Source organism: Rhinatrema bivittatum, chromosome 2 (genome assembly GCF_901001135.1).
Source record: "Rhinatrema bivittatum chromosome 2, aRhiBiv1.1, whole genome shotgun sequence".
NCBI lineage: Eukaryota > Metazoa > Chordata > Amphibia > Gymnophiona > Rhinatrematidae > Rhinatrema > Rhinatrema bivittatum.
The window spans coordinates 42,898,341-43,135,925 of record NC_042616.1 but is presented as its reverse complement, the minus strand read 5'-3'; the positions used below and the strand labels follow the sequence as shown (position 1 = coordinate 43,135,925).

Below are 237,585 nucleotides of genomic sequence, written 5' to 3'. Positions count from 1 at the left end.
GGACTGCTTCGGGCGAAAGATGATGGCTCTTAAGTTCCGCCACCGTTCGCTGAATCTGTTCACCAAACAGATTGTCTCCCACACAGGGCAGGTCGGATAGCCTGTCTTGTACTTCAGGGCGAAGGTCGGAAGACTTGAGCCAGGCCCATCTTCTTGCTGAAATAGTGGCTGCAGATACCCTAGTGGCAGTGTCAAAGATATCATAAGATGATCTGATCTCATGCTTGCCTGCCTCAAAACCCTTGTTTACTAGGGTTTGAAGCTGATCTTGGAATTGTTGAGGCAGGATATCTGTCAAATCTTGTATTTGCTTAAAAATGACCCTATTATATTGGGTCATATAGAGCTGATAGGCAGCAATCCGGGAGATGAGCATTGAGCCTTGGAATACCCGGCGGCCAATGGCATCTAAAAACTTCTGATCCTTGCCCGGGGGAAAAGAGGTATGAGGCTTTGATCTCTTTGCTCTATTTTGTGCAGATTCAACAACTACAGATTGGTGATCCAATTGAGTTTTTTGAAAGCCTGGAGCTGACTGCACCAAATAGGTAGTGTCAGCCTTTCTGTGTACTGGAGCAATGAAGCCAGGATGTTCCCAGTTCTTCTTGAGGAGATCCAGAAGAACCTGGTGGATAGGGATGGAGGTTATTTCCTTGGGAGCATCCAGGAATTGAAGCAACTCCATCATCTGATGTCTGTCATCCTGTTCAGTCTGTAATTGGAAGGGAACCAATTCAGACATTTCCTTCACAAAATTTATAAAGGAGAGGTCCTCTGGAAGAGAACGCTTCCTACTTTCCGTGGGTAAAGGTAAATCATCGGTGTCTGGCGAGGATTCATCAGTCCAGGTATCATAAGGGTCAGCACCTGTTCCTCTAGGAACTAGAGGAGGATGAGGTGGTGGGATACCTGAAGGTCCTGGTCTAGGCTCCGAAGAAATCGGAGGCACCGGCACAGGCATCGAATGCATCAATGGATGGTTTGGTGGCGCCAACGGACGTATCGGCACCGATGGTTGGATCGGTGGCAAGGGACGTATCGGTATCAATGGCTGAGGCATGACTCCGGATTGAGGGATGCGGAACGGTGTTTCTCCTCCCGATGAAAGAGTAAGTGGAGAAGGCACCGGAGCCTTCGGTGACCCGGGGCCTATCGGTGGAAAAGCGGCAATGAGCGCTTCGATCCTGGATAGCAGCGGTGCCAATGCTGCTGGAATCAGGTCGGTGCTCGGTTCCACAATCGGTACCGGTGTCGGTGCCAGAGGAACCTGGAGTCGTTGCATCGTCTTGTCGATGGCCTCCTGAACCATCTGGTCCAGTTCTTCTCGGAGACCTGGAGCAAGCAGCCCCGGCTCCGGAACAGAAGAAGGAGGCAGAGGCATAGCTGGAGGGATCACTGTTAAGGGCGGAGTCACGGCTCCCGATCCCTTGTCGGGTGAGCGTTGCCTCGGTGACCAGGTCACCAAAAAGGTCAGTGCCTTTTCTTGACGGGGTTTCTTCGACAGTGGCTCGGATGATGACGAGGTCGATGACTTCGGTCCCTCGATGGTCTGAGACTTATGATGTCGATGTTTCTCTCTTCGATCCCCTTGATCCTGAGGGGGGAGTAGAAGGTGTCAAAGGCCGAGATGTCGTCGATGCCGGACGATCACCGGCTGGTGGTCGATGCTGGCGCGAAGCTGACGGTGCTGGTTCCGACGACGTCGATGCAATGGACGGAGTCGGGGTTTGAGCACGGAAGAGAAGTTCCATCTTCTCCATTCTGGCCTTGCAACCTCTTGGTGTCATTAAGGCACATTTGATGCAGGTTAGGACGTCGTGCTCTCGTCCAAGACACAGTACACAGACTTTATGAGGGTCTGTGATAGACATGGTGCGACTACAGTCCAGGAACCGACAGAACCCCGATGCCATGGAAAAAATTGAGCCGCGGTACGGTCGACGGCCAGTAGGCAGCGAGGGCCAAACTCGACAGTAATCGACGGAAAACGGGTAAAAACATACCGGAGTACCGCGGCTTGAAAAAACTTAATGGAGGGACCCTTGTGGGGCAAATAAACTTTTAGTAATTCCGTGAGGAAAATTCCTGTCAGGAATCTCTGCAGAGCTTCTTTACCACGAGGCTACTGCTGCGCGGAAACAAGAAGACTGAAGGGGGACCCCTGCTGGCTGCAGGGTTAGTGCCATGCTGGGCATGCCCAGTAGGGGCCAGTCAAAGTTCTGGAAACTTTGACAGAAGTTTTCCGTGATTGGGCTCCATCCTGTGATGTCACCCATATGTGAGGACTACCATCCTGCTTGTCCTGAGAGAATATAAAATTCAGCAGAGAAACCATGCAGTCCTGGGTTCTGTAATAACTTAGCTTCCTGAATCCATGCTGAATGTCTTGTAACTGAATGGGCTTATTTAATTTTGCTAGCTGTTCCATGGTTAACTTGTAACAATTCCTAATATATAGATATATATATATATACAATATAAATATATTCAGTAAGGAATTATGTGTTAAATAGAAATGATTCAATTTATTAACATATACATTTTATTACAGGCAAATATACAACTGGTGTACAGCATATAAGTACTTCAAGAATCCATACTAAACTGCATTACAAAAATAATCATGTGGCTAAAAACAATAATTATTATTATTCGTAAATTACAAGTGATTGAGAAAACTGCGGCAAGAATTATCTAGGGTAAGTTGCATAGAACTGCTGATAAACCATTATTATATGAACTACACTGGTTACCGATTGTGGACAGATCTATCTTTAAGCATTTGGTGCTGGCTGTTAAAGTGTTAAATGGTATGGGTTCCCCTTCCTTACATGGTTCACTTGAGTGGAATATCTCATAAAGAAACCTACGTTCAACTGGTGGACGGTATTTAAAACTGCCCCCAGTGAAAAAATGTAAACATCTACGTTTGGGTTGTAGGTTGTTTGTTATTTCCATTCCTAGTATACGGAATTCCTTACCTAGGGAGGTGAGAGAAGAGAACAATTTGTTGAGATTTCGAAAAAAAACTAAAAACCTGGTTTATGTCACCAAATATGAGGATGTATTAGTTTATGGGCAGGAGGGCAGTTGGTTTAAATTGCCAGTTAAGAAATAGAGTCCTGATTAGAAATGAATGCACAAACTTTCTCCTCTCTCTCATAGATATATATCTATACATACACACTTGCTCCTTCTTCATCACACACATACATATCACCTGGACCGGATGGTATACACCCCAGAGTTCTGAAGGAACTAAAAAATGAAATTTCAGACCTATTAGTAAAAATTTGTAACTTATCATTAAAATCATCCATTGTACCTGAAGACTGGAGGATAGCAAATGTAACCCCAATATTTAAAAAGGGCTCCACTCAGCTTTCATAGTCGTGACAGTGGGGAAAGGATGTGGAGGTTTCCTGGGTTCCTCCGTTCTGACTTGCCCTTTAAGACTTTCTTGCAAAAAAAATGGGAAGATTATGCCAGTCTTAATAGTCAACACGTCTCGAACCCGCAATTATTTTGGGAGACGGCAAAAGCCGTTCTAAGAGGCGAAATAATTTCCTATGTTGCTGCTCGAACCCGAAATCTTAATAAAACTATTCTGACCTTAGAAGCCAAATTGAGTACTCTTAAACAGGCATTTGTAGTTCACCCATCCCCAGACTCTCAAAGGGAGTATTTTGCGGTACTGAGGGAGCTCAATGGCATCTTGCATCAAAGGGCACAGAGAGCGTTTCAAGCCGGGGAAAGGAATTATTTCCGTTATGGTAATAAGGCAGGGAAACACTTAGCAAACTTAGTCAGGGCCCATAGGGGAAAGACATTTATCCCAGCTATGTGAACTACGACAGGCAATACTGTCACCGCACGAAAGGATATATGTGAAGTCTTTCGTCAGTTCTATGCACAACTGTACACTGATGATGTGAGGGGGGGAGAGCACGCTGAGGAGGCATTTTTTGAAGGGCTTCGGTTACCAACCCTTACTAAATCTCAATTATCGTTCCTTAATAGACCCATTTTACCTGTGGAGGTTCTCGCCGCTGTTTCTACTAGCAAGATGGGGAAGGCGCCAGGGCCGGACGGCTTTTCTTTTGATTTTTATAAAATTTTGCAACACCATATTGTCAATCACTTGACTGATTTCTTCAATGATGCAGTAACTAAGGGGACATTCCCCACACTTTTCACTACTGCTTACATTACTGTTCTCCCCAAGCCAGGGAAGGACCCGTTATATCCGGCGTCCTACCGCCCCATCTCGCTATTAAACTGCGATTTAAAGCTCCTTGCCAAGCTGTTAGCCAACCGACTAAATGTGTTGTTACCCCAGCTTATATCGGCTCACCAGGTGGGATTTGTTAAAAACAGACCAGCCTGCACCCACATTACCAAACTATTAACCGCCATGTGCTCTTCCCTTTCCCACCGCTCCCCAGCCCTAGTGATTGGCCTAGACTCGGAAAAGGCTTTTGATCGAGTGTCCTGGCCTTATCTCTTTTCGGTTTTACAGCGTTATGGATTTGAGGGCAATTTTTTGGCCTATCTTCATATGCTGTATGCGCAACCTAAATCACACATCACTGCGAACGGTTGTAAGTCGGGAGAGGTACTTATACAGAGGGGGGTGAGACAGGGCTGCCCTCTTTCCCCACTCTTATACATCTTAGCTATTGATCCGTTACTTAGAAAGCTTGCGAGTTCACCACTTATTCAAGGTTATGGTAGTGATCCTCAGACTTTTTCGATTGCTGCCTTTGCAGATGATATCTTAATCTATCTCACGGATCCTCAGCAGTCTTTGACTCCTCTGTTGAATATCTTGGAAGAGTATGGAAAATTTGCAGGCCTACGTATTAATAAGGATAAATCGGAGGCATTAGATGTTGGGGGCAGAGTGAAACCACAGTGGTCTGGGCATTTCCCTCTCAAGTGGGTGACCTCTCATATGAGATATCTCGGGATCCAGATCCCCTCGGACATTCAGGACTTTCATAAACTCAATGTGGAACCGCTACTAGGGGCTACATCTCTCTTATTGAAGAAATGGCAAGGGTTACCCCTTTCGGTCACTGGTAGAATACAACTCATTAAAATGATGATCCTTCCCAGATGGCTCTATATCTTGCAAATGACCCCGATTTGGCTAACTGGGAGGGAGGTTAAAGGGGCGCATGCTTTATTTCGGAAATTCATCTGGAATGGGCGCAAAGCGCGCTTATCTTTCCTGATTCTAACACAGCCTCATAAAAAAGGGGGGTTGGGATGCCCTAATCTCCGTAGATACAACTTGGCATGCCTTCTACGTCATGTGAAGGATATCCTGGGGGGGACTTCTCATTATACTCCCATAACACTCCTTTGTTCTTGGTGGACTCTGAACTCTTTGAACCCTTTACTTCAACTACCTAGAGCCCAGGTACCGGTGGGACTCCTTGCGCAGCCACTGATTAGGGCTAGTAGGAAGGCATGGGCGTATTTGTGTTCTCTAGCAAAGTGCCCTTCAACGCTCACCCCACTGCTCTCCATATGCGGTAATCCCTTGTTTCTCCCAGCGATGACAATGTCTACTTTTCATAAATGGAAAGAGAAAGGGTTAATCTGGCTATATCAGTGCTTTTTACCAGAGGGGACCCGGTTTTATGATTTCTCGGACTTGCAGCAACTATTTGATCTGCCCCCTTCTGATCACTTTGCATACAGACAGTTGCGTGATTTTTGCCTTACACATGGGTTGTTTCCATTGAGATCCCCTCAATTCTGGGTAGTTAATAAGGTGATCTCGGTTCACAAAACTCAAAAGCCCACTATTGCGGCGTTTAACCGGGTTCTGGGGCTGCATCTTCAGTTGGATGTTGTGTCTGGAACCTGGCAGCAGTGGGCGCAGTGGACTGAGTTTACTATCACCTGTCAAGAGTTTTTAACCTGCTTTGAGAGAATCTTTGAGTGGTCTGAGAGTGTTTTATATCGGGAGATCCAATTTAAATTCTTGAGACGATATTACATGGCGACCGACAGAGCTTTTTTGGCTCATTTAACGGACTCTGCAGACTGTCCCAAGTGTCAGACGAGTAGGGGCACTTATATTCATCAGTTTGGGCCTGTGACATGATTTCCCGGTTCTGGAGGGAGCTGATTGCCACATGTGGCTCTCTGCTTTCCCTAGATCTTCCGGCAGACCCCATTCTTTGGTTATTTGGGGTTGTAAGGAACCCTGTCAGGGGGCTGGGTAAGTGCGAGTTGCAATTCATTCGCAGGGCGAGTCTGACTGGTAAAAAGGCCATCTTAGCCTGCTGGGTATCTACGACCCCTCCACAGCACGACATTTGGTTTCGGCTACTGATTAAGCTGTTTACTCTGGAGTATACCTGTGCTCAAGGGGCCACTGATCATAAGCGAACACTTGTGGACACTATCTGGAACCCTTTAGAGCTCTATTTAAAGCCAAGTACATGACTCTGAAAGAGGCTCCGGTTTATGTACGGTTCCTTGGGCACTCTCGACCAACCGTTAGGTATATCCCCACTCATGATACTTGTCTTGACATCTCTCTCTTTCCTTAGTTCTAATGCTCACACAGGTCCCAAGGTTACGGGGGGGGGGGGGGGGGGACGGAATGGGAGGGGGGGTATGGGGAATAACCGCTCATCTGTTCTGTTAGGCTGTTTTAGATGGTTGTTATACCCCGGAGAGTTGGGAATGTTGGTTTCCATGTTTATCCTGCTTATCTTGTTTGCTATGGGGGGTATAGATATGTTCTTTCTACTTTGCTATTCGTTATGCCATATCTCAGTGTTTTAGTCTTGGTTGTTTCGTGCTGGCTGTACTATTGTGTGTAATTTGTACATTTTGGTTTTTCCTCCTTAAAACTCAATAAAACATAAGTTACAAAAAAGGGCTCCAGGGGCGATCCGGGAAACTACAGACCGGTTAGCCTGACTTCAGTGCCAGGAAAAATAGTGGAAAGTGTTCTAAACATCAAAATCACAGAACATATAGAAAGACATGGTTTAATGGAACAAAGTCAGCATGGCTTTACCCAGGGCAAGTCTTGCCTCACAAATCTGCTTCACTTTTTTGAAGGAGTTAATAAACATATGGATAAAGGTGAACCGGTAGATATAGTATACTTGGATTTTCAGAAGGCGTTTGACAAAGTTCCTAATGAGAGGCTTCTAGGAAAAGTAAAAGTCATGGGATAGGTGGCGATGTCCTTTCGTGGATTGCAAACTGGCTAAAAGACAGGAAACAGAGAGTAGGATTAAATGGGCAATTTTCTCAGTGGAAGGGAGTGGACAGTGGAGTGCCTCAGGGATCTGTATTGGGACCCTTACTGTTCAATATATTTATAAATGATCTGGAAAGAAATACGACGAGTGAGATAATCAAATTTGCAGATGACACAAAATTGTGCAGAGTAGTTAAATCACAAGCAGATTGTGATAAATTGCAGGAAGACCTTGTGAGACTGGAAAATTGGGCATCCAAATGGCAGATGGAATTTAATGTGGATAAGTGCAAGGTGATGCATATAGGGAAAAATAACCCATGCTATAATTACACAATGTTGGGTTCCATATTAGGTGCTACAACCCAAGAAAGAGATCTAGGTGTCATAGTGGATAACACATTGAAATCGTCGGTTCAGTGTGCTGCGGCAGTCAAAAAAGCAAACAGAATGTTGGGAATTATTAGAAAAGGAATGATGAATAAAACGGAAAATGTCATAATGCCTCTGTATCGCTCCATGGTGAGACCGCACCTTGAATACTGTGTACAATTCTGGTCGCCGCATCTCAAAAAAGATATAATTGCGATGGAGAAGGTACAGAGAAGGGCTACCAAAATGATAAGGGGAATGGAACAACTCCCCTATGAGGAAAGACTAAAGAGGTTAGGACTTTTCAGCTTGGAGAAGAGACGACTGAGGGGGGATATGATAGAGGTGTTTAAAATCATGAGAGGTCTAGAACGGGTAGATGTGAATCGGTTATTTACTCTTTCGGATAGTAGAAGGACTAGGGGACACTCCATGAAGTTAGCATGGGGCACATTTAAAACTAATCGGAGAAAGTTCTTTTTTACTCAACGCACAATTAAACTCTGGAATTTGTTGCCAGAGAATGTGGTTCGTGCAGTTAGTATAGCTGTGTTTAAAAAAGGATTGGATAAGTTCTTGGAGGAGAAGTCCATTACCTGCTATTAAGTTCACTTAGAGAATAGCCACTGCCATTAGCAATGGTTACATGGAATAGACTTAGTTTTTGGGTACTTGCCAGGTTCTTATGGCCTGGATTGGCCACTGTTGGAAACAGGATGCTGGGCTTGATGGACCCTTGGTCTGACCCAGTATGGCATTTTCTTATGTTCTTATATACTCTCTCTCAAACTCACGCTCCCTCTCACACACACACACATGCTCCCTCCTCCTACACACATTCATCCACTCACACACATTCTCTCTTACATACATATACTCACTCACACACGATCTGTTTTATACATACATGCTCCTTCTCTCACATACACATGGTTTTTGCCGTTTAACAATTCAGATGAGTATCTTTCCATATCATTTTCATTCTTCGATGGGATTATGAGTCTCTAAGAACAGAGTTGATGAGTCTCTAAGAATAGAGTGTTGTACCATCATTGTTCCGGTTCGCTTCAGTTCATTGATGCATTGTTTTTGCATTTTATCAATAATGATCCTCTTTTGGGGTTTGAAAAACGATGAAAAAAATTGATATTTGATTAAAGTAAATGGACCATTTCACCCAAGCATGAGTTTGAATGTCCAGCAAACTCATCGAGTTAGAGGTCCTACAAGAAAAGTTTTGGATATTGCTTATAGGGTTCACAATTTATATCGAATATAAAGTTCAACCAGTTACCATTGATTTTGATATTTGTTTACAGTTTTGAGGTTTCTGGAATATTATTTGGGCTTATTTGGTGTGACTGTCTACCTCGTGCCATTGCCACGAGGCCCGAGCAGTGTGCTGCTATTGTAACCCGTTTACTTGAACCTCAGGAAAACCCCGGGTGACTGGCACAACGATTCCACTGTCTCACACCAATCTCGCTTGGTTTTTTTTTTTAATTTTTTAAACCAGCTTTAAAACTGCATCCACTGTAAATAGTCCTGGAACAAAGAGAAATAAAATTCAAGACTTCCCTGCTTAGACGGGACCCAAAATGCAGAGCTGCCAGGGGAACCAACAAAGCCTTGTGGCGGATGAGGGATCTGGACCAGCAGATATATACCCCATGTAATCTGAGTGACCTGCCTTCAAGAGTCACCTACCCCCTGCTCATCTGCCTCAAACTAGGGGGGATGGCCCCACCAGGCCCTGGTTTCTCACCAGTGTGGACTCTCTGGTGACTGATCAGATTTCTCTTCTGATTGAAGCTTTTACCACACTCAGAACATGTAAATGGTTTCTCACCAGTGTGGACTTTCTGGTGGGCAGTCAGGCTTTTCTTCTCAAGGAAGCTTTTACCACACTCAGTACATGTAAATGGTTTCTCACCAGTGTGGACTCTGGTGGCTGAACAGATTTCTCTTCTGATTGAAGTTTTTACCACACTCAGTACATGTAAATGGTTTCTCACCAGTGTGGACTCTTTGGTGGCTGGTCAGGCTCATCTTATGACAGAACCTTTTACCACACTCAGAACATGTAAATGGTTTCTCACCAGTGTGGACTCTCTGGTGCCTGATCAGATTTTCCTTCTGATTGAAGCTTTTACCACACTCAGAACATGTAAATGGTTTACCACCAGAGTGAACTCTCTGGTGCCTGGTCAGGCTTTCATTGTGACGGAAGCTTTTACCACAGTCAGTACATGTAAATGGTTTCTCACAAGTGTGGACTCTCTGGTGGCTGATCAGATTTCTCTTCCGATTGAAGCTTTTACCACACTCAGTACATGTAAATGGTTTCTGACCAGTGTGGACTCTCTGGTGCCTGGTCAGATTTTCCTTCTGATTGAAGCTTTTACCACACTCAGAACATGTAAATGGTTTATCACCAGAGTGAACTCTCTGGTGATAAACTGTGGACTTTCTGGTGGCTGATTAGATTTCTCTTCCAAGTAAAGCTTTTAGCACACTCAGAACATGTAAATGGTTTCTGACCAGTGTGGACTCTCTGGTGCCTGATCAGATTTTCCTTCTGATTGAAGCTTTTACCACACTCAGAACATGTAAATGGTTTCTGACCAGTGTGGACTCTCTGGTGGCTGATCAGATTTCTCTTCTGATTGAATCTTCTCCCACACTCACTACATGTAAATGGTTTCTCACAAGTGTGGACTTTCTGGTGGCTGATTAGATTTCTCTTCCAAGTAAAGCTTTTACCACACTCAGAACATGTAAATGGTTTCTGACCAGTGTGGCTTCTCTGGTGCCTGGTCAGATTTTCCTTCTGATTGAAGCCTTTACCACACTCAGAACATGTAAATGGTTTATCACCAGAGTGAACTCTCTGGTGCCTGGTCAGGCTTTCATTGTGACGGAAGCTTTTACCACAGTCAGTACATGTAAATGGTTTCTCACCAGTGTGGACTCTCTGGTGCCTGGTCAGATTTCTCTTCTGATTGAAGCTTTTACCACACTCAGAACATGTAAATGGTTTATCACCAGTGTGGACTCTCTGGTGCCTGGTCAGATTTTCCTTCTGAGTGAAGCTTTTACCACACTCAGCACACATAAATGGTTTCTCACAAGTGTGGACTTTCTGGTGGCTGATTAGATTTTTCTTCCAAGTAAAGCTTTTACCACACTGAGAACATGTAAATGGTTTCTGACCAGTGTGGCTTCTCTGATGGCTGATCAGATTTCCCCTCTGATAGAAGCTTTTACCACACTCAGAACATATAAATGGTTTATCACCAGAGTGAACTCGCTGGTGCCTGGTCAGGCTTTCATTGTGACGGAAGCTTTTACCACAGTCAGTACATGTAAATGGTTTATCCCCAGTGTGGACTCTCTGGTGCCTGGTCAGATGTTCCTTCAGATTGAAGCTTTTACCACACTCAGTACATGTAAATGGTTTCTGACCAGTGTGGCCTCTCTGGTGGCTGATCAGATTTCTCTTCTGATTGAAGCTTTTACCACACTCAGTACATGTAAATTGTTTCTCACAACTGTGGACTTTCTGGTGGCTGATTAGATTTCTCTTCCAAGTAAAGCTTTTACCACACTCAGAACATGTAAATGGTTTCTGACCAGTGTGGCCTCTCTGGTGGCTGATCAGATTTCTCTTCTGATTGAAGCTTTTACCACACTCAGAACATGTAAATAGTTTATCACCAGTGTGGAGTCTCTGGTGCCTGGTCAGATTTTCCTTCTGCTTGAAGCTTTTACCACACTCAGAACATATAAATGGTTTATCACCAGAGTGAACTCTCTGGTGCCTGGTCAGGCTTTCATTCTGACGGAAGCTTTTACCACAGTCAGTACATGTAAATGGTTTATCACCAGTGTGGACTCTCTGGTGCCTGGTCAGATATCTCTTCTGATTGAAGCTTTTACCACACTCAGAACATGTAAATGGTTTATCACCAGTGTGGACACTCTGGTGCCTGGTCAGATTTTCCTTCTGAGTGAAGCTTTTACCACACTCAGCACACATAAACGGTTTCTCACAAGTGTGGACTTTCTGGTGGCTGATTAGATTTCTCTTCCAAGTAAAGCTTTTACCACACTCAGAACATGTAAATGGTTTATCACCAGAGTGAACTCTCTGGTGCCTGGTCAAGCTTTCATTGTGACGGAAGCTTTTACCACAGTCAGTACATGGAAATGGTTTCTCACCAGTGTGGACTCTCTGGTGCCTGGTCAGATTTCTCTTCTGATTGAAGCTTTTACCACACTCAGAACATGTAAATGGTTTATCACCAGTGTGGACTCTCTGGTGCTTGGTCAGATATTCCTTCTGAGTGAAGCTTTTACCACACTCAGCACACATAAATGGTTCCTCACAAGTGTGGACTTTCTGGTGGCTGATTAGATTTTTCTTCCAAGTAAAGCTTTTACCACACTGAGAACATGTAAATGGTTTCTGACCAGTGTGGCCTCTCTGGTGGCTGATCAGATTTCTCTTCTGATTGAAGCTTTTACCACACTCAGAACATGTAAATGGTTTATCACCAGTGTGGAGTCTCTGGTGCCTGGTCAGATTTCTCTTCTGATTGAAGCTTTTACCACACTCAGAACATGTAAATAGTTTATCACCAGTGTGGACACTCTGGTGCCTGGTCAGATTTTCCTTCTGAGTGAAGCTTTTACCACACTCAGCACACATAAATGGTTTCTCACAAGTGTGGACTTTCTGGTGGCTGATTAGATTTCTCTTCCAAGTAAAGCTTTTACCACACTCAGAACATGTAAATGGTTTATCACCAGAGTGAACTCTCTGGTGCCTGGTCAAGCTTTCATTGTGACGGAAGCTTTTACCACAGTCAGTACATGTAAATGGTTTATCACCAGTGTGGACTCTCTGGTGCCTGGTCAGATTTCTCTTCTGATTGAAGCTTTTCCCACACTCAGAACATGTAAATGGTTTATCACCAGTGTGGACTCTCTGGTGCCTGGTCAGATTTTCCTTCTGAGTGAAGCTTTTACCACACTCAGCACACATAAATGGTTCCTCACAAGTGTGGACTTTCTGGTGGCTGATTAGATTTCTCTTCCAAGTAAAGCTTTTACCACACTCAGAACATATAAATGGTTTATCACCAGTGTGGACTCTCTGGTGCCTGGTCAGATTTTCCTTCTGATTGAAGCTTTTACCACACTCAGAACATGTAAATGGTTTCTGACCAGTGTGGCCTCTCTGGTGGGTGATCAGATTTCTCTTCTGATTGAAGCTTTTACCACACTCAGTACATGTAAATGGTTTCTCAAAACTGTGTACTTTCTGGTGGCTGATTAGATTTCTCTTCCAAGTAAAGCTTTTACCACACTCAGAACATGTAAATGGTTTCTGACCAGTGTGGACTCTCTGGTGACTGATCAGATTTCTCTTCTGATTGAAGCTTTTACCACACTCAGAACATGTAAATGGTTTATCACCAGAGTGAACTCTCTGGTGCCTGGTCAAGCTTTCATTGTGACGGAAGCTTTTACCACAGTCAGTACATGTAAATGGTTTATCACCAGTGTGGACTCTCTGGTGCCTGGTCAGATTTCTCTTCTGATTGAAGCTTTTCCCACACTCAGAACATGTAAATGGTTTATCACCAGTGTGGACTCTCTGGTGCCTGGTCAGATTTTCCTTCTGAGTGAAGCTTTTACCACACTCAGCACACATAAATGGTTCCTCACAAGTGTGGACTTTCTGGTGGCTGATTAGATTTCTCTTCCAAGTAAAGCTTTTACCACACTCAGAACATATAAATGGTTTATCACCAGTGTGGACTCTCTGGTGCCTGGTCAGATTTTCCTTCTGATTGAAGCTTTTACCACACTCAGAACATGTAAATGGTTTCTGACCAGTGTGGCCTCTCTGGTGGGTGATCAGATTTCTCTTCTGATTGAAGCTTTTACCACACTCAGTACATGTAAATGGTTTCTCAAAACTGTGTACTTTCTGGTGGCTGATTAGATTTCTCTTCCAAGTAAAGCTTTTACCACACTCAGAACATGTAAATGGTTTCTGACCAGTGTGGACTCTCTGGTGACTGATCAGATTTCTCTTCTGATTGAAGCTTTTACCACACTCAGAACATGTAAATGGTTTATCACCAGTGTGGAGTCTCTGGTGCCTGGTCAGATTTCTCTTCTGATTGAAGCTTTTACCACACTCAGAACATGTAAATGGTTTATCACCAGTGTGGACACTCTGGTGCCTGGTCAGATTTTCCTTCTGATTAAAGCTTTTACCACACTCAGAACATATAAATGGTTTATCACCAGAGTGAACTCTCTGGTGCCTGGTCAGGCTTTCATTGTGACGGAAGCTTTTACCACAGTCAGTACATGTAAATGGTTTCTCACCAGTGTGGACTCTCAGGTGGCTGATCAGATTTCTCTTCTGATTGAAGCTTTTACCACACTCAGAACATGTAAATGGTTTCTCACCAGTGTGGACTCTCTGGTGGCTGATCAGATTTCTCTTCTGATTGAAGCTTTTACCACACTCAGTACATGTAAATGGTTTCTCACAAGTGTGGACTTTCTGGTGGCTGATTAGATTTCTCTTCCAAGTAAAGCTTTTACCACACTCAGTACATGTAAATCGTTTCTCACCTGTGTGGCCTCTCTGGTGGCTGCTCAGATTACCCTTCTGATTGAAGCTTTTACCACACTCAGAACATGTAAATGGTTTATCACCAGTGTGGACTCTCTGGTGCCTGGTCAGGCCTACCTTATGACGGAACCTTTTACCACACTCAGTACACATAAATGGTTTCTCAACAGTATGTTCTGTCTGGTGGCTTATCAGGCTTTGCTGAAGATGGAATCTTTTACCACACTCAATGCATGTAAATGATTTCGCAGCAGTGTAGTGTCTCTCATAGCGTGTTAGATTTTTCTTCTGGCAGAAGATTTTACCAACCTCAATATATGAAAATGGTTTCTCACCCCTGTGGACGCTCTCATGTCTTGTAAGGGTAATCTGGCTATGGAAGCTTTTACCACACTCAGCACAGATAAATGATTCTTCAGTGTGAGATCTCTGAGATTTCAGAAAAGCATTATACAAGCCTTTTTGTTCTAGTATCTCATTTCTCTGCTCTGCGCCTTTGTGTGTGAAATTACGGGCACTTTGCTCACACAGAGAATTGTCAGCTGATTGTCTTGGTGGATTTCTTTGCTTCTTCTCTGAGATGCACTGATTCCTGCAATTTCTTTCCGAAGCAGACCATGAGGAAGTAACTTCTCTAATTATTCCTGATAATATCAACACCTTTCCTTCTGGATTCTGAATGGCTTTCGACTCTTGTCCATTTTTATTTTTAATTCCAGGATCATCATTTTCTAGATTAAAAGTAAACAGAGAGTATTAGTCTGTTTGTTAGAGACACAGACTAAGAGACTCCAGAGAAGTCAGTGTCTCTTTGTGCCTGGAAGTTAATTCAGTACGGAGCAAAGCGGGGGTGGGCATACCTTTTGGGCGCAAGGGTCAAATAAGGACAGGTTTGTGTGTGGAGATAAATAATGATCTGGGCAGAGGGGGCCCTTTGCTGTCTGAGAGGGGTGGGGGAGAACTGATGTCCACTGGAAGCCCAATGGTGACATCATCACTTCTGGGCTGCTGATGTAATGCTCCCACTGCTGTAGGCCAAGATGCATCTCATCACCTCAGGTCCGATATGGGCAATAGCTCACTTTCCTCTAGAATAAAGGATTTTCAGTTAATGATGAAGAGACTGCCCCATGGGGGACCCCAGACTTCAGCATTGACTCTCTGATCATGCAAAAGTAATCAGGAAAGGCTGATAAAGCACTTCTTATTCCTAACTGAGGGAAAAGTAACATGTAGAGCTCTATTATAATACGACAAAGCTCCGTAAATTATGGACTGGTCAGCAGGGATGGTCCCCATCTTTCTTTTCTAACAGACCACACTCTGATTAGCAGATGATATTTGGTCTTTGGGTAATTGGGTTTCAAAAAGGCTATTCTATGTGACTGATGCCTGAAACAAAAACCCTGCAAGTGATTAAAGCAATCTCAGAGTTGCTGGTGAAGGGGTCTCTGCAGATCCCAGCAGTTTTACCCCAGTCCCTCTTATTACTGCACTCACCGGAGCAGCTGCTTTTCCCAGTTTCCCTTTCCTCTGATCCTGGCTCATCCCTGATGTACGGCTCTTCCCTTTGTTCAATGTGGGAAATGATATCAGGTGTGGCAGTCTGAGATCCTGATCCTGGGGTAAGAACACAGCATTAGGTTTTACATAATCCCTCTGGCTTTTATTTTTCCAAAGTAAGCAATTTAAAACACTTCCAGCATGCAGATATTGATCATCTTCAATGAAAATAAATATTCAGATCCTCACTTAGCAGCAAGTTCAGAGTCCCGATACATCTCCAAAACGACGTGTTAACCTTGCTTCCTAATCTTTGTTTTCTCACCCCCACTATGAAGACTGTAATATATTATCCATCTCAGCTCAATACCTGCGAGTTTCATTATGTGGAAGTCACCATGCCCCATGCATAGAGATTAGGACAATTTAGTAAGCGTATAATTGAACATAAAAGTAACATTAAAAGGAAAATTGAATCCTAACCGCTTGTTCAACATGCTATCCAAATTAACCACAACTTTAGTGATTTCAAATTTTGTGTGATTCAAAAAGTGGTTCCGAATTGGCGTGGCGGAGATTTGGATAAAATGCTATTACAACTAGAGCAAAAGTATATTTTTGAATTTAAAACCATGGAACCTAATGGACTCAATTTAGAAATTGATTATTCTGGGTTTTTTTTTATAATTTTCATTATTTTAACTCTTATCTGTATAAATAATTCCTTGTTTATGTGCTCTGTCTTTTATCAATGTTTTTACCTTTCTATTTGTGATTACTTCCATTTATATTCTACACAAATCTACAAATTACTATTTTCTACAACATTTAATTTTTTCATCTTTTAAAAAAAAAAAAAATTACCATTTTTAATGTTTCACTATTTTTTAAATTTTGTCTTATCTGTTACATAATGAGATATTTGGTTAAATTACTATTGTATTTTAATTACCACATGCGGCAGCTTTGATACAATTTTTGATTCAAGATCACAATGCAACTTTGAAATGGATTAATAGTATGCATATAGTATTTTATCTTGTTCTATATATCTAGATGGTGAGTGGTAGGTGGTACAGTTTTTTTTACATGTAAGCATAAGAGTGTTATTAGTCTCAGTTTACAATAGTATGGTTAAATAAGTGTTTTTAATTTATCCGATATTAATTTTGTCTCAGTTCAAATAAGACAAGTGTTTTTCAATATTTTTTTCAACATCTTTTTCTCAACTCATGTTTTTTATGTGATATTATTTTGTCACTCTGCCTTGATATAATCGACTAGTACCTTTGGCGCGTTTTTCACATAAATTAGTATTTATCGAATGACCCGTATGTACCTGACCAGAGACCCCTATTACTTATATAATACTTTTAATTTATTTATTATTTGATCGTAATGATACAAAAAAATTTTTTTGTCACGTTTGTTTTTGTTCCGAAGGCATTTTTAAGTAAAAATTTTATTTTTATAGCAAAATACGTATGGAAATCCACTATATTGTTCACCCCCTAATTTTAAGGAGTGCACAATATATGTACAAAGTATGAAATATAATCATAGTAAGATTATGATCGTTTTTAAAAATTATTTTTTGTGAATAATTTTTTTTTTTTTATACTCGCAATGCTAGTCTGTCTTAACCAATATTTTTTAGTTCACTGACACATTAACAATAGTTTTTCATTTATAAATATCAATTTAGCTTCCTCAGATACATTTATTATATCCTTCGGTCCCAGCACATACGGGCATTTTGAAGCCACTCCCATCTTATAAGATTGACAACTTCTTTTGGCGCGGTTTTTGTTCTATTTAAATGTGGTATCGGCGCAATAGCGTTTTAAATGTGCCTGGTGTACTCGGAGACCATACGTACCCTTATTCATTTAGTAAGTATTCTGAATGGTTATACTGTTTTTCTGTAAGTTTCCATACTAAATATTTTTTTTTATTGCACATGTTATTTGGCTCAATTTGATAGCGGTTTCTTTACATGTTTGCATTTGGTATTTGCCTACACATACCTGAGTTTAAATTACAGTAGCTTATTCCGAATTTAGCATATTATATATTTTATTGCCAGCCTAATAAGAACGGCTGTTGTCAGCTTTCTAAAGTAGTAGTGCTACATGTCGGCATTTTTTGCATATTGAAATTGCTTAGTCAGTGTGTCAATTTCAAGGTATTTTTCACTAGGTTCTTCAGTAAGTGTTTACATATATTACCTGGCTACTCTGAATACAAATGCTATGTGAATACTACTGAGTCTTTAAAAGTGCGTTGGTTCATTTTTATTTTGTAATTCCCTACATTACAGCACCAATATAATCACTATGACTGAAACACCTGTTCTATTTAAAAGTGGCAAGACAAGTCAGCATTTTTTAGCCTATTGAAACTGTAGAGTCAGTGTTACACTTTATAGGCAATTTTTACTTGTTTCTCAGTAATTGTTTACACTCATATTACCCAGCCACTCGGATTATATATGCTATGTGTATACTACTGAGTCTTTAGAAGAGAGTCAGTTCATTAATGTCTTCCACATCACAGCACCAGCATTGGTACTATCATAATGACTAAAGGATTTTATTCTTTATTTTTCATTCTTTATTAATCTGGTTAACTTTAGTTTTTCAATCCGTCTCCATAAATCTGGTTTGCCGTATGTTTGCAGTTTCCGAGTTGGTTTGTTTTTAAATTCCTGTTTAATTATTTGTTTATTGGTTTACAGAACTCCAGAATAACAGATATTTGGTGCGATTATCCAAGAATATTTTTTTGAAATATAAATAGAGCACACTAATATATACAGGTAAAAATGTTGATATGACACTGCATTTTTCAATATTTTAATATTTTAATTTTTTAAGCTGCTCTTTTATGTGTGATTTATGTTTTTACTTTTTCTTGTGGTACCTTTTATATCGGAAATTTTATTTAATTTATATAATTTTTTATATTTTATTTCATGTCAAATATTTATTATTTTTAGCCCCTGAGGCAGCCCTAAGCAGGGCGAAACTCGGCCTGAGTCGGGCGGTTGAATGAAGTGATGTCTCCATCCAAATAAAGTTACACTTGGACTACTTTGGCATCTAACCCACTTTCCTCCACTGGTCTAATACCACCATGGAGGACAAACAGGCGATCCGACCTACGCAAAGGCCCAGTGACCTCCAGATACCTGCCAGTATGCCTCTTGACAGCCAAGTGCTGCAACAGATAAGACTCTTCTACATCTCTCTCCCTGTCCAGAAATGGCAGGGAGATGGACTGGTTCAAGAATGCAGAGACCACTTTTGATAAAAAATATAAACGGCTCCTGGCAAGACAAGGCCTGCACCTCTATACGCAGAACAATTTGCCTGCACCCTATACGCAGAACAATTTGCCACAAGGAACACTATTTTCAAGGACAGAGTATGTAGCGGTAGAAACGTACGGCCTACCAAAAAAATCCAAAACGAAATTGAGACTCCATAGGGGTACCGGAAACACAAAGGAGGAAAAAGATGTTCCACTCCTTTCAGAAAAAGGGCCACATTAGGAAAGCAGACAAGGATCCACCTTTGACCGGCCCCTGAAATAAGCGAGAGCAGTTACTTGTACCCTTTAAGGGATGAAGGGCCAATTCAAGCCATCCTGCAAAAATTCCTAAATGAGTGGTATCTTGACCGAACAAGGAAGAGTACCTCGATCCTCACACTAGGCCTCCAACACCCTCCAAATCTGCACATAGGCCAAGGAAGTGAAGAAATTTATGGCTCTTAGCAAGGGGGAAATCACTGCCGCAGAGTATCCAAGTTTCAGCAAGCAAAACCTTTCAAGGGCTATACAGAAAGACAAAATTGTGTCAGACCTTTGTGAAGGACAGGCCCCTGCTGCAACAGGTTCATGTGCGCTGGAAGTCTAAGAGGCAAATCCACCAGGAGCCTCCACAGATCTGCATACCATGATCTCCTGGGCCAATCTGGAGCAACCAAGAGCACCATCCCTCTGTGGCATTTGATCCTTCGAATCAATCTGCCCAACATGGGCCATGGAGGAAAGGCATACAGCAACTTGTCTTCCAGCCATTCCTGCACTAGGGCATTGATCTCCAAGGACCTCAGATCTCTTCTGTAGCTGAAGAATCGCAAAACTTTCACAGTGCTCAAGTAGCCAATAGCTCTAGGAACGGGAGACCCTAGCGATCGCGATTCAGCTGAAACGCCTCATTTGACAACACCCACTCTCCTGGGTCCAGACTCACCCTGCTGAGAAAGTCTGCTCTTACGTTGCCTGTGCCTGCGATGTGTGAGGCTGAGATTATCTGGAGATGCACCTCTGCCCAATCCATATGTTGATCTATTTTACGCGACACTTGTAGGCTCTTGCTACCTCCCTGCCGATTGATGTAAACCACAGTCATTGCATTGTCCGATAGTATGCGGACCAAGCAACCCTGCAGCCTATCACCGAACTGCAAACATGCCAACTGGACCGCCCTGGCCTTCAGACGACAGTTGTTCCAGAGAGACTTTCTGTACTCCAGCGCCCTTGCGCAATCAGCTCAGTGAGCTCCCCAACCAAGGAGACTCACATCCGTTGTCAGTACCAGCCACTTCAGAGGGGATAGCGAAATTCCTTTCCATGGATGATCCACCAGCAGCCACCATGGCAGTTGGGAGGAGACCTCCATTGCCAGGTGGAGCCAAATCGAATAGCCTGAGATTGTGGATTCCACTGAGACAGCAGGGGGCGCTGAAGAGGATGCATATGAGCCCTCACCCACACTATCACTTCCAAGGTCGCCGCCATTAAGCTAAGGACCTGCAGGTAAAAACATACAGTTGGGCGCAGTAGTTCAACAACAGACGGAGTTGAGCTGGCAACTTCTGAATTTGAGCTTCCGGCAGGCACACCTTTCCCTGGTTCATGTTGAATGGAATCCCCAGGTATCCCAGCAACTGAGTAGGCTGAAGACCGCTCTTGGCTAGATTCACAACCCAGCCAAGCTCCAACAACAGGGAAATCACCTTGCGAATCACCAGGTAGCTTTCTCCAGTGACTTGACGTGAAACAGCCAGTTATCCAAATATGGGTGCACTAGGATTCCATCCTTTCTCAACTCTGCTGCAACCACCACCATTACCTTGGAACAGGTTATGGAAGCGGTGGCCAAACCAAAGGGCAGCACCCAAAACTGAAAGTTGTGTCCCAGAACTGTGAACCACAGGAAGCATTGATGTTCTAGTCAGATAAGAATGTGGAGATATGCCTCAGACAGATCCAGAGAGGTAACAAATTCCCTCGACTGCACAGCCATTATCACCGAGCGCAATGTCTTCATGCGAAAACGCTTCACTTGCAGATGACGACTGATGCCTTTGAGGTCCAGGCACAACAAAATAATGGAAAATCGCCCTGTATTTTCTTGAGACGTAGGCATTGGCACCACAGCCCTCCTACTGAGGAGCCTTGCCAATGTAGTTTCCACTGCCTGCTTTATCTGTGGTGAGTGGTAGGGAGACACCATGAATACATTCCAGGAACATTGCGAAACCCCAGCACAGACTTTTCTCGTATCACCTCCAAGACCCACTGATCCAATGTGATTTCGACCTACCTCTGATAAAAGAGAGAAAGCAGCATCTCCCTATCTCCTGTTCCCAGTAGTGGGTTGGCAAACCTTCATTGGGAGACTCGGGAGGATCCACTACCTGAGCCTGCACCTCTTCTGGGTTGTCGGGGATGAATGGATGAAGAGTTGAGTCCTCTGAAAGGTCGCCCCTCTACAGGATTGAAAACGCTTGGATCCTCTAGCACGACCTCTCATGTTAAAGGAGCGTGGCATCTGCTTTTTATCCTCTGGTAAACTCCATAGAGTCACCCCACTTACTGGCAAGTTTCTCCAACTTGCTACCAAACAAAAGTGAGCCGCTAAGGGGCAATATGGTGAGGTTAGCCTTGGAGATCACATCAGCCGAGCAATTTCTCAACTATGACTGATGCCTGGACACTACTAATCGAAGCTACCCCTCTGGCTGAAGTGCGGACCAAATCACAGTCTGCATCGGCCAAGAAGGCAGCAGCCGGCTCCATAACTGTCCTGGAGTTTACTCCAAGTCATCAACCTTCTGGGAGAGAAGCAAACTACAGCGAGCCACCAAGGAACAACAAGAAGCGATCTACAAGGTAATTGCCACTGCTTCAAATGCTTGCTTAAGGAGAGTCTCAATCTTTCTATCATGAGCATCCATCATGGCCGCTCCTCCTTCCAAGGGAATAGTGGTCCGTTAGGAGACTGCACACACAAGTGCATCTACCTTTGGAAAACGTAAATACTTTCTCATCACCGGATCTAGAGGGTACAGGCCTTCTAAAACCTGACTCCCTTTGAAATTAGCCTCTGGGGTGCCCCACTCAAGATCAATTAATTCTTGAATTGTCTCCATCATGGGGAAATCAAAATGGGATTTCTCTTTGGCTCAAACACTGAATCTGCTCCAGGAATTCCAAGCATTTTCAAGTTCTGGGAAATCAGAGCTGGTATTTCATCTCTATGAAAGAACCGCAACATAGTTCTATACGTTTCTAATCCAAAGGGAATTTTACCATCCTCGAGAGAGGCAGGATCGGCGTCATCATCCGTACCATCCGGATCTCCATCCAGAGGACCTTCTGCTGCTCCAGGAGTACTCCGGTGTCCAACAAAAAATCCAGGTAAGCTTTCTCCCTGTGCCTGTGGTTTAGGAGCATGGGACAGGGCTGAGGACTGCGCCTGAAGAAAGGATTGCAACCCCTGGAAAAATTCTACCCATGAAAAAGTAGAAGCATCCAGATCAGGAGGTACCTGAGGAGTACTCACTGAGCTACATTCCCCTGCTGAGGAACCAGTTAGGGGAGTTCAAAATCAGGCCCTCCACCTGAATCGTCTTTACCTAGACCCCCATCCTGGGAAGAACTAGGCTTAGTGAAATCAGAGGAAGACAATTCACCCTAAGCCTCCAAATAGCATTGGCACAAATCAGCAGGCACTCCTGTCTGAGATGCCCATATATAACAAGCAGTGCAAAGAGAAAAATGCTTAGGCTTCTTAGGCACAGGCACCATGATGGCCGACAATGCGCTGAGCAGCGGCTGGATGCGCTCAACTAGGTGCCTACAAATTATGCGTCCAACACTTAGGGAAACACACCTAGGTGCTTACCTAGGCATCCAAAAATTAAGCACAGAAAAAACTTAAGCACACAGTACCACTTTTGCTCATAGGTAAGCATGCGGCCACTACACATCGCTTAATGTGGGCGCATAGACTACAAGGTTCCACTGTGTCGAAATCGCCATTGAATGCTTCCTAAACTGGTGAAACGGGACAAGGAAAAACCCAGGGGGCCTGATCTCAAAATGGCGCTGGGAGCACCTGATGCTGCGAGCGGGGAACACTCACAGGTTTACTCCCCGATATCCCCCACTACTAATGACATTAAGGACGCGGTAATAGCAGCTTTAAACTGCAAACTAACAGGGATTTCGGACCAAATTTCTGCTTTGCGAGAAGCATACACGGAAGATGCCCCGCGCCTAACACAAGTTGAGGAACGGACGTCCTCTCTTGAGGACTCTATGTCGAAGTTAACTGGGAAGGTGACAGACTTAGAAAAGCTGCTCCAAGAACAGGCAGATAAAGCAGACTATCTTGAAACAGGGCGCAGAGATCGAATATCTGTTTCATAGGGCTCCCAGAGACACTAGATCACCTGCTCCGGCATACTTTACTAAAATGGCTGCCCAACGCTTTAGACCTCCAGGAGTTAAATGGGACTTTAGAAATTGAACGAGTGCACCACATGGGGGCTCGGGGATTGGACCCGGCGAGACCCCGCGTAGTAATTGCAAAATTCCTAAACTTTCACCATAAACAGCTCCTTATGCAGGCTGCCCGTCAGTGTGAGAACATACAATTTCAAGGCACAACTATACGCCTGGCGCCAGATTACTCAGCGAAAGTAGCTGCACTGCGTCGGGCATACGCCTCCATATGCGGTACCCTAATTGAAAACATAAGAAAATTATTCCTTACCTGCTAATTTTCATTCCACGGATCAGTCCAGACCATGGGTTATGTCCCCCGTCCAGCAGATGGAGTCAGAGCAAAAACTGAAAGGGAACCCTCTCTTAAGCTGGTGCTCCCTCTGTATCCCTTCAGTATAAAGTATAACAAAGCAGAGAAAAGAAATTCCCACGTGGATAGATCAGAGGAGAATTAACCACTTGTCAACTTTTATGAAAAACATATCCAAGGAAAAACCTTCCTTTCCAGATCATTTATATATATATTGAAAAGCACCGGTCCAAGTAGAGATCCCTGAGGCACTCCACTGTTTACCCTTTTCCTTTGAGCTCAATCTGGTGCTACTAAAAGAACGGTGTTGGCCTGACTCGCAATATTCTAGGCCATCCTGCCCATCAGAGGCCAAAGCAGAAATTCATAGAGCAGGGAGCCGCATGGCCACTCCTTAACGAGAGCATCCATGCCCATCACTTTTGGGTCCCGCCTGCGACTGAAGTAGCATGAAACCTTTGGGTTGTTGAAGGTCGGCAACAGGTCTAGATCCGGTAGGCCCCGGTGGTTCCGGAAGAGCTGAAAGGCCTCGTCTGCCAGCTCCCATCCTACTGGGTCCAAGTTTCTTCTGCTGAGGAAATCGGCTCTGATATTGCCCTCTCTCGCAATGTGAGAGGCAGCTTTGCTTAGAAAATATTGCTCCTCACACACCAGAAGTGCATTTATCTCCTGCGATACCTGCTAACTCTTGGTTCCACCATGATGATTGATGTAAGCCACCATCGTTGCATTGTTCAACATTAACCAGACCGCCCGAGCCTCTATACACTCAGCGAACCTGAGGTATGTTAACAGAACCACTAATGTCTCCAGTCCGTTGATGTTCCACAGCGGCTCTGCTGCATTCCAGTGCTCTTGTACCATCATCTCCAGACAGTAAGCCCACTCAGCCCCAAAGGCTTGCATCTGTCATGAGTACGATCCAATCTGGCATCTTCAGGGAAAATTCCCTTCCTGAGATGATCCGCCTGTAACCACCAGTTCAACTGAAATCTCACCTCTAACAGGAGGATCAGCCTCACCGCATAGTTCTGTGACTGCGGACTCCAAGAAATATGTGCATATCTGCCCTTGCCCAGGGAAGCACTTATAATGCGGCAGCCATCAACCCCAGGACCTGCAGATAAGACCACATGGTCAGACGAACAGAATTCCGCTGGGATCGAACTCTCACAATCAAAGTGTGGATCCAAGCTTCCAGCAAAAATACTCTGCCTTGTCTTGTATTGAATCGAACTCCAGGATCTAAGATAATGCAAATGGCACTTGGCCAGATTCACCACCCAGCCTAGTTCCTGTAGCAAGGAAACCACCCTGCGGGAAGCGTGAAGACACTTTTCTACGGTCTTGGCTCTAATCAACCAGACATCCAGATAAGGGTGAACTAGAATGCTCTCCTTGTAGAGAGCCACCGCTACCCACCACATGACCTTGGAAAAGATCCTGGGTGCTATGGTTAGCCTGAAAGGCAAGGTTTGAAATTGAAAATGACGATCCATAATAGCAAACCAGAGGAACCACTGATATTCCCGACAGATGGAAATATGGAGATATGCCTCCATCAGATCCAGAGACGTGAGATACTCCCCTGTTTGTTCTGCCATTATGACAGAGCACACCATTTCCATTTGGAAATGCATGACTCGTAAATGTTGGTTGACTCCCTTGAGATCCAGTATGGGCCTTTCCTCCTTGGGCACGACAAAATAAATGAAATAACGGCCTGTATTTTGCTGCGATTTGGGAATGGGAATCACCGCTTTCAGGTTCAACAGCCTTTGTATCATTACTTCCACGTCTACCCTCATCTGAGGAAAGTTGCATGGAGAGACCATAGACATATGGAGGAATGCGAAGAAATTCTAGAGCATAGCCATCCCGAACTACTTCGAGAACCCATTGATCTGAAGTAATCTGGAACCATCTGTGATAAAAACGGGAATGGCTGCCCCCTATCTCCTGCACCAACAGGTGAACCCACAAACATTTATATTTATTTTATTTATTTTAACAGTTTTATATACCGTTGCACAGAATAATCCATCTCAATGGTTCACAATAAAAAACAATATAGAAAATAGATAGAAAAATGGGAAAATATATTTTTTTTATTATAAAAAAGTGTATCTAACTATCTAAAATTTTAAAACTATAAATACCAAGGTATTGGGAACACTGAGGGGCTCCAATTACAGAGCCTGCAAGCTTTCATGGCCCTCAGGGGCGAAAGCACTGAGACCTGCGGAAGGGAAGGACCTCTGGGAAGGACCTCCCTCTATAAGGCCGAAAACACCAGTAGTCTCAAGAGAGGCCATTGGCCCGAAAAGATCAGCAATGGGTTTCTTGTCCTCTGGCAATCGAGGGACCTGGGTTTCCCCCCCATTTCCTTGCCATTTTTTCCAATTCACAGCTAAACAAAAGCAAGCCCTTGAATGGAAAAATTACCTGATAATTTCGTTTTCTTTAGTGTAGACAGATGGACTCAGGACCAATGGGTATAGTGTACTCCTGATAGCAGATGGAGACGGTTCAGATTTCAATCTGACGTCAGCCCTTAGTACATATACTCCTGCAGGAAGTGCAGCTCTTCAGTATTCTCCTCGAAAAGCATTGTGGATATATGTGTGACTGACTAATTGATTAACTTGAATAACTTCATAACTTGGTTAAACGCTATAACTTGATTAACTTGAACTGGTTGATTGACTATAGCTGGAGACTGCCAGTGTACTCAACCGGAAAGCGTAGACACCCGGCATGGTGGATGTCCTAGGTAAGTGAAAACGTGGCTTACCCTTGAATCATTTGAAAACCCATGCAGCCAAGGGTGGGATGCTGAGTCCATCTGTCTACACTAAGGAAAACGAAATTATTAGGTAAGTAATTTCTCCATTTCCTAGCGTGTAGCAGATGGACTCAGGACCAATGGGATGTATAAAAGCTACTCCAGAACCAGGTGGGAGGCTGCCCGTGACCCACTTAGTACTGCCCTTGCAAATGCAGTGTTCTCTCGAGCCTGAACATCCAGACGGTAGAATCTGGAGAAGGTATGGATATAGGACCATGTCGCTGCCCTGCAGATCTCGGCGGGTGACAGCATTCTAGTTTCTGCCCAGGAAACTGCCTGGGCTCTGGTAGAATGGGCCTTGACCTGTAGAGGCGGTGGTTTGCCTGCTTCTACGTAGGCCGACTTGATGACTTATTTATTTTATTTATTTATTTAAGATTTTTATATACCGGCATTCATGATACAATCACATCATGCCGGTTTACATATAACAGGGGTGTACAATGAACAACAGTGTAACCTGTGGAAGTGAGCAGTTACAAATAACAAGGGAATTTTTTTTTTTTTTTTTTTTTGTGTGAATATGTTTATTAGACAATAGGCATATACAACAAATCGCACAGAAGAAACTCACATCCACTCTACAGATACTAAGAAACGGTAACAGCTTGATAACATGTAGTAGATGGAGCATTATTTAGCCAGTTGTCTGAATTTTTAACATAACTCAGTGTTAACTGAAATGAACTGCCCTCCTCCCCCCCCCCCACCCACCCTCCCTTGCAAAGCACGATGCTACACCATGAAAAAAAATCGTACAAATTGAACAAGCACAAAAGTTCCAAGGCAAGGAAAATTACAGGTCCAGACATAAGGTGGTCCATCAGAGTTCTACACTTGGGGTAATTACTATCCAAGTCTCATGAAACGCAGAAGGTCAGAGCCGGCAAGGGACCCAGGCTCTCTGGACTCTATCTTGTCTCCAAACAAGGTGATATAAGCAAGGAGAAGTACCCTCCCCACGGCTAGTATAGCTAGGACCATGTGACATCAACTTATGTTGGCAGTGTGGAAACATCCTCCGGCTGCAAGGTATGTATATAGTCTTGCCAAACTTGCAGGGTTTTCTTGTATTGAGACACAGATGTACTTTTGGCAATCACAAGTTCCATATGCATTAGCTTATGGAATCTGGTCCTCCAAACGGAAAGAAGCTGTGGGGCGGGGTTCAACCATTGCAGCAGAACAGAGTCTCTGGCTATAAGGATAATCTTCTCAAATAGATAAACTTGATGATCCGCTAACGCACAGGGTGATACTGTGAACAAGCCTAACAGCCATAAAGAGGGCTCTAGCGGGAAAACAGTCCCCCACAAAAGTTGCACTAGGTCTCTTAATGACATCCAAAACCGTTGCAAAACAGCACAAGACCAGAAACAGTGGTAAAAGTCCGGGCAAGGCAACTTACAGCGAGTACAAGTCCTGTCTGAGGTAAGCCCCATGTGAAAAGCCTGTTGTTGTGAATAAAAGGCTTGATGAATAAATTTAAATGTCTGATCCCGTAGATTGGCATTGGTGACTATTCTAGGTATTCTTTTAAAACAAGTTTTAATGTCTTCAAGAGCGACCACCTGAGGTAAGACCTTATTCCATTTGCTCACCACCCCTTCCAGCAAAGTCCGCGGTACCCAAGCTCCCAGCGCAGAATAATATTGTGAGCAGGTTGAACGCTTCCCGTCAGTTCCCAACAAGAGGTCCAGGACAGCTTGACCCTGAGAGAGGTGTAAAGTGTCCCGAAGATCAGTAACCAAAAAATGGCGCAGTTGTAAATATCCATAAAAGTCACTGGGCGGCAAATCAAAACAAGTAGCCAACTCCTGAAAGCTACGGATCTGGTAGGCATCGTCTTTCACTATAAAGAGTTGCTGCAGAAACAAGAGGCCCTTCGCAGACCATTGTTGAAAAATAAGTTGAGTCATGCCAGGTGGGAACAATTGACAGCCTCTAATGGGTAAGTTCGTCGTTACCCCTCCAGTAATGTGTAGGGTTTTACTAATGAGTCTCCACATTCGTCGAAAGGGACGGACCACCACGCTCCTTGTTATGTAGGTAGGAAGAAGAGAGTCCGGAAGTTGAAGAACAGCTCCTGGCGCATGAGGTGCAAGCCACGCCCTGTAATGATCCATTGGAGAGTGGGAAGAAGAGTTGCAGACCCAATCTTTAATATGTCGTAGCAAACAGGCTTGATTATATCTGCCCAGGTTTGGACAATTAAGACCGCCTTGCAGTTTTGGTAACATAAGAACGTCCAAAGGGATTCTTGCTCGTTTCCCATTCCACAGATAAGCCCGTAAACCCCTATTTATATCATAAAGATCTCGCTTCTCAAGCCAGACTGGCAGCATATGAAACAAATACAGCCATTTAGAAATTTCCATCATTTTCAATAACAGGATTTTCCCTGAGAGGGAGAGCGGTAAACCTTGCCACATGTCCAGTTTTTTAAGCATTTTCTGCTTTAAGGGCAGAACGTTCAGAGCATACAATTTACTAGGAGAGGAAGGAATATACACCCCCAGATATTTTAGAGAGGCTTGAACCCATTTCAACGGGAAGTTACCCGGCCAGTGACCTTGTAGGGTCCCCAATATGTCCAAGGCTTCTGACTTGTCAATATTTACTTTAAGCCCGGCAAAACAACCGAAGGCAGCTTGGGTATGCAAGACATGTGCTAAAGAGACAGTGGGATTACAAAGAAAAACTAGCATGTCATCAGCGAAGGCAGCCACTTTAAAGTTACCCGTTTTGTAATGAAGACCTTGAATTTCCGGGGACTCCGCCAATTTCCTCAGAAGGGGATCAAGGGACAGGATATATAACAGCGGGGACAAGGGACAACCTTGGCGCACCCCTCGATGAACACAAAAAGCTTCAGAGATATGATCATTCGCCACGATATGCGATTTGGGCTGCAGGTATAAAACAGAGATGGCCTGTATGATCCGGGTAGGAAAACCAAATCTCTGAAGTACAGAGAACATATAGTCCCAAGACACTCTGTCGAATGCCTTCTCAGAATCGAATCCCACTGCCATAGATTCAATACGTAGATGATGGGACGACTCTATGGCAGATAGGAGTCTAATAACATGCGCCCCAGCATCTCGTCCGCTGACAAAGCCCGCCTGATATGGTGAGATTATTATAGGAATTACAGAGTTTAACCGCTGGGCTACTATTCGTGCATATAATTTCAGGTCACAATTCAAAAGTGATATGGGCCTGTAGGAAGCGGCTTGGTAGGGGTCCTTCCCAGGTTTGGGAAGAACAGTGATAAACGCTGTATTAAACTGGGACGGGAAATGGTTAATATCCCAGGCATTATTAAAAAAGGACGCTAATGATTTGGAGATAGAAGGACACAAAATTTTGTAATATTCAGCCGTTAAACCATCGGGGCCCGGTGATTTATGATTTTTGCTCGGGTGAATCACCCCCTGCACCTCCCCTTCGGTTATTGGCCTACTGAGAAATTCCCTCTTCTCCGCGGGAACTTGGGGAAGTTGTAAATTACGAAAAAAGGCCTCCTCCTCCGCCTTACCCCCCTTCCTATCTTCGCTATAAAGCCCTTCGTAGAAATCTCGTAACACCTGACATATCTCCGGGCTTGCGGAAACATGAGAGCCCCCCGCATTTTTGAGGCTACCAATAAAGGTTTTCCTCCGCTTGATGGCAACCAATCTCGCCAGTAATTTACTGGATTTATTTCCATAACGGAAAAAGAATTGGTCTGAGGCCGTCAGAGATTTCTGCGCCCTCAAATGTAGATGCGCATTCAAGGCATTAAGACATGCCTTATAAGCTACTTTATGGGCTGGCATGGGAGAACTCGCTAGCGTATGCTGAGCCGCCTGTAGCTGAGCATCCAGACGTAAGATAGTGGCGTTTAATTTTTTCCGTTGGGCAATAGAGTACGCTATCACTTCCCCACGCATTACCGCTTTACTCGTTTCCCAGTACAAGGAGGGATTATCGGAATGTTGGGCATTGTTAGCAGCATATTCTTCCCATTTTCCCCTCAAGAAGGCATGGAAACCCTTATCAGTACCTAAAGACCCGGGGAAACGCCAGGATTTCTTGCCCACCAGAGAAGTCGACAGCCAGAGATCTACCCACACTGGGGCATGATCCGCAATCACAATGGATTCTATGCCCGCCTTATCCACTCTACTAAAAAGCGGTTTAGAAATCAGGATATAGTCAATCCGAGATAGAGTATAATGTGCACGAGAAACATGTGTATACTCCCTCTCACTTGGGTGTAATAAACGCCATATATCAAGGAGATCTAATTGTTTACAGAAAGCTCCCACCCCACAATCCATGGACACTTTATAACTTTTAGGGGTATGTGATTTATCCAGACTAGCTTGTAAAACACTGTTAAAGTCCCCAGCCAAAAGGAGCTCACCCTGCATATGAGATAGCAAGGTACTGAGCAGGGAAGAAGTGAACCCTCTGTCAGGGGTATTTGGTGCGTACACGTTACAAACAGTCACCGGTTTTCCCGCCAGAAGACCAATAACTATTACATAACGTCCCTCGGGGTCCTTAACCTCTTGTATTAAGGTAAAGGGAACATTTTTATTAATGAGCACTGCAACTCCACCCTTCTTCCTTTTGGCAGCAGAGAAAAAACAAGCAGTTGCCCAACTTTGACATAGTTTCTTACTTTCTATGTCCGTGAGGTGTGTTTCTTGCAAACATGCTATTCCCACCTGTAGCCTTTGCAAATGTTGGAGAATTTTCTTCCTCTTAATCGGAGTACCCAGCCCATCCACGTTCCACGAAATCAACCTGCATTTACTCCCCATGAGATCTAGGGTTGGTAAAGAATTTCAATAGCAAAGAACGAGGAGGGAAAAGCCCCCAGCCTGGCTTCTCCCCACAACTACCAAACCCTACCCCAGTAGCATAATAACGATATGAAACAAGATCAGTACCACTCAGTAAACAGGTACACACAAACAGTCCCACAAATATCAGTGCTTTGCCACATTCCCTTCCCACCCCCCACCCCCACCCCACAAGAATAAGCCCTACCAGACTAAAAAGATCTGGTAAACAGGTCATACATGAGTGATCAGCGGCTCAGAGCCCCCTCCCGCCTCCCTAGAAATCTTAGCCTCACCCAGAGTCCAGAAAATCATACTATCATGTGTTTAAAGCGTCCAAAAACTTAGTTGCTTCCAGCACGGTAGCATAAGTAATCCACTTCCCATTATGATTAATCCGGAGCTTAGCTGGAAATTGCATGGAAAAACGAATGTTCTTTTCAATTAGTTTGCTACACACAGGGCCGTAGGAGCGACGTAGAGCAGCCACTTTAGCTGAGTAATCCGGTGCCAACCTTACACTTGTTCCTTGAAGCTGTAAAGGGCCGCTTTTCCTAGCGGCTTGCATGATGAGGTTTTTATGATGGTAGTTCAGGATTTTCATAATCACAACTCTCGGTCTCGCCTGGTCTGGACCCTTGATACCAATGCGGTGTGCCCGTTCAATTTCTAGCACACCTGCTAACTCTGTGAGGCCCAGAACCTCGGGCAGCCATTTTAGGAGCACGGTGCGCAGCTGATTATCTTCAATGGCTTCAGGAAAACCTAAGCAGCGAATATTGGAGCGGCGTGCTCTATTTTCAAGGTCCTCCGTTTTTTCAGTTTGATCCTGTAATAAGCGCTCGAGGTTAGTTACCCTCCCCTGCAGCGCCACTACATCATCCTCGAGGGTTGAAGTTCTATTTTCCACTTGGGACAGACGCGGGGCATAATCAGTAATCACCTCCCTCAGCGCTCCAAGCTGATCAGCTATTCCGGACAATTTACTGTCCAAGGCTGCCAGTACCACGTCTTTAATTTCCGCCACAGTCGGAGAGGTCGGGAGGATTAACTGGGGCTCACCGCTTTTCTCCGTCTCAGCGTGTCCGGCCGCCATTTTAGGTTCAGGCCCCTTGAGTTTCTCCTTGTCCCGCTTCGCCAGCTTCGGAGGCATGGGAGCCGGCGATCTGGACATAAACGATGTAATCGACATAAACCAACAGCCCTGGGAAGACAGTGAGGCTTTTCAAGGTACAGCTGCGGGTGGATGGAGGCGGGAGGGAGATAAGCCGACCGGAGCAGAATCAGACGCGTCCGATCCCGTTCACCACATCACGTGACCCCTTTTTTTTTTTTTTTTTATTTATCATTTTGCATAATTCACAAAGAATAACTTTGTTTGAAACATTCTCGTAAGATACAAGTAATTAAATAAAAAGAAATAAAATTACAAACAAAATTCACATGAGTCCAATTACATCATAGATATAATCCTTCTCATATTTGTATCCTATCAATTCTATATATAAGTAAACATGAGAAAATGGGGGTGTATTTTCTAGGATTTGAGAAGATTGAGACTAGCACATAAACAAAAGAAAGTAAGACGGCGCCAATTCTTGCACAAACATTAATTTTACCCAATAGTGGGAGGCGGTTGGCTTTTACTAACAAGGAATTCTCTCAAATGGTCCGGGTTAAAAAAAACATAAACATTGCTAGAGGTTTTAACTACACATCTACACGGATATCGAAGATGAAAACTCGCTCCCAGTGCCAACACTTCCGCTCTCATTGATAGGAAAACTTTTCGTCGCAATTGAGTAGGTCGAGATAAATCAGGAAACATACGGATCAGTTGACCTAAATATAATTTTCATATTTTTGAAATAAGCTTTCATTATAAAGCTGAAATCTTGTTCCGAATATAATGAGATAAACAATACAGCTCTCTCTGTTATCTCTATTTCGGAATTTTCTAAGTACTGGGTGAGATTGGATAGATCAGGCCTATTCCCCTCCCTTAAGGAAACATTTCCAGTTCTTTGGGATAAAAAACTGATTTTTTTAACAGGAGGTATCTGATCAAAGGGGATTTTTAAGGCCTCTTGGAGATATTTCTTAAAGGTCATAATAGGTATTTCACCCAAAACTTTTGGAAAATTCAGGAGCCTAATATTTAAATGTCTAAGAAAATTCTCGACTGCTTCTAAACGTCTTGAAGAAGCCAAAGAGTCCCGCACTAGGCCTGTTGATGTGTCTTGTAAGTTTTTCACTTCTATCTTTAGCGTCTCAGTCGCATGGATTTGATCTTGTTGCGCATGCAGGCTGTCCTTAGACACCAAATCTAGTTTCTTCCCCAGACTTGCAATTTGGGAGGTTTGTTCCTTAATCAGTTTCGCCATACCTGCCATCATTCCCCACAGGGAATCCATCGAGACAACCTCTGGTTTGACAAACTCCTCTGATCCAAACACCCCAGCTGAGTCCCGTTCCTCTCCAAACTGAGGGATTTCACCTCCAACCGCTCCTCCCTCTGTTGGATCCGGGGCATTCAACAATGCGGTAGTTGGTATCTGCTCCGCTTCACTGCCGCTCCTCCCTGCCAGCACGAACGCCTCGACGCGGCCTCCCTCCGTCGGAGTTAGTGCAGAGGCGGCAGGATTCGGTGAGGATGCAATTAGGAGTTGTTTTGGGTCCGGCGGGCTTAAGGTGATTTCCCCAGGCGATATCGTGGCTTCTCTCCTCAAACCGCCAATGGGGCTCTCCGTCGGTTTCGGTTGTGCAGTGACGGCGTACTGGGTGATCAATCGCTGCTCCACCACGAGATCAGGGTCCGCTGGGAAGACCCTAATCTTAGCTTTGCGTTTATGCGGCATGATAGTAGTCAAAGCCACTTAATCAATAGGAAATATTTATTTTAGTAGAAACAGCAAAACGGGAGCGCAACAGAGACGCCGTCTAAGTCGCCATCTTGGAAACGCCCCCATAACAAGGGAATTAAAACTTGGGAGAAGAGAAGAAAAAAGGAGAGGATAACTTTAGATAAAGATATTTACATTAGATAAAGATATTTACAATATCTATAATATAAGCTATAGTTATTACATGGAGAAGGGGTAGGACTGGTTGGACTTCTTTGATCCAGCGGGCTATGGTTGCCCGCGAGGCCGCTTCCCCTTGTGTCTTCCCGCTGTGAAGGACGAAAAGGTGGTCCTTTTTCGTACTGCTTCCGACATTTCCAGATATCTGGCTAGGAGTCTGCCGATGTTGAGGTGTCATTTCCAGATATCTGGCTAGGAGTCTGCCGATGTTGAGGTGTCATAGACTACGAGCTTCTTCCGAATTCCTCAAGTCATCCGTCTATGGTAGCGAGATGGTCTGGTTAAGATGGAAGTGTGAAACCACTTTAGGGAGGAACGAAGGAACCGTGCCTAGTTGGATGGAACCCGGGGTGAGCCTGAGGAACGGCTCGCAGCAGGACAGAGCTTGTAGTTCCGAAATGCGGCGGGCTGAACAAACTGCCAGCAGAAACACAGTCTTTAAGGTTAACAGGTGGAGGGACAAACCTTGGAGGGGTCTGAAGGCGGTCCCTGCTAGGAAATCCAGGACAAGATTGAGATTCCACAGAGGTGACAGCCACTTTAGTGATGGGCGGATGTGTTTGACTCCCTTCAGGAAGCGTGACACATCCGGGTGAGAAGCTATGCTGTCGCCCTCTCTTTTGGAGCCATAGCATGACAATGCGGCCACCTGTACCTTGATGGAATTGAGGGACAGTCCCTTCTGTAGCCCGTTCTGTAAGAATTCCAGGATCACGGGAACCTTAAGTGAGCGTGGCTTGATGTCGTGGTCTTCGCACCAGGCTTCAAATACTGTCCAAATCCTTTTGTAAGTTAACGATGTGGAGAACTTGCGTGCTCGGAGTAGGGTGTCTATTACAGCCCCCGAGTAACCGTAAGAGAGAATTGAGCTGGGACCTCATGGAGTATCGGACCCTGTTGTAGCAGGTCTCTGTGTGGAGGCAGTGGTAGGGGGTTCCCTGCCAGTAGTCTTCTCACATCTGCGTACCACGGTCTTCTTGGCCAGTCCGGGGCCACCAGAAGAACTAGTCCCCTGTGTAGCTGTATTTTGTGAATGATTGCGCCCAGCAGGGACCACGGCGGGAAGGCATATGAAGGGGCCCCCAGTGGCCAGGTCTGTACCACGGCATCGATCCCCTGGGACTGATGTTCCCGCCTGCGGCTGACATACCTGGGTACTTAGGCGTTGGACCGGTTTGCTAGAAGGTCCATGTCTGGTGCCCCCCACCGGTTCACTATCATTTGGAACGCTGCGGACGACAGCTTCCATTCTCCCGGGTCTAGGCTTTCTCTGCTGAGGTAATCCGCCGTGATGTTGTCTTTCCCGGCGATGTGGACGGCGGAGATCTCCTGGAGATTTGCTTCCGCCCACGCCATTAGGGGGTCTATTTCCAGGGACACCTATTGGCTTCTCGGTCCCCCCTGTCGGTTAATGTAGGCCACTGTTGTGGCGTTGTCTGACATCACGCTGACCGCTTTGTCTCGAAGTCTGTGAGCGAACCACAGACAGGCTAGTCTGACTGCCCGTGCTTCTAGGCAATTGATGTTCCACCCCGCCTCTTCTGTGTTCCACTGCCCTTGGGCGGTTAACTCCTCACAGTGTGCTCCCCATCCTCGTAGACTGGCATCTGTGGTGAGCAGGGTCCAAGTTGGGGAGGATAGCCTTGTTCCCGGCTCAGGTGGGTGACCTGTAGCCAACACCGTAGCTGGGTCCGAAGCCTGCCCAGGAGTGATAGACATACGGTATAGTTCTGGGACAGTGGGCTCCACCGTGACAGAAGTGAGCGCTGTAGGGGTTTCATTAGGGCTCACGCCCATGGCACTACTTCCAGTGTGGATGCCATCAGCCCGAGGACTTGCAGGTAATTCCATGCTGTGGGACGAGGTTCGCTCAGCAGGATTTGTAATCAGTTCCACAGTTTTGATCTCCTTGTGGGGGTCAGGCTGACCTTGTCTTCTCTGGTGTCGAATCGGACTCCTAGGTATTCCAGCAACTGTGAGGGCTGTAGCGAACTTTTGTTTGTGTTGACCACCCATCCTAGGCTCTCCAGTAGAGTTCTGACTGTTGGTTGCTTGGTGGCTTTCCTCTGGTGATTTTGCCCTGATCAGCCAATCGTCTAGGTAAGGATGTATGAGGACCTCTTCTTTCCTCAGTGTTGCCGCCACCACCACTATCACCTTGGTGAACGTCCGGGTTGCTGGGGCTAACCCGAAGGGTAGGGTCCAGAACTGGTAGTGACGGTCCAGGACTTTGAAGCGTAGATAGCGCTGGTGTTCCTGATGAATTGGGATGTGTAGGTAGGCCTCCGAAAGATCCAGGGATGTGAGAAACTCTCCCGGTTGTATCGCCCTTATTACGGATCGTAGGGTTTCCATGCGGAAGCGGGGAATCCTCAGTTTGCGGTTGACTGACTTGAGGTCCAGGATGGGCCTGAACGTTCCCTCTTTCTTGGGGACGATAAAATAAATGGAATAATGTCCAGTATTTATTTCTTGTGGAGGCACTGGGGTTATGGCCTTGAGGGCCAGCAGTCTGGACAGTGTAGCCTGTGTCGGGCATACGCCCCCATATGCGGTACCCTAATTGAAAACATAAGAAAATTATTCCTTACCTGCTAATTTTCATTCCACGGATCAGTCCAGACCATGGGTTATGTCCCCCGTCCAGCAGATGGAGTCAGAGCAAAAACTGAAAGGGCACCCTCTCTTAAGCTGGTGCTCCCTCTGAATCCCTTCAGTATAAAGTATAACAAAGCAGAGAAAAGAAATTCCCACTTGGATAGATCAGAGGAGAATTACCGTATTTCCACGACAATAACCCGCCCACGTATATAACCCGCCCACACACATAACCCGCAGGTTTTCAAGATTTATGAAAAAAAGTTTTAATATACCCCGCCTCCTCATATAACCCGCAATTCAAAAAAAAAATAAATTTTTAAATACCTGTCGGAGGGCCGCGTGGGTCCAGGCGGGCGGCGGGAGCCGGGTGGTCGCGTGTTAAATCTAGGCCGCGGGCGGGTGGGCGCTTGTTCCAGGCGGGGGCGGGTGGACGCGCGTTAGTTCGAGACGGCCGGCGGGTGGTCGCGTGTTAAATCTAGGCCGGGTCGCACAGGCGCGCATTCATTCACTGCCGGTGGGGGCTGCGGCAGCCCCCACCGGCAGTGAATGAATGCGCGCCGAAAGCAGCTTGTTCCAGGCGGCGGTGGCGGGTGGACGCGCGTTAGTTCGAGGCGGGTGGTCGCGTGTTAAATCTAGGCCGGGTCGCTCAAGGCAATCTAGGCCGGGTCGCTCAAGGCAGTCACATGCCGTGACGTCACGGCATGTGACTGCCTTGAGCATCGAATCGCAGGGGTCGCATTCATTCATCCAGGCGGAGGAGCCGGCTGCTTTCGCCGCTACTGCCTTGAGCGCCGAAAGCAGCCGGCAGCGGCAGCTGAAAGCAGCCGGCTCCTCCGCCTGGATGAATGAATTCATTCACTGCCGGTGGGGGCTGCCCCAGCCCCCACCGGCAGTGAATGAATGCGACCCCTGCGATTCGATGCTCAAGGCAGTCACATGCCGTGACGTCACGGCATGTGACTGCCTTGAGCGACCCGGCCTAGATTGCCTTGAGCGACCCGGCCTAGATTTAACACGCGACCACCCGCCTCGAACTAACGCGCGTCCACCCGCCACCGCCGCCTGGAACAAGCTGCTTTCGGCGCGCATTCATTCACTGCCGGTGGGGGCTGCCCCCATCGGCAGTGAATGAATGCGCGCCTGTGCGACCCGGCCTAGATTTAACACGCGACCACCCGCCGGCCGTCTCGAACTAACGCGCGTCCACCCGCCCCCGCCGCCGCCTGGAACAAGCGCCCACCCGCCTGCGGCCTAGATTTAACACGCGACCAATCAGGAAGCGGCCGGGCGCAGGGATAGGACGGACTCCTCTCAGCTGCAGCCTATTCAGAGTCGGGAAACTTTATTGGTTGTAAAATTTTTTCTGGATAACCCGCCCACGTTTATACCCCGCGGGGGGCATGCGGGGTAGGTAAAAACGCACATTACCCGCGGGTTATATGCGTGGAAATACGGTAACCACTTGTCAACTTGCATGAAAAACATATCCAAGGAAAAAACTTCGAAAAACCAAGAAACAATAACAACTTTAAGAAAGAACCATTAATCCTTTACAAAAGACACACTGAATAAGCGTAACTGAACATTCGAGCAGTAGTACCCTCAAATTCGAGAACAAGTAGGAAGGGCGTCTGGATTGATCCGTGGTACTACAGGAACGAAAATTAGTAGGCAAGGAATAATTTTCTTTTCCATGTATGTACCCGGATCAGTCCAGACTGTGGGATGTCCCAAAGCTTCCCTAAGTAGGGCGGGCCCCAGAGAAACTTGCTCGAATGACCTGCGCCCCAAAGGAGCCAAAGACTGGTGCCTGGAGGTTCAACCGGTAGTGACGTGCAAAAGTATGTAGAGACTTGCAAGTTGCAGAGTGACAAATCTCTTGTGGAGACACCGCTTGACTCTCCGCCCAAGAGGTCGCTTGGGCCCGAAGAGAATGAGCTCGAATACCTTCCAGAGGAGGTCGACCTGCCCCAATGTACGCCGATAAGATGGATTCCTTCAGCCAACGTGCAATAGTGGTCTTAGAAGCTCTACGGCCCCTGATGGGTCCACTCCATAGAACAAACAGATGGTCTGAAAGACAGAAATCGTTCGTGATCTCCAGGTAGCGCAGAAGGACACGCTTGACATCCAACCGACATAGTTCTCTGGGCTTGTCGTCCATGAATGAGGGCAGCTCCACCGACTGATTCAAATGGAAGTCCGTGAACAGAGAAACTCCTGAGTCGGTGAAAAGAAGATATGGCTCCCGGCACAACAGAGCTTGGATCTCCGAGATCCTCCGAGCAGAATAAATAGATACCAAGAAAACGATCTTGCGGGTGAGATCCTTGATAGAAGCCTTCTTCAGAGGTTCAAAAAGTGGACCCCCGAGGAATCAGAGGACCAGATTTAAAGTATTTAAAAATACTTTAAATACAGATTTAAAGTATTTAAAAAATACCCTCAGGCAGCGAGAGAGAAGCTAGCGTAAAGCCCCCTCACCTCAACTCGCCTCAAGTTTCAAAACCACCCTTCACCAATATAGAATAACCACCCTCAAAACAAAAAGAGACTACTTTTCAGCTAAGATCCACCAATACATGTACAACCCGAAAGCCCTTTTCAACTATGTTGCCAACCTCACCAAATCCTCTCAGCCCACTATCCCTGAGAATGATGCCTCCACTAAGAGCGAAGAAATCGCCCAGTATTTCCTCACAAAAATCACCAACATCCTCCGTAGATTTCAACACCCTTCTCCATCTACCTCCCCTTCCCCCTCCCTCCAACCTTCCCCCACTTCACCCACCCTCCAAACCCTTGACCTGACTTCCGCGAAAGAAGTGGAATCTATTCTCAGAAAACTCAAACCAGCTTCCCACCCTTCAGACACCATTCCCACAAAATCCCTCCTCTCTATCCCGAATACTATATCCAAACCCATCGCAGACATCATAAACTCCTCCCTCTCTTCAGGCTCTGTCCCAGATGCTCTCAAACAAGCTATTGTCAAGCCCCTCCTAAAAAAACCAACACTAGACCCTAAAGACCCCGCTAACTTCCGCCCTATCTCTAACCTGCCCTTCCTATCCAAAATTATGGAAAAGATTGTAAACATCCAACTTACAGAATATCTAGAAAGCAACAACATTCTGCATCCAGCCCAATACGGCTTCCGTAAATACCTCAATACAGAAACCCTCCTGCTCTCCCTCACGGACCACTTACTCATAGGCATGGACCGAGGCAACTGTTACCTTCTCGCCCTACTCGACATCTCAGCTGCCTTTGATACCATCAACCACAACCTCCTCATCAACCGGCTATCCGAAATAGGCATCTCAGGCCTAGCCCTACTATGGTTTAAATCCTATTTATCTAACAGAAAGTTCTCCGTCAAGATAGGAAACGCCAACTCCACACTCTACCCCTTGTCTCAAGGTGTCCCACAAGGCTCCTCCCTCTCCTCCACCCTTTTCAACATTTATCTCACACCTCTATGTCAGCTCCTCACAGACCTCGGCCTCAAATTCTACCTCTATGCAGATGACGTTCAAATCGTCATTCCCATTCACAACTCTCTCTCAGATGCCCTTGCCTTCTGGAACACATGTCTTGCCAACATAAATGACTTCCTCACCAACATCCACCTCGCTCTGAACTCCTCCAAAACAGAGCTGCTCCTTATCTCTCCTCACCTCCCTCCCAAACCACCGATCTCCAACGATCCAGCTTTCAACGTCATAACACCCCAACCCACAGTAAGAGACCTTGGGGTTATCATAGATCAACAACTTAATCTCAAAAAACAGATCAACTCCATCCTCAAAGAAGGTTTCTTCAAGCTTCACATCCTGAAGAAACTCAGACCCCTCCTCCACTATCATGATTTCCGCACCGTCGTCCAAGCCACCCTTTCCTCAAAGCTGGACTACTGTAATGCCCTCTTCCTCGGCCTACCCTCCTCCACCACCAAGCCCTTACAAATGCTCCAGAATGCCATCGCCAGGGTCATCACCAACTCAAGGAAAGCTGATCACATTACCCCTATACTCAAAGAACTCCACTGGCTCCCCATCGCATCCCGAATTCTCTTCAAAATTCTAACCATAGTGCACAAGTCCATCCACTCGCACAATTCCAATTGGTTGGATGAACCCTTTCGCCCTATTCGCACTGAACGACCCACTCGCACTGTCAACAAAGGCACTCTCTCCATTCCCCCTTTGAAAAAAGCCCACCTCTCCTCTACTAGGGACCGTGCACTATCCATTGCAGGCCCTAAACAATGGAACACCCTCCCTACCACTCTCAGGCTAGAGCCATGTTATGCCAAGTTCAGAAAAAAACTTAAAACATGGCTCTTCCGACAAGCCTACCCTGATTAAGTACACTGACTTCCGCAAGTATCTTGCCTACGCCTTGTATATTCCTGTAAATAGTCCGTTGCAGTTTGATTTATTGCTTTAATTCCTCCACCTCCTGCTCTTTGTATACTCTTCCTTGTTCGCCCTCCCTGTTCATTGTAATTTCTGCCTTTTAAGTTACATTGTAAACCGGTATGATGTATGCATACTAATACCGGTATATAAAAGTTTATATATAAATAAATAAATAAACAAACATATTTAAATTCCAAGAAGGAGACTGGTGGCAGGACATGCTTGACACCCTTTAGGAAACGCACTATGTCAGGATGGGAAGAGAGAGGTGTTCCCTCCAGGCAAGGGACCATGGCCCCGAATGCGGACCCCTGAAACCGCAGAGAATTGTAGGCTAGTCCCTTCTCCAAGCCGCACTGCAAAAAGGTAAGGACCTGCTGTACCGTGGCCTGACACGGAAGAATATGAATTGAGGTACACCAAGCCTCGAATACTTTCCAGACCCGGACATAAGAGATGGAGGTGGAGATCTTTCGAGCCTGAACCAAGGTGGAAATAACATCTTCAGGATAGCCTTTCTTCCTCAGCCTGCGCCGTTCAAAAGCCAGACCGCAAGACAGAAGCGATCTGCCCGGTCAAAAAATACGGGACCCTGATGAAGGAGATTCGGAAGGTGTCCGAGTCGAAGAGGACCGTCCACCGCAAGACTGACCAGGTCTGCGAACCAAGGCCATCGAGGCCACTCTGAAGCTATAAAAATCACCGGCCCTTGATGACACTCGATCCTCCGAAGAACTCCTCCCACGAGGGGCCACGGTGGAAACACGTAGAGTAGAAGATCCCTTGGCCATGGAAGGACCAGAGCATCCACGCCATCCGTCCCGTGCTCTCTCCTGCGACTGAAGAAGCGAGGGGCCTTCGCGTTCTGCCACAAGGCCATTAGGTCCAGGTATGGGTGACCCCACGTGGCAACGATGAGATTCACTGCCTCCGGGAAGAGTTCCCACTCTCCTGGATTGATGGGTTGACGGCTCAGGAAATCCGCTTGGACATTGTCCACCCCGGCTATGTGAGAGGCCACCAAAGGGGTAAGGTGGAGCTCTGCCCACTCCATCAGCTTGTCCGCCTCCAGCGAGACCTGCCTGCTTCTTGTTCCTCCCTGGCAATTTATGTACGCCACCGTGGTTGCGTTGTCAGAAAGCACCTGCAAGGCCTTGCTCTGGATTAAGGGGAGGAAGTGCCTCAGGGCAAGGCGGACCGCCCTGGTTTCCAGGCGATTGATTGGCCACGTCTGCGACTTTGTCCACTGGCCCTGCGTCGATTGCCTGCCACACACAGCTCCCTACCCGTAGAGACTGGCATCCGAGGTAACGACCGTCCACTGCGGGATCTCCAGATCCATCCCTCACAACAGGTGGTCCAAAAGGAGCCACCAGGAGAGGCTGTTCAAGGCAACATCCGTGAGCGGCAGAGGTGCCTGAAATTCCTGGGAAACCGGCTTCCAGCGGGAGAGCAACACCCTCTGCAAAAACCGCATATATGCAAAAGCCCACAGTACCACATCGATAGTGGAAGCCATAGAGCCGAGAACTTGAAGATAGTCCCAAGCTTTTGGGGTGCTTGCCAGGTTCTTATGGCCTGGATTGGCCACTGTTGGAAACAGGATGCTGGGCTTGATGAACCCTTGGTCTGACCCAGTATGGCATATTCTTTTGTTCTTAAGCTGTTGGGAGCGGTAGGTCCAGAAAACGTTGTACCTGTAGACGAAGTGACGCTCGATCCTGGCGAAGAAACACCTTGCCCACCTCGGTGTTGAAACGTGCCCCCAAGAAGTCGAGCGCCTGAGAGGGAGTAAGATTGCTCTTGGCAAAGTTGATTACCCAATCGAGGGAGTGGAGAAGGTGCAGAACCCTGTCCACCGACTGGCAACACTGTACTTCGGACTTCGTACGAATGAGCCAATCGTCCAAATATGGGTGAACAAGGATACCCTCTGTCCGCAGAGCCGCAGTTCCCGCATTGCTCGGGAATGGGGCCGGCCAACCTGAAGCCAGGCACGTCTGGCAGCGTGAAGAAAAACGTGCACCCGAGGTCGAGGGCCCTTCCCTGCCGGGAAAGCACCTCGTACAGAGTCCAGAGTCCGGGCTCCCCACATGCTCCACATCGCGGCGGTCGTGGCATGGGGGGAAGGCAGGACAGGCAGCAAAGTGCACCAATTACCTACAAATTTGTCACAGTTAGGCTCTGTTCTAGGCGCTCGGCACTGGCCCTTAAAAATGCTCTTGCTTCTGTCTGTCTTTTTTTTTTTAAGACTGAGGAATGCTGCGTCTCAGTCAGTGCTGCCCCGAGATTGATTTCTTGGAATATTGACAGGCTGGGCACCCCTGTTAAGAGGAAGAAAGTATTTCAACATCTGCAGCGTTTAAAGGTCAGCATAGCCTGCCTCCAGGAAACCCATTTAACAGACTCAGAAAGCTTGAAATTATGTCAAGAGGGGGCGGCTGCTTGCTATTTCTCTGCAGCTAAAGGGAAGAAGGGAGGAGTAGAGATTCTTTTTTTTTTTTTTTTTAATAATTTAATTTTTATTGAATTTTCACAATTATATACATCATGAAAATTAGAAAATGTGTACTTCAACATAAAACATTACAAACCTATATTAAATTAATATTTGCATTGAGTAGATATCCCATAATTGGGGGAGATCTATACCATTTCAAATATTTAAGCAATCTTACATATAATAGCAAAAGGTATTTACCTATTTGTTCAAATATGTATATAACAAAATAATTGAAGAGAAGGGAGATATGATTATTTTCTGGACATTATTCCCTCTATACCTCAGGTTGATTTTTATCTAGTAAAAATGTTTCTAGATGTGTAGGGTCCACAAAACCATATTTATTACCTTGATAGTTAACTAAGCATAAGCACGGAAATTTCAAAAAGAATGTGGCACCTATTGCAAGTACCCACATTTTTAGTGAAAGTATTTTCTTCTTGCTTGTGTGGCCCTAGCCACATCTGGAAATATCTGTAACTTGTGCTCACAAAATAACATGTTCCTTGATCTAAAAAACTTCTTAAATATATTTTCTTTATCTTGCTCGGCTATAAATGATATAAAGAGCGTAGCTCTTTTATTAATGATGTCGATTGACTCCTCTAAGAAGGTCGACACCCCCACCGAAGATGGGATTTCCCCAATACCAATCTGCTCTCCAGTAACTCTGGGAGCCTTTTTCTCTAGGTAATAAATTTTCGAAACTTTGGGTATTTCCTCATCTTTATATAACAATATCTACTTGAGAAATTTTTTAAACATTTCCCAAGGGGACATCAGCCGAGTAATTGGAAAATTTATAATTCTCATATTCCTGGAGCGTAACAAATTTTCTATATACTCTACTTCCTTATGCATTGTGATACTATCTCGAATAAATACATTTTCAGAATTCTGAGTTAACTGGATCTTATTAGTTAAACTCTGAATATCTTTCTCATGTTTTTCTACAATTTTCACTTGATCATCAATTAACTTCCTATTAGTATTAATAGCAGTCATCAATGATTCATTCATTTTTATAACATTATTATCTAATCTCATTATCATTCTACCAAGGTCAGCCATAGTAACATTGTCAGGTACAACCATCGGACAAATATTACTTTCTAAATGAACTGGAGGTAATAACTGCACACCAATATAAAGAATACTTCCATTCTCGGCCCTAGGAGGTGCCATTTGAATTTCAATTTCTGCACCTCCCTGGGCTGCCCCTACCAGTTCATTCGATGTTACAGGAGATGTAAAAACCTTCGGCTGTGGTGGGGTTAAATGTCCTACGCCAGGACTAAGGGAGATTAGCGACATACCTCCCAAGCTGTCCTCTTTTGGCGTTTCCAACACGTCACTACCCCTCACGACGTGTTGATCCATGGGGCCTATACGTTGTTGCTGCAATGGGGAGGAGGTAATGATGATCTTTGCCTTCCGTTTCTTACCCATTGAAGAGGAGTAGCGATTCTAATCCACAAGAACACTCCCTTCACAGTTACTCAAGAAATTAAAGACACCGTAGGTAGATTTATCATAGTGAATGGAACATTAGCGGGAAAAAGTATGACTATTTGTAACATTTATGCCCCAAACTTGCCAGACCCAGCTTTTGTCACACGTTTGTCTAATATACTCTTGACTCACTCTCAGGGTGAACTCCTTTTAGTTGGAGATTTTAATAGTGTTCTCAATATCAGTTTAGATAAATCACAACTGCCCAAACGTTTTAGAACACCCTTGCAGTCTGGTGTTATACAATTCTGTAAACGCTTAGGGCTCTTGGATGTCTGGCGTCTTTTACATCCAGAAGTAAGGGAATATACCCATGTCACCAGGGCACATTGTACAATGTCTAGGATTGATTATAATTTGTTACCAGACTCTTTATTTGCCAGTGTAGCCGAGGCAGAAATAGGATCCACTGTAATTGCTGACCATGCCCTGGTCTAGGTAGACTTGTGGATGTCCACGCCTCAGACAGGTCAGAAGGTCTGGAGATTTCCTGGTCATTTAAATGATGATAAGGACTTCCTCAGTATATCAGGCAGAAGTGGGATGAATATGCTACAAACAATGAGCAACATCGTGATGACCCGTCTTTGTTCTGGGAGGCGAGCAGGTGGTGCTACGGGGAGCCATAATAGCTTACGCTATTGCAAAAAAATTAAATGCAACTATTTTACAATTGGATACTCAGCTTCAAGCTGCTAAAGTATTATTAGCAACATCTCCCATGTCATCTAATAAAGACGCTTTTTTTTTATATACTGACATTTGATCTGAGATATCACATAGGTTTACATTCAGGTACTGTAGGTATTTCCCTATCCCCAGAAGGCTTACAATCTAAGTCTGTACCTGAGGCAATGGAGGGTAAAGTGACTTGCCCAAGGTCACAAGGAGTGAGAGCAGGACTTGAACCCTGGTCTCCTGGTATGTAGCCCATTGCTGTAACCACTAAGCTATTGCCTTCCCTCATAGGGCTGGTCTTCATGCTTTAAATGCACATCTTCACATACGTGTGCATTGATCTCTTAAAGCATCGGAGCATTTCTTTTTTCGCCACGGGAATAAATCCAGTAAATTATTAGCAAGGCTAGTGACTATTAGGCGGAAGGAAGCATTTATTGGCAGCCTGAAAACCCATACTGGGATACATGTAACAACGAGTAAGGAAATTTGTGAAGTGTTCAGAATATTTTATGAAGGGCTATACTGCAAGGATAGATTGGGGGGACAAGCCGAAGAAGAGTCTTTTTTTTCAAGATTTAACATTGCCTTAGATCCCTGATGCACAGAGGGAGTTTCTGAGTAGACCCATTTCGGAAGGGGAGGTACGAGGAGTAATCCGCTCTAGTAAAAATCGTAAGTCGCCGGACCCTTGTGTACTTCCCCTGCAGGCCCCCTTGGTGTCCTTTTTTAACCATGCTTGCGAAGTTAACCACTTCCCCCACACTTCAATAAGGCTCACATTACTGTCCTACCTAAACCAGGGAAAGATCCCCTTCAGGCCTCCTCATACCGCCCTATATCCCTATCAAACTGCAACCTACAGCTTTATGCACGAACATTGGCTATGTGACTGAATTCAGTCCTCCTACCCATAATAATATCTCCATATCAGGCTGGTTTTGTCAGTGGCTGTAATGCTAGGGCTCATGTCATAAGACTCCTCTCCGCCATAGAAATTTCCCATTATTTACATATTGAGTCTATGGCAGTAGGGTTTGATTCTGAGAAAGCCTTCGACCATGTGTCGTGGGAGTACATGTTCTCAGTTCTTAAGCTCTTTGGGTTTCCTAACCAGGTCATTAACGCCATCCCTATTTTATATAATAATCTGGTTTTTCATATTGTGGCGAATGACACTCTTTCGGAGGCAGTCCATATCAGGCAAGGTGTCCGCCAGGGGTGCCACTTGTCACCGATCTTATATATTTTGTCCTTGGACCCCCTACTTCGCAAGTTGGCTGAATCTCCCACCACTCAGGGGATGCTTTATAAACATGGCAATTTTAAAGTGGCTGCGTCTGCAGATATGTTCGTATTCTTATGTAACCCAGCTGTTTCCTTGCCTCATGTGCTCCATATTCAATCAACCTTCGGGACATTCGCAGGGTTAAAGGTTCATGTGGACAAGTCAGAGGCCTTAGATATTCTGGGTACCCTAAAACTTACCTGGCAAGGTGTCTTTCCTCTGAAGTGGGTCCAGTCTTAGGGGTTTACATACCAGCTTCCCAGTCAATTATATGCTTTGAACATTAACCCTTTGAAACAGAAGCTGCTTAAAAACCTCTCTGCCTGGAAAGGTTTGCCTTTGTCTCTATCAGGTAAAATATTGTTGTTAAAAATGATGGAAATTTCCAAATGGCTGTATTTATTTCAAATGTTCCCAGTATGGCTAAAAAAGAAGGATATTTCTGACATTCATAAGGGACTTACTGCCTATTTGTGGAATGGTAAACGTGCCCGCATACCTCTCAAGATGCTCATGAAACCCAAACCGGAAGGGGGTCTTAAAAGGTTACAATCATGCCAGCCTCCTCAGGCATATTAGAGATTGGGTTTGCAACACTGCCTCTTATTCTCCTATGGACCTGTATAAACCTTGGCTATCTCCACATTCGTCTGGGGCTGCACTACCACTAAGGAATGAGCTACTTCCTAAGTACATAACTGGGAGTGTGGTGGTTCGTCTTCTTCGTTTAACTTGGAAGCTATTATGCCAGCAACTTAAAGCTCAGCCTGGATCGTCGGCATGTTTGCCCATAAGAGGCTGTCGGCTGTTTCAACCGGGCATGACTCAAGTCCTTTTTCAAAAATGGTCTCTGCTAGGCCTGAAGTTTATGTTTCAACTACTGGACGAAGGAACTGACCTCCCCAGGTTATGCAGTTTCCAAGAACTTCGAACTCGTTATCGCCTTCCTACTACTGACTTTTATGGATATCTGCAATTGAGGCATTTTATGCTTGAGGAACGAAGAGTCAACCCTACTTTCTTTCTTTATCAGGGTTTGCGGACCTTCCTGCTGGGGGCGGATGGCAAGCGGCAGCCTTGCTCTCAATACTATAAGGCATTGATGGGCCTTGCCTCTTTTTCAGCTTTAGACCAAGTGGTTAACAAATGGAACAAGTTGCTCCAACAAGCTATCTCGCAGAATGAACACAAATCTTGTTTTCAGAGAATACCTGATACTGTGGAAAATGTCAACCTGCGGGATAAGATGTACACATTTCTTCACCAAGCATTCTATCCCAGTGACATGCCTATTACATGGGGGTAACCCCGGACAGCAGCTGCACTAGGTGTGCTCATGCGAATCCTGATTTCTATCATTGTTTTTGGTCGTGCTCATCATTGCAATACTTCTGGACATATCTGCAACAACTGTTCCGGAAACTTTAGGGCTATGTTCTTCCATTAGACCCTCTCATCTGGCTCCTTGGTATGATTTGCGACGAAGTTCTCATTTTAGAAGACTCACAGTTATGTCTTTTGGACAAAATTATTCTTATTGCAAGGGACTCTATATTGGTCCAATGGACGAATCCTTCCCCACTGTACAAACAGGTTTGGCAGACCAAATTCAACAGACTGATGCATCTGGAGCTACTGACTGCCAGGCACAAATCCATGGCACAATATACTAAGGCACGACACATTTGGGACGCTTACGTGACACTTCTCCCCTATGACGAGATAAATCTTCTACCATAACATATGTTTGCTCTACTGGGAGGTAGCTCCTCGTGGAGTGCAGCAAATTCCATCCTGCACTCCCTTTCATAACCTCCTTTGGTATTTCATTCCTTTTCGGTGTCATCCTTACATGTCTATTACTTTCCAGTTTTCTTTATAATTCTCTGCATTCCAGAGTTAAGCCATTGTTTTGTTGATAACACCTCCATTATTGAAGCTCATACCATAGTAATGTACATCTATAACTTACCAGTGTCTCGGTAGGGTGGGTGGAAAGGGGGTTTCAGGGGTGGGTGGTAGGATTAAAAAAGGGAGGGGCTTAAAGAATGATTGTGTGCGATTTGGTACGGGCACAATTATAACCACAAAACGTTAGCAGTCACGTTCTTTTCATGGGGACATCGGGGTCTGCCAAGGCCCCTCTACTACTTTATTCCAATCCTTGTTAGGCTTTTCCGCACAAGGGAGTACAAAGGGGCAAGACTCTAGCATGAGATGTCTTTGTATTTTGCAATCTTTTATGTTCATTTGTATATTGTACTGGTGTAAGTGTGACTTATTTCAATAAAAATAATTACACAAAAAAACCCCTCCTTCTAAGATCGAATCTATCTATAAATTTAAAAAATCTATCTCTCTATCTATCTATAAATTTAAAAAATATATAGATAGAGATCTATCTATATATTTTTTTTTCAACTTACCAGAGCTCAGCCTTACCTGGCTGAGCACAGAGATGGTCTACGGCTGCAGGGGGAGAGGACATGTGCCATCACTGCTACACTCGGCTTCCTGTACCCGCTCCCTTTCAGCTACTCAAGCAGCTAAGTCCACACCAGCAAAACCAGATACCAGACCAAGGCACACATCTGAGGGACCAAGAAAATCACCTCAGGATTTCTCAGCTGGGGGTGGGACCATTTGATATCACCGCAGGAGAGCAAGACATTTTTTCCTTAATTCTCCTTTACTTTAAAATGAAGTAGTCCCTAGTGGGGAGATGCACTTCCACAATCTGCTGGAGACGGAGAATACAGGCAAGCTGATGTAACTGCAGGGATGTATATATTGTGACATCAGTTTTCTCCATCTCCATCTACTGGTAGAGGTGCATGACCCATTTGATCTGGATTCATCTGACTGGACGCTAAGAAAAGCAGTGTTGCCAACCTTGCTTATTTACCGTGTGTTTGAGCATGTTTGTTTTTTTTTTCCAGGAAATGCTTTTTCTTTTCTTTTCTTTTTTTTAATTTGCAGGTAACTTATTTTGGGGCTTTTTTTTATTCCCTACATGCTTTCTTTTAGGTTTGATGGGTGGGACTCGTGCCCTGCTGTTCCTGTCACCTTTGATTGGCTGCTACTAACGATAAGGCCATCTCTCTCTGCGACTAAAATAGTCCAATCTGGTAATAAAAAGGGTTATTCAGAGGATATACTGGGAGAAGATTTAAAATTAAAAAAAAAGCACCCAGCACAGCTCAAAGAAAGATATTTGGGCTACGCAGGGGGCAGGATCCCCACAGATACTCCATCAATATTCTCCGTTTGTGAACTGGCCCAACAAGGATTATTCACCCACATATTTTTACTATTTTAAATTTACCACCCAGGGACCTTTGACACAGGCAATTTTGTCACTTATTTTCTATTCCTTTCTTGGCCAGATTATCAAATCTAACTAAAACCAGCCATGCCGTTGTACTCTATAAGAGGCAAAGAGAAGAAAAGGTGTCAAAGTATTTTTGCATCTCAAAGCTGCTTCTGTAGAGATATGATCTGATGTGAATAAAGCAGTCCTATCACTGAACCAGACCCTACATCCAAATCAACCAGCCAAATATTCTCACTTACCCTACATTCCTATCACTGCCTCAGCTTCACATTTTCTGTTTCATGCATACACTAGCAGTGCACACACTGTATACATGCACATCTACTCCCACTCAACATTTATACTCACAGAGTTCTGGTTACAGGAAATGGCCACACAGTAAGAACATAAGTCATGCCATACTGGGTCAGACCAAGGGTCCATCAAGCCCAGTATCCTGTTTCCAACAGTGGCCAATCCAAGTCACAAGTACTTGGCAAGTACCCAAACATTAAAAAGATCCCAAGCTACTATTCCTTATTGATTAATAGCAGTTTATGGATTTCTCCTCTAGGAACTTATTCAAACCTTTTTTCAAACCCAGTTACACTAACTTCTGTAACCACATCCTCTGGCAATGAAATTCTTTTTCACTCAACACATAATTAAGCTCTGGAATTCATTGCCAGAGGATGTGGTTATGTAGTCGGTGTAACTGGGTTTAAAAAAGGTTTGGATAAGTTCCTAGAGGAGAAATCCATACAAGGAAAATTGGTTCTTACCTGCTAATTTTTGTTCCTGTGGTACCACAGATCAGTCCAGACTCCTGGGTTTTGCCTCACTTCCAGCAGATGAAGACACATAAAGTTTTGCAGCCCCTGCCACATAACCTGGTGTTCCACCTGCAGTCCCTCAATAAGTACCCAAGCTAAAACAGCAAAAAACTTATAACGCAATAATATCCCCCAATGAGCAGAGGAAAGAGGAAAATGTATAACTAATAACTTTATCTAATTTTGGAACACTAATTGTAAGGACTAACCAGAAACCTGTGCCATTCTTCAGAATCATTATAGTTAACAGGTCGAGCGGACTCTCCAAATCTACTCTCCACCGCCTGGTCTGATCTGTGGTACTACAGGAATGAAAAGTAACAAGTAAGAGAACTAATTTTCCTTTCCCTGTATGTAGCCACATCAGTCCAGACTCCTGGGATGTACCAAAGCTTTCCTAACCAAGGTGGGACTGTGAGAGACGCTTGAAGTACACTTGTATCAAAACTGCCGACTTCCGGAGTCTGGACGTCCAATCGATTAGTGTCTGTCAAATGTATGCAAAGACTTCCAAGTAGCCACTCTACAAATCTCTTGAGGTGAAACTAGCTGACATTCTGCCCATGAGGCCACCTGGGACTGAGTAGAATGAGCCTTAACCCCTCAGGGATAGGAAGATCGCGACAGATGAATGCAGAGCCAATAGCCTCCTTCAACTAACATGCAATGGTGGCCTTTGATGCCTTCTGACCCTGTTAATGATCTCTAGATACTGCAACAATGCTTTTCTGATATCAAAATGTCTTAACTCTTTTGCATGAGGTGCACCAACCTCCAGATTTGGAAAAGCCAGAAGCTCCACTGACTAATTTAAGAGGAACGCCAAAACTATCTTTGGTAGAAAAGACAGAACAATCCGCAAAGAGACCCCGGAATCCGAAATCTGCAAAAAAGGCTCCCTACATGACAGGGCTTGAAGTTCTGACACCCTTCTAGCTGAACAAATTGCCACCAAGAAAACCACCTTCAAAGTGAGATCTTTTATGGTGAGCCTTTTAAGAGATTCAAACGGTGCCACACACATTCCCCTGAGGATCAAGTTAAGGCTCCAAAATAGGCACACCTTACCAACAGGGAGAGTGCACATGCTTCACCCTTCGGAGGAAATGTACCACATCCGAATGTGCAGCTAGAGTTGTTCCATGAACCCTGCCTTGCAAACAGCCCAAGGCTGACACCTGCACTCTCAGGGAAATAAAGGACAAACCTTTCGTTAGGCCTCTCTGCAAAAAAGCCAGAATCTGCGCCACTGACGCTTGCCAAGGATCAACCCCCTGCTCCGTACATCAAGACTCAAAGATCCTCCAAACCCGGACATACGCCAAGGAAGTAGAAGTCTTTCAAGCCTGCCACAGGGTAGAAATACCATCCTCAGTGTTATGGTTATGAGGTGTTCGAGTGGATTCTTGAGTACTGCGGTGATGGCCACTCCATGGGGAGGAGCCCCATGAGGAACCACAGTACTAGGCTAGACTCTATACACGCAGACACAGAGAAGTTGTATTTATTGTACAGCTTGGTGGTACTGTCCAGGGGCGGACAGCAGTGAAGGTAACCCAACAGAAGTAGTCCAGGGGTCCTCAGAGGAGACCAGTCTCACACTCGAGTAGGATAGGTAGCACGGCGCAGCAGGAACAGGTTCCGGATGTAGACACAGAGCGCTGAAGCTGAGACAGACTGAAAAGGTTAATACTCACTGAAGCAGAAGCTATATTGTAAGAAGTCCTGACAGGCAGAAGTTGATCAGTGGTAGGCACCAGATTAGGGAGAGCAGGCCCTCGAGGAGTGAGTCCCCGGTTTCCCAAGACAGGTACCTGAAAATAGAGCAGAAGGGCCCCTGAGGAGCGGGTACCCAGGTTAGTGAAGAATACCCCAAAGGGCAGAGAGATCTTCCTGCGGCAGAGCAGCTTAGACTGGAAGCAATCCAAATATATCCAGTCCGATCCTTGCTAATTCAGTTTGTTAGCAAACGAAGGGCAGGCTAAATACCAGGATGTGATGATGTCACTCGGAGGGGATGTCCCCAAGGTTCCCGCCATGACGAGGATATAGACGTGCACGTGAGTACCCTAGGAGGCCCTCAGGAAAATCATGGCAAACACCGTCTCCATTGCCGATCCGGGGATGCCGGAGAAAGTGGCATGAAGACGCAGCAGCAGCCAACTTCCCAAGACTTGAGGAGAGAGAAGGAAAAAAGGTGAGGCACATAGGTCGAAGCCGTCCGAGACCGACGGACACAACACTCAGGATATCCTCTCTTCCTTAATCACCATTCAGAAGCCAAGCCGCTAGAAAAAAGCAATCCGCTTGACCAAATCTGCAAACCAAGGTCTCCGTGGCCATGAGAATCACCTTTCCTGAGTAGATCTCTATTATCTTCACCACCTTGCCCACCAGAGCCCAGGCGGTAACACGTAGATCAGAATGTAGTGCGGCCAAGGAAGAAACAGGGCATCGACCCCTCCCGCTCCACGCTGTCTTCGGCGACTGAAGAAGCGTGGTGTCTTTGCTTTCTCCTGAGTTGCCATCAGATCCATATGAGGAATGCCCCAACTGCAAGTAATGAGACTAATTGCTTCCTCCGATCGCTCCCATTCTCCGGGATGCAATTGTTGTCCGCTGAGATAATTTGCTAACATATTGTCGCACTATGGGCGAAGCTGCTATCAAAGGCAGATGCTGCTCTGCCCAGCACATCAGCATATTTAAAGGGCTGTCAAGGACTATCTGACAGAGAACTGACGTATTTGCGTAAACATAAATATTAAATATTTCCTTCAAGAAGTAGTAGAATCCACGTTGTAGGTGACGTCATTACGTCACAAGTTTAAAAAAACTGGCCTTCTAAATCCTGTGAAGACGCCAAGCTTGTGACAGGTAACAATGCGTTTTTGAAGAAATCAACAGTGACGTTCACTCAAGTAAGTTACTTTCCCATTATTTGCTTTTGCTTTAATTTTTGAGACATTGAAACCTGCATTTATTGTGTTACAGAAATAAGTACGGGACAAACAGAAAAAGAGAATATTTGTGGACTTTGAAACATCTTGATTCCAGCCCCTGAAGCAGCTTTGCGAAACATGGTACCGTGTTGGTTTATATGATGGTCCCATAAAACTAAATAATATATAGCTTTAATTTTTTATGAATACGTGTTTTTTCAGCAGTTTAATTGTTCGTATCATCTCTTAAGGCTTTTTTCTATATTAATACATATGTCTAGCTTGTAGTGGCATTTGAGATTTTTCTTGTTGTGGCGACTGTGGTATTGTCAGTCGAGAGCGAGGTTGCGGTGTTACGTGTCGTGCTCTCTTTTTTGAGCTAGAAATACTAAGGTCATCATGTTTTGAGCGAGAAGTAGACCATTCCGTCCACTCCGATAAGTTGAGAGAGTGGGATGAGGCTGAAGAAGATGGTATGGGAATAATTTCTTGTTCGGACGGACCCAGCGATCTTGATGTCGATGGTCGTCGGGAAGATCTGGATGTGGAAAGCCTGACATCCAATAGTTTAGTCATTGAATGTTCACGATGATGTCTGTGATCATGCCAGTGACAGCCATGGCTGTGATGGTGACTCCTGTGTTGTCTCGAGCGTTTAGTATCCCTTGGAGGAGATAGGGACTTGTGGCTGAGACTAGATGTTGATGACTGCCGTCTTTTTAATGAACTTGGTGCCAACTGCGTTTCTTCTGGCTTCAATTGTCCAGAGAGTGTTCTTCTCTTCGAGTGCGTGGTCTTCGATGCTTTGCTTGCACCTTCCGGTGTCGTATATGTTGTCTCCAGGTCCGATTGCGCCTGCTGCGCCATGTTCTGTGCCGGCTGTGCCATCTTTGGCTTCGGTTGTACCGTCTTCGGCGCCAGCTATGTCGTCGGCGCCATTTTTGGCGCCGGTTGTACATACTTTGGCGCCAGTTGCGGCGTTTTCGGCACCAGGTCTCACGTCTTCAGCGCTGGGTGTTCAGATTCCTGCATCGGGTGCTCCGTTCTCGGCGCCCGGTGCATTGGTGTCGACGCTCCGTGTCTCTGTGGCGTCGGTTGGGCCAACTTCGGCGCTAATTGTTCCCCAGGTCCCTGGGTTTGAGCAAAGCCCTTACCTCCCATTTTAGAGGCCTGAGGGTCCCATGATGATGCTCTTCGTCTGGAATGGCCCGGTTTTTTTTAGCCCATTTGGCCCAGGGGACAAATGGGCTTCCGAAGGCGGATGGAGCTCTAGCATTTTGTAGGCCTGATCAGCTGGGCCCTATGTGACATTCTTAAACAGAATTCACAGTCTTTTTGACTGTGCGAATGTCCCAGGCAGCGTTAACAACTGTCATGTCCGTCGGTTACGGACATGACCTTACTGCAAGGACAAGGTTTGAAGCCGGATGGCTTTTTCGGTGATTTAGACATGTTGAGGAGAGAAACAAGCTCCGCGTGTGCTCCCACGCATGGAAAGAACGGACTGAGGAGAATCTGTTACTTTCCAGTGCGGGAACATACGCGCAGCCGCAGAAACTCAAAACTCTAATCTCTGCTTGTTAAAGCTCCGCCTCCTGGGCCCTGATGGACAGTTCCCATGACAGCATGGCTAATTCAGCCCTGCTATCAACGGGAAAAGAATAAAATCAAAGAACATTTAGATAGACATGGTTTAATAGGACACAGCCAGCATGGATTTACCCATCTTGCCTCACAAATCTACATTTTTTTGAAGGGGTGAATAAACATGTGAACAAAGGTTAGCCAGTACAAGTGGTGCATTTGGATTTTCAGAAGGCTTTTGACAAAGTCCCTCATGAGAGACTTCTAAGAAAACTAAAACGTCTTCGGATAGGAGGCGATGTCCTTTTGTGGATTGCAAGCTGGTTAAAAGACAGGAAACAGAGAGTAGGATTAAATGGTCAGTTTTCACAATAGAACAAGGTAAACAGTGCCTCAGGAATCTGTACTTGGACTGCTGCTTTTTAATATATTTATAAATGATCTGGAAAGGGGTACAACGAGCGAGGTGATCAAATTTGCAGATGACACAAAATTATGCAGAGTAGTTAAATCACAAGGGGATTGTGATAAATTGCAGGAGAAACTTGTGAGACTGGAAGACTGGGCATCCAAATAGCAGATGAAATTTAATGTGGTCAAGTGCAAGGTGATTGCATGTAGGGAAAAATACCCTTGATGTAGTTACATGATGTTAGGGTCCATATTAGGAGTTACCACCCTGGAAAAAGATCTAGGCGTCAAGGTGGATAATACATTGAAATCATCGGCTCAGTATGCTAAGGTGGTCAAAAAAGCAAACAATGTTAGGAATTATTAGGAAGGGAATGGTGAATGAAATGGTGGATGTCACAATGCCTTTGTATCGCTCCATGGTGAGACTGCACCTTGAATACTGAGTGCAGTACTGGTTGCCGCATCTCAAAAAAAGATATAGTTCCGCTGAAGAAAGTATAGAGGAGGGTAACCAAAATGATAAAGTGCATGGAACGGCTGCCTATGAGGAAAGCTAAAGAGATTAGGGCTGTTCAGCTTGGAGAAGAGATGGCTGAGGGGGATATGATGGAAGTCTACAAAATCATGAAGGACTTGAATGGGTAAAGGTGAATCGATTATTTACGCTTTCAGATAATAGGAGGACTAGGGGGCACTCCATGAAGTCAGCAAGTAGCACATTTAAAACAAATCGGAGAAAATTATTTTTCACTCAACTCACAATTAAGCTCTGGAACTCATTGCCAGAGGATGTGTTTGGCAGTTAGTGTGACTGGGTTTAAAAAAAGGTTTGGATATGTTCCTGGAGGAGAAGTCCATAAACTGCTATTAATCCATAAGGAACAGTAGCTTGGGATCTATTTAATGTTTGGGTACTTGCCAGATACTTGTGACTTGTTTGGCCACTGCTGGCCACAGGATACTGGGCTTGATGGACCCTTGGTCTGATCCATTATGGCATATCTTATGTTCTTAAGTAACTCCCATGACACAGCTACGTGTGACATTCTATCTACTCTCACTAAATCCCACTAACACAGTTCAGTATGACATCCATTTTACCCTCACTATATCCCACTGACACAGCCACATGACATCCATTCTACCCTCACTGTAAATTACTGACAGCTACATGTTTCTTTCTACTCTCTGATCATGCAACATCTGCTGCATTTTTACACCTGACAAGAAGCTAAGTGATAACTGCAGCACACGCTCATTTTCAGACTTTTTTTTTACCAAATCACACCAGGAAATCCTTACAATCAGAATTTCCTTTTCCCTGATGGCTGAGATCCCCTAATAAAAATGTAAAGTTCTTCCTTACCCAGAGAGATGAGGGTCTGATAATTTTCCATCATCACATCCTTGTAAAGCTCCTTCTGCTGTTCTTCTAAATCCTCCCACTCCTCCTGGGAGAAATAGATTGCGATGTCCTCGAAGGTTACTGGGACCTGAAACACAAATCCTTCCACACTCAACACCTTCTACATCTCTTCTACCAGGAGAACTCCCAGCACTGGGGCTCAGCAGGGCAGGTAGAGAGTTTTCCATATGTTAGTAAGTCACAGGGTGAAAAGGTTTCTCATTGTTCTAAGCTGCAGCAACTGAAGAATGATCCCCCATAAACACTGTTAAGGAAAGGATTTATTTATTTGTTTTATTTAAGAAGTTTTAATATACCGACATTCGTAGAACACATCACGCCGGTTTACAATTAACTCAAAGAAGGGAAAGTTACATTTAACGGGGATAGGGGGAGGGGAGCAGGCGAGAAAAAGGGAGAAGAAGGGCTGGGAACGAGAGGCTCAGTAAGATACTGAAACGAAGATAAGAGGAGAAAGTGGAGAGGAACCAACATAACTAGAGAAACTTACTATATTTACATCATGGGAGGAGTACATAAAGAACTGGACTATATACATAAAAGTAATGTAGGGCGAGTTCTGCGAAGTAGGGAGGGCATTGTCTAGGTTTGGTTACAATCCGGTAGGCCTGTTTGAAAAGCCATGTCTTGATGCCTTTCTTAAAGTTGCGTAGGGACGGTTCAAGACAGAGATCGGTGGGGAGGGAGTTCCAGAGGGTGGGGCCAGCAATGGAGAAGGCTCTTTCTCTGGTAAGGTGTGCAGTTTTGAGGGATGGGGTGTGAAGGGTGCCTGCAAGGGAGGTTCTGGTGGGGCGGTTGGAGGTGCGGAAACGAGGCAGTTTTTCGAGCTAGGAAGGGTTGTCTTTGTAAAGCGTATTGTGAAGGATGGTGAGAGTTTTGTATTGAATGCGGTAAGGGATGGGAAGCCAGTGCAGATCCTTTAGTATGGGGGTGATATGGTCCCTTTTACGGGTCTTAGTTTGTTGGGTCGGTGGGGGTCGAGGGTGGGATTTTTGAGGAGGGGCTTGACGACAGCAAGTTTAAGGGAGTCTGGGACGTTACCAAAAGTAAGGGAGCAATTAACTATGTCAGCTATGGGTTTGCAATGGCAGTGGGGATAGCGAGGAGGGTTTTCGAGGGGATAGTGTTGAAATGTGTGTAGCTGGTTTCATCTTTTTCTGGATGGATTCAATCTCCAAGGTTGATGTAAGGTCGAGAGACCCAAAATTGATGCCATTGTAATTAGGGCACAGAGAGGTGAGGGAGGGATTGATGGGGAAGCGAAGGAGAATATTGGTGATCTTGTTCAGGAAGTACTTAGCTAGTTCTTCACATTTATTTTTGGTGTTTTCTTCTTGGGAGGTGGGAGGGGTGGTCTTTGTAAGATCTGCAACATATGAGAAAAGAGCATTTGTGTTGAATAAATAGTCATAAATTTTAGCTGAGCAGAAATCCCGTTTGGCTTGACGGTAGGTGTGCAGCATCTTATTGTAAGCTGTTTTGGGTACGGGGGAGGGTTGTCTATGCCAGGTGCGTTCTTTAGATCTGAGGTCCTGTTTTATCTTTTTTATTTCAATAGTGTACCAGGGTTTTCTATCTGTTCGCGACAGGGGTATTTCTTTATGGATTATGGGGCAGATTTCATCAGCTACAGTGGTGGTGATGGTATTCCAGGAGTGTAGGGCAACATCTGGATTGGTAATGCAAAGGTTCTTGGCTACTTTGTTAAAAGCTAGTGTGAGGTCCTCAGAGGAGCAAGGTTTGCGGAAGGAGATTGTCTTGGTATGTGTTAGTGAAGCTGGCAGGATGGTATTGGTGGAGAGTTGGGCGTTAATGAGGAAGTGGTCGGACCAGGGGATGTTGGAAGCTGTAATGTAGGAGTTAACAAAGAGGAGGTCGAGGGTGTGACCTGCTTTCTGGGTAGGCACAGATATAAGCTGTCTGAAGCCCAAGGCCTTGAGGGTGTCAAGGAGGATTTCACGTGCAGGTGAGACAGGGCGGACATCCACATGGAGATTGAAGTCTCCGACTATAATTGCAGGGGTGTCGGGTTTAAGATTGTCTGCAAGATATTCGATGATAGGGGAAGGGTCATGTTCGAGAAGGCCTGGGAGGGGGGGGGCATACATGAGGCAGACCTGCAGAGAGTTAGATTTAAATAGCCCAATTTCTAATCTAGGGGGGGGGGGGGGGGGGTAGGAGGTTTGGGGTTTGAGGTTGAGGTGTTTTCTGGCAGCCAAGAGTAAACCTCCGCCTCTTTTTTTAGGTCTCTGGATGGAGAAGATGTTGTAAGTTTGTAGGGGGAGCTGGTTAAGGAAGACCCGATCTGAATCCTTTAGCCAAGATTCAGTAATAGCGTAGAAATCAGGATTGGAGTCTGTGAGCAGATCATGGAGGATGATATACATGATATATACAAGAATGATATACATTCAAGAAATACATACTTCTTATTCTATAAAATGGGATTTTCTAATGAAATAAGAAAAGGAGACCTTGGAATAAGACTATCAGACTGATCTTTTAAAGATTTTAGTTAAATTTCACTGTTAAAAACATAATTCATTTCAAGGGGACAGGTTTATCCCAAAATTACAACTAAATCATTCAAACAGGATCATTTTCATAGATTTAAGCCTATAAAAGCAAGAAAAGAAAGGAGAAATTACTACCTTTCTGATAATTTCATTTCCTTTCCTTTAGTGAGGGCAGGTCAATCCCCACAAGTGGGTTATGCTCCTCCGCCAGCAGATGGAGACAGAACAAAAGCTGTATAGTCCTGCCCCATCAGCCGCCCAGTATTCTCTGGAAAAGTCACTGTGGACAAAACTGATTATACTTGAACATTACTCTTAACAATCAACCTTTCATGTTTCCCAACATACAGGAACACCGAGCTCAGCCAAAAGAAGGAACATAGCAGCAAATTAAGGGCTAGAGAACGCTCTTACCAGTTGTCAATGAAGAGCAGGAAGCTTACTCTGCACAGCTCACCCGAAGGAGCCTAACCACAAATTTAAACATGGCAGCCTAGGGTGGGTCGGAGATTGATCTGCCCTCACTAAAAGAAAAGAAATTATCAGGTAAGTAGTAATTTCTCCTTCCTTAGCATTCAGGCAGGTCAATCCCCACAAGTGGGATGTACAAAAGCCAATCATGAAAAGGGCGGGAGACTGCCAGCAGTAAAGTCAATACCACCCTAACATCCAAGTGGTAATGCTTGGAGAAGGTGTATAGAGATGATAACGTCACCGCTCGGCAAATTTCAGCAGGCGACAACAAAGTTCAGCCCATGATACCGCCTAAGCCCTCGTGGAATGCAATCTAATCTGTTTCGGCAAGAACACTTCAGCAGCCACATAGGCTGCTGTAATGACTTCCTTAACTCAGCGGCTATCATTGACCACACTGCTGGTGCTCCCTATTTATCTCTATCATGGAGCACAAGTAGGCGATCAGACTTCTGAACAGATTTCGTCACCTCCAATTACTGCAGCAAATGAAGCTTGACCTCTAAAGAATGCAAAATACGGTACTCAACTTCATCATCCTTCGTGTAATCCTTTGTGCTAAGTTTATTTTAATTCCCTTAAGTTTTCCTTTGTTAATTAACCTTTTTCATAGTGTTTAGTAATCCTTTGTTTATTAAATATGTTCAATGTATTTGACTTAGGAAACCTATTTTCCTGCATACTCTGTTTTTAATGTAAACCGGTATGATTTGTATCGGATACAAGAATGTCGGTATATAAAAATGCTAAATAAATAAATAAATAAATCTCTATCCCTGTCGAAGGCAGACAGGGAAATGGACTGATTCAAATGAAATTCCAAAACCACTTTTGGCAAAAAAAAGAGGGCACAGTCCAAAGTTGAACCACACTTGTAGTCATATGGAGAAAAGGCTCATGGCAGGAAACAGCATGCTGAACAGATTGCCACCAGAAAAAAGGTCTTCAAGGAAGATCACCATAAGGAAAGAGGACGCAGCGGTCAAAAAGTCAGACTTGCCAAGAACTCAAGGTCCAAGTTAAGGTCCCACAGAGGCAATGGAAGCAACAAGGGGCAAAGATGCTTAACTCCCTGTAAGAAATGAGACATATCTGGATGGGAAGACAAAGGCCCTCCATTGACTCTCCCCCTGTAACAAGCTAGGGCTGCAGTTTGAACCTTCAATGTGTTAAGGGCCAAACCCTTAAGCAAGTCATTCTGCATAAATTCCAAAATCGAAGGAATATCCACCTTAAGCGGTTGAGTACCTCACTCAGAGCACCAGGCCTCAAAGCCCCTCCAAACTCTAACATATGCTAGAGAAGTAGAACATTTCTGGGCCCAAAGTAGAGTGGAAATTAAAGAAGGCAAAACTCCACACTTCAACAACCAAGCCCTTTCAATAGCCACACTGACCCGGATCCACGTGCACAATCGGCCCCTGACATAACAGATCCTTCCGCAACGGTAGCCTAAGGAACTGCCCGCCAGAAGTTTCTGGAGATCAGTGTATCATGGCCTTTAAGAACATAAGAAATTGCCATGCTGGGTCAGAGCAAGAGTCCATCAAGCCCAGCATCCTGTTTCCAACAGAGGCAAAACCAGGCCACAAGAACCTGGCAATTACCCAAACACTAAGAAGATCCCATGCTACTGATGCAATTAATAGCAGTGGCTATTCCCTAAGTAAACTTGATTAATAGCCATTAATGGACTTCTCCTCCAAGAACTTATCCAAACCTTTTTGGAACCCAACTGCACTAACCATAACCTCTGGCAACAAATTCCAGAGCTTTATTGTGTGTTGAGTGAAAAAGAATTTTCTCCGATTAGTCTTAAATGTGCTACTTGCTAACTTCATGGAATGCCCCCTAGTCCTTCTATTATTCGAAAGTGTAAATAACCGATTCACATCAACCAGTTCCAGACCTCTCATGATTTTAAACACCTCTATCATATCCCCCCTCAGCCGTCTCTTCTCCAAGCTGAACAACCTTAACCTCTTCAACCTTTCCTCATAGGGGAGCTGTTCCATCCCCTTTATCATTTTGGTTGTCCTTCTCTGTACCTTCTCCATTACAAATATATCTTTTTTTAGATGTGGCGACCAGAATTGTACACAGTATTCAAGGTGCGGACTCACCATGGAGCGATATAGAGGCATTATGACATTTTCCTTTCTATTAACCATTCCCTTCCTAATAATTCCTAACATTCTGTTTGCTTTTTTGACTGCTGCAGCACACTGAGCCGACGATTTTAAAGTATTATCCACTTTGATGCCTAGATCTTTTTCCTGGGTGGTAGCTCCTAATATGGAACCTAACATCGTGTAACTACAGCAAGGGTTATGTTTCCCTATATTTGTCCACATTAAATTTCATCTGCCATTTGGATGCCCAATCTTCCAGTCTTGCAAGGTCCTCCTGTAATGTATCACAATCTGCTTGTGATTTAACTACTCTGAATAATTTTGGATCATCTGCAAATTTGATAACCTCACTCGTCATATTCCTTTCCAGATCATTTATATATATATTGAAAAGCACCGGTCCAAGTACAGATCCCTGAGGCACTCCACTGTTTACCCTTTTCCTCTGAGCTCAATCTGGTGCTACTAAAAGAACGGTGTTGGCCTGACTCGCAATCTTCTAGACCATCCTGCCCATCAGAGGCCAAGGCAGAAATTCATAGAGCAGGGAGCCGCATGGCCACTCCTTAACGAGAGCATCCATGCCCATCACTTTTGGGTCCCGCCTGCGACTGAAGCAGCATGAAACCTTTGAGTTGTTGAAGGTCGCCAACAGGTCTAGATCCGGTAGGCCCCGGTGGTTCCGGAAGAGCTGAAAGGCCTCGTCTGCCAGCTCCCATTCTACTGGGTCCAAGTCTCTCCTGCTGAGGAAATCAGCTCTGATATTGCCCTCTCTCGCAATGTGAGAGGCAGATATGCTTAGAAAATACTGCTCCTCACACACCAGAACTGCATTTATCTCCTGCGATACCTGCTAACTCTTGGTTCCACCATGATGATTGATGTAAGCCACCGTCGTTGCATTGTTGAACATTAACCAGACCGCCCAAGCCTCTATACACTCAGCGAACCTGAGGTATGTTAACAGAACCACTAATGTCTCCAGTCCGTTGATGTTCCACTGCTGCTCTGCTGCATTCCAGTGCTCTTGTACCATCAACTCCAGACAGTGAGCCCACTCAGCCCCAAAGGCATGCATCTGTCATGAGTACGATCCAATCTGGCATCTTCAGGGAAAATTCCCTTCCTGAGATGATCCGCCTGTAACCACCAGTTCAACTGAAATCTCACCTCTAACAGGAGGATCAGCCTCACCGCATAGTTCTGTGACTGCGGACTCCAAGAAATATGTGCATATCTGCCCTTGCCCAGGGAAGCACTTATAATGTGGCAGCCATCAACCCCAGGACCTGCAGATAAGACCACATGGTCAGACGAACAGAATTCCGCTGGGATCGAACTCTCACAATCAAAGTGTGGAACTGAGCCTCCAGCAAAAATACTGTGCCCTGTCTTGTATTGAATCGAACTCCAGGATCTAAGACAATGCAAATGGCACTTGGACAGATTCACCACCCAGCCTAGTTCCTGTAGCAAGGAAACCACCCTGCGGGAAGCGAGAAGACACTTTTCTACGGTCTTGGCTCTAATCAATCAGACATCCAGATAAGGGTGAACTAGAATGCTCGCCTTGTGGAGAGCCACCGCTACCACATGACCTTGGAAAAGATCTTGGGTGCTGTGGTTAGCCTGAAAGGCAAGGTTTGAAATTGAAAATGACGATCCATAATAGCAAACCAGAGGAACCACTGATATTCCCGACAGATGGAAATATGGAGACATGCCTCCATCAGATCCAGAGACGTGAGATACTCCCCTGTTTGTTCTGCCATTATGACAGAGCACACCATTTCCATTTGGAAACGCATGACTCGTAAATGTTGGTTGACTCCCGTGTGATCCAGTATGGGCCTTTCCTCCTTGGGCACGACAAAATTATTGAAATAACGGCCTGTATTTTGCTGCGATTTGGGAATGGGAATCACCGCTTTCAGGTTCCACAGCCTTTGTATCATTGCTTCCACGTCTACCCTCATCAGAGGAAGTTGCATGGAGGGACCATAGACATATGGAGGAATGCGAAGAAATTCTAGAGCATAGCCATCCCTAACTACTTCGAGAACCCATTGATCTGAAGTAATCTGGAACCATCTGTGATAAAAACGGGACTGGCTGCCCCCTATCTCCTGCACCAACAGGTGAACCCACAAACATTTATATTTATTTTATTTAAACAGTTTTATATACCGTTGCATGGAATAATCCATCTCAATGGTTCACAATAAAAAACAATAGATAAAATAGATAAAAAAATATATTTTCCCATTTTTCTATTATAAAAAAGTGTATCTATCTAAAATTTTAAAACTATAAAATACCAAGGTATTGGGAATACTGAGGGGCTCCAGTTACAGAGCCTGCAAGCTTTCATGGCCCTCAGGGGCGAAAGGACCGAGACGTGCGGAAGGGAAGGACCTCTGGGAAGGACCTCCCTATAAGGCCGAAAACACCAGTAGTCTCAAGAGAGGCCATTGGCCCGAAAAGATCAGCAATGGGTTTTTTGTCCTCTGGCAATCGAGGGACCTGGGTTTCCCCCCCATTTCCTTGCCATTTTTTCCAATTTACAGCTAAACAAAAGCGAGCCCTTGAATGGAGAAATTACCTGATAATTTCGTTTTCCTTAGTGTAGACAGATGGACTCAGAACCAATGGGTATAGTGTACTCCTGATAGCAGTTGGAGACGGATCAGATTTCAATCTGACGTCAGCCCTTAGTACATATACTCCTGCAGGAAGTGCAGCTCTTCAGTATTCTCCTCGAAAAGCATTGTGGATATATGTGTGACTGACTAATTGATTAACTTGAATAACTTCATAACTTGGTTAAACACTATAACTTGATTAACTTGAACTGGTTGATTGACTCTAGTTGGAGACTGCCAGTGTACTCAACCGGAAAGCGTCGACACCCGGCATGGTGGATGTCCTAGGTAAGTGAAAACGTGGCTTACCCTTGAATCATTTGAAAACCCATGCAGCCAAGGGTGGGATGCTGAGTCCATCTGTCTACACTAAGGAAAACGAAATTATCAGGTAAGTAATTTCTCCATTTCCTAGCGTGTAGCAGATGGACTCAGGACCAATGGGATGTATAAAAGCTACTCCCGAACCAGGTGGGAGGCTGCCCGTGACCCACTTAGTACTGCCCTTGCAAATGCCGTGTCCTCTCGAGCCTGAACATCCAGACGGTAGAATCTGGAGAAGGTATGGATAGAGGACCATGTCGCCGCCCTGCAAATCTCGGCAGGTGACAGCATTCTAGTTTCTGCCCAGGAAACTGCCTGGGCTCTGGTAGAATGGGCCTTGACCTGTAGAGGCGGTGGTTTGCCTGCTTCTACGCAGGCCGACTTGATGACTTCTTTGATCCAGCGGGCTATGGTTGCCCGCGAGGCCGCTTCCCCTTGTCTCTTCCCGCTGTGAAGGACGAAAAGGTGGTCCTTTTTCGTACTGCTTCCGACATTTCCAGATATCTGGCTAGGAGTCTGCCGATGTTGAGGTGTCAAAGTACGAGCTTCTTCCGAATTCCTCAAGTCATCCGTCTATGGTAGCGAGATGGTCTGGTTAAGGTGGAAGTGTGAAACCACTTTAGGGAGGAACGAAGGAACCGTGCCTAGTTGGATGGATCCCGGGGTGAGCCTGAGGAATGGCTCGCGGCAAGACAGAGCTTGTAGTTCCGAAATGCGGCGGGCTGAACAAACTGCCAGCAGAAACACAGTCTTTAAGGTTAATAGGCGGAGGGACAGACCTCGGAGGGGTCTGAAGGCGGTCCCTTCTAGGAAATCCAGGACAAGATTGAGATTCCACAGAGGTGACGGCCACTTTAGTGGTGGGCGGATGTGTTTGACTCCCTTCAGGAAGCGTGACACATCCGGGTGAGAAGCTATGCTGTCGCCCTCTCTTTTGGAGCCATAGCATGACAATGCGGCCACCTGTATCTTGATGGAATTGAGGGACAGTCCCTTCTGTAGCCCGTTCTGTAAGCATTCCAGGATCACAGGAACCTTAAATGAGCGTGGCTTGATGTGTGGTCTTCGCACCAGGCTTCAAATACTCTCCAAATCCTTATGTAAGTTAACGATGTGGAGAACTTGTGTGCTCAGAGTAGGGTGTCGATTACAGCCCCCGAGTATCCACTCTTTCTCAGACGAGCCCTCTCAATGGCCAAACCGTAAGAGAGAATTGAGCTGGGACCTCGTGGAGTATCGGACCTTCTTGTAGCAGGTCTCTGTGTGGAGGCAGTGGTAGGGGGTTCCCTGCCAGTAGTCTTCTCATATCTGCGTACCACGGTCTTCTTGGCCAGTCTGGGGCCACGCATATCCAGCATAGCTCTCTGCTTCAACGGCAGGGAAGAAGAAAAACTGATACTTCACGCATATCCAGCATAGCTCTCTGCTTCAACGGCAGGGGAGAAGAAAAACAACCAATAAGGGCTGAATAACATAGTCTGGGTAAAACAAATAAGCATGGGTGTAGCTTGCTTATTGCGGCGGTTACTACCCCTACTACCCCTAACTAATCAAGCTTGATATTTCACTTGGATGCAGCTCCATCACTGCTCTCTACATTAATAGTGGGGGTGGAAGGGAAATAGAACCAAAGAGCTAAGAGAAACAGATAAGTATGAGAAAAAAAATGTATGAAGCTTGCTGGGCAGACTGGATGGGCCGTTTCGTCTTCTTCTGCAGTCATTTCTATGTTTCTAAGAACTAGTCCCCTGTGTAGCTGTATTTTGTGAATGATTGCGCCCAGCAGGGACCACGGCGGGAAGGCGTATGAAGGAGCCCCCAGTGGCCAGGTCTGAACCATTGCATCGATCCCCTGGGACTGAGGTTCCCGCCTGCGGCTGACTTACCTGGGTACTTGGGCGTCGGACCGGTTTGCTAGAAGGTCCATGTCTGGTGCCCCCCACCGGTTCACTATCATTTGGAACGCTGCGGACGACAGCTTCCATTCTCCCGGGTCTAGGCTTTCTCTGCTGAGGTAATCCGCCGTGATGTTGTCTTTCCCGGCGATGTGGACGGTGGAGATGTCCTGGAGATTTGCTTCCGCCCACGCCATTACGGGGTCTATTTCCAGGGACACCTATTGGCTTCTGGGTCCCCCCTGTCGGTTGATGTAGGCCACTGTTGTGGCGTTGTCAGATATCACTGCAAGAGCATTCCATTCCATTCCAGGTCAATTAGTTGTTGGACGGCATGTAACAGAGGGAAATGATGGGAGATCTGGCGGAGGCCCTCCAGTAGGGGATTCGGCTTAGGCTCCCCCGAAGTACCTGGGCCCGGGATAGCGAGCTCCCTCAGACGGTGGGTGACCAGGTCAGGTGGCTCGTCCTTAGTGAAGAAGCATCTCATGGTTCGGTGAGGCTCTGTCACCAGGCGTAGTTCCCCCTCTTCTAGGGGCTCGGCTTCCTCTTCAAAGTTGTCCGTGTCCCCAAAGGTGGAGCTTCTGGGCGGTGGAAACCTTTGCCTAGGTCTCGAGGGCCTGGGACATAAAGGTCTTCTGGCAGAGAATGTGGCTGATCAGCCAGAGGTTCAGTTTGCATTATCCCTTTGAAGAACTCGACCCATGAGATAAGAAGCTGGATCCAAGCTGAGGGGCGCTGGTTCCCTGGGTGTCCCCGTCTGAGGGGGTGTCCCACTGTGATTTGTTAGGTCCGGGGTACCCACTGAGGAGCTATTACTCAGTCCTGGGTGGGACTGGCCGTGGGCTGGATCTCCCAGGGCCTCCTCGCACTGAGTGCACAGGGTGTTGGCCTCCTCGCTTTGTGCGGCTCTGATATGGCATGCTGGCCAGAGGCCTTGAGCCTTTACCCCTGTTTCTGGTGGTGCCATGGCTATCGGCGCGTAAACCCTTATGCGCTCCGGTGCGCCTAAGACATACGTGTGGGTTGTGCGCGGAGATGTGCACCCAAGTCGTAGTTATGCGTCCAACTCGATAGGCGTGCGGAGCGCGTATATCTTGTGCACCCGGCCCTTGTGCGTATAACTTATGCGCACAAGGATTATGTGCGTGTAACTCTATGGGCACATGTAAATTGTGCGCCTAGCTAGACTTGTGCGCTCGGGCCGAACGACGAACAGGGCCAAGATGGCGACGGCGACCACGCGGGCAATATGGCGACCACCCCGGAGGGTCTTCACGTGGGTAGACCCTTGGAAATAACCGGGGCCTGGCCCTGCTAGGGTGGATCAACCCGGTGGCACTGGTCTCGGACGGTGACCTGTGCTCCTCCTCGATCCTCGGAGACCGGATTCAAGTAGAAGATTTCTACCTTACCTTGTCTTCGGCGCTTCCCAGTTTCGTTCCGGGCAGTCTCCGGCTGCGGGGGGAGAGGGCAAATACCTTCACCGCCGCGCTCGAGGGTGCACCCGCTGCCTCTCAGCCGCGCCCGAGGATCGGGGGCTAGGTCCACGCTCCGAAACAGCCGCCAGACCGAGGCTCACCTCCAAGGGACCACAAACATCACCTCTGGAAGCTCAACTGGGGGAGGGACCCGATGGTATCACCGCAGGAGAGCAGAGCTCGTCTTCAGAGGTAGGTTCTTTTCCCTTAATTTTGGTTTTCTTCTTTGAGTTGGATCTAACACTGCGAGAGCGTGCAGATAGTCCCTAACTGCTATGGAGACAGAAAATACTGAAGAGCTGCACCTCCTGCAGGGGTAAATGTACTAGGTGCTGAAGTCAGATTGAAATCTGATCCGTCTCCAACTGCTATCAGGAGTACACTATACCCATTGGTCCTGAGTCCATCTGCTACACGCTAGGAAAGGGCAGTTTGCTAAGACTGAACTTTGAAATAGTATCCACTGACCAGTTGCACAGCCACAGCTGACGCCCTGGCTGCAATAATCGAAGCAGTTCCTCTGGTGGTTGTGCGAACTAAGTCATAGCCCCATCAGCTAAGAAGGTTGCCCCCAGTTCCACCATAGATCCAAGATCAGACACAGTGCTACCAGATTCTTGGCAAAGACACAAGGTAGCCTAAGCTACCAAGGAACAACAAGAAGCAATTTGTAAATTCATCATCACCAGATCAAAGACTTCTTTTAGAAAAATCTCAATCCTTCTATCCTGAGCATCTTTCAGTGCCACACCTCTCTCTACCGGGATGGTGGTACATTACATGATGAGCACTCTTAGCACATGGATCTACTGTAGTAGGTACTGCTGATTCAGAAGACTAGCCCTTTAAAAGTCTGCAATCCCTGGAAGAATTCTACCCAGGAAAAGGACCATCCATTCCAGGCCCCAAAGACTCGAACCTGACATTGTGAGAGTTAGTGTCCGCTGATGACTCTGTCCATGGACCGATCACGGGTGGGGACACCCCCATCATGTCTTCCTCGGACCTACTCCCCTTAGACTGAGGAGATGGACCACTATCAGCAAAATCAGGAGGAGGTAAATCTCCCCAAGCATCCAAGCAGCACTCATCCAAGCTTATAGAAAGCTCTGACTGAATAGCCTTGATGTGGCATACAACACAAATGGATAATCGCTTTGGCCTCTTCGCCACAAAAGCCATGGTTGTAAACGTGCAGACTGGCAAAGGCTCACACCTAGATTACCCGTACGTATAAGCCACACCCAAAATGCCTAACCATACCAAGGAGAACGTGCAGAGAAGAGCAAACAAAATGATAAGGGGCGTGGAATGGCTGCCCTATGAAGAAAGGCTAAATAAGTTAGGACTGTTCAGTTTGGAGAAGAGATGACTGAGATAGAAAATGACAGAAGTCTACAAAATCATAAAAGGACTTGAACAAGTTAATGTAAATTGGTTATTTACTCTCTCAGATAATAGAAGAAGTCCATGAAGTTAGCAAGTAGCTCATTTAAAACAAATCAAAGAAAATTATTTTTCACTCAATGCATAATTAAGCTCTGGAATTCATTGCCAAGGGATGTGGTTACAGCAGTTAGTGTAACTGGGTTTAAAAAAGGTTTGGATAAGTTCCTACAAGAAAAATCCAGAAACTGCTATTACAGTAATTAATAAACAATAGTAGCTTATGATTTATCCAATGTTTGGATACTTACCAGATATTTGTGACTTGGATTGGCCACTGTAGGAAACAGGATACTGGGCTTGATGGACCCTTGGTCTGACCCAGTGTGGGATATCTTATGTTCTTATGGACACACAAAAATGTGCATACAAGTGGACACACCTAGGCCGCTCATCCAACCAGACACCCAAACCAGGCACAAGGGAACAATGCCTAAACTGGAAGCACAAGGTGTGCATCCAGAAGGATGAACGCCCAAACTGGACACACAAGCATGCAGCAAAACTGTGCAAAATCACCACGCAACCTTCATGCCAAAAAGCCTGGGAGTGGGGCCTAGCCAAACAAGGGTTCAACCCGCTGTGCCTGCACTACCTCCTCTCACAGAACTCCACAGAGAAGTGAGTGGGACGCTGAATGCCGAGGTAATAGACCCTTTCTCCTTTTCAGTTTATTGATTTATTTTTTTTTAAAGTAAAAAACTTTTACCTGAGCTCAGCCCCGGTATCGCCTCAGGAGGCAAGAAGTGCTACACAGACATGTCTGTCGGATATTTCAACTTCTTTCTTCTTTTTACTCAAAGGCAATCCTTCAAAGGGAAATGCATGGCCACCATCTGCTGGAGACGGGGAATACTGACGGGCTAATATCGGGGCGGGACTATATGACCATGACATCAGTTTTTCCTCTATCTGCTGGCAGAGGTACATAACCCACTCGTGGGAATTGTCCTGCCCTCACTAAAGAAAAGGAAATTATCAAGTAGGTAGTAATGTTTTATTTCAGGCATCCCAGGACTGACTCTAAAATATCCCAGGTTAGAAAGCTGCAGCAGTGTTTGTACAGAGAGGGCAGGAAGTTGGGGACAATCTCCTACCTGAGCAGAAGCTCCCGCAGGCATTTTCCTCTCTGCTTTTGCTTCTTTTAGGAGTGAAACTGAATTGGGGGCTCTATCGCTGGCTGGGGAATAGCTGAGTGTTTGCTTAACTGCTGGGGGAAAGAAGGAACTGAAACTCGAAGACTGCAGGACAGAAGTCTCTCTTTCACCTTCCTTGCTGGCTCTCCCCTTAGAAACAGAAAAGGCTCCTCCTCCTCCTCTTCCTGCCCGGCGCACATTGATGATGTCACGGAGGACGAAATCTATTATAATAAAATGTACAAATTGTCCTGCCAATAAAGTTTCCTCGTTTTCAATCCTGACAATGCTGGTAGGTCAGAAGTGAGTTTTGATCTCCTGCTGGGCTATCTCACTGCACAGAGGGTCCAGATTCCAAGTAAAGGCTCCTTTGTGCCAGAAAAGTAATTTCTAGGGCAGAAACCTTGAATACAAGTAAACTGTTCAGTGGCCCATCCCTGAAACTTCCTTAATATAGCAGTGCAAATAGTAATCATGAATATGTTTGCAAGCGTGAAAAATGTATCTGCAAATACTGAACAATGATTCATAAGTTTAAGCAATGGTGACAGAATCATGGATGCATGTTTCATTATGTGTTAGTCAACTGGACCAGAATGTTTTATTTCTTGTATTTTATTTTATTGTAATATGTTTTTATTGATTCAATGTATATAACATGTTTGTATGTACTATATGATTTTTTTATTGATCTAGTTTAATTTCTAAACTATTTTGATTTTAACTATAAAGGTAGTATAACAAGAAATAAAATAATAAAGTAACCCAGTTGGGAATATGACTTAAGCGTGAATTGTTTTCTTGGAATAGTGTAATATGATTTGGATATAATTTTTCTCTAAGGAAGGTACGTTGTGTGTTCCAAGCTGCTTGAGGTTAAATACACCATCTCTTTCTTTGCCATTAGAAAAACTTGTAGAGCTGTATTCTGTGTTAGCAAGAGATGACTACACTTATACAAGCTTGGAACCATCAAGTGTGCAAACCGTGCAATTACACAGGGCGGCACACCTGGTGGGGCAGTATCAGGAACAGGAAGATGCCCATTCTGCTGGTGGACTGGATCCCACCGGCGGCAGAAGAAGTGAACGCCCATAGTGCTGCCAGTGGTATTGGGTCCACCAGTGGCAGAAGAAGCAGCAGGCAGTGGTGTACCGGGGGCTGGACAGGGGGGCCAATGCCCCTGGGTGCAGGGCTAAAGAGAGACACTGATGGCTGACAGGGAGGTCCATGTGGCCACCGGTGGACCTCATCCCAGTGGCAGCTGCACAGGGAAGCCTGTTACATTAAGTTCAACTTATCCCCAAATAAGGATGTATTAAATGCCAAGTGAAGGGATGAGATCTAAGAGGGGCAAGGTCTATGGAGATTTGGACAGGGGGATGATCAGATAAAGTACAGGTCAGGATTTTACTGTCCTTGACTCTCGGGTAAAAGTTGAGTGTGCACATAAAATAATCTATTCTGCTATGCATATTGTGTCGAGGTGAATAAAAAGTGAAATATTTCTCATCTGGGTGATGCTTACATGTCCAACAGACCAAGCACCTCAGTGATGTCCGGAAACTCACCCAAACCACCACCCCCTGTACTGAGGTGTGAAGTTTTCTCTAAACCAGGATCTAAACCAGGATCTCTGCTTCAACGGCAGGGGAGAAGAAAAAAGGGTTCGCACTCACAAAGTGGGGAGTAGCTGGCTTGTTACGGCGGTTACTACCCCAAACCAATTGTGTCCGATACTTCACTTTCGATGCATATCCAGCATGGCTCTCTGCTTCAACAGCATGGGAGAAGACTGATACATCACGCATTTCCAGCATAGCTCCCTGCTTCAACAGCAGGGGAGAAGAAAAACAACCAATAAGGACTGTATAACATAGTCTGGGTAAAACAAATAAGCATGGGTGTAGCTTGCTTATTGCGGCGGTTACTACCCCTACTACCCCTAACTAATCAAGCTAGATATTTCAATGGTGGGGGTGGAAGGGAAATAGAACCAAGAGCTAAGAGAAACAGATAAGTATGAGAGAAAAAAACGTGTGAAGCTTGCTGGGCAGACTGGATGGGCCGTTTGGTCTTCTTCTGCCGTCATTTCTATGTTTCTATGTTTCTAAGGCATATGTTCCAGTCCCAATACAAAGATTTACAAACCCAAACTGGACCAATTGATCAGTTAACTTTTTGAAGAACCCCCTGTGATCATAATTAGGGCCATAAATATTAAGCAGGGTAATGACAGTGTCATAGATAGAGCAGTCGAGTAAGAGAAATCTACCACCTGCATCAGAATAAGATCTCGGCATCCGGAGAAGCAGAGATTTAGCTATTAGAGTACAGACCCCTCTGCCTCATGAATTATAAGAAGCATGATAAACTTCACCTACTCAACCCAACTTCAAGTTCTCATGTTCAGGCTTAGTAAGGTAAGTTTCCTGTAACATCAAAATCTGAGCATTGGCAAGCTTAGTGAACTGCAGAATACGTTACGTTTAATGGGAGAGGAAATACTACAGATATTTAAAGAAATACAGTTAAATCCCTTACTCATTATCCCACTAAATAAAAAGAATATTGAGCAGAGTTACCCACGACATGAACCCCCATATGTTGGAGATATATAACATAAATTATCCCAGGACTGGCACAATTAGAGAATATAAAAAAAAGAGGGAAATCAGTTGGCGCAGCACAAAACAGCCATGGAAAACAGGGAGACAAATCCCCACATACTAAGTACCAAAAAAAACAAACACCAAAGACCCAATAAGTCCCCCCAAAACCTCCAAACCACTAAACTCCAGGACAGTGCCAAAATACTCTTAAAAACAAAACCCGCAGCCGCTTCAAAGAAAAATCTGGTCCATAACCCCCTAGATGGGAATTACTTCGGGATTGAGGAGGAGAACCCAGCAGCTCCAAATCCAATCACACCCGAAAACTATTACAATTAAAAAAAAGGTAATGCAACAAAACCAATCCAAATTCAAAACCCACCCAAACCCCCAGAGTAACCAAAACCCACTCAGGAGGAGAAAACCTTGCCAGAATATCACCCAACTAAAACTCAGAAACCACCAGCACCCTGGCAAGATCTCCACAGAACTGCCAGTTGCATGAAACTGTAGCATAAACTGACACTGGCAATACGCAGAGATAAGAAAAAAGGGAAAAGAGAAAATACACAAAGAAAAAGGTAGAGCAGGAAAAATACATAGAAATACATAGAAACATACATAGAAGTGATGGCAGAAGAAGACCAAACGGCCCATCCAGTCTGCCCAGCAAGCTTTCACACCTAATTGTTTTCATACTTAACTGTTACTCAGACCGCTGAAGTCAGAGCCCTTATTGGTATCTTTTTGGTTCCAATTTGGTTCCAATGAAAAACAAACAGAAAAAAAAAATAAGAACAGAACATCCACAAATGCAAATGCAGATGGACGCCAATCAGAAATCAAAGCAAGTAATATAGTCCAGAAAAGTCCAGTGTTCACAGCATCGAACTTCGAGGTCCACCACACCAGAGTAGCTTTGGAAAAGGACATGGCAAACAGCAGAGGACAGCGTACTCCTGGCACACAATCAAAGAAATCCTAAAGAGAGAACAAAGGAAATCGACACAGGAGTGAAAAAAATGGCGCAGTCGCTCCTGGGGAGTGTCACAGTCAGAAATAAATCAAGAGAGAGAGGCCATGTGATTTCAAGCCCGCTTCACAAAAGAGGCGCTGGGAAGAAAAGTTATCATCCAGGAAAGAGAGGCAAATGAAAAGAAAAAAACAAATAAGACAGTGCCAGATCCAGCCTCCAAAGGAAGACCAAAGTATGCACAAAACCCAAAAAAATGCGTCCTGAAGAGCAGTGAGATGAAAAAGTAGAGAATGCTGAACAAAAACCAAAATGAAGACTGCCAGCATTAATGAAAGAGTCAGGTGCACAAATTGCAGAAAGTCAACTTCCATAGTTTAGGAAGAAAAATTAAGAAGATCAAAACACTACTTGTGTTTTCCCGCCATACATAACCAGGTGATTTGCCTGTACAGAGTCAAATTGCTGAGGCCCCATTCTCTTGCTGCTGTGATTGCCATTATTGCAGCCATGTATCAGCTTCCTTAGAAGTACATTTCCCCCGATCGCTCACCGCTATTGCGCATTGCTGGCTGTGGCGTTCCACGGCCGGTCACACTCACCCGGCACAGCCCCGGTTCAGTCCCGACTCCTCTTGCAGCAGTGGAGAGCCGCTGCCAGTGACAAAATTCTCCATGGCTTGGAGTCGCTGCTCAGGCTGCCAACACCTGAGCCCACCAGCGACTTCCTAGCCGTGCACGCGCACCTCTCCACTGTTCTTAAAGGGACCGTGGCAGAAAGATCCTGCGGCGCCTTCTGATGACGTCAGTTCTTCTGCCTTCTAAAGCCTGCTCCTGCCTGCAATGCCTTGCCTCGGCAACAGGTCATGCTCCTTGTGAGTAGCTGGTTGTCTGTTGCCGTCTCCTTCTGGATTGCTTCTCTTTTCTTGGCTTGGATTGTTCTGGACTTCGCTGGATTGCCACGCGCCCTTACTTCTGGTATACCTCTGGTCTTTGTTGGATCTCTGCCTGCCGACTTCTGGTTCGTCTCTGGACTCCGTTGGATTGCTGCCTGCCCTGACTCTGTGATGAGATTCATATGTTTTCTTGGCCTTTTGCCCTGTTTTGAGCAGCAGATCTTTAGTTTGCCTCCAATGTTGTTGCAGTTCCACTGCGGTGGTTTGGGCTGCTGGAGAAGCTACAGACAGAGGCAATAGAGGTAACGGCTGGCGACCATAAACAATTTGAAATGGGGTAGATCCATTGGCCAAAGCAGGATGAGAATTCAGGGTGAACTCAGCCCAGGGAAGTAAATCTGCCCAGTCGCATTGCCTGGAGTTCACATACGAATGTATGGAGTGTTTGAGTGTTTGATTCATTCTCTCCATCTGTCCATTGGATTGCGGTGATAGGCTGAAGTTAGGTCCAAAGAAATGTCGAATTTTCAGCAAAGTGCTCTCTAGAATTTAGCAGTAAACTGGACGCCTCTATCCAACAGGATATACTTAGGCATGCCATATAGTCGGAAGATATGTTTTACAAATAGTTTAGCCAGTTCCGCAGTGGAAGTTAGCCCAGGCAGTGCCACAAAGTGTGCCAGTTTTGAGAAGCGATCGACAGTCACCCATATCGTGTTGTTCCCACTAGAGGGTGGTAAATCCACCACAAAGTCGGTCGCGATGTGTGTCCAAGGTTCTTCAGGCACTGGCAAAGGTTGAAGGAGACCCCAGGGACATCCGGCAGGAGGTTTCTGTCTCATGCAGGTAGTGCAGGATGCTACATATGCTTGTACATCTGCCTTCATCGTGGGCCACCAATAAAAGCGTTGAAGTATGGCTAACGTGCGGGCTTGTCCAGAGTGACCGGCCAAACGAGAGTCATGCGCACATCTCAATAGCTTTTTCCTCATTCAGCAAGCCACCACAGATTTCCCAGTGCGGACCGCATGAGTGGCTGCCAAGACCACCTTCTCTGGGTTGATGATGTGGTGAGGTTCATTGGGCAATCCTTGGGTTGAAAGGAGCGCGAGCAAGCATCTGCCCAGACATTCTTCTTCGCAGGATGGTATTTGAGCAGGAAGTCGAATCAGTTGAAGAATAATGACCACCTGGCCTGCCGATGGTTAAGCTGCTGCGTATGACGCAAATATTCCAGGTTCTTGTGGTCTGTATACACTATTATTTGGTTTTGAGCTCCCTACAACCATTATTGGTGGCCACTCCTCGAAAGCTAGCTTAATAGCTAACAGCTCTTTATCTCCAATTACATAATTCATCTCAGCTGGAGTGAAGCGCCAAGAGAAAAATGAGCAAGGATGAAGTATGTTGGTATCGCTGTTTTGGCTCAGCAAGGCTCCCACGCCGACATCGGAAGCGTCTACCTCAACTATGAATGGGCGACGAGGATTGGGGTGGCAAAGGCAAGGGTTCTTTTTTTAGGAAGGCATCTTTTAGTGTTTGAAAGGCTGTTACAGCTTCTGGAGACCAATGAGAAGGGATGGCCCCTTTTCTAGTCATGGCAGTGAGTGGTGCAGTTAAGGTGGAGTAGTGTTTGATAAAGGTACGATAGTAATTCATGAAGCCAAGAAAACGGCATAGTGCCTTTAATCCAGTTGGTTGCGGCCAGTCTTGGATGCTTTTGGTCTTTTAAGGATCCATCTGGAAACCTTCTTTGGAAACAATATAACCTAGGAAAGGCACGGATTCCTGATGAAAGGCACATTTCTCGAGTTTTGCATAGAGGTGGTTGTCTCTTAATCTTCATAGTACCTTTACCACAACCGCCTGATGCGTCTGAAGGTCTTGAGAGATTAAGATGTCATCTAAATATACCACCACGCACTGGTACAGCAGGTTTCGCAGAATTTCATTCATCATATTTTGAAATACCTATGGTGCGTTGCACAAGCCAAAAGGCATGACTAAGTACTCAAAGTGTCCTTCACGGGTGTTAAAGGCTGTTTTCCACTCATCCCCATGACGGATTCAAACCAGGTTGTAGGCCCCTTTTAGATCCATCTTGGTAAAGATCTTGGCCCCCTGGAGTCTGTCAAACAGCTCCGATATCAGCGGTAGAGGATAGCGATCCTTAATGGTAATTTTGTTGAGACCTCTGTAATCAATACAAGGGCGAGGGATCCATCCTTCTTGCCAACAAAAAAAACCCCCGCGCCAGCCGGAGATTGAGAAGGGCTGTTGAATCCTTTCTGCAAGTTTTCTTGGATGTAGGCCGACATGGCCTTAGCCTCTGATAATGAGAGGGGGTATATCCTTCCCCTGGGAGGCTCAAGGTTAGGCTTCAGGTTAATTGCACAGTCAAAGGTTCTATGTGGTGGTAAGATGTCTGCTGCTTGCTTGGAAAAGACATCCTGGAAAGATGTGTATTATGGCGGTAGGTCGAGTAGAGATGGAATGGTAGGCATACATGGTAAGGGTGAAACTCTCTTTAGACATCGGTCATGACAGCCAGATCCCCACATTGCACAAAATACATCATTGAATGTGACAAATTTCAAGAAAACTGTGTCATGAGTAAGGATTCTTAAGTATCCTAAACAGCTGAGCACAGAAGATTGGAGAGAAATACACTCACTGTTATCTGCACTCTGCAGCAGTGGCACATCATCAAGCTCATATGCCAGTTTCTTTAGCGTAAAGCTGGCTCATGCTGTTTTAGTAGTCCAGAAGAAATCCCTCTTCAGTTTCAGTGCAGGACTACATTTTTGGTTTTTACCTGCCGGTGCCAGTGCAAAACTGTGCAATTTGGAACACAGTTAAATTTACTAGAGATGTGAATCGTGTCCTCGATCGTCTTAACGATCGATTTCGGCTGGGAGGGGGAGGGAATCGTATCGTTGCCGTTTGGGTGTTTAAAGTATCGTGAAAATCATTAAAATCGTGAACCGGCACACTAAAACACCCTAAAACCCACCCGACCCTTTAAATTAAATCCCCCACCCTCCCGAACCCCCCCCCCCAAATGCCTTAAATTACCTGGGAGTGCAGCGGGGGTCCGGAACGGCCTCCTGCAATTGAATCGTGTTGTCTTCAGCCGGCGCCATTTTGCGCTGCCATTTTGCAAAATGGTGGCGGAAAATGGCGCCGGCCATAGACCAACACGATTCGACTGCAGGTCGTTCCAGACCCCCGCTGGACTTTTGGCAAGTCTTGTGGGGGTCAGGAGGCCCCCCCCAAGCTGGCCAAAAGTCCCTGGGGGTCCAGCGGGGGTCCGGGAGCGATCTCCTGCCGCGAATTGTTTTTCCTTACGGAAAATGGCGCCGGCAGGAGATCGACTGCAGGAGGTCGTTCCGGACCCCCACTGGACATTTGGCAAGTCTTGTGGGGGTCAGGAGCCCCCCCCCCCCCAAGCTGGCCAAAAGTCCCTGGGGGTCCGGGAGCGATCTGCTGCCGCGAATCGATTTTTGCGTCTATAGCCGGCGCCATTTTGCGCCGCCATTTTGCAAAATGGCGGCGCAAAATGGCGCCGGCTGAAGACAACACGATTCGATTGCAGGAGGCCGTTCCGGACCCCCGCTGCACCCCCAGGTAATTTAAGGCATTTTGGGGGGGTTCGGGAGGGTGGGGGATTTAATTTAAAGGGTCGGGGTGGGTTTTAGGGTGTTTTAGTGTGCCGGTTTTCCCGCCCTCCCCCTACCCCGATTTACGATTTTTTGACGATAAATCGGGGGAATTGTTATTGTATCGTGGCCCTAATGATTTTTGACGATTTAAAATATATCGGACGATATTTTAAATCGTCAAAAAACGATTCACATCCCTAAAATTTACTTCATCTGCTCTGCCTTTCCCTGTCCTTCACATCATTGTATATATGTCATCGGGGATGTTAAGATTACAACAACAATTTAACATTTTTCTGTGGTATTATAATGCCCACTGCCTAGTGCCCACTGCACACACTTTGCCTTCTGCCAGGCAAACAGTGAGTGTCACCCTGTCTGCTCTGCCTGTATGCACTATTTTTCTGTCACAGACAGACTTCACAATACAGCCTGTTATGCTGCACTTTCTGGCCTGCTTTCACTGCTCGCTTATGCCCAGTACTACCTAGCCCCCACTGCCCACACTGTGCCCACTGGCAGTCATACAGAGAATAAATAACTAATCTGAAGTGTAGCTAAGGCTTCAATCAGGAAAAAGGATAAACAGAACAGCAAGCGAAGCAACACAAATCTACAATGATGCAGAGATATTGTGATGCCATGCTGCCTCCATGGTTTGTTTTACTGTCTTGTGTTAATGGGCTGCCACAGCCAAAATCCTTACCAAGAACTCGGAGAGAGCTCAGAGCTATGCTTTCACACAGACAATGTCTAGAGAAACAATGCAGAGCAAGGCTGTGACATGCTCATTCTTCGAGATCAGCATCACTGTAACCCGCTCTGCAGCATTGTATGAGACTAGGAAAATGCTCCGCTGTGATCCATCATAACTCTCATTGCTTGACGGAATGCCAATCCATCCCTTCTCTGCAGCCTGCCCGCTCCACAGTGCATGAACCTTTCTCCATACATTTGCAACTGTTGCTATGCCTTTGATTTTCATGAGTCTTTTGACTTTAATTGCTTATAGAAATCATTCTGTTTGACAGAAATGAAACAAGTAGGATTCCTTTAGTTCACGGGTCCCCTTCAGCTCATTTTGGACCCTAAAAAAGAAATGAGTTGGCTCCACTGATTTCATTTTTATATTTTGTTTTATATTTATTTTATTTATTTAACATTTTTCTATACCGACCTTCAAGGTTAAATACCATATCAGGTCGGTTTACATCGAACAGGGGTAGATCAGTGTAACATAACATAACAAAGGAACAACTTTTTATAATTAGTGGAGGTAAAGCAGAAAAGTAAGAAAGTTACATAATAACAAGGACCATGAACTAGGAAGCTGAATTCAGCTGGAAAAAGAGAAACCTTAAGAATGTATTAAATTAAAATACTAGGAGACTAGTAACTGATGAATGAATGCACTTCTCCAGCTGAGATGCTTGTTCAATTAGTCTTCCTTTAGTTGGGCATCAAGGGTATGATGGTCAGTTGGGTCCATAGTGTAGTGGGTATCACATCTGCTTTACACGCAGAAGGGCCTGGGTTAAATCCCCAGTGGAGCCATTTTTAACTTGCTGTAGAAACAGGCATGGGTCTGAGTGCAAGGATAACTTAGATATCGAAAAAGCAATGGGTTCCATATTTGTGCAGAAGAAACCCCACCTGTCAGGTTTTCAGGATACCCACAATCTATGTGCATGGAATAGATTTACATGCCCTTCCTTCTATGCATGCTACTTGATCTCATGTAAATTCATAGCAGACATCCTCTTCCCCAGAAGAGGTTTGGGAATGGTTATGGGAGAAGAAATAAGAAAGCTTTAGGTAAACTCCCAAGCCAACATCTTGTGTGGTAAAAAAAAATCAGCAGTGACTCTAGTAAAACTCATTTTTCATGATAGGAGGGATGGCTCCTGGAAGATCTATTTTTTGCCAAGAGTAAAAAACTTTAGAATGTGAATGTTGGCTGAGGAGATTATCCTATGAATTATTCAAACATTATACTAAAATAACTGGATAGGTGTTTGAAAGTGTAATAAAGAAGTCAGTCAAGGAAATGGTTCCATGTTGTAGCGGTTATCAGATCTGTTTCACACACAGAAAGTCTTGGGTTCAAGTCCCAATGGAGCCAGTTTATGTTTCTAGTAGTGATGGCCAGTGGATGAGCATTTTATAGATGTTCAGCCATCAGCTGTATTGGTGTCAGTGAATGCTTGCATTGTTATGGGACCTTGTTAGGAACACCTTGGGAGCAATCCTACAAAGATCTTGCAAGCACAGCTATCCAGGAGGGTTGAGTGCAATAGAAGACAGTGACAATAACTGTCTTGCACTAGTCCTGTTGTCCCTGAGGTGGTCCTCCCCTGTGATGGACTGCAACAGTATATCCTTGGCAATATGAACTGGAATGACAGGGCAGAATGAATGCAAAAGTTTGTCATTTCCCTGCAGTTACTCTCTGAGAGTAAATTAGCATTTGTAGAAAGACCTCAGGTCCTAGTGGAGGATCCTCAAAACATCTTGCTTCACTTTTATCCTTGTAGTTCTATTTTCAAGCCCTCATTCTCTACCAGCTGCAGGGGCTGACTATCAAGGGCATTTATTTCAGAACTGCCCCTTTTTCTAACTTTGACTGCTGCTTCTCTCCTGTCCTGGGGCATTCCTGTTGAAACCTGTTCCATTTCTTCCATCGTAGCTTTTCACTTCTCATGTTTGGCAGGGGGCTGCTTGCCTCTTACCTGAATGATGGAAGGGGTTGAGGGCATGGGATCAGATTGGGAAACACTTTTCCTCTTTTCTGCCACTTCCAAACTCCCCAGATGCTAGTCCTAAGGGCTGCTGCTTCTGTGGCTTATAAAGCATGCCAGTGTTAGTTAAGTGCCCCATTTGTTTCCCAGGACCTGTGCCTTTGCACTGTGCTTGCATTTTGCAAAAGCATTGGCCTTCCCTTATTTGGAAAAGTCTCCAGATCTTCCAAGTCCACTCTGATCCCTTCTCTACTAGCAGAGGATGCTGCCACTGGAGCTGATCTAGTGGGTGGACTCTGAGGAACAATGCCAAGGGCATCCAGATGTGCTCTCTAAGTGTGCTGCCTGCGCTTCAGCCACATCCTAATTTTGTCCTGCACGCAGACATGGCCTCTCTTGATGGCTGGGCAAGGAGGCTGTTCAATCCAGAGTTATAAACATCAGCTTTTAATGACACAAACAACAGAAAGCAGAATTTCAGTAAAGTACTAAAGTCTGCCTGGAAATGAGACAATACCATCTCATTCCTTAAAATGTGTAATAAGCAGAAGTTAGTGTGTTTGTATATTATTAAAAAAAATACAAAAAAAGGTAGCCAAAAGCTTGAAGTAAGCTAGGAGCAGTGTATACCTAAGTAAAAAGGTAGAAAAGTTCAGTGGCTCACTGTGGAAAGCTGTTAAGGTAGTGTGATTTGGTTTGATTAGGTACCAACATTTGTTAATCAAGAGAGCAGTGAGTCACTCAGTCTGTCTAACTGAAGTGTTAAGGTGGTGTGATTGATTTGATTAGGTACCATTATTTGTTAATCAGAGCAGCAGTGAATCACTCAGGACAAATAACTTACCAGGTACTTGTGTCTTGGATTGGCCACTTTGGAAACTGGATACTGGGATTGATGGACCCTTGGTCTGAGCCTGTTTCATTTCATCTAATTTTATTTATAAATGCCAATAAGACAGAACTCGCCATACATGGCTCAAGGCGTCTTCAATTCACCTTTGTTAAGTTTTGACAAGTTCTCTTCCTCTAACCATAGCCTCTAGCTACATCAGCTCCCAAGTTCCCATGACCCTGTTTTTTTGTAACTTTGGTTTATTCTTCTATTGATTACGTTAATGTTCCTACCCCTTGTTCCTTGTAAACCGATATGATATGATCGAGATCATGAATGTTGGTAGAGAAAAGAGTTAATCTTGTGGAAGGAAAAGAGGATGGAAAAGAGGAGCACAGAATAAAGAAAGGAAGAGAAAAGCCAAATTTCATTCATAAAACACTCTCTCCCTCACTCTTAGAATCTTCACAAACTCTTTGTAATTAACATGGGTAAAGATTTGATATTTCTCAAAGGCAAAGGATGACTTCTATTAAAACTGTGTTTTCAGGTCTAAATGGATGCAATGTATGGGAATTTAATTCAGGTCAACTGCTTGGAAGGCAGCTATTCTCACCATTATACCACCAATGCTGGTAAAAGTTTGTTGCTATCCCATCTCTGTATAGTTGAAAGATGGGTGGCCATCGTAAGAAGTTATTGAGCTAGAACATTAGTTTAGCACAGTGATGGCCAACCTTTTGAGCTCAGTGTGTCAAAATTCATAAAAAAAACCGAGCATAACTCGGGTGGTGTGTCACTTCTAGAAAAATCCATAATTGTGATATTTGTAGCTCTAATAACAAGAAGTTATAATTTTAATATATGTACTGTATTTATTAATAAAGCAAAAACAAATAATTCTTTACCTTGCCTGCTTAGTGACTTTTTTGTTGCTGAATTTCGTCTGCTAAATCTTCAATTAAAACACTCTCTCCCCCTCCATCCCCCCCTCCCACACAAACTCTTACTCCCCTGGATTTTCTCATACACACTCATGCTCTCACACTCACTGGCTCCCTCACATACATACAAACACACACACCCAGGCAGGCTCCCATTCATTTTCACACCACTCCCGCTCCATCCTCCAGGCAGGCACCTATGCATTCACACACACACACACCCCCAGGCAGAGTCCCATTCATACACATGTACACACTAAAGGCAGACCCCCTCTCTTTTGCCAGCAACCTCGGAACCTCTCTCATTCCTCTGCTGCCACTGTCACTGCTGCCACATGACTATTGGGGATGTTGCTATTCTTGCACATTCCCAAAGATTACATGTGCCAATCACTAAAAATATATATTTTTTTAACCTTTGCTGTCTGATCTTAGTTTTCTAATTGGTTGGTCACAGGCTTTTTTTTCCACCTTCCCTTTATTTTTTTTGCCAATTCCTTTTATATTGTCTTTTTTTCTGTTTCTTTTCTCTCCATCTTCTTCCCTCAAACACACAGTCAGGTGTGTTTGAGGGATGCATTTCTCTCTCTCACACACACACACAGGCTCTCACTGTCACATGCTCTCTCTCATACAACCATTCATACACACAGTCTCTCACTGGCACATGCTGTCTGACTCTCACACACAGGCTCTCTCTCTCTCTCACACACACACACACAGGCTCTCACTGTCACATGCTCTCTCTCATACAACCATTCATACACACAGTCTCTCACTGGCACATGCTGTCTGACTCTCACACACAGGCTCTCTCTCTCACACACACACACACACAGGCTCTCACTGTCACATGCTCTCTCTCATACAACCATTCATACACAGTCTCTCACTGGCACATGCTGTCTGACTCTCACACACAGGCTCTCTCTCACTCCCACATGCTGTCTTGCTCAAGCACATGCAGTCTCTGCAAACATTCAGGTCCTCACACACAATCTCTCAACTCATCTCATACACGCACACACACACACACACACACACAGACCCTCAGCCTCTCTCTCACCTCTGGGCCTCCTCTTCGCGGGTCGCCGCAGGATGGGCTCTGCAGCGGCCCTGCTACCGGGCTTCTTCCTCTTCTCGGGCCGCTGCGATTTGAGATTCGCGGCGGCCCGTAAGCGCAAGCGATGCTCCTCTTCTGCACGCGCTGATGCTTCACCTCCTTCCTGCCCACGCGGCTCCGGCAACGTTTACTTCCGGGGCCGCACAGGCAGGAAGGAGGAAGAGCATCAGCGCATTCAACACGATCTTTTTCTTTGGGCTGTGGTGAAGTGATCCTCACCACGGCCCTGCCTATCTGCCTGTCGCTGCGCCGCATGCGCCTCCCTGCGCCCGAGGGCATTGTGGGGGGGGGGGGTGGAGGGTGGGGGGATACCAAAAAACTAATTTTAAAGGGTTGGCACAGCCGATAAAAAATAAGGCTCGGCACAGCCGATAAAAAAAAAAAAATCGATAGTCCCGAAACGCTACGCGTGTCAGCAAAAACGGCTCGGCGTGTCACCTCTGACACGCGTGTCATAGGTTAGCCATCACTGGTTTAGCAAGACCCTAACAATTAGATTGGATGGAAAGGATAAACAGATTGACATTAACGTATGCCACTCTTAAAAATGATTATATTGTGCTCTCAAGTGTGCGTTCATCACATACAGCAAACATGAAGGAACGGAAGATAAACTATGTATGGAAGGGCTGATGTAAATACTTACAATCTCAAGATCTAATCATCCAAGAACAAAGAGACCCGACGGTTCCAGATATATTTTTTTCCCTCCTTATAAAGCCTTTCAAAAAGAAAGGGGCCTGATGAGATACTTCAAAATAAATTCAAAATGATAAAGACATTTGCTCAAGATCATATTAAACCTTCTATTACCAGGCAGAAGATATTAAAATCCATTATGTTTTCACAGTTTACAGAAATATGCAATATAATATTATCCTCTTTGCAAAGAGCACTCATTACAAGGCAAGGCAAGAAGCAGCAGTGCCCAGAAAGGGAACACTGAAGGGGTGAGTGATAAATTTAAATAATAATAATAATAATAATCAAAGTTTTCTTAAAAGAGGGACAATGGCAGCAGTGGGATTTGAACCCACACCCCCACTGGAACCTTAATCCAGCACCTTAGCCTGCATGACCATACTACCCCACAGTCCATGGACAGAGACCATTTGAATGCCCGAACTTATACTTTGGAGGAGACAGCCAAGTCAATGTCATTTGAAAAACCATAGGGAAAGTACAATGAATCCCTGGAGATGAAAGTGTGGGAATTCACCAATCCTCAATAGCACTGCATTGAATCAACCGCAGTGCCATGTCTGCTTTCAGATTTCCATGAAGCCACTAACAGAACTTGCACAGAGCTGCAGTTCACAACCTAAGAGGCATTGGTTAAAATCCACACTTCAATGTGAATGGGGATGCCTAATCATTTCCCACCACAGCATCGCTTACCTGGGTAGGTAATAAGAAAGGCCTTGCATTTCGACAATGTTTTGCTTTTCAAAGCAGTAAACTTGAAACGCGAGGCCAGAAATGGCGTATCAGCAGAGGTGGTGGAGGTCAACAAGGTGCAAATATTTGGGCATGATTGGGACCGACCTGGGTGTTAATGCAAGAGTGTTTACATTCTACTCCCTTAAAAAGAATCTGTCAGGCAGGTGGGATTGGAGCTCGTAGACATGGCCTCTCTTGATGGCTGGGCTATGGTGGCTGTTCAATCCAGAGATATAAACATCAGCTTCTAATGACACAAACAACAGAAAGCAGAATTTCAGTAAAAGTAAAAATGGGACATTACCATCTCATTCCTTAAAATGTGTAATAAGCAGAAGTTAGTGTGCAGCAAGTTTTGAGATTTTTAGTTCATACTCTCCCTCCCCCACACTGCCCTAAAAGAAAAATCCCTTATTTACCCTGCTGAGTGCAGGGCTGGAGGAGAAGGGCAGATATCAGCTTCCCCCCAGCCTTGACCCAGCCCAGCTTGCACAGAAATCCTCCTCAAACTTTAAAGAAACAGGTTTTCAGCTTTTCTGGCTGTGCTTACATTTCTCTCTGCTCTGTTTGCACTGGGTCATCTTTTCATTTTCTCTATCCCTCCTCCTTCTTTCTCTGTTAAAACTGACATACCCTCTTCTTCCACATCCGAAATGGCAGAAAGACGTGTCACCAATTACAGAGTTTGAAATTAGAAAAGCCATAACTTGCTTACCGGCCTGCAAGAGCCATGGTCCAGACCGGTATCATACTGATTTCTATAAGAGATGGATAGATTTACTTATCCTTTCCTTATTGCAATTATTAAATGTTTTACAACTCAATCCTTCTTCTGTAATTTGTTTCATATTAGACACAAAATGAAAGGGGACAAGCAAGATGGGGGATCTGTTTCTTTTTTTTTTTTATTTATGAATTATCAAAACAAAATTGAAGACAAATCTTCACATGGCAAATAGGAATTGAAGACAAAAATATAGAGGCCTATTTCTTTAATTAACACTGATAATAAAATTCTGGCTACGGTCTTACAGCTTCATCTCAAAGACATCAAGATCAAACTGGATTTATGAAGGGAAGGTGGTCTGTATATAATATTAGGAGGTTATTTAACAGTCTCCATATCACCAAATTACGCAGGGTTATTACCTTGGATGCCAATAAAGTGCTTGAAAGGGTGCTAAGGCCTTACTTATTAAGAGTTCTTATAGAGTTTGGGTTTCCAGAAGAGTTTAACTGTTGGATTTCTGCGATCTCTCACTCTCTTAGAGCTCATATGATGGTGAATGGACGTTTATCAGAAAGCTTTTTGATATCTAGTGGTATCTGCCAGGGTTTCCCTCTCTCTCCGCTGTTTTTTTGGTTCTACCTACAGAACCCCTAGCTCAGGGAGTAAGGGCAAGTATTGAGATCAGAGGGGGGTAAGGGTGAATGGGGTTGAACATAAGATTTCTATATTACACTGATGAGGTCTTGATCTATTTAACATATCTTAATAGGTTGTCCTCCTAGCTTGATGCACTTACTAACCGAATTTGAAAGGTTGTCTGGATAACAATTGAATCACTCTAAATCTGAAATTCTCCCCTTTAGTTCAGTTAATAAAATTCCTGAATGCTTTGGTGGACTCCAACTTGTAGGGGGAGGATTTATATATTTGGGAGTTTGTGTTTTCCCTGATTTGTGGGATCTTTTTAAACTTATTTATATTCCCATGATTGCAAAAATTTGTCAGGATTTAAAGGATTGGCGTGATTTTTTTTCTCCCTTGTTCTGGCTGTATCAATTTGGTTAAAATGTGCAAACTACCCAAGCTCTTATATTTGTTTAACATGTCCCCTATGATCTACCACCAAGTACTTTTACCTAAGGGGCAAGTGGTATGGGTCTGCCGGACCTGCACTGTTATTATTGGGCTACAAGGTCATCTTGTATGCGGGAATGGTTTAACCCCGATTCTGCTGGTTTTTGGATTCAGCTTGAAGGAGCTCAGACTGAGGGCACTGAACTCTTTTCAGTGCCCTCAGTCTGACTTTTCAGACTTACAGTCCTAAAGGCTCTAGAATGGCACGGCTTCCATACTTTTCTCTTCATTTTTATTATTAAAGATCTTGCAGTTTCCTTTCCCTTGGATACAGTTCCTCTTTCTTCCATAAAAACATGCCACACTGGGTCAGACCAAGGGTCCATCAAGCCCAGCATCCTGTCTCCAACAGTGGCCAATCCAGGCCATAAGAACCTGGCAAGTACCCAAAAACTAAGTCTATTCCATGTTACCATTGCTAGTAATAGCAGTGGCTAATCTCTAACAGGCCGATACAGTAAAGCGCGGCCGCAGTTACCGTTTCTAACCCGCTTTGTACACACAATTTGGACGCGTATGTCTAACCCGTGATTCAGTATCCGGTTTTACGCGTCCTTACCGCTTCTTGAAATCGACGCGTATCCCTTTCCGCCCGCGGCATGTATATATGTTAATGATCGGATTAGCTATTCCCTCCGATACAGTAACGTGCGCCCAGATTATCGCCTTTTTAACCATCTATTTTGCCGCGTCTTTAACCTGCAAATTTACCGCCTACCCTGACCCTGGCGTTAGTGCCTGTGAACCTTTGCCGGCGGGGGCCGCTGGAAGCCGCTTTCGCCGCCGGTTGCACCCGGGGTGCGCGCCTCGGGAGGAGGGCAGAGAGGACTGTAAGAAAATTCTCATGCAGTAAGTTAACTTTTGTTACACTTTATTCACATTTGCTTTAATAATAATGCTCCCTGTTCCACGCGCAGGTCACCAGAGGCAGGCAGAGCTCCGGAGTCTCAATGCGTGGATGAGACGATGGTGCAAGGAAGAGGGATTCAGTTTTGTTAGGAACTGGGGAACCTTTTGGGGAAGGGGGAGTCTCTTCCGAAGGGATGGGCTCCACCTTAACCAGGGTGGAACCAGACTGCTGGCGCTGACCTTTAAAAAGGAGATAGAGCAGCTTTTAAATTAGAACAAAGGGGAAAGCCGACAGTCGCTCAGCAGCGCATGGTTCGGAGAGAGGTATCTTCAAAGGATACTAAAGATGCATTAGAATTAAGGCATCCTGACAGTGAGGTTCCAATAATTAGAAAAATAGTCCATGTGCCTGTAACTAAAAACTCACCTGAGCTAAAAAATTCTAACTTATCCCTATCAATTAAAAAGCAGAATAAAAATACAAACAAAAAACAAACTTTGAAATGTTTGTATGCTAATGCCAGAAGTCTAAGAAGTAAGATGGGAGAATTAGAATGTATAGCAGTAAATGATACCAAATCTCAAACACAGCACCCAAATCTTCTGGGGTGTTTGACAAAATGACAATCTAATATATAAATAAACCCCCAGTGTATTTAAATTTCTGCCAAATATCAAAAATAATTCTTTGCTGACAATCAAGTCTTAAATTTACATACTATTTGAAAGGTAAACCGCAAAGTGTCGTGGGACCCTTATACGTTACCTGGTACTTAAACAACAAAAAAATTTTTGAAAAGGTAGAGGAAGGGTTTCATATATAAATTTCTCAGCCCAACATAAGGTCTGTTGGATTTTCAAGTATAATCATCAACCAAACCTCCTCCACCTATGGGTTTTTTTTAAATTTCTGTGCAAACCCTGGTGAAAACTGCAACACAATTTTTTTCTTTTAAAACCAATTTTTCTTAGATATCATTTATGTAATACTCAAGCCTCTTGCAAAGAGATTTCAAAGTCCCGACTTATCTGACGATGTTAGTCCACCCGACGTAGCTACGTTTCTGGTTCACACCGGAACCTTTCTTCAGGGGATGTGTTCTTTTTAGAGCAGTCAGGTATACCGCGTTAGCTGACAATCATCTATGAGGCTGAAATTTTCCAGACGCTATACAGCGTTCTTTCTGTCAACGCTAAAGTTTTCCAGACGCCATACAGCGCTCTTGCTCTCTGCTCTCTGCTCTGCCCGCCCCCACCCCCAAAATGCCGCACCGTTCGGCCCCGCCCCCGACACGTCCCCCGAAAAACCCCAGGACTTACGCGAGTCCCGGAGCTCTGCGTGCGCCGGCAGGCCTATGGAACATAGGCGCGCCGGCGTGCAAGCCCCTGCTTGCGTAAATCCGGGCGGATTTACGCGAGCAGGGCTTTTAAAATCCGCCCCTTAAAGAATAGCCACTGCCATTAGCAATGGTAACATGGAATAGACTTAGTTTTTGGGTACTTGCCAGGTTCTTATGGCCTGGATTGGCCACTGTTGGAAACAGGATGCTGGGCTTGATGGACCCTTGGTCTGACCCAGTATGGCATTTTCTTATGTTCTTATAACATGTCAAGTCGATTTTGATTGGAGGCTGCCTATTGCTGTCATACCACACTAACGCCAGGGTCAGGGTTGGCGGTAAATTTGCAGTTTAAGGACGTGGCAAAATAGACGGTTAAAAAGGCGATAATCGGGGCGCACGTTACTGTATGGGAGCGAATAGCTAATCCGATCGTTTACATATCATATACATGCCGCGGGCGGAAAGGGTTACCCGTTGATTTAAAGAAGCGGTAAGGATGGGTTAAAAGGGATAGTGAATTGTGGGTACAAATCGGGTTAGAAGCAGGGTAACCGCGGCCACGCTTTACTGTATCGGCCTGATAGTGGGTGGACTCTGAGGAACAATGCCAAGGGCATCAGATGTGCTCTCTAACTGTGCTGCCTGCTCTTCAGCCACATCCTAATTTGGTCCTGCCTCCCCCTTCAAAGAACTGGATAAGGTGGCTAACACACTACTATAAAGACCTCCCAAATTTTCCCCTTCTGATACACTATCAATATCTTCTATTTCAGGGAAAACAAGTAATGACTCTTCATCTGAATAAAAAAGCACTAGGAGTCGAGTGGAATCATTTAGACTAACTCTTTTATTAAAGCATGAGCTTTCGAGGACACAGTCCATACCATCAGATGCATGAAATGATGTACAGTTGATGTGTACGATATTAATTAATTAATTAATTAAATTTTTTTACATTTAAGTTTTATTCATTTTATATTTCAAACCACAATTATCCAGACTTAAATACATAAATGAAAATACTGACATCATGATCATTCTATACATTCAGTAATTATACCAAACACATTGCTGAAGTATAGTATGGTATATATAAGAAAACAACTGAGTCAGAATTGGCTAAACTTGGATAAACTTGCGAGTGCCCTTAACCCAAACCCCGATCCCAACCCCCCTCCCCCACCCTACCCAACATGATCTAGTCACTGAAACATTATCAGATAACAGCAACTAAGACAGATGGTTCCAAATATGTATACTATGACATCAACATATAAAGTAATGTACAATAATCATAAATTTGTGATATTTATTTAAATTCTTTTAATATACCGATACTCAAGACAAGGTCTTATCGTACCGGTTTACAATAAACTAGGGGTAACCAGTTAAACCAGTAAACACTGAAAGTGAAAGTTACATTACAACAGGGAAAGTATAACAGGGCTTTTTGAAGAAAAGTAAAGGGAAAGATTAACAATTTCTAATTGGAGAGCATCGCATGTAAATAGAAAGCAGTTGCGAACATGGTAAAATTATATACAATAAATACTATATTTACAGTGAAGTCAATAAGGCTAGTTATTGTTTAAATAAGTCGATAAGGCTAGATACAAGAGAGTGTAAATTAACCGGAAAACAGTTTCTTTGAGAGGCGAAAAAAAACAGACGCTACTGATGGGTGTTGGACCGTGTGGGTTACCAGATAGTTTCTTCAAGGAAATGCTTGGGCGAATAGCCAGGTTTTTAATTTTTTTCTAAATGTGAAATGACAACGTTTCTGGCAAAGATCTGGCGGGAGATTGTTCCAGTGATGCGGGCCAGCAGTTGATAGCGCTCGTTTTTCGATTGTGTTGTGTATAACTGATTTGTTAGGAGGAGTCTGTAGGGAGTCTCTGTATGCTGATCTGGTTGGTCTTGCTGAAGAGTGAAGTTTGAGGGGTATGATGAGTTGGAGAGATGATTGCTGAAATATGGTTTTTGTATATGATGGTCAGTGTTTTGAAGAGGATTCTGTAGTGGATGGGTAGCCAGTGAAGTATTTTGAGAATCAGTGTGATGTGGTCCATACAGCGAGAGTTTGTGAGGATCCTGGCTGCAGAGTTCTGCAGCATCTGAAGAGGTTTGGTAGATGAGGCCGGAAGACCAAGCAGAAGTGCATTACAATAATCAATCTTCGAGAATAGTATGGCCTGAAGGACTGAGCGGTAGTCATGGAAATGTAATAGGGGTCTTAACTGTTTTAGGACCTGTAGTTTATAAAAGCCTTCTTTGGTGGTGTTGTTGATGAATTTTTTTAGGTTCATTCTGGAGTCTAGGATGGCTCCAAGGTCTCTTACTTGATTTACTTGAGGTATGATATGATTAATAAATGGTTTCCAGATTTTATGGAAAACCACTTCTCAGTTATTCTTAATAGCAGTCATAGAGGCCAGTCTATAGTAATCATGTAATCGTTCTATAACCTTATCTACTGTAGGCAGACGCACCAATTTCCAATATGCTGCAATTAAACTACGCGCTGCTACAAACAGTTGAGCACAGAACCGGGCCTGAGTGTTCGGAATGGCTTCTGGAAATATACCTAGTAAGGCCATGGCCGCCGATGGAAGCACCTCTACCCCTAAAATTTTACTTAGCCAGGAAAAGAGAGCCACCCAAAAAGGTTCAATTTGAGGGCATAACCACCATATGTGAAAATAGGAGCCTGTTTCTCCACATTGACGCCAGCAGCTGTCATCAATCTGGGGACAGATTTTGTGAAGCCCATCAGGCGTAAGATGCCATCGATAGATCATCTTATAACAGTTCTCTTGCATGACTGCTGATATGGAACATGTCCTAGCCATTCGTAAGCCTTCTTGCCAACTGCTGTCGTCCAGGCTTTCGTGTAAGTCAGCTTCCCACACCTCTTTATATTTACAGTAGGCTCTACCTGGTGGAAAAAATAACTGATACAATTTAGATATGGAACCGGTTATGAGATCACTATTTAGGCAGTAAGATTCTACAAGTGATCGCCCAGAGCGTAAGTGTTGATCAGATTTCAGAGATCGTATGAAATGAGTAGCCTGGGCATAAGCCAGGAATGCACAGTGTGTAAGGTGGTATTTAGTAATGAACTGCTCCCTAGAGAGAATCGAGCCCTGATCCACTAAATGACCAACAGTCGTAACTCCCTTTTCCCTCCAATAATGAAAATGTGAAGTTTGATAGCCACTGGGAAATTGTATATTATGAAATAAAGTCGTCTGATAAAAATATTTGTGATTACCCACTAATTTCCTTCTCATTTGAGCCCATATACGCAGTGTAATGGCCAACGACCAGGGTATATGTTTCACCATGCGCCAAGTACTCCAGGGTTGCCAGGGCATCGCCTGTTCAATTTGTGCCCACTGCTTAGGAAATCTAGTCCTATGAATGTCCAGTAGTGCTCGTAGCTGGGCAGCGGCGTAATACCACATTAAATTTGGAACTCCCAATCCACCCTGCAGTTTAGATGAATATAGTATATCTCGAGAAATTCGAGGGGATCTCCGCCGCCAAATGAAGTCAAATATTTTCTTCTGCCAGATACGCAATGTTGACTTCGGAAGGTATACTGGTAAGGAGGCAAATATAGAAATTTCGGCAATACTGTCATTTTGACAATAGCTACTCTGCCGAACCAAGAAAAAGATCCGCTATTCCAGCGACTCAAGTCTACAAAGAGTTTATCTAGTAAAGTTTGGTAGTTGAGGCGAAAGAGGTCCACCAAGTTAGAAGAGAGATGCACTCTTAAATATTTAATATGTGACTTTGCCCATTTGAAAGGGAATTTCTCTCTAAGATGATGGACAGTGAGTGTATCTAAATTAATGTTAAGCAGCTCAGACTTCTCAAAGTTTACTCTAAAGCCAGAGACAGTACTAAACTTATTTAACTCTCTCATGACTCCCTGCAAAGATATAATTGGGTCAGTTAGCATTAATAGCATGTCATCAGCAAACAGAGATAATTTATAGTGATATTCCCCAAAAGACACTCCCTTTATATCTGCAGATCTCCTAATAGCCGTGGTAAGAGGTTCAAGAAAAAGAGCAAAGAGGAGTGGGGACAAAGGGCAACCCTGCCTCGTACCACGGCCTTTAGCAAATGCCTCCCCATAGCCATTGATCACCTTAACACGTACCTTGGGTTGATCATATAATTTTCGAATCCAGTGTATAAATTTTGGCCCAAATGCCATCTTTTGCAAGATGCGAAAAAGAAATGGCCAGTGCACCAAATCAAACGCCTTCTCGGCGTTGATAGAAAGCAGAATGGCCGGTTCCCTTTCCTCCTGTTCCCACCACATCAGGTCTATAACCTTGCGGATGTTGTCCGCAGCCATACGATGCGGAACGAAGCCAACTTGATCTGAATGTACTAACTGTGGTAGTAAGTTATTGAGCCGGACCGCTAATATACGGGCAAGGAGTTTAAGATCTAAATTTAGTAATGATATGGGCCGATATGATGCACACAGTGTAGGGTCGTGGCCCGGTTTAGCAAGCACTGTTATGCCAGCCACATTTGCCTGAGAAGTAAGAGTGCCCTCTTCCCTTAATCCATTAAAAAATCGAACCAATGGTTTAGCTAAAGTGAGGGCACATTTCTTATAATAGACACCCGATAGCCCGTCTAGCCCTGGTGCCTTGCCCGGTTTAAAGGATTTAATGACGGATAGCACCTCTTTCACTGTAATTGGGGCATCCAAAATAAAACACTGCTGTACATCAGAGACACAGGGTAAGTCAATGTTCTGCAAGTAGTTATCAATGTCTAACTGTTGTATATTGCTGTCTGTACTATAAAGAGTACTGTAAAACTCTGAGAATGCTGAGCGGATCTCCTGGGACGCCGTCAGTATGTTTCCTGCATTATTTTTTATTTTGGTGATATTACTTTGGCCGGTTCTAGCTTTAAGCCGTCTAGCAAGTAGGCGACCAGCTTTGTCCCTGCACTCATAGTACACTTGCTTTGTGACTTCCATCTGATGTATTAATTGTGCATGGTCTAGTTTGCTCAATTCCGAATGTAGTGCTAATAATTTCTGATAACAACGAGGTGAATGGCTGTGCATATGTTCTTGGGATAAGGTCTTTAATTCATGAAGCAACTCCTCCCTTTTTTGTTGTTTGATTTTCCTAGGATCTGGATATAAAAAAGCCTAGAACAATCCCAGAGAATACTGGGGGTGGTTGTGGGAGTGTCATTTAACTCAAAGTATTCCTTCATTTGGTGTTCAAACTGCTTAGTGAACGCGGCATCCTGAAACAGAGATTCATTAAGCTTCCAAAAGTGGTCTCCCATATCGCTACTACTCATGTCTACTTCTATGCTGATAGGCGCATGATCAGACCACGTAATGGTATCTATGTCTGAACGCGTAATTCTGTTTCCAAGTGTCTTATCTGATAATAAATAATCTATACGAGAATAACTCGCATGAGGAGTAGAGTAAAATGTATAAGAACGAGATCTGGGATACCGATTTCTCCAAACATCAATCAAACTTCAATCACCCATAATAGCATGCAGTACTTTTCTGGCCTTTCCAGAATTGTGGGAGTGCGGGTTCGAGCTATCTAGGTCATGCTTTAAGGTGAGGTTGAAATCTCCACCAATAATTAATATACCTTTAGCATGAGACATTAATAGCTTTTTAATGCTATGAAAAAATATTTCATGATCATGAGTCGGACCATAAAGAGACACTAGTGTGTATACCTGATTGCCCATCTGAATTGAGTACAAACCTGCCCCCAGGATCTGCCACATGAGAGATGTAATCATACACTAGTTGAGCGGAGATTAAAATCCCAGACCCCGCATACTTGTGGTTTTTATCTGCTGCTGCCAAATATTTATGTGGAAATTCTTTGAAGGCCAGTAGATGATCATGCCTGCGTTTTAAGTGAGTTTCCTGTACAAATACTATGTCCGCTATCTGGCGTAAAACTTCTTTCCTAAGAAGGAAGCGTTTTCTGTAAGTATTTAGCCCTTTTACATTAAGAGAAAGGATTTTAACCATGATTACTGGGAGATTTAGAAGAAACGCTACAAGAGGACCTCTGAGACACTCCCATGCAATGAGATAACATACTGAGAAAAGGATACCAGAACGTTGGATAAGCAACCATATACATCAAATTTAGATGGAACATAGTCAACACTTCCCAAAATCTTAGTGACTGTATCATGTCTATAACTGGACTTGGGGAGACTCGCCCACAATTTCCTGCGAGTCTCCCCAAGTCCAGCGCAACAGCCCAAGAACCGATCCCCACAGCCCCACTCAACAAGCAATAGGAGAAGAACAGAGGAGAAACATCGCAAGAACAATAAAAAGAAAATCTCTCCTTCTCTTCTCTCCCATTAATAACCAAAATGAGGTTTTAAAAGTCATGTAAACTGTTAAACCACCGCCGAGGATCTGGCGATGTCTGAGAACAATTTCAAATACAATCCAAACTGGAGTCATTTTAACCTGCGAAACAAATCAGAAAATAGCAAGTGAACAGTCAGTAGTATCAGAAAGCTAAAGCAGCAAAGGCTTCCCATACTCATCCCTTATCAGCAGGGGTGCCATCCAAAAAGCTGGGCTGCCTGCGAAGGCATCCTCGTCCAGTTCCATGCCGGCGCCATCTTGGGATCGTGTCCGGATTAAGCCCGGCTTCAGCGAAAGATCGCACCGCATCACTTATTGATTTTATTTTATAGGCGATGCCCTGCCGCTGAAATAGCAGAGCGAAAGGAAAAGCCCAACGATACTTTATCCCCTCAGCACGCAGAGCTGCACTCACCTCTTTGAGTTGATATCTTTTCTGAAGGGTCGAAGGTGCTAAATCGTTGTATATAGCGATATCCAAGTCTTGCCACTTCCAGCGCGGGTCTGCTCTAGCCACATTGATAACTTCCTCTTTCTGGCGAAAAATTAAGAAATTTAAGAATTATGTCCCGAGGCTTGTCCCATTGAGGACCCAGCGCACGGTGAGCGCACTCCAGTTCTATCACCGGAGGAGAGGCCATCTCACCAAGGGGAGCTGCGTAGGCCGTGATGAGATCCGTGCAAATGGCCGCTGCAGTTTTCATGCAGTCAAGATATGGATCCGACTCGGGCACTCCACGAATGCGGATGTTGGAGCGTCGAGATCTATTTTCGAGATCCTCGATTTTTCCGGTCATGGTTTCCACATCCAATGCGAGCTGAGACGTGGTTTGATTGAGAGCATCAATATGGGAACTCTGTCCGCTCTAAGATCTAATTCATCCACGCGGTGGCCTATACTATTTAGATCTTATTTCATTTCTTACATCCAAGCTAATAATTCTTCTTTATGGTTTTGTAGGTCGGCTCTAAGTTCAATGAACCAACTTCGGATTTCAGTTCTAGTGGGTAAGTCCGGATGTAGGGGCCCTGCGTTGGATGCACCAGGGGGATCAGTTGAAATATCCAGCTCCTCGGGCGCTCGCGATTCTCCTTGTGGCTTTGAGGCCTGCATCTCCGCGTCAGCTAGCGCCTCCTCAGTTAGTTTGCTGAAGGAAAACTGTTTAAGATCAGTAGTTTTCCGTTTTGTAGCCATCCTGGCTGCTTTACCCTTCGGTAACCGTTCTTTGCTTGCAAAAATCCTCAGTTAAGCGTGGCTATACAACCTCTAAGAGTAGAGCTTGAAGGGAGCAGAAAGGTTATGCGGCCATTTCTCAGCACTGTTCACTAGCGCCCCCTATTTATTTATTTTATTTATTAGCTTTTATATATCGACATTCGTGGGTACATCATGCCGGTTTACAATATAACTGAAGGAGGAAATTACAAAAAACCAGGGTGGGAAAGAGGGAGCAGACAGAAAGAGAGAAGGGGCGAGAGAAGAGAGGGAAAAACAGGAATAGGAGAAAAGGAACAGTATCTGGTGGAAAAACAACAGAAGAACATAATAAGTAGCATTGCAAATTTTACACTCAGTAAGGGACTGAGTATAACCTTATACACTATGGATAACCTTATATAAATTAATCACTCCAAAAAGTATTATATACAATAATAACAAAAGTATTATATGCAATAATATACATTATCTTTAACTAGTACATACAGGAAACGGTATATATGACCTTACAAATTATGCGTTCAGAAAGGCAACTACCGTATTTGCCGGTTTATAGAACGCAGTGACGCATAAGACGCCCCCCTTTTTTATACACATTTTTAAGGAAAAAAATAATTTTCTATATTTTTTGATGAAATTCCATAATGATTTATTGAATTTTATAGTTATTTATGTCTACAAAAATGTAACTAGTGAACACTGTAGTTCAATCTTCATCCATGTAACTAGGATGTAACTAGAGAACACTGAAGTTCAATCTTCATCCATGTAACTAGGATGTAACTAGGGAACACTGTAGTTCAATCTTCATCCATGTAACTAAGATGTAACTAGAGAACACTGTAGTTCAATCTTCATCCATGTAACTAGGATGTAACCAGAGAACACTGAAGTTCAATCTTCATCCATGTAACTAGGATGTAACCAGAGAACACTGTAGTTCAATCTTCATCCATGTAACTAGGATGTAACCAGAGAACACTGAAGTTCAATCTTCATCCATGTAACTAGGATGTAACCAGAGAACACTGAAATTCAATCTTCATCCATGTAACTAGGATGTAACCAGAGAACACTGAAGTTCAATCTTCATCCATGTAACTAGGATGTAACCAGAGAACACTGAAGTTCAATCTTCATCCATGTAACTAGGATGTAACCAGAGAACACTGAAATTCAATCTTCATCCATGTAACTAGGATGTAACTAGAGAACACTGAAGTTCAATCTTCATCCATGTAACTAGGATGTAACCAGAGAACACTGTAGTTCAATCTTCATCCATGTAACTAGGATGTAACCAGAGAACACTGTAGTTCAATCTTCATCCATGTAACTAGGATGTAACTAGGGAACACTGTAGTTCAATCTTCATCCTCAAAACCCAGAAATTCCTCTCCAGAGCTAAATGAAGAATCACTTGAAGCCTGTTCTTCAGAAACTGAGTGTTCGTATAACAAATCATCCTCTGTGCCATCAAGTGAGTTACTAATTCCACATTTCTTAAATGACTTTACAACTGTCTCATGTTTCACAGCATCCCCTGAAGTTCTGACCCATTCACAAATCTGTGAAATACTAGGCCTCTTCCTTCTTCCTGATGCTGTCACTTCAAAATCTGTAGACTGCATCCAACTGTTCCATTTCTCCTTCATGAATCCTTTAAATGGTTTATTAATGCAGACATCTAAAGGTTGAAGCTGGCTCGTTAGGCCACCTGGAATTACAGCCATTTGAGTGTTCAGTTGGTAGATTTTATTTTTCACAGCTTCTGTTCTGTGACTCCGAAACTGATCCCATACTAGAAAGGCAGGTTTCTTTAACAGTCCACCAGGACGCCTAGACCATACATTGTCTATCCACAACATCATCCCCCCTTCATCCATCCCGCCTTTAGGATGAACATGCACAAACACACCTTTAGGCAGTTTTTCCTTGCCCAAGGTTTTCCTTTTGAAAATCAAAAGAGGCGGCAATTTTGTTCTATCGGCACAGCAAGCCAACACGACTGTGTAATGCGTTTTTTCATGCCCACATGTTTTAACAACAACACTTTTTGCACCTTTGGAATCTACTGTTCTGTTTGAGGGTACATCGAATGTCAGTGGGACCTCATCCATGTTTCCTATTTGTGAAAGTTCAAAATTTTCTCTTTTTCTTGCATTAATGACAAATCTATGAAACTCAATAATCTTTTCTTCATATTCTGTTGGCATCTTTTGTGCTACTATTGTTTTAGTTCGCATTCTTAGGTCACTTCTCTTCATGAATCTAGAACACCATGACGTTGATCCTGTAAAATCAGCGATGCCCCTATTAGTGGCTATCACTCTTGCTTGTTGAATAATCATTTTTGTGGAAACTGAAAATCCCGAGCTTCTGTGGTCTAATATCCAAGTTTTTAATTCTTCTTCTAGTTCTGGCCATTTTGCAATTCCATGTCGCAGATTGTGTTTACTATGCATAGCTTTTTGTAAGTCCTCTTCCTGTCTTCTCCAAGTTCTTATCATCTTTTCAGTTGGCGGTGGCCCGTAATTCCTCTCTGCTGCTCTGTTTCCGTGTTGTTTAGCATACGCAATCACTCGTAGCTTGAAAGCAATATTATAGCAGAATCTGCATTGTTTTTGAGCCATGTTTTGTGTTTTGCGAAGAGCAGGGCACAATGGGAGGGGAAGGCGGGGGATAACGTAACGCCTGTGATCTACCGTAGATTGTGGGTTGAAGTTTCAGTGTCTAAAACTTGCAGGAGAAGTCCATGAAGTTGACCACTGCTATTACTACTAGCAACAGTAACTAGTTTTTGGATACAGGTACTTGCCAGGTTCTTACGAACTGTATTGGCCACTGCTGGAGAGCAGATGCTGGGCTTGATGGGCCCTTGGTCTGACCCAGTATGGCAATTTCTTATGTTCTTATAATATGCTGGTACTGTAATGGATTTCACCTTAAGACAGTAACCTCAAACAGTGGGCATTTTTCCAGCATATTTAAAATCCTTTCTTCTATTCCAAAAGGAAAACCAGTCACAGGCTTCTTTCTACAAAATGAATATCCCAGAGAGCCAATGATAAACTGTGTTAAATCATTTAGTGCGCTGTTTTGGTATGGTGTAATGTCCTGAATGCTCTAGCATTCCCGATTGGCCAGTGCTCCGGCCAATCGGAAGCGAGGGTGTGGGGAATGCTAGAGCAGCCCTCGGATGACTGGCACAATGATTCCACTGCCTCACACCTGCTCTCGCTTGTTTTTTTTTTTTCTTTTTTAAACCAGCTTTAAAACTGCAACCACTGCTGTAACTAGTCCTGGAACAAACAGAAACAAAATTCAATACTTCCCTGCTCAGACGGGACCCAAAATGCAGAGCTGCCAGTGGAACCAATACTGCCATGTGGCGGATGAGGGATCTGGACCAGCAGATATACACCCCCACGCAATCTCGGAGAGCACTGCCTTCGAGAGTCACCAACCTCCTGCTCAACTGCCTCAAACTAGGGGGACACTAGTCTTCGAGAGAAGAGGAAGTGGAGGGAATGCATAAAGCAGACCAGTTGCCCATGAGAGGGAGAATGCGTCTCTGGGCTGAGAGTGTTTGCTGTGAATGAGAGAGCAGTAGTTCTCTACTTTGAGGTTTTGAGGAGATGCAAAGAGGTCTATCTGAGGATATCCCCATTGTTGGAAGATGGAGTTCACTACCGAGGGGTTGAGAGACCACTCGTGCGGTTGAAAGATGCTACTCAGCTTGTCTGCCAACACATTGTCCACTCCCGGCAAGTAGGTGGCCCTGAGGTACATCGAATGGGAGAGGGCTTCCGCCCATATCTGTGCAGCTTCCTGACACAAGGAAGGAGCCCGTGCCTCCCTGTTTGTTGATGTACCACTAGGACCTGACAACCCCTGGGCAGAACTAGAGATCTCTCTTCTCTTTCTTTTCTGTACTCCAGGTTACAGATTTTAACACTATCTGCTGGAGACAGAGAAATTATGGGGCACTACAGGTGGTACACTGGGTTATGTACAGTGTCCGTGAACTTTCTCTGTCACCATCTGCTGGTAGGGAGGCAAAACTCAGGAGTCTCAACTGATATGGTTACATACAGGGGAAACAGTGGTTCAGCCCTGCATTCAGGCACTTGCATGACTACTCAATGTACATTTGAGAAACTGTTGGCAGAGGTGGCGGACAAGCGGAAAACAGCAGCTTGGATGGGGGTATATTGGTCACCATCAGTGAGAGCTTAGGAGGAAAGAGGCATCATCAGTGCTGGTGTTGACCAGAGGTTGGTGGTGGAGAGAATGCCAAATTCTGAAGTTGTAAAGGGCAGTCAGAAACATCGCATTCCAAGATGGCACTGTCGAGAGGCGAGCGGTAGCATCTCTCTCTTCAATTTCTTTTTGCTTCACGAATGCCTCATTCTGCTCGCAAGAGAAGGGTGAGAGAGCGGTTGGTTTCGGACACTCTCTCCCCTAGCCCATTGGTGGGTCCTATGGACAGTCATGTTCATTGGGCGGTTGCTAAACTGGAAGTTGGCTCGCTGGCCGGGGTTCGGGGAGAAGAGGACCCTAAACCCATCCCTGAGCTTCTAACATCGTTATCCTCGGTGGAGAGGTTCCCACCCGTTAACCCTGCCGAGATACATACCCAGCAACCGCGACGAGATGTGGAGGCATTGGAGATGGGCGCCCTCATTGAATCTCCTCCGGAGACTGTGGCGCTGGGCAAAGGCCTCTCAGCACTGTTTGAGATCTCTGAGGACTCGGGAGAGGTTGCTGCAGGAGCCGATATGCAGCAGGCCGCTGAGAGCTCACCTGAACATCTGCCCTTTCAAACTATGGAACCAGTAAGACCTCACCAGTGTGGACTCTCTGGTGGGCGGTCAGGCTTCTCTTACGACGGAAACTATTACCACACTCAGTACATGTAAATGGTTTCTCACCAGTGTGGACTCTCTGGTGGCTGATCAGATCTCTCTTCTGATTAAAGCTTTTGCCACATTCAGTACATGTAAATGGTTTCTCACCAGTGTGGACTCTTTGGTGGCAGGTCAGGCTTATCTTATGACGGAAACTTTTACCACACTCAGTACATGTAAATGGTTTCTCATCAGTGTGGACTCTCTAATGGCTGGTCAGGCTTAACTTATGACGGAAACTTTTACCTCACTCAGTACATGTAAATGGTTTCTCACCAGTGTGGACTTTCTGATGGCTGATCAGATTTCTCTTCTGATTGAAGCTTTTACCACACTGAGAACATGTGAATCATTTCTCACCAGTGTGGACTCCTTGGTGGCTGATCAGATTTTTCTTCTGATTGAAGCTTTTACCACACTCAGTACATGTAAATAGTTTCTCACCAGTGTGGACTTTCTGGTGGGCCATGAGGCTTTTCTTCTCACAGAAGCATTTACCACACTCAGTACATGTAAATGGTTTCTCACCAGTGTGGACTCTCTGATGGCTGGTCAGGCTTATCTTATGACGGAAACATTTACCACACTCAGTACATGTAAATGGTTTCTCTCCAGTGTGGACTCTCTGATGGCTGGTCAGGTTTATCTTATGACGGAAACATTTACCACACTCAGTACATGTAAATGGTTTCTCACCAGTGTGGACTTTCTGGTGGGCCATGAGGCTTTTCTTCTCACAGAAGCATTTACCACACTCAGTACATGTAAATGGTTTCTCACCAGTGTGGACTCTCTGATGGCTGGTCAGGCTTATCTTATGACGGAAACATTTACCACACTCAGTACATGTAAATGGTTTCTCTCCAGTGTGGACTCTCTGATGGCTGGTCAGGTTTATCTTATGACGGAAACATTTACCACACTCAGTACATGTAAATGGTTTCTCACCAGTGTGGACTTTCTGATGGCTGGTCAGATTTATCTTCTGATTGAAGCTTTTACCACACTCAGTACATATAAATGGTTTCTCTCCAGTATGGACTCCTTGGTGGCTGATCAGATTTTTCTTCTGATTGAAGCTTTTACCACACTCAGTACATGTAAATAGTTTCTCACCAGTGTGGACTTTCTGGTGGGCCATGAGGCTTTTCTTCTCACAGAAGCATTTACCACACTCAGTACATGTAAATGGTTTCTCTCCAGTGTGGACTCTCTGATGGCTGGTCAGGCTTATCTTATGACGGAAACATTTACCACACTCAGTACATGTAAATGGTTTCTCACCAGTGTGGACTTTCTGGTGGCTGATCAGATTTCTCTTCCGATTGAAGCTTTTACCACATTCAGTACATGTAAATGGTTTCTCTCCAGTATGGACTCTCTGGTGGCTGATCAGATTTCTCTTCTGATTAAAGCTTTTACCACACTCAGCACATGTGAATGGTTTCTCTCCAGTGTGGACTCTCTGATGGCTGGTCAGGCTTATCTTATGACGGAAACATTTACCACACTCAGTACATGTAAATGGTTTCTCACCAGTGTGGACTTTCTGGTGGCTGATCAGATTTCTCTTCTGATTGAAGCTTTTACCACACTCAGTACATGTAAATGGTTTCTCTCCAGTATGGACTCTCTGGTGGATGATCAGATTTCTCTTCTGATTAAAGCTTTTACCACACTCAGCACATGTGAATGGTTTCTCTCCAGTGTGGACTCTCTGATGGCTGGTCAGGTTTATCTTATGACGGAAACATTTACCACACTCAGTACATGTAAATGGTTTCTCAGAAGTGTGGACGTTCTGGTGTCTGATCAGATTTGTCTTCTGATTGAAGCTTTTACCACACTGAGAACATGTGAATCGTTTCTCACCAGTGTGGACTCCTTGGTGGCTGATCAGATTTTTCTTCTGATTAAAGCTTTTACCACACTCAGTACATGTAAATAGTTTCTCACCAGTGTGGACTTTCTGGTGGGCCATGAGGCTTTTCTTCTCACAGAAGCATTTACCACACTCAGTACATGTAAATGGTTTCTCATCTGTATGGACTCTCTGATGGCTGGTCAGGCTTATCTTATGAAGGAAACATTTACCACACACAGTACATGTAAATGGTTTCTCACAAGTGTGGACTTCCTGGTGGCAGATCAGATTTGATTTCTGATTGAAGCTTTTACCACACTCAGAACATGTAACTAGTTTCTCACCAGTGTGGACTCTCTGGTGCCTGGTCAGGCCTACCTTATGACAGAACCTTTTACCACACTCCATACACATAAATAGTTTCTCAACAGTATGTTCTGTCTGGTGGCTTATCAGGCTTTCCTTAAGATGGAATCTTTTACCACACTCACTGCATGTAAATGATTTCACAGCAGTATGGTGTCTCTCACACCTTGTTAAATTTTTCTTCTGGCGGAAAGTTTTACCAACCTCAATATAGGTAAATGGTTTCTCACCCCTGTGGACACTCTCCTGTCTTGTAAGGGTAATCTGGCTATGGAAGCTTTTACCACACTCAGCACAGATAAATGATTCTTCCGTGTGAGGTCTCTGAAATTTCAGAAAATCATTATACAAGCCTTTTTGTTCTATTATCTCATTTCTCTGCTCTGCGCCTGGGTGAGTGAAATTACTGGCCCTTTGCTCACACACAGAATTCTCAGCTGAGTGTCCTGTTGCATTTCTTTGCTTCTTCTCTGAGCAGCACTGATTCCTGCAATTTCTTTCCGAAGCAGACCATGAGGAAGTAACTTCTCTAATTATTCCTGATAATTTCAACACCTTTCCTTCTGGATTCTGAATGGCTTTCGACTCTTGTCCATTTTTATTTTTAACTCCAGGATCATCATTTTCTAGATTAAAAGTAAACAGAGAGTATTATTCTGTTTGTTAGAGACACAGACTAAGGGACTCCAGAGAAGTCAGAGTCTCTTTGTGCCTGGAAGTTAATTCAGTACGGAGCAAAGCGGGGGTGGGCATACCTTTGGGCTTAAGAGTCAAATAAGGACAGGTTTGTGTGTGGAGATAAATAATGATCTGGGCAGAGGGGGCCCTTTGCTGTCTGAGAGGGGTAGGGGAGAATTGATGTCCACTGGAAGCCCAATGATGACATCATCACTTCTGGGCTGCTGCTGTAATGCTCCCACTCCTGTAGGCCAAGATGCATCTCATCACCTCAGGTCCGATATGGGCAATAGCTCACTTTCCTCTAGAATAAAGGACTTCAGCACTGACTCTCTGATCATGCAACGGTAAACAGGAAAGGCTGATAAAGCACTTCTTATTCCTAACTAAGGAAAAAGTAACATGTAGAGCTCTATTATAATACGACAAAGCTCCATAAATTATGGAATGGTCAGCAGGGATGGTCCCCATCTTTCTTTTCAAACAGACCACACTATGATTCTCAGATGATATTTGGTCTTTGGGTAACTGGGTTTCAAAAAGCATATTCTATGTGACTGATGCCTGAAACAAAAACCCTGCAAGTGATTAAAGCAATCTCAGAGTTGCTGGTGAAGGGGTCTCTGCAGATCCCAGCAGTTTTACCCCAGTCCCTCTTATTACTGCACTCACCGGAGCAGCTGCTTTTCCCAGTTTCCCTTTCCTCTGATCCTGGCTCATCCCTGATGTACGGCTCTTCCCTTTGTTCAATGTGGGAAATGATATCAGGTGTGGCAGTCTGAGATCCTGATCCTAGGGTAAGAACACAGCATTAGGTTTTACATAATCCCTCTGGCTTTTATTTTTCCAAAGTAAGCAATTTAAAACACTTCCAGCATGCAGATATTGATTATCTTCAATGAAAATAAATATTCAGATCCTCACTTAGCGGCAAGTTCAGAGCAGTGGCGTAGCCACGGGTGGGCCTGGGTGGGCAGGTGCCCACCCAACTTAGACCCAGGCCCACCCAAATGGCACCGCAACTGCAAGGCTGTCGCGGGATCCCATCCCCGCGACAGCGAACAAGAGAACAAGAGAACCCACGCCTCGCGCGCCATCACGGCACACATGGGGAAGCGCTGCTGCGGCCGTATGGCCAACCGGTCTTCCTGTTCGGGGGGGGGGGGGGGGAGTGGAAGCGCCGCGCGCAGCTTCCACTTCCTCCCCCCAATGCAGGAAGATCAGCTGCCTCTCCTGCTGCCACCCGTTCTCCTATCTTCGGGCGTCGGGCCCGCCGAACTTCCTGTTTGGGGGAGCGGAAGCGCCGCGCACAGCTTCCGCTTTCTCCCCCAAAGCAGGAAGATCAACTGCCTCTCCTGCTGCCACCGGCCTCCTGCTATCTTCGGGCGTCGGGCCGTACTGCCCGCCGATCTTCCTGCTTGGGGGGGGGAGGGAGGAAGCGGACGTTGTGCGCTGCGCTTCCGCTCCCCCCCCCCCCCCCCCCGACAGGAAGTTCGGCGGGCAGTACGGCCCGACGCCCGAAGATAGCAGGAGGCCGGTGGCAGCAGGAGAGGCAGCTGATCTTCCTGCTCTGGGGGAGAAAGTGGAAGCTGTGCACGTGCTTGAATGTGTATGTGTGGATGAGAATGGGAGTGTGTGTGGGTAAAAACTGGAGCCTGGGTGTGTATGTGGGTGAGAATGGAAGCTTGAATATGTGGGTGAATGGGAGCTCGAATGTGTGTATGTTTGGTTGAGAATGGGAGTCTGGGTTTATGTGTGTGGGTGAGAATGGGTGCCTGGATGTGCGTCTGTGTGTGCATAAGAATATAAGCCTGGGGAGGGGTGAGAAAGTGAGAACTTGAATGTGAGCTGGGGGGGGGAGAGCATATGAGAGTGACAGCTTGAGTGTGTGAGAGGGAGTCTGTGAGAGAAAGCGTGTATGTGTATATGTGTGTGTGTGTGTGTGTAAGGGAAGAAGACAGTAATAGAAGAAAGACACTGAAAAGGAATTAGGAAATGAGCTATAAGGGAAAAAATGGGAAAAAGAGACCAGGACCAACTGATTAGAAAAATACAAAGATCAGACAACAAAGGTAAAAATATATATCTATATTTTGAGATGTTAGCAATTTAAATATAAGCAACACAACCGCTCTCTCAAAATTTATGGACAGGTAGGAGCCGTGTATAAAATCGTAATAATAAGAAGGCTAAAGTACCACAAATCACCGTGAATTATGTTTGTATCATTAAGTAAACCTCATACTTAGGCGTAGATGTGAATGCTATGCTGCATAATTTGGCATTATTTATCAGTAAAAAAACAACTAGTAGACCTGCATGCCTACAGCCCACCCATGTTAACCTTGTGCCCACCCAAAAAATCAATTCTGGCTACGCCACTGGTTCAGAGTCCTGATACATCTCCAAAAAGACGTGTTAACCTTCCTTCCTCATCTTTGCTTTCTCACCCCACTATGAAGACTGTAATATATTATCCATCTCAGCTCAATACCTGCGAGCTTCATTATGTGGAAGTCACCATGCCCCATGCATAGAGATTAGGACAATTTAGTAAGCGTATAATTGAACATAAAAGTAACATTAAAAGGAAAATTGAATCCAAACCGCTTGTTCAACATGCTATCCAAATTAACCACAACTTTAGTGATTTCAAAATTTGTGTGATTCAAAAAGTGGTTCCAAATTGGCGTGGCGGAGATTTGGATAAAATGCTATTACAACTAGAGCAAAAGTATATTTTTGAATTTAAAACCATGGAACCTAATGGACTCAATTTAGAAATTGATTATTCTGGGTTTTTTTTTATAATTTTCATTATTTTAACTCTTGTCTGTATAAATAATTCCTTGTTTATGTGCTCTGTCTTTTATCAATGTTTTTACCTTTCTATTTGTGATTACTTCCATTTATATTTTACACAAATGTACAAATTACTATTTTCTACCACATTTAATTTTTTCATCTTTTAAAAAAAAAATTTACCATTTCTAATGTTTCACTATTTTTTAAATTTTGTCTTATCTGTTACATAATGAGATATTTGGTTAAATTACTATTGTATTTTAATTACCACATGCGGCGGCTTTGATACAATTTTTGATTCAAGATCACAATGCAACTTTGAAATGGATTAATAGTATCATATGGTATTTTATCTTGTTCTATATATCTAGATGGTAGGTGGTACAGTTTTTTTACATGTAAGCATAAGAGTGTTATTAGTCTCAGTTCACAATAGTATGGTTAAATAAGTGTTTTTAATTTATCCGATATTAATTTTGTCTCAGTTCAAATAAGACTCAAGTGTTTTTCAATATTTTTTTCAACATTTTTTTCTCAACTCATGTTTTTTATGTGATATTATTTTGTCACTCTGCCTTGATATAATCAACTAGTACCTTTGGCGCGTTTTTCACATAAATTAGTATTTATCGAATGACCCGTATGTACCTGACCAGAGACCCCTATTACTTATATAATTCTTTTAATTTAGTTATTATTTGATCGTAATGATACAAAACATTTTTTTGTCACATTTGTTTTTGTTCTGAAGGCATTTTTAAGTAAGAATTTTATTTTTATGGCAAAATACTTATGGAAATCCACTATATTGTTCGCCCCCTAATTTTAAGGAGTGCACAATATATGTACAAAGTATGAAATATAATCATAGTAAGATTATGATCGTTTTAAAAAAATTTTTGTGAATAAATTTTTTTTTTTATACTCGCAATGCTATAGACTGTCTTAACCAATATTTTTTAGTTCACTGACACATTAACAATAGTTTTTCATTTATAAATATCAATTTAGCTTCCTCAGATACATTTATTATATCCTTCGGTCCCAGCACATACGGGCATTTTGAAGCTACTCCCATCTTATAAGATGGGCAACTTCTTTTGGCGCGGTTTTTGTTCTATTTAAAAGTGGTATCGGCGCAATAGCGTTTTAAATGTACCTGGTGTACTCGATCGGAGACCATACGTACCCTTATTCATTTAGCAGTAAGTATTCTGAATGATTATACTGTTTTTCTGTAAGTTTCCATACTAAATATTTTTTTTTTTTTATCGCACACGTTATTTGGCTCAATTTGATAGCGGTTTGTTTACATGTTTGCATTTGGTATTTGCCTATACATACCTGAGTTTAAATTACAGTAGCTTATTCTGAATTTAGCATATTATATATTTTATTGCCAGCCTAATAAGAACGGCCATTGTCGGCTTTCTGAAATAGTAGTGCTACATGTCGGCATTTTTTGCATATTGAAATTGCTTAGTCAGTGTGTCAATTTCAAGGTATTTCTCACTAGGTTCTTCAGTAGTTTACATATATTACCTGGCTACTCTGAATACAAATGCTATGTGAGTACTACTGAGATATTTTAAAGTGCGGTTTATTTTTATTTTGCAATTCCTACATTACAGCACCAGTATAGTCACTATGACTGAAACACCTGTTCTATTTAAAAGTGGCATGACAAGTCGGCATTTTTTTGCCTATTGAAACTGTAGAGTCAGTGTTACACTTTATAGGCAATTTTTACTTGTTTCTCAGTAATTGTTTACACTCATATTACCCGGCCACTCGGATTATATATGCTAAGGGGCGGATTTTCAGAGCCCTGCTCGCCGATAAGCCTATTTTACATAGGTCTACCGGCGCGCGCAGAACCCCGGGACTCGAGTAAGTCCCGGGGTTTTCGGAGGGGGCGTGTCGGGGGGGCGTGTCGGGGGCGGGCCCGAACCGCGCGGCGTTTTCGGGGCGTGTCGGGGGCGTTCCGGGGGCGGGCCCGGGGGCGTGGCTACGGCCATGGGCAGCCCGGGGGCGTGGCCGCGCCCTCCGGACCCGCCCCCAGATCGCGTCCCAGCGCGCTAGCTGCCCGCTGGCGCGCGGGGACGCGCGCCAGCGGGCAGCTAGCCGTTCCCTCCCGTTCCCTCCCCTCCCTCCCGTTCCCTCCGTTCCCTCCCCTCCCTCCCGTTCCCTCCCTCCCGTTCGTTCCCTCCCGTTCCCTCCCGTTCCCTCCGAGGCCGCTCCGATTTCGGAGCGGCCTCGGAGGGAACGGGGGTAGGCAGCGCGGCTCGGCGCGCGCAGGCTATACGAAATCGATAGCCTTGCGCGCGCCGATCCAGGATTTTAGTGGATATGCGCGGCTCCGCGCGTATCTACTAAAATCCAGCGTACTTTTGCTTGAGTCTGATGCGCAAGCAAAAGTAGGCTGTTCGCGCGCCTTTGAAAATCTACCCCTATGTGTATACTACTGAGTCTTTAGAAGAGAGTCAGTTCATTAATGTCTTCCACATCACAGCACGAGCACTAGTACAATCATAATGACTAAAGGATTTTATTCTTTATTTTTCATTCTTTATTAATCTGGTTAACTTTAGTTTTTCAATCCGTCTCCATAAATCTGGTTTGCCGTATGTTTGCAGTTTCCGAGTTGGTTTGTTTTTAAATTCCTGTTTAATTATTTGTTTATTGGTTTACAGAACTCCAGAATAACAGATATTTGGTGCGATTATCCAAGAATATTTTTTTGAAATATAAATAGAGCACACTAATATATACAGGTAAAAATGTTGATATGCCACTGCATTTTTCAATATTTTAATATTTTAATTTTTTAAGCTGCTCTTTTCTGTGTGATTTATGTTTTTACTATTTCTTGTGGTACCTTTTATATCGGAAATTTTATTTAATTTATATAATTTTTTATATTTTATTTCATGTCACATATTTATTATTTTTAGCCCCTGAGGCAGCCCTAAGCAGGGCGAAACTCGGCCTGAGTCGGGCGGTTGAATGAAGTGATGTCTCCATCCAAATAAAGTTACACTTGGACTACTTTGGCGTCTAACCCACTTTCCTCCCCTGGTCTAATACCACCATGGAGGACAAACAGGCGATCCGACCTACGCAAAGGCCCAGTGACCTCCAGATACCTGACAGTATGCCTCTTGACATCCAAGGGCCCCATCAGATGAGACTCTTCTACATCTCTCTCCCTGTCCAGAGATGGCAGGGAGATGCACTGGTTCAAATGAAATGCAGAGACCACTTTTGATAAAAATAGAAACGGCTCCTGGCAAGACAAGGCCTGCACCTCTATATGCAGAACAATTTGCCACAAGGAACACTATTTTCAAGGACAGAGTATGTAGCGGTAGAAACGTACAGCCTACCAAAAAATCCAAAACGAAACTGAGACTCCATAGGGGCACCGGAAACACAAAGGAGGAAAAAGATGTTCCACTCCTTTCAGAAAACGGGCCACATTAGGAAAGCAGACAAGGATCCACCTTTGACCGGCCCCTGAAATAAGCGAGAGCAGTTACTTGTACCCTTAAGGGATGAAGGGCCAATTCAAGCCATCCTGAAAAAATTCCTAAATGAGTGGTAGGCCTCCAACACCCTCCAAATCTGCACATAGGCCAAGGAAGTGTAGACATTTATGGCTCTTAGCAAGGGGGAAATCACTGCCGCAGATTATCCACATTTCAGCAAGCAAAACCTTTCAAGGGCTATACAGTAAGACAAAATTGAGTCAGACCTTCGTGAAGGACAGGCCCCTGCTGCAACAGATTCCTGTGCGCTGGAAGTCTAAGAGGCAAATCTACAAGGAGCCTCCACAGATCTGCATACCATGGTCTCCTGGGCCAATCTGGAGCAACCAAGAGCACCATCCCTCTGTGGCATTTGATCCTTCGAATCAATCTGCCCAACATGGACCATGGAGGAAAGGCATACAGCAACTTGTCTCCCGGCCATTCCTGCACTAGGGCATTGATCTCCAAGGACCTCAGATTTCTTCTGTAGCGGAAGAATCGCAAAACTTTCACAGTGCGCAAGCAGCCAATAGCTCCAGCAACGGGAGACCCTAGCGATTGCGATTCAGCTGAAACGCCTCATTTGACAACACCCACTCTCCTGGGTCCAGACTCACCCTGCTGAAAAAGTCTGCTCTTACGTTGCCTGTGCCTGCGATATGTGAGGCTGAGATCATATGGAGATGCACCTCTGCCCAATCCATAAGTTGATCTATTTTACATGACACTTGTAGGCTCTTGCTACCTCCCTGCCGATTGATGTAAACCACAGTCATTGCATTGTCCGATAGTATGCGGACCAAGCAACCCTGCAGCCTATCACCGAACTGCAAACATGCCAACTGGACTGCCCTGGCCTTCAGATGACAGTTGTTCCAGAGAGACTCTCTGTACTCCAGCACCCTTGCGCAATCAGCTCAGTGAGCTCCCTAACCAAGGAGACTCACATCCGTTGTCAGTACCAGCCAGTTCAGAGGGGATAGCGAAATTCCTTTCCATGGATGATCCACCAGCAGCCACCATGGCAGTTGGGAGGAGACCTCCATTGGCAGGTGGAGCCAAATCGAATAGCCTGAGATTGTGGACTCCACTGAGACAGCAGGGGGCGCTGAAGAGGATGCATATGAGCCCTCACCCACGCTATCACTTCCAAGGTCGCCGCCATTAAGCCAAGGACCTGCAGGTAAAACCATACAGTTGGGCGCAGTAGTTCAATAACAGACTGAGTTGAGCTGGCAACTTCTGAATTTGAGCTTCCGGCAGGCACACCTTTCCCTGGTTCATGTTGACTGGAATCCCCAGGTATCCCAGCGACTGAGTAGGCTGAAGACCGCTCTTGGCTAGATTCACAACCCAGCCAAGCTCCAACAACAGGGAAATCACCTTGCGAATCACCAGGTAGCTTTCTTCCAGTGACTTGACGTGAACCAGCCAGTTATCCAAATATGGGTGTACTAGGATTCCATACTTTCTCAACTCTGCTGCAACCACCACCATTACCTTGGAACAGGTTATGGGAGCGGTGGCCAAACCAAAGGGCAGCACCCAAAACTGAAAGTTGTGTCCCAGAACTGTGAACCACAGGAAGCATTGATGTTCTAGTCAGATAAAAATGTGGAGTTACGCCTCAGACAGATCCAGAGAGGTAACAAATTCCCCTGACTGCACAGCCATTATCACCGAGCGCAATGTCTTCATGCAAAAACGCTTCACTTGCAGATGATGACTGATGCCTTTGAGGTCCAGGATGGGACGAAAAGATCCCAACTTCTTTGGCACAACAAAATAATGGAAAATCGCCCTGTATTTTCTTGAGACGGCATTGGCACCACAGCCCTGCTACTGAGGAGCCTTGCCAATGTAGTTTCCACTGCCTGCTTTATCTGTGGTGAGTGGTAGGGAGACACCATGAATACATTCCAGGAACATTGCGAAACCCCAGCACAGATTTTTCTCATATCACCTCCAAGACCCACTGATCCAATGTGATTTCGACCTACCTCTGATAAAAGAGAGAAAGCAGCATCTCCCTATCTCCTGTTCCCAGTAGTGGGTTGGCAAACCTTCATTGGGAGACTCGGGAGGATCCACTACCTGAGCCTGCACTTCTTCTGGGTTGTCGGGGACGAATGGACGAAGAGTTGAGTCCTCTGAAAGGTCGCCCCTCTACAGGATCGAAAACGCTTGGATCCTCTAGCACGACCTCTCATGTTAAAGGAGCTTGGTGTCTGCTTTTTATCCTCTGGTAAACGAGGAATCAGAGAGTCACCCCACTTACTGGCAAGTTTCTCCAACTCGCTACCAAACAAAAGTGAGCCGCTAAGGGGCAATTAGGTGAGGTTAGCATTGGAGGTCACATCAACCGACCAATTTCTCAACTATGACTGATGCCTGGACACTACTAATCAAAGCTACCCCTCTGGCTGAAGTGCGGACCAAATCACAGCCTGCATCGGCCAAGAAGGCAGCAGCCGGCTCCGTAACTGCCCTGGAGTTTACTCCATAGTCATCAACCTTCTGGGAGAGAAGCAAACAGCGAGCCACCAAGGAACAACAAGAAGCGATCTACAAGGTAATTGCCACTGCTTCAAATGCTTGCTTAAGGAGAGTCTCAATCTTTTTATCATGAGCATCCATCATGACCGCTCCTCCTTCCAAGGGAATAGTGGTCCGCTAGGAGACTGCACACACAAGTGCATCTACCTTTGGAAAACGTAAATACTTTCTCATCACCGGATCTAGAGGGTACAGGCCTTCTAAAACCTGACCCCCTTTGAAATTAGCCTCTGGGGTGCCCCACTCAAGATCAATTAATTCTTGAATTGTCTCCATCACGGGGAAACCAAAATGGGATTTCTCTTTGGCTCAAACACTGAATCTGCTCCAGGAATTCCAAGCATTTTCAAGTTCTGGGAAATCAGAGCTGGTATTTCATCTCTATGAAAGAACCGCAACATAGTTCTATACGTTTCTAATCCAGAGGGAATTTTACCATCCTCGAGAGAGGCAGGATCGGCGTCATCATCCGTACCATCCGGATCTCCATCCAGAGGACCTTCTGCCGCTCCAGGAGTACTCCGGTGTCCAACAAAAAATCCAGGTAAGGTTTCTCCCTGTGCCTGTGGTCTAGGAGCATGGGACAGGGCTGAGGACTGTGCCTGAAGAAAGGATTGCAAACCCTGGAAAAATTCTACCCATGAAAAAGTAGAAGCATCCAGATTGGGAGGTACCTGAGGAGTACTCACTGAGCTACATTCCCCTGCTGAGGAACCAGTTAGGGGAGTTCAAAATCAGGCCCTCCACCTGAATCGTCTTTACCTAGACCCCCATCCTGGGAAGAACTAGGCTTAGTGAAATCAGAGGAAGACAATTCACCCTAAGCCTCCAAATAGCATTGGCACAAATCAGCAGGCACTCCTGTCTGAGATGCCCATATATAACAAGCAGTGCAAAGAGAAAAATGCTTAGGCTTCTTAGGCACAGGCACCATGATGGCCGACAATGCGCTCAGCAGCGGCTGGATGCGCTCAACTAGGTGCCTACAAATTATGCGTCCAACACTTAGGTGCACACACCTAGGTGCTTACCTAGGCATCCAAAAATTAAGCACACAAAAAACTTAAGCGCACAGTACCACTTTTACTCATAAGTAAGCACGCGGCCAATACACATCGCTTAATGTGGGCGCACAGACTACAAGGCTCCACTGTGCGCCCAAAAACTGGTCACACAACCTGGATGCACAGGCCGGGCCAACAATCCTGTAGAGTACAGCCTTAGAAAGCGCACAAAAAGCCATTGCGACCTACCACGTGGTGCGCAACAAAAAGCCTTGGAGCACGGCCTAGCCTAAAGAGGCTGCTCAACCTGCCAGGCTGCCCTCGTCCCTCGACCTCCCATGGAGTGGTACGAATGTCAGACCGGCACGCCGAGCAAGAAGACCAGGGGAAGTGGAAACCCTGTACAACAAAAACCTTCTGCTGAGATCACGTGATGTAGTGAGAGCGGTCGGACGTTCCTGATCCTGCTCCGTGCGGCACATCCTGCTCCCGCCTCCATCTGCCTGCAAAAATAAACTGAGACGCTTCATTCCAATGAGAAAGAGTCCAGCATATGTTGATCACTTCTTTTATGTCGAAATCGCCATTGAATGCTTCCTAAACTGGCGAAATGGGACAAGGAAAAACCCAGGGGGCCTGATCTCAAAATGGCGCCGGGAGCACCTGATGCTGCGAGCGGGGAACACTCACAGGTTTACTCCCCGATATCCCCCACTGCTAATGACATTAAGGACGCGGTAATAGCAGCTTTAAACTGCAAACTAACAGGGATTTCGGACCAAATTTCTGCTTTGCGAGAAGCGTACACGGAAGATGCCCCGCGCCTAACACAAGTTGAGGAACGGACGTCCTCTCTCGAGGACACTATGTCGAAGTTAACTGGGAAGGTGACCGACTTAGAAAAGCTGCTCCAAGAACAGGCAGATAAAGCGGACGATCTTGAAAACAGGGCGCAGAGATCGAATATCTGTTTCTTAGGGCTCCCAGAGACACTAGATCACCTGCTCCGGCATACTTTACTAAAATGGCTGCCCAACGCTTTAGGCCTCCAGGAGTTAAATGGGACTTTAGAAATTGAACGAGTGCACCGCATGGGGGCTTGGGGATTGGACCCGGCGAGACCCCACGTAGTAATTGCAAAATTCCTAAACTTTCACCATAAACAGCTCCTTATGCAGGCTGCCCGGAAGTATGAGAACATACAATTTCAAGGCACAACTATACGCCTGGCGCCAGATTACTCAGCGAAAGTAGCTGCACTGCGTAGGGCATACGCCCCCATATGCGGTACCCTAATTGAAAACATAAGAAAATTATTCCTTACCTGCTAATTTTCATTCCACGGATCAGTCCAGACCATGGGTTATGTCCCCCGTCCAGCAGATGGAGTCAGAGCAAAAACTGAAAGGGCACCCTCTCTTAAGCTGGTGCTCCCTCTGTATCCCTTCAGTATAAAGTATAACAAAGCAGAGAAAAGAAATTCCCACTTGGATAGATCAGAGGAGAATTAACCACTTGTCAACTTTTATGAAAAACATATCCAAGGAAAAAACTTCGAAAAACCAAGAAACAATAACAACTTTCAGAAAGAACCATTAATCCTTTACAAAAGACACACTGAATAAGCATAACTGAACATTCGAGCAGTAGTACCCTCAAATTCGAGAACAAGTAGGAAGGGCGTCTGGATTGATCAGTGGTACTACAGGAACGAAAATTAGTAGGTAAGGAATAATTTTCTTTTCCCTGTATGTACCCGGATCAGTCCAGACTGTGGGATGTCCCAAAGCTTCCCTAAGTAGGGCGGGCCCCAGAGAAACCTGCTCGAATGACCTGCGCCCCAAAGGAGCCAAAGACTGGTGCCTGGAGGTTCAACCGGTAGTGACGTGCAAAAGTATGTAGAGACTTGCAAGTTGCAGAGTGACAAATCTCTTGTGGAGACACCGCTCGACTCTCCGCCCAAAAGGCCGCTTGGGCCTGAAGAGAATGAGCTCGAATACCTTCCAGAAGAGGTCGACCTGCCCCAATGTACGCCGATAAGATGGATTCCTTCAGCCAACGTGCAATAGTGGTCTTAGACGCTCTACGGCCCCTGATGGGTCCACTCCATAGAACAAACAGATGGTCTGAAAGACAGAAATCTTTCGTGATCTCCAGGTAGCGCAGAAGGACACGCTTGACATCCAACCGACGTAGTTCTCTGGGCTTCTCGTCCATGAATGAGGGCAGCTCCACCGACTGATTCAAATGGAAGTCCGTGGGAAGAGAAACTCCTGAGTCGGTGAAAAGAAGATATGGCTCCCGGCACGACAGAGCTTGGATCCCTTTAGGAAACGCACTATGTCAGGATGGGAAGAGAGAGGTGTTCCCTCCAGGCGAGGGACCAGGGCCCCAAGTGCGGACCCCTGAAACCGCAGAGAATTGTAGGCTAGTCCCTTCTCCAAGCCGCACTGCAAAAAGGTAAGGACCTGCTGTACCGTGGCCTGACACGGAAGAATATGAATTGAGGTACACCAAGCCTCGAATACTTTCCAGACCTGGACATAAGAGACGGAGGTGGAGATCTTTCGAGCCTGAACCAAGGTGAAAATAACATCTTCAGGATAGCCTTTCTTCCTCAGCCTGCGCCGTTCAAAAGCCAGACCGCAAGACAGAAGCGATCTGCCCGGTCAAAAAATACGGGACCCTGATGAAGGAGATTCGGGAGGTGTCAGAGTCGAAGAGGACCGTCCACCGCAAGACTGACCAGGTCTGCGAACCATGGCCGTCGAGGCCACTCTGCAGCTATCAAAATCACCGGTCTGCAGCTATCAAAATCACCGGCCCTTGATGACACTCGATCCTCCGAAGAACTCCTCCCACGAGGGGCCACGGTGGAAACACGTAGAGTAGAAGATCCCTTGGCCATGGAAGGACCAGAGCATCCACGCCATCCGCCCCGTGCTCTCTCCTGCGACTGAAGAAGCGAGGGTGCCTTCGCATTCTGCCAAATGGCCATTAGGTCCAGGTGTGGGTGACCCCACGTGGCAACGATGAGATTCACTGCCTCCGGGAAGAGTTCCCACTCTCCTGGATTGATGGGTTGACGGCTCAGGAAATCCGCTTGGACATTGTCCACCCCGGCTATGTGAGAGGCCGCCAAAGGGGTAAGGTGGAGCTCTGCCCACTCCATCAGCTTGTCCGCCTCCAGCGAGACCTGTCTGCTTCTTGTTCCTCCCTGGCAATTTATGTACGCCACCGTGGTTGCGTTGTCAGAAAGCACCTGCACGGCCTTGCCCTGGATTAAGGGGAGGAAGTGCCTCAGGGCAAGGCGGAACGCCCTGGTTTCCAGGCGATTGATTGGCCACGTCTGCGACCTTGTCCACTGGCCCTGTGTCGATTGCCTGCCATACACAGCTCCCTACCCGGAGAGACTGGCATCCGAGGTAACGACCGTCCACTGCGGGATCTCCAGATCCATCCCTCACAACAGGTGGTCCAAAAGGAGCCACCAGGAGAGGCTGTTCAAGGCAACATCTGTGAGCGGCAGAGGTGCCTGAAATTCCTGGGAAACCGGCTTCCAGCGGGAGAGCAACATCCTCTGCAAAAACCGCATATATGCAAAAGCCCACAGTACCACATCGATAGTGGAAGCCATAGAGCCAAGAACTTGAAGATAGTCCCAAGCTTTTTTTTTTTTTTTTTAAATTTGTAAAAGTTTTTATTAACTGACAAAAGATAAACAATACATTCCTTTAAATACAGCAAAATATACAGCTATGAGCCATCATAAAACAGAATTACATACAGGAATGCCAATATAGAATACATGGAAGTGCCAGTAATGTTGAGATTACTTACCTGTTAATCTTCTTTTACTTAGTGTAGACAAATGGACTCAGTACAAATGGGATAGTATCCGATTGCTAGCAGTTGGAGACGGATCTGACGTCAGCACGGGGTATATAGCCCCACAGGAAGCGTAGCGATTCAGTAATCTTCCTTGCAAAAGCTGTTATGGATGTGTGTACTGACGCTCAGTGAAAAGTGAAAAGTGAAAACAGGATTCCCCTGACCGATTGACAGTGGCTGGAGACCGCCAGCATTCACAACCGGAAGGCGTGGACACTGGTAGAGTGTACGCTCTTATGGAAACAAATGCCATGGCTTACCTGGAATCGGTGAACCCATGTACACAGGCAGCTGGGCGGGATGCTGAGTCCATCTGTCTACACTAAGGAAAAGAATATTATCAGGTAAGTAATCTCAACATTTCCTGGCGTGTAGCCAGATGGACTCAGAACAAATGGGATGTACCAAAGCTTTACTCCCCGCCTGGGCGGGAGGCTGCCTGAGGACCATGTAGTACCGCCCTCGCAAAAGCCGAGTCCTCCCTGGCCTGGACATCCAGACGGTAGAACCTGGAAAAGGTATAGAGGGAGGACCATGTTGCCGCTTTACAGATTTCTGCCGGCGACAGCATCCTGGATTCAGCCCAAGATGCCGCTTGCGCTCTGGTAGAATGAGCCTTGACCTGTAGAGGCGGAGCCTTCCCCGCCTCCACGTAGGCTGCTCTGATAACTTCCTTAATCCAGCGGGCAATGGTGGGCCGAGAGGCCGCTGCACCTTGCTTCTTCCCGCCGTGTAGGACGAACAGGTGGTCCGTCGTTCGCAGGTCTTGTGTGATTTCCAGATACCTGGGCAGCAATCTGCCGATGTCAAGATGGCGCAATACACGTCCCTCTTCAGATTTCTTCAAACCAGCCGGGGTAGGCAAGGATATGGTTTGGTTAAGATGAAACTGTGAAACCACCTTAGGGAGAAAGGAGGGAACCGTCCGAAGATGGATAGCCTCTGGAGTGATTCGTAGAAAGGGATCACGGCAGGACAGTGCTTGTAGCTCAGAGATGCGGCGTGCGGAGCACACCGCCAGCAAGAACACCAACTTCAAGGTTAGAGACCGGAGAGACAAACCCCGAAGGGGTCTGAAGGTGGATCCCGCGAGGAAATCCAAAACAAGATTGAGGTTCCATAAGGGCACAGGCCACGTTAGTGGCGGACGAATATGTTTGACTCCTTGCAGGAAACGAGAAACATCCGGGTGCCTGGCGATGGTCTTGCCATCCCTCCTGGGACCATAGCAAGACAATGCCGCCACCTGAACTTTGATGGAGCTGAGGGAGAGACCCTTCTGAAGTCCATCCTGCAGGAAATCCAACACAATAGGTATTGTGGTGGCATGAGGATTGGTGCTGTGAGTGTCGCACCATGCTTCAAATACTCTCCATATCCATACGTAGGTGAGGGATGTGGAAAACTTGCGAGCTCGGAGGAGTGTATCAATCACGGGCCCCGAGTAACCTTTTTTCTTCAGTCTAGCCCTCTCAATGGCCAGACCGTAAGAGAGAATTGAGCGGGATCCACGTGGAGGATGGGACCTTGACGCAGAAGGTCCCTGAGAGGAGGCAGGGGAAGAGGCTCCCCCGCCAGTAGTCTTCTCATGTCCGCGTACCAGGGTCTTCTTGGCCAGTCTGGTGCCACTAGAAGAACTAGGCCCCGGTGTGTCTGAATCTTGTGGATGATGGCGCCCAGCAGAGGCCACGGAGGAAAGGCGTATAGTAGAGTCCCGGGAGGCCACGGCTGGACCAGGACATCGATTCCGTGGGAGAACGGGTCGCGCCAGCGACTGAAGTATCTGGGTACTTGAGCATTGGACTTGTCCGCCAGTAAATCGATGGCCGGAATCCCCCAGTGATCGACAATCATCTGGAAAGCTGTGGGAGACAGCTGCCACTCTCCTGGATTTAGGCTTTCTCTGCTGAGGAAGTCTGCTGTGGTATTGTCCTTCCCGGCAATGTGGACGGCGGAGATGTCCTGCAGATTCGCCTCTGCCCAAACCATCAGTGGGGCGATCTCCAGAGATACTTGTCGGCTTCTGGTTCCGCCCTGCCGGTTGATGTAGGCCACCGTGGTGGCGTTGTTGGACATCACTCTGACAGCTCTGTGCTTCAGTCTGTGAGCGAATCGAAGGCATGCCAATCGGACTGCCCGGGCCTCCAGGCGATTGATGTTCCACGATGACTCTTCCCTGTTCCATCGCCCTTGCGCGGTGAGTTCTTCGCAATGTGCTCCCCAGCCGCTCAGGCTGGCATCCGTGGTGAGCAAGGTCTACGTGGGCGAGGACATCTTCGACCCCCGGTTCAGGTGACTGGACTGCAACCACCACCGCAACTGGGTCCGAACTCTGGCTGGTAAAGGGAGGTGCGTGGAATAGTCCCGTCGACGGGGGCTCCAGCGAGAGAGCAGAGAATGCTGGAGAGGTCTCATATGGGCCCGCGCCCAAGGGACCACTTCCAGAGTGGATGCCATGAGACCCAGAACCTGCAGATAATCCCAGGCTATGGGCCGACTGGCTCCCATCAGATACTGGATACGCTGCCGAAGTTTCAACTGTCTCTTGGTCATAAGACTGACCGTATCTGCTCGGGTGTCGAACTGCACTCCCAGATATTCTATTGACTGGGAAGGCTGCAGGCAGCTCTTGCTGAGGTTGATTACCCAGCCCAAGCTTTCCAGAAGGGCGATCACTCTGTCGGTTGTCCGAAGGCTCTCCCCTTGAGATTTCGCCCTGATCAGCCAGTCGTCTAGGTAGGGATGGACCAGAATCCCTTCCCGCCTGTGTGCCGCTGCCACCACTACTACCACCTTGGTGAATGTCCGTGGGGACGTGGCCAACCCGAAGGGCAGAGCCCGAAATTGGAAGTGGCGGCCCAAAACCTTGAAGCGCAGGTAGCACTGATGATCTGGATGGATCGGAATATGAAGATATGCTTCTGACAGGTCTAATGCCGTGAGGAATTCTCCGGGCTGGACTGCGGCTTTGACGGAGCGCAGAGTTTCCATGCGAAACCTCGGAACCCGTAAGTATCGATTGACTGACTTGAGGTCCAGAACAGGCCGAAAAGTGCCCCCTTTCTTGGGTACCATGAAATAAATGGAATAGTGTCCAGAATTCATTTCCCAGGCAGGTACTGGGATGATGGCGTTCAAGGACAGGAGCCTCGCCAGGGTAGCTTCCAACGCCGCCTTCTTGTGCAGGGGACAGGAAGATTCCACAAACTTGTCCGGAGGAAGATGATGAAAGTCCAGATAATAACCTTCCCGGATAACGGCGAGGACCCACTGGTCCGATGTGATCTCGACCTATCTGGGGTAGAAGAGGGTCAACCTGCCCCCTATGGCTTCGTTCCCCAGATGAATCGGCAAATTCTCATTGTGGGGCGCGACCAGGACCCGAGCCAGCCCCCCACTTGCGCTGCTTGGTCCGAAAGGACTGATTCCTGGCCTGAGAACGAGTCGCCTGATAGCGCCCCCATATGGAACAAAGCGCTGTGAACTCCTGCCCCTGGAGGGCCGTGGAAAGGAGTGCTGTCCCCTCCTGGATCGATCTTCCGGCAGTCTAGGCACAGGAGAGGCACCCCAGGTAGTGGCTAGCTTATCAAGGTCACTGCCAAACAGAAACGAGCCCTGAAAGGGTAACCTGGTGAGGCGAGACTTCGAAGGCGCATCCGCTGACCATGGCCGGATCCAGAGCTGCCTCCTGGCGGCTACGGAGGATGAAATCCCCTTAGCTGTAGTCCGGACCAAATCCGATGAGGCATCTGTGAGGAAGGAAAGAGCAGACTCCATGTCAGCCACTGGAGCGTTGTTCCTGACCTGAGACAAGCAGGCAAGTGTCACCACGGTGCAGCAGGCCACAATCCGCAAAGAAAGAGCTGCCACCTCAAAAGTTTGCTTCAGAATGGCGTCCATTCGCCTGTCATGAGGCTCCCTGAGGGCCGTCCCCCCTTCCACTGGAATGGCAGTGCGCTTGACTACAGCGCTAATTAAGGCGTCCACCTGAGGACACGCCAGCAGGTCCTGGAGAGCCGGTGCCAATGGGTACATGCCCTTCAGGGCCCGGCCCCCTTTGAATGAAGCCACCGGCGCCGCCCATTCCAAATCTATTAGTTGCTGAGCTGCTTGCAAAAACGGAAAATGGCGGGCTGTAGGACGAAGACCTTCCAGCATGGGGTTCTGCGCAGAAGGTACCGAAGCACTGGGACCAGTGATATCCAACTCCGCCAGACACTGAGACACCAGGTCGGAGAGGTCCTCCTTAGGGAAGAACCGCCTCATGGTTCTATATGGCTCAATCCCTGGGGGAAGTTCCCCCTCATCCGGGAGTTCGGACTCGTCCGGTGAAACCTCCTGGTCCGATTGATCTGGACTGTCCAGCGGCGGAAGGTCCCGCTCTCGATAAGACTGTGAGGGTCCAGGAACAGGATCCATAGGCGCTGCCACCGCAGCGGCAGCCGCAGCAGCCACCACAGTCGCAGCCACCGCAGGAACCGCAGCAACCGCCGGAACAACAGGAGCAGCAGGGACAGTAGGGCCGGGACGGGAAGCCGTTTGCATCTGGACGAAGGCATGAATCCCCTTAAAGAGATCCACCCAGGAAATTGAAGCAGCCTCTAATCGCCGGGGTACAAGATCCCCCGGGATTCCCGATTGGTCAAGACTGCCCCCCAAATCCGGGGTAGCCCCAGGGGAACTGTCAAGAAACTGCGCTGAGACTGGTCCTGGCTGGAGGGTCCCCCGGCCGCCTCACATTGGGCACATAGGGAATCTGGCTCAGTACTGCGCGTGGCTCTAAGGTGGCATGCAGAGCAGAGACCAAGGGCTGTAATGCCTGAGACAAGCGGCGGCGCCGCTGAGGATGCGGCCGCGTGCTGATCCATGCCAAGTATAGCAAGCGCACAAGAATAAGCGGTAACAAAATGTGCTTAACACAACAGGCGCACAAGAGCAATAATATGCGGCAGCAATAGGTGCTTAATAGAACAGGCGCACAATAGCAATAATATGCGGCAGCAATAGGCGCTTAATAGAACAGGCGCACAATCGCAATAATATGCGGCAGCAATAAGCGCTGTAATACAACAGGTGCCCAATAGTAGCAATAAGCGGTAGCAATAGGCGCTGAATACAACAGGCGCACAATAGCAATAATATGCGGCAGCAATAGGCGCTCAATACAACAGGCGCACAATAGCAATAATATGTGGCAGCAATAGGCGCGTAATACAACAGGCGCACAATAGCAATAATATGCGGCAGCAAACAGGCGCTGAATACAACAGGCGCACAATAGCAATAATATGCGGCAGCAAACAGGCGCTTAATACAACAGGCGCACAATAGCAAGAATATGCGGCAGCAGTAGGCGCATGGCATTCAATAGGCAATCAGCACTAAGCAGTTAGCGATAGACGCTCTATGGCATTCAATAGGCTTTCAGCAATAAGCAGTGTAGCAATATACACTCTATGGCATTCAGTAGGCTTTCAGCAACAAGCAGTGAAGCAATATACGCTCAATGACCTTCAATAGGCTTTCAGCAGTAATATGCGGCTAACAATATACTCACAGTGGCAGCCAATATGCAAGAACAATGCAATACACGCACAAGGAGGAAGAAAGCCGCGCCTATTACGGGCGCAGAATACCTGAACAAGGCCACAAAATGGCGTCCTCCACGGCTTGCCACGCCGCCGATCCTCTAGACTTCGGAGACCTGGAAGAAGAGACATACGCCTTACCAGATCTTCGGCACTTCCTGGCTGGAACTCAGGCAGTCTCCGGCTGCGGGGGGAGGGGCCACCTCACCGCCGCGCTTTGAGGAACTGCACCCGCTACCCTCGTCCACGCCGGACCGAGGGCCTCAAAGCCGCACCCAGAGCTTCGCCGGTGGCTGTGCCCCTGCCGCGGTTCGGCCGGACTGAGGACTTTCACCTCCGGGGGACCACGGCAAGTCACCCGGGAAGCTCAACTGGGGGGAGTGACAGAAACGTCCCCTGAGGAGCGCGGGGCTTAAGAGTCGTGTAGAAAGGTAAAGTAGAATCTAGAATGATAAGAAAGAGAAAAAATTAAAGTAGGCTTGGAAAGCACGCTGAACCAGCGTGCAGGCACTCCAAACTGCTTTGGAGACGGAAATTACTGAATCGCTACGCTTCCTGTGGGGCTATATACCCCGTGCTGACGTCAGATCCGTCTCCAACTGCTAGCATGCGGATACTATCCCATTTGTACTGAGTCCATCTGGCTACACGCCAGGAAATGAACTTTTATTAATATCCCACGTACTGAAACCCTTTCCCCACCCTCCCCCCCTGAGGCCCCTAAGAAATATCCACTAGTATAGTCCACTGACAGATAATCTCAATAATTAGTAACCCTTGTATTCGAAAGTTGTAAGTGAGTGCATTATTACAGCAGAGTGACAGGGAGCCAAACGGCTGGTCTCCCCCCCTCCATGCTCTGTGTGTATTTCAATGTTGTACACAGTATTAAAATCGGACTGATAGTTTCCATTGAGCAAATTAGTGCCAGATTTTCTGAAATTTCACCATCGTTTTGTGTTTGCGTGCTGTGATTTCCCCTAAGGTATGCATTGATATCATAAGCTTTTGAATAGCCTGAAGATTAGGGGTCTGCGGTTCTTTCCACATCCGAGCAAGGGCTCCCCTGGAAACAGTAACAGTATATTTAATAAAAGCATTCTGATATCACGATAAGTCTGGGCTGTCTTTATTAAGTAATGCTTGAGCTGGAGTGAGAGTAATTGTCTGTCCCAGAACCATGGTTAACCAATCTGCAAGCGATGCCCAGAAAGTCTGCAATTTAGGATAGTCCCACCACAAGTGGAAGAAGGTGCCGACTCCCTGGCAAGCCTTCCAACATAGATTGGACTGGGTTGGCTTAATGCGGTGCAGTTTGGCTGGGGTCCAATGCCATCTAAACAGCATCTTATACCCATTTTCTATGTGAGCAGCAGAAATGAGACCTTTCCCCATCGAGTGAGCCAGATTTTTCCAATCGTCTAATGTCCAGGATACACCCAGGTCTCTCTCCCATGCTACAATATGCGTATCCTTTGACTTTGGAGCGCCCACTAGCATGGCATAAAGTCGTGATATATGCTTGCGAACCTTGGCTGCCTGTTGGCACAGCACTTCGAATGGAGGGGTACCCATAGTCAAGGTTCCTATATGTAGTGTATGTGTTAGAAAATGTTTTATTTGTAAATAGAAATAGTAGTCTCTGGAATCCAGCTTATAGCCTTCTTGTAAGGTAGAAAAGGAAACAATACCCCCCGGTTCCCAAATGTTGGCTACTACCGCTATGCCCTGGGATTTCCATTTCGATAGTCTCTGTGAATGTGCTGCCTGGGGGGAAAGAAAGACGATGGAATAAATGTGTGCTAGAAAAAACTAATCGTTCGCCCACCAGAGCCTTCCGCCACTTGTACCACACCTCGAGTGTGGCTTTTACGGTTTCCGGGAGGTGGGGAGATGGATTCCATGTGTTCCTATTTTGCCACTAAAGTGCAGTCAAAGGGAAGGCAACCACGATCGCCTGTTCCAACTGCACCCAGGGTTTCGCCATCTGTGAATTATGCCATTCCACCACCACTTTAAGGTGTGCCGCACCCTGATAGCCCAATAGATCCGGCAGTCCCATACCGCCCTGGGTCTTAGGAAAGTACAGAAGCTTTTTTTAAATCCTTGGTTGCTTCGCTTTCCACAGAAATTTGGAAAGTCTACTTTGCCATTTATTGATCAATTTGGAAGGTACCACAGTGGGTAAGGTTTGAAAAAGATAAAGAAGTCTGGGTAAAATATTCATCTTTATAATGGCTAAGCGCCCCAACCAGGAGATGTGGTAACGATCCCATTCCTCAAGTTCTTTATAAATTTTGGTCAGCAACGGGGGATAATTGAGTTGAAAAAGATCTTTATGACTACCACTATAAATCCCTAGATATTTCAATTTCCCTTTAGCCCATTTGAATGGGTCTTCTTAAGCTGCTCTAACCAGGGCGGTAGGTATAGTTATATTTAATAATTCGGATTTTTCCCAATTTACCCTAAATCCGGACACTCCGCTGAAAGACGCCAATTCCTCTGTAATTGCTACTAGGGAGTCCTTGGGGTTAGTTATAGTAAGTAAGATGTCATCCGCGAAAAGGGACATTTTAGAGGAAAAAGAGCCTGCTCCCATCCCAGAGATGTTGTTGTTAGCACGAATATGGTGCGTGAAGGGTTCTAGAAATAGAGCAAAGAGCAGGGGTGAGAGAGGACACCCCTGTCTAGTGCCCCTCTCCACAGCAAAAGGGAAAGAATAACCCCCATTAATTTTTAAGCACGCCCTAGGTGCTTCATACAATTTCCGAATCCAGTTAATGAATTTATCTCCAAATTGAAATGCTTTCATAGTCTGAAATAAAAAGGGCCAATGAACCAAATCAAAGGCTTTCTCTGCATCAATGGCTAGAAGAACAAGTGGAATGCGTTCAGCTCTTGCTACATCTATGAGATCAATTATTTTCCTGACACTGTCCGACGCCATTCTGCCTGCTCTAAACCCTGATTGGTCCGGATTGATTAATTGGGGGAGAAAGTTGTTAAGTCTATTTGCTAGGATTTTTGCTAGGATTTTCATATCTATATTGATTAATGAAATAGGACGATAGGAACCGCAGATAGTAGGGTCCTCTGCCTGGTTCAGCAAATCGTTACTCCAGCCATGTTAGCGGGTAGCAGAAAGTGAGGTGTCACCTTGTAAGGCATTAAAAAGTTTAACTAGTAGGGGGGTTATTTGTCCACTAAACTTTTTATAAAAATTGGCTGAAAACCCATCCAATCCTGGGGATTTTCCAAGTTTCAAGTTCTTGATAGCCCACGTAACCTCGGCCGGGGAAATATTGCGGTCTAGAAATTCCTGATTGGCCGGTGAGATTAGAGGCAAAGAGGATTGGGAAAGATAGGCATCTATCCTCTCTTGGGCAATATTGTTCTCGGCTGCATATAGTTCCGAGTATCTCTGTCTGATGTCAGTATTGGAGGTAACCATGGTACCATTTTCATCTTTAATTTTAATTATATTGTTCTGCGTTTGTTGAACCTTAAGTTTTCTTGCCAAGTGTCTGCCCGCCTTATTTCCCCCCTCATAATAAAGTTGTTTAGTAAGAGTTAATTTGTGTGCTATCTGTGCAGCTTCCAACTGTTCCAAGTGCATACGTTGTCTATCCATTTCATCTAGTATTGTTTGATCCAGAGTCCTTTGGTGTTGTAGGCCCAGGTTATGTAATAGATGCAAAGTGTCTGTCTTATCTTTATATCGTGCTTTTTTTTTAAATACGCCCCTCTGGCTATAAATTTCCCTCGTAAGACGGCTTTGAGCCAGTCCCACAGCGTCATCGGAGAAATCCCATTCTTATCATTATGCTCTAAGTATTCCTGAATAGCCAAATGAATCTGTTGCACAAATGTGTCATCGTCCAATAAACTCTCATTCAGCTTTCCAGTACTGTAGGCCTTTATCATATAAGCTTAGCTCAAATTGAAAAGAGATAGGGCCGTGGTCTGACCATGTAATTGGCCCCAGGTGAGGATTTTTTACCAGGTTAACACGGCTTTTGGAAATTAAAAAGATATCAATCCTAGAGTAAGTTTGGTGTGCTCTAGAATAAAAGGTGTAACCTTTTCCCTTGGGATTCCAACATCTCCAAACATCTATCAGATGCCATTGAGACAAAAAGGACTTAAAAATCCTACGGTCAGTCCCGGGTAGATCGTAGCTCCCCGGGAATTATCCAAAGAAGGATTAAGGGTAAGATTAAAATTGCCCCCCATTAAAAGATGCCCTTCCGCATATTGTTCCAGTAATTGGCCAAGCTGTGAGAGAAATACACCCTGGCCAGAATTTGGAGCATATATGTTAATTAGAGTATACGTTTCCCCTCCCATGGTAATAATGAGAATTAAATATCTACCTTCGGGATCTTTATAACAGGCCACTTCTTCAAACAGCACATCTTTAGAAATTAATATTCCAACCCCCAAGTATTTATGAGTGGGAGATCGGGCTGCCCAATATTGTGCAGGATATGCCCGATGTTTCAGTAAGAACTCATGACGTTTCTTAAGGTGAGTCTCTTGAATAAAAGTAATAGAGGACCCCTGTTGAAGCATTTCTGAAAATAAACAATGCCTTTTATATGGTGAATTTAAGCCCTTAACATTAAGGGACAATAAGGTCAGTAATACCATCTGTGTCCTAAGGAGTAAACTAGTATTGACTCCCCCACTCCAGGGGGATGCCCACATATGACAGTCCTGCCATCTCTGCTCTAGTATTCCCCATATTACTCGAGTGAACTACCTTCTTAAAAGTACAGTGGAATATGAACATGAGAATTATAAAAGGGTCCCCAGAGCCCAATCCCCCACCCCCCACCCGCTTTACCCTACACCCCTCAAATTGGAATGCCAACAGCATCCGATATGTAAGCTAAAGGGAGGAAGAAAGCATCCCTGCGGGACTGCGTTACCAATCCAACCCCTCTGTAACTCTTAAACAAAAATAATCGCATCTTTTATCCCTTATGCAATGTCAATTTCCAAGAACCAAAGATATAACCATGCATATCAAAATGATATCGTGTCTCTGAGAAAGCCAACCCTAGCTGAATGTTAGAACAGTCCCTCAGGTCACGGAACGTTGAGAAGCTGATGGCTCTGCATTGCGTCGCAGTCATTTGTCTCCTTTCTGCACCCTTTGCCATCTCGGGTAGTCATCCCAGCGGTTACTACTCTTCGGCGCAGCTTGCATCTTTTCAAAACCGGTGAATCCTGCGCCATGGAGAAGGTTTGATGCTTCCGCGAATGATTTGATGCAGTGATTTTCCCCCTTCAAGGAAAAACTCAGTCCGAAGGGGTACAGCCATCTATACCTTATATTTTCTGCCCGCAACAGTTTTGTAACCGGCTGCATCTCCTGCTGCCTTCTAACTGTGGTGGGGGAGAGGTCGGCGAAAATCATAATGGCTTCCCCTTGCCATTGCCACGTGGCTTGCTTCCTCGCGATATTTACCAGCTGTTCTTTTTTATAATAATCATGGAAACATGCTAGAATATCTTTGGGTTTATTACCTGCTCGAGGTCCCATGACTCTGTGTGCCCGGTCAATTTTAAGTTCACTTTCCAAATTATCAGCGTCCTTGGTTGATTCCGATGCAAACAGCATTGCGCAGATCTGCCGGACCACTGTTATGCAGTCCTGATTCTCCGGAGATTCTGGGACCCCGCGAAACCGTAAGTTATGTCTCCTCGAACGGTTTTCCAAGTCCTTCAACTTATCACTGATCCGCTCCAAATCGGACTGCGCTTGCGATTGTTGTTCTCGGGATTGTTTAATGTAATCCTCAGTAGCATCGACACGGGTCTCGAGTTCAAAAATGCGGCGGCCATGTTCCTCGAGCTCACCCTTGAGCTCTTCAATCGATTCCATGATATCTCGAGTATTAGATGCAATTTCCTGCTTTATTTCAGAAAACCAGCTTTTCATTTCTGATTTAGTGGGAAGGTCTCCGTATTCATTGGTCGTTGGTTCATCCTGATTTTCTGACCCAGCCTCCGACACTGCCTGATTCCGCCAGCATGTCGTCCCTTAGGGGCCTATTTTCCTCCTCCGCTTTTTGGTAGGAATATTTTCAAAAGTCAAATTGTTTTCGCCGCGTGGACATCCGAGCAGTCTAGAGCACCGTATTATACGATTTAGAGATATATAGCAAGTCGGATGGTGTAATAATCTAGGGATTCTGTGTGAGGTTGGAAAAGCTCCTGAGTCAAGCAGCCATTCCCAAGGGTGACGTCACTTCCTCCAGTCCCAAGCTTTTGGGGTGCTTGCCAGGTTCTTATGGCCTGGATTGGCCACTGTTGGAAACAGGATGCTGGGCTTGATGGACCCTTGGTCTGACCCAGTATGGCATATTCTTTGTTCTTAAGCTGTTGGGAGCGGTAGGGTCCAGAAAACGTTGTACCTGTAGACGAAGGGACCATACTCGATCCTGGCGAAGAAACACCTTGCCCACCTCGGTGTCGAAACGTACCCAAGAAGTCGAGCGCCTGAGAGGGAGTAAGATTGCTCTTGGCAAAGTTGATTACCCAATTGAGGGAGTGGAGAAAGTGCAGAACCCTGTCCCACCGAATGGCAACACTGTACTTCGGACTTCGTACGAATGAGCCAATCGTTCCAAATATGGGTGAACAAGGATACCCTCTCTCCGGAAAGCCGCAGTTTCCCGCATTGCTCGGGAAATGGGGCCGGCCAACCTGAAGCCAAGCGCGTCTGGCAGAGCAAAGAAAACTGCACCCGAGGTCGATGGCCCTTCCCCGCCGGGAAGGCACCTCGTACAGAGCCCGGAGCGGGAGAGCCACGATCCGGGCTCCCCACATGTTCCACATCGCGGCGGTCGCGGCATGGGGGGGAAGGCAGGACAGGCAGCAAAGTGCACCAATCACCCCCGAATTTGTCACAGGTAGGCTCTGTTCTAGGCGCTCGGCACTGGCCTTTAAAAACACTCCTGCTTCTTTTTTTTTTTTTTTTTTAAGACTGAGGAATGCCGCGTCTCAGTCGGTGCTGCCCCGAGATTGATTTCTTGGAATATTGACAGGCTGGGCACCCCTGTTAAGAGGAAGAAAGTATTTCAACATCTGCAGCGTTTAAGGTCAGCATAGCCTGCCCTCCAGGAAACCCATTTAAACAGACTCAGAAAGCTTGAAATTATGTCAAGAGAGGCGGCTGCTTGCTATTCTCTGCAGCTAAAGGAAGAAGGGAAGAGTAGCGATTCTAATCCACAAGAACACTCCCTTCACAGTTACTCAAGAAATTAAAAGACACCGAAGGTAGATTTATCCTAGTGATGGGAAACATTAGCGGGAAAAGTATGACTATTTGTAACATTTAGCCCCAAACTTGCCAGACCCAGCTTTTGGTCACACGTTTGTCTAACATACTCTTGGCATCACTCTCAGGGTGAACTCCTTTTGGTTGGAGATTTTAATAGTGTTCTCAATATCAGTTTAGATAACTCACAACCGCCCAAACGTTTAGAGCCACCCTTACATTCTGTAAACGCTTAGGGCTCTTGGATGTCTGGCGTCTTTTACATCCAGAAGTAAGGGAATATACCCATGTCACCAGGGCACTTGTACAATGTCTATGAATTGATTATATTTTGTTACCAGACACTTTATTTGCCAGTGTAGCCGAGGCAGAAATAGGAATCCACCTGTAATTGCTGACCATGCCCTAGTCTAGTAGACTTGTGATGTCCACGCCTCGGAACAGGTCAGAAGGTCGGAGATTTCCTGGTCATTTAAATGATGATAAGGACTTCCATCAGTATATCTGGCAGAAGTGGGATGAATATGCTCAAAAATGAGCAACATCGTGATGACCCGTCTTTGTTCTGGGAGGCGAGCAGGTGGTGCTACGGGGAGCCATAATAGCTTACTCTATTACAAAAAAATTAAATGCAACTATTTTACAATTGGATACTCAGCTTCAAGCTGCTAAAGTATTATTAGCAACATCTCCCATGTCATCTAATAGAGACGCTTTTTTTTTTATATACTGACATTTGATCTGAGATATCACATCGGTTTACATTCAGGTACTGTAGGTATTTCCCTATCCCCAGAAGGCGTACAATCTAAGTCTGTACCTGAGGCAATGGAGGGTAAAGTGACTTGCCCAAAGTCACAAGGAGTGAGAGCAGGACTTGAACCCTGGTCTCCTGGTATGTAGCCCATTGCTGTAACCACTAAGCTATTGCCCTCCCTCATAGGGCTTGCTTCATGCTTTAAATGCACATCTTCACATACATGTGCAACGATCTCTTAAAGCATCGGAGCATTTCTTTTTTCACTATGGGAATAAATCCAGTAAATTATTAGCAAGGCTAGTGACTATTAGGCGGAAGGAAGCATTTATTGGCAGCCTGAAAACCCATACTGGGATACATGTAACAACGAGTAAGGAAATTTGTGAAGTGTTCAGAATTTTTTATGAAGGGCTATACTGCAAGGATAGATTGGGGGGACAAGCTAAAGAAGAGTCTTTTTTTTCAAGATTTAAAATTCCTTAGATCCCTGATGCACAGAGGGAGTTTCTGAGTAGACCCATTTCAGAAGGGAAGGTACGAGGAGTAATCCGCTCTGGTAAAAATCATAAGTCGCCGGGCCCTGATGGCCTTACCTCAGAATATTAAAGTTCTTGTGTAACTTCCCCTGCAGGGCCCCCTTGGTGTCCTTTTTTAACCATGCTTGCGAAGTTAACCACTTTCCCCCACACTTCAATAAGGCTCACATTACTGTCCTACCTAAACCAGGGACAGATCTCCTTCAGGCCTCCTCATACCGCCCTATATCCCTATCAAACTGCAACCTAAAGCTTTATACACGAATATTGGCTATGTTACTGAATTCAGTCTCACCCATAATAATATCTCCAAATCAGGCTGGTTTTGTCAGTGGCTGTAATGCTAGGGCTCATGTCATAAGACTCCTCTCCGCCATAGAAATTTCCCATTATTTACATATTGAGTCTATGGCAGTAGGGTTTGATTCTGAGAAAGTCTTCGACCGTGTGTCGTGGGAGTACATGTTCTCAGTTCTTAAGCTCTTTGGGTTTCCTAACCAGGTCATTAACGCCATCCCTATTTTATATAATAATCTGGTTTTTCATATTGTGGCGAATGACACTCTTTCGGAGGCAGTCCATATCAGGCAAGGTGTTCGCCAGGGGTGCCACTTGTCACCAATCTTATATATTTTGTCCTTGGACCCCCTACTTCACAAGTTGGCTGAATCTCCCACCACTCAGGGGATGCTTTATAAACATGGCAATTTTAAAGTGGCTGCGTCTGCAGATATGTTAGTATTCTTATGTAACCCAGCTGTTTCCTTGCCTCATGTGCTCCATATTCAATCAATCAACCTTCGGGACATTCGCAGGGTTAAAGGTTCATGTGGATAAGTCAGAGGCCTTAGATATTCTGGGTACCCTAAAACTTACCTGGCAAGGTGTCTTTCCTCTGAAGTGGGTCCAGTCTTCCCTCAAGTATTTAGGGGTTTACATACCAGCTTCCCAGTCAATTATATGCTTTGAACATTAACCCTTTGAAACAGAAGCTGCTTAAAAACCTCTCTGCCTGGAAAGGTTTGCCTTTGTCTCTATCAGGTAAAATATTGTTGTTAAAAATGATGGAAATTTCCAAATGGCTGTATTTATTTCAAATGTTCCCAGTATGGCTAAAAAAGAAGGATATTTCTGACATTCATAAGGGACTTTACTGCCTATTTGTGGAATGGTAAACGTGCCCGCATACCTCTCAAGACTCTCATGACACCCAGATTGGAAGGGGGTCTTAAAAGGTTACAATCATGCCAGCCTCCTCAGGCATATTAGAGATTGGGTTTGCAACACTGCCTCTTATTCTCCTATGGACCTGTATAAACCTTGGCTATCTCCACATTCGTCTGGGGGCTGCACTACCACTAAGGAATGAGCTACTTCCTAAGTACATAACTGGGAGTGTGGTGGTTCGTCTTCTTCGTTTAACTTGGAAGCTATTATGCCAGCAACTTAAATCTCAGCCTGGATCGTCGGCATGTTTGCCCATAAGAGGCTGTCGGTTGTTTCAACCGGGCATGACTGAAGTCCTTTTTCAAAAATGGTCTCTGCTAGGCCTGAAGTTTATGTTTCAACTACTGGACGAAGGAACTGACCTCCCCAGGATATGCAGTTTCCAAGAACTTCGAACTCGTTATCGCCTTCCTACTACTGACTTTTATGGATATCTGCAATTGAGGCATTTTATGCTTGAGGAACGAAGAGTCAACCCTACTTTCTTTCTTTATCAGGGTTTGCGGACCTTCCTGCTGGGGGCGGATGGCAAGCGGCAGCCTTGCTCTCAATACTATAAGGCATTGATGGGCCTTGCCTCTTTTTCAGCTTTAGACCAAGTGGTTAACAAATGGAACAAGTTGCTCCCACAAGCTATCTCGCAGAATGAACACAAATTTTGTTTTCAGAGAATACCTGATACTGTGGAAAATGTCAACCTGCGGGATAAGACGTACACATTTCTTCACCAAGCATTCTATCCCAGTGACATGCCTATTACATGGGGGTAACCCCGGACAGCAGCTGCACTAGATGTGCTCATGCGAATCCTGATTTCTATCATTGTTTTTGGGCGTGCTCATCATTGCAATACTTCTGGACATATCTGCAACAACTGTTCCGGAAACTTTAGGGCTATGTTCTTCCATTAGACCCTCTCATCTGGCTCCTTGGTATGATTTGCGACGAAGTTCTCATTTTAGAAGACTCACAGTTATGTCTTTTGGACAAAATTATTCTTATTGCAAGGGACTCTATATTGGTCCAATGGATGAATCCTTCCCCACTCTACAAACAGGTTTGGCAGACCAAATTCAACAGACTGATGCATCTGGAGCTACTGACCGCCAGGCACAAATCCATGGCACAATATACTAAGGCACGACACATTTGGGACGCTTATGTGACACTTCTCCCCTATGACGAGATAAATCTTCTACCATAACATACGTTTGCTCTACTGTGAGGTAGCTCCTCGTGGAGTGCAGCAAATTCCATCCTGCACTCCGTTTCAAAGCTTCCTTTGGTATTTCATTCCTTTTCGGTGTCATCCTTACATGTCTATTACTTTCCAGTTTTCTTTATAATTCTCTGCATTCCAGAGTTAAGCCATTGTTTTGTTGATAACACCTCCATTATTGAAGCTCATACCATAGTAATGTAGATCTATAACTTACCAGTGTCTCGGTAGGGTGGGTGGGAAGGGGGTTTCAGGGGTGGGTGGTAGGATTAAAAAAGGGAGGGGCTTAAAGAATGATTGTGTGCGATTTGGTACGGGCACAATTATAACCACAAAACGTTAGCAGTCACGTTCTTTTCATGGGGACATCGGGGTCTGCCAAGGCCCCTCTACTACTTTATTCCAATCCTTGTTAGGCTTTTCCGCACAAGGGAGTACAAAGGGGCAAGACTCTAGCATGAGATGTCTTTGTATTTTGCAATCTTTTATGTTCATTTGTATATTGTACTGGTGTAAGTGTGACTTATTTCAATAAAAATAATTACACAAAAAAAAACCCTCCTTCTAAGATCGAATCTATCTATAAATTTAAAAAATCTATCTCTCTATCTATCTATAAATTTAAAAAATATATAGATAGAGATCTATCTATATATTTTTTTTTCAACTTACCAGAGCTCAGCCTTACCTGGCTGAGCACAGAGACGGTCTCCGGCTGCAGGGGGAGAGGACATGTGCCATCACTGCTACACTCTGCTTCCTGTACCCATTCCCTTTCAGCTACTCAAGCAGCTAAGTCCACGCCAGCAAAACCAGATACCGGACCAAGGCACACATCTGAGGGACCAAGAAAATCACCTCAGGAATTCTCAGCTGGGGGTGGGACCATTTGATATCACCGCAGGAGAGCAAGACATTTTTTCCTTAATTCTCCTTTACTTTAAAATGAAGTAGTCCCTAGTGGGGAGATGCACGTCCACAATCTGCTGGAGACGGAGAATACAGGCAAGCTGATGTAACTGCAGGGATGTATATATTGTGACATCAGTTTTCTCCATCTCCATCTACTGGTAGAGGTGCATGACCCATTTGATCTGGATTCATCTGACTGGACGCTAAGAAAAGCAGTGTTGCCAACCTTGCTTATTTACCGTGTGTTTGAGCATGTTTGTTTTTTTCAGGAAATGCTTTTTCTTTTCTTTTTTTTTTTTAATTTGCAGGTAACTTATTTTGGGGCTTTTTTTTATTCCCTACATGCTTTCTTTTAGGTTTGATGGGTGGGACTTGTGCCCTGCTGTTCCTGTCACCTTTGATTGGCTGCTACTAACGATAAGGCCATCTCTCTCTGCGACTGAAATAGTCCAATCTGGTAATAAAAAGGGTTATTCAGAGGATATACTGGGAGAAGATTTAAAATTAAAAAAAAAGCACCCAGCACAGCTCAAAGAAAGATATTTGGGCTACGTAGGGGGCAGGATCCCCACAGATACTCCATCAATATTCTCCGTTTGTGAACTGGCCCAACAAGAATTATTCACCCACATATTTTTACTATTTTAAATTTACCACCCAGGGACCTTTGACACAGGCAATTTTGTCACTTATTTTCTATTCCTTTCTTGGCCAGATTATCAGATCTAACTAAAACCAGCCATGCCGTTGTACTCTATAAGAGGCAAAGAGAAGAAAAGGTGTCAAAGTCTTTTTGCATCTCAAAGCTGCTTCTGTAGAGATATGATCTGCTGTGAAGAAAGCAGTCCTATCACTGAACCAGACCCTACATTCAAATCAACCAGCCAAATATTCTCACTTACCCTACATTCCTATCACTGCCTCAGCTTCACATTTTCTGTTTCATGCATACACTAGCAGTGCACACACTGTATACATGCACATCTACTCCCACTCAACGTTTATGCTCACAGAGTTCTTGTTACAGGAAATGGCCACACAGTAAGAACATAAGACATGTCATACTGGGTCAGACCAAGGGTCCATCAAGCCCAGTATCCTGTTTCCAACAGTGGCCAATCCAAGTCACAAGTACTTGGCAAGTACCCAAACATTAAAAAGATCCCAAGCTACTATTCCTTATTGATTAATAGCAGTTTATGGATTTCTCCTCTAGGAACTTATTCAAACCTTTTTTCAAACCCAGTTACACTAACTTCTGTAACCACATCCTCTGGCAATGAAATTCTTTTTCACTCAACACATAATTAAGCTCTGGAATTCATTGCCAGAGGATGTGGTTATGTAGTTGGTGTAACTGGGTTTAAAAAAGGTTTGGATAAGTTCCTAGAGGAGAAATCCATACAAGGAAAATTGGTTCTTACCTGCTAATTTTCGTTCCTGTGGTATCACAGATCAGTCCAGACTCCTGGGTTTTGCCTCACTTCCAGCAGATGAAGACACAGAAAGTTTCGCAGCCCCTACCACATAACCTGGTGTTCCACCTGCAGTCCCTCAATAAGTACCCAAGCTAAAACAGCAAAAAAACTTATAATGCAATAATATCCCCCAATGAGCAGAGGAAAGAGGAAAATGTATAACTAATAACTTTATCTAATTTTGGAACACTAATTGTAAGGACTAACCAGAAACCTGTGCCATTCTTCAGAATCATTATAGTTAACAGGTCGAGCGGACTCTCCAAATCTACTCTCCACCGCCTGGTCTGATCTGTGGTACTACAGGAATGAAAAGTAACAAGCAAGAGAACTAATTTTCCTTTCCCTGTATGTAGCCACATCAGTCCAGACTCCAGGGATGTACCAAAGCTTTCCTAACCAAGTGGGACTGCGAGAGACGCTCAAAGTACACTTGTATCAAAACCGCCGACTTCCGGAGCCTGGACGTCCAATCGATTAGTGTCTGTCAAACGTATGCAAAGACTTCCAAGTAGCCACTCTGCAAATCTCTTGAGGTGAAACTAGCTGACATTCTGCCCATGAGGCCGCCTGGGACTGAGTAGAATGAGCCTTAACCCCTCAGGGATAGGAAGATCGCGACAGATGAATGCAGAGCAAATAGCCTCCTTCAACTAACATGCAATGGTGGCCTTTGATGCCTTCTGACCCTGTTAATGATCTCTAGATACTGCAACAATGCTTTTCTGATATCAAAATGTCTTAACTCTTTTGCATGAGGTGCACCAACCTCCAGATTTGGAAAAGCCAGAAGCTCCACTGACTAATTTAAGAGGAACGCCAAAACTATCTTTGGTAGAAAAGACAGAACAATCCGCAAAGAGACCCCGGAATCCGAAATCTGCAAAAAAGGCTCCCTACATGACAGGGCTTGAAGTTCTGACACCCTTCTAGCTGAACAAATTGCCACCAAGAAAACCACCTTCAAAGTGAGATCTTTTATGGTGACCCTTTTAAGAGATTCAAACGGTGCCAGACACATTCCCCTGAGGATCAAGTTAAGGCTCCAAAATAGGCACACCTTACCAACAGGGAGAGTGCACATGCTTGCCCTTCGGAGGAAATGTACCACATCCGAATGTGCAGCTAGAGTTGTTCCATTAACCCTGCCTTGCAAACAGCCCAAGGCTGACACCTGCACTCTCAGGAAAATAAAGGACAAACCTTTCGTTAGGCCTCTCTGCAAAAAAGCCAGAATCTGCGCCACTGACGCTTGCCAAGGATCAACCCCCTGCTCCGTACATCAAGACTCAAAGATCCTCCAAACCCGGACATACGCCAAGGAAGTAGAAGTCTTTCAAGCCTGCCACAGGGTAGAAATACCATCCTCAGTGTTATGGTTATGAGGTATTCGAGTGGATTCTTGAGTACTGCGGTGATGGCCACTCCACGGGGAGGAGCCCCATGAGGAACCACAGTACTAGGCTACACTCTATACACGCAGACACAGAGAAGTTGTATTTATTGTACAGCTTGGTGGTACTGTCCAGGGGCGGACAGCAGTGAAGGTAACCCAACAGAAGTAGTCCAGGGGTCCTCAGAGGAGACCAGTCTCACACTCGAGTAGGATAGGTAGCACAGCGCAGCAGGAACAGGTTCCGGATGTAGACACAGAGCGCTGAAGCTGAGACAGACTGAAAAGGTTAATACTCACTGAAGCAGAAGCTATATTGTAAGAAGTCCTGACAGGCAGAAGTTGATCAGTGGTAGGCACCAGATTAGGGAGAGCAGGCCCTCGAGGAGTGAGTCCCCGGTTTCCCAAGACAGGTACCTGAAAATAGAGCAGAAGGGCCCCTGAGGAGCGGGTACCCAGGTTAGTGAAGAATACCCCAAAGGGCAGAGAGATCTTCCTGCGGCAGAGCAGCTTAGACTGGAAGCAATCCAAATCTATCCAGTCCGATCCTTGCTAATTCAGTTTGTTAGCAAACGAAGGGCAGGCTAAATACCAGGATGTGATGATGTCACTCGGAGGGGATGTCCCCAAGGTTCCCGCCATGACGAGGATATAGACGTGCACGCGAGTACCCTAGGAGGCCTCAGGAAAATCATGGCAAACACCGTCTCCATTGCCGATCCGGGGATGCCGGAGAAAGTGGCATGAAGACGCAGCAGCAGCTAACTTCCCAAGGCTTGAGGAGAGAGAAGGAAAAAAGGTAAGGCACATAGGTCGAAGCCGTCCGAGACCGACGGATGCAACACTCAGGATATCCTCTCTTCCTTAATCACCATTCAGAAGCCAAGCCGCTAGAAAAAAGCAATCCGCTTGATCTGAAAATATCGGGCCCTGCCGTAGAAGATTTGGCAAATGGCCCAGTCTTAACAGGCGGTCTACTGCTAGATTGACCAAATCTGCAAACCAAGGTCTCCGTGGCCATGAGAATCACCTTTCCTGAGTAGATCTCTATTATCTTCACCACCTTGCCCACCAGAGCCCAGGCGGTAACACGTAGATCAGAATGTAGTGCGGACAAGGAAGAACCAGGGCATCGACCCCTCCCGCTCCGCGCTGTCTTCGGCGACTGAAGAAGCGTGGTGTCTTTGCTTTCTCCTGAGTTGCCATCAGATCCATATGAGGAATGCCCCAACTGCAAGTAATGAGACTAATTGCTTCCTCCGATAGCTCCCATTCTCCGGGATCCAATTGTTGTCCGCTGAGATAATTTGCTAACATATTGTCGCACTATGGGCGAAGCTGCTATCAAAGGCAGATGCTGCTCTGCTCAGCACATCAGCATATTTAAAGGGCTGACAAGGACTATCTGACAGAGAACTGACGTATTTGCGTAAACGTAAATATTAAATATTTCCTTCAAGAAGTAGTAGAATCCATGTTGTAGGTGACGTCATTACGTCACAAGTTTTAAAAAACTGGCCTTCTAAATCCTGTGAAGACGCCAAGCTTGTGACAGGTAACAATGCGTTTTTGAAGAAATCAACAGTGACGTTCACTCAAGTAAGTTACTTTCCCATTATTCGCTTTTGCTTTAATTTTTGAGACATTGAAACCTGCATTTATTGTGTTACAGAAATAAGTACGGGACAAACAGAAAAAGAGAATATTTGTGGACTTTGAAACATCTTGATTCCAGCCCCTGAAGCAGCTTTGCGAAACATGGTACCGTGTTGGTTTATATGATGGTCCCATAAAACTAAATAATATATAGCTTTAATTTTTTATGAATACGTGTTTTTTCAGCAGTTTAATTGTTCGTATCATCTCTTAAGGCTTTTTTCTATATTATTACATATGTCTAGCTTGTAGTGGCATTTGAGATTTTTCTTGTTGTGGCGACTGTGGTATTGTCAGTCGAGAGCGAGGTTGTGGTGTTACGTGTCGTGCTCTCTTTTTTGAGCTAGAAATACTAGGGTCATCATGTTTTGAGCGAGAAGTAGACCATTCCGTCCACTCCGATAAGTTGAGAGAGTGGGATGAGGCTGAAGAAGATGGTATGGGAATAATTTCTTGTTCGGACGGACCCAGTGATCTTGATGTCGATGGTCGTCGGGAAGATCTGGATGTGGAAAGCCTGACATCCAATAGTTTAGTCATTGAATGTTCCCGATGATGTCTGTGATCATGCCAGTGACTGCCATGGCTGTGATGGTGACTCCTGTGTTGTCTCGAGCGTTTAGTATCCCTTGGAGGAGATAGGGACTTGTGGCTGAGACTAGATGTTGATGACCGCCGTCTTTTTAATGAACTTGGTGCCAACTGCGTTTCGTCTGGCTTCAATTGTCCAGAGAGTGTTCTTTTCTTCGAGTGCGTGGTCTTCGATGCTTTGCTTGCGCCTTCCGGTGTCGTATATGTTGTCTCCAGGTCCGATTGCGCCTGCTGCGCCATGTTCTGTGCCAGCTGTGCCATCTTTGGCTTCGGTTGTACCGTCTTCGGCGCCAGCTATGTCGTCGGCGCCATTTTTGGCGCCGGTTGTACATACTTTGGCGCCAGTTGCGGCGTTTTCAGCACCAGGTCTCACGTCTTCAGCGCTGGGTGTTCAGATTCCTGCATCGGGTGCTCCGTTCTCGGCGCCCGGTGCATTGGTGTCGACGCTCCGTGTCTCTGTGGCGTCGGTTGGGCCAACTTCGGCGCGAATTGTTCCCCAGGTCCCTGGGTTTGAGCAAAGCCCTTACCTCCCGTTTTAGAGGCCTGAGGGTCCCATGATGATGCTCTTCGTCTGGTTTTTTTTAGCCCATTTGGCCCAGGGGACAAATTGGCTTCCGAAGGCGGATGGAGCTCTAGCATTTTGTAGGCCTGATACAGCTGGGCCCTATGTGACATTCTTAAACAGAATTCACAGTCTTTTTGACTGTGCGAATGTCCCAGGCAGCGTTAACAACTGTCATGTCCGTCGGTTACGGACATGACCTTACTGCAAGGACAAGGTTTGAAGCCGGATGGCTTTTTCGGTGATTTAGACATGTTGAGGAGAGAAACAAGCTCCGCGTGTGCTCCCACGCATGGAAAGAACGGACTGAGGAGAATCTGTTACTTTCCAGTGCGGGAACATACGCGCAGCCGCAGAAACTCAAAACTCTAATCTCTGCTTGTTAAAGCTCCGCCTCCTGGGCCCTGATGGACAGTTCCCATGACAGCATGGCTAATTCAGCCCTGCTATCAACGGGAAAAGAATAAAATCAAAGAACATTTAGATAGACATGGTTTAATAGGACACAGCCAGCATGGATTTACCCATCTTGCCTCACAAATCTACATTTTTTTGAAGGGGTGAATAAACATGTGAACAAAGGTTAGCCAGTACAAGTGGTGCTTTTGGATTTTCAGAAGGCTTTTGACAAAGTCCCTCATGAGAGACTTCTAAGAAAACTAAAACGTCTTCGGATAGGAGGCGATGTCCTTTTGTGGATTGCAAGCTGGTTAAAAGACAGGAAACAGAGAGTAGGATTAAATGGTCAGTTTTCACAATAGAACAAGGTAAACAGTGCCTCAGGAATCTGTACTTGGACTGCTGCTTTTTAATATATTTATAAATGATCTGGAAAGGGGTACAACGAGTGAGGTGATCAAATTTGCAGATGACACAAAATTATGCAGAGTAGTTAAATCACAAGGGGATTGTGATAAATTGCAGGAGAAACTTGTGAGACTGGAAGACTGGGCATCCAAATAGCAGATGAAATTTAATGTGATCAAGTGCAAGGTGATGCATGTACGGAAAAATTCCCTTGATGTAGTTACATGATGTTAGGGTCCATATTAGGAGTTACCACCCAGGGAAAAGATCTAGGCGTCAGGGTGGATAATACATTGAAATCATCGGCTCAGTATGCTAAGGTGGTCAAAAAAAGCAAACAATGTTAGGAATTATTAGGAAGGGAATGGTGAATGAATGGTGGATGTCACAATGCCTTTGTATTGCTCCATGGTGAGACCGCACCTTGAATACTGAGTGCAGTACTGGTTGCCGCATCTCAAAAAAAAGATATAGTTCCGCTGAAGAAAGTATAGAGGAGGGTAACCAAAATGATAAAGTGCATGGAACGGCTGCCTATGAGGAAAGCTAAAGAGATTAGGGCTGTTCAGCTTGGAGAAGAGATGGCTGAGGGGCATATGATGGAAGTCTACAAAATCATGAAGGACTTGAATGGGTAAAGGTGAATCGATTATTTACGCTTTCAGATAATAGGAGGACTAGGGGGCACTCCATGAAGTCAGCAAGTAGCACATTTAAAACAAATCGGAGAAAATTATTTTTCACTCAACTCACAATTAAGCTCTGGAATTCATTGCCAAAGGATGTGTTTGGCAGTTAGTGTGACTGTGTTTAAAAAAAGGTTTGGATATGTTCCTGGAGGAGAAGTCCATAAACTGCTATTAATCCATAAGGAACAGTAGCTTGGGATCTATTTAATGTTTGGGTACTTGCCAGATACTTGTGACTTGGTTGGCCACTGCTGGACACAGGATACTGGGCTTGATGGACCCTTGGTCTGATCCATTATGGCATATCTTATGTTCTTAAGTAACTCCCATGACACAGCTACGTGTGACATTCTATCTACTCTCACTAAATCCCACTAACACAGTTCAGTATGACATCCATTTTAACTTCACTATATCCCACTGACACAGCCACATGACATCCATTCTACCCTCACTGTAAATTACTGACAGCTACATGTTTCTTTCTACTCTCTGATCATGCTACATCTGCTGCATTTTTACACCTGACAAGAAGCTAAGTGATAACTGCAGCACACGCTCATTTTCAGACTTTTTTACCAAATCACACCAGGAAATCCTTACAATCAGAATTTCCTTTTCCCTGATGGCTGAGATCCCCTAATAAAAATGTAAAGTTCTTCCTTACCCAGAGAGATGAGGGTCTGATAATTTTCCATCATCACATCCTTGTAAAGCTCCTTCTGCTGTTCTTCTAAATCCTCCCACTCCTCCTGGGAGAAATAGATTGCGATGTCCTCAAAGGTTACTGGATCCTGAAACACAAATCCTTCCACACTCAGCACCTTCTACATCTCTTCTATCAGGAGAACTCCCAGCACTGGGGCTCAGCAGGGCAGGTAGAGAGTTTTCCATATGTTAGTAAGTCACAGGGTGAAAAAGTTTCACATTGTTCAAAGCTGCAGCAACTGAAGAATGATCCCCCATAAACACTGTTAAGGAAAGAATTTATTTATTTGTTTTATTTAAGAAGTTTTAATATACCGACATTCGTAGAACACACCACGCCGGTTTACAATTAACTCAAAGAAGGGAAAGTTACATTTAACGGGGGTAGGGGAGCAGGCGAAAAAACAGGGAGAAGAAGGGCTGGGAACGAGAGGCTCAGTAAGATACTGAAACGAAGATAAGAGGAGAAAGTGGAGAGGAACCAACATAACTATATAAACTTACTATATTTACATCATGGGAGGAGTACATAAAGAACTGGTCTACATACATAAAAGTAATGTAGGTTGAGTTCTGCGAAGCAGGGAGGGCATTGTCTAGGTTTGGTTACAATCCGGGTAGGCCTGTTTGAAAAGCCATGTCTTGATGCCTTTCTTAAAGTTGCGTAGGGACGGTTCAAGATGGAGATCGGTGGGGAGGGAGTTCGAGAGGGTGGGGCCAGCAATGGAGAAGGCTTTTTCTCTGGTAAGGTGTGCAGTTTTGAGGGATGGGGTGTGAAGGGTGCCTGCAAGGGAGGTTCTGGTGGGGCGGTTGGAGGTGCGGAAACGAGGCAGTTTTTCAAGCTAGGAAGGGTTGTCTTTGTAAAGCGTATTGTGAAGGATGGTGAGAGTTTTGTATTGAATGCGGTAAGGGATGGGAAGCCAGTGCAGATCCTTTAGTATGGGGGTGATATGGTCCCTTTTACGGGTCTTAGTTTGTTGGGTCGGTGGGGGTCGAGGGTGGGTTTTTTGAGGAGGGGTTTGACGACAGCAAGTTTAAGGGAGTCTGGGACTTTACCAAAAGTAAGGGAGCAATTAACTATGTCAGCTATGGGTTTTGCAATGGCAGTAGGGATAGCAAGGAGGGTTTTCGAGGGGTTAGTGTCTGAAATGTGTGTAGCTGGTTTCATCTTTTTCAGGATGGATTCAATCTCCAAGGTTGATGTAAGGTCGAGAGACCCAAAATTGACGCCATTGTAATTAGGGCACAGAGAGGTGGGGGAGGGATTGATGGGGAAGCGAAGGAGAATATTGGTGATCTTGTTCAGGAAGTACTTAGCTAGTTCTTCACATTTATTTTTGGTGTTTTCTTCTTGGGAGGTGGGAGGGGTGGTCTTTGTAAGATCTGCAACATATGAGAAAAGAGCATTTGCGTTGAATTGATAGTCATAAATTTTAGTTGAGCAGAAATCCCGTTTGGCTTGGAGAGTGGCTTGACGGTAGGTGTGCAGCATATTATTGTAAGCTGTTTTGTGTTCGGGGGAGGGTTGTTCATGCCAGGTGCATACTTTAGATCTGAGGTTCTGTTTTATCTTTTTTATTTCAATAGTGTACCAGGGTTTTCTGTTCACGACAGGGGTATTTCTTTATGGATTATGGGGCAGATTTCATCAGCTACAGTAGTGGTGATGGTATTCCATGAGTGTAGGGCAACATCTGGATTGGTAATGTCACAGTTCTTGGCTACTTTGTTAAAAGCTAGTGTGAGGTCCTCAGAGGAGCAAGGTTTGCGGAAGGAGATTGTCTTGGTATGTGTTAGTGAAGCTGGCAGGATGGTATTGGTGGAGAGTTGGGCGTTAATGAGGAAGTGATCAGACCAGGGGATGTTGGAAACTGTAATGTAGGGGTTAACAAAGAGGAGGTCGAGGGTGTGACCTGCTTTATGGGTAGGCACAGATATAAGCTGTCTGAAACCCAAGGCCTTGAGGGTGTCAAGGAGGATTTCACGTGCAGGTGAGACAGGGCGGACATCCACATGGAGATTGAAGTCTCCAAGTATAATTGCAGGGGTGTCGGGTTTAAGATTGTCTGCAAGATATTCGATGATAGGGGAAGGGTCATGTTCAAGAAGGCCTGGGGGGGGGGCATACATGAGGCAGACCTGCAGAGAGTTAGATTTAAATAGCCCAATTTCTAATCTAGGGGGGGGGGGGGGGGTAGGAGGTTTGAGGTTGAGGTGTTTTCTGGCAGCCAAGAATAAACCTCCGCCTCTTTTTTTAGGTCTCTGGATGGAGAAGATGTTGTAAATTTGTAGGGGGAGCTGGTTAAGGAAGACCTGATATGAATCCTTTAGCCAAGATTCAGTAATAGCGCAGATATCAATTGTGCAGATATCAATTGTGCAACTGCTCTCCAAGCCAGGATCCAGGGCTTGGATTGAGATTTCTGCTGTCCCCAGCCCTCCATTGGACCCTCTCCTCCTCCTCCACCTCGTGGCTGTTAACCCCTCCCCCAGCTGGAAGACGTCACAGAAACTAAACGAATCCACCTTTAAATCTCCCTCTCACACAGGTGTCGCGCGCCTGCGTCGTGCACCTATGGAGCACAACAAAGGGGCCAGCCCCTTTGTGCGCCCCATAGTGCACCCTTTGAGCACCCTCCGGCTGTACCGCTGCTCCACAGGACCCGACCGCTGCTTGACCCTTCCTCTATGCTCCACGGTCTGCCAACAGCTCTGTGACTCCAAGCACCCATTAAGGTTACCTGCCCCAAGCACCTACCTTTCAGCAAAAACTTCACACGCCTCAGGTGACTTCTATCTTTCGCAGCTTGCTGTTAGCGTATGTACCTTTAATTTCTGCTCGACTCTCCTGACACCGCTGTATATGCTTCAACCTCTATTAATTCACTGTTACAGTCACCGCTTTACGCCGATATACTATTTGTGACCACAACCTCATTGTTTATTTCCTCCTGCTATCTGCCCCCTGCCTACAGCACTGACCGTTCCTCCTTATCCCCCCACCATGGCCGGCAATTCCAGTCTCCCTATCCTACGCATCCATCACCCCCTCCCACAGAATATATTACCCCATATTAACCACCCAGCCCACCCAGCGCAGATCCTTCCTCCTCCCTATCCTCGTCTCCCCTTTCACTCAACTCCTAGGTCTCACCACCCTCTTCATCATGCTTATGAATGCTCAGTCCCTATCCAAGAAAACTGTCATACTGTCTGATCTACTAGATGACCATAAGCCAGACATATGCGCCGTCACTGAAACCTGGCTCAAGGACTCTGATATTGTTCTCCTCAATCAGCTCCCTTCTGACACCTATGACTTTTTCTCCATCCCTAGACCGAAGAAACGAGGTGGTGGTCTCCTCCTCGCTGCTAAAACACCCAACACCTACCCCCTCTAACTAATTAAGGAATTACAAACCCCCCTCTTAACTTCCTGCTCTTAAAACATGTTACTTAGTACAAGTCTCACATATAACCTCACCCCAACGACTGTTGTTTTCGCGTCTATACAATTTTGTATAAAATCATTATACATATCAATTTATTGCTCGAATCCCTTGTACATCTCTTATCCTCATGTGTCTGTTTTCACCCTCCCCCCGCCCCTCCTTTGTCTCGAATACCCCTACCCCTCCCTCCCTAAGTTATTTAGTTTCTTGCTCTGTTACTGCGTTTATGTTACATACTGTTATTTGTAAAGGCTTCTGCCTATATATCTTATGGTTGTAAGTTACTTGTAAAACGGCACGATGTGCAAACGGTTGTCGGTATACAAAATTAAATAAATAAATAAAAATAAAAATAAATAAATAAAAAGCACATGAATCTCAAACCTGTAAAAATCATCACACCACACAAATTAGAGATTGGGCTATTCAAATCTCAGAATCTCCAGGTCTCCCTAGTATATGCCCCCCCTAGCATTCTCGAACACAACCCCTCCCCCCTTATCGAGTTCATCTCCAACAACATCAACAGCGACGCCCCTGCCATTATCCTGGGGGATTTCAACCTCCATGTTGATGCTACCCCCCGCTCCACCTCATGTGAAGCCATCCTCAGCACACTCAAAGCCATGGGCTTTACCCAAGTTATCACCTCCCCCACGCACAAAGCAGGGCACACCCTGGACCTCCTCTTTGTCAACTCCAGCATTAGCCTACCCTCTAAACCACGCTGTACCCCTGTCCCATGGTCCGATCACGCTATTGTCAAATCCTCCATCTCTATAAAGATACCCAAACCATCCAAATCCCCCTCCACCACATCTTTTGCCTACAGAAAATCCTGCCCCAGTGAGGACCTCACTTCAGCCTTCGCCAGCTCTTCTCTGAAACTCAACTGCTCTACTCCAAACACAGCCCTAGATTCTTGGAGCCACATCACCTTAGATATCGCAAACAAACTGTGCCCTATCACCACACATAAAACTAAACTTTCTGCAAAAAAACAAAACCCATGGTACTCCCCAGACCTCAAACTAATGAAATATGAGCTCAGGCAGAAAGAACGCACATGGCGTAAAGACCCATCCCCGCAAAAAAGTATCCATATTCAAATCCTCACTACATCTCTACAGGCTAGCCACCCTTAAAGCCAAACGAGACTACTACGCCCTAAGAATCCACGATTACAAATATAACCCCAAAGCCCTCTTCACCTATGTTTCTTCCCTTACCAAATACAAATCCCCCCCATTCCTGACAGCGAAGCTAGCAGCAAATGTGAAGAACTGGGACGCTACTTTCATGACAACATCGCAACCATCCTTCTCCGATTTCCCTCTACTCCCTCCTCGCTCCCAGCTGACACAGGCACTGTCCCACCCTTGTCCTCCTTTAACGACCTTGAACTCGTTTCATCCACTGAAATCACATCTATCCTCAAAAAGATGAAACCTGCGACTCATCCATCAGACACTATCCCCACCAAAGCCCTCCTCACCATACCTGACATTTCCAAACCCATTGCAGATGTTATCAATTGCTCCCTCTCTTCAGGCATTGGCCCTGACCCACTCAAGCATGCTGTGGTCAAACCTCTGCTCAAAAAACCCGCACTTGACCCCAAGGACCCTGCCAACTTTCGCCCTATCTCCAATCTCCCTTTCATCTCAAAAATCATGGAGAAGGTCGTCAACTCGCAACTTACAGAATTCCTTGAAACTCACAACCTTCTCCACCCTTCTCAATTTGGCTTCTGTAAACACCTCAACACTGAGACCCTCTTACTTTCCTTGACAGACTACTTACTCAGGGGAATGGATCAAGGTCACAGTTACTTTCTTGCTCTACTGGACATTTCAGCAGCTTTTGACACCATAAATCACACCCACCTCCTTGCCCGCCTAACCGACATTGGCCTTTCCGGCACAGCCCTTAAGTGGTTCTCATCCTACCTCGACAATAGGAAATTCACCGTGAAAATAGGCAATGCCGAGTCCTCCCACTACGCCCTCGCCCAAGGAGTCCCCCAAGGCTCCTCCCTCTCTTCTACCCTCTTTAACATTTACCTCACCCCCTTGTGCAAACTCTTATCAGAACTTGGCCTCAAATTCTCTCTCTACGCTGATGATGTGCAAATCATCATACCCATTCAAGGCTCCCTCTCTGACACCCTTGAATCCTGGGGAAACCATCTCGCTGCCATCAACTCCTTACTTACCAACCTCCACCTTGCTCTAAACACTGCCAAAACTGAACTCCTCCTCATATCCCATCACCCCCCTACCAATCCCGCACTCACAATTGACTCTGCTATCAAGATTCCTCATGCACAGCCCCACGCAAGGAACCTGGGGGTCCTAATTGACCAACAACTGAACTTCAAAAAACATATCAGTGCCATACTCAAAGAGGGTTTCTTCGAACTTAAAGTCTTAAAAAACCTGAAACCTCTCCTTCACGCTAGTGACTTCCACACTGTCGTCCAGGCTACACTGGCATCCAAGATGGATTACTGTAACTCCCTCTCTTTCTTGGCCTACCCTACTCCTCCTTAAAGCCCCTCCAAATGCTACAGAACACTGTAGCCAGAACCCTCTCCAACGCTCATAAATACGACCATATTTCCCCTATACTGAAGGACCTACACTGGCTCCCTATTCCCTCCTGCATCCTCTTTAAATCCCTGACCATTATCCATAAAGCCTTATATTCCCATCACTCCAACTGGCTGGTAGATCCCCTCCAATTTGCCTGCTCGAATCGACTGACAAGGACCACTAACAAAGGGTCCCTCCATGTGCCATCCCTAAAGAAAGCACACCTCACAGCTACAAGGGATCGGGCGCTCTCCATTGCTGGACCTATGCACTGGATCTCACTCCCAACCCGCCTCAGATTTGAACCTTGCATCACCAAATTCAGAGCCCAGCTCAAAACCTGGCTATTCAAACAAGCCTTTCCCCAACACCCTTGAAGAATATTGAATTGTGATGGATCATGACCTGAATTTGACTATGAACTTGTTCTTATGACATTATAGTTCACTTGTTAATTGTTCCTATGCTTCTCCGCTCTATTGGTATTTTGTACCCCCTACCCTTCCCCTGTTACTTGTAATTTCAGTTGCTTTTGTTCCATGTAAACCGAGGTGATGTTTCGACTAACATCGGTATAGAAGACTCTTTAAATAAATAAATAAGTAAATAAATATCAGGATTGGAGTCTGTGAGCAGATCATGGAGGATGATATACATACAAGAAATACATACTTCTTATTCTATAAAATGGGATTTTCTAATGAAATAAGAAAAGGAGACCTTGGAATAAGACTATCAGAAATCATAAGAGAACAAAAATTATATAAGGAAACTGATCTTTTAAAGATTTTAGTTAAATTTCACTGTTAAAAACATAATTAATTTCAAGGGGACAGGTTTATCCCAAAATTACAACTAAATCAAACAGGATCATTTTCATAGATTTCAGCCTATAAAAGCAAGAAAAGAAAAGGAGAAATTACTACTTTTCTGATAATTTCCTTTCCTTTAGTGAGGGCAGGTCAATCCCCACAAGTGGGATGTACAAAAGTCAATCATGAAAAGGGCGGGAGACTGCCAGCAGTAAAGTCAATACCACCCTAACATCCAAGTGGTAATGCTTGGAGAAGGTGTACAGAGATGATAACGTCACCGCTCGGCAAAGTTCAGCAGGCGACAACAAAGTTCAGCCCACGATACCGCCTAAGCCCTCGTGGAATGCAATCTAATCTGTTTCGGCAAGAACACTTCAGCAGCCACATAGGCTGCTGTAATGACTTCCTTAACTCAGCGGGCTATCATTGACCACATTGCTGGTGCTCCCTATTTATCTCTATCATGGAGCACAAGTAGGCGATCAGACTTCTGAACAGATTTAGTCACCTCCAATTACCGCAGCAAATGAAGCTTGACCTCTAAAGAACGCAAAATACGGTACTCAACTTCATCTCTATCCCTGTCGAAGGCAGACAGGGAAATGGTCTGATTCAAATGAAATTACAAAACCACTTATGACAAAAAAAAGAGGGCACAGTCCAAAGTTGAACCACACTTGTAGTCATACGGAGAAAAGGCTCATGGCAGGAAACAGCATGCTGAACAGATTGCCACCAGAAAAAATGTCTTCAAGGAAGATCACCATAAGGAAAGAGGACGCAGCGGTCAAAGCGTCAGACCTGCCAAGAACTCAAGGTCCAAGTTAAGTCCCACAGAGGCAATGGAAGCAATGGAATGCTGTTATTTATTGTTGTTTTAATGTTATTTATTTCAATTTTTTCTCCAAGTTCATTTTCCTGTTCTATGTAAGACACACATGTTAAGTCATTCCAATGTTATATGTAAACCGAAGTGATTAGTAACTGTTACTAGAACTTCGGTATATAAAAAATGTTAAATAAATAAATAAGGGGCAAAGATGCTTAACTCCCTGTAAGAAATGAGACATATCTGGATGGGAAGACAAAGGCCCTCCATTAACTCTCCCCCTGTAACAAGCTAGGGCTGCAGTTTGAACCTTCAATGTGTTAAGGGCCAAACCCTTAAGCAAGTCATTGTACATAAATTCCAAAATCGAAGGAATATCCACCTTAAGCGGTTAAGTACCTCACTCAGTACACCAGGCCTCAAAGACCCTCCAAACTCTAACATATGCTAGAGAAGTAGAACATTTCTGGGCCCAAAGTAGAGTGGAAATTAAAGAAGGCAAAAATCCCCGCTTCAACAACCAAGCCCTTTCAATAGCCACACCATAAGACAGAACTGACCCGGATCCTCGTGCACAATCGGCCCCTGACATAACAGATCCTTCTGCAATGGTAGCCTAAGGAAATGCCCGCCAGAAGTTTATGGAGATCAGCGTATCATGGCCTTTAAGAACATAAGAAATTGCCATGCTGGGTCAGACCAAGAATCCATCAAGCCCAGCATCCTGTTTCCAACAGAGGCCAAACCAGGCCACAAGAACCTGGCAATTACCCAAACACTAAGAAGATCCCATGCTACTGATGCAATTAATAGCAGTGGCTATTCCCTAAGTAAACTTGATTAATAGCCGTTAATGGACTTCTCCTCCAAGAACTTATCCAAACCTTTTTTGAACCCAACTGCACTAACCATATACTCTGGCAACAAATTCCAGAGCTTTATTGTGTGTTGAGTGAAAAAGAATTTTCTCCGATTAGTCTTAAATGTGCTACTTGCTAACTTCATGGAATGCCCCCTAGTCCTTCTATTATTCGAAAGTGTAAATAACCGATTCACATCAACCAGTTCCAGTCCTCTCATGATTTTAAACAACTCTATCATATCCCCCCTCAGCTGTCTCTTCTCCAAGCTGAACAGCCTTAACCTCTTCAGCCTTTTCTCATGGGGAGCTGTTCCATCTCCTTTATCATTTTGGTTGTCCTTCTCTGTACCTTCTCCATCACAAATATATCTTTTTTTTTTAGATGCGGCGACCAGAATTGTACACAGTATTCAAGGTGTGGTCTCACCATGGAGCGATATAGAGGCATTATGACATTTTCCGTTCTATTAACCATTCCCTTCTAATAATTCCTAACATTCTGTTTGCTTTTTTGACTGCTGCAGCACACTGAGCCGACGATTTTATAGTATTATCCACTATGATGCCTAGATCTTTTTCCTGGGTGGTAGCTCCTAATATGGAACCTAATATCGTGTAACTACAGCAAGGATTATTTTTCCCTATATGCAACTCTTTGCACTTATCCACATTAAATTTCATCTGCCATTTGGATGCCCAATCTTCCAGGGTCCTCCTGTAATGTATCACAATCTGCTTGTGATTTAACTACTCTGATTAATTTTGGATCATCTGCAAATTTGATAACCTCACTCGTCATATTCCTTTCCAGATCATTTATAAATATGCACCGGTCCAAGTACATTTATAAAAGCACCGGTCCAAGTACAGATCCCTGAGGCACTCCACTGTTTACCCTTTTCCTTTCAGCTCAATCTGGTGCTACTAAAAGAACTGTGTTGGCCTGACTCGCAATCTTCTAGGCCATCCTGCCCATCAGAGGCCAAAGCAGAAATTCATAGAGCAGGGAGCCGCATGGCCACTCCTTAACGAGAGCATCCATGCCCATCGCTTTTGGGTCCCGCCTGCGACTGAAGCAGCATGAAACCTTTGAGTTGTTGAAGGTCGCCAACAGGTCTAGATCCGGTAGGCCCCGGTGGTTCCGGAAGAGCTGAAAGGCCTCATCTGCCAGCTCCCATTCTACTGGGTCCAAGTTTCTCCTGCTGAGGAAATCGGCTCTGATATTGCCCCTTTCTGACAATGTGAGAGGCAGATATGCTTAGAAAATACTGCTCCTCACACACCAGAAGTGCATTTATCTCCTGTGATACCTAACTCTTGGTTCCACCATGATGATTGATGTAAGCCACCGTCGTTGCATTGTTGAACATTAACCAGACCGCCCGAGCCTCTATACACTCAGCGAACCTGAGGTATGTTAACAGAACCACTAGCGTCTCCAGTCCGTTGATGTTCCACTGCCGCTCTGCTGCATTCCAGTGCTCTTGTACCATCAACTCCAGACAGTGAGCCCACTCAGCACCAAAGGCTTGCATCTGTCATGAGTACGATCCAATCTGGCATCTTCAGGGAAAATTCCCTTCCTGAGATGATCCGCCTGTAACCACCAGTTCAACTGAAATCTCACCTCTAACAGGAGGATCAGCCTCACCGCATAGTTCTGTGACTGCGGACTCCAAAAATATGTGCATATCTGCCCTTGCCCAGGGAAGCACTTATATTGCGGCAGCCATCAACCCCAGGACCTGCAGATAAGACCACATGGTCAGATGAACAGAATTCCACTGGGATCGAACTCTCACAATCAAAGTGTGGAACAGAGCCTCCAGCAAAAATACTCTGCCTTGTCTTGTATTGAATCGAACTCCAGGATCTAAGACAATGCAAATGGCACTTGGCCAGATTCACCACCCAGCCTAGTTCCTGTAGCAAGGAAACCACCCTGCGGGAAGCGTGAAGACACTTTTCTACGGTCTTGGCTCTAATCAACCAGTCATCCAGATAAGGGTGAACTAGAATGCTCTCCTTGTGGAGAGCCACTGCTACCACCACATGACCTTGGAAAAGATCCTGGGTGCTGTGGTTAGCCTGAAAGGCAAGGTTTGAAATTGAAAATGACGATCCATAATAGCAAACCAGAAGAACCACTGATATTCCCGACACATGGAAATATGGAGATATGCCTCCATCAGATCCAGAGACGTGAGATACTCCCCTGTTTGTTCTGCAATTATGACAGAGCACACCATTTCCATTTGGAAACACATGACTCGTAAATGTTGGTTGACTCCCTTGAGATCCAGTATGGGCCTTTCCTCCTTGGGCACGACAAAATTAATGAAATAACGACCTGTATTTTGCTGCGAATTGGGAATGGGAATCACCGCTTTCAGGTTGAACAGCTTTCGTATCATTGCTTCCACGTCTACCCTCATCTGAGGAAAGTTGCATGGAGAGACTATAGACATATGGAGGAATGCGAAGAAATTCTAGAGCATAGCCATCCCGAACTACTTCGAGAACTCATTGATCTGAAGTAATCTGGAACCATCTGTGATAAAAACGGGATTGGCGGCACCCTATCTCCTGCACCAACAGGTGAACCCACAAACATTTATATTTATTTTATTTATTTAAACAGTTTTATATACCGTTGCACAGAATAATCCATCTCAATGGTTCACAATAAAAAACAATATAGAAAATAGATAGAAAAATGGGAAAATATTTTTTTTTATTATAAAAAAGTGTATCTAACTATCTAAAATTTTAAAACTATAAAATACCAAGGTATTGGGAACACTGAGGGGCTCCAGTTACAGAGCCTGCAAGCTTTCATGGCTCTCAGGGGCGAAAGGACTGAGACCTGCGGAAGAGAAGGACCTCTGGGAAGGACCTCACTATAAGGCCGAAAACACCAGTAGTCTCAAGAGAGGCCATTGGCCCGAAAAGATCAGCAATGGGTTTTTTGTCCTCTGGCAATCGAGGGACCTGCGTTTCCCCCCCATTTCCTTGCCATTTTTTCCAATTCACAGCTAAACAAAAGCGAGCCCTTGAACGGAGAAATAACCTGATAATTTCATTTTCCTTAGTGTAGACAGATGGACTGAGGACCAATGGGTATAGTGTACTCCTGATAGCAGTTGGAGACGGATCAGATTTCAATCTGACGTCAGCCCTTAGTACATATACTCCTGCAGGAAGTGCAGCTCTTCAGTATTCTCCTCGTGGATGTATGTGTGACTGACTAATTGATTAACTTGAATAACTTCATAACTTGGTTAAATGCTATAACTTGATTAACTTGAACTGGTTGATTGACTATAGCTGGAGACTGCCAGTGTACTCAACCGGAAAGCGTCGACACCCAGAATGGTGGATGTCCTAGGTAAGTGAAAACGTGGCTTACTCTTGAATCATTTGAAAACCCATGCAGCCAAGGGTGGGATGCTGAGTCCATCTGTCTACACTAAGGAAAACGAAATTATTAGGTAAGTAATTTCTCCATTTCCTAGCGTGTAGCAGATGGACTCAGGACCAATGGGATGTATAAAAACTACTCCCGAACCAGGTGGGAGGCTGCCCGTGACCCACTTAGTACTGCCCTAGCAAATGCCTTGTCATCTCGAGCCTGAACATCCAGACGGTAGAATCTGGAGAAGGTATGGATAGAGGACCATGTCGCCGCCCTGCAGATCTCGGCAGGTGACAGCATTCTAGTTTCTGCCCAGGAAACGGCCTGGGCTCTGGTAGAATGGGCCTTGACCTGTAGAGGCGGTGGTTTGCCTGCTTCTATGCAGGCCGACTTGATGACTTCTTTGATCCAGTGGGCTATGGTTGCCCGCAAGGCCGCTTCCCCTTGTCTCTTCCCGCTGTGAAGGACGAAAAGGTGGTCTTTTTTCGTACTGCTTCCGACATTTCCAGATATCTGGCTAGGAGTCTGCCGATGTTGAGGTGTCAGACTACGAGCTTCTTCCGAATTCCTCAAGTCATCCGTCTATGGTAGCGAGATGGTCTGGTTAAGGTGGAAGTGTGAAACCACTTAAGGGAGGACTGAAGGAATCATGCCTAGTTGGATGGATCCCAGGGTGCGCCTGAGGAACGGCTCGCGGCAGGACAGAGCTTGTAGTTCCGAAATGCGGCGGGCTGAACAAACTGCCAGCAGAAACACAGTCTTTAAGGTTAACAGGCGAAGGGACAGACCTTGGAGGGGTCTGAAGGCTGACCCTGCTAGGAAATCCAGGACAAGATTGAGATTCCACAGAAGTGACGGCCGCTTTAGTGGTGGGCGGATGTGTTTGACTCCCTTCAGGAAGCGTGACACATCCGGGTGAGAAGCTATGCTGTCGCCCTCTCTTTTGGAGCCATAGCATGACAATGCGGCCACCGTACCTTGATGGAATTGAGGGACAGTCCCTTCTGTAGCCCATTCTGTAAGAATTCCAGGATCATGGGAACCTTAAATGAGTATGGCTTGATGTCGTGGTCTTCGCACCAGGCTTCAAATACTCTCCAAATTCTTATGTAAGTTAACGATGTGGAGAACTTGCGTGCTCGGAGTAGAGTGTCGATTACAGCCCCCGAGTATCCACTCTTTCTCAGACGAGCCCTCTCAATGGCCAAACCGTAAGAGAGAATTGAGCTGGGACCTCATGGAGTATCGGGCCTTCTTGTAGCAGGTCTCTGTGTGGAGGCAGTGGTAGGGGGTTCCCTGCCAGTAGTCTTCTCATATCTGCGTACCACGGTCTTCTTGGCCAGTCTGGGGCCACCAGAAGAACTAGTCCCCTGTGTAGCTGTATTTTGTGAATGATTGCGCCCAGCAGGGACCACGGCGGGAAGGCGTATGAAGGGGCACCCAGTGGCCAGGTCTGTACCATGGCATCGATCCCCTGGGACTGAGGTTCCCGCCTGCGGCTGACGTACCTGGGTACTTGGGTGTTGGACCGGTTTGCTAGAAGGTCCATGTCCGGTGCCCCCCACCGGTTCACTATCATTTGGAACACTGCGAACGACAGCTTCCATTCTCCCAGGTCTAGGCTTTCTCTGCTGAGGTAATCCGCCTTGATGTTGTCTTTCCCGGCGATGTGGACGGCGGAGATCTCCTGGAGATTTGCTTCCGCCCACGCCATTAGGGGGTCTATTTCCAGGGACACATATTGGCTTCTGGGTCCCCCCTGTCGGTTGATGTGGGCCACTGTTGTGGCGTTGTCCGACATCATGCTGACCGATTTGTCTCAAAGTCTGGGAGCAAACCACAGACAGGCTAGTCTGACTGCCCGTGCTTCTAGGCAATTGATGTTCCACCCTGCCTCTTCTGCGTTCCACTGCCCTTGGGCGGTTAACTCCTCGAGTGTGCTCCCCATCCTCGTAGACCGGCATCTGTGGTGAGCAGGGTCCAAGTTGGGGAGGATAGCCTTGTTCCTGGCTCAGGTGGCTGACCTGTAGCCACCACCGTAGCTGGGTCCGGACCCTGCCCAGGAGTGATAGACATACGGTATAGTTCTGGGATAGTGGGCTCCACCGTGACAGAAGTGAGCGCTGTAGGGGTCTCATTAGGGCTCGCGCCCATGGCACTACTTTCAGTGTGGATGGCATCAGCCCGAGGACTTGCAGGTAATCCCATGCTGTGGGACGAGGTTCGCTCAGCAGGATTTGTAATCAGTTCCACAGTTTTGATCTCCTTGTGGGGGTCAGGCTGACCTGGTCTTCTCTGGTGTCGAATCGGACTCCTTGGTATTCCAGCGACTGTGAGGGCTGTAGCAAACTTTTGTTTGTGTTGACCACCAATCCTAGGCTCTCCAGTAGAGTTCTGACTTTGTTGGTTGCTTGGTGGCTTTCCTCTGGTGATTTTGCCCTGATCAGCCAATCATCTAGGTAAGGATGTACGAGGACTCCTTCCTTCCTCAGTGTTGCCGCCACCACCACTATCACCTTGGTGAACGTCCGGGTTGCTGTGGCTAACCCGAAGGGTAGGGCCCAGAACTGGTAGTGACGGTCCAAGACTTTGAAGCGTAGATAGCGCTGGTGTTCCTGATGAATTGGGATGTGTAGGTAGGCCTCCAAAAGATCCAGGGATGTGAGAAACTCTCCCGGTTGTATCGCCCTTATTACGAATCGTAGGGTTTCCATGCGGAAGCAGGGAATCCTCAGGTTGCGGTTGACCAACTTGAGGTCCAGGATGGGCCTGAACGTTCCCTCTTTCTTGGGGACGATAAAATTAATGGAATAGGGGGCTGATGACGTCAGCGACTCGAGTGGCTGCCTAACCCGGAGCTCCTGGCTATGCCGGTTTGCATTCATTGAATATCTTAACCATCCTCCTCTTTTTTACAACGAAAAGCATATCCAGACCTTCCCTACAGGCTCTAGATGTCGATTCGGGCTTCAAAACCTGATTTTCATCAGTTTTCCTATAAGAAATTGGATCGGGAAGATTCAGCTGTAAAAAACAAAATGGCCGCCGCAACGGGAGATATGCTGTCGGAGGACACGACTGAGCCGGAGGCGCTCCCTGATTCGGAGGTACCCTCCCGGGGTGAGTTCAAAGCCTGGTTTGGTGCCCTGAGCCGGGATCTCACCTCTTTTAAGACAGAAATTAGAGAAATCATGGGAGACATGAAAGAGGAGCTGAGTGACATGGGGAGGAGAATTTTTGAATATGAAACACTCACAGAAGCTCACACTGATAAACTGTGCTCTCTCCAACATAATCAGAAGGAAATGGCTACTGAAATCACACAGCTCTCCTCAAAACTGGAAGACTTAGAAAATAGGAGCAGGAGAGCTAATCTTCGTTTTAGGGGTATCCCTGAGTCTCCAGAGTTTGCTGACTGTATGCAAGTCATTACCATGCTTTGCACTGAGTTACTGCACCCAGAGCCTGAAAAGGAGACTGATAGCGCTGGGGCGATCCCCAAGGTAAAGCTGGAACGGGCCCACAGAGTGCAGGGACAGCGGGCCCTTAATAGATCTAAAGATGTGATAGCCTGCTTCCACGACTTCCCTGTGAAGGAGCAAGTTTTATCTTTGGCAAGAAAGAGGGGGAAGCTGCAGCTGCAGGGGCATGAAGTGCAAGTGTATGCTGACATTTCTCCTATTACAATTAAAAAACGCCTGGACATGAAACCCATTACTAATGTATTGATCAGGGAAAACATCAGATACCGCTGGCTTTTTCCATTTGGCATCAGTTTTTCCCTGCAAGGGAAATCATACAAGGCACAATCGGTGCAGGAAGCAGCTGGAATCCTCAAGGACCTTGGCTATAGCGTAGCGGACCTGCCGTCATCGTCTTCTCCACGTGCCGACCGCAGGGAGGAACCACGTTGGCAGCGGACGGGAAAGGGGGGCAAGAGACTGAGGAGAACCCCTGACCCGGAAATCGTGCAAGGAGCTCCTACTTGATCTGGATCTTCATGTTTCGCAGACTTGCTTTTTGTTTCTCCTTTTATGCTGATCCAGCAGAACAGGAGGGTTGGTTAAAGGTTGTTTTCTTGTTCTATATGGATGCTTCCGGGTGGGATAGCGACTGGAAAGCTGTCATCATTTTCCCGTGCTGGGTGGCGGAACCCAAGAGATGATTGTGGTTCCTATAGGGGTGGGGGGAGGGGGGTGGGAGTGGGGTTTATGGGGGATCTCATATCTTTGAGTGTTTTGATTTGGGATATATCGGAAGGGGCTGTAAGGGTTATCTTTAGATTTAAGTGGAGTCTCCGTGTATGCTCTCTGTTCCGGGGACTTTTCCTCATTTACACCTATCTTGATGGCTACATTTAAGGTTATGTCCTTTAATGTTAAAGGGCTCAACACGCCGCGTAAGCGTAAGTTGCTCTATAAAGATCTAAGAAGAGCTGGCATAGCCATTGCTTTTATACAGGAGACCCACTTAAAGAGGCGTTATGAACATCTAATGCGTTCTGATCTGTATCCGCATCAGTTCTGGGCGCCCAGTTCTAAACTGGCTAAGTATGCAGGTGTGGGGATTCTGTTCCAAAAAGATTTTGCATTTGAGCTGCATGAATGTATTGCTGATCCTATGGGTAGATACCTAATGCTTCTCCTTACTATTGCAGGGGAAAAGTATACATTACTTAATCTTTATGCACCTAATGTACACCAAGGTAAATTCTTTGACTCCCTAGCGGAGCTGGTCCAAACGAAACACGAAGGTCAACTAATAGTCATGGGTGATTGTAATTTACCTCTAGATTCTTCCCAAGATACGTCAGGCGGTAGGAGTTCCACCTCAAAAAAAGATCGTACTAGTTTGCTTAAATTCCTCTCACAATTTCAATTGGTAGATGCGTGGCGATTCCTGCATCCCACGGTAAAGGATTATACCTTTTTTTCGAACCCCCATAATTTATATACAAGGATAGATTATATTTTTGTTGATAAGGGGGTACTACACAAGGTGCGTAAAGAAGTTATCGACCCGATAACGTGGTCTGATCACTCGCCAGTATGGGCTGAGATCTCCTTCCCTAAGTACGACCAGGGCCAACGTTTTTGGAGATTAAATGATAGCCTTCTTGACAGTGAACCTTTTGTAGAGCAGTGCAGACAAGTTCTTGCAGACTATACCACACATAATAAAATGCCAGACCAATCTCCAATACTTTTTTGGGACTGCTTAAAAGCGGTGATTAGGGGGACCTTTATTGCTCGTGCCGCCTTTGTTAAAAAACGTGATGCGCGAGAGCGTATATCCTTAACAACCAAATTATTGGAGTTAGAGCGACAACATAAGAAATCACCTACAGCATCTCTTAAAGTGGCTGTGGATGATTGCAGGTCCCAAATTGGGGCGTTGGACGCGGCTAAAATTGCCCATGAGTTGGAACAAGCCAAGCAAGTTTTCTTTGAGGGGGGAAATAAAGCTGGGAAACTGCTCGCGAATAAGCTGAGAGCCAAGCGCTTACAAAATCTTATCCCAAAAATTACAGATGACCAGGGCGTTATGCTCACCTCTAACGATGCTATTCGTGAGCGTTTCCTTCAATTCTACTCTGGGTTATACTCTCATAACGAAGATATAGACACACGGGATATTCAGGCCTTTTTACAGGGCATCCCCCTACCCACTTTATCAGAGTCAGCTTGTATGGCACTTGATCAAGAAATCTCGGAAGCTGAAGTGCTCTATGCCATTAAGCAGCTTAAAGTTAATAAATCACCAGGGTTAGACGGCTTTACGGCCAGATTTTATCAGTGTTTTGTCACTGATTTAACCGCTCCGCTCACTGATATGTTTAATGCACTCCGATCCGAGGGCACCCTAAATCCCAACTCTAATGTGGCCGGTATCACGGTTATCGCCAAGCCGGGGAGAGACCCCACCAATTGTGGCTCCTATAGGCCTATATCCTTGTTGAATATAGACCTCAAGCTCCTAGCCAAAATTTTGGCAAATAGGCTTAATGGCTATATAGCACAGATTATTCACCCGGATCAGGCCGGTTTTATCCCGGGCCGTATGGCATCTGACAATGTCAGGAAGTTATTGGATTCCCTCTGGTGGGTGAGACGTCACAATATCCCTTTTCTGTTTATGGCCATGGACGCAGAAAAAGCTTTTGATTTGGTACATTGGCCCTTTTTATTTCAGGTACTGCGTAACATGGGTTTTGGGGATTTTTTTATTCAATGGATCCGCAAATTATATGATAAGCCGCGGGCTTGTATTAAAGTTAATGGGGGTTATTCCCCGTTCTTTAATGTGGGGCGGGGCACCAGGCAGGGTTGCCCGCTCTCACCACTGCTCTTTGCCCTGTTTATTGAACCATTGGTCCAGAGGATCCGAGACTCCGGGGAGGTTACGGGGGTAAATGTGGGCTCATACTCCTCCAAATTGGCCATGTTTGCCGACGATGTCATCCTGACCCTAACTGACCCTATGAGATCTTTGCCAGCTGTGGTAGATATCATCAAATCTTACAGCCAAGTGTCCGGGTATTCAATTAATTGGGACAAAACTGAAATTTTAAACATTACTCTATAGGAGGCACATGTCCGAGACCTGAAAGCTCGCTTTGCCTTTAGGTGGGCGAAAGACAAAATTAAATACCTTGGTATCTATATAGGGGCACGCAAGGATATTTTCAGCCTCAATTATCCACCTCTTCTTACAAAATTATATCGGGAGATGGAAGAATGGAACCGTTACCATATCTCCTGGTTGGGCCGTATAGCCACCTTCAAAATGAATCTACTGCCTAGGATAAGCTACTTATTCCAAACAATCCCTTGTATGATCCCCGCTGTGACACTCCTGAAGTGGCAGCGCAGGATCATGAAGTTTCTGTGGCAGGGGAAGCAACCAAGAGTGGCTCAAAAGGTTCTGTATCAACCCAAGGTAAAGGGGGGGCCTCGCAGTACCCAACCTCACACGATATTATGTGGCTGCTCAACTTCGAGCGGTAGTAGATTGGCACAGAATAAACACACGCAAACCCTGGATTACTTTAGAGCAGGAATTGATGGGGCCCTTTCTGTTGACTAACTTGCTATGGCAACCTAGCCGCCTGTGCCCTAAATTGGAGGGTTTACCTACTCCCATACAATGTACTCTACAACTTTGGCATCAATGGAAGCCTTTGGTCGTGGGGGATAAGACAGGAGTTATCCTCTTCTCTCCCTTTTACTCCAGAACTTTTCTGGAGGGAAAGGCTCACCAGGTGTTCCAGGGTTGGATAGATAAGGGTATCCATAATTATGGTCACCTTTGGGAGAATTCTTCGTGGGTGGAGTTTTCAACCTTGCAATCCAGACATGATTTGCCACAGGGTGAAATATATCGCTATCTGCAGTTAGCTAGCTATGCCCGAGCCTCCAATATTGCGACGGACTTGATGAAACCGATCTCTCTATTTGAGAATTTCTGCAGGTCCGCTGATAAAGTTACAAGCTTAATGTCCAAAATTTATAGACTACTCATACAGGGCATGCATACAAAGCCCTCCTTTATTACCTCCTGGGAGATCGATCTTGGGGCTCCCCAGGGTGAGGATTTTTGGGACAACATCTTTGCCTCTGGCGGCAAGGGAGTAATCTCGGCCTCGTTTATGGAAAATAGCTACAAGCTTCTTTATAGATGGCATTATACCCCCTCTAAGCTGCATAAAATCTACCCTACTACTTCCGATAGATGCTGGAGGGGCTGTGGGGAAAGAGGATCGTTTTACCATATGTGGTGGGACTGTGCGGTTATCTCAAAGTTGTGGCGGAGTCTAGAAACTTGGTTATCGGATATTCTACATCAGCCTATCACTCTGACTCCCTCAGTGGCTCTCCTTAATGCAGAGTATGCTCAGGGCGATGCAGCACTACACCGCTTCATTAGATTGGTGGTCATTTCAGCTCGCTGTGGGATTGCATTTCACTGGAAGGCAGAGGGGGTTCCTACTTTGCTGCAGGTCCAATCCCGGGTATCTAAATTATGTGCCCTTAGCAAGATTACCGCACATAGGCGGAAGCAGATGGGAGTCTATCAGCGTACTTGGACTCCATACTTAATATGGAAACAACAACAGATGCAGTCATGACCCATTTCTCCGGACCTCTTTTGACATTTTTCCCTTCATTTTGAGATCCCATGTATTGCTGGGGGGAGGGGTGGGAGTGGGGGGGGGGTGTTAAAAAACGGGAAACGCAGAGACAGATTGAAAGTTTTCATTGTATTTCTTTTATTGTCCATATTCTAATTGTACTTTCAATGCAGATTATTGATGATTTGTATCCTTTGTATTACATTTCTCGAATAAAACTTAAATTTCAAAAAAAAAAAATAAATGGAATAATGTCCAGTATTTATTTCTTGTGGAGGCACTGGGGTTATGGCCTTGAGGGCCAGCAGTCTGGACAGTGTAGCCTCCACTGCCGTCCTCTTGGAGAGGTCGTGGCAGGGAGACTCCATGAACTTGTCCGGAGGGGTTCGCAGAAAATCCAGGTAGTACCCCTCCCGAATGATGGCTAGGACCCACTTGTCCGAAGTTATCTCGACCCATCTGTGGTAGAATAGGGCTAGTCTGCCCCCTATGGCTTCTTCCCTTGGACGGGTCGGCTGAATCTCATTGTAGGGTAAAGCTGGGGCCTGTACCCAAGCTGGTTCCCCTCTTGTTATGCTTGTTCTGAAAGGACTGGTTCCTGCCCGTAGGGCGGGGCGCTTGATAGTTGCTTCTGTATGGATTGAAGTGCTGTGAACTTCTGCCCCTGGAGGATCTGGAGAAGGGTCGCTGGTTTCTCTTCATCCTATCCTCCGGCAGGCGCAGCAATGGAGACTCGCCCTATTTGTTGGCCAGTTTCTCTAGCTCGCTGCCGAACAGGAGGGATCCTTTGAAGGGCATCCTTGTATGGAGAGTCTTGGAAGATGCGTCAGCCGACCAGCTTCGGAGCCAGAGTTGTCTCCTGGCAGTCACAGCAGATGACACTCCTCTGGCCGCTGTGTACACCAGGTCGGAAGCAGTGTCCGCAAGGGATGATACCGCTGGTTCCATGACTTCTCCAGGGGTCTTGTTCCTGGTCTGAGATAAGCAGGCACGAGTCACTATGGTGCAGCTATTTGTAGGGACATAGCGGCTACGTCAAAAGACTGCTAAGGATGGATTCCAGACGTCGGTCATGTGCATCTTTGAGCGCTGCTCCTCCCTCCACTGGGATAGTAGTGCGCTTCGAGACCGCGCAGACCATGGCATCAACTCTTGGACATGCGAGAAGGTCTTTGGTTGCCGGGTTCAGGGGGTACATGGCTGCCAAAGCTCGTCCCCCTTTGAATGTGGACTCTGGAGCACTCCATTCCAGGTCAATTAGTTGTTGGATGGCTTGTAACAGAGGGAAATGGCAGGAGGTCTGGCGGAGGCCCTCCAGTAGGGGATTCGGCTTAGGCTCCCCCGAAGTACCTGGGCCCGGGATAGCGAGCTCCGTCAGGCTGTGGGTGACCAGGTCAGGTGGCTCGCCCTTAGTGAAGACGCATCTCATGGTTCGGTGAGGCTCTGTCACTGGGGGGAGTTCCCCCTCTTCTAGGGGCTCAGCTTCCTCTTCAGAGTTGTCCGTGTCCCCAAAGGTGGAGCTTCTCGGCGGTGGAAATCTTTGCCTAGGTCTCGAGGGGCCTGGGACATAAAGGTCTTCTGGCAGAGAATGTGGCTGATCAGCCAGAGGTTCAGTTTGCATTTGAACTAAGGCGTGTATCCCTTTGAAGAACTCCACCCATGAGATAGAAGCTGGATCCAAGCTGAGGGGCGCTGGTTCCCTGGGTGTCCCCGTCTGAGGGGGTGTCCCACTGTGATTTGCTAGGTCCGGGGTATCCACTGAGGAGGTATTACTCGGTCCTGGGTGGGACTGGCCGTGGGCTGGATCTCCCAGGGCCTCCTCGCACTGAATGCACAGGGCGTTGGCCTCCTTGCTTTGTACGGCTCTGATATGGCATGATGGCCAGAGGCCTTGACCCTTTATCCCTGTTTCTGGTGGTGCCACGGCTGTCGGCGCGTAAACCCTTATGCGCTCCGGTGCGCCTAAGACATACGTGTGGGTTGTGCGCGGAGATTTGCACCCAAGTCATGGTTATGCGCCCAGCTTGATAGGCATGCGGAGCGCGTATATCTTGGGCGCACAAGGATTATGTGCGTGTAACTCTATGGGCACATGTAAATTGTGCGCTCGGGCCGAAAGGCAAACAGAGCAGCGAATAGGGCCAAGATGGCGACGACGACCACGCGGGCAATATGGCGACCACCTCGGAGGGTCTTCTCGTGGGTAGACCCTTGGAAATAACTGGGGCCTGGCCCTGCTAGGGTGGATCAACCCGGTGGCATTGGTCTTGGCCGGTGACCTGTGCTCCTCCTCGATCCTCGGAGACCGGATTCAAGTAGGAGATTTCTACCTTACCTTGTCTTCGGCGCTTCCCGGTTTCGTTCCGGGCGGTCTCCGGCTGCGGGGGGAGAGGGCAAATACCTTCACCGCCGCGCTCGAGGGTGCACCCACTGCCTCTCAGCCATGCCCAAGGTTCGGGGGCTAGGTCCACCCTGCGAAACAGCCACCGGACCGAGGCTCACCTCCGAGGGTCCACGGAAATCACCTCGAGAATCTCAACTGGGGGAGGGGCCCAATGGTATCACCGCAGGAGAGCAGAGCTCGTCTTCAGAGGTAGGTTCTTTTCCCTTAATTTTGGTTTTCTTCTTTGAGTTGGATCTAACACTGCGAGAGCGTGCAGATAGTCCCTAACTGCTATGGAGACGGAAAATACTGAAGAGCTGCACCTCCTACAGGGGTATATGTACTAGGTGCTGAAGTCAGATTGAAATCTGATCCGTCTAGGAAAGGGCAGTTTGGTAAGACTGAACTTTGAAATAGTATCCACTGACCAGTTGCACAGCCACAGCTAACGCCCTGGCTGCAATAATCAAAGCAGTTCCTCTGGTGGCTGTGCGAACTAAGTCATAGCCCCATCAGCTAAGAAGGTTGCCCCCAGTTCCACCATAGATCCAAGATCAGACACAGTGCTACCAGATTCTTGGCAAAGACACAAGATAGCCTAAGCTACCAAGGAACAAGAAGAAGCAATTTGTAAATTCATTATCACCAGATCAAAGATTTCTTTTAAAAAAATCTCAATCCTTCTATCCTGAGCATCTTTCAGTGCCACACCTCTCTCTACCGGGATGGTGGTACATTACATGATGAGCACTCCTAGCACATGGATCTACTGTAGTAGGTACTGCTGATTCAGAAGACTAGCCCTTTAAAAGTCTGCAATCCCTGGAAGAATTCTACCCAGGAAAAGGACCATCCATTCCAGGCCCCAAAGACTCGAACCTGACATTGTGAGAGTTAATGTCCGCTGATGACTCTGTCCATGGACCGATTACAGGTGGGGACACCCCCATCATATCTCCCTAAGACCCACTCCCCTTAGACTGAGGAGATGGGCCACTATCAGCAAATTCAGGAGGAGGTAAATCTCCCCAAGCATCCAAGCAGCACTCACCCAGGCTTATAGAAAGCTCTGACTGAATAGCCCTGATGTGGCATACAACACAAATGGATAATCGCTTTGGCTTCTTCGCCACGTTTAGTGCAGACCGGCAAAGGCTCGCACCTAGATTACTCGTACGTATAAGCCGCACCCAAAATGACTAACCATACCAAGGGGAACGTGCAGAGAAGAGCAACCAAAATGATAAGGGGCGTGGAACGGCTGCCCTATGAGGAAAGGCTGTTCAGTTTGGAGAAGAGATGACTGAGATAGGAAATGACAGAAGTCTACAAAATCATAAAAGGACTTGAACAAGTTAATGTAAACTGGTTATTTACTCTCTCAGATAATAGAAGAACTCCATGAAGTTAGCAAGTAGCTCATTTAAAACAAATCAAAGAAAATTATTTTTCACTCAGTGAATAGTTAAGCTCTGGAATTCATTGCCAAGGGATGTGGTTACAGCAGTTAGTGTAACTGGGTTTAAAAAAGGTTTGGATAAGTTCCTACAAGAAAAATCCAGAAACTGCTATTACAGTAATTAATAAACAATAGTAGCTTATGATTATCCAATGTTTGGATTCTTACCAGGTATTTGTGACTTGGATTGGCCACTTTAGGAAACAGGATACTGGGCTTGATGGACCCTTGGTCTGACCCAGTATGGGATCTCTTATGGACACACAAAAATGTGCATACAAGTGGACACGCCAAAGCCGCTCATCCAACCAGACACCCAAACCAGGCGCAAGCGAACAATGCCTAAACTGGAAGCACAAGGTGTGCATCCAGAAGGATGAACGCCCAAACTGCACACACAAGCATGCAGCAAAAATGTGCAAAATCACCACGCAACCTACATGCCAAAAAGCCTGGGAGTGGGGCCTGGCCAAACAAGTGTTCAACCCGCTGTGCCTGCACTACCTCCTCTCACAGAACAGTGAGTGGGACAGCTGAATGCCGAGGTAATAGACCCTTTCTCCTGCTTTCTATCTCCTTTTCACTGTTTATTGATTTATTTTTTTAAAGTAAAAAACTTTTACCTGAGCTCAGCCCCGGTATCGCCTGAGGAGGCAAGAAGCGCTACACGGACATGTCTGTCCGATATTTCAACTTCTTTCTTCATTTTACTCAAAGGCAATCCTTCAAAGGGAAATGCATGGCCACCATCTGCTGGAGACGGGGAATACTGACGGGCTAATATCGGGGCGGGACTATATGACCATGACATCAGTTTTTCCTCTATCTGCTGGCAGAGGTACATAACCCACTCGTGGGAATTGTCCTGCCCACACTAAAGAAAAGGAAATTATCAAGTAGGTAGTAATGTTTTATTTATTTATGTGTTTTTATATACCGGGATACGTTGGGAACATCATCTCGGTTTACAGAAAACTAAAACTGCAACAGGCTTTACAGAGAACAAATCACAAAGTGAAAGTAATGTTTTATTTCAGGCATCCCAGGACTGACTAATATATCCCAGATTAGAAAGCTGCAGCAGTGTTTGTAGAGAGAGGGCAGGAAGTTGGGGACAATCTCCTACCTGAGCAGAAACTCCCGCACGCATTTTCCTCTCTGCGTTTGCTTCTTTTAGGAGTGAAACTGAATTGGGGGCTCTATCGCTGGCTGGGGAATAGCTGAGTGTTTGCTTCTTAACTGCTGGGGGAAAGAAGGAACTGAAACTCGAAGGCTGCAGGACAGAAATCTCTTTTCCGCCTTCCTTGCTGGCTCTTCCCTTAGAAACAGAAAAGCAGTGTTGCCAGGTTTTCATGAAAGAACAAGCACTTTTTCCCAAAAAAACAAGCCCAAAACACGTGACATTGAAACTTTTAATTTTTTTATAGCATTTAACGCCCTCGCATACTTATTTCCCTCTCCCCACCCCCCTCCGAGCACATCTCTGGCCCCCACACACTCATTCCCCCCTCCCTAACCCCTCCGAGCACATCTCTGGCCCCCACACTCTCATTCCCCCCTCTGAGCACATCTCTGGCCCCCACACACTCATTCCCCCCTCCCTAACCCCTCCGAGCACATCTCTGGCCCCCACACTCTCATTCCCCCCTCCCTAACCCCTCCGAGCACATCTCTGGCCCCCACACTCTCATTCCCCCCTCTGAGCACATCTCTGGCACTCACATACTCATTCCCCTCTCCCCACCCCCCTCCAAGCACATCTCTGGCCCCCACACTCTCATTCCCCCCTCCCTAACCTCTCCGCGCACATCTCTGGCCCCGCACACACTGATTCTCCCCTCCGAGCACATCTCTGGCCCCCACACTCTCATTCCCCCCTCCTTAACCCCTCCGAGCACATTTCTTGCCCCCACACTCTCATTCCCCCCTCTCTAATCCCTCCGAGCACATCTCTTGCCCCCAAACTCTCATTCCCCCCTCCCAGCACATCTCTGGCCCCACACATACTGATTCCCCCCTCTGAGCACATCTCTGGCACTCACATACTCATTCCCCCCTCCCCACCCCCCTCCAAGCACATCTCTGGCCTCCACACTCTCATTCCCCTCTCTTCACCCCCCTCCGAGCACATCTCTGGCCTCCACACTCTCATTCCCCTCTCTTCACCCCCCCTCCGAGCACATCTCTGGCCTCCACACTCTCATTCCCCTCTCTTCACCCCCCTCCGAGCACATCTCTAGCCTCCACACTCTCATTCCCCTCTCTTCACCCCCCTCCGAGCACATCTCTGGCCTCCACACTCTCATTCCCCTCTCTTCACCCCCCTCCGAGCACATTTCTGGCCTCCACACTCTCATTCCCCTCTCTTCACCCCCCTCCGAGCACATTTCTGGCCTCCACACTCTCATTCCCCTCTCTTCACCCCCCCTCCGAGCACATTTCTGGCCTCCACACTCTCATTCCCCTCTCTTCACCCCCCTCCGAGCACATTTCTGGCCTCCACACTCTCATTCCCCTCTCTTCACCCCCCTCCGAGCACATCTCTGGCCTCCACACTCTCATTCCCCTCTCTTCACCCCCCTCCGAGCACATCTCTAGCCTCCACACTCTCATTCCCCTCTCTTCACCCCCCTCCGAGCACATCTCTAGCCTCCACACTCTCATTCCCCTCTCTTCACCCCCCTCCGAGCACATCTCTGGCCTCCACACTCTCATTCCCCTCTCTTCACCCCCCTCCGAGCACATCTCTAGCCTCCACACTCTCATTCCCCTCTCTTCACCCCCCTCCGAGCACATCTCTGGCCTCCACACTCTCATGCCCCTCTCTTCACCCCCCTCCGAGCACATCTCTGGCCTCCACACTCTCATGCCCCTCTCTTCACCCCCCTCCGAGCACATCTCTGGCCTCCACACTCTCATTCCCCTCTCTTCACCCCCCTCCGAGCACATCTCTGGCCTCCACACTCTCATTCCCCTCTCCTCACCCCCCTCCGAGCACATCTCTGGCCCCCATACTCTCATTCACCCCTCCGAGCACATCTCTGGTCCCCACACTCTCATTCCTCCCCTCCTGATACCTGGCTGTAGCTGCACACTCTGGATTCCTTTGCTGTTGCGCTCCAATGCTGTGCTGCTGGCCTTCCCGTTCCGCCCACGTGCGATGCTGTGCTGGCTGGGTCTGCCCACAAAACGTGTCGTGTGCATCAACAAGGCTTGCATTCTGCTCTGATTGGCTTACTGCTGCAATATAGGGATAGGATGCGCCTGCTATGGATAGGCTTCATCGCAGCAGCAGCCAATCACTGTAACATGATTCAGAGCACAAGTCCCGCCCAACAAGCCCAAAAAAACGCGACTGGCAGAAAAAATAGCCCAATTAAAAGCAACCCGCGAATCGGAAAAAAAAACCGCGAATGACTACAAACAGAAGCCCAATCTCGCGGTAAATAAGCGAGGTTGGCAAAAGGCTCCTCCTCCTCCTCTTCCTGCCCGGCGCACATTGATGATGTCACGGAGGACGAAGCCTATTGTAAAAAAAATGTACAAATTGTCCTGCCAATAAAGTTTCCTCGTTTTCAATCCTGACAGTGCTGGTAGGACAGAAGTGAGTTTTGATCTCCTGCTGGGCTATCTCACTGCACAGAGGGTCCAGATTCCAAGTAAAGGCTCCTTTGTGCCAGAAAAGTAATTTCTAGGGCAGAAACCTTGAATACAAGTAAACTGCTCAGTGGCCCCTCCCTGAAACTTCCTTAATATAGCAGTGTAAATAGTAATGATGAATATGTTTGCAAGCATGAAAAATGTATCTGCAAATACTGAAGAATGATTCATAAGTTCAAGCAATGGGGACGGAATCATGAATGTATTCATTATGTGTTAGTCAACTGGATCAGAATGTTTTATTTCTTGTATTTTATTTTATTGTAATATGTTTTTATTGATTCAATGTATATAACATGTTTGTATGTACTATATGATTTTTTATTGATCTAGTTTAATTTCTAAACTATTTTGATTTTAACTATAAAGGTAGTATAACAAGAAATATAAAGGAGAAGCATACAAAGGATCACTGACTGTTCCCCCAATTAAATCTACACACCATATTACACTTAGAGATCTGGCCTTTTCTACAGCTGGCCCCGCTCTTTGGAATTCGTTACCACCTGATCTCAGACTTGAACCTTGCCTGCTAACTTTCAGGAAAAGACTTAAGACTTGGCTATTTAAACAAGCCTTTCCCGAATCTAATATCCAAGGAGAAACCCTACAGCAAGAGAGCCCTACAGATTCCACCATCCATTGAATTGTGGTATGTTAATTAAAAGAAATTGTAGCTCCGAGTTTCTGCTGATTAAATTTATTCTCCAAGGTCCTTGCTAAAACTGTCTGTAATCTGACAAAGGATTGCTACTTGCAAAGAAATACCAGAACCAAGGGTCCCTTACAAATCATTTAGTGCCTTATGATGCAGGCTATTTTTAAGACATTTTATAGCAGCAAATTAATTGTTACAGTACAAAGTGGAATGGTGGTGCGTCCCACTGCGCGTCAGTACGTAGTGCGTAGGCATTCAATATGGCTGTGCGTTTCATGCTGGCATTGCTAATCAGAAGTTTTAGTTTTCTCATATCTTCTATCCCAGTGTCCTCCCTATGCTTATCTTTCTATTCTCTAATACCATGTTAATTATTGTTCTTACTTGTCTCCTATATATTATCTGTTATTTAAAAGTTACATTGGAACGCATGATAAAGTATGAACTCTCTTTTGCTGACGCAGTTTATTTTGAAGCTGTCTCTGGGAAATTTAGAGAAATGATTAAAAAAAAAAACCAGAGAAAACAAAGACTTAATATTAAAAATTTTGATTCAGTGGCAGGCGCAAGATAAGGATTATTGGAAGTTGTGGGCAAGAGAAGGGGCCACTATGCAAGATTAGGAACAAGAGCAAATATGAGTCGACCCAAATGATAAAGTGGTGGCCCCCCCCCCCCCACATATATATATATATATTGCAATTATGTTCTTTTACCACTGGTGGGGGCTGGGCTCTGGCTATTACCATATGTTCTTAGTGTTTGCAATGTAATTGATACAAGGCTTCCAAGGGTTTGATCATCACTCCTGCACACCTAAAGCGCCCCCCTTGGATCCTTGCCTGCAGATCCAGGTTTACTTTATTGAATTAACCCAATGCCAAACTTACAAGTAAGAAGGAAGCAATGTTTTGCAGCTTCTCAGCCTCGTCAGAACTGATTTGCCTCCAGGCGCAGGTCACCTATTCAATTTCCAGATGGACAGTGATCTTTTCATCGTATTTTGAGATGTATGGGAACAGGGATCAGGAAGAGAAGAAAAGGGCCCGTCCCTGCAACCAGGAACTTAATAATAGAAACCCGACATCCGAAAGAAGCTGCAGAAGGCCGAAGGCTTTGAGGGCATGAGCCTCAGCCAGTTAAAAGCTATAGCAGACCAGGTATGTGGAAATAGAGAAGTGGAAGAGAAAAGAGAGAAGCAAGTAGAGACATGAAGGAGAAAGTGACTGTTAGCCGCCGCTCTCGAGGACACGCGGACGGGAAGGAGCCAAGACAATGGCAGACCGCGAAGAGGAGGGGGAACAAGACCCCCTTTGGGAAAGAATCAGTGTGCGTACTGCAAAAATGAAGGCCATTGGAAGAGAGACTGTGAAGAATGGCAAAAGAAATACGGGAGCCCTGCAGTGAATACTAACGACAAAAATGGACCTGCACCGACACAAAGGGGCCGAGGAGGAAGGAGATCGGACAACCCCCACTGGCAGATGGCGGGGGAGGCGACAAGGAGCATACAGCCTGAAGAGACCGGGAGGGAAGAATCCCCACTGACCCTCTGGTGGAGATCCACGAGGTAACACAACAAAAATCAGGGGCCTGTTGGACTCAGAGGCCAACGATCTGTCATGACTGCACCAATCGGCCCCCCCGACGAGAGAGACTGTTTTTATAGTGGGCGCCTCAGGTCAGGTACTCACTGCCCCTCTGCAGAAAGAATGAACTATACAAGTAGGCGGGACCATGGTATCCCTTATCTGATGGAACCTGCTGTGTAAGCCTCAGACCACATTGAGATTTCAACCAACAGGGGAAGTTAAAGCCTCCTTCGGGGACCATCCAGTGATACTCATCTGTCCCCTCCAAGAAGAATGGAGACTACATCTTCCCATAGTCGAACGAACCATCGAACATCGATATGAAAACAACACCCCCCTCAACAAAAACGAAGACAACTGATGGATAGCGTGCCTAAAGTATGGTCCGAGCAGAACCCGGGAGGAATAGCTATCGACGCTACCCCCATATGGATAGAGATGAAACAGAATGCACAGGTGATTAATCAACCTCAATACCCCATTCCATATATGGCCAGACAAGGAATCCAGATACACCTGCAAAGACTGTATGATTTGGGCATTCTTCGGCGAATCCGATCTGCTTGGAACACCCCTTTGTTGCCAGTAAAGAAGCCTGGATCTAATGACTATCGACCAGTACAAGACTTAAGAAAAGTGAATAGTCAAGTAGAAGATCTAGTAGCCCTCGTGCCAAATCCATATTCAATCCTTGCCCAAGTCTCTCCTGCATCGAAGTGGTACAGTGTCATTGATCTCAAAGATGCCTTCTTCTCCGTCCCGGTGGCGGAGGAATGTCAAAAGATTGTTGCTTTCACATGGGAAAATGCAGATACTGGAGTAGTAAAGCAGCAGTACACATGGACTCGGTTGCCTAAAGGGTTTAGGCACTCACCTACGCTGTTCGGTGAGCAACTGGCAAAAGACTTAAAGATGTATCAAGTAAAGTATGGGCCAGTCATACAATACGTGGATGACCTTCTGTTGTTTCGAGAGACGTACCTCGAATGTGCGGTATCCACTCTTCAGCTGCTAAAGATGTTGTACTCAAAAGGGTATCGTGCAAGTAAAAAGAAAGCTCAAATCTGTGAATTGGAAGTAGAGTATTTAGGCTTCCAAATACGTGGAGGAACCCGATGTCTGGGGATTTCTCGCACCAGTTCTATAAGAGATCAACCTGTACCCACTTGCAAGAAAGAGCTCCGGGCGTTCCTTGGAGCTGCAGGATACTGTAGGCTGTGGATTGCTAACTATGCTGTTATGGCCCAACCCCTATACGACAAGCTGCGGGGTAAAGAGGCAGAATCTCAACCCTTCCAATGGGAAGGAAACGAACTGGCAAGCTTACGTCAACTAAAAGAAGCCTTAATTGAACCACCTGCTTTAGGATTGCCAGATGTAATGAAACCATTCCATCTATTCGTCGATGAAAAGAAAGGAATGGCCATTGGGGTATTGACTCAAACTCTAGAATCATAGGAACGACCTGTTGCATATCTGTCAAAAGGAATGGACAATGTTGCAAAAGGATGGCCAGGTTGTCTTCGAAGCATTGCGGCTGCATGCTTACTAATTCCAGAAGCAGTCAAATTAACTTTTGGTCAAACTCTGAATGTAACAACTCCCCACACCATTCAAGGACTGCTAGAGACCCATGGACCAAAATGGATGACTAATTCACGTCTCGTCAAGTATTAAGCCTTACTATGTGAAACTCCTGAAATTCAAATACAAGACAGCAAAAACTTGAACCCGGCCACTCTTATGCCGGCACCTGAACCAGTTGCCCATGATTGTGAAGAAGTCATGGCTACAATACATTCCAGTAGACCAGACCTGAGGGATCAACCCTGGCAAGGAGCTTGGACTTTATTCACTGATGGGAGCAGCCAAATCATTCATGAGATACGTTCTGCTGGATATGCTGTTGTATCCGAAGATGAAATCGTTGAGGCTCAACCTCTTCCCCCAGGAACGTCTGCACAAAAAGCTGAACTAATTGCCCTTACTCGAGCTCTGCAGTTGGCAGAAGGACAAACTGTAAATATCTATACAGACTCTAAATATGCCTTCCTTACAATTCAAGTGCATGGAGCATTATAGAGGGAAAACAATTGAACAATGCATCAGAAGTACGTGAATTACTAGACGCAGTTTGGCTACCTCGCAAGGTGGCTGTAATGCATTACAAAGCACATACCAGGAAATCAAACCCTATTGTCAAGGAAATCAGAGAGCAGATGAAGCAGCAAAAAGGGGCAACTCGGGAACCCTTCCAAGCAGTATTAATTGCATCGAATCATCAGGCTTCAGGCAGTCCTGGAGCTCATCACCAACGACTGCTTTCGCTCTTAAACTCTGGGCAAAACAAAATACCAAAATTATGACTGCAGTGTACCAGAATAGATTGGTTTTAGATTACCCTCTGGCCCAGGAAGGAGGGTTTGTGGAACATTTAACCTCTCCAATTGTTGTTTACAGGTAGATGACCAAAACAAGGTTATCCAAGACATCACTGATCGCATGGTCAAGATGGCACACGTCCCTGTCCAGCAATGGAATAGTGCTTGGGACTGGACCAATGGATTCCGTGGTTGGTTTTCCATGATCGGTGGATTTAAGAGCTTGTTTGTTATCCCAGCCAGTTTAATTCTGTTTTGTTTTTTTAGGACCCTGAATTATTCCTTTCTTGCTCAAACCGCCTTCGTCGGGTGATGAAGGACATTGCTGAACGCAAAACAGCCACGCAGCTTCTGTCACTGTACATTAACCATCCTCATGTTTTATCCTGGGCCATCTTCCCATACATGACAAGTTCGGGCTACAAAGGGGGGTGGAGCCATTAGGGCCCATCCGTCTCAAACCCGTGAAGAAACCATCGGACTGTTTGGGAAATTAGGGCCCCCTGAGAACTCAAATTGCTAATTTTTCTTGTTTCTGTTTCTTTCAGCTCCACAGTTGCGTTGTGATGGTGTGATACTTTTCATAAAGAATGATAAGTATCAAAGGGGGGAATGAAGGGGTCTGAACGCTTCAACCTGACAAAGGACTTCATGTACCAGAATTCCCTGCTTCATGACGGGTTTACTTACAGTCTGCAATACAGCTGTAATTAGGACATTGAGAAACTCTCTGTCAGCACATTGCACATTTTCATTTTTTGGCTTCGCTGTTCTTATTCTCTGATAAGCTTTCACTGCTGTAACCTAGAATAGAACAATGGATGTATTATGTGAAGGGCTGTATTACTGCAGACTCGCGAATTCCTTTCCAGAACTGCAAGTCCCAGCAGCCTCTCCTGCAGAACATGGGAGAAGTTTCACGAAAGTTCCAGGGTGTCTAGGGAGGGGGTCAGTAGCCCCTTCAGCCGGAATATGCTTGCTCAGCAATGCTTAGAACGCATGTGTAAAAGATAAGAACTGTAAAGTGCATAAGAGTCTGCTCCTGGAGGGGAGGGGCATGCAGTTGTACTGAGCCTTTGTCTTAGCTGCATCTTGCTGGCAATAAAAGTCTATCTTTACGGATCAGTTGTCTGGACCTCCTTACTGACTAAAAAAGAGACGGTTACAATACTATGTAAATAACTACCACAAAGAGACATTACTTCAAAATGTAAATAATCTACCTCTGTTAAGTTTATTTATTCCTTTCTACTCTTATCTCCTTCATCTCCCAGTTCAATGACCTTGTTATATTGTAACTTTTGCCTCTTCTGCACTGGTTAAAAGAACAAAGTTTTTACTCACCCCTGTTATTTGTAAACCGGCATGATATGATTGTATCATGAATGCCAATATAGAAAAGCCCTAAATAAATAAATAAATAAATAAATAAAAATAAAGTAACCCAGTTGGGAATATGACTTAAGCGTGAATTGTTTTCTTGGAATAGTGTAATATGATTTGGATATAATTTTTCTCTAAGGAAGGTACATTGTGTGTTCCAAGCTGCTTGAGGTTAAATACACCATCTCTTTCTTTGCCATTAGAAAAACTTGTAGAGCTGTATCCTGTCTTAGCAAGAGATGACTACACTTATACAAGCTTGGAACCATCGAGTGTGCAAACCTTGCAATTACACAGGGCGGAACACCTGGTGGGGCAGGAACAGGAAGATGCCCATTCTGCTGGTGGACTGGATCCCACCGGCGGCGGAAGAAGTGAACACCCATAGTGCTGCCAGTGGTATTGGGTCCACCGGTGGCAGAAGAAGCAGCAGGCAGTGGTGTACCGGGGGCTGGACAGGGGGGCCAATGCCCCTGGGTGCAGGGCTAAAGAGAGGCACTGATGGCCGACAGGGAGGCCCATGTGGCCACCGGTGGACCTCATCCCAGTGGCAGCTGTGCAGGGAAGCCTGTTACATTAAGTTCAACTTATCCCTCAATAAGGATGTATTTAAATGCCAAGTGAAGGGATGAGATCTAAGAGGGGCAAGGTCTATGGAGATTTGAACAGGGGGATGATCAGGTAAAGTACAGGACAGGATTTTACTGTTTTGACTCTCTGGTAAAAGTTGAGTGTGCACATAAAATAATCTGTTCTGCTATACATATTGTGTCGAGGTGAATAAAAAGTGAAATCTTTCTCATCTGAGTGATGCTTACATGACCAACAGACCAAGCACCTCAGTGATGTCCGGAAACTCACCCAAACCACCACCCCCTGTACTGAGGTGTGAAGTTTTCTCCAAACCAGGATAAGGGCATATGTTCCAGTCCCAATACAAAAATTTACAAACCCAAACTGGACCAATTGATCAGTTAACTTTTTGAAGAACCCCCTGTGATCATAATTAGGGCCATAAATATTAAGCAGGGTAATGACAGTGTCATAGAGAGAGCAGTCGAGTAAGAGAAATCTACCACCTGCGTCAGAAAAAGATCTCGGCACCCGGAGAAGCAGAGATTTAGCTATTAGAGTACAGACCCCTCTGCCTCATGAATTATAAGAAGCATGATAAACTTCACCTACTCAACCCAACTTCAATTTCTCATGTTCAGGCTTAGTAAGGTGAGTTTCCTGTAACATCAAAATGTGAGCATTGGCAAGCTTAGTGAACTGCAGAATACGTTACGTTTAATGGGAGAGGAAATACTACAGACATTTAAAGAAATACAGTTAAATCCCTTACTCATTATCCCACTAAATAAAAAGAATATTGAGCAGAGTTACCCACGACATGAACCTACATATGTTGGAGATATATAACATAAATTATCCCAGGACTGGCACAGGACCAAGGAAAATTAGAGAATATAAAAAAGAGGCAAATCAGTTGGCGCAGCACAAAACAGCCATGGAAAAAAGGGAGACAAATCCCCACATACTATGTACCAAAATAAATAAACACCCAAGACCCAATAAGTCCCCCCAAAACCTCCACACCACAAAACTCCAGGACAGCGCCAAAATACTCTTAAAAACAAAACCCACAGCCGCTTCAAAGAAAAATCCGGTCCATAACCCCCTAGATGGGAATTACTTCGGGATTGAGGAGGAGAACCCAGCAGCTCCAAATCCAATCACACCCAAAAACTATTACAATTAAAAAAAAAAAAAAGGTAATGCAACAAAACCAATCCAAATTCAAAACCCACCCAAACCCCCAGAGTAACCAAAACCCACTCAGGAGGAGAAAACCTTGCCAGAATATCACCCAACTAAAACTCAGAAACCACCAGCACCCTGGCAAGATCTCCACAGAACTGCCAGTTGCATGAAACTGTAGCATAAACTGACACTGGCAATACGCAGAGATAAGAAAAAAGGGAAAAGAGAAAATACACAAAGAAAAAGGTAGAGCAGGAAAAATACATAGAAACATACATAGAAGTGACGGCAGAAGAAGACCAAACGGCACATCCAGTCTGCCCAGCAAGCTTTCACACCTAATTTTTTTCATACTTAACTGTTACTCTGACCGCTGAAGTCAGGGCCCTTATTGGTATCTTTTTGGTTTCAATTTGGTTCCAATGAAAAACAAACAGAAACAAAAAATAAGAACAGAACATCCACAAATGCAGATGGGCGCCAATCAGAAATCAAAGCAAGTAATATAGTCCAGAAAAGTCCAGTGTTCACAGCATTGAACTTTGAGATCCACCACACCAGAGTAGCAACATGGAAAACAGCAAAGGACAGCGTTCTCCTGGCACACAATCAAAGAGATCCTAAAGAGAGAACAAAGGAAATAGACACAGGAGTGAAAATAAAATGGCACAGTCGCTCCCGGGAAGTGTCACATTCACAAAAAAAAATCAAAAGAGAGAGGCCATGTGTTTATTAAGGCATTCCTCTTAATTTCCCCCGAAAACAGTAACCTCACCTCAAATCCTCCAACCGGCTTTCAAACTTCACAAGTAAGAGACCTAGGAGCCATCATTGATCATCAGCTAAATCTAAAATCTTTTATTAATCAAACCACGAAGGACTGCTTTCATAAACTGCTTGTCTTAAAAAGAATTAAACCACTATTTCATTTCCACGACTACAGAACAGTCTTGCAATCAATAATCTTCTCTAAGTTAGATTATTGCAATTCCATTCTATTAGGTCTCCCATCTTCCCATACGAAACCTCTTCAGATGGTTCAGAACACGGCGGCCAGAATTCTGACAAACACAAGAAGAAGAGACCACATATCTCCGATTCTCAAAGACTTACATTGGCTGCCAGTGCACTATAGAATCTTATACAAGTCCATTACCACCATTTACAAAGCACTCCATCAACTCTCTCTGCTTAACCTCCAAATACCATTTAAAAAACACACCTCCACCAGACCTATTAGAGAGTCCTACAGAGATTCACTACAGGTTCCTCCTGCCAAAACCTTTCACCATATGACGCTTAGAGACAGGGCCTTCTCGACAGCAGGACCTACTTTGTGGAACTCCATCCCACCAGAACTGAGACAGGAACCCTGCCTTCCTACATTTAGAAAAAGACTAAAAACTTGGTTATTTATGAAAGCCTTTCCAGATACCAATTGAACTTTCTTTCAATCCAAGCAACTAAGACCTCCCCTAAGTGTAATCAACAAATTCGACAACTCCATAATGCTCTTTCTCTTTTAAATTGGCAGGTTTATTACATTGTTGTTTCTTTTACCTCATTGTTAATTTTCTCTATCGCTTTCTTACATTCCAAGTTGCATTATGTCCCTGTTTTATTGTAACTGCTATTTCCTCTTCTATCACATGTTAACGTTCTAAGTATTTCTTCTTTTGTCACACCCTGTTAATTGTAAACCGGCATGATGCGACTCCCATCGCGAATGCCGGTATATAAGAAAATGCAAATAAATGTGACTTCAAGCCCGCTTCAGAAAAGAGGCGCTGGGAAGAAAAACTATCAAGCAGGAAAGAGAGGCAAATGAAAAGAAAAAAATAAGTAAGACAGTGCCAGATCCAGCCTCCAAAGGAAGACCAAAGTATGCACAAAACCCAAAAATATGTGTCCTGAAGAGCAGTGAGATGAAAAAGCAGAGAATGCTGAACAAAAACCAAAATGAAGACTGCCAGCATTAATGAAAGAGTCAGGTGCACAAATTGCAGAAAGTCAACTTCCATAGTTTAGAAAGAAAAATTAAGAAGATCAAAACACTACTTGTGTTTTCCCGCCATACATAACCAGGTGATTTGCCTGTACAGAGTCAAATTGCTGAGGCCCCATTCTCTTGCTGCTGTGATTGCCATTATTGCAGCCACGTGTCAGCTTCCTTTGCCGTATATTTCCCCCGATCGCTCACTGCTATTGCACATGCAGTTCGTCTGCCTACTAAAGCCCGCTCCTGCCTGCAATGCCTTGCCTTGGCAACAGGTCATGCTCCTTGTGGGTAGCTGGTTGTCTGTCGCCATCTCCTTCTGGATTGCTTCTCTGGTATTGTCTTGGATTGTTCTGGAAGTGCAACCTAGACTCAGACCCAAGGTCCACCTTCGAAACACCCGCAATTTAGCTGGGCACTGTAGAGCAAATTTAAGCTCATGTTTCCACAGCTCTCGTTTCACAGCCGCAAAAGCTTACCGTATGCATTGTAATTCGGCCAAGAAGTCAGGAAAGAATATAAGGCAGGCTCCCTGATAGTGAATGTCCACTATTTCACGAGCAGCAGCCAAGATTTTCTGCTTGTCCTGGAAATAGAGCAATTTGATAAGCACAGCTCTAAGCCAAACCCTGGAGGAGGAGCCGGTGCCAAACTACGGTGGGTCCAGTTGATATTTACGTGGCCATTTGGGCAGGGAATTTTTAGAAACTCTAGAAGCCATGAGGTAAAAGAAGCACAATAGTCTCTACCTTCTGCCCGCTCAGATAAGCCAATAATGCGGATATTACAACGTTGGGACCATTTTTCCAAATCGTCCATCTTTTCGTGAAGCATTGACACTTTTTAATTATTTGATTTTTTTTTTAATTCTTTATTTATAGCTTTATAATCAAAATAAAGTACATACATTTATATATGTCTCAAATACTTTGAAACATTTCTTTTGGAAACAGGTTACAAAATCTTTGTATTACTACTAAATTTAAAACATAATAACGAACTTATCAAATTTACACCTGTAATCCAATTACTAAACAATTGGGGAGCTGACCCAAGCAAGACATATAACAACAGGAATAATTTCCAATTGTAACATAATACAGAAGATTCAGAACTTATTATAATTATCCCAACTATTCTTGGTTCTGGACTTTACCTTCCTCCTCATGATGTTTATGCTCTTCCAGATACCTTTCTAAATGCTCAGGTTCATAATATACATATTTAACTCCTCTCACACGCATAACACATTTACATGGGAATTTGATCATAACCTGGATGCCGAATGTTCTAGCCATATTTGCCAGGGTAATAAACCTTTTCCTCCTTAGCTGCGTCTCCTTCGAGACGTCGGGATAACACCAAACATTTTGTCCTAAATATAGGGAGGTCCTATTAATCATAAATAATCTCAAAATTCTATCCCTATCAACAGATGAGATAAACTTCACCATAAGGGTACCTCTATTTTCAATTTGTTCACTATATGAAGTTTCCAAAAGTTCTGTGACATTTAAGGTTGCCTCTAGATTTTCCTGATTTTGATTAGTTCTTTGATTGCCCGTCCCTAAAAAGAAAGCATTGGCAATCGAAGGATGATTTTCAGGCAATACTTTCAAAATTTCAGTAAAATAATTTCTCAGTTGTTCCTTGGGTGAAACTAATTTACATCTTGGGAAGTTTACCATTCTAAGATTTAAACAGCGGACAGAATTTTCTAAATTTTCTACCTTTCTCATTAACATTCCTTCACCTTTTATAATATCACTCTGTGTGTTTTTAATCCCTATTATATCTTGTTCTACTTTCTTCAGTGTGACTTCATTACTAACCACTAAGGGATTAATACTTAATAAAGATAATTGCATTTCTTTAATACTAGTATTTAGGTTTACAATGTTATTTTGCAAAGAGGTCATTGTTTGCCACAGCATCTCCATTGTTATTGATCGCGGACTCTCAGGCATAGTATTAGGTGTGGAAGAAAGAGTTATTATCCCAAATTGATCTGGATTAGCATTTTCAACCACAATGGCTGATAAGTCCTTCATTCCAGTATTCTTAGATCTTTCTAAAGGTTCGAATACATTCGAAACCATTCCCACTCTCTGCTCCTCTAGATAACAAATGGGAATTTTTTTTCCCATTTCTTCCTGTGTAGCTTTCTTTGCTCCAGTTACCTCCTCAAACAGGCTCAGATTAGGCAACGCATTCCGTAAACCCTCTGTACCTGGATCACCGGTGCTGGCTATACTCTTGGGAGGAGTTGGGGTCGTTGGAGCTCCGGGACTAAGAGTGACTTCACCTAGCAGTGATGGTGCTTGCTTTTCACCTCCAACTGCAATTAGGTTCTCCGGAGTTAAAGGTTCTGAAAGTGGGTAATAACCTGTAATTCTTGTTTGTGTAGGGAATGATTTTGCTGGGGTTAAGGCTTCCTGCCTAACCTTCCCCTTACGCTTGGTGTGTGGCATAATGTTCAAAAACAATTGAATTTAACAAGAAACTGGTATTACTCACGCTTCTGTAATTTAAACTTCTGATTAGGAGGGGTCTCTGTGGAAAAAACAAATTGAGCAGAGTTCAGGGCCGCCTTCTCGTCTTCGCCGGTCTAAGCCGGTCCAAGCCGCACGGCCCATCGGAGCGCGCGGCTTAGGCAGTGCGCCGGCGGCGGTGCTGCGCCGCCCGCTGCAGCTTTTATGCAGCTGACGCTTCCCCTGACGTCACTGAGGTGTCCAGGCAAGTGCCGGGCTCCAGTACTCGCAGCTGTTCCAGGAAAAAGTTCTTTAATCCTCAGGATGCGGCAGGGTCCACGAGTTCTCCACTCTCCTCCGTGAGCTCCCCTCTCCACTCTCCTCCGTGAGCTCCCCTTATTTGATTTTTTATACATCAGATTTTTAAAAAATATTACTAGTATGTTTTTAGTATTATGATTAGGTATTAGTTTTATTTCTTGATTTTATTGTTTGATGCTTGAGGAATGGTGATGGTTCTGTTTTTTCATTGTTGCACTGCGTAGAGTGTCTGGCTTATTGCAATTTCCAGTTCTGTTTTTGTCTGTACATTTGTATTTCTACTTTATGGTTGCTCTATTCTGTATTTGGTGAGGATCTGCTTATGTTCTGCATGTGTGACTGAGGTGAGGCAGTCTCCTAATAGGAAGTGTTTTAGTGTTTTAGGGATTTCGGAGGTTCAAACCCACGCCCAACACACATCACAATAGGCCTAATATCATATGGGTTCCAAGGATGGAGGCAGTCGGGCTCCAGGGCTTATTAAATGTCATCATTTAAGGGGAAAACTTTCAAACTGTGCAGAGATGTAAAGTTTATGAGTACTTTGAAGGTAATAAACTTTTGCCAATTTTTAAAAGGCAATTTTTAAAGGATTCTTTTTTGGTGGGTAAAACACTGTTTTATGTGTATAGCAAGAAGTACGTGCGAAAAATAAAATAATAAAACGAGAACGAACCCAACTCCTCAGGGTGGCGGGCAGGTTTCGTGAGGACTAACATCCTGCTGTCCTGTGAGAACACCTGTTACAGGTAAGCAACTTTGCTTTCTCACAGGGCAAGCAGGATGGTAGTCCTCACATATGGGTGAATAGCAAGCTGATGATGCCCGAGCAATGCACCAAATGCACCCAAAGACGTGCAACAGGCACAACAACAGGGGTGGATTTGGATAAGAGGGCATCTTGAAACCCTGACGGGTCGGTGGAAGGATGTTGGGAAGTTAAGTTGAAAAGAGGTTGCGTAGAACCGACTGGCCAAAGATGGAATCCTGTCTGCCAGCCTTATCTAAGCAATAATGGGCTGTGAAGGTATGGAGAGAGCTCCAAGTTGCAGTCTTACAGATGTCAGTAAGCGGCACTAAATGGAGATGCGCCACTGATGTTGCCATTGCCCTGTTAGAGTGTGCTTTCACACGATCTTGCAGCGGAATGCCTGTTTGCTGGTAGCAAAAGGAGATACAGTCCGCCAACCAGGAGGAGAGGGTCTGCTTTCCCACTGGATTGCCCAATTTGATGGGATCAAAAGACACAAATAATTGAGTGGACTTTCTGTGGGCTGACATGCGCTCTAGATAGAAGGCTAGGGCACGTTTACAGTCCAAGGAATGTAGAGCCTGTTCTCCTGGGTTTGAATGGGGCCTGGGAAAGAAAATAGGTAGGATGATGGATTGATTAATATGAAATTCCAAAACTACCTTTGTTAAACATTTAGGGTGGGTGTAGAGCACTACCCTGTCATGCAGAATTTTAGTGTAAGGCGGGTAGGTTACTAATGCCTGCAACTCACTAACTCTGCGAGCAGATGTTATAGCTAGCAGAAATATTACTTTCCAGGTGAGATAGCGGAGATCGCAAGAGTGTAGAGGTTCAAACGGAGGTTTCATGAGCCATCCAAAAACCACGTTAAGGTCTCAAGCAGGGGCCATAGGGCGCAGTGGAGGTTTAAGGTGGAGCAAGCCTCTCGTGAAGTGTGCTGCTAAAGGTTGTGTCGAGATAGAAACATCTCCCATGCCGTTATGAAACGCGGCTACCGCACTGACATGCACCCTGATAGAGGACGTTTTCAGGCCTGACTCTGACAGGTGCCAGAGACAGTCCAGGAACTTCTCAGTGGAACAAGTGAAGGGGTCTATGGACATGGATGTGCACCAGACTGAAAACCTCTTCCATTTAGAACGACAAGACCGTCTCGTGAAAGGTTTTCGTGAAGCTACCAGGACTCGGGACACCGACTCCGAAAGGTTAAGGGATTGGAGTATTAACCTTTTAACATCCAGGCCGTCAGGGACAGGGCCTGGAGGTTGGGGTGGCTCAGGTACCCGTCGTTCTGACTAATCAGAAGCGGATCCTTCCCCAAGGGTATGTGCAGGCATATTGATAGGTCCTGGAGGATGGGAAACCAGACCTGGTGTGGCCAGTGAGGGGCTATCAGAATCATTAAGCCCTTGTCCCTCTGTAACTTTTATATGAGTGGAAGTGGAGGGTATGCATAGTGGAGACCGCTGGACCACGAGAGGGTGAAAGCGTCCCTCGGCTGTGAGTGGCGGCTGCGAGTGAGCGAGCAAAAGTTCTCTGCTTTGCAGTTGCGGATGGATGCAAAGAGGTCTATGTGAGGGTAACCCCAACGTTGGAATATTGTGTCCGCTACCGTGGGGTTGAGAGACCACTCGTGTGGATGAAATGTGCGATTCAAGTTGTCCGCTAGTACATTGTCCACGCCCAAGTAGGTGGCTCTGAGGTACATCGAGTGGGAAAGGGCCCACGCCCATATCTGTGCAGCTTCCTGACAGAGAAGGTAGGAGCCCGTTCCCCCTTGCTTGTTGATGTACCACATCGCCACCTGGTTGTCGGTCTGAATCAGGATGGCTTTGTTTGAGAGGCAATCCTGAAAAACTCTGAGGGCATATCTGATTGCCCGAAGCTCCAGAATTTATCTGATATTTGGCTTCCTCTGGAGACCAGGTTCCCAGAGTCTGCAGGTCACCGACATGAGCACCCCAGCCTAGGTTGAAGGCATCTGTCGTCAAGGTAATCTGAGCTTCTGGAGCCTGAAAGGGAAGGCCTTGAAGGAGATTGGAGTGTTGCATCCACCAGGCTAATGGCAGGCGGAGCTGCTTAGTAACATGGAGAATGCTGGACATTGGATGATAAGCATGAGCCCACTGGGATTTCAGGGTCCACTGCATTACTCTCATGGCTAGGCGGGCTATCGGGTAACATGCACCGAGGATGCCATGTTACTCAGCAAAATGAGGAAATGACGAGCTGTTGAGAAAACCAGAGTCTGGAGGTAATGTGCCAGGGATGCAAGAGTGAGAGCCCGATCCTGAGGGAGGAAGGCTTTTGCCTGTATGGTGTCCAGGTCGGCCCCTACGAAGGATAGGGTTTGAGATGGAACTAGCCTGGACTTGGGATAGTTGATAAGAAACCCCAAGGAGAGCAGTGTATGGAGAGTCAGACGCAAGGAGGCTAGAGCATCCTGCTGAGTTGGAGCCCTTATCTAACAATCGTCGAGATAAGGGTAGACATGGACCCCTTGACCTCTGAGGTAGGCTGCGACCACTAAAAGGCACTTGGTAAAGACTCTCGGAGCAGATGCTAGGCCGAATGGCAGTACTCAATACTGGAAGTGACGAGGGCCGACCAGGAACTGAAGGAATTTGTGGTGAGATGGAGTGATCGAGATGTGTGTGTATGTGTCTTGGAGATCCAGAGAGCAAAGCCAATCTCTTTTTTGCAGAAGAGGAAGTAGAGAGCCCAAGGTTATCATCCTGAACTTTTCCTTTGGTAGATATTTGTTTAAGGCACGAAGGTCCAAGACGAATGCCACCTGATGTTTTTGGTATAAGGAAATACCAGGAATAGAACCCCTGCCCCTGTTAGGAGAGGGGCACTGGTTCTATTGCCCAGGATCTGAGGAGAGTGAAAATCTCTTCTAGAAGTGGAGAGTGGTCGGCCATTCCCCACATCAGCTGAGGTGGGGAGACCGCCGGTACAGTCAGGAAGTTGAGGTGGTAACCTTGAGACCCTACAGCCAGTACCTATTGATCTGTAGTGATCGTGTGCCATTTGCTGGTGAACTGGCACAACTGACTGCTGCCGGGCACGGATGGAAGAGGAGGTTGGTATATGCTCTCCAGGGAGGAGTCAAAATCCTGACACTGGTCCCGGTTGAGGGGCTGGCTGTGTCTTTTGAGGATGGGATTGCCTGGCCTGACCTTTTTGGTAAGGTCTAGAAGGGTGACTTCGAGAAGCAGGAGGATAGAATCTTCTTGGCTTGTAGGTTGGCCGCTTAGAGTCTCGTCTGAATGTCCTCTTGGAGGTGGACGAGAAATCGGTAGGCACTGAAGACAGCTGACATAACGTCTCATGGTGGTCCTTCAGCTACGCTACAGTCTACTGGATTTTGTCCCCGAAGACATTATCACCAGCAAAGGGCAGGTCAGCCAACCTGTCCTGTACCTCTGGTCATAGGTCGGAGGGCTTCAACCAGGCCCACCACCGTGCACTAATCACTGCTGCGGACACCCTAGAGGCAGTGTCAAATATGTCATACGCAGCGCGGACTTCATGCTTGCTAGCATCTAGACCCTTCTGAGCCAGGGCATTGAGCTGGTCTTGAAGTTGGTCGGGAAAAGACTCAAAAAATTCTTGGATCTTCTTAAATAAGTGTTGTGGTTAATGGTGTATGGGTGGATCCTTGGACAATGTGGCAGCTGACCACGCCAAGGGGGGCAATCCTGTGAGGGACCACGCTGTCAGGCTAGACTCTGGACGCACAAACACAGATTTGAATCTTTATTTAAACAGTGGTATAGCCACCAGAGGTGGCAGTAGTGAGTAGTGATGATGAAGCCCGGCTGGGCACATCTCTCACAGCAAGCTGGAACAGGGCTCTCCTGGTACACAGTGCTGTAGTGGAATAAGACTGAGAATTATGAGTATACATAAGATGTTAACATGAGGAGTCCAATAGATGTAAACGCTGAGGCAGGGAGAGCAGGCCCTCGAGGAGCGAGTACCTGGTCCCTGAGAGCCAGAGCAGAGACTCGGTAGCGTTGTACTCACTTAGTAGAGACAGTGATTCCAGGAGGTGGAAGGTCTGGCACTAGAGCAGAGAGTAGGCCCTCAAGGAACGAGTACCTGATTCCAGTAAGGCAATTCTGTGAGGTGAAGGAGAGCTTGTACTCACTGATGGTGACTGTAGAGCGATTCCTCCAAGTAGACAAGACAACTCCGTTCCACAGACAAATGTTTACTGGAAATTCCGTCAGTCAGATCTACTAGCTTAGCCCTAACAAGAAACAGAGCTTTCTCAGTTTTTGGTCCTTCCCTGTGGAACTCTATACCAGACAGTATCCGAATGACATCTAATCGAAATGAATTCAAAAAGATGGTTAAAACCTTTCTATTTAATGAAGCATACAATCTCAGTACCACCATTTAAATGTCTACTCTGAATTACCTATATCTGCTTGATACTTGTAAAGAAAGATTTATTTTGTTTTATTGTGTCTTATGTTCAAATTGCTTTTATTGTGTATGTAAATTGTAAACCGCCTAGACGGACACGTAAGTGACCCCATGTGCGGTATATAAAAAACTTTTAAATAAAAATAAATAAAATAGATGATAAATTGCAGGCACCCTCACAGGGAAAGAAGAAGAAGGGCTCCCGAGGAGCGGGTACCCAGTTAGTGACCCTGAAGGGTAGTAAGAGTCCCAGTGGGAGCTGGTAAGGTAGAGTAGCTCAGGAACGGAGAACGAATCCCATCCATAGAACGGTCCTTGCTAACTCAATGAGCTAGCAAACAGAGTAGGCAGATATATCCGGAAGTTGTGACGTCAAAACAGGGGGACGCCCCTGAGGTTTGCGCCAACGTGTGAATATAGATGAGGGCGGTGTCGCGCGCACGCCCTAGAGGTACCTCAGGAGGAGGCAGCACCAAAGCTGGCCCGGGGACACCGGAGAGAGTGGCAAGCAGATGCCACGGCAGCCATCAGTCCAAGGTGAGCAGGAGGAGCCGAGAGCAGCGAGAGGTAGGCGGGGAGAAGCCAACGAAGACCAACGAATGCAAAAATAAGTCCCTGTTATACTGAGTCATGATTAACTGGTATGAAGCAATGCGAGATATCAGCATTGAGCCATGGATGACACGTCGACCAAATGCATCCAGGAACCTCTGTTCTTTCCCTGGAGGAATGGAAGAATGAGGCTTAGAACGGCGTGCCTTCTTCTGGGCCGACTCCACCACCACAGACTGGTGAGCCAGCTTTGCTTCTGAAACCCAGGGGCTGTCTGCACCAGGTAGATGGCATCCATTTTCTGGTTCACCGGTGGTACAGAGCTTAGATGTTCCCAATTCCTCTTCAGGAGATCAAGGAGGATTTCATGCACAGGTATGGGCATGATCTCCTTGGGTGCATTTTCGAACTGGAGCACTTCCAGAATCTTGTGTCTGGAGTCCTATTCTTTCTGAAGCTGGAATGGGATTGCTTCAGACATCTCTTTTATAAAATTTATAAAGGAAAGGTCCTATGGAGAAGAGCGTCTTCTTTCCTCAGGGGGAGATGGCTCTGAAGGTAGGTCATCAGTGTCCTGGGAAGTATCATCGGTCCAAGGATCATAAGGTTGATCACCGGCTTCCATGGGATATCCAGAGGGAAGGAATGGTGCTATTCCTGAAGGACCAGGCCAAGGCATCAACAGCATCGGTGGAGGCACCGACAGCCTCGATGGTGGCACCGGCGGCATCGACGGTGGAACCGACGGCATCAACGGAGGCACCGATGGAACCGGTGACATCGACGGGCGAGCCGGTGGCAGGATCCCAGACCGTCCAGGCATCAGTGTTTCCTCATCTTCTGATGACAAAGGAATCAGGGTGGAAGGCATGGGACATACCGTTGTCCTCAGTTCCACCGGTAGAAGGGCACCGATCAACGCCTCCAGTCTGCCTAGTAGCAGTGCGAGCACCATGGGAATCAGATTGGCGTCTGGAGCGGGCAACGGAACCGGCGTCGATGGAGGCTGGAAGCCCTGCAGAGCGTTTCTGATGGCCTCTTGGATCATCTGATCCAATTCCTCGTGGAAGCCTGGGGCATGGAACCCCAGCTCCGGAGCAGGAGGCAGCACTGGCGTAGCCGGAGGGTCCACCGGTGAAAGTGGAGTCGCGGCTCCCGGCACCACTGAAGGTGGGGAACGCCTCGGTGACAGAGGAGGATGGAGCCTTCTCTGGATGTGGTTTCTTAGACGGTGGCTCTGTCGACGCCGAGGGCTTGCCTGGATCAGCGGACTGAGCCTTCCAATGACGGTGTCGACGCTTTTCCCGATGTTCTCCTCGGTCCTTCTCCGGAGCCAAAGCGGAAGCAGTTGACGCCTTCAAAGCAGTTGGAGCCGGATGGGCAGCACTGGTGTCCCGCTGCTGGCGAGAGCACTCAATGGAGTTGGTGACTTTGACTGAAAAAGGAACTCCATCTTCTCGGAGTGGTGTCATTTGGGCACATTTGGTGCACGCTAGGGATGTTATGGTCGGACCCCAAACATAAATCCTATGCGGGTCTGTGATGGACACTGTCCAAGGACAATCGGGGCACCGACGAAAACCTGACGCCATGGCTTCGACAAAAATTTAGGTGCGGTCGATGGCCGGTAGGCCCCGAAGGGAAAACTCGACGGGAATCAACCACAAATGAGGGTAAAGCCTTACCTTACGACTGCGGACTACGATATCGATAGGGGGACCCCGACTGGGGTAAAAGTTTTTGAAATTTTTGAAAGAAGTTCTGTGAGAAAAATTCCTGTCAGGAATCTCTAGAGAGCTCCTTAACCTGCGTGGCAAGTGCTGCATGGAAAAAAAGAGACTGAAGGGGGACCCCTGCTGGATGCAGGGTTGGTGCCATGCTGGGCATGCCCAGTAGGTGCCAAAGTTCTAGAAACTTTGACAAAAGTGTTCCGTGATTGGACTCCATCCTGATGATGTCACCCATATGTGAAGACTACCATCCTGCTTGTCCTGTAAGAAACTCTTCCTCCCTATACTGTTTCAATCTCAACGTGATCCTCTCAGAACAAGTCTGCTACTGAACAAGTGCCCCAAAATTCCCAGCACCTCCAAGTCCTCAGCTCTTGCTTCTACCCAGGCCAGTTTCACTGCCCATCATCCTCTGCAAGCCCACTGCTTCTGTGTTCAGTGTGGGTCTAAACAAGACCCCCAAAACTTGACCAAGGCAGTAGAAGCTGGTAAAATTGTTACCACCACTTTTCTGCTGCTTCTTTCCCTCTGGCTAGCTCCTTCTGCAGCGGTTTATGTGGCATCATGATCCAGTCTTCTCTTCCCGATTCATAGCTAAGCTATCACTCACACTTTACCTGGGACGCACAGCCTCCAATGCAGCAGGAACTTGCTCCCTCTGCTGTCACTTCTTCTGCCTTCCCTTGTGGGTTGCTGAAAACAGCAGTCCTGAATTCTTCCCCTGCTTCTGTCAGTCTCCCCTAATTGGGGACTTAAATATCTTTTAAAAAAATATTGACTCAATATTTCCTGGCAGCCACCAGCTTCTCCAGCATCAGAGCATGTCAGCTGTGGACCCTGACGCCACCTGCACTCCAGGGCATCCAAGGGCCATCATCAGTATTCCTCAGGTAATGATTTTTAATTTTATTTCAACTGGTTACAACTTTTATGATGTGTACAATTATACAACTGTACCAAGTCCTGCCTTTCAATATAGCTATTTTTGTGTTTTAGGGATTTTGATTTATGTGCTTGACTTGTTTTGTGTCTACACTTCTGTTCCAATCTTTTTTTCATTATAACAATATCAGAAATGGTAAACAAAAAAAATGTACAGATAATACAGGACAACTGGATGACGTTTCCCAGTGTCCAGTACAGATATCTAAGCTTATCCCCCATACATCCAATCCCAGTCCATCCACCCCCCCCCCCCCTCCATTCCTTACTACCCCTAACAATATTATAGTGAACCACATTTTTCATATTCACCCACTCCAGCACAATGGTCCATTACCTTTGAGGAAAACCTTCTTTTAAAAATCAAGGCTTCTGGTCCATCTCCTTAGTTAGATGAATTAAAGATCACACCCAAATCTTCTGCCGTAAGTAAATACCTTTTATTAAAGTGTGTATGCAGAGAAGCTCGACAGAAGCAAGTCATGTCACAGTTCTGATTGTAACAGGAACAAAGCATGTATTTCATACCTTTACAAGGACAGCATTTTATCTCAGCTTGACCAATCACATTCTTATTTTTGCACCATATGTGTTGGAATGCAATTAGTCAACAGGTCAGCATACCCTATGGTGTCATTATAATTATCTACAAGTTCAACACTTTTTTTTTACTGTAAGAAAGGATCATACGTCACTCTATCTATTTTCTCCCAAATATAATTCAATTCTTCAACCTTGACAGTTGTAGTCTGGATAGCTATGCAATCTTTAGACTTCAGCATCCTTCCTCCTTTCTTTGACCTGCAGTCATATTATCTTTTATTTCGTCCATGGAGCCAAAACATCTGACAGTACAGTCTTGAGCAAGTTTTGCAACAAATATTTCATATCTTTATTTTAATTATAATAAAAAATTATTAGTGTATGCTTGACTATCAAATTTTTTTTGGTCTATTATGATCTCTAAACTGTTTAAGCTTAAAGCAAAGTTTTTTCTAATTACTATACTTTCATCATTATCCAATATTGTTAATAATCATTTAAAACCAAACTTCTTACTGTATGTACGAGTCCCAAATGTGTAAAAAGTCCTTCTTCTTGGTAATATCTGCCTTTTCCATATAATTCTCATATAAACACATCTGATGAAGCTGATTTCTCCACTGGGTCATCATCAGGGGTCATTCATCAATCAACACTGCAGGATGGATTGCTTTGCTAACAGAAGAGCCTTATGTGTCCAGTGCTTAAGAAACCTGGACCCAAAAACAATACCTTGCACGCTATCAAAGAAGAGAACCTTAGCACAGAAAGGTAACAGCATATCTGTGATCTTGTGGATATCTCCTACGATTGCTTTTCAAAATGTATTTACACTGTATATAAATATTCCCAAAACTGGTACCCTAAAGTCTCTGTAAGGGACTTGCACTTAACATTTATCCGTTAAAGAGAGTTTCATAACAAAGGCTAACTGTTGAGAAAAATAATCTCATTAAGAATGTATACTGTACGTCACATAAAGCAGCATTACATGTGATAGGTCGTATTTTTCTAAAGCTTTGGACATGTTGAGACACTTAACTCCTGACCCCCTGTTCTGGGTTCAGACTGTGCATGCTGGCATTCTGCCCAGGGGCTCTGACCTGGGGGGGGGGGGATAATATTACTGAGGATTACACTGGGGGCTGAGGTGCTTATCGCCTGCATGCACACAGGACTAAACTTGGGGGTTTACCCAATGTAAACACACACAATTAATGAGATTATACCTGGGGGTTTGAACCCAGGAGTTTATTCCTTTAGTTCTGGGGGAATTGTGCGCTACTGTGGAGCGCAGAATTTGTCTTGAACGAGTAGATGTGACTCGGTTATTTACATTTTCGAATAATAGAAGGACTAGGGGGCATTCCATGAAGTTAACAAGTAGCACATTTAAGACTAATTGGAGAAAATTCTTTTTCACTGAACGCACAATAAAGCTCTGGAATTTGTTGCCAGAGGATGTGGTTAGTGTAGTTAGTGTAGCTGGGTTCAAAAAAGGTTTGGATGAGTTCTTGGAGGAGAAATCCATTAATGGCTATTAATCGTTTACTTAGGGAATAGCCACTGCTATTAATTGCATCAGTAGCATGGGATCTTCTTAGTGGTTGGGTAATTGCCAGGTTCTTGTGGCCTGGTTTGGCCTCTGTTGGAAACAGGATGCTGGGCTTGATGGACCCGTGGTCTGACTCAGCATGACGATTTCTTATGTTCTTATGTGTGTGTGCGTGAGAGAGGGATCCTGTATGAGGGTGTGTGTGTGAGTGAGGGAGCCTGTATGAAGGGGTGTGTATTTGCACTATAGAGAGAGAGCCTGTGTGTGTGAGAGAGAGGGACAGAGTGAGCCTGTGTGAGGGGCAGTTCTGAGAGAGGGGATAGAATGGAAGGGGTTGAGCCTAAAGGTGGAGGGGAAGATACTGGCAGGTGGAGGAGTTGGGGGCCTGAGAGGGCAAAGTGGCTAGGGGAATAGGGAGAATGGAAGGGACACTCTTACAGTGAACTTCTAGGGCAATTCTGCTCAAAATATTTAAAATTCTGCATCTTTAAGTAATCTTTTTTCTGTATTACATTTTAAATTAATTATTTAAAGACTGTCATGTATATTGTGTTATTTTGACCAGAGTTCTGCAACAGATAAGCTTAAGAATGCATAATAAGCTAATTTTCTTCTAATTTTTTCCTAAATATATTGCTTTTCTCACTGTGGGTTGGGACTGTTCTTGTTTAGTGTTTTTTTCAGTAGAGGTTTTAGTTTTATGCTTTGTTGTAAGCTGAACTAAAGAAAAACAATAGCTCCAATGTAGACACTTTTTTTTCTGACTTCTCTCTTGGTTGCTGCTTAAAGTTTGGGCTGTCTAGGTGGGAAAAAGATTTGCTAGCTATTATTTTAAAGTGATGTACTGGGGAGGGGTGAAACTGTTGCACAACTGGAGTTACCTGGTTTGGGGGCAGGCTTTCTAAGCACATGCTGACCTGGATGGGACACTGACCAGAGTTCTGCAAGAGATAAGCTGAAGAATACATAACCTTACTGGTTAGTAATCTCTACTGTTTAGTTCCCTCCTTCCCTACTCCTGGGCTTACTTTTCTTATATAGTCTTCCTTCCACTCCTAGTTAAACAGTTTCACTTACATCTTCTGCCATCACATAGCAGTGCCTTACAGCTCAGATAATAACTGAAACTGTGATATTGCTTGTAAAATTGGTTTCAGATTCTCTCTATTATCCTTTACTAGCTAATGGGAATATTTTTAGTCTTTTCTTCAACTACCTAATAAAATCCTTGCTAGAGCCTACATTTTACCTTACCTTATTCATTTGATTTAAGAAATAAGTGATAATTTAACAAAACGTCTTTCATACAAGGCAATATTTGTGGAACTTATGTCGCAAGGCCTATCATTTGGAGAAATAAAGGCTGTCCCTTTTGCCTTCAGCTGTCTGCAATTAAATGGAGCTCATTCATCTAAGGGAGGAATTGTCTAAGGTCCACTTAAACTCCTCTTCCTTGAACCATTCAGTATCTCACACCCATCTCTCGCAGAGGTTGCAGAAACCCAGGAAAAAATGGTTTACAGTGGGCTCCGGTGGAACAACACATATGACAGACACCCATCTTCCCCAACTTTACAGCATCCTGTGCAGCAACCCCTACTCCCACAGAGATGTCAGACATCCAGGACTCAAAAACCCAAATAATTGGATAACAGCGGGCTCTGGCAGAATAAGGCCTGGGATGAAAAGACACCCACTCTGATACCCCTATATAATGCTTTTTCTGCACTGGAGAATGAAGAAACTCCAGCACTAGATATTGAAGTGATTTCTAAAAGTGAAATCACCCAATGCACCCAGAAGCCCTGCAACAGAAGCAAATGTCATAAAAGAAAGCAGCTTACGCTGGGAGACTCGATCATTAGAGGAACCAATTTGGGAGCACTTTTTGCTGGTGACACAAGAGTGAAATGCTTTCCAGGATCCTCAGCTAGTAGAAATTTAAACCAAATAGTCCAAGTCATAGAAGAAAAAAGTAGGAACTTTGATATCAGTGTTATCATCCATCTGGGGGACCAATGACCTCAACAGAAATGGTATCCATGAAGTAGAAAAAGATTTCCAAAATCTAGGCAAGATAAGACACATTGAAGACTATTGCCTTTTCAGAAGTATTACCTGTTCATGGAAAGGGAAATGAGAAGCTATGCCATATAAATAATTTATATTCCTGGCTCAAAACCTGGTGTACAGAAAATGGTTTTGGATATATTGGAGGCTGGGGTTGTGTATGGAACAGTAAAAGGCTATATGGTAAGGATGGCCTATATTTGTCTGTAGCAGGAAGTGAGAAATTCAGATCATATATTTAAACTAAAGAACAGGGTGGCAGGAGATGGCCAATGAAACTGACATGTCACCCCCAAGCAATACAGGATGTGGGAGGACATGGTTCACGGATTCTCATGATTGGGATACGGCCATACTGGGCTACAACTTGTCAAGGAAGGACATAGAGGCCAGAAAAGTTGGAGGAGTAGCTCTCTATGTCAAAAACAATATCCAAGCAACTGAACTGCAAAGAAAGTAGGGTAGAGAAGAAGCATTAAGGGCTGTCCTAAAAAAAAAAAAAAAAAAAAAGATGATGGTTCATCATGGAGGAACTGGACAGGGATTTGGTCGAAGATATCCAAAATGTGGGAAGGAAAGGGGAAGTGCTGATTGTTGGACACTTTAATATGCTGGATGTAGTCTGGAGAATCCCTTCTGTGGAATCTACCAGAAGCAGAGAGGTAGTGGATACCCTCCAAGGGGCTTTCTTCAAACAAATGGTACTGGAACCCACGAGGGAGGATGTTATACTCTACCTAGCGCTCAATAACGGGGAGAATGTCTCTAATGTCCAGGTGGGTGCCCAACTCAGCACCTGTGATCATCAAACAGTATGGTTTGACATTGCAAATAAGACATGGAGAAGTCACACGAAGACCCGAGTTTTGCATTTCAAAAATACAGACTTTGTCGAAATGGGGACGTACCTGGAGGCAGAACTAGAAGACTGGGAGAAAATGGGAGAGGTGGAACAACCTGGCCAAACGAAAAGGAGCAATTACAAAAGCAACAAATCTGTATGTTAGAAAAGTAAACAAAAGTAAGAGAAATGTTGTGTACGGGTGTTTAGTGTGCCCTTGGGCCTCAGCCTGGGCCCAGACCTTCAGGGCCGAGCTGAGGGTTGACGGCGGGCTCCGCATGGCTAACGGGCTGACCCTCTGCCGGGCCTGCAAGCTCCCAGAGCCAACAACAGAAGATGTTGGTAGGGGAACGGTCCTCCGACTGTTCTGAGCCTTTTCGGACCTGCCGCTTGAATCGGCAAGGAGCAGCAGTCCGGCCTGAGGATGAGGGCAGATGGAAGCCTTGACACGTAGACAGGGCTATGATTGATGCGACAGCATCTCGGACAAGACTGGGTTGATGCGACGGCATCACAAGCATGATGAGGAACTTGAAATCCAAACAGGACAAGACACAAGGCAGGAGGACATTGGCACTGTCTCTCAGGGCGCCCTACTCAGCCCACCCGCGGGACTGAGTTGCGGACCACCCTGACCCACTGCACGCCCTACACAGCCCCAAGAGGCTGGTCACGGACCTCGAGGAGAGCGGGATAAGCGCAGGGAAGACCCAGGCAAGGAGGAACTCCAATGACGAAGCTGGTGTCATCCAAAGCTGCCCCCAAGGCTGGCGGGAACAGAGGCTCAGGAGCACAGGGACAATCCCACCTGCAGCCACTCCATTCTTGGGCACGACATCATCTGAGAACCACGGCTCTGCAGGAACAGAAGGCTCAAGAGCACCAGACGAAGATGCAGGGAAGAACATTCTGGCAGGCAGGCACATCAGGACATGGAGGAACATGACGAGACATCAGGACATGGACCAGGACCTCAGGCAAGACATCATGACATGAAGACGTGGTATGAAGCAGACAAGACGAGGAGCTCCATGAAGAACAGAAGACCTTACAAGGCTCTGGCAGGCAGGAGCCTCCAGAGGGATGTCACTCCGATGAAAGGCAACAACAGACTGAGAAGACATCCCTTTTATATGGCTCAAGCAGGAAGTCCACTCCCTAGGTGGGGCCAGCACACTTCCTGTGCCTCGCCCTTTAAATCTAGTGAAGAGGGGGGGGGGGCGCTGTTGAGCGGTCGATGAGAGCGGTCGCATAGCTGCTGAGCTCTGTTCCCCCGGAGGCCCCTACCCCGCCGAAACCAGCGCAAACGCAGCGAATTTTTCACAAAAGTTACTGCAAGTGCCTCGCACTGCTGACAATCTCGATCTGATGGCCACGAAACGGCGAACTGCCGATTTACGGCAATTTTCTTATGGTAAGCAGCCACCCGAACCTGAACAAGATGGCGGATCAGACGAGGATAACGCTGCAGGAAATGGTGAGGCTGTAATGGCGCTTACTGAAACGTGCCCAGACCAGCAAGCCAATTCAGGAGGCACTCCCCTCACTCGCGAAGAGGCGAGACAGTGGTTTATAGACCTGAGGGGCGACATGAAGCAGCACAAAAGGGAGCTCATGGACTCGGTAGCAGAGGTAAAGAAGGGCCTGGCAGCCCTACGGAACCGGGCAGACGAAATTGAAAACCGGGTCGACTTGCATGGGGAGGCCTTAAACACGTTGCATTCCCAAGGGCTTCAACATAGCGCAGATCTCATAGTGCTTCAGGAGAAAATTGAGGATCTAGAAAACAGGAGCAGGAGAAATAATTTGCGCATCAGGGGGGTACCAGACACCCCAGAATACGCTGACACGATGGTGGTGGCTCAACAAATATGTCTTCATGTACTATCTGAAAGCCAGGGGAGTGCTAGTGATTCTTTGCCTACCGCCTCAGCAATATTACTTGATCGAGCACACAGAGCCCTGGGGCAACGCAGAGACCAGCAACCGAGGGACTTAGTAATTTGCTTTCACAACTTTCAACTCAAGGAGAAAGTTTACACTGCCTCCCGTGTGCTGAAGGAGATCACTTGGAAAAACCTGCGTAGAACTATCTTTCAAGATCTGGCTCCTGTTACGTTACAGAAGAGATATGAGCTGAGAGAAGTGACATCAGCACTAAGAGGTAAGAATATAAAATACCGATGGACATTCCCCTTTGGGTTGCTATTCCAAGCTCAGGGGGTGACTTACAAGGTTAAAAACAAAGTGGAAGCATTGGAGGCTTTTACTAAAGCGCAAATTCCTGTGTCGTTCCAAGCTCCCAAGATGGCGTCCCCACCGGAGAGGCTGGATTCGGCCCCCCGCTGGCAGCGTGTGGACAAGTGGGGGAAGAGACTTCGGAGGCAGTCTGATGTTCGTCGTTCTCCTCAGCAGGATCAAGGTTGACTTTTTCTGAATGGCGGACTTAATATCTTGGCTGGCTGATCGATTCCAGATACGCTAGCTTTAATAAAAATATATATGCTATCTTTAAAAAAATTACTACATCATCTCCACCTTATTTTAAATACAAACAAAACAGAAATTCTGTTCCTTGAACGAAAATGTCATTTTACTAGTATTCCTGCGTTGTCCTTTTCAGATACTATAATGATAAATCCCTGTTTTAACACTCGTAATTTAGGCATTATTATTGATACCGAGTTCTCTTTTAAAAAACACATCTCTTTGAAGTTAAGAGACGGCTATTTTAAATTACTTACATTACGGAGATTAAAACCGTTTTTAGAATTTTCCGATTTTAGATCTGTTTTACAGTGTCTTATATTTGCAAATCTTGATTATTGCAATGCTTTACTTCTTGGATTGCCACAATCTAGTATTCGTCCTTTACAAGTGCTGCAGAACGCTGCAGCACGTATCTTGACCGGACAGAGAAAGTGTGACCATATCACACCAACTTTGATTGAATTGCACTGGCTCCCTATCCAATACCGGATTCAGTACAAAGCAGCCTGCATAATTCATAATGTTATCTATGGCGAAAACACAGAATGGCTGAACACATCAATTCGTCTTCACGTACCTCAAAGAGACCTGCGATCGGCTGACAAAGGCCTTCTGTCAATACCAACTATCAAATCAGCTAGACTGTCCCATGTAAGGGATCGTATTATTTCCATTGCAGGAACAAAACTATGGAATACCTTACCTACAGCATTGAGATTAACAACTGAAAAAAAGCAATTTAAAGCTGATTTAAAAACTTGGCTGTTTAAATGTGCATTTGCAGAATATGAATCAGCTAACCAGCATGAACAGAAATAAGAAAACCAGTCTGATGAGCTATTCCCATTATTTTAGTTTAATAGTATTTTAGTGTTTTATGATTATGCTATTTATTTAATCTATGATCTTATCTCTCTTAACAGCTAATTTATTCTTTTACCTATATAGTTTTAGCTGTTACTATTTATGATTATTGTATTTCTAATTTTTATCAAGTGTAAACCGATGTGAAGGCCTGTCTGATGTGTCGGTATATAAAAACCAATAAACATAGAAACATAGAAACATCTGGATATTTTCCTAACACTGCAGGGTCCTGCTATTTTCTGAACATGTGGCAGGGTGCGAGGGACGACAAGGAGCACTTTGCGCTGGATTTCTGGTTATTATATGTAATTTGTTACGGTTACAGGCAGTTATTAGGTTTATTTGTTCTTGCTTACACATTTAGCAGGGGTGGGGGGGACGGGGGAGGGGTGTTGTAAGCTGGTGGTTGCTGCTAGACGGGTGTACACGGCCTCCATTTAATGTATCCCAAGGAGGGTTGGAGGGATACTGCTGTATTGTGGGGAACACACTGGGAACCGTATGTTTTTCTCTGAGTATCCTGGGAATGGAACAGAGGGCTGGGGGATTCTCGTTCTTAGCAGGTTACATTTCAAGGGAGGGGGAACTCTTTGCTCATGTATGGGTGAGCTATATATTTAATGTGAGAGATGGTTACTAAGATCTTATCACTCAATGTGAAGGGGCTGAATACCCCAAGGAAACGCCTGCTGCTCACTAGAGAACTTCAGCGTCAAAAGGCGGGAAGAGCGTTTATCCAAGAAACACATGGAAGGAGACACCACGAAAGGCTTTTGGCATTTCCTCAATTCCCTACCTGTTATTGGGCAGCCAGCTCTAAAGAGCAGAAATATGCTGGGGTGGGCATCTTGTTCTCAGCTGCCTGTGTTCATGAGGAATTATTTCATCTGGTGGATCCGAAGGGCAGATATCTTTTTCTGAAAATCAGGGTGGGTAAAAGTATAATATCCCTACTTAACGTCTACTTTCCAAATACAGATCAGGTTGCATTCCTGAATCAAATTGATGAAGTCTTATTAAAGCACCTAGAAGGGGATTTAGTGTTAGGCGGTGACTTTAATGCCACTTTATCCCCCGCTTTGGATAATAGCATTGGCTCCAGTAGCGCCCTTAGCTTTAGGTCTAAGTGGCACAGCTTTCTAGATAAATGGTGTATTTTAGATATTTGGCGGCGGAGGTACCCACATTCTAGATCATACTCCTTTTATTCTCACCCCCATGGCACATACTCTAGGATTGATTTCTTCTTTGTCTCCACTCAAATGCAAAATAGGGTCCAGAAAACGGAGATAGATCATATTACTTGGTCTGATCACGCCCCTATTTGGATAGAAGTCGCACTACAGGACACTGCCTCTGGATACAGGCCATGGAGGCTTAATGAGGGCTTACTTAAGGATCGGGATTTTGTTGTAAAGATAGAGTCGCACTTGAAATTCTTTTTTCAAGAAAACCAGACAGAGGATATGAATCCTTTAACGGTATGGGAATGCTCCAAGTCTGTAATGAGAGGACTGTTTATTTCCCAGGCAGCACACTGCAATAAGATACGGGAGGCTACCAGGCTAGATCTTTTAGCTAAATTGGGGGTCTTGACTAAGCAACATAGTGCCACCTCCTCGAATTCTGTTTACCATCAAATACTACAGATTAAGAGTAAACTTCGGTCACTGGATGATGAGGTTATCAGCCATCATATGCTTTTGTTAAAACAGAAATTTTTTGAGGGAGGTAACAAAGCAGGGAGATATTTAGCACAAAAGTTGCGGGCAGTATGGGCACAGGCGACTATTGCCAAGATAGTAACACCAGAGGGCTCAGCTACCACAACCCCGGAGGGTATACGGCACGCTTTCACAAATTTTTATGCACAACTATACTCGGCTGACGGTACGATCACTGATGGTGCCATCACCGACTATTTGAAATCAGTGAATTTGCCCTCCCTCACTGACTCGCAGAGGGTGTTCTTAGATAAGCCTATTGAGACTGAAGAGGTACTCCTTGCCATTAAACGTTTAAAGCCCGGTAAGGCCCCAGGTCTCGACGGCTACACAGGTACTTATTACCGCAAATTTTCACACCTTCTAGCAGGACCTCTGACGGATTCGTTCAACTCCCTCTTGCTGGGGTCGACTCTTGGCCGGGACGCTAACACTGCTGGTATTACGGTGTTGCCAAAGCCAGGCCGCGACCCCACAAAATGTAGTTCCTTTCGGCCCATCTCATTAATTAACATCGACCTCAAAATTCTAGCTAGGGTCTTGGCCGCTCGACTTAATGGGGTCCTGCCAAGTTTAGTACATAATGACCAAGTGGGTTTTGTACCTGGACGTTTAGCCGCGGACAATGTCCGAAGGATAGTTGACATCATCGATTTAGTGCATGCTGAAGGGGTGCCGGCTGTCCTTCTCTCATTAGATGCGGAGAAGGCATTCGACCTGGTTCACTAGCCATTCCTTTTTCAGACGCTGCACAAAATGTCATTTGGCACTTCTTTTGTGACCTGGCTGGAAAAGTTGTATAGTCACCCCTTAGCACAAGCTATGGTCAATAGGAGCTATGCTGCACCGTTTGAAATTCAAAGGAGAACTAGACAAGGGTGCCCTTTGTCTCCCTTACTATTCGCCCTATTCCTTGAACCCTTCACTATGACCATTCGACATTCACAAGGGATTGTGGGTGTTCGGAGGGGGGAACATCATTTTAAGATATCCCTATTTGCAGATGATGTGATGTTCACTCTTACCGAACTGGAATCCTCACTGCAGCAGGTAATGTTAGAGTTGACGCAGTTTACCTCGGTGTCAGGTATGAAGGTTAACTTTGACAAATCAGAAATTCTTAACCTTACCCTGCCGCTTCCTGAGGTGCAATCGCTGGGGCGACAATTTCCTTTTAAGTGGGCTACCGCTTCCCTTAAATATTTGGGTGTTAGATTAGGCTCCACAAACAGCCAGCTATATATGTTAAATTATGACCCTCTAGTACAAACTATACGTAAAGATTTAACTAATTGGCAGCATCAGATGCACTCGTGGTTGGGTCAACTTGCTATAATCAAAATGAACATCCTGCCCAAGTTTTTATATTTTTTTACCACGATATCCATTTATTTGCCATTCTCTATTTTAAAGAAATGGCAGCAAATGCTCTGTAGTTACATCTGGCGTAAACGTCCCCCCAGGGTAGCTAGAACGACATTGTATAGGCCTAAACCTCAGGGGGGAGTTCAGTTACCTAATTTGCAGTGGTACTATCTAGCGGCGCAGCTTCAGGCCCTGGTGGCTATTCACCGAACAATATACCGCAGTGGGTGCTCCTGGAACAGACATTGGTAGGGAAGATGCCAATGTCGGCTCTTCCATGGCAACCGCCTCACACTGGGGGACATATTACATACATACCATTCGCACTTCGCACCACACTTAAGGTTTGGTTTCAATGGAAGGCTAAATTGGTTGGGCCTGAACGGTACTCTATTATGACTCATCTGTATGCAAATACTATATATCCCATTCATGACAACTCTGTGACTGTGAAACGGTGGGCGTCAGTGGGTATTACCAGATTGGTACATGTGCAGAATCAGGGGTCCCTGATGACTCTTGAACAATTAAGTGATCAATACTCGGTGAGTGGAGGGGATTTTTTGCACTATGCCAAATTATATCACTTTGTCAAGCGCGGGGCATGGGGGGGGGGGCACTTTAAAACGGACAGGCACACTGTTTGAAACATATTGTAAATTTGCTTCTAATATACGAGGCGTTATTTCTAAGATATACGGCCTCTTCAATGGGCTACGGAAGGAGACTCCGCGCCACCGCACACTATGGGAACTGGATTTTCAATGCCAGTTAGAGGACCACAAATGCTCAGTCTCAGCCAGTTTGCAGGAAAACTGTTATAAACTAATCTATCGATGGCACTATACGCCGGAACGCCTCCATAAATTTCAGTCTACCTTTTCTAACTTATGTTGGCGGGAATGCGGCCACGTTGGTACCTACTACCATATTTGGTGGGAATGCCCCAAAGTGGCATTAGTCTGGCAGGAGGTTCTGGGATGGCTCTCGACGGTTGTTTCGGCTCCGGTGCGAGCTGAATCCCGGCACGCACTTTTAGGTCTCCCTCTACCTGACCATAATAAAGACACACAAAAGTTTTTGTTACAAGTTTTTATTGCAGTACGCTCAGAGATAGCACTCCACTGGAAAGGGGTTAACTCTCCCAGTTTGGCTAAAATTCAACACAGTCTCCACACATATTATCAACTCAGTAGACTCACAGCAGTGCACAGGGATCGGCTGGTAGCGTTTGACAGGATGTGGGGCTATTACACCAAGTGGCTTGCACTCCAAAATCTATCTACTTAACTGATTGCCGCCAAAGATGTTGTTATTGTCATGGAATTTTGTAGCCTTCTTAGATATCTTGGCTATATTACTATGCTGGCTTATTTACCCCTACATATACCCTCTTACAAGAGCCTTTCATTCTAGAAGGCTGGGTGAGTTTTCTCCCTGTCCTCGTTTCCATAATCTCATCTCCCATGCCTCTTTTTTTCTTTTTTTTTTTCTTTTTCCCTTTCAGTCTCTTTTCATTATTCTCCCTCAGGTTTTTAGGCAGACACATTCCCTGATGGTTACCGGATCCCAGTTGTGTAAGGGGTGGGGGTGGGGGGAGGGGTACTGTTTTATCTAGAAGTTTGCGGGTACTAACAAGGTGCACTTACTGTTCTGGTTTATGCACTGATTGACAATAAAATCTTTAAACATAAAAAAAAAATCTAGTGAAGAGGCGCGCACCGGCGCCTAAGAAACAGCAGAAGCAGGGCTGTGCAGGACCGTGGACAGTGGCCTGCACAGCATCTGTGCGTACAGACGCAGGCTGGGCCTGAGGAACAGGCCCTGACGTCGGCAGCGGCTCCAGCCGCTGCAGGGAGCCCTGGGGGCAGCTCCAGGGCGAGATGATTGGTATGTGCTTTTGTATGGATTGAAGCACTGTGATCCTCTGCCGCTAGAGGTTCGGGGTAAGGGTTGCTGGTGTCTCTTGATCCTGTCCTCCGGTCGCCGCAGTAGTGGGGATTCGCCCCATTTGTTGGCTAGTTTCTCCAGTTCGCTTCCGAACAGGAGGGTTCCCTTGAAGGGCATTCTCATGAGTCTCGTTTTGGTCGAAGCATCAGCTGACCAGCTTCGGAGCCAGAGTTGCCTTCTAGCCACCACGGTGGCGGATACGCCTCTAGACGCGGTGCGCACCAGATCAGAGGTGGCATCCGTGAGGAATGATACTGCTGGTTCCAGGGCTTCACCAGGGGTGTTGTTCCTGGTTTGTGATAAGCAGGCGCGTGTCACCACGGCGCAGCAAGCTGTGATCTGTAGGGACATAGCGGACACGTCAAAGGACTGTTTGAGGATGGATTCCAGGCGTCTGTCTTGGGCATCCTTGAGTGGTGCTCCTCCCTCAACTGGGATGGTAGCGTGCTTCGAGATAGCTCAAACCATGGTGTCTACTTTCGGGCATGCCAGGAGGTCTTTGGCAGCTGGGTCCAGAGGGTACATGGCTGCCAGGGTCCGCCCCTCCCTCCCCCCTTGAACGTGGTTTCCAGGGCTTCCCATTCCAGGTCAATTAGCTGCTGGATGGCCTGTAGCAGCGGGAAATGGTGGGAGGTCTGCCGCAGTCCCTCTAGGAGGAGGTTTGTCTTAGGACCCCCTGAGTCACTAGTGCCTGGGATGGTGAGCTCTTTCAGGCTGTCTGCGACCAGGTCAGGAAGTTCTTCCTTGGTGAAGAAGCACCTCATGGTCCGGTGGGGTTCTGTCCCTGGGGGGAGTTCCCCTTCCTCCAGGGGTTCTGAGCCCTCGTCTGAGTTGTCCATGTCCGTGAAGGCAGGGCTCCTGGGAGGAGGCAGTTCTCTGGGCCTCGAGGACCCGGGATGTTGGGGTCCTCTGAGGGAGGCAGTAGCAGAGTTATCTGAGGTGCCGGCTGCATATGGACAAATGTATGCAGGCCTTTGAAAAATTCCACCCAGGAGATAGAGGCTGGGTCCAAACTGAGGGGTGCAGTGTCCCTAGGGAGACCCGTTAAAGGGAGGCTTCCACTGGGTGACGCAAGGTCCAGTGTGCTGTCCGAGGAGCCAGATCCAGTAGCCGACTGGTGAGGACCTTGGGCTGTGTCCCCCAGGGCCTCCTCGCACTGTAGACACAGGGCCGTGGTATCTTCATGCTGCGCGGCTCTAATATCACATGCTGGGCAGAGGTCCTGCGCCTTGAGCTTCTTCTGTGGCGGTGCCATGTCTTGTGCACATAAAATACAGGGACCGCAGTTATGCGCTCCTGTGTGTTGATGATGTGCGCGTAAATTGGATGCGCGCGTCGCTGTGTGCACAGGCCAAATTTAGTTGCATCGCACTTAGGGGCATGTCGGTGCGCGCACAAGTGATTTATGGGCACGGCTCATCTCTGTGCACGCGGGCCGAGATGGCGGCGGTCAACAGGTCAATATGGCGACGGTGACCACGCGTTCAAAATGGCGACCATCTCTGAGGACCTCCACGTGGGATGGACCTCGATTCTGACCGGGGTCTAGTCCTGCTAGGGCCGATCAACCTGGTGGCACTGGCGCAGGCTGGCGACCTGTGCTCCTCTTCGAACTTCGGAGACCGGAGACTTTTAAGAAGTTTTCTACCTTACCTTGCCCCGACGTTTCCCGGTCTCGTTCCGGGTGGTCTCCGGCTGCTGGGGGAGAGGGAGAATACCTTCACCGCCGCGCTCAAAGTTGCACCCGCTGCCTCTCAGCCACACCCGATGCCGGGGGCTAAGTCCACGCTGATGGTTGGGGGTGTCACCGCAGGAGAGCGGGGCTCGTCTGTAGAAGTAGATTTCTTCTTGATTTGGGTTTCTTCGGTAAATTTACTCTAACGTTGTTCGAGCGTGTATGGAGTCCCGAACTGCTATGGAGACGGAAAATACTGAAAAGCAGCACTTCCTGTAGGAGTATATGTACTAGGGACTGATGTCAGATTACGTCAGATTGAAATCTGATCCATCTCCAACTGCTATCAGGAGTACACTATACCCGTTGGTCCTGAGTCCATCTGCTACACGCTAGGAAATAGGCTGATAAAAAGCTGAGAATGATAAATCTCTACCTGCTTTGGGCAACACAGAAATAATTTCCCTATTAGGCGCAAAAGGAAAAATGTCCCAATTTGATTACGTATTCAAACATTCTATCTAACGGGAGAGAAATCTTATAGACCAATGATTAGCAAATGTTGTTTACCTGTAACAGGTGTTCTCACACGACATATGGGTGACATCACAAGATGGAGCCCAATCACGGAAAACTTCTGTCAAAATTTCCAGAACTTTGACTGGCCGCTACTGGGCATGCCCAGCATGGCACTAACCCTGCAGCCAGCAGGGGTCCCCCTTCAGTCTTATTTAAAAGCTACAGGCAGTCCGAAAATTAAAATAATAAATGTTACGAACCCAACACCGCAGGGTGGCGGGCAGGTTTTGTGAGGACTAACATCCTGCTGTCCTGTGAGAACACCTGTTACAGGTAAGCAACAGATAATTTGACTAAATTCAGAAAACAACTAGCATATTACAAAAAAGTAATTCTCAACACAAAAAAACTATTCTTCAGCCTAAAAATTGAAAAATTTGCTAACAACCCAAGAACACTATTTAATATAGTTAAAGACCTGACTAATGATAAAACAGAAGTGCCACAGACCCCAGAAGAGAATAAATGTAACGAAATAGCACACTATTTCATAGACAAAATCACAAGCCTAAAAGCAAAAAACCCGAATTCAACAAAACAGGAAATTAAAATGCAGACTACAGATGTGACACAATGGTCCACGTTTGATGAGATAGCCAGTATCGAAGTTGAATCTATGCTAAAAAATTTAAATCCAGCACCACATAAAATCGATACAATTCCTACCATAGACATAAAAAAATTAGCTGACACCGTTTCCCATACAATAGCCAAAATAATTAACCTATCCCTTAAAGAAGGATCAATGCCAGATATACTTAAAGGTGCAATAATCAAACTAATATTAAAGAAAAAAAACAGTGACCCAAATATATTAAGTAACTACAGACCAGTCTCAAACCTACCCCTACTTGCTAAATTGATTGAAAAAACAGTACAAAAACAACTAGCAGAACATCTAGACAACAACAGTATACTTTATCCCTCACAACACGGCTTTAGAAAACACTATAGCACCAAAACATTACTAATCGCTCTAACTGATAACGTACTTCGAGGATTTGATAGTGGGAAACACTACATTATGATACTATTAGACTTATCAGCAGCATTTGACACAGTAAACCATAACATACTACTAAAAAGGCTAGAAGAAATAGGTCTACAGAACAAAACAATGAAATGGTTCAGATCATATCTAAACAATAGATTTTTCCCAAGTACAGATTAAAGACACAATATCAGACAGAACTGAGCTAAAAACAGGAGTACCCCAGGGATCCACACTCTCGGTGACACTATTTAACATCTACATGCTGCCTCTATGCCACCTCCTGGCTGGACTAGATATTATGCACTACATATACGCGGACAACATTCAACTAATATTACCCATAGAGGAAACAATCGATAAGACATTAAACCTAGCAATGATGTACCTAGATATAATTAAGCAATTACTAATCCAAATGGAACTAGTAATTAACACCGAAAAAACTGAATTTATACACCTAGAATGTAAAAACTTTGAGGTAATTCAAAACCCCATCAAAATTAAAAACAATCAAGAAGTGGAGCTAACCGAGAAAGCTCGAAACCTAGGAGTAATAATTGACACGGAACTCAGCCTTAAGCAACACATATCACAAAAAGTTAGAGAAGGCTACGCCAAACTTATGGTCCTCAGGAGGCTTAAACCCCTATTAACCCAAGCGCACTTCCGAACAGTTCTACAAGCACTTATATTCACTAGCACAGACTACTATAACACACTATTTCTGGGACTACCGTATTCAACAATAAGACTTCTACAAATCTTACAAAACTCTACTGCCATAATACTTACTGGTAAAAGCAAAAGAGACCACATCACTCAAACACTTGCCGAATTACACTGGCTACCGACAGAACAAAGAGTGCAATATAAAACACTCTGCACAATTCACAAACTGATCAACGAAGAAAAAGCGGACGGGTTAAACACAGCGCTACGCTTACACATCCCACAGAGAAATCTTAGATCAGCTAATAAAGCTCTACTAACCATCCCCTCGGTCAAGACAGCAAAACTGACCCAAGTTAGAGAGCGAGCCCTATCATTAGCCGGACCAGCATTATGGAACTCATTGCCACTCGAAACAAGATTACAGAGAGATTTAAAACTCTTTAAAAAAAGTTTTAAAACATGGCTTTTCAAAAAAGCATTTTACAGTGAGAATGGAGAATATAAAGAATAAATGAACAAGCAAAAGAATATCTACACACAGCAAAAGTCACCTAGTAGCGTACTTATATATTTTATTATTTTTACTCATTATTATAGACTAATTTAAGAGATCTGCAGTATAAAGTACAATTCTTGTATGGTTTTTCCTATTAATCATATAAAAGGACAAGATCCAGATCACACATCTTATACCTTATATTATGAAAACATGTTACCGATAAATGTTTTGGCACTTTGTTAGTAAGATTTTAACCAAATATAAATTTACGTGCCTCTCTGTAAACCATTGTGATGGTGCATTACTAAGCGACGGTATAGAAAAGATTTTAAATAAATAAATAAATAGTCCTCACATATGGGTAAGTACCGAGCTGAGGATGTCCGACCATGCACCAAATGTATCCAAAGGCGTGCAACAGGTATTGCGGACGGAGTGGTGGATCCTTGGGCCGGCCTTGCGGAGAGGAGAAAGATGGTTAGGAGAACTCCACGGAGAAAGAGAGGCTGGGAGGTGGCACTGGGCCAGGCGACCTGGCAGGATCTTCATCCTGGAAGCCTGAGATCCCCCGGGGAGGAGCCCGGAAGGACCCGGGCCGCTGGAACTTAGGAGGGTTCTCTCGGGACGAAGGATAGCAGCTTCAAGACGGTCCAAGTGCTGGGTGGGCAGCAACAGGAAGCACGGAGAGACAAGCCAGAGTCAAGAACCAAGAAGACAATCCGAAGGAGGAAGGACTGGAACCTGGAACAGCGAACTGAAGCAGGAGTGGGAGCTGGAACAAGAGACAAACTAGAACTGGAACTGGAGCGGGAGCGGGAGCAGAAGCAGGAATGAAGACTGGAACGGAGCTGTAACAGGGATGGAGGCTGGAGCAGGTCTGAAGCAGAGATGAAGGCAGGAACAAGCAGGAACTGCAACTAGTAACCCTCAGCGGGAGAACCTTGTTGCAAGGCAATTCATCTAGTCAGGTGCCGGGTTTAAATCCCCGCCGGCGACTGACGTCAACTTCGAGGGCGGGCTGCGGCTTGGCGCCAAAGGCCCTTTAAAAGCTCCCCCCTCGTACACGTGCGCCTGGGAGGGGCGGAGCCAAGGATTGGAGCTCGGTGGCATCTCCCTCGTGGAGACGCCGCCACGGAGAGGCCTGAGTAGGCTCGAAGAACGCCGGGCCCTGTCGTGAGTGCCCGGGAAAGAAAGAGGTAAGGACCCAGTCGCGAACCCCGCGACCGGGACTGCAACAGTACCCCCTCCTCTTACGCCCCTTTCTCAGAGGGCCAGGTTTTCTAGGATGATCCGAATGAAATTGACGCAGGAGTGATTTGTCCAAGATGTTACGAGCAGGCTCCCAGGTGTTCTCCTCAGGTCAACATCCCTCCCAGGCCAGCAAATACTCCCATCGCCGATGGTGAAAGCGGACGTCAAGGACCTCTCGAACTTGATATATCAGATCATCCTGGGCAGGAGGGTTGGTAGGATTAGGTGATCTACGATGATACCTAGAAAGAATTACTGGTTTAAGTAAGGAGACATGAAACACATTATGAATGCGCAGAGTTGTGGGGAGACGTAGCCGGCACGACACGAGACCAATACTCTCAGCAACTCGAAAAGGCCCACAATACTTAGGAGCTAATTTCCGAGATGGGACTCAAAGGTGAATATTCTTAGTGCTTACCCACACTTTGTCGCCGGGTAGGAATACAGGTGCAGGTTGCGGTGGTGATCCGTACATGTTTTAGCACGGCTTACCGCTTTGGAGAGTTTAGCTTCAATGGAACTCCAGAGATTTTGTAGTTGTTGGATGGATAATTGAGCCGCTGGTGAGGGAATAGCTATGGGCAAAGGTAGCGGTAGTCTGAGTTGCTTGCCATACACAATGTGAAAGGATGACTTCCCAGTGACCGAATGAGTATGGTTATTATAAGAGAATTCAGCCCAAGGTAGTAGCGTTATCCAGTTGTTCTGTCTCTCAGTAGCAAAAGCGCGGAGAAACGTCTTTAACGAGCGGTTCATGCGTTCAGTCTGGCCATTACTTTGAGGATGAAAGGCTGTGGACAAATTAAGTTGAACTCCAAATTTCTTGCACAATGCCCTCCAGTATCGGGCTGTAAACTGGGGTCCCAGATCTGAAACTATGTTTTGCGGAAGTCCATGAGCTCGGAAGATGTGCTGTGTGAAAAGTTGAGCTAGCTCCGTGCAGATAGTAACTTGGGAAGTGGGATGAAATGGGCCATCTTGGAAAAACGATCTACTGTAACTCAAATGACCGTCTTCCCCTCGGACGAAGGTAAATCCACCACAAAGTCTGTGGCTACTTGAGTCCATGGTTCTGTGGGTATAGGCAAAGGTTGCAGCAAACCCTATGGTTGACCCATACGAGGTTTTTGTTTAGCGCAGGTAGGACAGGAACTCACATAGATGTGAACGTCTTGCCTCATGTTTGGCCACCAATAGTAGCAGTTCAGAAGGTCCAGTGTTCTCTCCCGGCCTGCATGACTGCCACTGAGGGAATCATGGGCCCATACTAAGACTCTCCTTCGGAGACGCTGTGGGACTACCGTCCTCCCCAATGGACTTACGGCCACGGTAGCTAAGTTGATTTTTGCCGGATCCAATATGTACTGGGGAAGCTCCCCCTCCTCCTCCAGCTCCGTAGTTCGTGACAATGCATCCGCTCGGGTGTTTTTGGACGCTGGTCGATAGCAAAGTGTGAAATCAAAGCGATTGAAAAAGAGGGACCAACAGGCTTGCCTAGGGTTTAGCCACTGTGCCTGACACAAATACTCTAGATTTTTATGATCTGTGTACACTGTGATGGGATGAGCTGCCCCCTCCAGCCATTGTCTCCACTCTTCAAATGCCAACTTAATCGCTAAGAGTTCCTTGTCTCCTATACTATAATTGCACTCAGCTGCGGAGAACTTCTTGGAGAAGTAAGAGCATGGGAGCAGTTTTTCTGTACTGGAGTGCTGACTGAGTATTGCCCCTACCGCGATGCTGGAGGCGTCCACCTCCACAATAAAGGGGTGTTGCGGATCTGGGTGGTATAAACAAGTGTCTAGTAAAAAAGCCTCCTTTAGATCCTCAAAAGCTTGACAGGCTGCTTTGGGCCAAACCTTAGCCTCAGCCCCTTTCCTAGTAAGGGCAGTAAGTGGTGCTACTTTAAGGGAGTAATGAGGAATGAACTGTCTATAGAAATTTGCAAATCTGAGGAAACTTGCAACGCTTTCACCCCTACTGGGTGGGGCCAGTCCTTAATAGCAGACACCTTTTCCGGGTCCATATGAAATCCAGTAGACGAGACAGTGTATCCCAAGAAAGGAAGTGACTCTTGTTCGAACATGCATTTCTCTAATTTGCATATACGTGGTTGTCCTTTAGGGCTTGCAGTACTTGCTTAACGTGTTGTTGATGAGACTCCACATCTCGACAGTAAATCAAGACATCATCTAAGTACACTATGATGTAAGAATGTAGCATCTCGCGAAGCACCTCGTTCATAAGATTTTGGAAGACTGCCGGGGCATTACATAGCCCAAAAGGCATTACCAAATACTCGTAATGCCAGTCCCTTGTATTGGAGGCAGTCTTCCATTCATCTCCGGGGCAGATCCGAACTAGATTGTAGGCACCTCAAAGATCAAGTTTGGTGAAGATCTTGGCCCCTTGTAATCTGTCCAGAAGTTCAGGGATTAGTGGAAGAGGATACCGATCTCATTTGGTAATGGCATTTAGGCCCCTGTAGTCAATGCATGGCCTCAGCGTACCGTCCTTTTTTCCCCACGAAGAAAACTCCCGCTCCGGCAGGTGATCTAGAGGGTCTGATGAATCCTTTGGCAAGATTTTCAGAAATATACTCCGACATAGCTCGTGTCTCCGGCAGGGATAGAGGATACACTCTCCCCCGAGGGGGCGTGGTTCCAGGTAATAAGTCAATAGTGCAGTCAAAGGGGCGATGTTGCGGCAAAATCTCTGCTTTCTTCTTGGAAAACACATCCGCAAATTCGGCGTAAGGCTTAGGCAGCAGGATGGAAGTGCTCAGCACGGGCACGCCTGGTGGGCACGGAATCTTGAGACAGAGAAGCAAAAGGAGCTCCATTGAGCTATTTGTAACGTGTCCCAATGGATTGTAGGAGAGTGTCGTTGTAGCCACAGTAATCCCAATACCACTGGGTGGACAGCTTTCTCCAGGATTAGAAAGGATATCTCCTCTGAATGTAGTACTCCGTTCCAGAGAGTGAGAGGAGCCGTGTAGTCGGAAATACTTCCTGGAAGAACTGTGCCTCGGATAGAGGTAATCCGTAGAGAAGGGGTTCAAGGAAGATTGGGTAACTGGAGTTATTGCACCAAATCGGACAGGATGAAGTTTCCACCTGCCCCTGAGTCAAGAAAGGCGAGAGTATGAAAAGACCCTCCAGGTATTCAAGAGTCACTGGTACAGTACATTGAGGAGCAGAATTAGCACAGCCTAGGAGTAGCTCCCCAGAATTGCCTAGGCCTTGGCGTTTTCTGGATGTTCCTTGCATTGGCTAGAAAGTGGCCCTTGCTGCCACAGTATAGGCACAGGTCCAATGCCCGGCGTTGTCACCTCTCCTCTGCGGTCAAAGGCGTTCGTCCCAACTGAATTGGTTCTTCAGTGGACGACTCTGGATGCGGCATCACCTGACTAGACGATGTCATCATAGGTCTAGAGAAAACGGGCGCCAATGATATAGAGCGACGTGGTGGTCTCCCCTCCCTCACCCGTTGCTGAAGGCGACGATCAATTCGGCCAGCTAAATCTATTACCTTGTTGAGGTCATCTGGAATGTCTCTGGCAGCCAGCTCGTCCTTGATGCGGGCTGACAAGCCCTCCAGAAAAACTCCCTGCAGACTGTCATCTCGCCACCCTACCTCCATGGCAAGGGTGCGGAACTCGATCGCGTAGTCTGCCAGGGACCAAGCTCCCTGTCTCAGCTGCAGGAGCTCTGACATAGCTGTAGGCAAGTGGTTCATCGAAAGCTTGCTTGAAGTTGAGTACAAACTGGTGTAGATTATTTAGCAATGGATCACTGAGCTCCCACATTGGCGACGCCCAGCTCAGCGCTTTCCCCTCCAGCAGCGACAGGATATAGGCTACCTTTATGGAATCCGAAGGGAACTGATCAGGAAGAAGTGAGAACCTTATGTAGCATTGGTTCAAGAACTCTTGGCATCACCAGAGTAGAGTGAAGGAGCAGGCAACTGAGTGGGTGCAGTCATGCTCACGTTAGGAGCCGGGGGTTGCACGAGAGGCGGCTCTGGATGTGTGGAATCCAAACGATTCGCCAACCGTTCGACGGTGGCGGCCAGAACGTCAAGGCAGTGTTGCTGCTGCTGCAAACGTTGGGCCATTCCAGGAATGGCTTGAAGTCCTGAGATGTCCGCCGGGTCCATGGCCTTGCAAACTGTTGCGGACGGAGTGGTGGACCCTTGGGCCGACCTTGCGGAGAGGAGAAATATGTTTAAGAGAACTCCGCAGAGAAAGAGAGGCTGGGAAGCAGCACTGGGCCAGGCGACCAGGCAGGATCTTCACCCTGGAAGACCGAGATCCCCCCGGGAGGAGCCCGGGAGGACCCGGGCCGCTGGGACTTAGGAGGGTTCTCTCGGGACTAAGGATAGCAGCTTCAAGGACTTCCGGCGATGACGTAGCCCGAGACGGAAGCAGGGGGATAGAGCTCCGCGGCCCCGCTCTCAAATCAGCGTAATTTACTATAAATTTGCCGCTCGTTTTTTGCCCCAACCCCCTCCCGACAGTCGTGGGTAGTGCCGCCGCTAATACTGCTGAGCCCGACGGGCTTGGGATGCGCCGGACCGGCACACGAGGCAGAACGGAGCGCCGCCCTCATAGAACACGGGGAGTCAAGATGGCGGAGGTAGTAGGCCCTGCCGAGCCTGTTATGGCTGCAATCTCGGAAGACACCCTGAAAAAAATCTCGCAAAGTGTCACGGAGGCACTTGATAGCCGGCTGATCAAACTGCAAACCACCATCGAGGACATAAAAACGGCCGTGGAAGGCCACTCAAAACGGCTTGAAGTGGCGGAGAACACCCTCTCTGACTTAGGGGAAAGATTAGCTACTTCTGAATGCCACGTGGAAGAGCTGCAGGGCAGACAAAGGGAGTTGCTGGCTAAGATGGAGGAGCAGGAAGATCGCGGCAGGAGAAACAATTTAAAAATTATTGGGCTACCTGAAGCTGTGAGGGAGGATGAGCTCCGGCCTCTGGTGGAAAATTGGCTCCCCAGGCAAGTGGGTTTAGAGCTGGCGGAGGGCAGCCTTCAGTGTGAAAGAGTGCACTGGGTAGGCCCGATGCGCGAGGGGCAAGGCCGCCACTGCCTGTCATGGCCCGGATCCTTAACTGGAATCATAAAACACAGCTGTTGAGGGCCTACCGGCAGCAGGAGAAGTTGGAACATTCTGGAAGCAGGCTGCTGCTTTTTAATGATTTTTCAGCTGGCACAGCGGCACAAAGGAAGCTTCTGGCCCCTGCATGCACAGTGCTGCATCAACGAGGCATTAGATTTGCCCTGCCTTATCCGGCGAAGCTGAGAGTGCATTACAACAATCAAACTCAAATCTTTACCACCAAAGCGGAGGCTGATGGATTCCTTGCCTCCCTGCCGCCTGCGGAATGAAACAGCCAGCCCCATGCTGAGCTAGACTGTTGGAGATTTGAGAAAACTTTCTCTTTATAGGATCATTGGCTGATGGCTAGGAGAATTACAGTCATCTACCTCAGGACAGGCACCTTTCTTATGCAAGCTCAATTACCTGAACCCGATTGCTGGGATGCTTGGGCGTGTGACAACCGTTGGATTATATACCCTGCACACTAATCATCCTGGCTTTAACACTAAGACTCACAGAGATTTCATAACTATTATGGTATCACTAATTAGAATTGGCTGAATAAGTGGGTAGGGGCCATGGTTGTCGGTTGGGAGGAGGGGGGGAGAGCGGGGCTGGGAGTACGGGGCCCCAGAAGTCGGTTAAAGAGGTTGGGACCCCAGCTCCTGGGAGCTGTGGAGGGAATTAGTAAGCTTGAGGGTGACTCTGGAAGTATGATTGTGTGTGAATGTGTTAGAGGGGAAGGGGATCTTCAGAGAGTTAATGATTGGCCCATGGAGTTATGTGCATCCTGCATGATTTGGATTCATAATGTAAACCTACACTGGTTTCAATCCTCGTGGCCTAGGCTGGGAGGCTACGGGGACCTATTGGGACAGGTGTCTCGGAGCCCTAGGGGGCCCCGAGCTTTCAATATGTATTTCTGGCCCTTTAATGACACAGGTTAAATTAGTCTCCTTGAATGTAGATGGAATCCATTCCCCAATTAAACGTACTAAATTGCATGCGCTGTTTAAACGCATGAAGACGCAAGTAGCGTTTCTACAGGAAACTCATCTGGGGGATGCGGAACATGCTAAATTGAAGCGTGACTGGGTGGGCCGATGCTATTACTCTTCTTATAGCAAGCGTAAGAGAGGAGTGGCTATTCTTGTGCATAAGAATCTGCCATTTCACCTCACACGCTTAAGTCAGGATACAGAAGGGCGATACATCCTTGTGGCGGGAACGCTATACCAGCAGAAAGTGGTTTTTTGCAACATATACGCCCCTAATGTGTATGCGCCGGGGTACTTTGACACACTTATACGCTTGCTCATGGATTATTCTGATCATGGTCTGATAGTGGGGGGTGATTTTAACGTAGTGGCGAATAAGAGTGTAGATATTAAACCTCCCGAGTTGTCTTCCACAGCTGATGCGGTGAAAGGAGTTAACCTCTTAAGTCAGGAATTGCAGCTTTTAGATGCGTGGCGGGTGCTCCATCCCCAAGATAGAGATTTTACTTTTTACTCCCACCCACATAATACATACTCAAGATTAGACTACCTGTTGCTCTCCGAGCGCTGTTTTCCCCAGTTGGAGGAAGCTACAATTGAACCGATTGTACTGATGGATCATGCTCCAATTACCATTACCTTGAGATGGGGGCGCAGCTCACACTTGCCGTTCTCCTGGCGCATGCGACCAGACCTATATCATGATGGCACTTTTATAAAATACCTGCAGGAAAGTTGGGCGGAATATGTGGCTCATAATCAAACGCCTGATGTTGGCCCTGGGATAATGTGGGAAGCGGGGAAAGCAGTGATGCGGGGGGCCATAATTGCCTATGTGGCGAAACAGAATAGGCAAAGAAATGCTGAAATCCTCCGGCTTACTGAACACCTAAAAGCAGCTCAGCTACTGCACAAGGGCACTCTGAAGCCCGAGGACAAAGCTTCTTTGGACTTGGCCCGCACGGCCCTTAATAATCTTCTGCATATACGCGCATCTAAATCCCTTAGGTATTACCGTTATCAGTTATATAAATACGGTAACAGGCCTAGTAGGCTTATGTCTCACTTGATACGACCAAAAGGGGAAAGAGTATCTATATCAGGGATCCGTGATGGCCAGGGGGTCCATTGCACGAGTCCTGATGTGATTGCGGCCAGGTTCTTAGAGTACTATACACAGCTATATGGCGATAAACCCATGACTATGGAGCAGGCGGAGGCCTTTTTTCAAGGGCAGTCCTGGCCCAGTGTAAAGCCGGACGATCTCTCAGTCTTGAACTGTCCCATTACTACTCAAGAAATCTTCTCGGTAATCCAAGGTCTCAAACTGGGCAAGGCAGCGGGGCAAGACGGGTTCAGGTCGGAGTTTTACAAAATTCTGGGATACCCTATATTAGCCCCGTTACAAGGCTATTACAACAGTCTGCTAGAGGGTCCATCTTTATCGGATGCCGCGAACCGGTCGGTTATTGTGGTTCTCCCTAAACCTGGGAAAGACCCCTTGGAGGTGGGCTCTTACAGGCCCATATCGTTGATCAATGTGGATATTAAGATTCTTTCCTCAGCCCTGGCTGCTAGGTTACAAGGCTTACTCCCAGCTTTGATACATGATAACCAAACTGGGTTTGTGAGGGGTCGCCAGGGAGTGAGAAATATCCGCCGTCTCATTGCCGCACTTAGTTACCAGTCACAAGAGGAGGCCCTTATACTGAGTCTAGATGCCGAGAAAGCCTTCGATTCTATATCATGGGAGTATCTGTTTTGGATGTTGAATAAGTATGGCTTCTCGGGATCGTATCTGGGATGGTTATCAGCATTGTATCAGAACCCCAGCACCATCATCTTGCTGAATGGGAGGCCCACGGCAAACTTTCCCATACGATGCGGAGTCCGACAGGGCTGCCCCTTGTCTCCCCTACTGTTTGTCTTGGCGCTGGAGCCCCTGGCCAGTCGCCTGCGGGGAGATAAGGCATTTTATGGCATTAGTGCGAGTGGCCATCCAATGAAAATAGCATTATTTGCCGACGACATTCTACTCTTTGTGGGTCGGCCATGCGCTAGTGTACCGGTAATTGTTCAGCTGTTTAACCAGTTCACTCCAGTGGCGGGCCTACGTATCAATTATGCAAAATCAGAGGCACTAGCTCTCAACGAGCATCTGCCTGCCACGTGGGGAGCGCCTTTTCCTTTTCATTGGGCCCCGTCACGGCTTAAATATTTGGGAGTCTGGGTCTCAAGAGATCTCAAGAAATTATATGCTTTAAACATTACTACTTGTATTGATAAACTGCGCGCCCATTTAGCCACATGGACCTCCCTCCCGCTGTCCTTCCTTGGACGATGTGCCCTGGTTAAAATGGTACTGGTGCCCAAACTTCTCTATTTGTTACACATGATACCTTGTTGGCTGAGAGGGGTGGATATCAGGCGCTTGCGCTCTAGCATACAGAAATTCTTATGGCAAGGGAAACGGGCGAGGCTCAACTACGCAGCCCTGGAGTTGCCAGGAGATCGGGGAGGGCTAAACATGCCAGACTTCCGTTTGTATAACGTGGCATGCCAGTTGAGGTTTGTGGGGGAATGGCTCACGGACACTTATCACTTATGTGCGGCTGGTATGCTAGCGCGTATGTCAGCGCCTAACTCACCGGTGAGCATCATTCAGTCCCGGGCTATGGTGCGAAGCGCCTCCCCATATCCTACAGTCCTACTATCTCCATGTATTCAGGCTTGGAGATGGTGACGACGGCTGAATACTAGACCTGGGGTCCGGTCCCTACTACTTCCCTTGGTACGAAATATGGAGTTCTTGCCGGGGCAGGATAATGGGGCAATATTTCAGTCTTGGGCAACTAAGGGACTATTGTTTATATATCATATGTTGGATGACACGTCAGGTCATTTGTTGGACTTTGTCACTTTACAAAGTACGTACCATATTCCAACCAAGCAGTTTTATGCTTTTCTCCAGGCACGACACTATATTCGTTCATGTGCGTGGACTACAGCGGACATAGAAGTGGAACTTAAGTTTGCCAATGCGTTCTTTGATACTGCTTTGTTGCGATCCCCCCTGCTGCTGCGCTGCAGGAGGTCTCTTACCTTCCTCCAGAGGCCGCTCTGAAGCCAGGGCCTCGCCTATGTTCCATCCGGGACTTGCTCCAGGGCCTGAGAGGCCTAGCTATGCTTGTGGCTTGCATGCCAGCGTTTGGACTTCCTGTTCCTGCCACGCCCATTTCCCTAGGGGCTGGCCCGCAGCTCTCTACCTGACTTATAGGACCAGCGGTGGGCGGTCCTGGCAAGCTCCTCCTAGGGAGTTGCCTACAACCTCCAGTATATAAGGACTCTCTCGTCACTTGCAACTGGCCTTCGGATTGGGTTACACAGTTGTCTGTGGCCTCTCCCGATCCAGGTCCTCCGTGACTCCGACGCCTGCTTGTCGTCAGCCTGTTTGACTCTGGTCCGTGACTCCGACTCCTGCATGTCTTCAGCCTGCCTTGACTCCGGTCCGTGACTCCGACTCCTGCTTGTCTTCAGCCTGCCTTGACTCCGGTCCGTGACTCCGACTCCTGCTTGTCTTCGGCCTGCAGATTGTGCATTACAGTTGTCTGTAACCTTGCCGATCCAGGTCCTCCATGTACCCTGTCTGCCTTGACGTGTTATCCTGATGTCTGCCTTGACGTGTTTCCTGATGTCTGCCTTGACGTTTGCCTGATGTCTGCTCCTGTGCCTGCCAGCCGTAAGGACTTCGGATGTGAGTTTCCCAGCATCGGAGTTCCTGTTCGCCTGGAGTTTCCCTGCACCCTCCTTCTCAGCGTGGTCCGCGACCAGCCTTCCTGGGCTGTGTAGGGCGCGTCTGGGACAGGGTGGTCCGCGACTCAGTCCCACGGGTGGGCTGAGTAGGGCGCCCTGATGGACAGTGCCATGTTTCCGCCCAGCCTTGTCTACAGTGTCTGCTTCAGTCCTTGCCCGGATGTCTTCCTGTCTCTGCCTTGACCTACGTCCTCGTCTGGTTCCTGAGCCTTCTGTCCTGTTGGACCCTGGAGTGGCCAACAGGAGGGATTCGTCCCACGGGCTCTTGAGCTTCTGCCAGCCGAGGGGGCTTCGGATGTGAGTATCCCAGCATCGGAGTTCCTGCTCGCCTGGATCTTTCCTGTGTCTCGCTTCAGCCCTTGTCCTGATGTCTCCGTCTTGCTTCAGCCTGCTTCTGCCCCGTCTGATGTCTTCTGTTTAAGGACTCTGTCTGCCCTCGCCTCTGTCCGGCCTGCTGCCCATTGCCGTTCCCTGCGGCAGGTCCGAAAGGGCCGGGAACAGTCGGAGGACCGTTCATTAGTCAACTTCCCCGTGTTGGCTACCATGGGCATGCAGGTCCGGCTGAGGGTCGGACTCCCTGCTTCTGTTCCTGCCTGCCTCGCTCACCATGCCTGCTCAGCTCACCTCCCACGGTGTGGCCTTGGGCTCCTCCTGGGGTCCTGCCGTGGCCCAAGGGCTCACCACCCGCCCGAGGCGACCGCGCCCGCGCGCGCTCGTAACATGCTTACCTTGCTGACACCATCACTGGTTGGAAAAACTTGGGACAGAAACTTCGCAGCCTGGACAGGGCGTCTCATTTGGCAAGCCACTGGACTGCAGCCCTCAATTCTCCTGTAACGGGCGCTCAAATACTTGCTGCGTTTGCACGATTGCGGAAAACACTCCCGGACATTGGACTCCGGGAAATACAGTTTAAAATTCTGCACTGGCTATACTGTGATGATGTTCGACGATCGCAGATGCGAATGACCCCCACTCCAATGTGTATAAAATGCGGATTGCAACCTGGGACCTTGGCCCATAGATTATTTGACTGTCAAACGCTTCAGGTCTTCTGGGCAGCTATAGCGAACGTACTTGGTAATTGCATGGGGGTTGCCATCAGTCTCACGGGGATGGTGCTTTTGTGCAGTTCTCTCCCAAACGCTTTGTTGGACAGAAACTCTAAGGTTAAATTTGAAAGGGCGGCAGTCATGCAGGCGTGTCGTACCATCCTGGTGGACTGGCTTGAACCAGACATCAAACCAATCTTTCTTGCCTGGGCTCGGCGAATGGCTGACATGGCGCAACTGGAACGAATGGACTTTCTGATGGGCTGCCGGAAACCAGACAAGGTTTACTGTGCTTGTTTGGACGCCTGTGTGATGGCATTGCCGAAGGACTTGCAGGATGTCATACGGTCGAATGGGTACACATCTGATTGGGTCACTCTGGGGGGGAGGGGGGTTCTTAATGGTAGTGTGTGTGTGGAATGGCTGCGGAATGGTTGATAGGGATTGGAGATGGGGTTGGGGAAGAGGGGGCGAGATAGGGGGTATAAGCATGATTATAATGTTAAAAGGTGTATCGGGTAGAGGCTAACCTGACAAAAGTATTGTTTGAAAAGTTCAATGTGTTCATTGTTTATTGTTGATACTGTTCAGGTTGTTTTGTGAGAGATTGGTTGCTCACTGCTTGATATTACCAATAAAAACAATATTCTGAAAAAAAAAAAGAAAGGATAGCAGCTTCAAGACGGTCCGAGTGCTGGGCGGGCGGCAACAGAAAGCACGGAGAGACAAGCCAGAGTCAAGAACCAAGAAGATAATCCGAAGGAGAGGCAGGACTGAAACCTGGAACAGCAAACTGAAGCAGGAGCGGGAGCTGGAACAAGAGACGAACTGGAGCTGGAACTGGAACTGGAGCGGGAGCAGAAGCAGGAACGAAGACTGGAGCAGGAACAGAGCTGGAACAGGGATGGAGGCTGGAGCAGGTCTGGAGCAGAGATGAAGGTTGGAACAAGCAGAAACTGCAACTAGTAACCCTCAGTGGGAGAACCTCGTTGCAAGGCAATTCGTCTAGTCAGGCGCCGGGTTTAAATCCCCACCGGCGTCTGATGTCATCTCTGAGGGTGGGCCGCGGCTTGGCGCCAAAGGCCCTTTAAAAGCTCCCCCCTTGCGTGCGCCTAGGAGGGGCGGAGCCAAGGATTGGAGCTCGGCGGCGTCTCCCTTGTGGGAAGAGGCCTGAGTAGGCCCGAAGAACGCTGGGCTCTGCCGTTGAGTGCCCGGGAAAGAAAGAGGTAAGGACCCGGTTGCGAACCCCGCGACCGGGACCGCAACATCAGGCACAACAACTGGGGTGGAATTTGGTAGAGGGCATCCTGAACCCCACCGGGCAAGCGGAAGTGTGTTGGTTCATCACGTTGTAAATAGGTTACGAAGGACAGACTGGCCGAAGATGGAATCTTGTCTCCGGCTTTGTCCAAGCAATAGTGGGCTGCAAAGGTGTGGAGAGAACTCCAGGTTGCAGCCCTGCAAATGTCAGGAAGTGGCACCAATCATAGGTGTGCTACTGAAGTCGCCATGGCCCTCACAGCGTGTGCCTTAATACGGTCTTGAAATGGAATGCCCACTTGCTGATAGCAAAAGGTTATGCAGTCCGCCAACCAGGAGGAGAGAGTCTGCTTACCCACAGACTGCCCTAATTTGTTAGGGTGGAAAGAGATGAACAATTGAGTGCTTTTCCTGTGAGCAGCTGTACGGTCTAGATAGAATGCTAGAACTCGTTTACAGTCAAGGGTATGCAGAGCCTGCTCTCCTGGATTGGCATGGGGCCTGGGAAAAAAGGTAGGTAGTATGATGGATTGATTGAGATGAAAATCCGAAACTACCTCAGGTAAGAATTTAGGGTGAGTGAGGAGTACCACCCGGACCTGCAGAAGTTTAATGTAAGGCAGATAGGTAACTAGGACCTGAAATTCACTAACTCTGTGAGCTGAAGTGATTGCCAAAAGGAAAATCACTTTCCGTGTGAGATATCGAAGTTCACAAGAGTGAAGAGGCTCGAATGGTGGTTTCATGAGCCAACCCAAAACCAGATTATGGTCCCAAGAAGGGGCCGGAGGATGTAGTGGAGGCTTGATGTGGAGCAAGCCCTTCAAAAAACGTGTTACAAGGGGCTGTACTGATATAGAAACATCCCCGACACCTTTATGGAAGGCGGCTACCGCACTGACATGCATTCTGATGGAAGAAGTCTTGAGACCTGACTCTGATAGATGCCAGAGATAGTTCAGAAACTTCGGGATTGGACAGGAAAAGGAGTCAAGGGACTGAGAAGAGCACCATGACGTGAACTTTTTCCATTTGTAAGAATAAGCTTTTCTCGTGGAAGGCTTCCATGAAGCAATCAAGACACGGGAAACTGGTTCAGAAAGGTTAAGTGGCTGAAGGATTAACCTTTCAACATCCATGCAGTCAGGGACAAGGCTTGAAGATTGGGGTGGTGTAGGCACCCGTCGTTTTGAGTGATCAGAAGTGGGTCCATCCCAAAGGGAATGCGCCTGCGAATGGAGAGATCCTGCAGTATTGGAAACCACACTTGGCGTGGCCAGTGAGTTGCTATCAGGATCATGGTTCCCTTGTCCTGATGTAACGTCACAAGAGTCTTCGAGAGAAGAGGAAGTGGAGGGAATGCATAGAGCAGACAGGTTGCCCATGAGAGGGAGAATGTGTCTCTGGGCTGAGAGTGTTTGCTGCGAATGAGAGAGCAGTAGTTCTCTACTTTGAGGTTTTGAGGAGACGCAAAGAGGTCTATCTGAGGATATCCCCATTGTTGGAAGATGGAGTTCACTATCGAGGGGTTGAGAGACCACTCGTGCGGTTGAAAGATGCGACTCAGCTTGTCTGCCAACACATTGTCCACTCCCGGCAAATAGGTGGCCCTGAGGTACATCGAATGGGAGAGGGCTTCCGCCCATATCTGTGTAGCTTCCTGACACAAGGAAGGAGCCCGTGCCTCCCTGTTTGTTGATGTACCACATGGCCACCTGATTGTCCGTCTGAATCAGGATGACTTGATTTGAGAGGCGATCCTGAAAAGCCCCGAGAGCATATCTGATTGCTCGAAGCTCCAGGAAATTTATTTGGTGTTTGGCTTCCTCTGGAGACCAAGATCCTTGTGCTGCAGATTGGCCACATGGGCTCCCCAGCCGAGGTTGGAAGCATCGGTGGTGAGAGTTATTTGAGGGTCGGAAGCCTGAAAGGGCAAGCCGTGGAGGAGATTGATCTGATTTTTCCACCAGGCCAGAGACTGACGGAGTGAGTCGGATACGTGGACAATGGTCGACAGGGGCTGAATGCTTTGAGTCCATTGAGACCTTAGAGTCCACTGCATGACTCTCATGGCCAAACGGGCCATTGGTGTGACCTGAACTGAGGACGCCATGTGTCCCAGGAGGATGAGAAATTGGCGTGCAGTCGCGGAGTGCTGAGACTGCATCTGGTGTGCAAGAGACACGAGAGTGAGTGCTCGCTGTCGAGGCAGGAAAGCCAGAAGAACCTGGTGGATAGGGATGGAGGTTATTTCCTTGGGAGCATCCAGGAATTGAAGCAACTCCATCATCTGTCTGTCATCCTGTTCAGTCTGTAATTGGAAGGGAACCAATTCAGACATTTCCTTCACAAAATTTATAAAGGAGAGGTCCTCTGGAAGAGAACGCTTCCTACTTTCCGTGGTAAATCATCGGTGTCTGGCGAGGATTCATCAGTCCAGGTATCATAAGGGTCAGCACCTGTTCCTCTAGGAACTAGAGGGGGATGAGGTGGTGGGATACCTGAAGGTCCTGGTCTAGGCTCCGAAGAAATCAGAGGCACCGGCACAGGCATCGAGGGCATCAATGGATGGTTCGGTGGCGCCAACGGACGTATCGGCACCGATGGTTGGATCGGTGGCAAGGGACGTATCGGTATCAATGGCTGAGGCATGACTCTGGATTGAGGGATGCGGAACGGTGTTTCTCCTCCCGATGAAAGAGTAAGTGGAGAAGGTACCGGAGCCTTCCGTGACCCGGGGTCTATCTGTGGAAAAGCGGCAATGAGCGCTTCCATCCTGGATAGCAGCAGTGCCAACGCTGCTGGAATCAGGTCGGTGCTCGGTTCCACAATCGGTACCGGTGTCGGTGCCAGAGGAACCTGGAGTCGTTGCATCGTCTTGTCGATGGCCTCCTGAACCATCCGGTCCAGTTCTTCTCGGAGAGCTGGAGCAAGCAGCCCCGGCTCCGGAACAGAAGAAGGAGGCAGAGGGATAGCTGGAGGGACCATTGTTAAATGCGGAGTCGCGGCTCCCGATCCCTTGTCGGGTGAGCGTTGCCTCGGTGACCAGGTCACCAAAAAGGTCGGTGCCTTTTCTTGACGGGGTTTCTTCGACAGTGGCTTGGATGATGACGAGGTCGATGACTTCGGTCCCTCGATGGTCTGAGACTTACGATGTCGATGTTTCTCTCTTCGATCCCCTTGATCCTGAGGGGGAGTAGAAGGTGTCAAAGGCCGAGATTTCGTCGATGCTGGACGATCACCGGCTGGTGGTCGATGCTGGCGCAAAGCTGACTGTGCCGTTTCCGACGACGTCGATGCAATGGACGGAGTCGGGGTTTGAGCACGGAAGAGAAGTTCCATCTTCTCCATTCTGGCCTTGCGACCTCTTGGTGTCATTAAGGCACATTTGATGCAGGTTAAGACGTCGTGCTCTCGTGCAAGACACAGTACACAGACTTTATGAGGGTCTGTGATAGACATGGTGCGACTACAGTCCAGGAACCGACAGAACCCCGATGCCATGGAAAAAATTGAGCCGCGGTACGGTCGACGGCCAGTAGGCAGCGAGGGCCAAACTCGACGGTAATCGACGGAAAACGGGTAAAAACTTACCGGAGTACCGCGGCTTGAAAAAACTTAATGGAGGGACCCTTGTGGGGCACATAAACTTTTAGTAATTCCGTGAGGAAAATTCCTGTCAGGAATCTCTGCAGAGCTTCTTTACCGTGAGGCTACTGCTGCGCGGAAACAAGAAGACTGAAGGGGGACCCCTGCTGGCTGCAGGGTTAGTGCCATGCTGGGCATGCCCAGTAGGGGCCAGTCAAAGTTCTGGAAACTTTGACAGAAGTTTTCCATGATTGGGCTCCATCCTGTGATGTCACCCATATGTGAGGACTACCGTCCTGAGAGAATATAAAATTCAGCAGAGAAACCATGCAGTCCTGGGGTCTGTAATAACTTAGCTTCCTGAATCCATGCTGAATGTCTTGTAACTGAATGGGTTTATTTAATTTTGCTAGCTGTTCCATGGTTAATTTGTAACAATTCCTAATATATATATATATATATATATATATATATACATACATACACACAATATAAATATATACAGTAAGGAATTATGTGTTAAATAGAAATGATTCAATTTATTAACATACATTTTATTATAGGCAAATATACAACTGGTGTACAGCATATAAGTACTTCAAGAATCCATACTAAACTGCATTACAAAAATAATCATGTGGTTAAAAACAATAATTATTATTATTCGTAAATTACAAGTGACTGAGAAAACTGCGGCAAGAATTATCTAGGGTAAGTTGCATAGAACTGCTGATAAACCATTATTATATGAACTACACTGGTTACCGATTGTGGACAGATCTATCTTTAAACATTTGGTGCTGGCTGTTAAAGTGTTAAATGGTATGGCTTCCCCTTCCTTACATGGTTCTCTTGAGTGGAATATCTCAAAAAGAAACCTACGTTCAAATGGTGGACGGTATTTAAAACTGCCCCCAGTGAAAAAATGTAAACATCTACGTTTGGGTTGTAGGTCGTTTGTTATTTCCATTCCTAGTATACGGAATTCCTTACCTAGGGAGGTGAGAGAAGAGAACAATTTGTTGAGATTTCGAAAAAAACTAAAAACCTGGTTTATGTCAACAAATCTGAGGATGTATTAGTTTATGGGCAGGAGGGCGGTTGGTTTAAATTGCCAGTTAAGAAATAAAGTCCTGATTAGAAATGAATGCACAAACTTTCTCCTCTCTCTCATAAGTATTGGTAGCTATGTTCCTTGTTCCTATTAACATAGGGACTTCATACCAGCTGTTCGTGCAATACATACACATACTTGCCCTCTCCCCCTGAACAAAATGCGCAGAACAACAATGTGGCATTAAATAACGGCCGCAGTTTATTAAAACATAACCCGAGCCAGCAAATTATACAAAGTTCCAAAGTTAATTCCCCCAAACCTCCACCGCCCCCATGCCCCTCCTCGCTTACCACCGCGTCCCAATGGTAAGCCGACTTTAGGCACCCCCCCATCACTCACCCCGCCACGGCACCAAGTGAGGGTAAGCATGCGGCCTGAGCATCGGCCCCCCCCCCGTTGCTCTTTAGGCCTTCCCGTGTAGCAGCCCCAAACTACACGAGCATTTCCCCCCCATCACTCACCCCGCCATGGCACCAGCGAGGGTAAGCATGCGGCCTGAGCATCGGCCCCCCCTTGCTCTTTAGGCCTTCCCGTGTAGCAGCCCCCAACTACACGAGCATTTCCCCCCCCCCCCCTCCAATGTCCTTTACAATTCCAAATAATACATTAAACATATGGCTCGGGTTTTTCCGCCACAAACAAAGGCAAAATATTTGCCTTTGTTCCCCCACTGCGGCCAATTAACCTAAAAGCTGCTGCTTGAAAACCTTCTCCAAAGCATTATTAAATAAATCAATGCCCACGTCAAAAGATGCACCCCATCTCCCAAGAAAAAACCACCTAAGGTTTCCCATGACCCTGTGTGTCGAGCCCAAAAACCACCTTGTTAAACTACCCATTTACCGACTTGCCTATTCAATCATTTTTCAACGCCCTTTCGCCATAAAGGCTCCGTGTTTAATACGAATCATAATATTAGACCCGCCAATTTTAGTATTATGCATGTAATTCAGGATAGTAGCCAAATCTTTGCGTAGGATCGCTACTAATTCGCGATATGTGAATTTACCAAAATCATTACCCCCCAGATAAGTGATAACAATCTCCGGGATTCCCCAACTTAGCATTCTATTCTGGAGAAAGATAAGCAGATTCCCCCAATGCATTCCCCCGTTGCCAAACCAGCGAACAATCCATTCTTTATGATTCAGATTCTGGTGTTCGCCATAAGGCCTCTTCCCCGCTCTTCGCCGAGCACGATGCAAAAGAATGGCCCACGACCAAGCCATTCACGGATCCACGCCACCCTTTTTATTTCTGCAAAACATTTGTTCAATTATTTTCATGCAGAACCTCGTATTCCCATATTCCAAGAAAAGGCTATTTCCTTACATAACTACGATAAACCTCCGACTTCCATTTTCCCAGCGCTTGAATTCTCTGGGCCGACCACCCCAATTCTGCGACTGTAGTTGCTGCGCTGCTCCTAAATGAATGTGCCGAATATTGCCCCGCTTCCCACCCCAAACCAACAACCGCACAGAATAAACTGAACCACCTCTCGTTCATCTTCTCCCCCATTGCTAAGTATCAGCTCCATATAACTAGAGCCAGGGATTGTCCGATCAAATTCCACGTTTCTTGTGCCAAGATGCCAAAGGTGTTCTGGTATGCTCTCTCCCAACCAACTGGCATGAGGAGCTTCGGCCCTAAAGACATCCCACTTAAAACGCGAAAGAGCATCAGCAATCATATTCAAATTCCCCGGTACATGTCTTGCCCTTATGGTTACATGCAATTTGAAACATAACATCATCACTACTCTCAACAAAGCAGAAATTCTCAAACACTTTACTGTTTGCTTATTGACTACGTGGACCACGCACATATTGTCCCACCACCAAACTACTTTCTTGTTAGACAGCTCCTTGCCCCATCTAGCTAAAGCAACAATGATAGGAAAAAGCTCCACAAAAGTTATATTCAATACTAAACCATCTGAAACCCATAGCTCTGGCCACTGCGCTGCACACCACTTGCCCCTAAAATACACACCGAACCCAGTTAACCTGCTGCAGCTGAATACAATTTCAAGTCTATGTTAGAAATCTCATTCTCCTGCATCAAACAAATGCCAATTAAAAGAATGTAAAATAAATAAATAAATAAAATCGCCCATATTACTAATTCTGCTTTGACCGCTTGTGTAATCCGAATAAAATCGCGACCAGCACGAATTCCTGATGTTCTGGTAGACCCCCTGCGAATGAATGCTCTACCCATCGGTGAATTAATAATAACCGAAAAGCTGAGTCAATATCAGCTTTGGCTAACAAGGACCCCCAGGACCTGCCTTACGGACCAAGTCCATGACTTCATCGAAAGATGCATTCTTGACTGAGCACACCTGTTTAGGGATGAAATCATTAACTGAAGATCTCTCAGGGTATGACAAATTAAAGATTAACCTAAATTTTCCCGGCTTTTTTTTTTTTTTTTAATTACTGCTAATGGTGAGAAGTGCATATGCTCAAAAGGTTTACAAGGAAAGGCCCGGCTACTCTTCCACACTGAAGTTCCACCTGTATGTGTGTATATATATATATATATATATATATATTTTATTTTTTTTTTTATTTATTTATTATTTTTTTTTTGTGTGCGACCTCAGCCAACCGCTAAACGGATTTAGAATTCATATCCCTCCCTCCTACCCCGGGACCTTCATAACGGATATGGAAGTCGCATCTAAATCCCTCAGACAACATAGCAACAGCATCTCTGTTGGGATACGATTTCAAACCTTCAACTAAAGCTGCAAAAAACTATGGGAGAGTCAGCCTTGCTCTACCATGGAGATTCACTTAGCACTTTTGATAACATTAGCACGTTGACCTTGCCAACATTTGACAGGCGAAATGCGCCCAACCCCCCCCGCAAGTGGCACATGCGTACCTGAATTTACATTCGGGGAACAGGCAAGTGAGCTTATTAAACCTCCAACAAGTGTCAGACTCGCCTTTGCGACCTGTTCCGAGACCACAAAAGGAAGTATACTTACCAATACTGGAGGATAAAGTACCGGAACTAGCACTAAAGCCAGCACTCCCTGTCCCACTTTACTGAATTGGTTCCGCTGTTAGTCATCAGAGTTAACCATAAATGAATGTCCTGTGAACCCCATGACATAAATTTGTTCCCAGCCATTTTATCCCAGAACTTTTCTGCATAATTGGGCCATGCCCAACCCTCATGATCCTTAAAGGCTCCTAGAATACTATCCGCGTAGGACAGAAGCGCTCCGTACTGAGTAGGATCAAAATGACTAACACTTGCTAATCGCAAAAAACCCCTGTACCCCATTGACTATCTTTTGTGCCCGCTCTATCTTTCTTATTCTTCCTTTTAGACTTCTTAGATGTTTTCCTCCCCCTTTTCTTCCCTCTACAATTAAATATGAACAGAAATTTATTTTTTTTTTTTAATCCTTGTAACGAACCAGGTAGGCACCTCCTCCAAAAGCTCCATTAAAGAAGCTAAAGCCGGAGGACCCATATCATACCATGGCCCTACAGATAAAGCCATATGCTGACCTGGCCCCTTGTCGCTAGTACTCGAGGAAAACAAAGAAGGGCTTAAACTACTACTAGAATGAGCCCTCCTTCTCCTCTTATTATCTTTCTTACTCTCCCGAGCACTATCTTTTGAAGTCTTACCTTGCTCAGCTCCCAAACACTGCTGCCTTGTGTTCCCGATGCCATGCCACTCCTGTCGTCCGCAACATTCCTCTTCATTCCTTCCCGATCTCCCTGAGCAGTAAAGGCTTGCGCAGCCGTATCCAACTCCCTCCAGGCCTCACGACTGGAAGGTCCAGGCACCTAATCATCTGCCTCATCTGCAAAACAACCTGTATCCGCAACAATCTCCCCCTCCCCCGCCACCTAGTCCCCTTTTAGTGCTCCTAAATGTAAGGGATCATTTGTAAAGGGGCCCCTTTTTGCTTGCCCACAAAGGGCCACCCTTTTATTCCAACATCCTGAGGATAAAACTGATTGCCTAAAGATGCTCATGATTCTGAGGCCAACCCCCTATACCTTCCGCACCTCTCCCGTCACCCACCGCACCTGCTGCAAATTAACAAATCCTACTTTAGCCATGTGACTTAAATATCTTACTAGATAAACGAAGCTTGACCGACGTGCCGCAAATGCGCAGTAGAGACCAGCTCTACCGCGCATGTGCGGGCGAGCACGTCGCTCTGAGCAAGCATCAGAAAGAAAAAAATGGCGGCGTCCAGTGGCAGCAGCGGGCGGCGGGCGGTACTGGCCGCGAGCAGCGGCGGTACCGGCAGCGGGCGGCGACAGCGAGCGGCGGCGGTGGCGGTAGCGGCGGCGGGGACGGCGGTAGCGGCGATGGCGGTAGTGGGCGGCGGTGACGGCGACGGCGGTGACGGCAGTAGCGGGCGGCGGTAGCGGCCAGTAGCGAGGGAGGGAGAAGAGAGAGAGAGGGAGGGACAGACTGAGTGGGAGGGAGGGACGGAGAGAGAGTGGGAGGGAGTGACTGAGTGAGAGGGAGGGACTGAGTGGGAGGGAGGGAGTGAGGGGGAGGGACTGAGTGAGAGGGAGGGAGTGGGACTGAGTGAGAGGGAGAGGGGGGACTGAGTGAGAGGGAGTGGGACTGAGGGAGGGAGTGGGACTGAGGGAGAGTGAGTGGGACTGAGTGAGTGAGAGGGAGGGAGTGACTGAGTGAGAGGGAGGGACTGAGTGGGAGGGAGGGATTGAGTGAGGGGGAGGGACTGGGGGGAGGGACTGAGTGAGAGGGAGGGGGGACTGAGTGAGAGGGAGGGAGTGGGACTGAGGGAGGGAGTGGGACTGAGGGAGAGAGAGGGAGGGAGGGAGTGGGACTGAGGGAGGGGATGGAGGGAGTGGGGACAGAGTGAGTGGGACTGAGTGAGAGAGGGGAGGGAGTGAGTGAGACTGAGTGGGAGGGAGGGACTGAGTGAGAGGAGAGGGAGGGTGGGGAGGAGTGGGTGAGGGAGGGAGGGAGGGAGGTAGGGGGTGGTGAAGAGTGAGGGGAGAGAGAAAGAGGGGGAGGTGAGAGACAGAGGGATGTAGCCCGTTTTAACGGGCTTAACGGCTTGTTTGCGATAAAGGCAGCTGTATCCTTGGCGCTAGCACCGACGGGCACCTGGCTGACTGGGAAGTCTGCTATCATATTCATTATCCCCTGCTGGGAACTTGCTCTGGGAAGGATCTATTAACTCGCTCTTTACTCTACTGCCTGCCTGTTCTAGCAGCTCTTGTAAAACACTGCCCTTAAAAGAATATCCCGTCATAACAGGAGACATAGCAGGCAATCGCCGGCTAGAGAAAGGGGGTTCCACTGCCACTAGAGCAGGCACGCTCCTTCTGTTTCTTAGCCGTTATCTGATTCACATTTAAATGTAAATCACTCTGTAACCCGAAACCAATAGGTTTTTTCCCCAGGCGCTCGCTGCCTCCTTCACAAAATGTTGCAAGAGCCTAGCTGAGGCGAAAAAACAAGTACAAGGTTGTGGAAACCGTAAGCAGCAGGAACACTGACACGAGGCTGTCCCATGAGGGCTGGGCTTTGCCTGAGGGAAAAGAGGAAACAGGGGGGGAGGGAAACAGCAGGTTCTGTGCCGCTTTCACCTGAATCCGTGGGGGAAGCGGGACAGCAGAGCAGGGGAATTGGGGGGGGGGGGGGGGGAACGTCGGTTGGTGAAGATGAAGTTACCAAATGAGGCCTGCTGATCTGTAGAGACCGTCACCTGCCAGCCCCTGACTACCTCGCTGAGGAACGGGATGAAATTCTAACCGCTGCGGCCACCTCCGGTTTGTTTTTGGCTCTCTTCAGTTTGCTAAATAACTAACTAAAAGACCACGAAACCGCGAAAATGACAGTTGGAAAATCCCCAGCGCAGCAAAGCAAAAACCTGCCCTCTGCTTGCTGTTGAATTCCCAACTGCCGTTCTGAGCTCTGCTCCAGCCTATTGTTTAACTACTGACCAATAGCATAACAGCATTCAAATTGCTGATGCTGCTATGGGTTACCAAACTCCCCTTTTTCCCCCACCCCCACCTGCCTTTGCTAATCCTATCCCTTACTCACAGCTGCTCAAGCCCATGTTAACTGCGTCGGGCCGGGACAAGCCCGGACCGTCTTCCCATCTCTGCTAAGCCGTGCGCTGCCCAGATGGCTGCCAGGAAAAGAACTGGTGCTGTGCTGAATATCAGATTTCAGGGACTTTTGTGCAGCAATTTTATTATTTTATGAAGAAGCAAGGCTGAATCCTCGAGCACTAGCAGCCATCCCCTTGTCGCATCCGGGCCAGAGTTATTTTGTCAGGGTTCCTTTAGGACTATTGCGTTTCACTAATATTTGTCCCTGTATTTACTCGCTCCAACAGACTTACAATTTTTTTGTTTTTCTTTCTCGAGCACGGCAAGACGGCTGATGGATATACAGGCAGCCAAAGTCCTCTCCACGTCCCAGCTTTTCCCTTTCTGCAGAAACTTTATTTTATGTGAAGTTCTAATTGAATGTGAATAGTTTTATCGCTGTAAGCAGCTTCTCAGAGCCTGTTGCGTAGACTGATTAGTGTCAGGAGGCAAATCTTTTGTTCACAGCTAAGATAGCGGCAGGCGGAGAGGGCAGAGAAGCAGGAGTTGTTCTTACCACCTACTCCCTCCCCACAGCAATCAACACCCTTTGTGTCCCTGATTTAAGTTCTTATCTCTCTATTCTGGTGGTGTGCAATTCCAGCACAGGACCTGGAGGGGGAGGGGGAAAGGACTAAAACCCTAGCGCCAGGCCACCTAATAACCCTGCGGTGCTCAATGCTGCAGAAGTGGGAGGTTAATCCAATTTTACTTTTGACCTTTGT

The 237,585-nt window shown here is 46.1% G+C and overlaps 1 protein-coding gene across 1 annotated transcript; it reads right to left on the bottom strand.

Annotated features, from left to right (window-relative positions):
• Positions 1-8,417: 8,417 nt before the first annotated feature.
• Positions 8,418-173,213, bottom strand: LOC115083202. Its single transcript, XM_029587007.1, is given in 12 exon segments — positions 8,418-9,547; positions 9,549-10,064; positions 10,066-14,995; positions 15,765-15,884; positions 58,105-58,231; positions 72,172-72,434; positions 79,506-79,525; positions 103,948-106,885; positions 107,610-107,729; positions 146,100-146,226; positions 171,207-171,398; positions 173,158-173,213. Coding segments are annotated over 11 exon segments (9,423 nt in total). The 5' UTR covers positions 171,231-171,398; positions 173,158-173,213; the 3' UTR covers positions 8,418-9,309.
• Positions 173,214-237,585: the final 64,372 nt, after the last annotated feature.